Source organism: Saccopteryx leptura, chromosome 3, assembly GCF_036850995.1.
Source record: "Saccopteryx leptura isolate mSacLep1 chromosome 3, mSacLep1_pri_phased_curated, whole genome shotgun sequence".
Taxonomy (NCBI): Eukaryota; Metazoa; Chordata; class Mammalia; order Chiroptera; family Emballonuridae; genus Saccopteryx; species Saccopteryx leptura.
Window position 1 is genome coordinate 8,326,011 of NC_089505.1, and position 255,421 is coordinate 8,581,431.

At 51.1% G+C, this 255,421-nt stretch overlaps 4 protein-coding genes across 5 annotated transcripts; 1 reads left to right on the forward strand and 3 right to left on the reverse strand.

The window, feature by feature from the left end:
• Window positions 1-15,260: 15,260 nt before the first annotated feature.
• Window positions 15,261-41,100, reverse strand: SLC22A1 (solute carrier family 22 member 1). Its single transcript, XM_066372902.1, has 11 exons — window positions 40,312-41,100; window positions 35,773-35,876; window positions 32,999-33,153; window positions 31,481-31,649; window positions 30,232-30,346; window positions 29,905-30,011; window positions 26,593-26,807; window positions 23,546-23,654; window positions 22,607-22,719; window positions 20,754-20,853; window positions 15,261-18,745 (listed from the first exon to the last, which is right to left on the reverse strand). Exons 1-11 carry the CDS (start codon window positions 40,720-40,722, stop codon window positions 18,646-18,648), a joined length of 1,698 nt encoding a protein of 565 aa, XP_066228999.1. The 5' UTR covers window positions 40,723-41,100; the 3' UTR covers window positions 15,261-18,645.
• A 6,081-nt stretch (window positions 41,101-47,181) lies between these two features.
• IGF2R (insulin like growth factor 2 receptor) lies at window positions 47,182-155,365 on the reverse strand. 2 transcript variants are annotated; one of them, XM_066372892.1, is made up of 48 exons: window positions 155,013-155,365; window positions 134,463-134,602; window positions 125,022-125,143; window positions 123,099-123,197; window positions 118,013-118,145; window positions 115,857-115,986; window positions 113,215-113,320; window positions 110,468-110,630; window positions 110,141-110,315; window positions 109,179-109,282; window positions 103,793-103,957; window positions 100,717-100,857; window positions 99,096-99,239; window positions 97,835-97,972; window positions 97,105-97,249; window positions 96,040-96,217; window positions 95,081-95,196; window positions 94,447-94,615; window positions 93,066-93,245; window positions 90,539-90,640; window positions 85,871-85,972; window positions 83,797-83,995; window positions 80,569-80,739; window positions 79,817-79,960; window positions 79,552-79,727; window positions 78,828-78,915; window positions 78,012-78,227; window positions 77,145-77,275; window positions 76,766-76,863; window positions 73,519-73,655; window positions 72,322-72,512; window positions 70,682-70,808; window positions 68,812-68,931; window positions 68,217-68,473; window positions 67,759-67,977; window positions 66,060-66,209; window positions 63,223-63,384; window positions 61,732-61,939; window positions 61,235-61,381; window positions 59,878-60,112; window positions 59,012-59,148; window positions 56,799-56,913; window positions 55,788-55,934; window positions 54,966-55,153; window positions 53,767-53,953; window positions 51,146-51,301; window positions 50,116-50,185; window positions 47,182-48,993 (listed from the first exon to the last, which is right to left on the reverse strand). In XM_066372892.1, exons 1-48 carry the CDS (start codon window positions 155,159-155,161, stop codon window positions 48,586-48,588), a joined length of 7,485 nt encoding a protein of 2,494 aa, XP_066228989.1. In that variant the 5' UTR covers window positions 155,162-155,365; the 3' UTR covers window positions 47,182-48,585. The 2 variants fall into 2 exon arrangements, with proteins under 2 accessions (XP_066228989.1, XP_066228988.1); XM_066372891.1 differs by having other exon boundaries at window positions 47,182-48,996.
• On the forward strand, window positions 127,451-130,434 carry LOC136397055 (basic proline-rich protein-like). Its single transcript, XM_066371672.1, has 2 exons — window positions 127,451-127,530; window positions 127,839-130,434. The coding sequence occupies exons 1-2, from the start codon at window positions 127,451-127,453 to the stop codon at window positions 129,766-129,768; spliced, it is 2,010 nt and encodes a 669-aa protein (XP_066227769.1). The 3' UTR covers window positions 129,769-130,434.
• Window positions 155,366-227,758: 72,393 nt separating the features above from the next.
• On the reverse strand, window positions 227,759-228,736 carry MAS1 (MAS1 proto-oncogene, G protein-coupled receptor). The gene has a single exon (XM_066371700.1). It carries the CDS (start codon window positions 228,734-228,736, stop codon window positions 227,759-227,761), a length of 978 nt encoding a protein of 325 aa, XP_066227797.1.
• Between the last annotated feature and the right edge of the window lie 26,685 nt (window positions 228,737-255,421).

The following is a 255,421-nucleotide window of genomic DNA, read 5'->3' on the forward strand; positions in this document are numbered from 1 at the left end:
AATGCCGTTAAAATCAGAAACAAGGCAGGGGTGCTCCCATTTACCACTTTTATTCAACATAGTTCTGGAAGTCCAAGTGGAAGCATATATCATGTTCATGGATAGGAAGAATAAACATCATTACAATGCTTATATTACCCAAAGCAATCTATAAATTCAATGCAATACCTATTAAAATACTAATGGCATACTTCAAAGATACAGAGTAAATATTCCAGATATTTATATGATACCAAAGAAGAAGACCAATAGCCTCAGCAATCCTGAAAATGCAGAATGAAGTGGGAAGTATCACACTTCCTGATATCAAGTTATACTAAAAGGCCATTGTACTGAAAACAGCTTGGTACTGGCATAAGAACAGGCATACAGATCAGTGGAACAGAACAGAGAATCCAGAAATAAACCCACGCCTTTATGGACAATTGATATTTGACAAAAAATGTAAGAGCATACAGTAGAGTAAAGACACTCTCTTTCATACATGGTGTTGGGAAAATTGAACAGGTACATGCAAAAGAAATAAAACTAGATCAACAACTTACACCATTCACAAAAATAAAATCAAAATGGGTTAAAGACTTACATGTAAGTCATAAAACCATAAACATCTTGGAAGAAAACATAGGCTTGTAAACTCTCTGATATCACTTGTAGCAATATTTGCTGATTTATCTCCACAAGCAAGTGAAATAAAGAACAGGATGAACAAATGGGACTATATCAAACTAAAAAGCTTTTGCAGAGCAAAAAACTCCATGAACAAAATAAAAAGGCAACCCACACAATGGGAGAACATATTCGCCAATTCATCTGATAAGGGGTTAATAACCAAAATTTATAAAGAATTTCTAAAACTCAACACCAGGAAGGTAAACAATCTAATTTTTAAAAATGGGCAAAAGAACTGAATAGACACTTCTCCAAAGAAGACATATAGATGGCCAATAGGCATATGAAAGAATGTTCAACATCACTAATCATCAGAGAAATGCAAATTAAAACCACAATGAGATACCTTCTCACACCTGTCACAATGGTGCTCATCAAGAAAACAACACAGAATAAGTGCTGGTGAGGGTGTGGAGAAAAGGGAACTCTACTGCACTGCTGGTGGGAATGCAGACTGGTGCAGCTCCAGTGCCCTAAAAGGCTTCATAGGATTCTATCAGGGCCCTACTTCAAGAGTGGAAAAAAGGTCATTAAACTGAAGCCTGCCAGGCTTCCCGGCCCGATCAAGAGACACATCATTGCTGTGGAAAGACGGACACGAAAAGGTAAGCTGCCCCTTTGCTCCATGGAGAGAGGGTTCAGTCTCTTCTAGCCCTGCTCCAGCTACCTGTGACCTGACCTTCCTTGCCCAGCATGCTGGGAATTACCACTGAAGGCCCAAGGACATCGTTCAGGATCCTAAGGTATTTCTTCCAAGTAGCAGATAAGTTAATCTCATTTCTTGTAAATACAAGGGCCCATCTACTATGCCTTGCTTGAATATTTGAGTTTTATTTATCCCTCAAAGATTTCTACTGTGGATGTTGACAGTCTGAGTTTGTTACTTTATTTAATGTATAGTATCTCCTTTATTCCTCTTGTCTCAATGCCCCATGGCTATTGTAGGCTGGGACCTGCTGCTAGCTCCAGATAGAAGCAGTGGTCACTAGGTCTTAAACTCTAACTGCAAAGTGTAGAAATGTAACCACCCTTTCCCGAAGTACTTGCAGGATTTACCGGTTTGATATGCCTCCTGTGGTTCCTGCTGTGCTGACTAAACAGATTAATACTCTACCTGAAGCCATGAGTAGACAACACCCAGGAAATAAATGCCTGAATAGGGGCCTGTATGCTCTGTTAAATTATGTGACTGGGGTTAACACATTCACGGCACTATTGTCCAGGAACATCAGGGTGCCAATAGTATCTATTGCCACAGCGCACAGTGGCAAAACATTTACTTCAACCATGCTGCAGGTACCTGAAATGAGGTGCTTATCCAGAGCAAGACTTAGGGAGAACAAGGGACTTTTGAACTTGATCACCATGGTGGGAATTAGTACCCCAAAAGCTTTAGGTTAGGCTAGTAGCTTGTGACTCTGCTGGAGAAATTATAAAAAGAAAATAAAATTAGGGCTTTCAAATATTACACTGAACCATTTTGCCAGAGAATTTGAGAGCCCCTATACAGGTCCTAATAGGCATTTTGAGTTTTGGGGAGACAGAGCTGATAGCACTGAAAAGCAGCCCCCAAATCTAACCTTCTGGGGTTCAGGGTTACATCACAGGCAGAAGAGTCTGACCTCTGGGGTTCAGGGTTACATCACAGGTAGAAGGCACAGCACTACCATGGTCCTTAGTGAAAGTGGGTGAGAGAAGTGGACCCTGCACCTTGGAAAGGAGACACTGGGTGGAGTCCAACGGATCTGAAAATCTTGAGCCCCCCAATCCCCTGAAACTCCTTGGCCAAAAGCAGCCGCCCCTTGCTTCCTTTTTGGAAAGAAAAGAATCCTCTTCCATTGCTTGAACACTTCTAATGACCTCTCTTACAATAGTTACCTTAAGAGGGGACCAGCACCACTTGAGGCCCTGACACACACTACTGTCCCCGGGTATGCTTAGATCGCATCACTTCTCAAGGAGAAAAGTCAAATTCCACCTCTGTGAACGTCAGGGAACATTGGAATTAAAGAACAAAGAATGGGGACACCAAGGAGGAAGCAGTACCGTTAACATTATAAAATCTGCATTTCTTTTGCTGGGTGCCAGAATTAAACGCCATTATTTTGTATGCAGGCAAACAGGCAAGTAGTCAGATTGAAAGGTGGCCATCCAGGCCCTGGCCAGTTGGTTCAGTGATAGAGTGTCGGCCTGGTGTGTAGAAGTCCTGGGTTTAATTCCCAGCCAGGGCACACAGGAAAAGTGCCCATCTGCTTCTCCACCCTTCCCCCTCTCCTTTCTCTCTCTCTCTCTCTTCCCCTCCTGCAGCCAAGGCTCCATTGGAGCAAAGTTGGCCTGGGCACTGAGGATGGCTCCATGGCCTCCTCCTCAGGTGCTAGAATGGCTCCAGTTGCAATGGAGCAACACCCCAGATGGGCAGAGCATCACCCCCTGGTGGGCATGCCAGGTGGATCCCATTCGGGGTCATGTGGGAGTCTGACTGCCTCCCTGCTTCTAACTTCTGAAAAATACCTCCCCCCAAAAAAGTGGCCATTCAAAAAGAAGACGAATGGCTACCACTTACGGAGTACCCCTGTGTGGGGCTGGGCTCCGCGCTCTGTGGGCACAGCCTCCTCGTGGGTCCCTCCCTCCAGCTCCGAGGGGAGCTGGGCTGCAGATCTCCAGGGACTCAGCCGCCTCGGGGTGTTCAGAAGGAACAAAAAAGAGGAAAAGATAAGAGGTTGGCCAAGCCGACCCTGAGAGGTGACTTTGAGCAGTGGTCCACAGACCACTCTGTCCAGATTGTTCAGAATATTTAGTAGGATCCCTGTTATCTAATGGCCCATTTGTCAAAAAGAAGATCATTTTAATTTAACCTAAAACAAAATAAAATGACTTTATTAGTCTTCAATGAGAGATGAAGATCTTTTCTTTAACTATAGGCTTCCTGATCGGAGCTCTATGTGCTCTTCCATGTCATCATAAGAAACGGCCAAACCTGTAGGGGAATCTTTATGCGTTTTATTTGAGCCAAACTGACGACAATCATGCAGGAAGCAAAATCTCCACAGGTTGAGAAAATGCTTCAGAGAAGGGCAGTTTTGCAGCATATTTTACACGTTAGAATCAGAGGTATGTGATCTTAGACACAAAAGGACAATAGACAAGTTCACTTGAGGTATAGAAGGTGATGAACTCCATCAATGGTGGTAGGTTAAGTGGGTGGGACATATCTGGGGTTGAATAAAAAGACAAAATAGAGAAACCTGTACTTTTCTAACGTTGGTGGGTCCTGGTTAGTTCATTACACTGTTGGCCCCGGTATGTGGGTAACAGGGTAACAACGAGGGCTCCGCCATCTCTGCTCATGCACGGTGGCCAGGCCTTCGGGGTCTGGAAAGCGATGTCTCTGACATTCCAAAGGTATGTGATCTCAGATTCAAAAAGACCACAGACAGGCTCACTTCAGGCAAAAACTGACCGTTGTCAAGGAAGCTGCAGGCCTGGGACATGACTGCCCGCCAGGTCGCACCGTTAGGAAGTCCTGTGTTCAGACCGTCCTGCGCTGTCACTTTCAGTCTCTGAGTCTGTCGGGCCGCCACGCTGGGCTCTCCTGAGCTTGTGTAAACCGTGTTCATAATGCATTGTTTATGTTGCACTTGGGGTTTCCTTAGAGACAAAACTCAAAAGATTTAGAAACCACCCGAATCCAAACTCCCAACTTTTATATAGTACATTCCGCTTTTAAACTCGACTTGCCCACATTTAGTCGTTTTAGTGACTCGCTTTTAATTGACTGTCAAGAATGCACTTAATTTACATTAATTAAATTATAATGTAAATGTAACTTATTTCATCAGGGTCACACAATGTCACCAAGTTAAGTAATTACAACACCAGCCAAGCTCAAGGAGAAACGACAGAATGGGGACAAAGCTACCTGACTCTCGGTCGGCCTGTGACTCGGCCTGGAGATGCAGCCGGGTAAGCATGCTCGAATGTGTCCCCTTGGCCAGGGCGGAGGGTTCATCCGCTGCTGTCACAGAGGACAGGGTGTTAGTCAGGGTTCCGCAGAGAAACAGAACCAACAGGGGGTAATTATACAGAAAAGAAAATCTTGGCTCACAGTAGAATGGAGGCTGGGGAGTCCCACAGTCTTCTGTCTGCAGGCTCGAGACCAGGAGAACCGGTGGTGTCACAGAGTCCAAGTCTGAATTTCTGAGAACCAGGGGAGCCCGCGGGGTAACTGGTCCCAGGGCAGGAGAAGATGGCCCGGCCCACCCGGCAGGCAGGATGGGAGCGTGGAGGCAGTCCTCCCTTCCTCTCTGTGGTTGTTGCTGTTCTATTCAGACCCTAAAGGGATCAGAAGATGCCCACATGAGGAGGGCAACCTACGTCACTGAGACCACTGACTCAAATGCCGATCTCACTCAGAAACCCCCTCACAGACACACTCAGAAATAAGCCAAGCAGGGCACCCAGGGCCCAGTCAAACACACATACAAGTGACCTTGGCAGGCCCTGGCCGGTTGGCTCAGTGGTAGAGCGTCAGCCCGGCGTGTGTAAGTCCCAGTCAGGGCACACAGGCGAAGTGCCCATCTGCTTCTCCACCCTTCCCCCTCTCTTTTCTCTCTAGCTCTCTCTTCCCCTGCCCCCCTCTTCCACAGCCAAGGCTCCATTGGAGCAAAGTTGGCTCGGGCACTGAGGATGGCTGCATGGCCTCCATGCCAGGCGCTAGAATGGCTCTGGGTGCAACTGGAGCAATGGCCCAAATGGGCAGAGCATGGCCCCCTGATGGGCATGCTGGGTGGATCCCCGTTGGGCGCTTGCGGGAATCTGTCTCTCTGCCTCCCCGCTTCTCACTTCAGAAAAATACAAAAAAAAAAAAACTGACCGTGACAGAGGGGTCATTCCTTGAGTCAGTTAAACGGAGGCTGGTGTTCTAAGCTTCTCCCAAGCCTGATGGTGATATCTTAAACAGAACATAGAATTTCCTTTATTTCTAAGACAATGGCTATAAAACATCACCGTGACCCGACACCAAGAGTAAAGCTCTTTTGCTAGCTTGCCAGATCTTAGCACAGGTCATGATGAACAAGCACTCTGAACCCAGGAGCTCTGGAGACCCTCCTTCAGTTCTGGGGTCCAAAGCAACTTGGCGAAGGCCTCTCGTCCGAAACAATCTGAGTCTGTGTCGTCAGACCACGGGTCTTGGGCTCAAGTTTACGTTTCAGCGTCTCTGGCCACAATTTCTCCGAGGCCAGAAGATGGGAGGTGTGAGATGGACTCGTTAGCCTCTCAAGCTAAAGTGAGTTTCAGGTTTGGGTGATATCAGTGTGCTAGCGAAGCCCCAAGTCAGCCAACCAAGACTTCACTGCTGTTTCAGCCTCTCCCAGGAATGCGGCCTTTAACCGGCGGATCTGGAATGACCTGGCCAGCACCAGCGAGGCGACTGACCGGCACGCATGACAAGCCCTACGGGTCAGCCCTTTGCAGGACACTCCCGCCCTGCGCCCCGGTTCTCCAAGCCCGCCCACTTCGCCCAGCTCCTCCGGCAGCTCCCATTGGCTGGACCAGATGCTGCTCGGGTCACGAACTGTAAGTACAGCCCATTAGATCTTCACACGTACTCAGCTGAACTTGGATTTTTTTTCTTACAAACTCACTCTGCCTCTTCCTGGCAGGCGGAGAACATAACATCTTAGGTTACAAATGCTTTTCCTCAAGCACAAAGGCCACAAGGACATCACCCTTATCAGGACTCGTCCTGACAAAATTGCGACCTACGTCTTGGGATTGTCTTGTCCCTGGGCTGCCTCCCCACACTCCCCGCCCCCCCCGGCTCATCCAGGGCCCTTTGGTGCCAGGCAATCTCCCCTCAGCCCCTCGTGCAAAGATAACTGCTTTGTGACCCACCAGTGCACTTGAGGTTTGGGGTTACTGAAAGGTCAAACTCTTTTGACATATTAGGAAGCAACATTAATTCAGTTGACCTACTAATCCTTAAAAAAAATTGGAAAGTAATTGGATTAAAAGGACTACTTCTGTTTATTCATTCAAACCAGATGATGATAATAAAAGTCTGGTAATAACTACTTGAGGCTGGGAGTTAGAATAACATAGCTGCTTCTTTTTCTTTTTTCTTTTTTCTTTTTTTTTTTTTTGACATAATTGTTTTAAAAAAAAAGTATTTAGAATAGAAAGGAATATCACTGGCACATGTTGCAACCTAACCACGTCCATGAGACCGAACAGGACAGGAACGTTTCTCACTAACATCAGAAATTATGAAAAGCGAGCACTGGCCAACAAAGTTTTAAGTGGCCGGCTTTGATGAAGTTAACTAATTAATATCGTGACAGCTGGTTCTGGGGTCAAAGCCACAGCGCTGGGTTGCAGGGCGGGTCTGGGCCTGGGAGAGTGGGCCGTCATCGGAACGGGATCAGATGGAGCAGCTACAAGAGCAAAGTAAAAGAAAGGCCCAGGGAGGAACCCAAATTCTGCTTGACCTGCAGACCTCTGGCGAACCCCGCCTCCGTGGCACCCTGTGGGGACCCATCAAAGTCAAAACAAGCTACCTGTAGCCATCATGCCATCCGAGGTTTGAGCCCTTGTCCCTCCTGGGGAAGGGTCTTGCAAAAATAACAGCGGGAAGGACATCGGTGGTCACTTCCTATTTATTCAGGTCCTGGGACGCTGATGAGAAACAGATCAGGGCCAGAGTTTAAAGTCATCAGAACCTGCTGGAGATGCACGTTGCGGATTCCAGCAGGACCAAGCCAAGGGTGGCTATGTGGGGTTTGCCATAAATAATTTTAAGAGCTTCTGGTTTTAGAACCACTGCACTCACTCAAATGTTGTCTGTAGGTCTTACTGAAAAGCTTTTGCCAATCAAATGCACCAGACAATACAGTATTAAACCATATGAATTAAGGCAGAACGGACATGTTATTGACATTCACATAGAATTTATTTGACCAGTACTTCCTAAGTGCCTACAATGTGCACATTCTGCACTGGGCATAGATTCAACAGGGAGCAAGGAGATGGTGTTTCTGGATCATGACATTCATGTTGTAGCAGAAGCAAAAACATTGAACAAGAAGTTACATTTCCAGGTTAAAAATATTGACTTTGATGCAACTCATCCAACTCAGTGACTGACACAGAGACCACTCTGTAACAAACACCAGCCCAGAAGGAGAAGGAGTTTCACAGGGAGTCCTGACCGAGTCTGGCAGCCACGGAGGACTTCTGCTGTGAGATCTGCAAAGTAACCAGAGGGGAGTCAAACGTGCGAGGACAGCCTAACTCTCTCCGTGACCTGAGACCACTTTGCGGGTGTGGAGAAAACTGAGCTCAGCGCTCTGGTGTAGTTACTGAATATATATATATATATTTTAATAATGACTAAATACACTAACATCAGACCTACTAACTTCCCCAGCTGAACCATTGATACGCTCAGCGGCGTTAAGAACATTCACACTGTTATGCAACCACCACCGCCACCTGTCTCCAGAACTCTCCATTTCCCCAGACTGGAGCTCTGTCCCCCTAAACACTGACTCCCACTGCCCTGTCCCCCAGCTCCTGCCGACCACCAGTCTACTTTCCGTCTCTCTGAGTGTAGGGTCCTCAAAGAAGTGGAATCACACAGAATTTGTCTTTTTGTGGCTGGCTGATTTCACTTAGTATAATATCCTCAAGTTTCACCCATGTTGTTGCAAATGTCAGCATGTCCTTCTTTTTTTAAGCCTGAATAATATCCCATTATTACACATACGCCATTATATATGTGTGTGTGACACACACACACACACACACACACACACACCCCACTGTGTCTACCCACCCCCTCGCCACGGACACTGGCGTTGCTCCCGCTCAGCCGTCATGGGTGATGGTACTATGAACTTGGGTGCAGAAATATCTCTGCGAGACACTGCTTTCCATTCTCCTGGGTACGTACCAGAAGCGGAATTGTTGGATCACATGGCAGTTCTTTTTCTGATTTTTTGAGGACCCACTCTGCTGTTTTCTGCAACAGCTGCCTTGGTTTACGTTCCCACCAACAATGCACGAGGGTTCCAGTTTCGAGATGGACACACTTCGTGTGCGTGACAGAGGTGACAGTCTTCCCATTTGATAGATAAGGACTCCATTGCACAGAGTCACTTTGTGTCTGTCATTAAGAAACACTCCAGAAAAGGCCAAACTCTTCATTTAAATTTTTTTTCTTTATTGAATTTATTGGGTTGACATTGGTTAATAAAGTTAAATGGCTTTTAGATGCACAGTTATATAATCAATCATCTGTATATTGTGTCGTGTGTTCATCTCCAGTGAGGTCTCCTTCCATCACCACGTGTCCCCTTTACCCTCTCAGCCCCCTTCCCTGTGGTCATCACCACACTGCTGTCTGTCTATGGGGTGGGGTTTTCTTCTTGTTTTCTTAATCCCTTCACCTTTTCCACCTGGTCCCCCTGCCCCCTCCCGTCTGACAGCTGTCAGTCTGTTCTCTGTGTCTATGAGACTGCTTCTCTTTTGTTTATTTTATTCATTAGTTTCCACATATAAGTGAAGTCATGTGGTGCTTGTCTTCCTCTGACTGGTTTATTTCGCTAGCGTAATACTCCCCAGGTCCATCCATGCGGTCACAAAAGGTACGATTTCCTTCTTTTTTATGACTGAGTAGTATTCCATTGTGTAAAGGTATCACAGCTTTTTTTATCCACTCGTCCACTGATGGGCACTTGAACATAGAGATACATATATTGTTTCAAATTAGTGTTGTGGGTTTCCTTGGATATGTTCCTGGAATTGGAATTGCTGTTCCATTTTTAGTTTTTTGAGGAATCTCCATACTGCTTTCCACAGTGGCTGCACCAGTCTGCACTCCCACCAGCAGTGCAGGAGGGTTCCGTTTTCCCCACACCCTCGCCAGCACTTGTTGTTTGTTGACTTATTGATGACAGCCATTCTGACAGGTGTGAGGTGACATCTCATTGTAGTTTTGACTTGCATTTTTCTGATGATGTGGTGATGTTGAGAATCTTTTCATATGTGTGTCCTCTTTGGAGAAGTGTCTATTGAGGTCCTTTGCCTATTTTTAATTTGATTTTTGTGGGGGGGGTTTGGTGTTTTATAAGTTTTTTACAAACTTTTGACATTCACCACTTACTGGCGAGCATGCTGCTCTGTTCAGTGGCTGTGCTTTCATTTTGTTGACAGTCTCCTTTGCTATACAAAAACCTTCTTGTTTGATGTCATCCCATTTGTTTATTTTTTCTTCTGTTTCCCTTCCCCAAGAAGATATATCAGGAAAAACAATATTGCTATGAGAAATGTCATAAAAAATTATGATTTTCTTCAGTTTACCAGTCATACTCAAAGAAGCCACAAATATGCTCATTCTAATTTCACGTTACAGTATTTATTTGTGTAAATGTGTGTTTCACAACCATCCTTCTACAAAAACCATTCAGACTGCGAGCACCAACCATCAGACATAACTACGCTATTGTCCGTGTCTTGACCGGGAGGACGCTCACACCCGCGAAGCATTCCCCCGTCCCCATGTCCCACGCCCGTGTCCCTTGGCTGGGATCCTCACACTCAGACCTCACTGGGACAGAGACCCAGGGCTCCTCCCATTCCCACGGGCCCTCAGGGCCCTCATCAACAAACAAAATGCACAAAAACGTTTTCTCAAGCCAACACCACAGGCCACTTTCTTCTGTTAGCCATGGTGGACTGGGAGCCGGGGGGATGTCCAGGCCCGGGTCCGCAAGGGAGACAGCTCCTGGCACTCCGGGGCCTGCGCCGAAGCCACGCCTGCCTGGCTGTCTCTGTTCTCCCGAAGTAGGAAATGACCGCCAAGGTCAACACCAACATACCATGATCTCAGCTCAAACACATCTTAGAATAAAGGTGGCCCTGTGCCAGGGACCAGAGCGTGCTGTGCCCTGAGAAATGTGGTCCAGGTGGTAACTAACTTAATAAGAGGACAAAGGGGCTTTCTCAACAAGATTCCCCTGCCTTTCTTCATTTGGCTCCCTGACTCCGTCAGCTTCAACTGGTGGGGGGCCCCTTTCTAAGGCGCCCCAGAGAAGGGGGATGGGTAAAGGCCAGTGTCCCCAGTGAGATGGAGCCCCGACACATTGCCTAAATGAGGTTCTTAGACGAACAGACTGGGCAAGTCACCGTGCCTGCTGCGGTGAGTAGGAGAACAGAGGATGAACAAGGAGGTGGGGGCTAGGAAGGCCTGAGCGCGACCCCCAGAGTCCCGTGTCTGCGGCTTCAGTCAGTTTCTGAGGCTGTAGAGAGAAGTGGTACAAGCAGGGACTGCGTGGGGAGGAGAGAGATTTCCCGCAGACTAGCTCTGTGGGGCGCAGTGTAAGACTTCTGCTACGTACATCAGATGTGGAGTTGTTCTTTAGCATGTGTTACAAATGAATTCCACCAGCACACGACCAAAGTGTTAGCTTTCCTTATATCCCCATTGCCACACACGGTTCTCCCCCCCCTTCTCACACACACACAACCACAATGCACACGTGCACAAGGTTTTCCAAAGTTGATCAGCAAAACGTAGTGTCTCACGGCAGTTTCATCTGCATTTTCTCTGGGTAGTGAGGTTACATGTTTTCCTGCTCATTAGCCACTTTATTTTTATTATGACATAACTATTTCTGTTTTGGGCATCTCCTTCTTGGGATGCTCCACTTTTCCTTACTAATAGGTAAGAGTCTTTTATGTATCAAGACTCTCATATATATTAATCCTTTGACTGACATGTAATCCTCAAATTATTTTGCCCATTGGCCTTTTAATTTTTTGTATTTTTAAATGTAAAAAATATTTTAAAATTTTAAGGGAGCAAATCTATAGGTATTTTTCTTTATGCTTTCTTCATTTGTATTATGGTTAGAAAATCTGGCCCAGACCAAAATTACACAAATGTTGACCTAGATCATCTTCTAGTATTTCAGATGGTTCTATTTTCCACCTTGAAATAATTAAACCAGAATGTATTTGATGTAAACTGTCATGTATTTATTAAGTCCCCCACCTTCCCGAGGGTAATCAGAGTTGACTCCATGTACGAGGGGTGACTTTTTTTTTTTTTTTTTTGTATTTTTCTGAAGCTGGAAATGGGGAGAGACAGTCAGACAGACTCCCGCATGCGCCTGACCAGGATCCACCCGGCACGCCCACCAGGGGCGACGCTCTGCCCACCAGGGGACGATGCTCTGCCCCTCCGGGGCGTTGCTCTGCCGAGACCAGAGCCACTCTAGCGCCTGGGGCAGAGGCCAAGGAGCCATCCCCAGCGTCTGGGCCATCTTTTTGCTCCAATGGAGCCTCGGCTGCGGGAGGGGAAGAGAGAGACAGAGAGGAAGGAGTGGGGAGGGGTGGAGAAGCAGATGGGCGCTTCTCCTGTGTGCCCTGGCTGGGAATTGAACCCGGGACTTCTGCACGCCAGGCCGACGCTCTACCACTGAGCCAATCGGCCAGGGCTATGAGGGGTGACTTTCATACGACTCAGTTAGGTCTTACGTCTTGATCAAATACCTCTGGATAGCACCAAAATAGTGCAGGCTCGCGTGTCTCTGACCCTCCCGAGCCTCGCTTCCTTCTACCCCTGCACCTGACGCCCCTAATCCTGTCTCCAAGTCTGCCTCTGCCTTCTATGGAGCTCAGGCGGAGCTTGAAGCCGGCGTCAAGCAAAAGGCAGCCCAGTCCGACACCCAGCACTACCCCTCAGCACGCCACGGTGCCCCTCCTGTATCCGATGTTCCTCTCCTTCCACCCCTCAGTCTCTCCTGCGCTGCTCCTCTCTGCGCTCCTCAGAACTTCTCCCGCTCGCCCTCTCGTTCACCCACTCGGTTTCCGGTGATGTGTGTTCAATCTGCTCTTTGCCTCTGTTGCTTTTTCCAGATTTTTTTTTCCGTCTAAAACCAATATATCCGTTAACATTTTCTTTCCTTTTTCATGGCTTGTCTCCTAGAAACTTGGAGAGACCAGGACGTAGAGTTTTTCCTACGTTTTCTTCCCCTCTGGTCAGGGGAGCATGTTTAAAAGGAAACGCTGGCTGTTCTCTAAAGTTTGCCACGTTCGTTGTCTTGAAGTCCTAAATCATTTTCACATTGGTTGTTCCCTCTGCTCATTTTCTTTTTTGCAGATGAAATCTGTATATTTCTTTTCCGAGAATTAGTAGATGAGATTGTTTCCAGGAGTGTGTCTCTTGCTTATACACGGGAAGGCCAGCACTATATCAGCACAGAGAATGTGTGGGTCACTCTTCCAAGTTCTTGGGCTTGCCACCGCCCCTGGGCAGACTTTGCTGTGTGCTCCCAATGAGATGCAAATGTCCTGCCATCAGAGTCTGCCCTGGGTGAGAGGGTTTCACCCACCCATCTCTCCGGATTCAATGTGACGCCTAAACCCTCTCCCAACACTGTGCGCTTTCAGCCTTCTGCTTGGGGACTGGAAAGTCACAAGTCACTGAGCGAGTGTGGGGCCCTGAGCTGCTGTTCCCATTAGAAGCAGACAGACAGAACAGTGTGCCTACTGCCTAGAGCTGGCATTGGGGGACTTGGGGCCATTCCACCCCAGCAGTGGAAACTTCAGGAGGCGGAAGTTGTAGCATGATAAAGAAATCCACTCACAGTCTCCCTGGGGTTTAATGCTCATAAATCTTACTGGATAAGAACGGAACCTTAAAACGAAGACACAAATCTCTAAACAGACTGCGGAGGGGGTGTTGTAACCAGGAGCCAGGAAGGTCCCTAAGCAAAGAACATCAACTAAAAGAATGTACATGTACAGTATTATTAATCCTTCTTCAGTAAAAAAAAAAGGGGGGGGAGATTATTCGCCCATTTAGGAACCATGGTATAAATGTTTTTATGTTCCTTATTTGAGAAAAAGAAAAAATTATTATGCAGTTACTTAAACTAAAGTAGCCCCGGGGTGGGTTTGGAGGGTCATTCACACTGGTCTGTGTTTTGTCATTCTGAGTGACTTTATTTCCTTCTGAAATTACTTTGATCATTTGTTTACTTCTTTTTAGTCTGTCTCCCCCAAATAAAATTTAAGTTAGAAACAAGCAAGAGATCTTGCCTATCTTGTTCTCTTACAGGGTTCACAGGACTGGAAACCATGTCTGGCACATAACAGATGGTCAATCAACGACAGCTAAATGAATTAATGGTGGCTGATCGGATTGATGAATTGGTATCAATGGATAGAAGCAAATAAGAGATTTCTTGAGGCATAGTATTCCTTGATTTTGGCCTTTATTTGTCCCAGACAAAAGAAAAGGGGAAAAGGGAGGATCCAGTCATGTAACCTCACAATGATGATCAATCTAGACATGATTCAACAATATCCAACAGTGTGATTCATGGTCCCCATGCGGAAACCACCATTCATCATGGTCTCCATGCGGAAACCACCATTCATTCGTCTCGGATAAGTCATCCATGCATTCACTGTATGTCCTCGGTGTTGATCTGTATTATTACCAAGGGTACCATTTTCCTTTAACTCACCATCCACTAGGGTCTCGACATCTTTTTACTCAGCGGCTCCCACAGAAGCCCTGGCAGAAATATACTACTTTAACTAAACTAACCAGGATTTCCGCACCAAAGGTTAGAATACCCAGCCCTTTCCCAGGGATGGGGGTGGCCCATTACACAACTGACCTTTAAGACAAAGCCTGCCTAGAACAAGATTTCACATCAGCCTTTGGGGATGGGGGCGGCGGTCAGTCAGTCCAAGCATCATTTGTCCAGGAAATCTGTCATTCTCGCCCCGAGGGAGCAGCCATTCGTTCGGGCCCTGGATCCTCAGTGGTCTCGTCCAGACACATTGATTCGTGTCTTCAGCTTTGAACAACAGCAGCCAGGACAGGACAAGCTGGTCCACGGGGACCACACTTTCTAGAATGGGCACAAATCTTCCAGAAACTCCAAATGCCACAGGACGGTGGGTCTTAAGTTGAATTTCCCAGACCCCCAAACAAATTCCTCCGTGCCCTTGGATTTGGTCATAAGTTCTTCCCCTGACTTTGGCCCCTCCGATGCCAGCCACAGAGCCGTCCACAGTCGCGGGAGGAAGTGGACAGGCTTGTGTCTGTCCTCATGGCGGGACCTTTCATGGCTCCCTGTTGGGGGTGACTTGCCCTCTGAAGGTTTGAGCACACTTTTTTGTGAAGGATGTGATAAAGTAGGAAGAAACCGTCTCATCATTCCTAATTTTTCAGTATGAATTAAGAAGCTGTATTATTTTGAAATCTCATTACTACTTTTTTAAATATTTTAAAGGGGACTTAAAATAATGTGACAATTTCTGCCCAAGCCACAACCTCAGGGTTGCTGGGCAGTGAGGCCCACGGCTGTAGCTATGTCTTGGTATTTTGAATTGTGGTTGAGGTAACCACCACGGGCCTCCTCTCCCCCTCCGCCGGCCAGGCCTCCACCCCGGTACCGCCCATCCGCTACCATGGCGACCAACCAAGTCGACATTCTCCATTCAACTGGGACTGAGCCCCTGAGAGGGTTGACCTCAGTTTCTAGATCACTTTAGTTCGGGGGTGGAGGGCAACATGTTTTATTTTTAAAACTATCAATCCATAAACATTAGATGCTTGAGGCATGTTTTAGTCCTTCTCTACATCTGTTTCTTATCTCTGATGAACACTGGCGCTAATCTAACCTTGACTAGAGAACTCACATTAGTTGTGTTGAACACTTAACGGAACATCTCATAAACTTTATGAGCAACTCATGTGTGTTTTTCCCTTGGCACAGCTCCTATTATTTGTCCCTTTGGAGTATTATCATGAACTCTTTTTATAGTCTCCACTTACTCCAATTAATTATAATTATTGCTTTTGCGGTGTTGGAATCGTTCCGGCTGGCCATCGCGAACCTTCCACATTTAGGCATCTTTGTCCCAGCACCACCTCACCGTAGGCGTCTCGGACAGTCCTTGCTCTTTGGCAAAAACATTCCCCCTGTGCATCCTGAGTGTCGAGCTTGTCTTGCTTCTAGGCCCCTAGCCACAGAAACCTGTCTTGAAATTTTAATTTTCTTTTTCAGCAAATGACGTAGGAGAGAATAATCTGGGTGCCCGGGGTGCCCATGAGCCGGTCCCACAGGCCCTGGTCGCAGGGAGACGAGAGGCAGCCCCAGCTACTGAAAGCGTAAATACTTTTAGGACACTTGGGCCAAAAATTCAAATTTGGACTGAGACTAAAATTAGGCCACAAAAGCCTTGCCTCCCACAGGTCAACCACCAAATGTTTAAAGAGCTCTTTGTTTCATGAAGAACAACTGTAGATGGCATTAATAATATGAATGACGAAGACGATGATACCAGAGCAGATAAAAGCATCCTTTGAACAGTTCAAGAGTGGTCTGGACCCCCCCCAGGCTGGACAGCAAACTACAGAGGGTGGCCTAGGGGTGCCACGTGTGGGGTCCACACTCCAGCTGTTGAGGGTGCCCTGTCACCCCGTCACGACAGCCCCGTGCCACACCGTGCTGTGCTTACCACGTGCGAGAGCCTTTGCCTGCCCTGCACACTCACGGCACCAGACTCTGAAGCTGCCTCGGGCCCCCAGCTCAGACACCCGTCCAGCCACACATACCCAACCCTCCCAGGCCATGGTGTTGGATGTCCCTCCCAAGGGAATCATGGCCACCTAGGGCCAATAAGGCAGGTCCCCTCCACTCCTCTGAGACCCTCAAATTTGTTTTGGAGGGTCAGCCGTCTCGCCAGCCAGAGCACAAACAGCTGGTTGGCCTCTAATACCCATCCTTAGCTCCTTCTTCAGTAATGGAACCCCAAGTTCCCGTTGACTCTAGATGTGCTGGTCAGTGGGGTACGGAGCGGAACGGTGCGCGGCGGCCAGGAAGCGTCCTCAAAGGCCGTGCTCCGCGTCTCCTGCAATGTGGGTGACGTGACGGGAAGGTGCCACGTTACTGGGACCCGGGGAGGGACGCCGTGCCCGGCACAGCAGGGAGACAGCGGCCCCTGGGCTGGGCTCTGGGCTTCCCTGGGCGGGGCAGGCGTCCTCTAACTTCTTAAACATACGAAAGAAACAGTTACCCTGTTTCAGTCCCCGCTCTCTTAGGGAACACAGACACACGCACTCCACTGTCCGGACCAACCGCATGGAGACCCAGGGTTTGTAAGTCAGCACCGGCCGACCTTCCTCCTGCCAGGCCAGCGCACGGCGGGTTTGTTCGGACACATCTATGGAGCAGAAAGAAAGCTGGAAGTTTTAATGAGGAACTCCCTTTGTTTAAAGCCTTCCTCGGAAGTTTTGCCAAAGGATTCTAAGAAAAGTTGGAGATGAGACATTGTTAATACACATCGTAGGAAATGATTTACAGCCTGAAATTTATGGACAAGCCAACCTCAGAGATGTTGTGGGTTCGGTCCCAGACGGCTATGACAAAGCGAGTATCGAGTATCGCAATGAGGCAACTCACATGGGTCTAAAAGTTGTTACATAATATTGCAGTTTGTTAATCATTATGTCTAAAAAGACCATGTGCATAGCTTAATTTTAAAAACACTTTAAGCCAGAAAGAAATTGCTAACCATCATACCAGTCTGCCAGGGAAATGGCACCAACAGCTCCACTAGACACTAGGTTGCCACACCCCTTCACTCTGTAAAATAATAACAACAATAATAATGCAATCTCTGCAAAGCTCAGTAAAACAGGTAGCCCTGTTTTTGTGGCCAGTACAGAGTGTCATCATTAAGGTCAGAGAAATGAGATACAGAGTCAGGAGAAGCTACAATGAAGCAGAATTCCCCTCCCTGTCTCCTGGTGGGTTTTAACAAAACAGAATCGGGAAGACAAGGCTTCCCCCCACCCAAGGTCAAAGCTTCAGCTTTCCAAGTGGCCCATGTCCACTCTCGAGGGAAGACCAAATACTGATCGGAACTGGATACCGTGAGATCGAGTTCCCGAGGTCTTCACTTGGGGTAGCCAACCAGACCGCAGCTGTTAATAATACAACCACCGTCTCTCTTTGTGCCTCCAGCTGGCTTTAGAGAAGCTCCCTCCCCCCACCCCCGTGTACTCTGAAGGCTGGCTACTATGTTGTCTCTGTGGGGTGTCTCATGGGTGAAGACATCTTAAAATAATTTTTGTGTGTGTGTACTCCAGGAAGAAAATCAATTCTCGAACCTTCATCTGGACCAGTTACCACGTAACTCATGGTAAACTGACCTCTTTTTGATACACAGAATGGGGCAAGAGTAGGTTTTCAGTGGTGAGTATGTGAAGCACTTTATTCCTGTATTATTCTTTATCGATTATCATATTATTTTCCATACCAAAAAACAAAACAACAAAACTGTAAACCTACTTTTTCCCTGTCCTGCATTTACTGTGTTAGTTCATTCATCATTGGCCTATGAGTTCACCTCGTAGAATCACCAACAGAAAAACAAAACCAAGAGTGAAATACAATGAAATATTCCTGGAACATAGGTGGCAGAAACTTCTTTCCTAAGAAGGCGATAGGACCCCTGGCCCTCTCTCATTCCATCACACATACGGCCACGCGATTGGGGTATCGTTTGCTGGGAGAGTTGCCGTCCTTAAGAACCCTGAACCCTCCCAGAAGCCAACATAGATTTCTGCAGACATGACACTTTCCTTCAGAGACGGCAGAAAACACGACATTCTCGGAAACCACTTCTAGGGGCCTCTTTCAGAGCTGTATTCAAATTCTATCGGGTCTTTAAAACGCTTCAGTAACTGGTAACTGCTAACCACCACCGGCTCTCAGTAGGAAGGGCAAGTGGATACGTCAGCCGGGCTTTGGGAGACTTGAAGGAAGGAAAGCGAAGTAGGACCCGGCCCCTCGACTGTGCTTTCGGGTTGATACTAATTTGGGGGCAGGCCCATGTGAGGAAGAGGGCCAGGAAGGAAGCGCTTGGGACATGAAAACTCCATGCTCATCTCTGCTCCTCGGTCCCCAGCGAAGCATCTCTCTCTGATGCCCACGGTTCTGAGGTCCGGGTCCGAAGCTTAATCTTGTCTTTGGGCTTTGCTTTCCTGAAAGAACCAGGAAAAAATAATAAACTAAAGGTAAATTACATACACAATTGACATCTTGATTAAGGAAAATGTTGCCAAGCTGGCCAGGAGCCCAAGTCTCAAAACAAAAAGAGAGAACAGGAGAGCAACAGAGGAGAAAAGGTGTCAGCAGACAGTGGTCCGCGGGCCGGTTCTGGCCCATAGTCTGTTCTGTATGGCCTGCAAGCTAAGAATGTTGTTTTGTTTTTTTTTAATTTTTTTTTATTTATTCATTTTAGAGGGGGGGGGAAGAGAGAGAGAGAGAGAAGGGGGGAGGAGCAGGAAGCATCAACTCCCATATGTGCCTTGACCAGGCAAGCCAGGGTTTTGAACCGGCCACCTCGTTTCCAGGTTGACGCTTTATCCACTGCGCCACCACAGGTCAAGTGAGGCCCTGGCCGGTTGGCTCAGTGGTAGAGCATTGGCCTGGCGTGCAGGAGTCCCGGGTTCGATTCCCGGCCAGGGCACACAGGAGAAGCGCCCATCTGCTTCTCTACCCCTTCCCCTCTCCTTCCTCTCTGTCTCTCTCTTCCCCTCCCGCAGCCAAGGCTCCATTGGAGCAAAGTTGGCCCCGGCACTGAGGATAGCTCTGTGGCCTCTGCCTCAGGCGCTAGAGTGGCTCTGGTTGTGACAGAGCATTGCCCCCTGATGGGCATGCCGGGTGGATCCCGGTCAGGCGCATGCGGGAGTCTGTCTGACTGCCTCTCCGTTTCCAACTTCAGAAAAATAAAAAAATAATCAAAGTGAAAATATTATTTTTTGACACTTGAACATTTAGATGAAAAATCAAATTTCAAGATCCACAAAGGAGGCCTTACTGGGACCCTGCCACACTCATTGGCTCACGTGCCATCTAACGCTGCTTCTGTGCCGTTGACCTGAGCAGGCCCCCTGAGACAGTGTGGTCTAAGGTCTCACCACCCGGCCCCTCATAGGAGGCACTGCTGACCCTGGAAATAGACCTTCTCTTGTGTTGCTGCCTAACTCCAGCCCATCAGAGCCCAGAGTCCATTTCGAATCTTGGACTTGGGGGTACCGGGCACTATCTCCCTCAGCGGTAGGATTAGAATGGGTGCGATCACCATGGCGGCCGCCTGCTCGTGCATCGAGAGGGCTGGGTGAGAATGCACACAGAGCCTTCAGCGAAGTCGACACGTGAGTGTTGGCTAAGGTGGCTATTGCACAGAATTGAACCCCGAGTCTTCATGACTCCACAGACCATGCTCTCTACTTCACAGGGACGTGTGTGTTCTTACTGCAGAATCCACGGAGCTGTGACTGAAAAAGTGGCCTGAGGGAGCTCACCTTGTAGGGCACATTTCTCTCTCCTTTCTTACTGTTTTCAGACCAGAATCTGAGACTCCCTTAAAGCACTAGTCCCTGGCACAAGAATGAAACTCTTAAATCATTCTTCGTGAAGAAAGTCACTAAGGAGTCTGAACCAACAATTAGTAAGAGGACAGCAGACTGATTTAAAAATCGCTCTCGCCCTGGCTGGGTAGCTGTGTTAGTTGGAGCGTCGTCCCAATGCACCAAGGTTGCAGGTTCGATCCCCGGTCAAGGCACATACGAGAAATCAACCAATCAATGCATAAATAAGTGGAACAACAAATTGATGTTTCTCTCTCTCTCTCTCTCCTTTCCTCTCTCTAAAAATTAATAAATAAAAAATTTAAGATAGAAATAAAAAGAGATCTCAACTGACAGCTAGTAACTCTCAGGGTGAGCTAGGATTCCTGTGTTTGCACAGCCGGCATCACAGGGAAATTGCTCCCTGTCTCACGGTTTAGAATAGATAACTATCAACCAGAAATGCACATCTGTGCCCGTCACTCTTTCCTTATAAAGACAACGGCTGTTGTGTTTCTCTATATACCAGCTCTGGAGTAATTTTTTAGAAAGACAATTATCTGAATATTTCCTACAGGAGAAATGGAGAGTGTAATGCTCTTGAAACACAGGTCTAATGGGGCCCCCACAGGCTCACCGCCGGAGGTTCTCCGCGTCCTCGATGGTTTCGGGCAAAGTGACGCCCTTGGTGTCCGGAAGAAGCAGCGTCACGCCCCCGGCAACCAGGCCAAACACCGCTTCAAAGGAGACAGATTGCAAGTGCAGACATTAGGCCAGAGCCAATACCAGCTACGGGAATGGCAACAGCTAACTAAGGACACGCCCAGAACACACATGTGCGAGAGACACTTAAAAAAAAACACGTCAGGAACATCTACAAAATGAAAACAACAGGGTAACTGGGAAATGTCAGAGTAAGAAAGGGGATGACTATTTCCTTCATTCTACTCCCACATGAGTATAAAGCTCTACAGTAACTGACCCTTAACCATCAGGAGATTTATGAAACTCAATTGTGACTAAATATATAAGATAGACTATGTATGCTATAAATAAATATATAAGTATATATTTATATACTTATAGCATATATACTTTATACTATATATTTGTTATAGTTAACATATTTTATATGTATTTTATAGTATATATTTATATTTTAGTATAGACACTATATATTTATAGTATATATTATATATATATTTATATATGAATATATTTATATATTGTATATTTATACTTATATATGTTTATAGTATATATTTCTATATTTGTTTATAGTATATATTTCTATATTTCTATATATTATATATACTTTATATATTTATAGTATATATTATAGTTAATACCTATTAATATTATCTTCTTCTACCTACATACGCGATAGAGTATAGCTGAGATTTATGCGGGCCTCTGTTGTTACTCTCGCCCTCTCTTTCCCTCCCTCCCTCTCTCTCCCTGCTGCTTGCTGGTGGATTCACCTGGCCCAGGCATGGCAGCGCTGGGCACATGACTAGCCATTTTGGCTCCCACCAATGGATAATTAGGGTCTGAGAGATCCCTAAGTGTTGTGGACCATAAATGGCAGAAAGCCTTTGTAGATTGAGGCTTGGCAAAGTGCTGAGTTCTCCCTTCTCCACCTCCATATTGGCTGTGAGGCTGAGTATTTGCACCCACTTCACTTGCTTCCTTAAGTTGCTGGAAGCAACTTACATGCCCTTCCTCTTACTCTTTGTTTGTTCAGATGTTGGTTGATTTCACTTATGCATGGTGGGGGGATTCCTGTTTATGCCTTGGGAGAGTTCCTGTTTTAGCCTTGGATGTGTAACTTTGTATCAAGAACTTCCTTGATTTGCATATGGCTATATAATAAAGCAAACTGGGGCTATGGGGCACTCAGATATTGCCATTAGCATTTGAAGAGTCCTCCCAGTCCCATTTCTTCTTGATGAGTATGTTTCCTTAATTCCGCACCATTATTGGGAGCCACGCTGGTGGTCCACGGCACCCAAGTCTAGGTTTGGGGAGAGAAGAAAGTCGCTCCGGAACTTAACTTCATCAGTGAAAAGCTGAACTTGGATTCCCATTTCTATTTTTGTGGGTGTTCTCAATTGCTAAGATCCAGAAAGATAAGAGGTATGACAAATTTAGGTCTTCAAACCTCCAGCAATTACATGTTAAATGCACAAGAGTCAGGAGTCAAACTCCTAAGAAATCAGGAGGCTACATCAGAAGGCCCCTCGGACTCTGTCCTGCAGGAGGAACTATTGAACTCTGGAGCGACAGGGGCAGACCTCCGACCCACCTGCTAGGCGTGACATCTGATCTTTCCCATGAAGCCAGACGGCATGAGTCAGGAGACCACAGAGGTGCAGGTGCCATCCTGCCTCTGGTCACCTTGCTGAGGGGTGTCACCCACTCATCACACAGTCACTGCGCCCTCACACCAGCCTGGGACAAAAGCCTAGTCAATGCCCGGTGAAGTCTTACCAAACATAGCAAGGGGCAAGCTTCGCCACACCTCCATCAGCCTGAAGACCAGGAAGGGAGTGAGGACCCCACCCAAGTCACACAGGGAGGAGCACACCGTCATTCCAAGGTTCCTGATAAAATACAGAGAACAGAAAAGACCTTCCTGTGACTCAGTTTTCTGAATGTTAACCTTGTCGAAGAGCACACACAGTTGTCACACACCCCAACCTCCAGGGAGGGAGGGAAAGTTACTCACCAATGGCCAGTGATGTAATTAATTGTGCCCAAATAATGGAGCCTCCATAAAACCCTCAACTATGGGGTTCAGAAAGTTTCTGGGGTGAACACATCCATGTACCCAGAGGGCGCTGTGCCCTAACTCTACAGAGACAGAAACTCTTGTGCTCAGGACCCCTCCAGAGCTCGTGCTGACCCCTAAATGTGGCCGTTCTTTGATATCTTTCATTAAACCCTTCCTACATGTACTGGTAAGGGTTTTACTGAACTCTGCGAGCCATTAGAGCAAATCACCGAAGTTGAGGAGGGGGTTGTGGGGACCCTGGTTTATGGCCAATTGATCAGAAGTACAGCTGGACGGTGTGGGACCCGCAACTGGCGTCTGAAGTGGGGGGTGGTCCTGTGGGACGGAGCTCCGCACCGTGGTGTCCACATGGCTCCCAGGGTGTTCGCCTCAGAACTGAGTCCTAGGACACCCCATTAGACAGACACCTCTGTGCTGGTGCTGCCCTCACAGAGCACAACATGACCTTGGTCACTCCAGCCTTCCCATGTCACGCTCTCCATTATGAAGAGCCTTTGACCATCTCCTTGACACCCAACCTCCATCCCAGTGTCACCGCGGTCAGCCAGCTGTCCTGCCAGTGCTGGTCCTCACGGAGCCGGGCTTGCCCAAAGCTCTCCCCAGCGTCACCCCCGCCGCCACCGCCGCGCACTCACCGGATGAACGTAGGGTACAGCTCGGCGTTCACCAGGCACACCATCTGGAACACGATGGTGATTCCCATCCGGCCAACACAGGCTACCACGATGCTCAGCCAGTGTAGCTCTGCGGAGGAAACACACGATGGGGACCGCGGGTGGGGACTGTGACCGCGGAGTTACCTCCCGTGAGGAGCTCCTAGGACTTAGAGCCGAAAAGGCTGGAGAGTTTGTCTTCACTAACCCTTGATGTTTGGTGACTCAACTGAGTCCTGATCATAACACATGAGGGGAGGCCCCACTGGGTGGGGGTGAAAATGTAACTTTTAAATGTCTGCTCTGCCTCCTGTCATCTGCATGGGTGAGGGAGGCCGTATGCTTCTTTGTGCCTCAGTCTCCTCATCTGTAAAATGGGAATCACTAAGCCCAGCTTACAGGCTATTGTGAGACCAAGAGAGACTATACGTCCAGTGTCCACCATGGCCACTCTGTATGGGCTGGCTTTTTCATTATCATGCGATAGTGCAGCTGCTAGCAGAGTGTCAGCAACGTAGCAGGTCCACAGCAGATGTGGATCTCTTCGGCAGCAGGCCTGGAACTCATCCAGATTTCTAATCATGTTTGGTTCCAAACATTTTTTTTTTTACTTTAAATAATTTTTTTTTTCTTAGTGAGAGGAGGGGAGAGAGAGACAGACTCCCGCATGTGCCCCAACCAGGATCCACCCAGCAACCCTGTCTGGGGCCAACACTCGAACCAACCAAGCTATCCTCAGTGCCCGGAGCCAATGCTCAAACCAATCGAGCCACTGGCTGAGGGAGGGGAAGAGGGAGAGAAGGGGGAGAGGGAGGAGAAGCAGATGGTCATTTCTCCTGTGTGCCCCGGCCAGGGATTGAACTAGGGATCGAACCCAGGACGTCCGCACACCAGGCTGATGCTCTATCCACTGAACTAACCAGCCAGGACCCTCTTTTCCCTTAGATTGTCAAATGAAAACAAAATGACAACAGCCCACAAAATAGCCATTCAGTGTGAATGAATCAAAATGATGCCTATTTTTTTTTTTTTGTCAGATCAGCAAAAAATATAATACCGTTTCTGGTGTGCCACAGAATTCCTGTCATTAGTTCACGTGTGCCATGAGATGGAAAAGGTTGCCCTACAGTGTAAGCCCCATGAAGCAGAAACTTCCTCTAGTTTGCTCACTGCTGAGACCCAGCTCCTCAATACCACTGGTCACATAGAAGATAATCAAGGTTATTTCCCAGAGGAGAGAATGAATGATTTTGGTCCAAGGTGATAAGGACTAGGTAGAGGCGAGTGGAGAGGGTGGCTGCCCAGGTGATTGTGGACGCTTCAGACCTCAGGCTCCCTGGCACTTCATGCTATTACTACTAGTATTACTACTACTACTACTAATAATAATAATACACTGCTCACAGACCTCAGGCTCCCTGGCACTTCATGCTATTACTACTACTACTACTACTAATAATAATAATACACTGGTCACAGACCTCAGACTCCCTGGCACTTCATGCTATTACTACTACTACTACTACTAATAATAATAATACACTGCTCACAGACCTCAGGCTCCCTGGCACTTCATGCTATTACTACTACTACTACTAATAATAATAATAATACACTGCTCACAGACCTCAGGCTCCCTGGCACTTCATGCTATTACTACTACTACTACTACTACTAATAATAATAATACACTGCTCACAGACCTCAGGCTCCTGGCACTTCATGCTATTACTACTACTACTAATAATAATAATAATAATACACTGCTCACAGACCTCAGGCTCCCTGGCACTTCATGCTATTACTACTACTACTACTACTAATAATAATAATAATACACTGCTCACAGACCTCAGGCTCCTGGCACTTCATGCTATTACTACTACTACTACTAATAGTAAGAATAATACACTGCTCACAAAAATTAGAGGATATTTCAAAATGAATAGGAAGCACTAAAATATCCCTTAATTTTTGTGAGCAGTGTAACTTGCTCAATTATTATATCTTATCAAGATCCTAGAAACATGGTAATGGGGTAGAAAATGGGTAACACCTATTTTAGGGGCACGCTGTCACCCTCGCTTTTTCCCATGCAGGGAGGGCAAAGCCCGCGACAGGGGAGTGGATGGAGGGGTTGCTCGGGCAGGGCATCCTACAGTCACAAAAAGTACGCACTCCACACTCAGGTGACACCATGATGCACGAGCAAAACGAGGTGCTCCAAGGAGGACATGAGGTAGGTTTCCATTGATACAAAATTTAAAACAGTCACCATTAGGCCCTGGCCGGTTAGCTCAGTGGTAGAGCATCAGCCCAGCACTAGAAGTCCTGGGTTTGATTCATGGCCAGGGCACACAGGAGAAGCGCCCATCTGCTTCTCCACCCCTCCCCCTCTCCTTCCTCTCTGTCTCTCTCTTCCCCTACTGCAGCCGAAGCTCCATTGGAGCAAAGTTGGCCCGGGCGCTGGGGCTGGCTCTATGGCCTCTGCCTCAGGCACTAGAGTGGCTCTGGTTGCAACAGAGCAACGCCCCAGATGGGCAGAGCATTGCCCCCTGGTGGGCGTGCCGGGTGGATCCCAGTTGGACACATGTCTGTTTGCCTGCCTCCCTGCTTCTCACTTCAGAAAAAAAAAATAAAAAAATAAAAAATAAAAACAGTCACCATGACTCTGTGGTGGCAGCAGTCAGGGTAGTGGTGACCTTGTGGGCTGGGGGGAGGGGAGGGTGGCAAGCGTGGACTGTGAAGAAGGAGGAGTGAACCACCTGCCTGGGGGTTGGCACTTCTGCGTCTTTATCTATGGCTGTGGTACCCAGGTATAAACACATCGCCTTGTACACTTAGCATTTGCTCACTGTGTGTAGGTTATACCTCGATTTAAAATTAAAAAAAACAAAAAACAAAAAAAACCCATGTAAGCTAAGGTCACACCCTGCCTCTGTCTGTGTTCTTGTTCTAGGAGCTTATCCACCCGGAGGAACAGCTCCCACACGCCAGTCACCAGGAGGACGATGGAGGCGGACAATCACCGTGTGGGATGAAGATCATGGCGAAGCAGGCTGTGGCCGCCACCAGATTGAAGGCGGCCAGCGGGTAGAGGCGACCGATGCGGTCGATGGTGACGAGGATGATGACGTCCGCTGGGAACTCCACCAGAGCGGAGTAGAAAAAGTCCAGGTAGAGACTGCCGCTGGTGGCGCCCAGGTGCATGATGAGGCCCTGGTAGAGCACGGAGCTGGTGAACCTGCGCGAGGGGGCAGGCCGGGTCACGGGAGCTCCACAGAGGGCAGAGCGTGAGCGTCCTGGCGGGGTTGGGGGGGACCCCGGACCCCAGGAGCTGGAGAGAAGCTGTGTCACAATTTAGAATGTCCTCAAGCAGCTCAGCGGTTCCTTCGAGGGAAGTTCCCTGGTTAGAATGTCCCAGAGCAACAAGAAGAGGGGCGTAAAGCCCAGAAGCGGTCCCCCGGAGAGGCCCTGAAACAAGGAGCACTTCCCATCACGACCTCTGTGAGTCGGACACAGAGAACACGCCCCCATGTCTCCCAGAGCTCACAAAGGAAGGTCGCTGCGCTGACTGACCGGGTAGCTAGGTGCCTGGCCTTGCCCGGAGCCCTGCGCGTGCCCCGCCTCGCCGCCTGCTCCAGCAGGCCTCCTGGGACCCACCGAGGGCAGTGGTGAGACTGCTGGGTACGCTGTGGGGCCTTCCATAGCCACCCAACCTCTCTGGGCCTCCAGCCCCTCATCGGTACCTGGGGTCATAACAGGACCTCCCACACTGGTATGTCATGAGTATGCATTAAGTGAATGGGAAAAGGGTCCTGGGTATATTTCCTGGCACACAACAAGCACTCGGTAAAGATGCGCTTTTACTGTTGGCCTCATTGTCACCTCTCCAAGACTAACCATCCGGACAAAACAAAGCAGAGGCATGGCCAAGCCTCTCCAGCACGCCGCACTGACACTTTTGGAAAAACTACGTAAGTTTGGAGGCTAAAACCATTTTGCAATTACAGTGGTGGCGCCTGCACTGTGAGGAGAGATTTTGGTTGATAAGAAGGGGCTGCCTTCACCCAGCAGGCTAATCACTGATCAGCTCCAAAACTGAGCCCACGGCTGGAGTTTCTCAGGGACACGCCCACTGGCTTTTTAAAGCTGTGCCCAGGGAAGTATCAAGATGCTTTTGTTTCTAGTCCCAGATTGTTCCCAACAGGACAAAAGTGTCGAGAAGAAAGACAGCGCTCACTGCAACTCAGAGAAACTACACAAGCCCAGGTGCCCCCGGCGGGCCCTTTTGCCCAGGGGTCTCAAACTCGCGGCCCACCAAACAATTTTGTGCGGCCTGCAGACTAATGCACGAAGTTCAAAATATTTTGGATAAAATTAAGTAAGCCTAGGGGCCTACTTGTATTTTTCATTTCTCTAGCATCCTAGCTAGATATTAGCTTAGTTAACAGCAGTTGTGATGCGAACTACAGTTTCTGGTCGTTTTGTGACACTGAGTAAACTGCATGTACGATTGTGCTTGTTGTACTGATTTTTTTTTGTTTTCAACTGCAGTGAGAAAAGTGTTGCATAACAGTTGCCTTTTGTAGACCTAGTGCGGCCCGCCGAACGGCTGTGATCTTGCTCTGCGGCCCACATGCTGAGTTGAGTTTGAGACCCCTGCTTTAGCCAGTTAAATGGAAACAGTCACCTATTCCCAATAAACAGATTAATTGAGAGCAAGGAACTTTCCTAACAACAAAAAAAAAAAAGACAGAAAAAAAAAGTTACCGCCTGTGCAGGGCTGCCACCTTCTGGCAGCATCTATGAATTGCACATTAAAACAACGGGGTGGTATTTCCCGTACTGAAGGCCCTTTACACATATTATCTCATTAATTCTCCCAACATGCTTAGGAGACAGGTACTATTATTGACCCCATTGGGTGGCGAGGAAACAGAGGCACAGAGAGGCTATATGGCTTCCTGAAAGCCACGTGGCGGGGGGGGGGGCACGCCTCCTGAGGTGTGGTCATGAGAGTGCAGGGGGCAGGCCTCCCGGGCCCAGACCAGGTGGAGTCCCTTCTCACAGCATCAGGGAAAGAAATGTGGTCTTATTCTCAGAGGACCAGGAAGCCCGTGGATGGTGTGGACAGGGGAGAGGCCTGGTCAGGGAAGGGGAGAAGGGTCCTTTGCCCGCTCTGTACCTTCAGGAAAGAGCAGACCGTGCCGGAGGACTGGGCAGAGAGGTGGCAGAGAACAGGGGAGTCGGAAAGGCCACCTGGGAGGTGGGGAGGCAGCCTGTTGGGGTGGAGGGCAGCGCAGAGCAGCATGAAGAGGGAGCGTTCTGCGTCCACAGAGGTCCTGGACCTCCGCACAGAAGACGCTTCTGAACCTACGCAGAGCCTCAGCAGATGCCCCAGGCAGAGGGCGTCAGCAAAGGGCCCCGTCCCGGGCTGTGGCGTGGCTGGACGCAGGGCTCCCAGGGCAGCGCGGAGACACGCGGGTGCTCGGTGAACGGGGAGAGGACACGCGAGTCCGCGTCCACAGAACTGGGGGTGGGGTCTATGGCACGGTGGTAATCCAATCAACCTCCAGCAAATATTCACCGGGGGGTCTACTATGTGCCAGGCACCCCCCCATTAGCTCAGACCCTTGGTTCCAATAAATGTCACAAGGCAAGGCCAACAAGTGTCCCTGCAGCGCAGCAGCCGATGGGGGTGGTCGGCCCAGCCCAGGGTCCCGCTACTCAGCCCAGGTATGGGGGGAGCACTCCCAAAGATCAGGAATCTCTGGAGTAAGGTCTGCTGAAAACGTGCTGACAAAGCTCCCACTATGCCCCACCATTCAGACGTGGCCATGGGGGGCCTTTCCAGCCAGACAGCCCATCTCACCGCCGTGTTGAGGCGAAGGCCGTGGTGCTGAACAGCTGACCCAACGTCCTCTGAGGAAAGAGGGTGGGGCCGGGCAGGGGATGTGGCCCCTGGGGTGGGCAAGGGGTCCATGGGTGAATCCCTGCCGGGACCCACCACACGCTCCGAGGCTAAGCCAAGACGCAGCTGTCCCCAAAGGGGAGGCGTGCAGGGTGGGGGGCAACCTTGAGCAACCTCCGTCTGTCTCACCCGTCTGACCATCGACCTCTCACAGGTCAGATCCTCCGCTGACTGAAATGAGGGCTTTCCTGCACTACTCAGTCCTCAAGGGACAGACAAGGACGTCCTTCTGACCACTCAGAAAGCATCTTCAATTCCTTCCCAAGCTCCTTCCGCCCCCTGCGGCGTCCTGCTGGCCCCGGCTGGCCCCCAGGCGTGGGTGGCTCCGTCCGTCTGTCCCCGGGAAGCAGGAGAAGGGGGCCCCTACCACAGGTACATCAGGATGCCAGTGTGCTTCCTCAGCTGTGGCGTGCGGAACAGGTCGGCAAACGACGGGCTCCGCGTCTCGGTGACCTCCTCTTCGAGAGAGAGCATCTGGGGGGGGGTCAGAACATCGCCGCATCCCAGCGGCCGTGAGCAGGAAAGGCCCTCAGAGACGCCCCTACAACGCCATCACTGTGGCCGCACTCCTGCTGCCCCAGACTCCGCCAGTGCCCCCACCCCACTCCCCAAGGAAGCCCCCCACCCGGCACTTTCTCAGCCACAGGCCCAAGCCAAAACCCGGTGACACGAGAACCCCTGGCGAGCTTGTCACCTTTAGGTCAGCGGGCGGCAGTCTGCCGTTCTTTTGGGCGATGCGGTCCATTATCTTGATGGCTTGAGCGCTTCTCTTCTGCAGTAACAGCCATCGGGGAGACTCGGGCAGACACCTGAGGACCCAGGTCACCAGGACGTGGCATTGTCCCCTGAGCTCGCCTGGTGTTAAGCCCTCATCAGAGCAGCCCGCCCCCCTGACACTGGGACTGTCATTCCTCAGCTAAAGCAGCTGGGGGCCGTGGCCCAGGAGGGTCACTCAGGGGCTCTGTGAGTCACTTTTTCCCTGTCGCCTTCGCCCCACGGTGCAGGGATCCGTCCGTCCCCCCCCCCCCCCGCAGCCGGGAGCCTGTCCCCCTGGGAAGTCGCTCACACATAACAGATGCTCACATGTCCCCTGCCCTTGGGTCACAGCAGGCTGTCTCCATGCTGAACAGACCTCAGAATCTCCCCAAAAGAACTGTATCCACTGTCCCCGAACATCAGATGGCCACCACGCTGTCTCTTTCAAATGGGGCAAGGATGCCACAACCCAAATATCGGGAATCTCGGGCGTAAGGTCTGCTGAAAACGTGCTGACAAAGCCCTCACTATGCCCCACCATTCAGATGCGGCCGTGGGGGGCCTTTCCAGCCAGACAGCCCATTTCACACTGACGAGGAGAAGGCAGGCTCTTCCTGAACGTAAATGCACAGCACATAGGGGCCAGCCTTCATCGACAGAGATGGGGTCCCCTGAGTGACACCCACGGATAAAATCTGCCCTCAGCCAAACGGTGACGACAGGTACATAGATGAGATAGTTCTCTCTGCCTCTCTCTCCACACCCCCATACCCCTCCCACAGTAACAACTCATCTGTCTCACTTCTTCCTCCTGACCCTGCCGAGCGCTCACAGGTAATAACAGTAACACCTCACCTGGGCTGAGCAGGGTGCACACTCCCCAGAGAACGTTTCACTCATTCGTTCCTTCATTTACTCATTCATTCCATCATGAGCTAATGCCTGCTGCGCGGCCGGGTGGATGTCTACCTGACTTAGAGCGTCACCTTTGTCTCGCAGGGCGCAAGTCTAAAGAGACCCTGTTTAAGGGCAGCTCCCCGCAGAACGAGGACCAGCCTGTAACATCAGGAACCCAAGCGGCACAAAAGGCAGTACATGCGGCCGCCACCACCTTTGGGGGCTGGCCCGTGTGGTGGCCGAGGTCCTCAGCGACCTGAGCATGGTCCCGGGACCCAGAAGCACAGTACCAGTGGTAGAAGAGGCAGAGGAGGGTGGGCACGGAGACGGCCAGCTGCAGCTCCCGCCAGTGGGGTAGGGCGTAGGCCAGCCCGCAGAGCAGCACAAGCCCCACCGTGTAGGCCCCCTGGTACAGGATCGCCACCGTCCTTCTGTAGCCCGGGCCCACGACCTCTGTGACTGAAACAGGAGACAGTCACTGCCCGGGCTCCTCAAATACAGGACCCGCCACCGGACTCCTCCTGCACTCCCCTGCCCCCAGGTGACCCCCGGGTCCTCCCCCGCCCTCTCAGGAGCCCCGGCCCCGCCACCGGACTCCTCTTGCCGCTCCCCTGTCCCCAGGTGACCACCGGACTCCTCCCACCGCTCCCCTGCTCTCAGGTGACCACCAGGCTCACGCCCCACTGGCCTCCCACATCCTGCTGGTAGCCCTCAGCCTGCCCAGGACACACCACGCGGTTCCATCCCTGCTTCTCTCTAGCTGTCCCCTTCCCAGCCCCTCCTTGGCTGTCCGTGGTTCTCATCACCTGTCTACGGGCTCCCCCCACCCCAAAGCCTCCCTCCTACAAGCTCCAAACTGACCTAGAGCATTCATCACGGCCCCAGGAGTGTTCACTAATTTGACAGATATCTGTGAGTGTCCACCAGGGGCCTGTCCTGTCCTGGGTGTTGGGATTCATCATGAACTCCGTGGGGAGGACCCTGCTTTGTGACCTCGCATCTTCGTAAGAGACGGCAGATAACACACAGGGCAAGCGAGTCAATTAGGTGCCCGGGCAGAATCAGTAGGTGTGATGGAGGGACAGGGTTCAACGCCGGCCGGAAGCGGAATCAGAAGGGTTGTGGGTGGAGGGGGCGACCTTGCAGAGAAGGGTGGGTGGGCCTCGTGGGTGAAATCTGAGAAAGACGCGAGGAGGAGAGACAGACAGCAGCAAGTCACCGGGGAAGTGAGTCCAAGGCGTGGGGAGCCGGCAGGGGATGGACCCCGGGGTTGAAGGGTCCTGTGAGAAGGAAGGTGACTGGGAGCTGATGCTGACTGCAGGACACCTGGCCGCAGGGGCGGGAGGAGGACACTCTGCAGACCGAGGTGCTGGATCTGCAGGTGGGACAGGTTTGGGGGTGGGCGAGGACAGGTTCTGGGTCCTGCCACATGGAAGGCTTGGGGACAAGAGGATTCAATAAAGGAGACGGAGAGGGACCTTATGTGTCTCTCAGACGTGAAAAGAAAGAAGGAAAGATGGAGAGAAGGGAAGGGAAGGGAAGGGAAGGGAAGAAGGAAAGAAAGAAGAAGGAAAGGGAAGGGGAGGAAAAAAGAAAAGAAAGAAAGAAGGGAGACCATCGGACACCAAGTCCTGCCCCAGACACAGAGACAACGAATGCAACTAGAGTCACACAATTTCTCCAGACCCCACCAACGTCCCCTGCCCCTAAAACGCCCACCTCCACGTCTGGCCCCTTCCCATTCTACTCCACTTGCCGGCCTCCGTGTTTCCTTAAACCCACAGAAGCACCAGGCCGGCGACACTTACGCAGGGTGAAGCCAGCCGTCCAGCTGCCCTTGCTGACCAGCCCCTGCAGCAGGCGGAAGAGCAGCAGGGAGATGTAGTCCGGTGCCACGGCCATGAGGATGCCCGAGACCGAGCTGACCAGGGCGGTGGCCAAGAGACACAATTTACGGCCAAACCTTGAGAGGCGAGGAGACAGGGAGGGGAGGCAGGGTGTCGCATCTTCAGGGTCGGAGGGGCACAAGGGTCCTGATCAGGACACACACCACTACTGCTTTCCTGAGGGACCTTGGGGTCTGTCGGATGTCACTGTCCCACCTCAAGGCCCACCTCATCTGTCCTCAGTAAGCAGTGGCACTTTTGGGGTGAATGAAATCACTTTAAAGAGGACTCCGGGTCCCTCAGCATACAGCATCTCGGCAAAGGGTGGGTGGCCTCTCACGGCCTTCGTGTTTAACAGACTGTCTGATCATTAACAGCATTTAACAGAGGGCACCAGAAGCCAGGCTTTCCCCGCACATAGTAACTCTTTATCAACGGTCATAAAAGTTTTTCTGGCAGTGGTAGAGCGTCAGCCTGGTGTGTAGAAGTCCCGGGTTCGATTCCCGGCCAGGGCACACAGGAGCAACACCCATCTGCTTCTCCACCCCTCCCCCTCTCCTTCCTCTCTGTCTCTCTCTTCCCCTCCTGCAGTGAGGCTCCATTGGAGCAAAGATGGCCCGGGCTCTGGGGATGGCTCCTTGGCCTCTGCCCCAGGCGCTAGAGTGGCTCTGGTCGCAGCGGCAGAGCGACGCCCTGGAGGGGTAGAACATCGCCCCCTGGTGGGCAGAGCGTCGCCCCCTGGTGGGCGTGCCGGGTGGATCCCCGGTCGGGCGCATGCGGGAGTCTGTCTCTCCCGGTTTCTAGCTTCAGAAAAATACCGAAAAAAAAAAAAAAAAAAAAAAGTTTTTCTGGGAAAATACTCAGTTCTAACAGCATAACCATTGAGGATAATTTTTCCTTTCTTTTGAGCAAATTATTTCATAAGCCTTCATCCCAGCGTCATGTCTGGGTGGATCTTTAAATTCTTGTCCCAAATTCTTGGAGGGGAGACAGGCAGCGAGGTATCCACCTCACATCCGGTCACAGCGCGCCCGTCCACACATCCGGTCACAGCGCGCCCGCCCACACATCCGGTCACAGCGCGCCCGCCCACACATCCGGTCACAGTGCGCCCGCCCACACATCCTGGTACAGTGTGCCCGCCCACACATCCGGTCACAGTGCGCCCGCCCACACATCCTGGTACAGTGTGCCCGCCCACACATCCGGTCACAGTGCGCCCGCCCACCCACACGCGGGACCCCCACCTCAGCCCAGCAGGTTCTCTGCTGTGCCCCGCAATCCCCCTTCCTAGACTCCACGTCATTTCGTGTGGATACTCCATGTCTATCCCCTCCCCCCGTGCCACCGCCTCACCAGCCAATACCCTTCTGATCCTTCACTAAATAAACGGCTCACTCAGCATGTGCAGACGTAATGGCACCAGCGTCCTTCTCCTCCATCTTTCCCCTGTGTCACCTACCAAAGACTCCTCCACCTGCTGCTCTCAGGCCCAGCCCTGCCTACGCCCTCTGGTCCCTCACTCCCTCCATGATGACATCCTCTTCACCCTGGGCCCTTCACCTCTCCAGTGCTTCCCTTTTTCTAGCTGTCCTTCACAACCAACTTGTTTTAAAGAGTTGTCCCCACACACCCTGCCCATCTGGGGCCACTGCTCTGTTGCTCGGCAACCAAGCTATTCTAGCTCCTGAGGCAAGGCTATGGAGCCATCCTCAGTGCCCAGGGCCAACTTTCTCCAACCACTGGAGCCATGGCTGCAGGAGAAGAAGAAAAAATGAAGGGAGGGGGAGGGTGGAGAAGCAACTAGTCACTTCTCCTGTGCGCTCTGACTGGGAATCGAACCCAGAACTTTCACATGCCAGGCCAACGCTCTACCACTGAGCCAACTGGCCAGGGCACAAACTAATTTATCACCTCCCGTTCTTCAACCTTCCACTGGCATTGTCCTCACCATGGGTACTTGTGGCAGCCATGCCACACAGATTTGGCCACTCCTCCTCGGCCAGGCCCCTCCCTCATCCTCTGTAGCAGCACACTAGCCCAGTAAGTGGTTGATCTTCTGTTTTGCTGTCATTTTTTCTAAATCTCCTTCACCAGCAACTCCTCCCCTACCAACGTCTACATGTTGAAACTCTATATACCCTCTAGCTTATCTCAAACATGGGGTATAGTTTTAAACACCAATTGCTGGTGCCAAGTCCCAAATATATAACTCTAGCCCACACCTCTCTTCTGAGCCCAACTCATCCAACTGCCTACTTGACATCTCTTCCATGTCTCACGGGCTACTCTGAACACATCATCCTAACACGTTTAAGACAGGATTCATCATGCTTTTCCTTCCCCTTCTCCTACAGACAGCTGCAACAAAGTCTGTTCCCAGCCCACCTGGACCCACCTCAAAAGATGGCCCTGCCCCCAGGCACTTGCTGGAAGCATATACCTTGGCCTTGTCCCCACTACTCTCAGCCCCATCTATACAATACGCATGCAGTTTCGACCTCTGAAATCCACCCTAAACCTCTGTACCTTTCTCCATATTGCCTCCCACAGGGACCTAAGACACTAGCTACCATTTTATCTCCATCAGCTTCTGCAAGAGATTCCAACTGGCCATAGCCTTCCACCACTGGCCCTGAAAATCCATTCCCTTTATGGTGTTGGCACCATGTTTAGTTGGATCGACCTTTACATACCTGTCCGCAATGTAGCCAGTGCCCAGGGAGCCCAGGAAGAAGCCCAAGTTCACGCAGGACTGAAAGAGGTCCACCTTCCAAGAGTCCTCACACACCAGGTTAAACTGCAGAGGCCGAAAATACAGGGACATTTGTTCGTCAAACGTCACCTTCCAGCCCCTCTCCAAACAAAGTCAATGCAGAACGCACAAAAGGCTTTCACCTCCTCTTCTCTCACCACGTTCTCATAAGTTAAGTTCAAGGTTTCTGGTGAATCTCAGTATTATTATGTGCCTCCTCTCTTAATTCAAGAAGGTGTTGTCAAGTGCTCTGCCTGTGACAGTTGGTTATCAAAGGACAATGTGGCCAATGGATTAGTTTTCTAATAAGAAATATGGGCCCTGGCCAGTTGGCTCAGTGGTAGAGCATCGGCCCAGCGTGTGGAAGTCTCAGGTTCAATTCCCAGTAGGGCACACAGGAGAAGCACCCATCTGCTTCTCCACACTTCCCCCTCTACTTTCTCTCTGTCTCTCTCTTCCTTTCCCGCAGCCAAGGCAAAGTTGGCCAGGGCGCTGAGGATGGCTCCATGGCCTCCAACTCAGGCACTAGAATGGCTCTGGCCACAATGGAGCAACGCCCCAGAGGAGCAGAGCATTGCCCCCGGGTGGGCGTGCCAGGTGGATCCAGGTCAGGCACATGCGGGAGTCTGTCTCTCTGCCTCCCTGCTTCTAACTTCGGAAAAATACAAAAAAAAGAAGAAGAAGAAGAAATATGGGAGAAGCCTGCACTCCCTACGGGGCCCTATACCAGACCACTATTTCTACTGGGTTTACCAGGGCCAGAGCCTTGTGTCAGGACAGTCTGTAAATCAGGGGGCAGCGTCCCAAGAATCAGGTCTCAGCAGGTTACGAGTTGGAGTCCAGGTGACCCCAGGATCAGACAAGTCTGGAAACAGTGATGTAAGCACGGCTCTCACCTTGAGCTCACGCTCAAGGTCAGGTGCCCGCTGGGCCTGTGTGGGGTGCTGGCTGGAGCTGAAGCTGAGAGAGGGCAGGGCCTCCTGGGGGGGTGTCACGGGGCAGGAACCGCACATTCCTTCTCCCTCCGCCCGGTGTCCCCAGGGCGTGAAGCCCTGGGCATGCTAACACTTGGCCCACTGTCCTCCCTGCAGCAAGTTCCAACATCCAAGGCAAGGCCAAGTTAAAGGTTATTTCTGCAAAAATGAATGACTAAGGTGAATTCCCCAGGAGTGAGCCCCAGCTCGGGATGGGGGTGGAGACTGGCGGTTTGGCAGCAGTGGGCAGAGAGCCTGTTCTTTCCGGGAGCCACTTCTCCTGACCCCCTGACCTGAGGCCCCCCTCTGTCTCAGCACCTCCATACCTCTGGATGAGTCTCACTGCCCTTCAAATGCAGCCTGTCCCTGCCCGCCCCCCAAATCTTTCTCCTACAACCACCCCCTCCTCTCCTCTCTGTCAGTATTTCCTGGACTCTCGGTTGTCACCAACACCTAGATTTGGGGGGCACTTGGAAGCTCACAGATCACTTTATAAAGCTCGTTAGCTCCTGTGGCATCTGTCCTCTCCTCTCCATGACAGCTACCACCACCAAGGCCACCACCTCCCCAACCTCCTACCTGTCCCACCTGCTACCTCTCCTGTGTTCCAGCCTCCATTTGCCCATCACCCCCAAGCCAGAACCCTCGGACAAATTGGGTCCCTCCTCCTCCCCAGCCCCCACCAGATTGTGTCTTTTTTTTTTTTGTATTTTTCCGAAGCTGGAAACGAGGAGAGACAGCCAGACAGACTCCCGCATGCGCCCGACCGGGATCCACCCGGCATGCCCACCAGGGGCAACGCTCTGCCCCTCCGGGGGGTCGCTCTGCCGCGACCAGAGCCACTCCAGCGCCCGGGGCAGAGGCCAAGGAGCCATCCCCAGCGCCTGGGCCATCCCTGCTCCAATGGAGCCCTGGCTGCAGGAGGGGAAGAGAGAGACAGAGAGGAAGGAGGGGGTGGGGGCGGAGAAGCAAATGGGCGCCTCTCCTATGTGCCCTGGCCGGGAATCGAACCCGAGTCCCCTGCACGCCAGGCCGACGCTCCACCGCTGAGCCAACCGGCCAGGGCCCAGGTTGTTTCTTTTAAATGGCTTTTCCTCCTGTTCTTGTGACAACCATGGTGGTTGACACTTCTCACTGGGGCTCACTTCTCAGCCACCTCCTCCCTCTGGGGAAGACCCCACCACCACTGTAGTGCCCAGGCCAGTGCCAAGGTCCAGGTAGGGTCCTCCCGCTCTGCTACTAAACAAGACCAAACTCCCTTGTCTGACACAAAGGTAGGGTTACCAGATTTAGGGGGGGGGGGAAGAGTGCCCAGTTGAACTTGAATTGAGATAAACATCACTTTATGTTTAGTGTAAGTATGCCTCGTGCGGTATTTGTACTCCCAGCCTTCGTTATCAATATCAAAAATCATGCGCTATCTGGGACATAATTATCCTAAAAAAGTGTTTGTTGTTTTTTACCTGAATTCTAGTTTCACTGGGTGCCCTGTGTTTTACCTGCTGACCTTACTTACATGAGGACCCTGTGCTCTGGCCAGAAGGTGAGATGTTTCCCTCACCGTCCCCTGTGACTACTTTTTTTTTTTTTTTTTTTGTATTTTTCTGAAGTTGGAAATGGGGAGGCAGACAGACTCCCGCATGTGACCGACCGGGATCCACCCGGCATGCCCACCAGGGGGCGATGCTCTGCCCATCCGGGGCATCCCTCTGTCGTGACCAGAGCCATTCTAGCGCCTGGGGCAGAAGCCACGGAACCATCCCCAGCGCCCGGGCCATCTTTGCTCCAATGGAGCCTCGGCTGCGGGAGGGGAAGAGAGAGACAGAGAGGAAGGAGAGGGGGAGGGGTGGAGAAGCAGATGGTTGCCTCTCCTGTGTGCCCTGGCCGGGAATCGAACCCGGGACTTCCGCATGCCAGGCTGACGCTCTACCACTGAGCCAACTGGCCAGGGCCCCCCGTGACTACTATATAGGACTCTGAAATCTACTCAAGTTAACAACTCCACAACTCCTTGCTCCCTGAAGGTACACATCTCCCTCTCCCCCGAACCCCAGCTCCCACTCCCCTGCCCCATGCTGTCCCTGCTCCTCACTATGCCACTGAAACGCCCCCTTCGTTCAGAAGAGGCCTGGGAACAGCTCAGCAGCTAAGCCCCCCCCCCCTTAGAGCCAACCGGCCCCTCTGCCTTTGACCACATGTGGTCTTATTCTCACCATCCAGCCTCCCCCCGGGCTGCAAACCCCTGGAGGGAATCTCCTCTTCTCTGTCCCCCCTGCACACACACACACCAAGCCCAGGTCCAGACAGAGGACGGCTCAGAGCCCCCTTATCGAACCACAGGATGGACAATCGCCTCTGACCCTTCATGGGCAGGGCAGGTCTCAGGCACAGAGGACAAAAAGCGCCCCATCTTCTGCTGCTTCTAGAGGCGCAGGGAGTACTCAGTTCAGGGCCCCTGGGTGGCGAGCCATCTAGCCAGTTCTCTCGTCTCCGGAGGACGCTGTGAAGGCCAGGTGTTCTTGCAATGACAAAAGGCACGTTGCACCAGCACCTGCAACTCAGCCTTCCCCCAGTAACTGCCCCCAAATGTGTCAACACTGAAACCACGGTTACCACTGGCTTCCGGGAAGCCCTCCTCAGTCCACCCTCTGCACAGGTTCTGTCTGGCCTGTGATTTCGCCAATTGACCACGACGCCCACTTCCAAGTGCCCACACTTGTGACAGTGCAGCAGTTTCAAAAGGGTCCATGAAGGGGAAAAGAACAATCTGCTGGCCTTTTACTAAAATATTCTGAGAGCGACATGCTCATACAACCCATTAAACGATGCGAGCAAGGACCTCGACACCACGGCCCCGCCCCTCGCGCCATCAGTGGGGCCGCCCGGGTAACCCGGCTCTTGTCTGGTCAGCACCTGCCCGGGACTCAGCCGGACTCCACGACCCTGAGAGGCAGGTCATTGTCACCCCTGGCTTCCCGGTGAGGAGACAGAAGCTCAGAGAGGCTGAGCAGCTCACGCAGGGACGCTCAGCTGGCCCAGGCTTGGCTGGGGTTCAAACCGGCTGACGCCCAAGCCAGGGCAGCTTCCACGCCCCCTCAGTGGTCAGCGTGAAGCTGTCACATGTCCACGATTCCTGAGACTCACTATTCTGACATGAGGAAGCTGGGCTCCAGGTGAACTCTGCAGAGTCTTGGAGAAGCCAGGGGGTGGGGGACAGAAAGAAAGGGAACCCCAGCCTCCCCGGAGACCCATGTCCAAGCAGTCCAGCAGCGCTTGGCTTGCAGTGGCCTCTCTGGCCATTTCCTCCTGGAAGACCAGAGTCTGCAGGGGCTTCAACAGGGCAGAAGGCGGAGTGCCCAGGACGGGACCGGCACGGGCGGAGTGTTCGCTGCACGTAGCTCTCGCCCGCCCCCTTCCCCGACGTGAGCCTGAGCCTCACAGGGTTTGCCATTTCATCCCTGCCCCTGAAGCCCACCCGTGCCCCCAGACGCAGGGCCTGCCCTCACCTCGGTCACGATGGAGGAGCCAGGCGTGTCGTACACCCAGCCGTGCCGACAGGGGCCCAGCGGCAGGTGGCTCCTGTTGGTGGCCAGGCCGGCCAGCGGGTCCACGCAGCCCAGGGCGCTCTGGTTCCAGTCCACCTCGTAGCTGCGGCAGTGGCGGGGGAAGGCGTCGCCCGCCGGCCCGGGGCCGGGCACCGTGAAGTTCAGCTCCTCGGCCGGGCTCCAGCCACAGCGCCGGCTCAGCTCGGCCACGCCGGGGCTCAGGCAGCGGTGGTCGGGGGTGAAGCCCAGGAAGACGATGCCCACGTAGATGGGGGCGAAGGCGGCGGAGAGCAGGCACAGGGCCAGGAAGGCCTGCTTCTGGAACCAGCCGAACTCCCCGACCTGCTCCAGAGCGTCGTCCACGGTGGACATGGCTGGGCTGGCACCTCATCGCTCTGGCCGGACCCGCTTCGCTGCAGCGGCCAGGGTCAACGTCCCCTGTGGGTTTCTCCGCAGTGGGCTGGTTTGAAATTAAGTTGCTGTCTAAGCATTATGAACCTAGATGCCACCCACTGGGAATAACCTTTTACCCTGAGGCACCAGCCTCGGGCACCGATGGAAGGCAGGGGGTGACTGCCAAGTTGTTTGTGTGGCCAGGAAGCAGGTCAGCAGGGCTGAGGTTCTAATTCTCCTGAACAGGGGTCCCTCAGAGCAAGAGGACAGTGCCACAGTGCCCATGTCAACCCCAGCGTGCCGGGGCCCTTCCGAGAGCTCTGTTTAAAAGCTTCTTTTATCATCCAGATGAATCAAAGACGCCAAACTGACCATGAGGCCCAGTCACAGGGACTGTGACACCCCCGCCCCTGTTCACACCCCTTTAACTAGCCGTCTCCCACCCCCGGCGCGGCCTGGCTTCCAAGCACACCACTGCCAGGCCAGTGTTTCCCTTCCAGTTTGTCCCTCAGGGGTCCAAAGGCCAGAATCTCATGGAAAAGGGAGCCACACACGACCCCCATGGTCAGCAGCTAAACCGTGACCGTCAGGGTGACGACCTCAGCCGTCTCTCTGGAGCGCCTGCTCGGGGCTCAATCGTGCGGTCCCCAAGTTCTCCTCCCAACCGCCTCCAACACAGATGCTGTCTGTCTGTTCGTCTGTCCCATGCACACCTGGGAAAACAGAGGCTTCAGGAGGTAACAACTTGCCAAGCTCACACTGTCACTGAACTTGAACTGCTACACAGCAAGAGCGCTCAGTCTGTGCAGCTGTGTTTGCTCACTGGCTTGCATGTTGCTTCATTTGTTGACTCAACAAATATCCACCCAGTTCCTGCACATTTCCAGCAGGGACACCGAGATGGGGCAGTCCCTAATTACAAATGGCTTACAATCCACGGGGAGGGGGGTGATTCATAAAAGGAACAGCTGCAGGCAGAGGGCACTAGGGAGGCCCCCACCTGGCCCTCAGCCCGACATAAATCTTATACCCGGCTAGTGACAGGGGACAGGAGGGCCGACAGATGAGGAGGAAAGGCGGGAGGGGGGGCAGGCAGTAGGTGGCCCAGATGCCTCCGTCCTGATGTCTGTGTCCTGAGTACACGTGGGGACAGGAGACAGGGGGCAGCCTGGGGCGGCCAGGCCACCAAGGCTCCAGGCCCTCATCCCGGGCCACCTGGCCTCCTCGGGGCCGGCAGAGCACGCGGTCTGCTCACCACGGGGCAGAGCTGGGGCCGGCAGTCTGGCCCTCCACCCCTTCCCCCAAACACAGGCAGAACCTCTCACATCCTGTTCCCACCGTTCACCACGAGGGGCCCCCAGCTGAGCATGGGGAGGGGGCTTGTCCACAGGAAGCAAGCAGGGACCTGGGTAGTGACGGGTGGGGCGTTGTGCACGGGACTGACCAGGATGTGAGAACCATTTCCCGCTGTCCCCACTGGACCCAGAATGGCGGGGTTTTCCAGGACCCATGTGGAACCACCCCGGTGCCACTGCCTCCCTGGGGAGGCTGCCAGCTGCTGTGAACAACCTGAACCCTGAGAAGTGACCACGGAGCCTTCTGGTCACAGACGTGGGACCCTGGGGCCCAGACCAGGGCTGCTGATAGGAGGCAGCAAAGGGACACTAGGCAAGAGACACTCCCACCCCACACGTCAGCCCTAGAGGACATATGACATTAAGGGTGGGCCCCTCCGTGTGCACACAGGAGGGACAGAGAAGTGGACAAAGGCACATGCACAGGGTGCCCTTTTGTTTCTAGGACTTATCTCTGGGCACCAGGAGCTGGCTCCCCTGAGGGGAGGGCGGCTCTGAGACCCCCCCCCACACACACACACACTGGCCTGCGGGTGAGCCCTGGCAGGGAGAGTGGGGGAGGGGCAGAGGCGCTCTCCCAGGTAGTCCCCGGCACGCTCAGCACCGCCCGGTGAGATGGAGGACACCGTCTGTCTCAGCGTCTGCCTCCAGGTTCGGGCACCGTGCTCCCGAAACCCTTGGGTGATAGTGTTTTCTGAAGTGACTCTGGTGGGCTCCTTGATGCTTCTGGTCACAGGAAAGACCATGATTAGAAGGTTGGAATCCTGCCCACCCCCCACCCCGTTCTCATGAGAAGGGAGAGGGGCGAGAGGTGGAGTTAGAGGCTGGCCATGCCCACGTCCGGCAGCCTCCCTGAGAATCCGGGCGGCACAGGCTCAGAGCTAGCTCCTGGACAGCGAGCATCTCCGCTCTGGGAGGACGCGGCCGTACTGCCCGGGACAGAAGCCCCTGTGCTTGGGGCCCTCCCCACCTGCCGCTCTGCCTCCCTGCCTTCACCGGGCTGTTCATCTGTGTCCTTTATCACGTCCTTCAAGAAACTGGTCAACATCAGTGAGTGTCACCCTGCGATCTGGGAGCTGCTCTTGCAAATAATCAAATCCAAGAGGGAGGGAGGGGGGTCATGGGAACCCCAGTGTGCAGCCAAATTGGGCAGAACTGTGGGAATCTGGGGACCTATTAGGTGTGCTTGGCATCTGAAGAGGGTGGGGCACAGCCTCATGGGACTGAGGCCTTCGCCGTGGGATCTGATGCCAGCACCAGGTGGACAGGGTCAGAACCAAGGTCAAGTGTAGGACGCCCGGCCGATGTCACAGAGATTTGCTTGTGGGTAAATAAACCCAGACATCTGTGAACCAGAAACGTCAGAGCGACATGGGAGCGGGTAAAGGAGACGCCCAGTCGGAGCTGCTGGGTTCTCCTCACACTACAGGCCCCACGCGTGCCAGCTCTCCCGCCTGAGTCCTCTGCGTGGGGTGCGAAGGTTCTGTCTCCAACACATCACGAAGAGAAAGCCAGTGTGTGCCTGTCCCCAGCTCCCCGGTGGCCAGTGCAGGCCAGACCTGACCCCCACACACACAGTGCTCCTTGTTCGGTGGAGAAAGCAGCTGCCCCACTCCCTCCAGTGACCAAGGGACCCTCACCTCGCCTGCACGGCTCCCGTCCCCCTCCCGGCCCTGCTGCAGGTGCACACGGAGGTGGCTGCAACACCCCAGGCAATCACAGTGACCAAGGGCAGAAGCAACCGAGGACAGGGGCCACCAATGGGACTCTTCCTTCAACCTCACTTTCCTCCAACAGTGTTTCTATTTTAAATTAGAAATGTATGGAATTTGATTGGCAAACTGGTCCAAACACCAATTAGGAAAAGAGGCCAGCGCCCTGGCCGGTTGGCTCAGCGGTAAAGCGTTGGCCTAGCGTGCGGAGGACCCGGGTTCGATTCCTGGCCAGGGCACACAGGAGAAGCGCCCATTTGCTTCTCCACCCCTCCGCCGCACCTTCCTCTCTGTCTCTCTCTTCCCCTCCCGCAGCCAAGGCTCCATTGGAGCAAAAATGGCCCAGGCGCTGGGGATGGCTCTGTGGCCTCTGCCTCAGGCGCTAGAGTGGCTCTGGTCGCAACATGGCGACACCCAGGATGGGCAGAGCATCGCCCCCTGGTGGGCAGAGCGTCGCCCCATGGTGGTGGGCGTGCCGGGTGGATCCCGGTCGAGCGCATGCGGGAGTCTGTCTGACTGTCTCTCCCTGTTTCCAGCTTCAGAAAAATGCAAAAAAAAAAAAAAAAAAAAAAAAAGGAAAAGAGGCCAAGAATGACGAGTTAACAAGCACCTCACAAGCCTCCCTTTGGCCTCACCTGCCCACTATCTTGAAGAAAAATCATTTTTACTTCCTCCCAGTCTGGGATCCCTAGGGTCAGGCCCCACCCAGCCCCGCCCCTCAGCTGTCTGTCACAGCCCCTCCCTTCTCCCATTTCCTGGTTCCAAACCAAACATGGTCCTTCCTCACTTCTCAGCGCCATCAGGCAAGTGCCTGGTCCTGACCGTGACTTCCCCGACACTTCGAGTTCCAGGCCTGCTGCAGCCCTGCCTCTCCCAGCCCTCTGGCTGCTGCCCTGAACTCGAAACGGCTTTGTGGGGACGCCCGGGCACCCCCTTCTTCCAGGGCACACCCCAAGTTTGGCTGGAGGGCACGAGAGGCCAAACCCAAGTCGAGGAAGCCCAGCTGGAGAGGAAGCAGTGCGGGTGTCTTTCAGAGCCGGGGGCGTCTGCAGACGCTGAGACAGTGCTGTGACTCTCACCGTGTCCACGCCGCCTGCCCCCGACACGCACACGGTCCCCAGTGACCTGGTCTCCAAGGAGAGAGGCAAGACCTCCCTGCCATCACTTCCTCAACCCACGTACAGGACGGGACAACCCCCAAAGCATGGTTTTTAACGCCCAGGTGGCAATCTTATCAATAAAAAATTTTAAATTGATTTAAAATGTTTTGATCTTATCAGTACAACCACGTCTCAGACAATGGTCTGATCCCTATTTGCTGTCAGGGCATGTTTTCCTAAAACTCCCTGGCACAACAGCTGTCAAGGACATTACCCTGTTTTCAGGGACTTACGGCTAGAGATGGTCTTGGTTACCTAATCGAGATCAGTGGTTTCAACCCTTTTCAACTTGGGGACCATCACGTAGACAGAAATCACACTAAGCATAAGCAAAATCAACTGAGATCATTGGGTGTATAACCGGACGACATCAGAGTGGTTAACTCTTTTCACGCACCAGCATGAAATTTCTGGCAAACCGGTCTGCAGATCTGCGGTTGAAAAACTCTCTAGATTGTCTAGTGCAGGGGTCCCCAAACTAAGGCCCGCAGGCCGCATGCGGCCCCGAGGCCATTTATCCGGCCCCTGCCGCACTTCCGGAAGGGGCACTTCTTTCATTGGTGGTCAGTGAGAGGAGCATAGTTCCCATTGAAATACTGGTCAGTTTGTCGATTTAAATTTACTTGTTTTTTAATTTAAATATTGTATTTGTTCCCATTTTGTTTTTTTTTACTTTAAAATAAGATATGTGTAGTGTGCATAGGGATTTGCTCATAGTTTTTTTTATAGTCTGGCCCTCCAACGGTCTGAGGGACAGTGAACTGGCCCCCTGTGTGAAAAGTTTGGGAACCCCTGGTCTAGTGTGTCCGTAAAGTCACGGTGCACTTTTGACCGGTCACAGGAAAGCAACAAAAGACGACAGAAATGTGAAATCTGCACCAAATAAAAGGAAAACCCTCCCAGTTTCTGTGGGATGATGTGGCAGCATGTGCAGATGATGACGTAACACCGTGTATACAGCGGAGCAGCCCACGGCCATGCCAGTCGAGATGTGGACGGTACAGAGGAAAGTTCAGGGTGTTCTGTGGCTCGCTAAATTCGAATCCATGACCAAAGTGCAATGTGAATATCGGCGCGTTTATAACGAAGCGCCACCACATAGGAATAACATTACTCGGTGGGATAAGCAGTTGAAGGAAACCGGCAGTTTGGTGGAGAAACCCCGTTCTGGTAGGCCATCAGTCAGTGACGAGTCTGTAGAGGCTATACAGGATAGCTACCTGAGGAACCCTAAAAAATCTGCACTGAATAGGTATGAAACTGGGAGAGTTTTCCTTTTATTTGGTGCAGATTTCACATTTCTATCATCTTTTGTTGCTTTCCTGTGATTGGTCAAAAATGCACCATGACTTTACGGACACACTGTACTTAAGGGTCAAAACAAGTGCCTCCCACAGGCCATGGTCCCTTCTGCTCTGGACAGAAGAGCCAGGAGCTGTGCCCTAGGGCAGGCAGCCCGGGCTGCAGACACAGAACTTCCCTGCTATTGAGTTGCCAACAGGGTCGCCAGGTGCCTGCACGTGCCCCCTCATGACCAGGAAGGCTTCCTGCATCTTAGGAAGGAGGTGGCTTGGAGCCTAGCCCCCTGGATACAAAGCCCAGGACCAGAGACCCTTGGGTCCTAACGTAAGACCTTTTGAAGACCCCAGAGTGTCCATCAGCAGAAACACTGCAAAATCCTAAGAAATAATAAGCAGCTAACTCCAACTGAATATAATAAAAAAATCAGGTGAAGTGAAGGATGCGGACCCCGAGAGGTCTAGGAGGCCGAGGGACAGCTTTCTGCTCGGCCGCTTTTCGGTGATCATCTAGGAAGCTCTCGAGACAGCGGTTTCGGATGGAGGACTCGGGATCTGTGTGAGAGAGACCACCGCACGGGACAGGGCTGCACAGAGACGCCCCAGGTGGGGTCGGGACCCAGCCCACCGCAGCGGCCCTGGTGAGTTGGGGACGCCTGGCGCGCCCTTCCCTCACCAGGAGGGAGGACGCCAGGCCCGGAAGACATGGACCCGGAGTCCGCGCCCCCACGGGGGGGATGACCCCCCGAGAGAAAATAGAAACAGAGCCCGGGAAGGGTCAGTGGGGACACCGCAGCTCGGGCTCCAACGCCGATGTCTGTCACCGGCACAGGAGAACAGAGAGGCAGCCGGGCGGGCCCCGGGCTCGGCCACGCCTCACTCCCAAGGGGGGAACAAAAGCAGCCACACCCAGTGAATAATTTATTTTTTTATTGAAATTGTTGAATACTTTATATTACAGTAAATTTGATTGGAAAAAAAATAAAAGAGATAAGTAATTGATTTTAAAAAATACTCATGTAGAAATCAAATAAAGCCAGCCAAACCAAGTACAAACCAATGAATTCCATTAGGGCGGTTTGCCTTTCCGTATATGACCACCGCGGAGTCTATGTACAATTCTAGAGTAATAAAAATCATCCATTAAACACTTCCAAGAAAGGAGCCCACAGCGGTGGGGGGAGGGGCAGCGGCCCCCTGAGGCCCGACCTCGGCCGCCCCACGCTGGGGTCCCACCCGGGCGAGACCCGGCCCGCCTTTCATGCCACTGCCGTCACGTGGCGTGCGCTGTGCAAATTAAGGCTTCTTATATAGGTCGGATGGTGGATAAACACTTTTTCTTAAAAAAATAAGCACAGTAATGGTGGTATCATGAGAACCTGAAGGGGCGAGACCCAGAGAGAGGTCTTCTCTGACGTCTCCACCCGTTCGCGCACGCACACAAAAAATCCATCTTTGGGTGGGGTGGTCTGAAATCATCAGCCGGCAAAAGAAATACTGATATATGTGCTCTGTGCACCTAGGACTGTAGGTGTCATGCAAAAAGCTGCAGCCGTTTACTGACTAAAAGGCATGGGGTGGGCGAACCCCCCCGGAAAGCCTAGGCACTCAGGGACCCCGTACGTGCGTGGGTATGCACGTGCGTGTGCCCGTAGAAACAGAAAGCCAAGAGGAAAAGAGACAAGACAGAAGAGTATTCTAACTTAGAGGATACAATATTGACCAGTTAAAAAAAAAATCTTATATGAAGCCATCCCAGCACCAACAAGCTTCCCCGCTGAGCGCGGGAGGGACCGGCACGGCCCCGCCGCAGGAGGAACCTGGTGGGTGGTTTGTTTTGTATGGGTTTTTTTTTTTTTTAAGTTTTTTTTTTATTTTTCACAAACCTGAGTAATTGTCAAAGTCAATAAATAGGAGGAGAGAAGTAAATGCTAAAATATAATGGTCAACACCGTCTACACCTAAAGCAGCAAGGGTTTTTCTCATATAAGAGCCCTGTCCCCAGATGCATCTGGCCCGGGCGCGTGGTATGAAGCGCCCAGCAGTCATGCTTTTAAATGAGGACTTGGGACAAAACCCCGCCCCGGGCACCGCCCTTTGGCAACGGAAGTGGTGCCTCATTCCATGACGTGGTCAACCACGGATGAGCGGTGCCGGACCTCCTCATCCTCTCCTCCTATCACAGAAATTCTTCCCTTTTGAGACAGTTTTTGTTAAAGGCAAATAGGACAGAAGCATCGAGTTGAAATCGTATTTGGTGGGAGGTGCCTGGATGGGCTGCGGCCCACCCACCCACCCCCCGCGCGGGCGCCGGAGCTCAGATGTTCAGGAGGTCCTCGTCGCTGTCGTCGTGGAAGGACACCAGGCCACCGGGGATCCCGGGCTTCAGCATCGCGGCCCTGGGCGGCCCCCAGCGCGCCGGCTCGCCGCTCACCAGCCCCACGCGGTCGTCCGGGAACATCATCCTCGGCGGGTTTCTCATCGGGTGGGCACCCTCCACGACGCTGCCTCTGAGCGAGTGGACGCGGACCTCCGGGATGGTCAGGACCTCGTCCTCGCTGTCCTGGTCATCCGCGTGCAGGGAGGTGAGGGCCTCGGCTCTCACGGACTTGGTGGTGATGTGGCCGTTCTCCTGCGCGTCCTTCCCGGGCCTCAGGGCCGGCACCGGGACCTCTTCCATCAGCCACTCAGTCTCGTTCTCATCCACCTCCTCCTCCTTGTTGACCTGCTGGGGACAGAGCAGAGCTCGCGGGGCCCGCCGACGGCCCCGTTCCGCTCCTCTGGTACCCTCCTTCCACAACCGCTGGCATCGGAGGCCCTCGGCCCCTGCCCGCCACCACCACCATGGCCCCAGTCCCCCACCAGGGAGAGAAGGCGAGGGCTGGCACTGCCAGCTTCTGCCAAGGCCCAACCAGGCAGGCAGCACCAGCCACGAGGGGCAGGAGAGCGGGCCAGCGTGGCCGGGCCCCTCCCGGGGCTCCTCAGGAGCACGGCGCCCTGGGGCGGGGGGACACGCATGGAGCCACATGGAGGACTCATGCAGGAGTCTGCGTTCAGCCTTCTGGGAAGCGGCCGGCAGCGCACACCGAGCCACGAGCATCCTCGTGCTCTCCGGTCCAAATAACGCCTCTTTTCCGGAAATTTACCCAAAGGAAATCATCCAAGTGCTAAGTGCACGAAAACTTACATTTACTGTAGGGACATTTTAGAATAGCCAAAAAAAGTAGGGGCAACCTAAATGGGAAATGCCCTAAGGAAACCAGCTGCACCCACAATGAGAAAGACTGGGAGGGAAGAAAAAGACAAACATATCTGAGATTAAAAGCAATTGGTGATGTCTTTCCCGTTTCTATTTTTAGATCGCTGGTGGTGAATTTTTTTTTCTTTCTTTTTTTTTTTTTTTTTTTTTGTGTGTGTGACAGGGACAGAGAGAGATGGAAAGAGAAACAGATACAGACAGGCAGGGAGAGAGATGAGAAGCATCAATTCTTCATCGCAGCTCCTTAGTTGTTCATCAACTGCTTTCTCATATGTGCCTTGACAGGAGGCTACAGCAGAGCAGGTGACCCCTTGCCCAAGCCTGTGACTTTGAGCTCAAGCCAGTGACCGACCATGTGGTCCTGACTATGATCCTACACTGAAGCCAGCGACCCTGTACTCAAGCTGGTGAGCCTGTACTCAAGCTGACGACCTCAGGGTTTCGAACCTGGGTCCTTCACATCCCAACCTGATACTCTATCCACTGCGCCACCGCCTGGTCAGGCTCGGTTTTTCTTATCACTACTGGCTGGCATTTGCAACAGTGTCCCCAGCTCGATGTTATGGGAGAGGGGAGGCAGGGGATTACCTTTGAGTATTTGTAGGACACGTTTGTAGTTCGTCTACAGCAGGCTGTTAGCTTACTCATCACCACTTCCCTGCAAGAGACCAGTTACTCCAGGCGGAACCAGCAGGGCCGGCGTGCACCCCGCCCCGCTGCCCCCAGCTCTCCCGGGGAAGGCTGCACCCCACCCCCCCGCACACCCCTCCAGGACAGGCGCTCTAAACCCAGGACGGCAGCGGCGAGAACACATTCACGTCGGGCGGAAGGGAATTCGAATCCTGCTCCACCTCTCGGCAGTGCCGGAGCCTCGAGGAAGTGACCGGACAGCAGTGCTTCTGCCTCCTTCACGACTGAATGGGACGAGGCCACACCTTCCTGACCCCCAAGGCCGCGCGGAGACTACGCGGGCCAGGCGGCTAAGCCCAGGCTGCTCACACGCAGACCCTCTGCGTGCCTCTGAACCATGTGGCTGATGAGAGAGGGCAGGGAGCCCAGCCCTGGCCTGCTCCTCTAACCCCGGGGCCAGGGGGGACCACGCACGGGGCTCTGAGCGCCGGACCTCAGTCACGTGGGAAAACCCACTGGAAAGTCACCCGTGCTGAGCGACAAGCCCCTGCACCCAGCAAGGGGGCGCCGAAGGGCAGTGCTGTGCCTGGCACACAGCGGGCGCCTAGTAAGTGACAACGTGCTGGGAGGAGGGGGAGGGGAGGAAAGAGCCGACCTGAAGTCCGCTCATGACAGGCGTTCCGTTTCCCTCTTTGGACATCCAGAGACGGTTGTCCTGGAAACAGGCCAGCCAGGCAAGAGCCCACACAGCGTCTGCCGTGTGACGTGAGCGGCAGAACCTGACTCGAGCACCCGGGACAGGTTCCACGGCTCGGGTCAAATGGGTCACCTTGTCATAGAAAGGCAGACGTTTATAAAATGCAACTGGAGACCACGTCCCTGGTTTTAACTTGGGGCTTTGGTTGCTGGTGGGCCCCCCAAACACCGAACCCCAGATGCGATCTGCTTGAGCCACCGTCCCTGGGCCCTCCCCCGTCTCTCTCCTTACCGCCTCTCCTTCTTGTAGAGCAGCAGGGCCAGCAGGCAGCCCGTGAGCGCCACCAGCAGCAGGCTGAGGACCGCCCCCACGGCCTGGCTCCTCTCCGAGAGCCCCTTGTGCTCTTCCTGCGTGTCCTCGTCCGTGTTCTCGCTGTCGAAGTCCACCCTGGAAGGGAGCCACATCACTCGGGGGACACTGTCACCACGGCGAAGACCCCAGCCATCCCCAACTTGGGGAGCGGCTCTGACTGTGCCAATGCCAGGCCATCCGCGAGACCCAGCAGACCCAGAGCCCGGCCAGGGGAACTGCCCCAGTACCGAGTGTGGGCAGGAATATCGGAAATGGGGGGGGTTTGCCTCAAGCTACACGGCCCACAGTCAGGGAGAGCCAGGTCCTTGGTCCTCGCCTGTCCCTCTGCTGGCTCGTAGGGCACAGAGGCAGAGGCTTGGAGAGACAAGCTGGACACAATCGTCTCCCAGGACCCTCAGCCCTGGGCTCTGGGCTCTAATGGTGATCACAGCCCAGGGACAGGTCACTTCAGCGGGGGACACCGCCTCAGTGCTTCACAGTGGTCAGGGGGCATGCTGGGACACCACTGGGCATGGCACAGACGGCCCATCCGTCCATTCTCTCTCCAGGCCTGGGACTTCCCAGGAAGCCGGGCTAGTGACAAAACCCAGTGGGTCCATCAGCTAAGACTTCACAATCCACACCCACACATGAGAAAAAGCAGTGTATTTCCGTGGCATTAAACAGTCAAGGGAAATAACTACTGTAAAGTTAGAAACATCTTCTCCGACTTCCCTTACTGCTCGGAGAACTGGATGCTTGTGCAGTGATACCCCTTCTAGTCTTTCTGGCCCTTGCTCACTCAGGCCCAGTGACAATCACATACAGAAATTCTTCCCCACCCCGAGAAGGCTGACAGCGGCAACAAGAAGCCGCTGGATTACTTGTGATGTTGGGTGAACATGCTGGCCGTTAAAGTCACAAAATTATTATTACTATTATTTTTTTTTTTCTTTTTTCCGAAGCTGGAAATGAGGAGGCAGTCAGACAGACTCCCGCATGCGCCCGACCGGGATCCACCCGGCACGCCCACCAGGGGCTACGCTCTGCCCACCAGGGGGCGATGCTCTGCTCCTCCGGGGCATTGCTCTGCCGCGACCAGAGCCACTCTAGCGCCTGGGGCAGAGGTCAAGGAGCCATCCCCAGCACCCGGGCCATCCTTGCTCCAATGGAGCCTTGGCTGCGGGAGGGGAAGACAGAGACAGAGAGGAAGGAGGGGGGGGGTGGAGAAACAAATAGGCACTTCTCCTATGTGCCCTGGCCGGGAATCAAACCTGGGTCTCCCGCACGCCAGGCCGACGCTCTACCGCTGAGCCAACCAGCCAGGGCCAAGTCACAAAATTATTGAATTCAGTAACTGGGGTCTGAGGCGGCTGATGACTTGACCACGTTAAGGGTAACTGTTCTAATCAAAATGCAGCTGATGCCAAACACTCTGGGGTTCCAAACCATCAGGGAGAACGATGCACATGTCCCCTCTGCCCAAGTGGGGACGTCACACATGACAGACACGGGTCAGGCTCTGCAGGCCCCGCCCTCAGAGCCAGACGCCGGCTGAGCCAGAACCTGGACCCGTCACACGCAGCCCGTGCCGCACAGCACTTGCCCCTGATCCCTCGGTTCTAAGAGGGTCTGACTTCTACTTCTGGCTTTGCCAGTGATCCATGAATTACTTAAAAGCGTGTTCTAGTTTCCAAAGGTTATTTCTATCTTCCAGTTATTTCCCGTCTCTGGTCCCTAACTTAACCGTACCACTTGTATCACTTACATGCCACCAACATTCAGAAATTTGTTGAGATTTGTTTGATATCCATGTTGCTAGAAAATCTAGGATAAGGCTAATTTTTTTTGGCTGGACTCGTCCCATAGAAAGTAAAAGATAAAGCTGATTTACTGATGTAAGGCCTCAAAGGCGCGCTCTGGAACGTCCCCGGCACAGTCCCCTCCGAGGGGAAAGCCACTTACAACGTTCCGTTCGGGGTGCGGAGCTCTACACGGGACAGCAAGGCTGGGCTGAGGAACAGGCGTGAGACATGAGAAGGGACATATTTCCTGAGGTCACACGGAGGCTGCGGCCCCTCTCCCCTTACCAGAAAGCCCTCGGAACAGAACATGACCCATAAAAACCTGGCCTAATGGCCGACTTTCAAGATCTGCAGGGTAAGCTTCACACAAACGTATAAAATACGTCACCCAAGCCTGTGCTGTCTTTCCACAGGTTACTCTGGACTAGAACACACATAGAGGACTTACTGGGAACAAAGATGTGACAAAGCCCCACCTGCAGGGGCCACCAAGGGGGTGCACTGGCTGAAGACATGAGGGGCCCGGGGCACAGGAAAGCCGGTGCCAACGGGGGTGGCGGAGGGCAGTGACAGTGACCTAGCACTGCTCCGGATTTCGTTCACATCTGAATGTTTTCCACAATAAAACACTGGGTGGAAAGCTTACACATGAGCTAAGTTTTGAGGGAGGAGTTGGGGGAACAGTTGGCGAGTGTCCCCCTCATCAGTGAGGGAAGTGACGGATAGCTCCTGCCAAAGCCGGGGTGCCGCACTTACCCCAAGGGACACACGGCAGAGGTGTACCAGGAGAACAGGTACTGGCAGTCCGCGGTCTCGTGGCTGAACTCGGGGATCCCGTCCTTGACCAAGGGGTCGCAGTGGAAGAAGATGGTGGAAGAGACGGTTTTTGTCTTATCTTTTCCACATTTAGAGGACGAGGAAAACACCACATCTAGATCACCATCTGTCAAAGAGGCAGGCGTGCACATAACCACAGCGATGTTACTGTCCACGTTTCAATGACAGGCCGAGCTTATCTTTCCAGAGTCTCTAAGAAATTTTCCCAGACTTCAAATCATGCATAAGGGTCCCTCATCAAATGTCCACATGTGTTCTTCTCCACAGGTCACTGAGCACATATTATGGGGCCCCTGCCGTAAGTCAGTGTGCAACACAGACTTGAACTTTGCCCTGACAGAGGTCTGGCCTTTGACTTCAGCTAACAGTACGATCTGGAGTGGCTGCTGGCCACACGTTATCAGCCTGCCGGGAGCAGACCAACCAACCAAGCAACCAAGCAACCAAGCAGCCAGCCAACCAACCAATCAACAAATCAGCCAGCCAACCAAACAATCAACCAACCAAACAATCAACAAACCAGGCAGCCAATCAACCAACCAACCAAACCTACATAGTAGAGACCCAATAAAAGCCCTGGCCATCGAGAGGCAGCCAGTCCCCCTGGCTGGCAATGCACAGCACACGCTGTCACTTGCTGGGGATATAACACCCCCCGACCGCACAGGGAGGGATCACAGAGCACCGTCCCATCCGCCCCCGCCCTCCACGTGACTTCCCTTGGCCAATATCCCCTCTGTGACTGTGACACATTCTTAGAATCCTTCTGGAGAATTATCAAACCTGGGAGTGAGGCTGGGAGCCCCCAAACTAGCAGTGGGTGTCAGAGGGGAGGGAGCTTGTGTGAATTCAGCCCCCTCCACATGCCGCAGATGTTCAAACGACTCAGTCGGCCACGGCCAGAGGCCAGGGAGTTCGTGTGAGGCAGACAGGGCCACAGAGGGAGCCCCGGGACCCGGGCTGTTCAATCCGTTTCCTGGATGCATGGAAGGCAAGCATCAGCCCGGGGCGTCTGCTTTATAGGGCATCTGAGATTCCAACTGAAGGGGGTTCATAACAATTATAACGCTCTTCCTTCAAGGAAGTTAACTGTGGAACATGATGAAAGCAGCAGTTACCTTGAATGTAGTATCTGGTGTTATCGGAGGTCCCGACTTTCCTGCTGAAGTGCAGGTCATCCGGTTTGACCTGGCATATGTTGGCCCCATCGCAACCTAGATGTTGGGAGCTTGTAATGGAAGAGAGCTGGATTTCATACAGGTACTTGTCCCCATTTGTCCTGATGTCCCCAGAGGCAGTGAACAGCCTGCAGGTAGAAAAGACAGCTGCTGACTCCAGAGATCCTGTAAGAAAGCCGTATACAACAGACCCCAAGTCCTGGGAGCGAGCGCAGGGCTACAGGACGGTCTGCCTGCCTCCGCCCCCCACCCACGTGGCACATCCGTGAGCCCACGAGGACTCTGGCGGGCACCAGCTTCCACCACCCCCTCCCCATCCACGCTTGGAGCGGAGCGCCCCCCTTGAACTGTCCAGCAACACCCCCACTTCACCGGGCCCCGGGCTTGGCAGTCGCCTCGGCCACCTGACCTTAGGAACCACCCCAGTGCCTCTGCCAAGAAACCAACTGCTGTTTTAGAAGCTGATAAGCACACAGATCTCTGATCAGAAACTGTTTCAGAAGGTTCTGGCTTCAGCCCCTGGGCTTATCATACAGCGAGGGGCGACTGTATTTTACACTCGAGAGAATTCACCATTTTTGGTGTTAAAAGCTGAATCATGGAGCAATGCCTTTTCTCTTGGCTGAAGCAAACTATGCCAACTACCTAGAAACAGTAACTAAAGCACACGGCCTGTTCACCTCCTGGCCAGGGAAAGACCGGACAGACCACGGATTTAATTTAGAAAGCACTGCCAGGCTCGAGGGAAAATGCTTCACTTACTTAAAATAAATGTCCCTGAGGCTGACCCTCTTGCCGTTGATGGGGTTGATGACGGTGCCGTTCACCACTTGCACCTCCTGCGGCTTCACAGCGCAGGCAGCCCGTGAGTCCCAGCTGAAGTAGTAAGTGCAGCTGTCCTCATCAAACCTGGAAGGCAGTGTGGGGACGCGGTCACACCCCACAGCCACGGACCGCGCCAGGCTGAGCGAGGTCTGCGGCACAAAGCCCCAGGTCCTGAGGACACCCCCTGGCCTTCAGGCCTCCAGGTGTCCATCTGTAAGGCTGCTGGGTCCCCACAGAGCCCCCACCCCCACCCCTGCGCCAGCCCCTCCCCCCTTCCTGTAGAGCAGGCAGCTCTGGCTGAGACGCCCAGGTATTCCCTTTCTGCAGGACCACTCCAGGAAGAGGACCAGCTAGCACGTGGGCAACGTGAAAATGCAGGCAAGAGTTTTAATACGGTATCTTAATCTAGAAACTGTGCAACATCGAAAAGCTAAAAAAAAAGAAACATTTTGGTCCCCGATTTCTGAATTTTTATTTGTCAAGCATTTTAGACTCATAAACTGAGTGAGCTGGTGGACAACCCCTGGGTCTTCCTTTTTCCAAGTCCAGCTCAGGAAGGAATCCTTTGCTCACAAATGGCTCCCTCTGCTGGCCAGACTCCCCCTCGCACCAGGTGCAGAACAGCCAGGAAAATTCTAGTCAATGCCCCAAGCACCTCAGTGAAGGGCCCAGGCAGGCCACCTGAACACTGGCCTCGGCTGCCACCACTCAGCGCCCCTTTGGTTCTACGACTTTCAGAGACGGATGATGACTGGTAGATACTGCTTTCATCTAGTGACCGTTGTGTCCCACACGGTCTCCCGGGGGGGAGCAGCCCCAGCCCCGTCCCTATGGTGACCACCCTTCTCCCTGCTCAAACGTGGACACATACCAGAGCCAAAGAGAAATTGTGAAGAGCTCCCACTGTGCCCCCCCCCCATTTCCCTTGGAAACCCTGCCCCTTCTCACCTCTTGAAGGCAGGCCTGCCCACTGTCTTGGCACAGGTCAATTCTATGACGGTGGACGCAGTCAGGTTTTCACCACACGGGTCACCTTTTGAATATGTTACTGTAACTTTGTCGTCTGAAACACACAAACAATTCAACAAACATTATTTCAAGTGCATCATGAAAACCTTCAACGTCGGAAGTCAAAAATCCATCCTAAGGACCAAGACAGAAAGAACGTTTGGCTTTCAGAAAACTCATCACCCAGGGTTATCAGCACCTGGGCCACGTCCAGGGACAGGCCTCCTGGCCGCACCCCTGCCTGCACAGCAAGAGGCCAAAGTTCAAATGCCAGCCTCCTGCTCGCTAGTTCTCCGACTAGTCGTGACCTTCCTTCCGAGCCTCAGTCTCCTCACGTGTCTAACGGGGACACAGCCGAAACCTGGAGGCTTCCCAGGTGCCCGGAAAGTGCCAGCACAACGTGAACCCAGAGCCAGGCCTCCGCCGACGGCAGCTCTCGTCTCTACATCCTGTGCAGTTTCTGGGTTGTTTTAGGTGCTTTCCTAACACATCCCCTCATCAGAGCCTCCCGGTAGTGGGACAGGAGCTACGCCCCCACCCTACAAAGAGGAACTGGGGGGTGGGGACTCTGGTTTGCCCAGAGCTCCAGGCTCCACGCTGAGATCTCTGTGCTCCTGAAAAGAACACGGTCAGTGAAACGGCCGAGTCACCTGCAGGATCTGAGAGAAGAGTGAGGAGCAGGTTAACCCCGTGCTGGTGCCCAGCCACGGGAGCCGCTGCCTGGAGGTGGCCTGGGGGTGGCCCAGCTCCTGGCTAGGCAGACAGACGATGGCTGTGGGCACAGGCAGGGTCCTCAGAAGGACACCCCAGTCCCAGCTTGGCTCACACACGCACGCCTGGGTCACAGGACGCAGGAAGCAGCGGAGACTGTGGCTCCAGATTCCCCAGGGCTCTCCAGGGGACACGGCCCGAGGTCGCAGGGTGCACAACCCACCACTGACAGTGCCTTCGGCCAAACCCACATTCAAAGCCGCACCTAACAGGATTTCCTGGAAATACTGGGCTTCTGTGTGAGCTCTGGAAGAGCTACACTGCCGTAAAGAGAAATTCCTCAACTGCTGGAGCCAGAGCCAAACAGCGTCAGACGCCCCTCACTGGTCGGGCAGTCCACTCCCCACCCACACCCCAGCTGCCCACCCTGTGAAGTGGACCCTGACTCCTCCCCCACAGGGCTATGAAGGCTACACACACAAAATGCACAGCTGTTCCTATGTGTTAGTTCCTGGGACAGAAAGGCCATCTCTCCACCTGGTATGTGTGCCCCTAAACAAACAGGGGGTCACAGTCAGGATCAAAGAGCAAGATCTCCCCTGAAGTGTCGGGAACCAGATGCCTGCCAGTTACCCTTTCGGTGACGCCTGGAATATCCTAGTCTTTCTCAGTCACCTGGCCTCCCCCAAACCCTCTGCGAGCAGAACACGGCAGCAGTGACCAGAGTCTTCAAAGGGGGCACTCCCTGGGCAGGGGCACCTCTAGCTCTTCAACCTGTAGGATCTGATGTGACTTTCATCAAGGGTGACAATGGTTCTCTTAGAATTCCCCTTCTCCATCTCAAGTCACCTGGGGCCCAACCAGGACAGCTCAAGGCCTCTGCTCTAACAGGAAACAGTGAATGATGTCTCTTCTCTGTTGGCCCCCCAATACACCCCAACTGTTCCTAAACTAAGGAAGCCCTACCTGCCCCCCTTTACGTAACAAAGAGTAGAATCTTTCCCTTGAAACCAACTGCAAGATGAATTTCCTATTAACCCTCTTTAAAAAAGCTTCATTACTGTTTCCCAAACCATCGGGACACTACAAATACCTACCCATGAATGACATTCACCCAGTTCTCGCATAGCTATCCGGCATTCCTACACAAACCCTCGCACGTGTGCCTGCAGACTCAGTCATTCAACCCACCCCTGGAGCCAGGATTCCAGGGACCCTACACCGCCACCTTCCTCCAGGGGAAGTACCATGCCCGAGAGAGCTGACCCCTAAACACACAGAATACAAAGTAGCACTTATTTAACATTCCAGGAGTTGCCAGGGGAGCTGAGAAACAAACGGTCATGAGGGAACAGCACGTGAACTTCATCCACAGGTGTGCTGCCCCCTGCCGGTCACTGGAGACACCTCCCCTGCCCACTGGGACGCAGACGGGGCCTTACCTACGACCTCCAGCCTCTGTGTGTGGACCAGCCCCAGTGACTGCACGTCCCCAGATGAGCTCTTTTTGCAAATGCTGGCCCTGTCAGAGCAGTCGAGGGGCCCTTTATATATCTTCTGACACAGGTTGATGTAATACCTGAGGAATGACACAGAGGCAGGGAGAGGTCAGCCTCCACCCCGTCTCACGCAGGGCAGTTCTTCCTGCTACGTGCAAAAAGAGCCACTGCTCCCCTCACCAGAGAGCCGGCCCAGCACCTTCGAATGCAGCACAAACACCGCTTTGCAAGTAACGACAGGACAGAGTGGCCCCTGCCAAAGAAGGGGCAGACCACCAAGCTACAGTGTCCACCCTGAGATGCACATAGCTTAGAAGGTTTTTTGCGTTGGGACAGGTGACACAGCTCAAATCCTGGAGCACGGTTCACCTTAAAGGTGAAAAGCCTAGCAAGTCCACACCGCGCTCTAAGGCAAGCATTAAGGATTAAGATTGTCTAACGAGAGCGGCACCCTGCACCTGGAGTGGTCAGTACAATTAATGAGCCTCGGGTCAGCACGGCCCAAGAACTTCGTGCCGAAGAGCTGAAGAAATGACTCAGCTCCAGGAAACCCAGCATCCGACGGGTGCCCCTCACACCACAAATCAGACCGAACCTAACCAGGTCGGGCCAGCAGATCGTCAGCTTCTCTGGGTTCTGACACCTCCGGCCCTGCTCGCCTCTGCTTCTAAGCCGAGCCTGACACCCCTGCGCTGCCTCCCGGAACACAGAAGCATCCGGTTCCTGGGCCCATCCCGCCTGCGGCCCTAGAGGTGGCCCAGCACCCACAGGCCCGCTCCGGGCCCAGCCGGCAGGCGGAGGGTACTCACGAGGTCCCGTCGTGCACGAAGAACCAGGACCCGGTGAGCGAGGACAGCAGCCGCAGGTCGTAGGTCTTGTGCTCATGGATGAACTTGCACTCCATCTTCTTGGGAGGGCAGACCACCTTTGTTCTCCACTCAAAGATCACCTCACACCCGCGAGTCTCGCTCAGGATATATGGCCTCCCAACCTCGGCCTCCTCGTCACACCTGAAGATGATGGCGGACGTCCGGTAGCTGTTCGCTGGGGAGCAGTGGGGGATACAGTCAGGACACAGACAGCCAGTGTCATGTGCTGACCTCCAGCTCCTCCCCGGCCACCCCCTTCCCCATCCACGCTGTCCCAGCTGGGTCTCACCCCTCAACAGACCAAGTGTCTCTTACTGCACTACTTTTGTTTTTAACTGATTGATTTTAGAGAGGAAGAGAGAGGGAGAGAGAGATGGAGAGCAATTTGTTGTTTCACTTAGTCACGCCTTCAGTGGTCACTTCTCATATGTGCCCCGACCGGGAATCAAACCCGCAGCCAGGGTGCTTCTGGATGACACTCTAACCACTGAGCTAACCCGCCAGGGCCTATTACTGTATTTAACAACCCCACAGCACTAGCACAGTTCCCCAGGGACAGGTACTCAAAGCTGATAGATGCACCAAAGATAAATAAGCAAAGTAACAAGATGATGACCGCAAGACCTAAAAACGTCTGAGAATCATCCAATAGACCGGAAGAGTGCTGTCGGGATGAGCTTCAAAGCAAGAACCTCGTAAACCCTGGGAAACTTAACACTTACAACTCCTTACGTACATCATTCTGCTACCTGACCACGTACAAGAATCGTGCCTTTGTCTCATCTCATGTTCCTTAAGAACTCACCTCAATTTGTTTCACACACATTAGCAGGAGTCTCTCATGTCGCGGGTGTCTAAACATTGCAGGAGTGAGGGCACTGGGTCCGGCTCCCCATGACCCCCCCTCACTATTCCTGATTATTCACTTGCCCCCCTGCCGACCCACGACAAGGAGTCATTATGCTGAGGCAGGACTCTGAATGACCAGTGTTGAAAACTGGTAGGGGACACAAGTATCTCGAGCTGGTGAGTGCACCTAGCTGACCACCCAGCACGTGTCCGTCAGCTCTGCCATGTTCTACACAGATGGTTATGTAATATATTCCACGGGAGGGTCAAAACCGTCCTTTCTTCAGAGAAGACAGAACTGACAAGTAATAGAATTATGTACTACAGAATTACTGCCACTTAACCGGAAGAGCCACAAGGGTCCCGAGAGTCCCACGAAACCAGCCTAGAAAGTACGCCGTCTCCGACAAAGCCCGTGCTCTGCCCACCGCAGGGCTCCACTACTTACACTGTCTGCAGAAGCCCCACTCGTGGTCACGGTCATAGTTTGCAGTTGTGGCGCACCAAAGCCTCACGCGGTTCTCCAGAACGCATTCCTCGTAGCTCTTCCCATTGAACACGAAGGGGAACACGCAGGGGTCGCCGTCCTCAGTTTCTGGAGAGAACAACATCGGCATGACCCAGACTGCCCACCGGACACTGCTGGGCTTTGCCTGGTGCGATGACTGAGGCCCTAGAACCTCCAACCAAGGTCTCCTACAGAAGGGTCACCCCAACCACCTTCGGGACCACTGGGCCTCCCGCCAGTGTGACAAGCGGCTCACAGGCCAGAGAGCGTTTCAAGGCCTGAGCTGCCCCCAGGGCTGCTGGGATGTAATGACCCGGGGTTCCACCCAAGGTCTCAGCTTCGCGGGACGTGGGGCTTCACTCCTGTCTCCTCCCGCGGCCAGGCCTGGTGTCACCTTTACGAGAAATGGGACCGGCACCCTGCTGCGTAGTTTTCACCTGGAGGGCAACTGTCTCCGTTGGCGTAACTTAGAATGACGGCTTCATCCTGGTGCCTGTAATCCAGCCTCATGGACGCCAGCCGTCCAAACGAGGCACCCCTGCTCCCCGAGAGAAGACAGACACCCCCATCCTTACAGCCGCCCTCATCCAGGCCGGCCGCCGCCGTGCACACCCCCACGCTGTAGGTGCGCGAGTCCCGGGTCACCTGGATGGGCGACAACACGTGTGGCTGTGAGTGGCCTCGAAGGGAGGGGCGGCACTGCAGGGAGGAGGTGCATGGGGAGCAGTGTGCAGCGATGCTGGGAGGGGCACGTGGGGGACGCTTGTGGAGAGAGGGGGCGCATGCAGGGACGCGGGGGAGGAGGCGCGGGAGGGGAACATGGGGGGGTGCGTGCAGGAGGTGTGCGGGGAGGCCCCGCATGGGGGACGTGGGGCGGCGCCTGTGCGCTGTGCCCCCGAGCTCGGAACTCGCCTCCCTCCACCCCGGACCCGCCTGAGTCCTCCTCAGGCCTCGCCGGGCAGCAGCGCACACTGCTGCCCTCCCTGTGCAGCTGGGCCTGGGACAGGCTGCTCGCCCCTTCCCGAAGCCACATCTCCCACCTGACACCCGGGAGTGCTGAGGCCTGAGTTAGTGAACAGAGTGGTGCTCCATGACTAAGCCTATAGCTTATCTTCCTCGCCACCCGCCCCCGCAGGCGCACACCTGCTGTGCCCTGGTTTAGATGACCCATGCCTGCCCAAGGTCTCCAAAACAGACCCACGGCACCCAGATCAGAGCTCACCCCTCACCAGCTGCCCCCTGGGAAGATGCTCGGGTCTCATGGGCATGGCCCACAGCCGCACGACTAGGTCACAGGTCTAGACATCTAGAAACCCCCAACCAGTAACCCGAGATGGCCACGGCCTCATCGACACGACGGACAGTCCATGACATGCTGGCGGGGAGCAAGACAGGCTCCAGCTGGCTCAAATGTGCATCAAGTCAGGGGACAAGGGACCTCCTAGCTCTCTCCACCGTGATCACCTCTGCGGTCAGAGAAATGGCTGCCTCGTTCTCTGAAAGCCAAGCTAAACCCAAAGTGGAACTCCACATGGCCTCTGCCAGCTGCACGAGACCTGGCACTGCCCCATGGGGAGGTTACAAACACGTCCCAAGCCACCTCTTCTTCTTCACTTGTGATGTGAAGGCCCCCAGGTGACCTGACATGGTCAGTGCCCCTCACACTGCCCTAAGGAAGGAAAACTCTGAACTGAGAGGCACACCTCAACTGTTAGCAATGGCTGCTTGACCACACACCCCAGAGTCCCGACCGACTGACCCCGCCATGTACCCAGGACAGCAGCTAAGACCACCATCCCTCCATGCACGGCCTTGGTGGCCACATGTCTTTCAGTGGTCACAGACGTCACATCACCTGCAACACAGTGGACGGCAGACAGACCACAGGCTGTCACCCCACTGACCCCCAGCCTGGGGCGCGGCCTTACCTTGAAGGTGCTTTTGGAAAGGCTGGACAAGTTGAAGCTGTAGTAGAGCTGCTCATCCATCAAGGAGCAGCCATCCGTCTTCACCTCATCCGGGCAGACCAGCGGGGTCTCCCACTCAAACACAAAGTCACAGTCGCTGGTCCGCAGCAGCTCAGGCATCCCCTGTCAGGAAGGAGAGAACAGAGCTTGGCCACCAGTGTCGGGCATGGACCCTTGACGTGTCTGCCAAGCACGCTAGCGCCGGAGACCCAGGCCACCGGGACTGCGGGCACCCTCACTGCACCTGGGGAGAGGACCCGGATGTCCCGCTGGGGAAGAAGCAGGGAGGTCTTTAAATGTCACGCTAGACAACTGTGTGAAACTGAACGTCCTCCGACATTCACAAGCAGCATCCCCACGCCTCTGTTCCCAGAAGCTGAGGGCGAGACCGGCCCCAGCTGGATAGTGCACGGGCCGAGTGCTTCCAGCCCCTGGACTCGTCCCTCTCGGTCAACAACAGCCACAAAAACAGATGAGACAACCAGCTGGCAATTTCCTATTCTTCGTTATTGCTGAGAATCGTATTTCCCAGGAACTCAAGTGGAAAAAGGATTTCCACGAAAGACAAAAACCGCAGGGGAAGAAAAGCGCTTTAGTATCTTTCCAAAACGGGAATAAACATCCGGCACAAGAGCCCTCGTCACCAGACACACGCCCGACGCCCAGGCTCAGAGGACGGGCTGAGGTCCAGGGAGTGCGTGGCCGGAGGGACTGCGGCCGTCTCAGAGCTGAGTGGGCACTGCTGCCCCCAACGGTGTGAGGGGACAGGTGGCCCTCACGGGGCACCCGCAGACACGCGGACACGCACAGGCAGGCAGAGCTGGCTGCACACACTCCACCTCGCCTCCAGAACAAGGCACCCCTCTCCCACGAGACATGCACAGGGTCCCGGCCAAGGGCTCTGACACGCTTGGGCCTCCCCACAGGAAGACCCCGGAGGGATGGTTTGGTGTCCCCCTCGCTCCATCCCTGTGCTGTCCCCTCCTCATCGGGCTGCTGCCTGGTCACTGCCTGGAACTCTCGACATCCCGTCTGACAGCCCCAGCTCCCTTCCCCTTACGAACCTGCCACAGCCCAGAAATCAGAAAGTCATCTGACTGAAAATGCAAGAAACCTCAGAGACCTGGGGCCACCGCCCGAACCCCCAGGGCCTGCTGAGCCTTAGCACTCACACTGTCGGCCTTGTGAGAGGGAATGGGGATGTACAGGGGTGGGCAAACGTGGGTTCACTGTTCTCAGGGGAAACACCACAATACTTAATAAATGATACTACAAAAACAAACTGTTCTTACCTACTCCCAACTATAAACCCACGTTTGCCCCCCCACATATTTTTATTCCATTTCTTACACAGAGTGTCCTGTCACCAAGGGCACTAATGTTTCTGTGATGAGACTATGTATCCATATACAGTGTGTCAGTAAAGTCATGGTGCACTTTTGACCGGTCACAAGAAAGCAACAAAAGACGATAGAAATGTGAAATCTGCACCAAATAAAAGGAAAACTCTCCCAGTTTCATACCTATTCAGTGCAGTTCGATGTGGGCTCACGCACAGATTTTTTAGGGCTCCTTAGGTAGCTATCCCATATAGCCTCTACAGACTCGTCACTGACTGCTGGCCTACCAGAACGGGGTTTCTCCACCAAACTGCCGGTTTCCTTCAACTGCTTATCCCACCAAGTAATGTTATTCCTATGTGGTGGCGCTTTGTTATAAACGCGCCGATATTCATATTGCACTTTGGTCACGGATTCGAATTTAGCGAGCCACAGAACACACTGAACTTTCCTCTGTACCGTCCACATCTCGACTGGCATGGCGTGGGCTGCGCTGCCGTACACACGGTGTTACGTCATCATCTGTGCATGCGCACATGCTGCCACATCATCCTACAGAAACTGGGAGGGTTTTCCTTTTATTTGGTGCAGATTTCACATTTCTATCGTCTTTTCTTGCTTTCCTGTGACCGGTCTAAAGTGCACCCTGACTTTACGCACACTGTATATTTACGTAGAGTGGGACAGATCCAGCCCACAGGCAGCCTCAGTCCATTCGTGTAGAAGGACTGAGATTCCTGGGCTGGAATCGCAGGTAGAGGGTGGTGGAGCCAGGCCACCCGGGGCAAGAAGTCCACCCGAGAGCTGCAGGTGGGGACCAGACTGCCACTTCGGGGCTGTGTGACACAGGCCCGCCAGCTGGTCTAAGTCACAGGGAAATGCAGGCTACCCTCTCCTAACTACCTCTTCTTTGCAGAGGGGATGTCAAGAGAAAACCCATGCGAAGATGGATAGTAAAATAGTATTCTTAAATGCCCACGCAAGAGAAGTCACTAGCCTCCTTAGAAATCGCATGTACAACCCCACTGAACCTATTTTGATTCTGGGGGCCTCCTTTGCTTTGCTAACTTCTGAATTGGAAGTTAGCAAAGCTGCTGAAAAACCTGTCAGACGTCCTAATAAGAATCGATCACCAATGTTACAGTCAAAAGAAAAGTTACCACCATTTCATGTATCAGTCAAGTTGAATACCACTCCTCCACTCAGGCTGCTCGTGTTTTATGTTAATTACAGTAAGCCTCTCAGTGGCTTATGTTAATTACAGCAAGACCTCCACTGCGAATTCAGGGAGGGGTTTCCCACCACAATATTCATTCATCCTAGTACCCAGACGCACACAGGCGGAACCGTGTGGTCCAGGGCGGGCACTACGTCTACGGGCATCCTCGGGTCTGAGACGGGATCGGCAGGTCCCCCTGCTGACGCGTCCACTTCCCGCTGTGGCCACAGCCCACTTACCATGCTCACGCCCCTCTTGCAGTGGAAGGCGATGAGGGAGGTGTAGTTGAAATGACTGTCCGCCAAGCAAGGCGTACTGCTTTCAAAATTCAGGTAAACTTCATTAGCCACGGGATTGAGGATCGGAGGTCCCGTGACACGGCCAATATCCTAGACACAGAAAAAAGCACAAACAACGTTTCAAGAAATCCATTGCTTCTCAGGTCAATACAAAGTTGTGAAAATCACACCTCCTCGGTCTTGAACATTAGTGAGTTAAGAGACCGAGTTCACAGCAACTGTCTTGGCAAGTCCTGACGTTCAGAAGCTACCCCGGAAAGTCAAAGTTTTCCAGGGGTCCTCAGTGCTGACCCTATGGTTAGTAATAATGGCTGTATTTCTACCCACACAGTTCTCAAAGGTTCCAGAACACAGGCATTTCTCTCTCCGGTCCCATCGAGACATCGAGAATGCCGCACGGCCTTCCGTGACCCGACAGTGGAAGGCAGGAGCCCCTCCCCGTGTGTGCCCCACGCTGCACTGGGACCTCCCGTGCCCCCACAGTGGTGCCCCCACAGTGGTGCCCCCGGCCCGTCCTCCAGGAAGCCACAGCCTTGCTCTCCACCACCTCTCAGCCCAGGACAACAGCGGCACGCACAGGCTGTCAGTATTCCTTGCGGAGTAAATGAACGTGTGAAGGAAAGAAAGGACGGGCCAGGACTGGTTTCTGGGTGTGTGATGCCTGCCCCTGTTGAGCATGAAGCTGCACCACTCTCCACCCACCACTGAGGGGCGCTGTCAGGCCACAAAAAACGCAACACCTCCTCTGATAAAGAGCATTTACTACCGTTTTTTAAAAAATCTGAAAAAGGGTAGCCAGGCAATAATAGAGCACATCGAGCCTCTGAGAAAGTGACTCACATCACGATCCCCACCTACACTACTGGCCTTGATGATGCAAAAGTGTCTCCTAAAACCTGCTTCTCTGGGCCCTCCAGGCCCACGCAGCCACGGCTATTAGTCACCTCACAGGCAATTTTTCGGCTCACATGTCACGATGTCCCTCTTTTAAAAGGACACCGAGACATCTTACAACAGGGCTCACTATTTGACGACTACAGATAGACATACACCACATTTGAAATGCATTTCAAATACTAAAACCCATCAAGGATTTGACAACACATGAATAGAAAACTCATGAAAACAACTCTGGAAGATCCCAGCCTCTACTAACAAGTGCTGGGAGTAACCCAGAGCTTTCGAGGCAAACTACTTAGCTTTATTAGCAGCACCGCCTGGGCCCTTAATGGTCAGGCACGTCCTAAAGAAAGAGCTTGCATTTCTCAAGCTTTTTAACAACACGAGGTATGCATGTCAAAGAGAGCAAGCAATCCACATCGATGTTCTATCCTGCACTTGCTATAAAATTTCTCCATCCGGGTCACCCTTGAGACGTCCTAACACAACACAAAAGTGTGTCTCTGTACATGTTGTGTTCACGTTTCCCCCCACAGCTCAGGGACCTCCTGGCGGCCACCATTTCTGACAGCTCAAAACACAAACCCCACTCCGGTTACAGAACGTCACAGTCCCAGGCCACTGCTCCCCGCCTGCTGCCCGAGTGGCTCTCCGGGGAAACCCAGAAACGCAGCATGCAGGTGCACTGTGAGAAAGCCTGCAAAAACACCGTCTCCACCCTTGCACTTCCCACACTTACAATGGGGTTCCCGTCCACGGGCACCTTGCACACAGCGGCCCCTGCGGGACATGCCACCCCGTGCATGGGGTTCAGCGGCTGGCAGATGTTGATGTAGAAGTCCGGGTTGGTGTCAGAGGCGTCCTCCTCGCTCTCATCGTACGCCTCGTAACCCCCGGTGCGGTGGATGAGGGGCGACAGGTCAATGATGGAGCTGCCGTTCCTCACGGAGCATTCCGTCTGTCAAAAGAGGGGGGCAGAGCTCGCTGGGGTCCACAGTAAAACTCTCCTCACCACAGAGTCACCCCCAAGAAGTTTAAAAGCTCAACAACAACAAAGCACAAATGGTGAATTCATGTCCCCAAATGCTTGTTGTTCACGTAAGCTGGCGCTGGGTATCCCCCGCGGGGAAACCGGTGGGGACACCGGGGCGCGTCCACGCTGGCTTCGAAGGCTATACGTGCCCACCGCACACTCACCACCTGCTCGCAGGCCAGCGGCGTGTGCCAGGAGAAGAAGAGTGTGCACGTCTGCTTGTCGAGGGAGATGAGCATGGGTCTGTTGGTGGGCCCGGCCTCGGGCCTGCACACGAAGCTGATCACACTCTTGTACCTCAGGCCATTTTTGGAAGGACACATGGACCCTTCCTCATACACCAGCTGCAAGACCTGGTCCACGTAGGCGAGCCTCTTGGTGGCACGGCCCACGCTGATCCTGGTCTGCCCGAAGCAGGCCCCTGCACCGGGGGAAGGGGGAGGAGAGACACACAGGCATGGGTTCCAACAGCAGTTTTTCTGGTGACGGCTTTCTGCCAACCCAGACTTTCAGGTGCACAGCCAGCACTTGTCACGCTGTGTCCAATATGTTTTAACAAATGTTACACATCTAGTGTCACAGCGTAGGGCCGCGTTATCCCCCCCCCCCCCCGTGAGTGGCCCGCTGCAGTAGTGGACGCTGTGTGACCTTGGCGTCTCCTCAGCTCTCTGGCCGGGGGGGGGGGGGGGATGCGAAGGCTGGGGATCCCAGACACTTCAGGGACAAGAGACAGACGCAGGCTGGGGTCACAGCACTCACCCACGCCAGGGGAGCAGTTTTCGTTCTCCCCGCAGATACTGATGAAGACGAGCCCCTTCTCACTGTAAGCGGCTGTATGTCCAACTCTACCACCCAGAGAGTTCAGGTCAAACAGGTGCCCTGCAAGGGAACAGGACGCTGTGACTCCGGGAGCCTGGGACCGGGGAGCCCGTCACCAGTGCATGGGTCAAGTGGCTGTCCAGATCTCTGGCTTCTCACCAGGAAACCCCGCCCCTCTCATTGTGAGGGCACCCAAAATGCTCCTGACTGAAGAGGCCACCAGTCCTCAGAGTCGTTAAATGGCACCTCTTCCCCAGGAAACAGCGCCTGCCAGCACCCCCTCCCTTTGGAGTTGAACCACAGCAGCCACTGAAATTCTAGTGGGACACCTGGGGCTCGGACAGGCTCAGTGGCACCATGGCCACAGCCAGTGAAGAGCCACTGGCACCTTCTAGGTGCCCAGACTCAGGGCATGTGTCCTTGTCCCAGGTGAACTGTGACAGGTAACATGGACGCTGACTGTAACCAGCTCTACAAGCCTACTAGAGCCGATGTGACAGCATCTGCAGACACGGGAGTCGGGAGCACGGTTGTCAGGGAGATAGCCAGTCTTGTCTCCAAGGGCAGCCACGAGAACCGGGCTGGCAGAGCCCAGAGCAGAGGCTGAGCACACACAGGCCAGACACTGCTCCCCCACGCAGGGCTGCACAGGGACCCTCACTGTGGGGGGGTGACTGTTCCTCACTGTGGGGGGTGGTGACTGTTCCTCACTGTGGGGGGTGACTGTGCCCCTCACTATGGGGGGGTGACTGTGCCCCTCACTGTGGGGGGGTGACTGTTCCTCACTGTGGGGGGTGACTGTGCCCCTCACTGTGGGGGGGTGACTGTTCCTCACTGTGGGGGGTGACTGTGCTCCTCACTGTGGAGGGGTGACTGTGCTCCTCACTGTGGGGGGTGACTGTGCCCCTCACTGTGGGGGGGTGACTGTGCCCCTCACTGTGGGGGGGTGACTGTTCCTCACTGTGGGGGGTGACTGTGCCCCTCACTGTGGGGGGGTGACTGTTCCTCACTGTGGGGGGTGACTGTGCCCCTCACTGTGGGGGGGTGACTGTTCCTCACTGTGGGGGGTGACTGTGCCCCTCACTATGGGGGGGTGACTGTGCCCCTCACTGTGGGGGGGTGACTGTTCCTCACTGTGGGGGGTGACTGTGCTCCTCACTGTGGGGGGGTGACTGTTCCTCACTGTGGGGGGGTGACTGTGCTCCTCACTGTGGGGGGGTGACTGTTCCTCACTGTGGGGGTGGCTGTGCCCCTCACTGTGGGGGGGTGACTGAGCTTCTCACTGTGGGGGGGTGACTGTGCTCCTCACTGTGGGGGGGTGACTGTTCCTCACTGTGGGGGTGACTGTGCCCCTCACTGTGGGGGGGTGACTGTTCCTCACTGTAGTGGGGATGACTGTGTTCCTCACTAGGGGGGTAACTGTTCCTCACTGTGGGGGGGTGACTGTGCTCCTCACTGTGGGGGGGTGACTGTTCCTCACTGTAGGGGGGTGACTGTGCTCCTCACTGTGTGGGGGTGACTGTGCCCCTCACTGTGGGGGGGTGACTGTGCCCCTCACTGTGGGGGGGTGACTGTGCTCCTCACTGTGGGGGGTGACTGTGCCCCTCACTGTGGGGGTGACTGTGCTCCTCACTGTGGGGGGGTGACTGTTCCTCACTGTGGGGATGACTGTGTTCCTCACTAGGGGGGGTAACTGTTCCTCACTGTGGGGGAGGTAGCTGTGCTCATCAATGTGGAGGTGACTGTATTCCTCACTGTGGCAGGGGTGACTGTTCCTTGCCGTGCGGTTGTAGGGAGGGCTGTGTCTCACCTGTGGCGGGGTTGGTGACCTGGCAGTCACCATGCACGTTGGCCCGCAGGGGACAGGCGGCCACGCTGGGCCAGGCAAAGGTGTACTCGCAGTCCTCCACAGCGCTGATGAACATGGGTCTGGAGTTCTAGAGCAGAGGACAGGACAGGGGGTCGCTGACAAGACACACGTCTGATGTTTACCATCATGTAACGTGCACGAGATGGGGCCTGCGTGCTCCACGCCACCCGAACCCAACTCCTGCCCAGATGTCCAGGGAACAAGGCAGGTTTAGGACAGCGAGGGTCGGTACTTCCTCCTGAGATCCACTGGGGCTTCCTTCACACACACAGGGTGAGTGGGACACACCCAGAGCCGGAACCTGACCTGAAAGGGGGAGACCAGGACGGTCTCTCTGGCTCTACGGCACAGGACACAGGACAGAGGACACAGGACAGGGGCTGGGGACAAAGTGGACAAAGAGGCCCAGAGTGCTACTGGGGGCTACAAATGAGCAGATAAGTGATAGCGTTCTGAGAACCAGGTGAACTGAAATCATGACCAAGACAGAAGACCCGCCATTAATTCTAGGAATCCGGCCACCGTACTGGCTGTGACATGCCGGCCTGTCTCCACACTCTCGTCCCAGCTGTCCTCAGATACACTCCGTGACCACATCACCGCAGGCCACGCCGGCCCGGCACTTACCCACCCACCGCCCCTCCCAGTCCGCCCCTTTTCCCTCCACAGCTCGACGGCTCTGTCTCCCTCTGCCCCGGCCTCCCGGCTGTCACAGAGCTGAGGGTCCATGCAGTCCCGGCAACCCCACGTCTAGGCTGAGCGCCCGCACTGTCTGCCTAAGAGGAGCCTCAGCCGCAACTCCACTCTGAGGACTGGCCCAGCCCGATCACCCCTCGTCCCTGCTCCGCCCACCTTGGCCGGCCAAACACAGCTGGACAGAGTGGGCGCTTGGCCCTACACGGAGCGGCTGCCCAGCCAGACCTCATTCCCAGATTGGGTACGTGCCTGCTATTCCACAAACCACGTGCCTTCCCCAAAACCTCCTGCACGGAGACTAGTGAGCAGTCCTGAGATGCTGTTACTGTAGCCCACCGCTGCCGAGCTGCCCAGAGCCCCCATCCAGGGCAGGGTCCCCTCCCCATGCGTCACGGTGCACCAGCCGTGCTCCAGACACGATGCCCAACTCTTCTCCTCTCTGACCCCCAACACGACTGGGCACGACCAGGGTGAACAGCTGAGCGTGGTAACGAACCGAGGTGACCGACTGGGTGAGAAGCAGAAGAGCTGTGTACGGCCCAGGCCCCTCGAGCCTCCCGTTCTCCCACACAGCCCCCGGAAGACCCAGGGCGTGTTGTCCAGTATCGGTGTTCTCTACAGCCTTGGGGGACCTGAATCACATTTCACACGGAACCAATGAGTTCTGAACCCAGACTGCCAGGCCAGGCGTGTCAGGAGCCAGGGAATAACGGAGCTCCAGGACCACAGGGCCAGCCCGGCCTGCCCTCTCCCCGCACTGAGAAGCCGAGTCACTGAGCTTGACAGCCTGCGTCCCAAGGGAAGGAGGAGATGTCGGTCTCACGGGCCCCTCAGGTCCCACTGTCCCCAACACTGCCGCCCCAAGGCCAGGCTCTGTCACTTACTATTTGGTCATCGCTGCAGGTGAATCGGATGGTGGTCGACTTCTTCCGAATCCCATCTGGACACAAGTCGCCATCGACGTACTTCAGGACAATTGTGCCATCTTTCCACTGAGGACCATCCCTCACCCTGCCAAGGTTCACGGCCTTGGCGCCGATTAGCATGCATGCGGCCGCTTCCTGAGGACACGTCGCTGCAACAGGGGACACAAGCCAGTCAACTCGTCATCATTCTCCAGTCTAGAAGTGAACGTCCCCTTGGCAAGTGACATCAAACACGCTGCACAGGTCATTCTAACAGTCGCTCTGCAATCATCTATTTGTTACATAAATCACATGGCACTGACACCACGAATTCTCTCTTGTTCAAAGGCTGTGTGACCTGAATGGGCTGGGACAGGCATGGGGTATAGAGAGAGTCCAAGGTGTAACAACCAGAAGCACCTCTGAGCTTCAAAACCAACGAGGCTGAAATGCCCAGGTGGACCCAAGGGGACACTGAATGTCCTGCATGCATGTGTTATCTTTAATCAAGAAGTCACCAAGAGCTCTGCCACCTTTGCAGTCCCCAAAATGATTGTGCCATCTGTCCTGGATAAAGAAGTAGTTCTACTCTATGAATTAAGATCACGGTGTTACCAATCGGACCAGCACAGAGCAACGGGGAGGAGTCTGTGGCCTCAAACCACACGGAGGAGGAACACCACTTTTTGTAGGTGAAACACTGAGCCCTGTGGAATGGAGCCACATGAGGGGCGGGGGTGTATAAAACTCTGAGAAATCAGGACCAGTCTGCAGGACTCAAGAGGCTGTAGGTGGCACCGTGGTCACTGCAGACTGCTCCCAGTCCCACGTGCAAGTGACCGGGTCCTCACTACCAGCACAAAGGTCTGGATGAGCTGGTTCCTACGTCGTACAGAGACCCCTCACCCACGTCCTTCTCCACGTGGGCAGCAGGCACACCCCGTCTCTGTTCCACATCCCCTTCCTTCCTGTCCTGTCGAGAACACCCCGCCAACACGGTTATTTCTACCTTCTTCCCCTCCTCACGTTCAGAGAGACAACCCTGTTCCCAGCGGAACCCTGGGCACCAAATCACCCCGGGACATGCCGGGGACGGGCCAAACCTCATGCCCTTGAAGAAGCCCGTGCCTACTCACTGCCCCCTGCACCGACCACAAGCCACCCGAGGCCGCTCACCCAGACCGGAATGTGGAGACAGAGACTTGCAGACGTTGATGAGGTAGTGCTCGGTGGCCCCGGTGCTCGTCACCGCTTCCCAGTTGTCACTGTACCGTGACAGCGGCGAGAGGTCGAAGTTGTTGCCCGCCTCGTCTCTGCAGGGAAGAGAGCACCACGGTCAGGCTCAGGGGCGTCCGAGTCTGGAGCACGCGATCCAGAGAGCCTCGGGGCGCGGTGCCGTCCAGCCCCCCCCCCCACACCCTGGGAATCGCATCTTCCCTCCCCAGGGACAGAACCGGAGACGCGGCCGCCCCCACCAACAGTCAGAATCAGCAACAACCCAACTTCCGGAACCATCAAGACTTAGTTCAACGGAACAATAGATGAACAAAAGACTCCAAACAGCAAGCCTGGAACGGGAGTGGTCACCACGCCCAGGTCACTGGGAAGACGGGTAAGCAGCTCAGACACCGCGAGCACCCCCAGCACCGCCACTCTCACGGGCAGGCCACCTGCTGTCAAACCTGAGGCCACCGACGCCAGTTCAGTTAAAATGGGCTGGCGTTGACCCCTCGGCTCAGGCTAACGGTTTACTCACTGCACAGACCCCAAGTGCAGACTGTTACAGAGAGCCAGCACTCTATGTACCAGGCGCAGTGTCAACAGTGAGGAAGACCAGCACTCGGTCCTCAGGGAGTGACAGGTCCAGGGAAGACAGAGAAACAATCGTGGACACCACTTCCTTAGATCCGAGCATCTCAAAGGAGAAGGAAACACGTTCATCTGTTCAACACACTACGAGGTACTAAACTGAGGGGATTGTGAACAAAACAAATTAAAAATCACCTATCTTATGAAGCTTGCTGAAATTACAGTGGAAGAGAAAGACTGTAAACAGAAAACATGTTTTAAGTGTACGAGTATCAGACAGCAGTTAGAGCTATGAATAAATCAGAGAAGATAGGTAGGGGAGGGGATATAAAGTTGGGTGAGGGGAGCTGTGCAGTGGTCAGAGCAGGCAGGCCTCAATGAGGTGACCTCTGAATACATTCAGAAAGACAAGGAACAGCCAGGCCTTCAGGGGCCCAGTAAAGAACAGCACCGGCTGAGGGACGAGCAAAGGGCCTGTGGCACGCTGAGCCTCGCACATCCGAAGAAAAGCAATGAGCCTTGTGCGGCCAGAGCGGAGCAACTGTGAGAGGGTGAAGCAGCCGGTCAGAGAACAGAGGTCAGCCGGCGAGGTCAGAGATAACACACAGTAATACCGTGTGGGTTTCTCAGCTCATATTAAGAACCTCAGCCTATACATAGTTCCACACAAGACAGGAGAACCACGGCACTGAAGGGTTTCAGCAGAAGAGTGGCCTAATGGACGTACATTCTAAAAGGACCATTCCAGTCACTGCCCTGGACAAGTCTCCTGTGTGGTGGCAGTAGACGCAGGGAGACAACTCGGAGGTGACCGCAGAGATGCAGGTACAAGACGAAGGCAGCCTCAGCCAGGGCGGGGCACTGTTTCCAGACAGAGAACTCGAGCTATCTGGACGGCGATGGACCAAACACGGAACGTGAGAAAGGAGCCTCAGACAGAGCTGGCAAGAACCGATACGTAATCGGCCTGCGATGCCGACGTGCAGATCAGACCCTCAAGAACCTCAGGTCACAGAGTATCTGACACTAACGTGTTTAAAATCGTTAAAACCCTAGAAGCAGGAGCTGAAACTATAATAAAAGAATATGACACTGGGGAGGGTTGGGGAAAGGAATCACGAACTAGAACGAGTATCAAACAGAACTCCTACAATGAAAAAAGCCACAAAAAATGTTTTAAGAGGCAAACAGCCAGAACAGCATATTAAAACCAACTCAGAAGAGAATCAACAAACTGGAAAATAGGTCTAAGGAAATAGACTACAGTAGGCAAAACCAATGAAAAGAGATATTAAAAGACACATGGACAGAGTGGGGAGGCCTCAGATATGATTAACAGAAGTTCTGAAGGAAAAGAACAGGACAGGTTCAGAGTCAACGTTCCAGGACACGGCAGCTGCAAATTTTCCGAACTCAGGAACAGAGAAGCATCTTGGTATCTGGAGAGCACCCACTTCCAAGCACCGTACGTAATAATGAATCCCACCTAGACAAATCATGCTGAGGCTGCAGCACACACGCAAGAAAAACAAGTACAGAAAAGACAGTTATCTACAAAGGAATGGAAACAGCTGATAGAGGCAGACTCTCTGAACAACAGCAGCTGCCCGGGAGGGTGATGGATTGCTTCAAAGTGCTGACCGAAAACACCACATATAACAATTAATCTAGGAGTCTGTAATCGGCTAGGCTTAGGGTTTGGATAAAGTTAAGCCTTTTCAAAGAAAGACCAAGAGGTCTGCAGACTCTGTTAGAACGACTAAGCAATGTTTCCCAATGCAAGCGTGGTCTGCATCCCAGGACCTTCAGCCATGATGAAAGGAGCCAGAACAGGAAGCAGGCGCCGACAGGCTGCGCCCGCCACTGCCTGATGGGGGCTGATTCACTGACGCAGGCTCCGGTGCACACGCGGGTGCACGCTGTACCCCAGTGAGACCAGTACAAACAGCCTGAGGCTTTGGAACAACTTACAGAACAAGGGAAAGGGGATCTTTTGACCTAAACAGCCTACTTTCTCCCAAAGGAGCAGGCGGAGTGACAGGATACTACCATTTCTCAGCAGGACCCATCAGACCACGTGGTATTGCCAGCGTAAGCGATTATTTACAGAATATTGCAGATGCTATTTATTAGTTTTTAATTCTTCAGAATACCCGGGACTAGAGCCGGGTGGACCGTTAGTGTTACCACATATGACATGAACGGTCTGAACCCCGACATGGGTTGTGGCAGCACGAGGAAAGCAGGGAGGGCCTTCTTCACTGCTGTGCCCCAGACAAGCGGTGGCCGAGGGGAGGAGAGCGGAGGCCAGGTCGTGTCCTGGAAACTCTACCCCGCTCACACCTGTGAACCGTGCATGCCTTTCTGCTTTGACTGTGATGGACATCCCATGTACCTTAACACAAAATTACCACAGACTCGGTTGTGAAGTATTTTGGAGGGGGGGGGCGGTTAACATAATCCAGCCCCTCATTCTACTGCTAAGAAACTCAGACATAGAAAAATCACCTGGCCCATCTCACCCCACACCCCCAGACCACTAGCCATGAAAGCAAAACCCGATCAAGCTGTCAACTGTCCAAAAAAGGCATTAACAACACAGGCACAGACTTACTTGAAGGAACACTCTGTCAGGTCAAAAGGTGGGCAGGCATACTGCGTCCGCCACTCGAACAGGTAGGAGCAATCTGAGGTCTCCCTGAGGAATAACGGCTGGGAAGGTGGACAGGGACACACAGACACGAAATGGGAAACTGCCGTTAGTGTCCTTGCCGAGTTGTAAGGACAGGGTAGTAACGAATAAACAAGTTCACTGAAATTTACATAAACCAATCAAGGCTTTGACACATTCTCTGCAAGGAGTGCATTTAAACTACATTCAGTGGGACGTGTGACAACAGACAGCAGATTCGTTTTATAAAGACGAGACAGCAAGGGGGAGGCGGTGGCCCTCCCGCCACCACGGACACTCCCCGCAGGCTGCTTGCGCTTACCCTCTGGGTGCTGTGGTCGCAGTAGAAGATGATGGCGGTCGAGCGCTGGTACACCTTATGGCACGTGTCCCCCCCGGTGTAGTTCATTTTTAACAGCCCGTTCTCGTAGGTCAGCTTCTGAGTGAGGAGACCTGTTCAAGGAGCAGCTGATTAAACGAGGGCCCATCTGGGGGGTCCCCAGGCGGCCACGTGCATCATGACAAGCGCACGCGGTGTCCTGCACCCTGAATAACAGACAACCAAATTCTCCCGGCCAACGGGCCCTGTGTCCCCTGCTCCGTCACGTTGCAGCAGGACGAGGTACAACCAGGCTTCTCTCGCCCAGGGTTGCGACACGACAAACCAACCATGGGACAGATGATACACACTCCTCAGCCTCACGGGCAGAGACATGTCACTCCCTGTGTGGCCCCGAAGGGGGCTGCCCACCGAGGACAGCAGCTACTTCTTTTTTTAAACATCCTTCAGCTTATGGCCACTTTCCCTGCTGCTGAGACGGCATGATGACCCAACAGCCTGCCCTGCAAGTCTGAGAGCCAAGGCTTTAGTCAGTGGGTCCCCGGGACTCCATTCTAGAAAGTATGACCTCAGAACACCCATTACGGGCTAGCTTAGTGGGTCCCCATGTTGCAATAAAGACAAGAACTGAGAGGTGAGAATCCAAAACTGGCTGAAACCGTCACAACATTTGTTTAGCTCGCATTCTGATTCAGGAAACCCACAAGTGGACACGTGTGGACGCGATGTTCCCTGGGGACAATGACAGAGCGGCCCTTCCCCCTCCTCGAGAGAGAGGCGCTCCAGCGTGGCGCCTTCCACACCTGGCCCCGATGTTCCGCTACAAAGACAGGAGAGAGCCCACAGTACCTGCCACTTTGTGGAAGCCCAGGGGTCCCCGCTTCTCCTGGCACGAAGAGATCATCCGGGAGCCGTCACCAAGGGGGCAGGCACCGGAGGCCAGCTTGCCGCAGACCCGGAAGTAATAGGTGTACTCCCCAGCATTCACGACGGTGTCGTTCAGGGACAGCGGCTTCAGGTCGAACAAGTGGCCGTGCCTTGGGTCTCTCACCTCGCAGTTGTCCCCTGCAAGGACACATGGGCGCAGGGCCACCGTGATTACACACGTGGTTGTCCTTGCGGGCACAATGCTGCGATAATGTTTAATCAAACCAGGACCACCTTCACATAGGCATCAAACACATTTCCATCTTATCTTACTTTGTTTCTACATGTACATATCTACATACACACAACACAAACTGCCTGGCAAACAGCTTTCTAGAATGGACACGGTGAAGATCCACATAATCACACCAAACAAGACCCCCACTGATGTGCTCCAGGGTGGGGGGTCAATGACCCATCAACCCAGGCACATGGGACAAACACCCCTGGTAAAGTGGGTGATGCAGAGGAGTGAAGCAACCCCAGGACACGAAATTACCTGCTCATCTCTAATCACCATGCAGCACACCTGAAACTAACACAGTATCATATGTCATCTGTCACTGAAAAAACCTCCCTAGGTAACAGTCAAAAGAAAAGACAAAACAAAAGAAAGTATGCATCCACTAGCAAGTGTTTCATTGGAGATGAACCACCATCATAGGGCTTCCCACCCACAGTGCTGCTAAGAGCACCTGCTCCGTCAGACGCTCACACCGGCCGTGAGTGGGGCCTCACCTTCTGAGCGGACGACGGGGCAGGCTTCCACCGTCCGCCAGACAAACACGTACTCGCAGTCGTCCAGAAGCTGAAATGTTGGCGAGCCCTAGAATGGAAACCAACAGCTCACTTCCTTTTAATTACTTAAAAAAAAAAAAAGGCAAATGATATAACAATTAACGTTCAACTTTTAATCTCCTTGAGAAATATGTATAGCACTTATTAACCAAGTAAAACCTGGTAGAAAAGCCCTGGCCGGTTGGCTCAGTGGTAGAATGTCGGCCCAATGTGTGGAAGTCCCGGGTTCGATTCCCAGCCAGGGCACACAGGAGAAGAGCCATCTGCTTCTCCACCCTTACCCCTCTCCTTTCCCTCTCTCTCTTCCCCTCCCGCAGCCAAGGCTCCATTGGAGCAAACTTGGCCCTGGCACTGAGGATGGCTCCATGGCCTCTGCCTCAGGCACTAGAATGACTCCAGTTGCAACAGAGCAACGCCCCAGATGGGCAGAGCATCAACCCCTGGTGGGCATGCCGAGTGGATCCTGGTCGGGCGCATGTGGGACTCTGTCTCTCTCCTTCCCCGCTTCTCACTTCATAAGAAAAAAAATAAAATCTAGCAGAAAATAACACAGTCCATTCAAACACTACAGTGGCCTAGACACCACAATAAAATCACAGGCAACTTTTAAATTCGATAGGAGACCCAGTGATCAGAAGGCCACGAGGAATGGAGCCTCACGCACCGATGTGTGAGAACACTCCAGCGTGATCCTGGTGGAGTAGCGCTGGCTCCCACACTTGTCACCGTTGACGTAGACGATGCTCAGGGACCCGTTCTCTGCGGCCTGAGGACTGATCTGCACCACGCCCAGGTTCCAGCTGTTCTCTTCCGACACCAAGCAGGACCCCACTGCATTGCCTGGAAGAGCCAGAGATGCGTTTTGGGGTGCGGGTCGAAGGGGGGTGAGGGAAGGCCGAGAGAAGGCGGGTCACGTGCTCTGAACTCACCGTGGCATCCGGGAATGTATGGGAGGGGAGTGCACACACTCAGGTAGAAAGTTCTCCTCTGCCCTTCGGCTGAAGTGTCCACAGCAACCCAAGGCTTCCTGACTTTGCTTAAGCCACTCAGATCATACTCGTTCCCGGCGAGGTCTGAAACAGCGGAAACACGCTGAGTACCAGCCTTTCCCGGTAGCTCTGGAATAGTTATGGCCTTTCAACCCCAACCGGGCACTCGTAAAGGAGAAAAACGGAGGACAGAGGGGAGCCCAGGGGCGTTTCCTACTGAAACTCACACCCACTCTGACCTGCAAAGCTGCAGTTCACGATGAAGCACCCTCGACACGGAGGCGGGAACCCACCCACAGAGATGAGGGGTCCTAGGGACACTGTTTAGCATCTTGGGGTGCGCCTGAAGCAGCTTTATCCTCATGTTGTGTTCCTCAAGAAGCTCTGATAGTGAGTGTATTTGGTTTCTTTCTCCAAGTTTTTTTCTTTCTTTCTAAGAAGCTTCTAACCCCAAAATATAGCTTAACACTTTAATTATCCCAATGTTTCTTCAAGAGAAACATTCCAAATCCAGACATCATACAAAAAAAATGTAACACAAATGACATGTTGCCAGTGTATTAAAACACACCACACACACACACACACACATGTGCACATGCACTCCCACATATACACAATCACACACATGCTCACTCCTGCGCGCACACACTTCTGAGCAGCCTCTCAGTGTCCGGTCCTCCAGGCCTTACCTGTGACCTGGCAATCCACTGGAGAAGGTACGCAGGCCAACCCTGTTTCAAACTCAAAGTAAGTGTGTCGGATCCCATAGGCAGAGTCAATGTCTTGGTGCAGGAATTTGGCGATTCCCGGGTAAACGTCATCGTTGCAAACAAAGCGGATGATAAAAGCATCACTGGACTCTGAAGAACAAGAAGGCCAGACCGTAAGAAACTATAGCAAATCACAGCGGGGCCCCAGGACAAAGCTTCTGCCGGGAACAAGCCTCCAGGCCACTTCTGAAATGAGGCCGTCACAGCACCAGGTCCGTCTCAGGGGCCTGCTCTGAACCAGAGTGACCACGTTCGTTGCTACAGTGACCTGCATCCAGATGGGCTGTCCTGGAACCAGGGCTTTGATGGTCCTCGACAGGGTGGGGCCAAAGTAGGCTTACTGCTGTAAGTACACAAAACCGAGTCTCTTCTTGTGTCGTCACTTCTTATTTTACTTTGCGTATGAACTGTAAACCTACTTTTTCCCACCCTGTATTCCAGAAAATGTACAAGTGCAACACGTGTTTATCAATACAATGTAACTCTCCTCTAGTGATTTAATCAACAATCTTTACAAAGTTCCTACAACGCCCAGGATTGAAATAATGGAGCTTCTGCTCAGACCAGTGGACCCATAATAAGTGAATTGAATGAGCCCTATGACAGGCCAGGAGGCGAGAAGTGAAATGAACGGAAAGCAGGGACAGGCATAAAAAAACCCAAGGGTGCTGGGATGAAATGTGACGATTCTAAAGGCAGTGGCCAGACTCCCTGAGAAGGTGACCTCTGAGCCACACTGGAAGGAGAAGGAATGAACCACGCGGCCATCCTGAGGGAAGAGCATTGAGGACGGGGGAACAGAAAGGACCGAGCCTCAGGAGGGGAGGGTGGGCGAGAATGTGCCTCTACGGTGTTGGAACCAGGTCAGAGGACTGAGCGAGGAGGGTGGTGGGTGACACCCCTCCTCCCCCAAGAGAAGCAGCATGTGTCCAGAAGCCACTGCAAGGGCACTGCCTTCTCCTCGGGGTGCCTGGGCTCTAAGACTGAAAATACCCCTCTGGCTGCAGTGCTGAACAGACTAAATGGGGGCCGACATGGGGTGGCCAAGGACAAAAGCAGGACCACATGCAAGAGGGCTCCTGCGGCCGGGGCGACCGCGCAGTGCGCCAGGCTGGAGGCTGCCCTGAGTGAAGGACCCGTTAACACATCAATCCCCATGATACTCTGGCAGGTGGATGACATGTCATCACGTCTAGTTACCACGGGAGAAAACTGAAGCCCAGAGAGGTTAAGGAACAAGCCTCAGGTAACACAGCTGAAAGGGCAGATTTACACCATATTAATGAGCCCAACCCCCTGGCATGCTGGGGCCTGGAATCAAAGCTACAGAAAGCACGTTAGCAGCCGTAGCCACACGACCACAGTACTACCCTGTAGGAGACAGTTGAGTCAGAGCAGGAAAAGGAACTCATTTGTAAGTGCCTAACCCAGTTATTTTTAAAAGTACTCTGAAACTGGAGAGCTAATGGATTATAAGAAAATAAATACGTAAATAAAGCGTGTGGGGTATGGAGGTGAGCAAGAATTGAAGAACGTTCCATCTCTGAGGGAAAGGGTTACCACCTCCCTGCTCTCCTACAGAGTTCGCCCTCAGCCAGCTAAAATTCCTCCCTGGAACTTCCACCTCTGGTCCCACTCCTCCCCAACAAATGACACAGGACAAGCCTCATTCCTTTTCTGAAGGACAGCCCTTCAAAGAGCTGACAAGCAGCCCCCAGACCCACGCTTTCGGACCTCGAAGTTAAAAAGCTTTCCCATACTTTAAACCACCCTTCATGGGAGTCACGAAATGATCCCTTTGCTCTCCGTCCTAACAGTTCTCTTCCAGGTGCACCAAGCTTCCGGCGTCTTTGAGCCTGAGCCGTGACACCTCAGATCACTGAGGACTGTGGATGGAGCCATCCCTCCGTCCGTTCCGTTTGCTGACAGCCTCCGTAATCCAACTGCCCCACCTGCGTCTCCGACTAAGCGGTGGGAGGAGCACAGGTTAAAAGCCAGACAGGCGTGGATTCAAACCTCAGCCCTGCTGCTTACTAGTGTGCAGCCCTGGGCAGACGACTGCACCTCGAGTGCTCGGTTTCCTCACCCGCAGAAGAGGAATGGACTAACTGGCAGAGCCAGGATTAGAACCAAAAGACCTGGCTCCTAGCCCTGGGCTCTGCCCACCCTGGGCCAGGGGCAGGGCACGGGGCCTTTCCAAGCCTTCGTCCTTTGTGAAGTGAGGAGGTGGTTAAAGCAGGAGGGCGTGAGGACTGCTGAGGGTTGAGAGGCACGGGGCCGGGAGAGCCAGCCAGCAGCGTGCACCCGGGGTCTCGACACAGGAGGCACTTAATGCAGCGTAGCTGTGACTCCGTCACCGCCGGCACCGTCCTGCCCAGCCTCCGACTGGGTCTGGTCATCTGTGATACCAAGTCCCTGCTGTACAGCACAGTTGCAGAATAGAGTAAAAATGTGAAGAAGTTAACACATAGACGTCCCAGGTTTGATTCCCAGTCAGGGCACACAAGAGAGGCGACCATCAGCTTCTCCCTCCCTCCCTTCTCTCTCCCCCTCCTGCAGCCCTGGCTCAACTGGTTCGAGCACATCGGCCCCAGGTGCTGAGGATGGTTCCCTGCAGCCTCTGCCTCAGGTGCTAAAAAAATAGCTCAGTTGTGAGCATGGCCCCAGGTGGGGGCTGCCAGGTAGATCCTGTTGGGATGCATGAGGGAGTCTGTCTATCCTCCTCTCGTTGAAAGAAAAAAAATCTAACAAAGAAAAAAAATTTAACACTGTACGTAAAAGTATAATGAAGACTGAGTAAGGGAAGAGAAGGAAAAAAGGAAATCTAGGAAAAAGCAAAAAAACTTTCATTCTCGTTACCCATCTCTTCTTCAGTGCCTGAAAGGAACAGGACAAAAAGAGAGGGACAATGTCCCACATCGAGGGGACAATGGATGAAGGACACCTGGGAGAAGGGTGTGAACGGGCATCAGTGGTCCAGCGACCTCTCTAGTCATGGGATCACATTTGAGGGACATCTGAGGGACCAGGGTGCACACAAGGACTCTGAGACACTGCGGGGCACTTCCAGGACACTCAGAAAGGGTGACAGTCTGAGAACCATCCGGACACAGGTCAGCTACACAAACACCGCAGCTCTGGGCTCACCTTTGTCTTCTTCAGAGTGGAGCCCTTCGTAGATCAGCGTCATGAAGCCCTCTGTGGACAGCTGGAGGGTTTTCTCAAGTCCGACCAGCCTCTCCGGTTTCAGATCGCTGAGATCTGCTGTCTCGGTCGCAGCCTCACAGCCAGACGCTGGCTTTCCTTCCAAGGTCCCGCAGACCGCCATGGTGCCGCACACGTTAAACTGTGGGCCAGACAGTAAGAACTGGACACGTTAGCTCAGGCTGCTTAACTCCCCACAAACAGGAGCCCCACACAACCCACACGCTGCCGGGCTCAGCCGCTGTCCTCTCCTACACAAATCTCCAACTCTCCGTGTCTGGGCAGTGAAGTCTGGAAGTTAGTGCAAAGCCAAAACTGACAGCCCAGATGGCAATGCCCATAAATTGCCTCAGAAGCTTGGTCCATGTTTATTAACACATTCACGGCCGTCTGAATGCGTCAAGATACATTTCAGACAATACCACACGTGTAGCAGAGAACATGTGTCGGCTGTAATTTCACAGGATGTCAAATTCTGTTAGAGACAGTACACGACTAGAACCATGTCGATGAAACCTCAGTGTAATGAGATAGCCCTATGCCTCTCAGAGATGTTGATACAGCTCCAGTGAAGTTCGGATACAGTCCCTGCAGCTATGAAAACGATGTAAAATGTGCTCCTCCTGGTCTGAAGACAGAAAGGTAAGAACTCTACCCGTTACGTGAGCACGGACAATGGACACAAAATCAACGACTACGCACTGAAAGTGTTTTTCTAAAAGACCAAAGTCTCCTACTTAAGAAACTGCCAGTTATTACAATGTCAAGTAGTCAGGGTCCATCTTTTCTAGCATGTTCTATAGAGATTCACTTTATCTAGAATGTTCTCCATGAGGTTCAACGAGGTTCTAATCTGCCTCTCACACTCTGACAGGCAGCTAAATACATTCTCACCTATTATACACTTGTTATAAACCACCTGCTATAAACCAAATCCTGGACTAGCAATTTGGGGTGCAGGGCAAGGAGCAAAAACCCCAACTGCCTCTGAGTGACAGGTCTCACCAGGTGTTTTCCTGGGATGTGGGACAAGCCACGTGCTCACTTTTTCAGTGTGACATGTGCCTACCAAGTTCCCTTCTGCATCGAATTTTTATACAACATTCTCATGACTTCCTGTTCCCTATGTGGGTTTTGCTACAAGCATTTAAACAAACCAAAGTACATACAGATTTCTTAAAGCTTTCTCCCTCTCTTTCTAGCGGTGCTGAGTCTGGAAGACAACGGCATCTGTGGAGATGTCCCCCTGCTGCTCCACGCACCTCGTCGGGACTGTCTACAAAGCGGAACCGTCAGAGGCGCCCAGAACCGTGATGTTCAACCTTCCTCGTCTCAGGCCACACAAACTGATGACTAAAATTCTGCGGCACACCAAAAAATGTATTTTTTGCCCAACTAACAAAAAACTAGAGGTAGAATTTTGATGGACGGCTACTACGGTGTGGACTATTGTCCTTTTTTTTTTTTTTTTTTTTTTTTTGACAATCTTAGGGAAAAGAAGTCAATGCCCCTGACTAAACAGTCAGGTACTGAATGTTTAAAAATTCTTGCAGCTCACTGACTGAAAATGTCTGCTCTAGAACACGGCCATCTGGCTCGCTGTCCTTTTACAGGGAACTGCAACTACCATTTCCTCTCGGCTAGTGGTTCTCAGTCCCCAGTGGGCACCAGAATCACGCACAGGGCTTGCTAAATCCAGCTGTTGGCCCGAACCCATAAGGCAACGCTAATGCGCCTGGACTGGGGACCACCGCTCTAGACACAGCGACTGATCAGGGACAATGTGTTTCCTGAAGAAGGACTTCCTCGTGTCTGCAGTGTACCAGCATGGGGGTGACGGCTTCATCTCATGCCCTGAAGTCCGGAATCTCTCCTCTCCTTCTGGGTGAGAGCTGCCGTCCGTCCCAGGGTCCTGGGCACTTCCTAAGGACACCTGCCTCCCCTGCCACCAGCTGCAGGTGACTTTATGCACCCTGTCCTCGTTCTAAGGCAAACCGGAACTCATCATGTAACTTACCAGAAAAGTCTTCCCGATGCCAGACACCACGTAGCCCTGGGTACTGTTGAGCGGGTTAAGGTCGAACACATACCCGCTGTTGGGGTCCCTTATAGAGCAGGCCTGCATGAACAAGGCGGGAAGAGACACATTGAGACCAGGTCCTCGAGAGCCCGGCAGACAGAGCACCTGCCACGTGTGCCCATGTGACTCCCCAGACCCTGTGCTTCTCCACTGAGCTTCAACCCCAGTGAGAAAAGCTGCCCCGGCCTCGTCCCCGGCCCTGAGGATGTGCCCGGAAGTCTGCCCCGGCCTCGTCCCCGGCCCTGCAGATGTGCCCCGAAGTCTGCCCCGGCCTCGTCCCCGGCCCTGCAGATGTGCCCCAAAGTCTGCCCCGGCCTCGTCCCCGGCCCTGCAGATGTGCCCGGATGTCTGCCCCGGCCTCGTCCCCGGCCCTGCAGATGTGCCCCGAAGTCTGCCCCGGCCTCGTCCCCAGTCCTGCAGATGTGCCCCGAAGTCTGCCCCGGCCTCGTCCCCGGCCCTGGCAGATGTGCCCGGAAGTCTGCCCCGGCCTCGTCCCCGGCCCTGCAGATGTGCCCGGAAGTCTGCCCCGGCCTCGTCCCCGGCCCTGAGGATGTGCCCCGAAGTCTGCCCCGGCCTCGTCCCCGGCCCTGCGGATGTGCCCGGAAGTCTGCCCCGGCCTCGTCCCCGGCCCTGCGGATGTGCCCGGAAGTCTGCCCCGGCCTCGTCCCCGGCCCTGCGGATGTGCCCCGAAGTCTGCCCCGGCCTCGTCCCCAGCCCTGCGGATGTGCCCAGAAGTCTGCCCCGGCCTCGTCCCCGGCCCTGCGAATGTGCCCAGAAGTCTGCCCCAGCCTCGTCCCCGGCCCTGCGGATGTGCCCCGAAGTCTGCCCCGGCCTCGTCCCCGGCCCTGCGGATGTGCCCGGAAGTCTGCCCCGGCCTCGTCCCCGGCCCTGCAGATGTGCCCGGAAGTCTGCCCCGGCCTCGTCCCCGGCCCTGCAGATGTGCCCAGAAGTCTGCCCCGGCACGGGGTGCAGGCGGGAAGCCTCTCTGGAAGATCTCAAGGCTGCTAAGCTTACCTGAGTAAGACCATTGAGGACCTCTACGGGGAAAGTTAGGAATAATGAGGAACAAACATGGTTCTTAAAATCATCTTAAGAAAGTTGATGTAAGAGTTCTGTTTTGTCTCAGCGCGCACTTAGAGACAGCCATGTCTTTTTCTGCCCGTCCACTCTAACAGGGGAAGGGCAGCGGCCACACCCCAGAAAGCGCTGATCAAGGATGGGGGGCAGCATTCCCCTTCCCTGCCCTCCCCAGGAACCCACCCTGTGCTGGGGCATCATTCAGGTGAGCCTAGGCTCTGCAGTCATGCTCCCAGCAAAATTCAAAGAAAGCAGAGATGGAACTACGTCTCATTATAGAAAAAACAGCCAGAACTAGAGACACAGGAGCTGCAAACAGGGCTCACTGGGAGAAAGTGCCAAAGCCAAAGAGGGGACAAGCCCAGACCACGGGGTTCACTGCCAAGGCAGAGGAGATGGTAGGAGAGCAGCTGGAATGGAATCAGAGTGAACACCTGCAGTACTACAATGAAAGAGGAGGGCTGTCTCCTATAGATACTATCCCAGTGCAACAGGTGGGCTGTCTCCTATAAATAACATCACAATGAAGGGAGCTGTATCCTATAGATAACATCACAGTGAAGGGGACTGTATCCTATAGATAACATCACAGTGAAGGGAGATATCCCATAGATAACATCACAGTGAAGGGGGCTGTATCCTATAGATAACATCACAGTGAGGGGGGCTGTATCCTATGGATAACATCACAGTGAGGGGGGCTGTATCCTATGGATAACATCACAGTGAAGGGGGCTGTATCCCATAGGTAACATCACAGTGAAGGGGGCTGTATCCTATAGCTAACATCACAGTGAAGGGGGCTGTATCCTATAGATAACATCACAGTGAAGGGGGCTGTATCCCATAGGTAACATCACAGTGAAGGGGGCTGTATCCTATAGATAACATCACAGTGAAGGGGGCTGTATCCTATAGATAACATCACAGTGAGGGGGGCTGTATCCTATAGATAACATCACAGTGAGGGGGGCTGTATCCTATAGATAACATCACAGTGAAGGGGGCTGTATCCTATAGATAACATCACAGTGAGGGGGGCTGTATCCTATAGATAACATCACAGTGAAGGGGGCTGTATCCTATAGATAACATCACAGTGAAGGGGGCTGTATCCTATAGATAACATCACAGTGAAGGGGGCTGTATCCTACAGATAACATCACAGTGAAGGGGGCTGTATCCTATAGATAACATCACAGTGAAGGGGGCTGTATCCGATAGGTAACATCACAGTGAAGGGGGCTGTATTTTACAGATAACATCACAGTGAAGGGGGCTGTATCCCATAGATAACATCACAGTGAGGGGGGGCTGTATCCTATAGATAACATCACAGTGAAGGGGGCTGTATCCTATAGATAACATCACAGTGAGGGGGCTGTATCCCATAGATAACATCACAGTGAGGGGGGGCTGTATCCTATAGATAACGTCATAGTGAAGGGGGCTGTATCCTATAGATAACATCACAGTGAAGGGGGCTGTATCCTATAGATAACGTCATAGTGAAGGGGGCTGTATCCTACAGATAACATCACAGTGAAGGGGGCTGTATCTTATAGATAACATCACAGTGAGGGGGCTGTATCCTATAGATAACATCACAGTGAGGGGGCTGTATCCTATAGATAACGTCATAGTGAAGGGGGCTGTATCCTACAGATAACATCACAGTGAAGGGGGCTGTATCTTATAGATAACATCACAGTGAGGGGGCTGTATCCTATAGATAACATCACAGTGAGGGGGGCTGTATCCTATAGATAACGTCATAGTGAAGGGGGCTGTATCCTACAGATAACATCACAGTGAAGAGGGCTGTATCCTATAGATAACATCACAGTGAAGGGGGCTGTATCCTACAGATAACATCACAGTGAGGGGGGGCTGTATCCTATAGATAACATCACAGTGAGGGGGCTGTATCCTATAGATAACATCACAGTGAGGGGGCTGTATCCTATAGATAACGTCATAGTGAAGGGGGCTGTATCCCATAGATAACATGACAGTGAGGGGGGGCTGTATCCTATAGATAACATCACAGTGAGGGGGCTGTATCCCATAGATAACATCACAGTGAGGGGGGCTGTATCCCATAGATAACGTCATAGTAAAGGGGGCTGTATCCTATAGATAACATCACAGTGAAGGGGGCTGTATCCTATAGATAACATCACAGTGAGGGGGGCTGTATCCTATAGATAACATCACAGTGAGGGGGCTGTATCCTATAGATAACATCACAGTGAGGTGGGGCTGTATCCTACAGATAACATCACAGTGAGGGGGGGCTGTATCCTACAGATAACATCACAGTGAAGGGGGCTGTATCCCATAGATAACATCACAGTGAAGGGGGCTGTATCCTATAGATAATATCACAGTGAAGGGAGCTGTATCCTATAGATAATATCACAGTGAAGGGGGCTGTATCCTATAGATAACATCACAGTGAAGAGGGCTGTATCTTATAGATAACATCACAGTGAGGGGGCTGTATCCTATAGATAACATCACAGTGAGGTGGGGCTGTATCCTACAGATAACATCACAGTGAAGGGGGCTGTATCCGATAGGTAACATCACAGTGAAGGGGGCTGTATCCTACAGATAACATCACAGTGAGGGGGCTGTATCCCATAGATAACATCACAGTGAAGGGGGCTGTATCCTACAGATAACATCACAGTGAGGGGGGGCTGTATTTTACAGATAACATCACAGTGAAGGGGGCTGTATCCCATAGATAACATCACAGTGAAGGGGGCTGTATCCTATAGATAATATCACAGTGAAGGGGGCTGTATCCTATAGATAATATCACAGTGAAGGGGGCTGTATCCTACAGATAACATCACAGTGAGGGGGGCTGTATCCTATAGATAACATCACAGTGAAGGGGGCTGTATCCTATAGATAACATCACAGTGAAGGGGGCTGTATCCTATAGATAACATCACAGTGAAGGGGGCTGTATCCTATAGATAACATCACAGTGAAGGGGGCTGTATCCGATAGGTAACATCACAGTGAAGGGGGCTGTATCCTATAGATAACATCACAGTGAAGGGGGCTGTATCCTATAGATAACATCACAGTGAAGAGGGCTGTATCCTATAGATAACATCACAGTGAGGGGGGGCTCTATCCTATAGATAACATCACAGTGAAGGGGGCTGTATCCTACAGATAACATCACAGTGAAGAGGGCTGTATCCTACAGGTGACTGACAGGCACTGAAATCGTTTAGGTGCTGGGACGAGATGACTCAGACCTCCGCACTGCCGTGCCCACGGCCTCGTCAAAGGGACAGTGGGATGAAGAAAAAGAAGAAATCAGGGAGAAAACCTGGATCTGGGAGTGGGGGAGGGAAGGAATGAAGGGTGACTTCCAGATGCCCGCTGTCAATGCGGAGGAAATGGTGACGCAGGTCACAGGTGTGGAGAGGGCAGGAGCGGAGCCAGGCACTGGAGTGGGGATGTCAGGCAGCCCAGCCAGGGGCCCCAGGATGGCACACATACCTCATCTGTGTGTGTTGTGATCTGGATCGGACAGGCAGCCTCTGTATTCCACAGAAAAGTGACCACGCACTCCCACACAAGAGAAAATATCGGGTGGGTATTCTGAAAGAACAATCCAGAGTAACAGTCAATCTAAGAAAACGGAAGTCAATCTAACCAAAAGAATTCCAGGCCACCATATAAAAATGGCCAAAACCTCCTGACACTTGATTATGTGTCAATCGACTGGCTAGGTGCCTAATGGGCATTACCTAAGTATAATTTTACATCCTCATTACTCCTGTTGTGGAGATACTATCTCGAAGGCTTGGATGCTAAGATATTGACATGAGGTCATGCCAGCTCTAAGGAGTGGAACTGGGATCCAAACCCAAGCTCGGGTTCACGTTCCGGATTCTGAAAAACGCTCCCAACAGGAGCACAGAGCGCAGTCAGACAGGACAAAAGATGACAGGCTGTACAATTTCATCTCTGGAAGCTCAGAAACAGGCAAAGCTGGACCACAGTGTTAGAGGTCAGGACAGGGGTTGAGACGTGACCAGAAGGGGACATTCAGGGGCTCCTGGGTGCCACCAGCGTCCTGTTTCCAGATGTGGGGGGTCTGGTGACACAGGTGTTCCGATTTGTGAAAATGCACCCAGCTATTACCAGTCCCTTACACTCTGTGCACTCCCCTGGGAGCGTGCCAGTAAAACGCTCCCAAGGGCTTGACACACTGCCACAGGTGAGCACCGCCCAGTTGCTGGTGGCAGCGGCTCCACCAGGCGATGCAGACAGTTTTATTACATTTCTCAACTCAGCCACACTATGAGCCCTTGAACCAGGCTCCGTGATTACCTGGCACAGCACACAGAGGAGAAACTGAGGCACAGAGAGGCTAGGACAGCTGCACAGGCTTGCAGGTGGAGGAAGAGACAGTCCCCTCACCCCAAGCCTCCCGACCTGGGAGCCCCCACCCTCTCGGCCTCGGCATCCCCAACAGTGAAAGGAAAACACGCCCGCCCCATCTTGGCCTCACACGCGGTGGTGGAAATCAACTGAGCCTTCACCGTGACAATTCTGTGACCTGCACAACACTGTGGACATGACCTTCTTGGCTGAGTATTTCCTGGGCCTGTGCTACCTACAGGGTCCTGGATGAGATACACTGTGACAGTGTTCAACTGCTCTGAAAACCTAAAACCACCGTCCAAACCAGGTGTCACTGGAGACTAAGGATCCAAAAGAACTTGCTGAACTGCCCAGTATCACCATGACAACAAGAAACCAGACTGGGGGGGGGGCAAGGAAGTGGGCAAGGCTCCAGGCGGGAACACGCAGACATGCCCAGGACGTCCCGAGGACCCGGCTGGGTGACCAGGACTCCTTCCTGAGACGAGGGAGGAAAACGGGAAACCAGAGCTCAGGCTAATAGAGTAAGGAACATTCCTACCCTGCACAACCTGGGCTGCGCTCAGCCAGCGGGTCGGGCCGCTCCTTATCAGAGAGACCTTAGACTCTAAAGAAAATGACCTCTTGAACAGAGAGGGGCTGGGGTCTGCGGGACCACTGGAATGCAAGCGACAGAGTCCGCCGGACAACTGAGAGGAGGGGACACGTTCCGCAACCTCATTTCAGTGGAGCTAGAACTGGAACACAGCCTTAGAGAGTGAGTGGGCTTTGAAATAATTTATTTAATAATCAACACACACTCCGACATCCCCACTGTGCGTTTTCCTAATGGCTTGGCAATTATTTGAAAACCACGTGACCCAGGTATAAATGTAAAATTCCAGGTAAAGAAAAGCAATTCAGTTTGAGTTGACCGAGTTCTGGAACTAGATACTGGTGGTGGGTGCTCAGCACTGCGGAGATACCGAGTGCCACTGAGCTGAACACCTAAGCAACGGTTACAATGGTAAACTTGGGTATATATTTTTTGGTATATTTTTAAAAGCAGTCGGGATGCTACAGACCGGCCTGGAAGAACTTACGCCTGGAGACTTCCTCCCGCTCTGCCTTTCCTGAGGAACCCGGCGCCAAAGTATCGCCATCACCTTCCTACTTCCCGGCCCTACTTTCTTATTCTGTTTTGCCAACACATTACATGTACGCCCCTCACTGTCCGCCCATGGGCTGGTGCCAAACTGAGCCTCCCCGTTCCTGTGAACTGCGAGCCCTGAACCAGCTCTCAGACCCGTTCTGCTGCCAGGCTCCTCGGCCAACCCGCTGGCAAGAACGGACAGGCAGGACGGTGCCTGGAAAACTCGGAGAGAAAGCTCAGAGCTACAGATAACCGCACAGTTTCGTGTTGTCACATACCAGCAACAACAGCACTGGCTTCAACTTCAGAAAGCACAGACACAAAAGCCCTACGACGAGCTCCCTGCCTCCTCACGTCTCCATCTCATGCTGACCTGAGAAGAAGTCAGGGCAACCCGATGCCCCTCCCACACAGACTTGTTCACCTCTGTTCGGGAATACACCAGGTGGTACTGGTCCCAGAAAGACCCCAGGGCAACCCCGTCCCAGGATGGGCACTGCTTACCAGGCTGCCCCGGGAACAGACGAGATGGATCCTGGTGATGTAGGTGGTCTGTACGCCATCGCTGGTGGTGCACGCTGAGCCATTCAGGTACTCTAACAGAAGAGTGCCGCTCTCCTCCACGGCGGGGCCCATCGTGGCCAACCCCAAGTTACTGACAGAGACGACTTCGGTAAACACACCCTGCAGACAGACACGTCCCTTAGGGTCCCCTCTGACTGCACCACTGCTACAGCGGGTTCCTGTGACTCACGATCGTCTGCGGTCTACAAGGTTGCTGTGAGTGCTACGCTAGTGCACATGGAACATACAGCCCTACAGACAGGGAAGCACGTGCCTCTACGTACACAGACCTCACTTAGAATACGATCTTAAATCCTCACAGTGTCTCATGCTTGTAGACTGTTGTCTTTACAACTAGGAAAATGAGGTTCAGACACAGAGACTTGTCTCCCCTCTAACAGGCATCAGGGGCAGAACTCAAACCTGGTCCACCTTCCTGGAGCCAGGAGCTTCCGGCCCCACATGGCCCTGCTCCCCACGTGTGGGGGACGGGGCTACAGACTAGGACATAGAGCGCCCCTTGTTCCACCTCAGTGGGAAACGTGCATGTCAGACCACTGTGCCCGCGTCCCAAGTGACCGAGAAAGCACTTCAGTTACTGACTTCGGTTCAGTTACTGTCAGCTCTACAAGTGCAGAATCTGTGAGCATCGCGCGCTGGCTGTCCCGAGGCCCCGGCTCCCACAAAGGGCGCACGCGTGGGCGCACACACGCGCCACAGGGGACTCGGTCCTTCCCCTCAGCACTCCAGACACCTCCGAGGTCGCCAAGGACATGCGCCAGGAAGAGGACGTTCCCGGCGGGCTATTTTTAAAGCAGCAGCACACGGCCGTCTTTATTTTAAGAGCCACCGGGTAAAGAGCACAAGGGAACAGACCCAAGCGCTGCTGGCAGTAACCGCGCCTGCCCACGAGAAAGGCCGCTCAGGGCCCCAGCCAGAGCGATCCTGTGGACCCAGTGCATCACTGCGAGGCTCCCAAGCCAGCTACCCCCCCCCCCCCCCCCCGCAACTGGCCAGGAGCAAGAGCTGTCGGAAGCTAGAACTGCTCTTTCTAGACATCCACTGCTCCAGGTCACTTCTGAGTTAAGGCTCAACACTCCGCCAGGGGCTTCCTCTGCCCCCTTCTGTGACCCGGGGTTGCCAACGCCAATGCCTGTTTGGGGTTCAAATCTGAATGACGATTCACATTCAGTTGCAGCCATGGGAGCCCCCCGTGTTAGCAGCCAGTCCCACTTTTATCTGGGAGTCCCGAGCTAACCACGGCCGCTCATCGCGGGGTGTGGTAGGAGGGAGACTGGGACGAGCAGGCGGGCCGACTTACCTGACGGTTTTCGTATCTCATCTGGCAAGCGGCCGCATAGCGGTCACAGCCCGGCACGGGGCGCAGAGGCCGGCACACATTAATGTAGTATTTCCTCCACGTGTTGTGTTCTCCTGCGCTGTCCAGGGCGTACCAGTTTCCATCAGGGCCACCTTCCGACCTCGCAAGACTAAAATTATAAAGGAAAGGTATGCTTTATCTGGCCTCCAGGCTTCGGCCTGACAATTCCTTCCTAAGAAGTTAGAGAAATGCAGAGCAAGGCAGGCCCTCCCAAACACACTACAGAGGTGGGCTCACCGGGACTCACAACCCCCGTGAGCATGCTCCACTTCTGCTCAAGTCAGCACTCAGCACACCCGGACATGCCCCGCCCCTTGGGATAGACAGTCACTGACTTAAACGATGTCGCCGACATCTAAGGCTTTGTGGCACCAAGTCCAGTTACGCAAAGGCTACCAGGCCGCTTCTAGAATGCATTCTGCTTGGGACTCCCCATCTGGGTCCTGCACCCCGGAACTAACTAGACTTCCGATCAGTGGCCCAGTTAAACGCTCACCAGCAAAGCCTACAGAACTTCAGCACTAACTGGACCCAGGCCCGGGCTAGGGCCAAGGGCAGGCTGACCCCACCTCACCTGGAGAGATCATACTGCTCCATGGTGAAGGGGTCGGTCACCACACACTCCAGGGGCTCCTCTGGGCAGGCGTAACTGGTATACCACCGGAAGTTGTAGGTCGAGTTATCTTCCTCCTAAATCATGTGGTAAGGAGCAACAGGGAGGGATGACAAAGAGAGAGGGAAACATTACGTGAAGCCAGCATTTAAAAAAAAAGTGATCAGTGCACCTTCTACGAACACACTACAGCAGGGATCCCCAAATTTTTTACACAGGGGGCCAGTTCACTGTCCCTCAGATCATTGGAGGGCTGCCACATACAGTGCTCCTCTCACTGACCACCAATGAGAGAGGTGCCCCTTCAGAAAGTGCATCGGGGGCTGGATAAATGGCCTCAGGGGGCCGCATGCAGCCTGCGGGCTGTAGATTGGGGATGCCTGCACTACAGGAAAAGGGTTGCTACTTTGCCCATCTCGGTTTATTAAAGGGGAGAACGTCCAGTAAAAAATTAAGGTGGAAATCTAACCTCTGTTCAGTGGGAATGAGGGAGGTGTTTTGTGTCCAAAACCAAGAGGATTGTGGGCTGTCACTTAGGTGTATGGCCCAGTCACTGGGGTGTATGGCCCAGTGGATAAACAGCTCATAAAATGACAACTGCCTAGGGTCCTAGCAAATCTAAAAGGATGAACTGAAACCTCACAGGGTGATAACTTCCCCAGGAAACCAGACTCACAGCTCAGCTTCTACACAAACGGCCATGGCAGGCAGGCTCGTGTAGAAGTCACGGGCAGCCAGACCACTTGACAGTCCGTCCCCAGGGATCCCCCAGCCCACACCTCCCCTGCGGTGAGAACCCCATCTCACTCCAGAGAAGTCGGTGGCCCTGCCGCGACCCCTTTCTTCTCTCCTCCCGCCTTCACGCGGCTGATTCCCTCTCCCAGGCGGCGTACGCATGGGCACCCACGGCCCATTCCCACCTGATACTCGGGCACACCCACGCCAACGTCTCGGTCACAGAGGAAGGTGATGAGCGTCGCTCGCACCGCGTGCTTGTCGTTGTTATAGGGCGTGCCATCCTTGTAGTTCAACTGGATCATCCCATCGTAATAGGAAAGTTTACTGTTGCTCCGTCCCAAGTTCCAAACCTTCTTATCACTAAACCAAACAAACGTCTCTCAGAAAAGATGCCAAGACCAGACGCGGGAGGAAGGGCTGATGCACAGGGTGGGGGAGCAGCTGGGACAGGTCCCAGGACGGCAGACCACCCCGATCCTGGGTTAGGGATTTCTACGCCCAGCGGGGATGAGAGGCCAACCCTGGTTGCACTCCAGAACCCAAACCCACAGCTGGTGGAGGGTACGACTCACTTCATTTCTACTCGTCAATGAAGAGACATGTACATAAGTGTCTAACAACAAAGAAGAGCCAGCTACACAGAAAAAAAATGGCATTATGGCCCTGGCCGGTTGGCTCAGTGGTAGAGTGTCGGCCTGGCATGCAGAAGTCCTGGGTTCGATTCCTGGCCAGGGCACACAGGAGAAGCGCCCATCTGCTTCTCCACCCCCGCCCCCTCCTTCCTCTCTGTCTCTCTCTTCCCCTCCCGCAGCCAAGGCTCCATTGGAGCAAAAATGGCCCAGGCGCTGGGGATGGCTCCTTGGCCTCTGCCCCAGGCGCTAGAGTGGCTCTGGTCGCAACAGAGCGACACCCCAGAGGGGCAGAGCATTGCCCCCTGGTGGGCAGAGCGTCGCCCCCTGGTGGGCGTGCCGGTGGATCCCGGTCGGGCACATGCGGGAGTCTGTCTGACTGTCTCTCCCCGTTTCCAGCTTCGGAAAAATACAAAAAAAAAAATGGCATTATGCATAGCCCTCTCTCTTTCCCCAGGGTGTGTAAGCTCTCTGGGAAATCACACGCTTAGCACCCTTTGGTCAGTAAGCTATGTCCTCTCCATGTCTGATTGCTTGTCACAAAGCTATGTCAGCAGAGAACACACCTGTCACACAAGACCCCTGATCACAAACCCACGAATGAACGCAGTGACTTGCCTTCTTGCCACCTGACAGGCCCCCGAGCCCGGCTGGCAGGGGCCCCCCAACACCGCAGCACACACGTTTATGTAAAAGTCGTACTTCTCAGTCTCCACCTTATAGCCATCTTTCTTTGTGAGAGGTGACAAGTCAAAAGAAAACTCTGCAAAAAAATAAAAACAATCCAAGGATGGAAGGTCATTCAGACCGCAGTCAGTCACGGCGGCCTCTGCTCGCCGCCGCAAGCCGAGACATTCTTCCTGGGGACCCCCCGGGGACCAGGAGACCAAAAAAGGCCAAAAAGAGGCTTTTCCTATTGGGCCACCAGAAACACAGTTCCTGACATGTCCCTCAGAGAAGGAGTCCTTACCATGTCACACCGTTAACCAAAAAATGCTATTCCAAGCCCATAATTGCTGGTCAAATAAACAACCAGCATGCTTCCAAGCAGGGGAGCACCAGGGCACGACCTGTGTGGAGAGTCTCCCAGGGGCGGTGTCTTGGCCAGAAACTCACGCGGAAAGCCTTTGCCAGCATGATTCACTTCCGTGGGTCCGTGCAGCAAGCCGAGGCTGGTTGTTCATTATCTCAAGCCTCGAGCTTCAGCCTTTCAGAATGTGGGCCCAACAGGACTAATATTCTAAACCAGGTTCCCTCGAATTCACTCTTATTTTGTTTTCGTTTCAGTTTGCTAAGCCTAAGCAGGTCCAGGGGACACTCCGCCACCAGAAACCGCTCGGACACCCACCCGCCTCGGAGTCAAAGACGGTGCAGTTCTCGCCCTCGGTCCTGGACAGCACGCAGGCGGCGGCCGTGTGCCACTCGAACTCGTAGAAGCAGCCGTCTTCTGCGGAATGTGTCAGCACCGGAGCACTTTCCAGATCACCTGTCAGGGGAGAAAGGGACCCTCACCAATCGCTCCCGAGAGGACTTCCCACATGTGCTGCAGGAGTCCACCTACCAGAGGTCCCGAGAGCGTCCACCCTATGGAGACAGAACAAACGGAGGCTGCCACAGGCTGCGGGCAGGGGGGAGGACACGGCGGTTAGTGTTGGAAGGGGACAGAGTGTCCCTTTGGAAGGATGGAAAAGTTCTGCAGGTGGACGGTGGTGACAGATGCACAACAGTGAAAGTGCCCAATGCCACGGAACGGTCCAGTACAAGGGGTGAAAATGCTGAATTTCACATGAATGTGCATGTTACTACAATTTCTTTTACAAATAAAATATAAGTTTCACATTATGCATATGATGCCATAACTTAAAAAAAAGAAAAAAAAAAACTCCAAAGAAAAATCCTAGTCCCTGACCTCACCCCACAGCTGAGAATTGCTCCAAAGGACACACTTCAAGGGAAGGTGAAGAGGCTCAGTGGTGACACAGTGAGTGGTGCTGGGAGCACGCTGCCGACCCAACATTAGTAAAACCAGGGCACGCTCAACATCATCAGCAAGGAAGCCCCTAAAAATCACAACTAGGACTGAGAGGCATCCAAAAGCACTCACAATGCTACGTTCTGAGGAGCATCAGAACGTGTGACTGCAGGTAGGTTCTGACCCTGTAAAGCAATGCAAACAAAGGGACGCGGTGTACAGAAGAGCGCTGTATTTTTTAACGGTGAGATCCCGGACAGCGTGTCCCCTCCCTCCTCTCCCCATGGAGGAACTTCAGCAGCTGCGTGGCCACGCTCTGTCAGCCCTGAGGAAGAGGCAGCCCCCTTGGACCATAACTCTTTTGGAAAATTACAAGACAATACCCTTGAACGCCATTTATGGTTTCTCCATTTGTAGACTGATCTTGGGCGGCAGATCGGGGAATCAAATCCAACTGGACCACCGCTAAGGACGGTGGATCCTTGCAAGGCTGGGCTCCACCCCTTCCGACCTCATCCCCTTGGCAGGGCCATGAAGAAACGGACACGAAGGCTGTGGGCACACCCCTGGCAAAAGCCCCGACCACGTCTCTTCTTTTGTATTTTTCTTTCCCCGGTGTTGTGTTTAAAATGTTTACCTGGCTTGCACACCAGTGTTATATTAGTTCTTATTCTCTTCTTGTCGCCACAGACATCACCGTCTGCATAGGAGAGCTGAATGTTTCCATCCTCTTTTGTGGGGGAAGAAATAAATTTGCCCAGATTTTTACGTCCATTCTTCTCTGGAAAAACAAGAAAGGGGGGTGGACAGAAGATGTGACTAAAAATGATAACGACAAAAAGAGGCAGCACGCGTCAGCACAGACCCAGCAGGTACGCCACAGACTTCTTCTCAGCCTGCCCGGCTGGCCCAGACACAGCCAGTGAGTTTCTTCTTGAGTGACAAGTTTGGCCAGGTGGTGGCAGCCACGCTGAAAATCCCGAGGCCCCCTACAGGCTCCGCAGGAAAGTGAGAGAAAGATCAACACCACTCGGTGCCCACAAGAGGGAGAAAGACAAACACGCCCGGCCCGCCATCCTGTAAAACAACACCATCTCCCCCTTCCGGGGCCCTTGCTCTCCCTAGACACACGTCTTTTGAAAGCACACCAAGGGTCCAGCATTGGTCCCAGGAACAAAGCAGAAACTAACTAAACCTGTTCAGCCAGCCAAGAAGGGGACACCTCTTAATTCCTGGTTCAGTTGATTCTTCCCATGAAGTTCTGAAACTCCCTGCCATGTTCTGCTCACAGAAACCACCCTGAAGGGCAGGGTGGTTCCTCCCACCCCCTGGCCGCACAGGTCCTTGTTCTATGCTTGGGACAGATTCGAATTGCTCTTCTCCCTGCCTGTCACTTCTGGGGTGGGAGGCTGATCCATCAAACTGAGCTGTCTCTGCAGGACAGCCACAGATCAACAGTCACAGCCGATGGAATCTAAGGGGGACAGAGCTCTCAAAGGTGACAACAGAAGACGCCAGTCACCCTACATTGTCACTTCTGAACAACTGCAGGCAGTGAAGTTGTTAAAATACCAAAATCAGCCTGACCAGGCGGTGGCGCAGTGGATAGAGTGTCGGACTGGGATGTGAAAGGACCCAGGTTCAAGACCCCGAGGTCGCCGGCTTGAGCGCGGGCTCATCTGGCTTGAGCAAAAAGCTCACCAGCTTGGACCCGAGGTCACCGGCTTGAGCAAGGGGTTACTCGGTCTACTGAAGGCCCGCGGTCAAGGCACATATGAGAAAACAACCAATAAACAACTAAGATGTCGCATCAAAAAACTGATGATTGATGCTTCTTATCTCTCTCTGTTCCTGTCTGTCTGTCCCTGTTTATCCCTCTCTCTCTGACTCTCTCTCCCTGTAAAAAAATAAAACCAAAAAAAAAAACCAAGCCAAAATCAGTTTTATGCAAATCCTAGCAGCATTCTTCTTCAGGTTACAAAGGGAAAAGACAACCGAGTGTTTCCCAGGGAGGTTCTCTGGGTTTCCCATCACGTGGGAAGACCGGGGCCAACCACGGGCCCTACAGGGTCTCCACCCCAGACTGCCCCCCAGGGTCCCCCACAACTGAGACCATCAGTGCTCTCTTTACCATCCTTCACGTGCTGCACATAGAAGGTGGAGGCCAGATAAACTGCAGGGAGACTCTCTAGCTCTTTCTGAACCGGGGGGCGGGCCTTCGGGGGAATGCCCCAGACGCGGGCCCTGGGCACACTCACCCACTGAGCACGCAGCCGCGTCCTCCGGGCAGCCTCTCGCCTTGCCTCCCTGCAGCAGTTTGTGGCAGATATTAATGAAGAAATGCTTCTTTTCTGTTTCCTTCTGGCTGACATCCACGGCTTCCCAATTCTGTTCCGGTTCTGTTTAAAAAAAAAAAAAAGTTTCTTTAGCCAAAGGTCGTGATTATTTCCCTGTGAGTCACACCATAAATGATGATTAGATGGGAGGGAAAGGCCCAAGGCTCACCAAGCATGTGGCCACTAAGCCTCAGGCACTCACGTTCCTGGTCCAGAGAGTTTGCAAACACAGCAGTGCCCCAAGCTTCTCATTTTATGTGACAGAAATAAACCATGCCCCATCCCCATGCCTCCTCAGAAGGGCCAGCATGATGGGGAGGTGGTGGTGGTGGTGGGGGGGGGACAGATAGTTAAACAGTGCAATTCTCCCAAGCCCCAAAGTATGAAATCAGAAACCAAAAAAGCAAATTCTGACGCCAGCCATGCCTGGGACCGGGCAGAGCGCCGGCCCGCAGGCGATGTGCCCCCATCAGACCACCGAGGAGGTGGCCTGCGCTCCTCTTCCCCACGAGCAGCCCAGCGCGGGGCCAGGGCTCAGTGCCACCCAAGATAAACAGGGTACGTGTGGTCCCTGGACGCAGCTCACGAGCCAGGCGCACACAGAGAGAAATGGATCCAACACCCACCGCGGGCAGAAGAGCATCTCTCTGTTGAGGGCTCAGAGCAGGACGGCCGAGCAGAGGACCGTCCACGATAGGGACCCGGCCCCCACATGTTCACGAGGCCGTGAGTGAGAGCCGCTTAAAGAAGGGCTTGAGGGTGCTCCTTCCACGGAGTGGAGACCGGGCCTCAAAGGTGCTGATACAACCTCAGGGGCCGAGTGACATCCAGCGTCACTAACCCGGAAAAGCCCACGCGAACCGTGCAAGGAAACAAGGCAGACCCTGCTCTGAAAGGCTGGTTCAGAGCGGGCGTGCTGAAAAGCCACGAACGGGGACTCCTGAAGCTGGCAGGGAGGGCTTTCGGCTCTCCGCTCACGCTGTGCTTAGGCACCTGGGTGAGAGGGCAACACCACGCCGGGTTCCTGCAGAACGGGGCGGCGGCAGGCGGCACCGGAGCGGGCAAATGCAGCTCCGGCTCCCTAGCGGACCCTGGGTTTTGTCCTGCACAGTTATTTTGTCTTAAAAAAAAAAACAAAAAAAACATTGGCTCAAGGGATCTACCACCACCAGCCAGTTTACGGTAGGCACACTGAGGCCCGGAGAAGGTAGGCCACGTGCTCAAGCCAACATGGCTGCTACGGCAGCACCGGTCCTCAACCCGGACGCCACTCCGAGGGAAGAGCTCTTTCCACTTGGCACACAGGCACCCAAATCAACCATGGCACCTTTCCCGACGGCTCACAGGGGCCTGAAGTGCAAAAGCACAAAGGGCACCGACTTCCGCAGTCCCGGGTGCAGAGGAAAGCTCTTCAACGCGCCACGAAGAGGCATTCCTCTTTCTCAATACTGCGGCGCGTCCCGGACCAGGCGGGGCTCAGAACACGGGCTCCTGTCCCAGCTGGTCATTATGGGACTTGAGGGGAACTCATTTTCTCTGTCTTAGGTATTATCTCCATGTAACAGATGCAACTTGCTTCTATGCATACTGAGTTCCAGGGCTGCTAGAAAGATAAAACGAGCCATGTCCCAACTAGGTTCAGTGACCCCTGTGCAAGTCCCAACTCTCCTCACTCGTTGTCTCCGCCCCCATGCTGCTCTCAAGGTCCCCAGGGCATGAGGCACGCCTGCAGGTCTGCTCCTGGGGCCCCTGCACGCGGTCCCTGCCTGCACAGAACAAACAGTCAAGCAGCATTCCTGCAGCGCGTGCACACACTGGCCATACTCGGCGGTCTTTGCCCTGAGCCCGGCCTCTGCGACAAACCCCGCCACACACTGAAACCACGCTGCACTGTCTCCCAGGGGCCCCCACACCCATTCCCCCAAGACTCAGAGGTTGGGGAGGGAACACCGGTCCCATTACAGAGACGGGAGAAGAGGCTGTGGGGCAAAGGAGGGGAAGCATGGGTCCGAGGCATGGACCGACCCGGTCCCACCAACCGTCACAGCAAGCCTTTCACCCTCTGTGCCCGAGGCCATGTGCTCCATGGGGACCTGGCCTGCTTTCCTTACGACAACGTGGACGGACCTTGACAACGACGTGCAGAAAAAGCGGAGAACTACAGGATCTCACACACAAGTGGGATATAAAAAGGAGACTCATGGACACAGATAAAAGGGAAGTGGTTCCCAGGGGGAAGGGGCGTGGGGAATGGGACGTGGGGGGAAGGGAATCAAGAGGGACCAATGTACGGTGACAGAAAACGATTTGACTTCGGTGATGGGCATGCAACGCCATCAACAGTTCTAATGCTCTAGAAACGTCACCTGCAACCTATGGACTCTTACTGATTCAATGTCACCCCACTCAACTTACTTTCTAAATAAAAGCAAAGAAGTAAAATTTAATTGAGATATAACTGCTGTCACACTGTATTCATTTCAGGTACACAGACACCATGGTGACTTGCTACGTCTGTGTTGTGAAATGGTCACCAGTCAGCTGACAGTTGCCATCCACCAACACACAGTCCCACATTTGTGTGTGTGTGTGTGTGTGTGTGTGTGTGTGTGTGTGTGTGTGTATGTGTATAGAAACTGAAAAATCTACCCTCTTAAGCAATAGGAGTTTCAAGTTTTGGGGGTTTTTTTAAGTTTCTAATCACACAAGCACAAGGCCTGGCACCCACCCAGAAGGCACCTGGCAGTTTTTACTACACGATGATAAGATTAGCTCAAAGTAGCCCCGAGCAGGAAACGGTGGTGCCGATCTCAAATTCAGAGACACTCCTAGTAATTCCTATTGCTACGCCAGAAGGGAGTGTAAGGCCAGGGTAGGACGAGCTGACAAAGGAGATAGGAACAGCCTTTCCAAACGTACTCAAGGGGGGAAGAGGCAAGAGAATGCTCCCATGGGCACAGGGCTGGGGAACCCCCACCCCGGGCACGGGAGGCCCTACCTGAGTGCCGGACCAGCGCGGACAGGTCATAGCGCTTCTTCCCATCGGTGACGCTGCACAGAAGGTCCTCCTTCTCCTTCACACAAGCGTACTTCGTGTCCCACGTGAAGAAGTAGGTGCAGTCCACCTCCCCGGTGAACACAGGAGTTCCTCTCCCACCGTTCCCTGTGCAATTCGAAAGGGGAAGAAAATAAAACACTCCGTGAGGTGACCGAACCCGGGAACATCCAAGGAGCAAGGGCAGAAACCGCAAACAGGATCCTGAGGCCGAGCGTGCAGCTGAACAAACCGCAGCCCCCAAGGCCCGAGATCAGAGGGCCCAGAGGTGAGAGGGGCTTCTGCTGTGTGTCAGATCCTAAACCCCTCCAAGGCCGTCCCGCTCAGCTTGGGAGAAGGTCTCAACAGGACATGAGACTGTTTACAATACATTCGATGGGAATGTGCAACGTGTGCTCCCGGGACCGTGGGGGCCAGCAGGCAGGGCTCTGACGCCCACAGAACGTGCTCAGCTTCCAACAGCCACTGAGTCAGACACAGAGGCACCGACAGCGCGGCAGACAGAGGGCAGGGGCTCGAGCCTCAGGAGTGCCACTGGCTCAATGACATCACTGGGAGCAGGACAAGTCCCCGGAGACTCATCCGGAAAAGGAAAGGGGGCGGGAGCGAGCCCACGTGCAGTCGCTCCCGAGGAAGCCTGCCGAGGTCCGGCGTCCTCACGACGTTACGGGCACGCCTCCACACGGCGCCGGCATCCTGCACGCTCCGGGCTCCGTCAGTGCACGCGTCTCTAACGCCCTACTTGAAGCAGCGGTCTCCCGGCCCACCGCCACCAAGGAGCCCACCGGTTTCCCAACGGCGAGACAGAACAGTCCGGCTCTGCTCAGGAAGCCCACTCTTCCTGGGCCGCTGCCCTGGTCCACGAAGCTTGGGATACAGTACACTTTGCTGACTTCTCCTCTTCCTAGAAATACTCCCTTCCTCGCCTTTCCAAGCTGGCGGACCGCTGGCACCAAGCTCGGTTTCCCTCTCCACCCCGCCATGGTTTAACAGTCCCCCCCCCCCCCGGACCTCCCACAAGATCGCCTCTCTGAGGTTTGGTGTCCTGACAGACACAGCGTTCTCCAGGAAAGAGAATCATTTTATACCGAGGACAAACCCTGTGTGTTCCAATGCAGCTTCTACGAAGCCTCTGCTGCTACACACATCACTGAGGATACCAGCGGCTACCCCGCGCCGAGCACGGCCTGAGCCAGGCACTGGGCAAGCATCGTGGTGCTTCCACGGGGGCTGGCTGTGGAAACAGGCTCTGATTTAAGGGCTTCATAAAAAAACTGGCATGCTTAATCCTAAAAACCCTGTGGCAAAGGTACAATTTCAGCCCCATTTAGTAGATTTAGGGTGGCTAAATAATTCGCCTATGGTTTCATAGCTAGAAAGCAGAGGAGCCAGGCATCAAATCCAGGCGGTCTGGCCCCAGAGCCAGCCAGGCTCGTAAGCACAAGGCAATAATACTTCCTTACTCGACTGTGGGGTTCTTCTTCTTCTTCTTTTTTAAGAACTTGAAGCCATTCTCTTGAAGAAGCAGTGCTCCGACACCCTCTGTGACAGCACAGCACGCAGCCGCTCGCTGGGACCCCTGCGCCCTTCACCGCCCACATGGTCGGACCCTCGACTCCTCCTGGAATCTCGTTTCGCCATTTGGAAGAGGTCTCCGCTTCCGTGAACTCAGGCGCTCGCTGTGTTTGCCTTTTACCAGGTTAGCGACTGCCTCAGAAGGTGGTGGCTCCAGCCTCCTCAGCCCCCCCTTGGAGCTGGTTTTGCGATCTGGAACTTACTAACGACCGGGGGGGTGGGGGTGGGGGTGAGATGTGGGAGTCCATTTTGTAGCCAGTGGGGTGTATCATACCTGCCTTCTCATTTAATTCCTCAAATATTCTGGGAGACGCGTATGCCAGCTCTCCTCCTCCACCAAACCACACGTGTTTATTCTGCAACACAGTGGGCTTCGCCTTCGGGACCGCTGGGCCAGGGGCCCAACGGTTTCCGATCCATCAGCGGAATTCATGTGAGCTTTTCACCGCCTCCCTGTCAATCACAGAACCCGCACCGCGCCGCCCTGGCTCTCCTGCCACCGTGGCTCCTTCGCAAGCACATCCCTACGTGGCTTCCCGCCCTGCAGACTCCAGGAGCAGGGGAAGGAAAGTGGCTTTTCCCTGTGGGACCAAGGAGGTCTCTGGCGAAGCAGCAGCAGCAGCCACCCCTCAGCCCCTCTGTGCCAAGGACGTGCCACCTCTTCACCAAACGGGTCTCCTCTATCCCTCTGGGCTCACTGCAAGCTCCCTTTCCCAGCCCCCCTGCCTTGGAGGCTGGCCCGTACCACTTAGTTCTGGCCCGTTGAAAAGAACTGCTGCTTCCATTCTGCAGAGTCCTTGGAGGCCAAGTTGACGGACAGTGGCAACACCAGATGGAGCAACAACGGTGCCCGAGTGACCGGCCCCAGGAACAGAGTCCCTACCTCCGGTCCCTACAGCTGCCTGAACTGAAGAGAACAACCCTCTCATGCAGTGAGCCGCTTGCATCTGTGGGTTTCTTCCTAAGTTTATCCTACTGCGTCCTTCTTCTCCACAAGACGACGTAATGCCTTTATTTGACAACAAGAAGGTATGATACTACAGCAAACTAGATGTAAGTTATTGAAACAAACGGTTAAAAAAATATATTACGGCTGAAAGAGCTAATTCATAAACCCTGTGTCCTGACCCTAGAATCATATGCATCAATAACTCCTGGAGATCCCAGTTAAGCCGTCCACCACGTCAGAGACACAGACAACTACCACCCGTTCACACGCAAGAACATGTTATTACGTTTACCCAGTGAACACAGAATCCACCCAAGGACTAACTCTAAAGAACTCTGCATTCAAATTTGGACAAAGGAATAATGAAATCATTTTACAGTTTATACCTACTGCTTGCTCCAGAGCTTGAAGCACTGAGTCACAGAGCTGGGGGAGCCTTACCTATTTTATAACTCAAGTCCAGCCAGAGGGCCGGCTCAAACCGTCCCCCCCCCCCAAGGCATCCAACGTCTCTGCCTCTGCTCTCCTTGTCACCACCACCGTGACGACAGCCCTGCGAACACCGAGTGGTTGGCACTGGGGCATCACCGTGAAACGCCATCAGGTCAGAGCTGGGACGAGGCGTGATGATCCATCAGTGACATATGGTTTATATGAAGCAAATTTGGCAAAACCTAAAGGACCGTTAAATCTGAGTGACAGGGACATAAATTTTCATTGTGCTGTTCTTTCTACTGGCATGTTTGAAAAATTTTTTATAACAAAAAGTAAGAGAGGAAAAATAACGAACTTCAGTCTTTTTTTTTCCATGCCTCAGCTCCTTTGGACTGGACAGCCACACCTCTTCCTTGAGAGTCTCCGGCCGTTCTCAACATCCTTCTCGTCCACTGGGATCGTGTTGGATCCTTTTCCTATGTTCCCAGCGTGCCCAAGTGAGATCAGCATACTCCCAAACATCTCGGCCAAGTCATTTATAAAAAGCCCAGAACAGAACAGGGCCAAGAGGTAATAACAAGGGAGGGAGACTTGGACCACAGGAGTCACCCAACAGCAGAGCAGCCCGGCCAGCGGGGGAGTCCAGGAGGCCCAGCTGGGGAAGGGGCGGGCGGGCCAAGTGCCTAAGAATCTGGGGACACAGATCATGAGCTGGCCCCATGTCCCAGGGACTGGGACACAAAGCAGCAATGGTGTACTTCAGAGAGGGTCCCCTAAAAACCTGTAAGAGGACGATAAAGACAGAGACTCTGAGGAGGGCAGGAAGGCATTCGAACCAGATGGGAGTCGTGTCCAAAGGCCACACCCAAGCCAAGAGCCATGTCACCCGCCTGCCCAAAGTCCCTGGGACTTCACACGCATTGCTAGATCAGGTCAACGCCTTTACAGGACGTACAAGCTTCTCATAAGGTTGCTCCACTCTCCTTTCTAGGAACTTGAGTCATGCTCTAAACACATATCCCAGACCTGTCCACAGCAACCCAAGTTCACGCGCTGGCTGGCATGAGCCGCTTCCTCTGCCTCAAAGACAGGAGCCTCCTGCCAGCCCCTCCAGCGCCTGGTTCACCCCTGCTACTCCCGTAGGCCCCCTGAGCAGAACCCCCTCTTTCCTTAACTGCCTTGAAACCACAGCTACCCAGAGCAAGATTGCTGGCCTCGGTGCCTCCCCTGGTCCAAGACCGGTGACAGTCTTTACCAGGAGCTCTGGGCCAGCCCGAACCACCCTACACTAGTCACAGGTCCCCTTCTCACTCTGCTTCCAGTCTGGAAACACCTGGAGAGCTCTGTTGTCACGGCATCCACAGGACCCACAGGGTCCGAGCAAACAGGTACTAATGAGATGTGTACTGAATGGCTCAACTGAGAACATGGAAGTTTCAAAAGGGCCGTCAACAGACTCAAAGGGAAGCCCAGACACGCAGGGCAGTGAGGAGGGCTGAGGGACAACAGGGTGGCGGGCACGGAGGGCAGGTGAGATGGCAGGAGAAATGGGCGGTGCACCAAGGCCATTCTGTGTCCTGGACGAGGCTCCTCTCTGGGGGCGCTGGGCAGTTCATCAGAGCATGCTCAGTTCATGTCACAGCCCGGCTGCCTGTCCCAGACCCTGCAGTGCAACGAGCAGAAACCTGCCTGTGACCAAACAGTCAGAGCCCTGCCACAGACAAGGCCCCACGGACCCCGCGGGGAGAGCTGCGCACGGACAGCGGGACCGGCAGCTCCGGAACCAGTGCACTGGGCCGAGGCCGGGTCGGCCTGCGGGGTGCTTAGGCTCGACAGACAGGACAGCTCCCCAACGCTGACGGAGCCCACCGCCTGTCTGCAGACGCAAACCACGTCCAGGGTCTTCAAGCTACAGAGAGAACACAGCTCTTTGAAATGTCAGGGCCACCAGGACCCTGAGGAACCTTCTGGTCATCGCTCAGAAAAACCAGTCGTGCTCCTGTGAGCTCTGTGGATCCCTAAGTCCACCCCCTACACCACAGAGCCGCCATCCTGAGAGTCGTCCTGCCACCGAGTTCACCACATCGACGAGCAGACCCACCTTGCTGGATCTGAACACGCCTCGGTGTGAGCCAGAATTAACGACAGAAACTCCATCCCAGCAGGCCCCGTGCTGGGCCCACTCCCAAAACAAACAGAGCGTGGGGGTGGGGTGGGGGGTGGAAACAGGATGTGTGTGTCGCTGGCCGGGCACTCCAGCCTCGTCTGGGGACCGGAGGGGGCCGTGCCTGACCGCTCCGTTCAGCATTCCTCTCCCAAGAACCCCGGCACCCAGCAGAGCTTGGACGAGAAACCCCGGGGCACACTCACCGGCGGTTCCATTGCACTCGAAGTTGATGACGCTCATCCGCTGGAAGCCCGAGCTGCACTCGTCGCCTCCAGAGTAGATCAAGGTGAGGTCTCCGTCGGAGTACCTAGAATTTTGCAACACACACACAAACACACACACGCACGTTGGTGAGAACCAAGGAAGAAACTTGAATTTTTAAACATTTCTCACATTAAGCCCTATGCATGCCATCGACAAATCCATCCTGACACAGAACAGCACGCTCTCACCAGCTGGGGGAGAAACGTCTAAAGGAAATGAGTTCCAAATGTACGGGCTTAGCGTCCCCTCACTTCAAAGTAGTAACGGCTGCACAAGCAAGCCGAAGGCTGCGGTGCGAGCGTGAAGGCTCCTCCGCTCTCCTTGCTGGACTTCATACAGAATAAATAACAGCCGAGAAGCACGCAGCTGGTCCAGCGACCGCCATCAACACGGTCTTACCTGGGGGGCTCTGGATACTACTTCTGCCCAGAGAACTACGTCCCCTAACGTTTGTGTGACGGATAACCACTAAGTTAAGGGTCATGAGGACTGCACTAACACCCGTCCTCTCAGTGGTTTCAACTTTTAAGCGATGCTAACGGCATTCCAGAGCCTCAAAATGGCCAGAGAGAGAAAAGCGAGCTCAGAAAGATCCATTTTAAAACACACAATGCTGCCTTCGACTGTAAGCTAATTAACTTTCCTCCAGGATAGTTCCTTCCAGACAATGGACTGTAAAGGAAACAGACTTAACAGAAGCAGTCTCATTGTCAAGCCAGGAAAAACATCCAACTGTTTAGTGACAAAAGGCACCATGCCTAAGTTAGGTCGGAAGAATGCCGTCTCAGCTGACTTCTGTGTTTTATGGACAACGGAGGAGGAAGACGACAAGGGAAGTCAGCTATGTTTTACAAGAACAGACACAATGCACTTGAAAAGTAGGGAAAGGCTGTTTACACACCGAAGAGTCTGACTCTGGAATTTTCCTGCCACTCTGACTTGAAGGAGACCAGGCTTTTTCGCTTGGCAAACCGCAGCCTGCTTCTCATTACAGACCCTTGGGGTTGTTGCTTCAATTTCTCCACAGACATTCAAATAAAAAATATACTCCTTCCCATCCGCCGTATAGTAACGACCTAGAGAAGAGGGGAGCAAACGGGAAAAGGGCTCTGTCACATCCAGAGGTGTCAGAAAGTTACAACCAGCACCTCCTTCGCCCTGTACCCTCTTTCTGCAACGCCCGCCCGGGAGCAGAGGGGTTAACAGGCCCTCCCGGCGCCAGGCTCACCTCGGTCCTGTCTGAGCGGCTGGAGGTCAATGGCGATGTCATGCTGCTCGTTGCTCAGAGAGCAGGTGCTGCTTTCCAGATAATCTCTGTGGCAGGCGTACTCGGTGACCCACTCAATCTCGTAGCGGCAGTTGGATTTGGCCGTGAGCTTGGGGATGGTGCCCTATCGGGAATGGTTTCAATGGAGCGAAATTAGAAGTTTGGAAAGGTACTTTTTTTCCATGCTTCTGAAAAGCTCAAAAGTCAGTTGTTGGGTTTTTACATTTTTCTGTTCCTGTTTCTGAATCACCATGGCCCTGAACAGCATGCTTCGACCGCCTGGTCTGCAACAACGGGGACTTGCCAACATTTCCGGTCCCTTTCAGACCCCCCACTCAAGCTCCAGGCAGCACGGCCATCCTGAACTCAACACCACCCGACACCCACGGCCTCAGCACGCAGCCATGACTTAGGAAGGCCATTCACGGTTTTCAGTCAGAAATGGTGCAGAGCCTGGGCTAGATGACCCCCGCGCCCTGGGGAGGGGGCAGCTGTGCACCTGCATGCCCAAGCCCCTTTCCTAAAATTGTCAAAGGGGTACTGGGCACACCTCACTTGTAACTCACTTCTGCCTGGGGGGAAGCATGGCCTCGCCCCCAACCCCACGAGCTTTGACAGGAGCCTCTGGTATGAACAGGGCAGATGCTGCAAGAGCAGAGGGCAGAGGGCGGAGGGCGGAAGGCAGAGGGCAGCGTCATCCTCCCCCATCGCTGGGGAGAGAGGTGCCCCTGCCCTCGGCACCCGGCCTCGCTCGCCACGCTGCTCTGAGCACCGTCGCCCTTCAGATGTTTACCCAGCGCCTGCTACGTGCCAGGCACAAGTCCTCGGCGCTGGGTCTGCAAACACAGGTCACTTGATGAGTAAGCAGGTCCAGCACCGTCTGTCTGACTCAAACCCGGGGCTTGAGCCACTCGGCTCAGGCAAGTCAGACACACGGTGACGGGTTGCCAAGCTCCGAGCGAGAGAAGCTGGACACAAAGGCCGCATAGTGTACGCTTCACTTATAGGAGATGTCCAGAACAGGCAAGCCCATAGAAACAGGATGTGGACTCGCGGTTGCCGGGGCTGGGGGCAGGAGCAGGGAGTGACCGACCGCACAAGGCTTCTTTCGTGGGCGATGGAAACACTCGAGCCTCAGGTGGTGGCAATGTTGCACAATTCTGTTAACCTACTAATAACCATTATTAAATTGTACTTAAAGCCGGGGATTTTTACAGTTTTTAAGTTCAATAAGCCTTTTCTAAAAAGATCTACTTGACAAGGTCAATGTTGACTACAATCCCAGCTCCTAAAAGTACTCAATGAGCCACACAAATGCTTAAACAAACCCTCAAGTATTAAGGTACCACTCATAACCCAAGTTCTGCTCGGTGAACAATGAAGCTGGAAATGAACCCCTCACTACCAGCACACCGGCCTCCTCGGCTGCGACCGCCAAGCGCCTGGTGCCCTGAAGGAAACAGCACGGGGGCTCTCCCCACTCTCTCCACAGTGAGCCTGCAGAACGATTCCCTCAAACGCAGGGCAAACGGGAGAGGGGACTGCGAAACCGCGGCCAGCAGAGCCCTTCTCATCAGCCCGGAAGGGTTTCCATTCCCACGGGCAGGTACAAACAGAAAGCATAAACCAGTGTTCCTCAACGGCGCCTTCAGAACTATGAGCACTGGTCCACCAGTCACGTCTTCAGCAAGCTGAGACCAGGGGCCCTGGGGGTCTAGGGACAGGACATGGAAAGTTGGTCGGGACTAAACTTCTGTCCCCGTCCCCCACCCACCCCCGGTGCACAGAGCAGGCCAGCCGCCAGCCCGAAACAAGAGCAAATTCCACGTTTGTTTGGGGGGAGGAGGAGGAGGGTGGCTCCCTAGCGAAAGAATTCCACTCCTCCTAGTTCATTCTCTTCTGAGAAGGCAGAAATAAATTAGAGAGAAGCCCTACCCTTCCTCCCCAGGGCATGTCTCCCTTCCATCAGCACCCACATCTGCTAAAACACTTAACCACCACACATGCATGCAACACCGCTGGGCACCGGCCAAGGACAACCCAGACCCAGCCCTACCCTCAAGGAGTTTACAGCTGTGCTAAATTGCGTAAACAGCCAGAAAACAGAGTAATCAAGCTGCTGGCAGCTCTGGAGGGGGAAGGCGGGGGTGGTGGTGGGGGACTAGGGGGGAGGAGAGGGGGGCTGGTGAAACACTCCACTGTAAGCCTGCAGGAGCCTTCCTTCTGGCCGTAATTCTCCTACACCAGGACCCCCCAAAATGTAAGCTGCTAGCCTACACAATTTCTGCGAGGTCTGCCTACCATCTGTACTTCTCGTTTCTTACCACGTTTCTGTAAACTCCTTAGCTATTTTTACCTTGCTTCTTCAGCCTAAAACATAACAGCCACACAAAATCACGGGTTTGAGGTGGTACGAGTAGTTTTTCAAATCCCCATTCAAATCAGCGTTCACTAGGAAAGTTCTTGAAAAACCTCTCCACGAACCACGTAAAATCATCTCCCGCAACACTAGGACAAAACACCATCCGTCCTACGATAACGTGCAGGGGCCCCTCCAGGTGGCTGGGCACAAGCACAGGGCAAGCTTCTCGGCCGGAGCCGCACCCCCATCAGGCCCAGGCCGGCCCCCCGACGCGCCTACGTGGCACTCGCACCCAGAACCCCCCCCTGCACCCACCCCAGCATGTGCCCACAGGCAGCCCACTCACCTCCCTGCGCTCTGACGGGCAGACAAACGTGATGGTCACGGCCGGACTGTGACCCTCACAGAAGGCTGGCTTCCCTGGGCCTTCTTTTACATATGTCAGGATAAGCCTGGATGACACACAAAGGACATAAAAGTGTCACAAAAGTTATCAACTGCATTCACGTGAACCTGGTGCCCTGAGCATTCACTTGGGGACGTGGGAACAGAAGAAAGGTTAAGAGGTGAAGGAAGCCACACATACAGAGTGTACCACTTTTAACTCATTTCCACTTGGGGAGAGGGGAGAAGATACTTTTTTTAAAGTAAACTTTGACAAGTGTTGTTTTCTTTAAAAGATAAATAAAACGGTCACCGTGTAAATTTAAATACTAGGAAAAGCTGTTTGAGTAAACCAAAAAAAGAAAAAGAACAAAAACATTATAAATACTCCAACAAAGCAAAACAAACACCGCTGAGCAGGTCAAGCAGACTCCCGCCACACCGCACGACCACTTCCTCTCCAAACAGCCACCTCGCGGTGCAAGCCAAAGACCCTTCCTTTATCCCGAAGGTAGCAGAGCGTGCTGGCTGACAGGGCCTGACGCGGCCACAGCGGGAAGGGCCTGGAGCCGCTGGGGGTGCCTGGGTCTCACCTCTCGGTGTGCCAGCCCTCCTGCTGAGCCTGCCACGGAGCAGCTGAGAGCACCATGGCCGGCCTCTCCTCCGGCTCTAGTCCCCTGCCCGCATTTTACAAAGTCCTCCCGTATGAAGAGTCCTCCCTTTGTCACTCAGGACGACATTATGGGCTGAGGTAGGCCCCCCCCCCACCAACACCAGATGCCTGTTGAAGCCCAAACCCCAGCAGCTCAGCACATGATCGTACTTGCTGATAAAACCTTGAAAGAGGTGATTAGTAAGGATGAGGTCATCAAGGGTGGGCCCTAATCAGCTAAGACTGGTGTCCTGGCCGTGGCCGGTGAACTCAGCCGGCTGAGGGTGCTGCTCCCAGGGGACAAGGGCTGGGGTTCCATCCCCAGTCAGGGCACACACACGGGAAGCAACCAGACAACGCACAACAGAGGGGGAAAAACAACTGCCCCCCCCCCACTCCCACTCTCTTCCTCTCACAGTCTCTCTAAAAAAAAAAAAAAATCAATAAAAATTAAGCCCTGGCCAGATAGCCCCGTTGGCTGGAACATCACCCCGGAGAGTGGCGTTTGCCGGTTCATCCCCCCCGGTGAGCGCACATACAGGAGCAGCTTCGTGGCTTCGTGTTCCTGTCTTCCTCTCCCCCGCCTCTCTCAAAAAATAAAAATGAAAAATAAATAAGTAAGTAAAAATAAAAAAGACTGGTGTCCTTATAAGGTGAAAGAGAGCAGGACACAGACGTGTACAGAGGGTGTGAGGCCATGGGGAGAAGGCAGCCATCAACAAGCCAAGGAGAGCCTGACCCGGCGGTGGCGCAGTGGACAGACCTGACCAGGCGGTGGCGCAGTGGACAGAGCGTCGGACTGGGACGAGACCCCGAGGTCGCCAGCTTGAGAGCGGGCTCATCTGGTTTGAGCAAAAGTTCACCAGCTTGGACCCAAGGTTGCTGTCTCGAGCAAGGGGTTACTCGGTCTGCTGAAGGCCCACAGTCGAGGCACATATGAGAAGGCAATCAATGAACAACTAAGGTGTCGCAACAAAAAACTGATGATTGATGCTTCTCATCTCTCTCCATTCCTGTCTGTCTGTCTCTATCTGTCCCTCTCACTGACTCTCTCTCTCTGTCTCTGTAAAAACAAAACAAAAAAAAAAAAACCTAATAAAATTAAATTAAATTAAATTTAAAAAAAAACAAAAAAAAAACAAGCCAAGGAGAGAGGCCTCAGAAGGAACCAGCAAGCCTGTTGACCCTTTGGACTTCTGGCTTCCAGAACCGATGGCCAATAAATTTCTGTTGCCGTATACAGACACACAGACAGTAACCTCTCAAACAGGTTAAACGTCAGGGATGCCCCAGTGTTTTCCACGGATGATCTATCATCATGGTGCTGACATGCCACCAGCTTTGGACCAGAGCAACGCAGGAGGCAGCCACCAAAGGCCCTACAACCGGGAGACAATCAAAATTCTTGAGCCTGGTTCAGGCCACGGGTCATGGGTGGACCACTGCAGAAAAAAAGCCTCTCTCTCTCCTGAGTCAGCAAAGGCAAGAGAACATGTGTGACCAGTGTGTCTTATCATGAGAAATGAAGCACCCCGCCCCAGAACGCGGGGACCACGGTGCCCCATCAGGAAGTCAGCTCTGCACACCCTGGAAGGAAGCCAGCCCACAGCCCTCCCTGCCCCTTGCCCTCCGGGACGGCGTCTAGAAAGGACAGATAAACAGGGACGCAGAATCGACTTCGCGGCTGACGCGCTGGGACAAGACGTCAGGCGCGCACACCTTCAGGGAGCCGCCGTATGAAGCGATGCACGTCTGGCTGGATCCTCATCACACCTTTTTATAGCTCTCAGAGACAAGTGACATGAATGTCAGCAAGCCAGCCTAGGTGACTCACAGCCATGACTAGTCATTCTGCAAGCATACGTGAGGCCCTCGTGTTGCAAGCATTATCTCGCAGCAAACTGCAAAGCTGGAATCCTGCTGAGCGTGGCAAAGGCCGAGAGCACACTGACCTGTCCCTGCGCAGGTACCTCAGTCCCTCCTTGGGCTGGCCGACGTCGAAGGCCTGGCCCCCTCTCACCAGGCAGGCGGAAGTGCCCGGGGGGCAGGCACGCAGCTGTGGGCTCGGGTCCCGCAGGGAGTCTGGAAAACGTTACATGTGACATTGATTATACATCAGGCGTGGTACTCGCACATTAGGCCAGGGGTCCCCTTGGGGAAAAAAAAAATCAAATTTTTTAAAATCTCCAAGAATAACGTAAGGTAGAAGTCTGGAAACAACAACAACAAAAAGCTAGGACCACATTCCATTCTGAGAACCCGGGACAGCGGTGACCTGGGTGAAGGTTAAGAAATGAATGCCGCACCCCTAGCTGCAGGGCTGCAGGCCGGCCTGAGGAGCAAGACTCCAACGTGCTCGCTCTGCACCTGGTACCTGAGAGGCGCCAGTAAACGGTGGGCTACATTCATGAAAGGTAAGGGGTGTCCCCTCGGGAGGCAGTTCAGCAGACAGCAGGAGAGCTACCAACTGTTCATGAGGTCTCGAGGGTCACTTTCCAACCCGGTTGGAGGCCTGGAGCAATTTCCTGGGGCTGGACAATGCCTGGGCCAAGACTGGGGCACCTCCCGCGTGAATCAAAGTCACCAAAATTCAACTCAAATTGCCAGTAAGTTGGAAAGAACAGTAAATGGCAATAAACACATATCAACAATTGAATCTAAAGAGCAAAACGAACAAGCAGAACAGAAACAGACTCATAGATATGCAGAGGACATTTTGAAGGCTGCCAGACGGGAGGTGGCTGGAGGGGTGGGTGACACAGGTGAAGGGTCTGAGAAGTACAGATCGTCTGTTACAGAGTAGACCCAGGAGTGTCAAGTACAGCCCAGGGAACAGAGTCACGAGGACCCTAATGACTGTGCACGGTGTCAGATGGGTGAGATTTACCAGGGTAATACTTAGTTATATAGTGTCTAATCACTGGGTTGTACGTGTAAAACTAATATAATGTTGTAAGTCAACTGTAACTGAAAGATAAAAAATGATTAAATTTAAAAAAAGAAAGAAAGAAAGAAAGAAAAGCGACCCTTGGAGAACAAAAGAATAACAAATAACCTGACACAAAAAATCTAAAATGACCACGGGTCACTCTTGGTGGAGGCGGCATCCTCACTCTTCAGAACCACTTAGAACCAATAAGCAAGGCGGTCCATAATGAGCATGTACAATTTAGAGAATTATTGCACATGAACACTCACGTACCTGCCACCCAGCAATACTCTCATGTAACGCCTTTATTTGAAAACTTTTTACAAGCTTTTCTAAGGCCAGAGTCCTATGCACTATGTGAGACATAATAATGTAAGGAAAACAGAGGAGAATGATTTTGTTATCAGTTCATCACGAGCAAAGCTGACTCATGGCACAATCCCTGCTGACACAGCAGGGAGACCTGTCCTGGCCTAAGGGACAATCTTCAGTCCTTGAAGGAAACACCAAGCGAGGTTCTAGAAATCGCAGACAGGATAAGCACGAGCTCAGTAAAACTTATGGCCCTTTTGAGATGGCAATGGCTGTGTACAGCCTTCAGTTAATTTAGCAAAGACACCCACGCTTCTTACTCCAGTTCTGGCACCTTCAGAGAAAGCCAGGCAAGAAGCCATCCCAGAACTATGTGTCATGAGCAAGTGCCCAGGGACTCTGGGCATCCCTCCCTCCCTCCCTTTCACCTAGCCTGCAGCTCCAAGCCAAGGGTCTCAGGTACCCACAGCCGGCTGAGTGTGCGGGGGCTGCCCCACCCTCCCAGGAACTTGGACCGTTCTGCTCCAGCCATCCTCAGTGCCTCCCACACCAAATCAGTTCATTCTCCCCCCATCTCGTTGGGAGGAAGATTTACTTGAGCATCTTGCAACCCAAAGCACCGGGCAGAGAGAATACACCAGGATGGACCAACGGTTTAGAGGGAATTTATGATGGACTCAGAATTCTCTGGGGGTGGAGGGGTGGGTTGTACACAGAGAACATCAGCTGGGATGAATGCTTTCTCAGAGGGCCTCGCAGTGACATGCTGTCCAAGAAGGTGACTACGGGTGGAAGGGCAATGACATGGAAGCCGTCTAAGAAACCCTTCACCGCCCATGCCCACGCCATGCCCATGGAGATGCAGACCTATGTCTCTACAAACGTTGATGAACAGAGAGATGTCTGGGTCTGAGTCATCCACCAAGTAAGCACCGCCCATCTTGATCAGTGGGTTTAAATCATGCTTCTTGAACTCTCTGTCAAAGGCATAGCATGGCACCTAGAAGAGAGGAGGGAAAAGTTAAGCCTTCAACACACACTTTCATGGAGCTGGAGGCTCAGCAAAGCCTGTGACCGAGGTCACATCTCCACCGCTCAGGGCCGACCAGGCCATCGCGTTCCTGACAAGGGCTTCGGCCGCCGCACAGTCGGCACCTCTTCCGGCCTGCCCAGGCCTGTGCTGCTGCTGTCACGCCTCTCACCCGCATCGGCCCTCTGCCCTCCCCTGCTGCAGCGTCCACCACCTTCCCAGCGGGCTCCCTGTCGCTCCACCCCCTCTGCTGTCAGCCCACAGCCCTGAGTTACAGCCAGATGCCTGTCTGTCTCGTCTCCTCTTCCTCCCCTCTCGTTCTTCACTGAACGCCGTCACTGCACAGTGCTGTCCCCATTCCACCATGACCCTCCTGGCAGGTCACCACCCAGGGCTGGCTGGCTGCCACATCCCACGCGCAGTGGGTTTGATGCCACTGATCCTCCCCGACGACCCCAAACCCTTCTCCATGTGGCCCCGGCCCCCCAGGGGCTCCTGGTCTCCTCACTGGATGGGCTCACACAGGTCCAGCGCTTGGTACAGTTCCCGGCAAGTTGATACGAGTGTTACCTGCTGTTGCTCTTTCCCGTTCTCTGATACACAAAAGCATCTAAGGAGGATGTGTTTTACATTTCACCCCCAAACCTGCTCTTTCTCCAGTGTCCCCCAACCTCAGCACAGTGCACTAATTTGGCCGAGTGCTCAGGCCAAAACCTGAAGGTCATCCTCGACCCACACTTCCCAGTCCTGTCAGTGTGCTTCCCAACCAGAACCTGGATCCACTCCCTTTACCATCACCCTGTCCAGGCCACCATATAACCCCGGGCCTGCCCCTGTCACTTCTAACCAGACCCTGCTTCCAGATTACAGGCCCCTACCCTGCAGCCCATGTCCCCACAACCACCAGATGAATCCTCCTAAAACTACTCTCTGCTCAAATCCACACTGAGACTGAGAGCCCCCCAGCCCCCGGGGGCCGCTCCGCCTGCGGAACTCGAAGCTGCAGCTCCCTGGAACACACTTCCTAGCTAGCTAGCCACGTGGCTCTCTCTAAACCTCATTCAGGTCCAGATGAGCCATCTTCTGCTCCGTGGGGCCCGTCCAGACCCCCTGGCCGAGAGCAGTGCTCTCTACCTCTGTGCTGCCCCCCGCCTTCTCTCTCTTCACGGCACCACCGTGTGCCCCGGCCCTGCCACAGGCTGACGCACAGGACAATGCCTGCAACAGCCTGACATCTGCACGGCAACATGCGAAGACCAATGCCTCCTCCCGGCATCTGACCCCTACCCTTACTGGACTCTAATTTATAACAGCTCTCGCATCTCCCTGAACTAATGGCCTCTTATCTTTAAAACGTCAGGGAACCCATTACAGCTGGCAAGGTCCTGAGCTTTCACAGTGCTCCTATTTCTGAAGGCACAGCAACCAAGCCCAGAAATGGGCCCGAGACTGAAAAAGACCCCGGTTACCCAGAGAACACCATCTATGGCTATGTTTGTTTTTTTGAAACACCCCTGTAAGTCTTATTTCCAAAATAATACACTGGATTTTAATCAACCGTGCAAAAAAAAAAAATATTCTAAAAACGCATGTTCTCTGCGATCATTTATTTCAAAGTCTATAGTTTGCTTCATCCTTTTCTATATGTAATTTTCCCAAAATGTTGCTTTTGGTTGAAGCTATTCACATGCAAGTGCATTTAACAAAGGTGAACTGCTTAATATTTAACTTCCAAGTTTTTCTTAGAAAGATGCTATCAAACCTGCAGGAATGCTCTGACCCACTAACCTTTTTTCCCCAGTCCTGTTTTCCGAGATTTCAAGGAGAGCCAATGGATTAAATCACCACACGCACCTCCTCCCAGCCTCGGGGGACACAGGAGCTCATTCCAACCACATCCCTAAAGCATAGTCTCCAACGGCCTGTGATGCTGACCAGAGAGCCCGCCACTGACCCGGGACGGGCCGGCGCACCCAGGGCTGGCAGGGCGTGACGCCCACGGAGCCGGACACCAAGCCTCAGGCTGCGTGCCGCGGAAAGGCTACCTCTCCCCGGGCTTCCAGGGAGTGATCTGCCCTACAACCGGGGTCCTTCCTGCAGGCTGCCGCTGGATTCCGGTGGAAGTAACCACAGCGTACATGATCCTGCAAATCTGAACCTGCCACCCCCCTGCAAGGGACAACGCAGACACGTGAACCCGAGCCGACAGGCGAGAATGGAAGAGGGGCTCCACTGCGGCTCCAACACGGAAAGGAAAGGGGACCGCCGGCCCGAGGGCCGGAGGGGAAGCACAGCGGGGCCACGTCCAGAAGAACTTGTCGTTCTGGTTCTGAACTAGCTCAGGTGCACGAGGGACTCGCAGGATTCCGGGAAGCACGAGGCTCAGACACCCCTCCGCGGCAGCCAGCCACCTCTGGCCAGCTCTCCGGTCCAGGAAGGAATTAAGACACGCCCAGCCCTGCGCCCACAGAGCTGGAGTGTGCATCGGAAACCAGGCCAGGCTCCTGAGGGAAGTCCTCCCACTTCCTGCTCCACGAAGCAGAGCAATGGAGACATTCATGAGAGCAGGAACGCGGCCGGCAGGGGGAGGGGGCTGCCGGCCCCACACACCACACACTGAATCGTCCCTGTGAAGGCAGTGTGTTACCAGGATTTATGCAACTGGGGGAAGTTCTGAATTCTCTGTGATCCCAAGAGTGCCATGGTAGAGGGTGTATGTCCATAAGGCTTTAAAGAAATTATTATCTAAAAAGAAAAAAAAAGAGAGAAAAATAAAAATCCTAGCAGAATCCACTGACCGGGCCCCCAGAGTGGAAGTTTTAAAAGGCACCGTCTGGAACTGCCACGATCCTTGCCCACCAAAGCACCTTCCCTGGTGAGAGAGAGCAACACTAACAAAAGGAATGAAAGACATCACTAAGGTGGGGAAATTGGGACGACACCCACAACCCTAAACCAAGTCTGAATTTCTTTTTTAAATGCTGAGTGTTTCACAAGTACATTAAACACTTTATATAATTTTTTTGAAGTTATACCATAGCCTGTACAGTGTAGTCAAATCCGACTGAAGACAAGAGAAGAGGGAGTGTGCTTTCCTACGGTGCGGTGTGCTCACAGTGACGGCAAGACGAGTCCAGCAGCCACCCCTCACGTGCCTGCCCCAGGGCAGAAACAAGTCCAGCTGGTGAGCAGTTAGGCCCTCCATACCTTTAAGTCCATAAGCTCCTGAGAGCAAGTACCCTTTCAAAGCACAGAAGTTCCCACAACAGGCCCTCACTAAGAAACAATGAATCAAGCCCCAGCTGCCAACCAGACCTAGAGAGGATCAGAGAACACACTGTAATATGTCTCATCTTCTTTAGATCAGCTTCGAAAAGAAATTAAACGTCACTGTGTTTGAGAAAAACATAGCTATACCTCCCCTCTCTCCCGACCCAAAAGAACAATTTAGAGCAGGGCACACGTCTCCTATAAAGGGCAACAGAGCAAATATTTTAAGCTTTACGAGTCACGTAGGTCTCTGCTGTGTAGTCTTCTTTGTCTTTTTACAATCCTATAAAAACATAAAGACCATTCTTAGTTCTGGGGCTGTACAAACACAGACCTAGGGCAGGATTTGGCCCACAGGCTGCAGTTGGTGACTTCTAACCTAAAGCAAAGAAGAAAACAAATTGCTATTTCTTTCTTTCTTTAATTTGGGAAGCCATTTTTTCCCCCTAGGTGGTGGGAGACACAACTGTCAGTTCAGCAAAGCAAGAGAAAAGGAGATTCCACTGAGGCAGGAAAACGGGTGTCCCCGTGGGCTCTAGGAAAGACCAAGGAGGCCCATGGGGGCCCCAGAGGGCTCCCCCAAGAGCAGAGACGGCCTCGGGGCTCGGAGAGCCTCTTCCTGCTTCCATTTAAAACAGACAAACAAAACAAAAATCCGAGTTTAAATTTGACACCACCTCCTAAATACCGCTGTCATTTCTTTGGCCCTTATTTCTTCTCACGTGTTCGTTTTCCCACTGAGCGGCCCACCCTCCTTCCCCTTCCTGGGTGGGAGACAGCAGGCTGCCTCTTCCACTCCCCATGGGACTGCCTCGTCTTTCAGAGCCTGCCATCTGTGAAAAACCTGTGATCATTTATTAGTCATAATTCAGTTTGGCTTTACTTTTTAAACACTGATTATACCATTCCCACCCCTTTAAACAATACTCTTTTTTCAGGCCATCCGTGAAAATGGCTCCCGTTGGTCAGTTCCTAGCTCCTAAGACTTAAATTTCAATCCTTGTGAACAGAAAACTAATGGCGAAAAGTGAGAACAGCCGACCCCCGAAGGCGGCCACTCACAGGTCTTTGTGGGAAACCAGGTGCAAGACCCAGGTGGCAGGAGGGCAGGGTGGGGAGGGAGGTGCTCTCCGCTCTCCCCTTCCCCAGCGGGGAGAGCCGCACGGCAGGGCGACCTCGGGGGCTCTCGTCCAAGGCACAGAATGCGCCGTGGGTCACCAAGAAGGACGTGATTGGACAGCACAGAAAGAACAGAGGCGCCATCATGGTCACCCGGTCTCTGAGGTGCGCTGGCAAAGAAACGGAGGGTTTGGGACACCTGGCCTGGATGCACAAGCCAGAAGCCACCCCAAAGCTGTGGAGGTGCCACCTGTAGGTGGAATGAATATACTAACCGTCCCCCCGCCCCAAGTTATTGAGTTGCATAGGTCACACCAGAAACCAAGAACTAACTCGACTTGCATGAGTGGGCCGTTCTATTCTAATCACGTCCCTGTCCTAAACATAATAACATACCAGCACAATTTTAAATATTCAATCTCTGCTCGAACGCAGTTTGAGAGCTAAAAAAGACTTCTTCTACCCCAGGATTTCAAACCTCAAGGGCCCTAGAATGCAATTCACAAGCATGTAACCTTGAAGTGCCCTTGTTACCTCTTTATTCGCTTTAAATGTGTCTTTCTTGCAAGCTGCCGAAGTCCTCCACTCAAAGTAATGCACACAGTCTGTTGCAGTTACAAATTCGGGAGTTCCCTATTAAAAAGAAATAAAATTAAAAGTAACCATACTGCATACTGGAAAGTTTCTTTCTTTTAAAGTTAGAAACAGTAAAGGGACATTTCAAAAGTAGCCACGACGGGGAGAGGGTGGCTGGGAAAACACAACCGTTTCAGTGGGACAAGGTCAGCACCAAGTTCCCAAACCCGAAAACTCAGAGACAAAAGCCTCATGAAATCATGTTGGAATTTTGGTATAATCGGGCCAAAAACTGTTCTACTGCCCCAACTATGCGAGTACAGTAAACTCATGGGAAGTAATCCTCAGAGTCCTTATCCTCTCAAACTCCAAATGTTCTCCTAACCAAATGCCAACAAAATCAAAGCCAGAAAGTGTGACCTCATGCTTCCTGTAAGCGAGGGAGGAGGCCCACCCGACCCGGCCGAGTCCGCACACCGCCTTGCTTCAGACGGCCCCCACGCCGCACCCGGGTTCACGCCACACTGCGCCCCGCATTGCTGGGTGACACCTGACACGGCAGGAATCTACCTCCACCCCCACCCCACCTCGTGTGCAAAGCTGGAGGTTCTTCACAATTCTGGTTCTTTTATGGCGAACACAGAATTCTTGAAGGAAATTAGTTAAAATTTAAACAGCAGCTAGTTTATTCAGTAATACAGACCTCCATATTTCACAGAACTGCAAACAAGTTTTTTTTCCCCCAAGGTTTCAACATGGACAATACTGCAATTGATAGGCTGCTCCAAACTTAACAATGTAAGTTCTATTTTTAATTTTCTTAAGACATTATGGGCCTGAAGATACAACAGTCATAGCAAATTCTAAAATAGTATTTTAAAGCAATCTGGTGGCCACATGCGGTTCACTCACCCTGATTTTTCTAAATACTTGGGTCCTTACTCTAATGAGAGAACATTCAGAGGATCGCTATACAAACTCCTCCTAAAAGCTAGCAATTATTTGCTGAAATTCTCTTTATAAATATTAAAGATTAAAAATTTTATATCACACACAACATTCAGAGAATAAGAACAAATCACACTTTAAACAATTATGTTCCTTTTCAACACTGGTAACACCCAAAAAGATTGGGAACCCTATTACCCACTGGCAAATGCTTCTCAGATATTAGTAACTGTCAACCTTTTTCATCTCATGGCATACACTAATTACTAAAATTCTGTGGCACACCAAAAAACTTTTTTTTTGCCAATCTGACAAAATAAAAAGAAAAAAGTATAATTTTGATTCAATTGCACAGAAAGCCACTGTGTTGATTGTTGTCACTTTTTTATGTGACAATCTAAGAGAAAAGAGGTCAGTGCCCCTGGCTAAATAGTCAAGTTAAAATTGCACATTTTAAAAATTCACTGGTGTGCTGCAGCACACTGTTGGAAAACTGCCGTCCTAGACAGATGTCAGTCTGTCCAATTTAATGTAATGAAGAAAAGAAAAACATTTTTTTTAAAAATGCCCTAAAACAGATCAAAATAAAATGCTGGCAGATTTTAGAAAGGAAAAAAAAAAAACACAAAAAACTCTGGCGTGCAATAAACATTAAACAGTGCTTTGAGTTTAAACACATTAATCACTTTGATTTGTAGTTTTACACAGGATGCGGATCAAGTTTCACTTAAAAATGGTAACTAACTATAGACTTAGGGTTTTCTACTTATTGGTTCTTAATGATTGGTGATGGTGATCTGGTTGAGGTTTTTATCTATCTGTGTTTTCATTTCTTTTTTTCATTTATTCTTCCTGGAATACAGCTACAGCAAGACCTCCCAGGGGCACACATGTTCAACGGAAGAAAATTATCCAGTGACTCTGTGAACTCACCAAGGTTTTCCCGCACGAGAAGGCAATGCTACTCTGGACTTTGTGATTTTGCTTTCCGTCACATCCCACTGTTGTGTTGAACTCCAGAAGAGTCCTGGTGGCACTTTTCAAAAGAGAGTCACCTATTTGGAAAGGAAAGTGCATGAACAAGCTAGGAAATATTTACAATCATAAAGCTATTTTCAAGCATATGCAAATTAAAACTGGCATTATAATTCATCGGAAAGCTAATAAACTTACAAGCTGTCCTTTCTCCAGAATTCTGCATCTCAGGAATGGCATCCCACCCACCCCAGCTGTTAAGGCCCCAGACACATTACACTGACTCCTGTGTCTTTCTCTCATCCACCATATCCAACACATCAGAAAGTTCTACTGGTCCCACCTCCATCTCAAATCCATCCACATCTCTCCATCTCTATTACTCCCAAAACCACAATCATCTCTCGCCTGCACTCGGGCACTAACCTAACTGGTCCCCTGGACTCACACTCTTGTCTTGTCCCTCATCACTAACCCCCAACCAGGCAATCATTAAAAATATACACTAGAACCTATAACTTAGCTACTAAAATTCTTCAGAAACTTCCCATCATAGCATAAAATCAAACTTCCCATAAAGTCAAAATTCTTTAGAATGGCCCACAAGTAGGGTGATCGTGTCTGTTTGCCTAGCACGTTACTGTAATAATCCAGAATAAAAATTCTGTATCGTATGATAGCAGTTGGCATAGGAACAGATACACTAGCAGCAGTCTAGCACAAAGGCTAAGAGACTATAACAGAGACATTTGTGCAAGCCAGACTTCAATATATTTGCACGATACAAGTAACGGCTCAATGGGCAAAGAAGAGGATGTTCAATAAATGAAATTGGAACCAATGGCAATCCATATGGGAGAAAAAGATAAAACTGGATCACCACCTATACCTCTATATACAAAAAAATCAACTCTAAATGGATTAAAGATATAAACGTCAAAACCAAACTAAAACTCTTAGTAGAAAATAGTTTATCTTTTAGATCTTAATGTAAGAAAATATTAACACTAAAGAGCATTAACTACAAAAACCTTGATAAATTTGATTTACTAAATTTAAAAATTTATATTCACCAAAAGAAATAGCTTAAAGAAAACAGAAACAAGTCAGAAACTGAAAGATAAACAGAGCTGGCAAAGAACAAGCATTAAAAATATGGTAAATATAGTCATACACAAAGAACAAAAAAATCCTAATTCTAAGAAATAAAAAAAAATGACCTCTAACAGAGAACACAAAAAGAGGAGAAATATTTTTAAAAGCCCACATCTCATCAACATACAGTGAATTTTAGTATCAAAGGTGAAGAAAAAATTCTAAAGCTTCTAGACAGAAAGAACAGGTCATATGCAATAGATAACTTGGTATAAAATGGACAGGACATGATCAGACAAAGGAAACATACGTTAATAAATATATGAAGAGTCCAACATCACTGGTGAACAAGGAGTTGCAAATCGAGACCACATGGCATAACACTTACAGCAATTCCACTGACAAAAATTAAATACCAAATGTTGGAGGAGAGATAGTCCAGAGCGCTCCTATGTCGTGGTAGAAGTGCAAACGTACCACCACTATGTAAATCAGCATGGCATTATGCCATAAAATTGAATATTCACGTACCTTATGACCTAACTATTCAACTCTTAGGCATACATACACAAGGGAAAACCATGCATACATATAATAAATAGGAAACAAGTGAAAAGAACATCTCGTGTATTTCACACTAGCAATCATCTGTAGACAACACAAGAGCCCATTCAACAGAAGAGTAAATTAAGTTTGGTAGACTCATATAATATTACTTAGTAACTAGAAGAAATAAACATCGAAAGATAACTATAGTTGATTTTTAGCAATACAATATTGTTACCACTTAAGTCCCCCAAAAAGTTAAACACATCACACACATACACACACACACACACACACACACACACAGAGGATGAGAGGGGGAGCGAGGGAGGAAGAAAGGAAGGAAGGAAGTTAGAAAGGAAGGGAGGGAGGGAGGGAGGGAGGGAGGGAGGAAGGAAGGAAGGAAGGAAAGGAGGGAGGGAGGGAGGGAGGGAGGGAGAAAAAGAAAGGACGGGACAATCATTTCAAGCAGAGATGTGGGCTAAGGGTTACTTCCAGTGAAGGGGAATGGGAGAATGCATAGATAGTGGTTCCTGTCAGGTTCCTAGATTTTGTTGAAGACAGGGTTCATTACATTATCCAAAACAACTCATTAAAAAATTTTAAAAAGGTTAATCCACGTATTAATGATGAGAGCATATCATGAACTCAGGAGTATAAATGGCCAAATTCAATACACACAGCTGAGATCTTTAAAAAAGAGAAAAAGGGGAGGGTGTTGAAAATTAAGATGCCAGTGGGGTAAGATGTATTGGGTTTCAAAGCTGCGTCACATCACTAGGCGGACAGTACGGCGGTTCTTTGTCCTGCCCGCCTACGCACAGGGGTCTGTCGTCAACTCCCGAGATACGCTCGAAAATCTTTTTTTCCACTGAAAGCACACAGAAACCCTGCTAAGCTTCGGGACCGAGGACAGCGCCCTGTGGACAGCGCCCGAAGCCCCGCCCATAGGGGGCGTGTTCGGGGCCGAGAGATGGGGCGGTGCTTCCGTGCGCCCCTACAGTCCGGCGCTCCGGGAGACGCGGAGGGCGGGCCGCTGGGAAGCGTTGCACTGTGGACACCAGAGGGCGCGCGCGGGCAGCACCCCCCCACCTGAAGACCCTCCCCCACATCGCCTGTCCCCCCATACCGCAGCCCGTTCCGGCCCTGTGCCCAGAGCTTCTGGGGGCTCCTCCTAACTGCTAGGTCCGCCCAGAAAAGGAAAGGAGAAGGGCCCTGGCCTCTAGCCGGGAGGGATCGGCCGCGCTCTGCCGCCGCAGCGCGGCGCCCCGGCATCCCTCAGCATCAGGCCGCATCGGCATCGCGCCTGCCCGGTCCATCTCGTCTTCCTCCTCTGCCCGCTCCGCCCGGCGGCCGAGACCGGCTGCCGACCAGGGCACTCGAGGACAGGCCGCAGCAGACCGCGGCAAGACAACCGCGGCAACCGGCCAGCCTGGCCGTCCTCCCCGGACAGGAGCCGGGCGAGGACTGCGGGGCGGCGGCCAGCACGCCAGGCCCACGGCCAGCTCCCGAGGACGGCGCCAAATGGGCTGGGCCGCGCTCGCCGGGCCCGCCAGACCGCGCCGGGTCCTCCCGACCGCGCGCCGGGCCCGCCAGACCACGCTCTCCAGTCCGGGGCCGCCAGACCAGACCGCCCTGGCGGGGTCCCAGCAGACCAGACCGCGCCGGCTCCTCCAGGCCGCGCTCCCCCGCCCAGGTCCTCCCAGCCCGGCTGCGCGCGCCGGGCCCGCCAGACCGCGGGCTCCGGGCCGAGCCCGCCAGACCCGGCCGCGCTCGCCCAGGCCCGCCAGGCCGCACCGAGTCCTCCCGACCGCGCTCTCCCGGCCGGGGCCGCCAGACCGCGCTGGGTCCTCCAGACCGCGCGCTGGGCCCGCCGGACCGCGCGTTGGGTCCGCCAGACCGCGCGCTGGGCCCGCCGGACCGCGCCAGGCCCGCCAGACCGCGCGCGCCCGGCCCTCCCGACCGCGCTCTCCAGGCCGGGGCCGCCAGACCGGGCCGCGCCCGCTGGGCCCGCCAGACCAGGCCGCGCTCGCCGGGCCCGCCAGATCGCGCCGGGCCCTCCCGAACGCGCCGGGCCGCGCGCGCCAGCTCCTCCAGACAGCGCTCTCCGGGCCGAGTGCTCCCAACCCGGCCGCGAGTCCCCGGGCCGCCAGACGGCGCTCTCCACGCCGGGCCAGCCAGACCCGGCCGAACCCTGCCGGCCAGGCCGCGCCGGGTCCTACAGACCCTGCGTCCCGGGCCCGCCCGGCCACGCTCTCCAGGTCCCGGCAGGCCTCGCCGTGTCCTCCCGCCCACGTTCTCCAGGCCCGCTCCGCCAGACCAGGCCGAGCCCGCCCGGCCGCATCCGAACCGGCCGCACTGGCAGGGCCCCCCGAGACTAGACCGCGCCGGCTCGTCCAGGCCGCGCTCACCCGGCCGGGTGCTCCTAGCGCGGCCGCGCGCGCCAGGCCCGCCAGACCGCGCTCTCCAGGCCGAGCCCGCCAGGCCCGGCCGCGTTCGCCTGGGCCCGCCAGCCCCCACCGCACCGGCAGGGCCCGTCCGACCGTGGCAGGCCCGCCAGATGGCACTCTCCAGGCCGGGCCCGCCAGACCGCGCCGGGCTCGCCAGGCCGCGCGCTGGGCCCGCCGGACCGCGCTCTCCGGGCCGGACCCTGCAGGCCGCACTCGCCCGAGCCCGCCAGAGCAGGCCGCGCTCGCCAGGACCCGCCGGACCCGGCCCCGTTCTGCCGGCCCGGCCCCGCCAGGTCCTCCCCGCCCTGCGCGCCAGGGCACCCGCCAGGCCCCGCTCGCCCGTGCCCACCCGGCCCGGCCACGCTCTGCCGGCCAGACCCCGCCGGGTCCTGCAGACCCTGCGCCCCAGGCCCGCCCGGCCGCGCTCGCCCGCGCCCGCCCGGCCCAGCCACGCGATCCCGACCAGACCCCGCCGGGTGGTCCAGACCCTGCGCACCAGACCGCACTCGCCGGAGCCCCCCAGACCAGGCCGCGCTCCGGGCCTGCCAGGCCTCGCCTGCCACCCTCGGCGGCCCCGGCCGAGCCCGGCCGAGCTCGCCACTCGGCCTCGCTGAGGCTGCACAGCCTGGGGATGCGAACCTCCCGGGCGGCCACAGGGTCCACCGCGCGGCCCCCGGGCCTTGCCAATACATCCATCAGAGCCTGCCAGGCAGGCAGGCAGCCGTCTCCGTGCTAGTCACTGGTGTGCTCACGCAAGGCTTCCCTCGCTACCACCCCGGTCTTGATCGTGTCGTGTCCTTCAAAGTGGACTATCACATGCTGTCTCACCAAATCGGAAAAGAATCCTTTCTACCCAGGTTTTCCCTCCAAGCTACTGCCTCATTTTCTGCTCTTTATATCAACACTCTTTAAGAGAGATTTCTATTCTTGCTACCACCAATTACCCCCTCAGATATCCAGATATCCCCCCCCCCCTTGTCTCCTGCACTGGCTTTTCCCTCAAGAGCCACAAGACTCACTCCCTTAGCTCCAAATCTTTGCTTAAATGTCACTTTCTCAGCAACAGGTACCCGACTTCTATCCCGGAACTCTCAGCCCTGAGACCGCCAGCACTCTGAACTCTCTGCCTCCCTGTGTTTTTTACAGCATCCATCACATTCTAATATATTACTTAGCCAGTGTTGTTTTTGTGTGTAAACTCCATGAGATAAGGGATTTTGTCTTGTTTCAGTGGTTGAATCATTCAAGTATTTGTTATAAATAAATGAATATTAAGTGTTGACTGTTTTTTTAAATATTTTATTCATATATCAAGATGTGATTTAACCAAGTAAATCAGAATAAAATATACAATTTATTGAACCATCCCCCATACAATTAGATTGTTCCAGCATACTCTTTGTCACAATGCTACAAAAAAAAAAGGAATCTGTACAAAAATCTATGTACAGTACAATTCTTCCCTTGGTAAGACTTAGGAAAGGTTACAGAATAGGTTTTAAAATTTAAGATATTGGCAGACTATAAGGAGAGACCATAACATAAATGGGACAGAAACATTAATTATATCTAAAACTCAACCAGATATCTTAAAATGTCCAATAGAATTACATGGTTTTAAGAAAATGAAAGCAAACAGGGCCTAAGAGGAAAAAACATATTTTCAAATCTTACTAGAGATTCAAAATTCAATCCAGTAACCAATGTGGATGGTGGTTGTAGATTTCTGAGGGTGCACACAGGAGTCACACAACATAAATAAGTACCACCAAAAGTTAGGGCCAGACTCCTGGGTACACAAAGTCATGGGACACAGCAAGGACAATCAGATGGAATCACTGTGTCCTACACAGGTCACCAATAAGAAGGCAGCCAGAATCCCAGGCTTTGGTGGTGAGTAACCTCAACATTCTTCCCTAGTGGCCGCATTACCTCAAACGGGCTGGTAACACGCTTTCGGAAGTAAATATACAGCTTTTAATCCTTAGATTAATTAAAACTATAGTATAAATATTTAGGGTGTTATAAGAAATGTGAACATTTTCAGAATTTTTACATGCTTGCAATGCTTAGTGTTATGACTCCAAAGACTAACTAGGTGATTAGAACGTGACACTATCAGACTAAGAGAATTTTAAGTTCATCATATTTATAAGTTTAATGTGTTAAGTTTTTAACAACACTATTAGTGTTTAACTTTTAATGGTCAGGGCATACATCTGAAGTGTTTTAAAAGAAATCAAATACAAAAGACATATAAATCATTTTAAAATGTGGTGAAGATGATTCATCTAGGTTGTAAATGGAACCAAATGTTCACAGGCCTCATAAAAATGACTGCTAAACTCTGCTCGATTTACATATGTAACAGTATCACCTGCCTAATTAGGAAGACCTAATGTATGATTTTTTTCAATCAACAATACTGCAATGTTATTTAAACCAAAGTTGAGGTCTTCACATTCATAGCTAAGTATAAAAATGGCCCTGTGGGCACCATAAAATTTGCATCAACAATTATCTTCCCTAAAGGGTTGTACACAATCATCCTCCAGCCCTGTATGAATGTGCCCGTTTCTCGGCTCCTTGCCTGACACTGCCTGATGCAACCATTTAAACTCCTGCCAATCTGACTGAAGAAAGATGATGCGATTCCATCACTGCTTTGGTTTGCTTACCTGGCTTACTGATGAAGTAGCACTGCCTACCAGGATTTCCTCTTTGTGAACTGCCCATTCTTAGACTTGGCCCTTATTCTCCCAGGTTGTCTGTCCTATCATTAATTAAGAGAAAACCCTACCACCCCCCAGATAATGTTTCTATTTTCCTAGGTTTTTTTCCTAATGTTTTATTGGTTTTTGTTTTTGGTTTGTGTGTGTGTGTGTGTGACAGAGACATAGACAGGAAGGGAGAGAGATGAGAATCACCTCATAGTTGCAGCACTTGAGTTGTTCACTAATTGCTTCTCATACGTGCCTTGACCAGGGGGCTCCTTTGCTCAAGCCAGTGACTCTGGGCTCAAGCCAGAAAACTTGGGCTTCAGGACAGCGACCTTTCGGCTCAATCCAGCAACTATGGTGTCATGTCTATGATCCATGCCATGCTTGAGCCGGCAACCCCACGCTCAAGCCAGTGAGCTTGTGCTCAAGCCAGCAATCTCAGGGTATCGAGCCAGGGACCTCAGTGCCCCAGGTCAATACTCTATCCATTGTGCCACCACTGGTCAGGCTCTATTGTTTTTTTACGTTAATTGTAACTGATCTGTCATTTGTTACATGGTATGATGGAGAGGGGTGATGCTGCCTGCTAACAGATAAATACCTAAATTACACCCAAAATGTTGATTATACATTGAGTTCTCATACCTATTTGGATTTATTGCCATACTAGTACTCCCGGCTCCTCTGATTTATTTGGGAACTCCAGCTTTTTGGTGTCTATTCTCAAAATTCACATTTTTTTTCCCCTTTCCAGCAAGTTCATAAGAAGTGAGTTTCTCAGGAGTTCAAATGGCCCATAATGGTTGCCATTTTAGCTCTACAACTGTCTGATATGCCTCTAATGGCTTTCAAAACAACACAGCCCCGAATAAGTGTACAGCCTCCAGAGCCGGGCTGCCGGCACCGAAACCCATGACCACGTGACCTCCGTCAGGCAGCCGTCTATTCTGCGCTTCAGTGTCTTCGTTGACAAAATGAGGAAAATGGAATCATCAACTTCAAAAGGCTGGTGCATGAATGGAGGTTATTTTACTTAAAAACCTAACACCTCACAGGGAAGCACACAAAGGAATATCTTTAGTTATAAAAGAAGCCTAATGAAATTATGTCAATTAATTGTACGACAGAACCTAGTGACATCAGATCTAATTCCAAATCACCTCTACGCGCGTTAACGTCACCTTCATCCACTCCCAGTTTGTTTCCTGAGCTGCAGACAGGGTAGGAGCTGCTCGTGCTGACACTTCGCAGTATCTAGCCTGCTTTCTCTCCCTTTGGGACTCTGAAGCTCTGGGGAAAGCATGCCATGTGTGTCTGGGAGTAAAGTGAGATTGGAAACTGCTGGTGTGTATCATCGTCAACCTGCACATGGCTTCTAACTCATCTAGTCACCTTCCGCCTCTCTCCTTAAACCAAGCTCTGCTATTCCCTTGGGCCCCAGCTGTCCTTAAATTTCACTTGCTAAAAAGCTTTTTTTTTAAAACTGTGTTAGAAATTTCCATTCAAAATGACAGACAGAGCTACCCTAGTATGCCACCCCTGCCAATGCCAAACACCTACCTGGCATCCTCTTGTGACTGCCACATCACCCATTCCCAGTCACAGGCTGTCTCCACTTCAGGACGGGCCCTCACCACGAGACCTCACCAGTCGCACTGCCTTGGTGGGCATCTACGCCTGCACACCCAAGGACGCTGACACCGGCTGCTTTGATGGCTGCCCAACATCTATTTGGGCATCTGCACATAACCTGGCAGGGCTGTCCCTCCCCTAGGACCCTCCTCCTCACAGAGGCAGGGGACCCTGACCCAAAAGAAAGGCATACCAGGAGAAACCACTAGCCCTAAAAAAAACGGCTTGCCCTGTCCTCTCCACGCCTGCCAGTCCTCAGGATTGTTTAATTTTTAATGTAAGCCTAAAACCAATAACCATCTTTGACCCCAGGTGAATACAGACTGCCTGAGAATCAAGGGGCCAGACAGAGAAGAAAGCAGAACGTTACCAAGGGGGAAAGGCTGGACGCTAGAGGAAACGGGGAGAAGGGGGGAGAACAGACAAGGTGGGGTTTAAGGAAAACTTAAGAAGGAAACTTAAGCCACAGAGGAAACATCCTCCTAGATCAGTTAAGTACAAATATGCATGATTCTTTGTACCGACTAGCTACATAATAGCCCCTAGATCAGCGATCTTCAACCTTCTTCATCTCATGGTAGACAAACTAATGACTAAAATTCTGCAACTCACCAAAAAAGATAATTTTTTTTTTGGTCACTCAATCTGAAAAAAAAAAAAAAGTATAATTTTGATTCATTCACACCAGATGGCTACTGTTGTGCTGGCTGTTGTCATTTCTTCATTCGACAACCTAAGGGGAAAAGAGGTCAGTGCCCCTGACTAAAGAGTTTTAAAAATTCTTGTGGCACACCGACTGAAAATCGCTGCACTAGATGGAAGTAACCAAATTTCATCTCATAATGGACATGAAAATTAAGCATACATAATTCCATAGCTAACCATATAGACATAGAGTTATTTTTGCAGAATTGGGATTGTGCACGATGCAGTAATGTAAGGACAGATGTACTCACCCACAGATTTAAAGCGGCCTGTCTTCAGGTCGCGCACACAAACAGCACTTGATGTGCCGCACTGGGCCACGCCCACATTTCCACAAACGTTGATTTTGTACAGCATGTGATTTTTGGTATCAACAGCATCCCATGTGTAACTAAAAAGGGAGAAAAACAATTTGTCACTGTTAGTGATCTGCCAATAATTCCACTTCTCTCCAGTGTTACATTCGCAACCCATTTGCTTAAGACACACTACCACAACTTTCATTAGCCAAAAATACAAAAGTCAGCTACATGAAGCTGGCTAGAGGCCAAGGGCAGAAACCACCAAATACCTCCTTGCTCCAGTTCAATCCGCCCGGAAGCCACCTAAGACCCGACGATCAAAATTCTTAAAATTCTACCATTCACTTAAGAACATCAACTCAGATAAGTAATTTCTCAAGAACATGTTGATATAAGACAGCAACTGTTCCAGTCACACTGGAATGCTGAAAAGCCCAAGAGTGTTTTGTGTTGTTGTTTCTTTTTTTTACTTTGTTTATTTTATTTAAAAACTAGTTGTGGCGTGAGAGACGGTTCTACTTCTGGTTTTACTTTTTACAGCGACAGCTCAGATAGGAACTGACAAGACCAAGTTGAGCAATGAGTCAACTATCTGATTCAAAATCAGGCTGACTTTGGGTTGACCCACTGCCACAAGCCGTTTTACAAGCATTAAAACTCTTTGTGTGTGTTCAAACCTCTGGCTAAGTGCGCTATTGAAGAGTAGTTGTTAATGAATCCATTTGCATACTTGGGACCGAATAGTGGCTTGTCAGTTCTGTCAAAACAATTAGTCTCAATTCTCCAGTAAGAGGGACAGGGAGGCTGTTCTGTCAGTTTTGCACACTAGGATCATTTCCTGAGCCAGGGGCTAAGACGTTCCCTGCAAAGTGCAAAGAGCCTGTGTTAACGGGACTGGTGAAAGGAAGATGAGTTCACGTGGAAGTGCGTGGGCTCGGCCTACCCAGGAGTCGCAGGGGGCCGGGGTGAACCTGGAGGTCACCCCTCACAGGCGTCCAGTGTTCCCCGCGCGCGCAGTGTCCCTCCCTGGGTGACAGCAGCACTCCCTCGGAGAAGGAACGGCCCGCTCTCCGGAGCTGCCCCCTGTCCCGGTGCATCGGGTAAGGGCTGGGCAGAAACACCAGGCAACACGCCCCCCACCAGCCTAGCAGTCTCCCCAGGAGCCCAGCCGGCAATGGAGAACCCACAGTCGGGCTGGTGCCAGGCGAGGAGCCCAGCCTTCTCCCGAACAGAGGGCACGCAGGGCACGGGCCTATCACACTCACCCGGCCAAGAGGCCAGGGGACGAAAGCTTACGTTAAGCAGACACGCAGAGCGGCAGGCTGATCCCTCGGAAATTCAGACAACCCCTGAATGGCTAGAAGCTTGAAAAATAGGCTGGGGAGCTTGTTAGGTGCCCGCCTTGAGGTGATGCCAGCCAGAAAGCAGGTCCCACGGAACCCTCTTCCACACGAGGAGCACCTCAGGGCTACGTCCCAAAATCAGAGGTGGGGAGGAGATTCCACAGCACAAGAAAATAACCCACGTGTTACTGGGCAGAAGAAAGTCATCAACAAAGGCCTGCTTCCTTTGACCGTCGCTAACCTTTCTCATTTGCTTCACAAAGAGTCTTACCCGCTTAACTACAGAGGTCCTAAGTGTAGCGATGATCAAAGCAGACAAAAACAGCGATGATAATAACAGCGATGATAATAATAAAAGTGACTGCCCTCCTGGTGTGTATTCAAGGGGAGAACAGAAAATAAACAAGAAAACAAATGTCCCGGATAATCCCAGCTACTAGGGATGAAACAAAACAGCCCCCTTCACACATAGACGTGACTGAGGAGCTGCTGTAGGCTGGGAAGTCTTCTGAAAGGACATGTGCCCTGAGGCTTGAGTGACAGAAAGGAGCCACCCAGGGGGAGAGCTGGTGGGAAGAACCGTGCAGCAGGAGGAACTGGCCTGGGCAGGGTCCCGCGGCAGAAAGGCACTCTGGCGGGTTGATGGAGGCAATGTGGCTGGAACAGGCGGATGGGGACAGCAGAGTGAGCGAGGTCAGGACAGGAGGGCGCCTGGACACACCAGGGCTTCGCAGACCAAAGGAGGCTGTTGTGATTTCTATCCCTGAAGCAAAGGAAGTTCCCTCACCCAGAATACACTAGGCATTGCTCCTTCAGTTTTTAAATAAGCTGTAGTATGCTTACTTGCCGAGTACTAGTAAAACTCGTCCATTAATTACGGTTAATTACAGAAACTGCTAAGCTCTTAGGCGGGGAGCCACAACTAAGTTCTTGCAGGATGGTAGACATCCAAGGTAATCCCTGGGTAGTGGCCCCTTGAAGGTGTTTCATAATCTTAAGTGTACAAGAGAGGATCGTTTCGGAAGAGCTGACTGGTAGGAATCCACTCAAGAGAAAGCCACACCGCACTGAAAATGCTGTGCTTTCTTACACCAGAAACCCACCGGCATTTTGCAGAGGCAGCAGGGAGATGTCAAGAGCGGGTGTCTGGGAAGCAGAAAAGCGACCATGAGGAGAGGAATGGAGGCTACCATCCTGCGTCTCTGGAAAGCGGGCTTTCTAAGGAAAAGTGTTTGCTCCTTTTGATGACACGTCTTTTCTCTATGAGCTTTTCATATTTGGTCTAAGGAAAAGTGTTTGCTCCTTTTGATGACACGTCTTTTCTCTATGAGCTTTTCATATTTGGTAAATGTCAAGATTTACCAAAATGCTAAGTGGTTATGGGAGTAGGAAAGAAAGTTCTATGGTTCTGAGTGCTGGCTTTTTCAGGGGGGGGGGCTGATTTAACCCCTTACCACAGCGTGACAGCCCCCCCACCCCAGGCTAGCACCTTCCATGCCACCCACACACACAGCCTGTAGCACTTGGATGAAGTCCTTAGTCACATCCCTTCACCAGGAAAGGACAGCCTGGGCACGTTTCTGAACCACACTGCCAGGGCGTCTGCAGGCCATCAATACTGGAAACATGTGGAGCCCAATGGATTTATGTCTGTTTTAAAACAAAACACACACACACAAAAAAAACACGCCCAGCGCCTCGGCTCCTTAGGGGCTCAGGGATAATCATTTGGTTAACTTATCTGAAAACTCAAACATTTTCCAAAAACTGTTGTGTGTTCTGGTATGCACACTAGATTAAATTATTATCTAGATAGGCTTCTGCTGGTAGTAAATATTTTTTAAAGACTATTTCATAATAAACTTGGAAGTCATATAAATATCTGATAGCACTGTTTAAGAAAATTACGTGTCTGGAACTCGATGATTCTAGACTCCCTGCCAAGCTGCCAGGGGGTCCCAGGCTGAAATCACTCTTGAAAGCAACACTAACATTTAACAGCACCACGGTCATATCACGAAACCAAAAAATATGGCTTCAGAAACAATAAAAGTATTGCAGACTAAATAAAATTGAACGATATCTTTAAGGAATAAACTCTTGTTTCAGAGCTTGTCCACCAGAAAATGCTCACCTGTAGTGAACGTGGACAGCCCAAATTAGGAAAACCAACAGCACAACTTACTCAACAACCAAGTAAGACTGTTCAGCTAAGATTCACAGAAAACTCTGTAATCCTAGGCTAAGCCATTTGGATTTACCCAAGTTAAGATAAGAAGGGGAAAAAAAAAAAGGAAAAAAACAACATATTATATCAAAAAGAAAACTAAGCTGTAACATTAAAATTTAAATTTTTGGCAAGAAACAAACCTCTGGAAGAAAATATTTGCAAGCTGTGTGGAAATAATCTTTACTCAAACACACACACACGGATGTTTTAAATATATTTGCTATACAAGCATCTTCTACAGCAGGATAGGCATGAAACCCCACCGGACATTCTCTTGAAACTCTTAACACCTATGTCAGGACCAAGTCTTCCAAAAGATACTAGTGCTCTAAGCTTTCCTCCATCTCATCTGAGGGACACTGGGGGGCACAGGGAGGTGGGGCCGTGAGGACCACGAAGGCCCGAGGAAGCAGATGGTCGAATGGGAAACATCACCCAGAAGCCGTCCGCTGTCCCAGTCTTGCAAAAAGCAGTTAATATCCTCACAGGAGGCAGCCTGTCCCCAGCCAGGGCTGCTCTGCTGAACACAGAACGACTGGGCAAGAACCCCGGCTTTAGAAACCAGCAAAAGCAAACTGTTGCTACTCTATACCTCACTGTCCCGAGTATAAAATGTACTTAGCTGATGACCTCTCCCCACACTCAAAAAATTCAAATTCATCTCAAAGCAAACCTGACCGTGCTAGATAGACATGCACACACGACAGGCCCTCAGTCCACAGCTCTGACACCCACCCCCTCAGGGCCCCCGCTGCACGGCTACTCAGGACAGTGCAGGGACAGCAGGCACAGAGGCGGTATTTACTGACGGTGGGAGAGGGAAGCCTGGCCCGCTGACCACAAATTGATCAGAGCACATCCTCTTCAGGTGCTGACATCTTCTGAGCAAAGCCACCAAGCAGCTGCCGCCACGGTTCACCGCTCCCGAGCTCCTCAGCTTTGGAGTCGAGAGTCAAACGCTCAGAGGATCAAGCCTCTTGTCCAACATCACACCACTGGGAAATGACAAGGCCGGGAATTAGGCCGGGTCCGTCTGAGCCCAGGGGCAGACATTCCACTGCAGTGGTAATCTGCCGCACTTACGTTCAATGCCAGGGGTCCCCACACTACGGCCCGCTGAGGCCATTTATCCGGCCCCGCCGCACTTCTGGAAGGGGTACCTCTTTCATTGGTGGTCAGTGAGAGGAGCATAGTTCCCATTGAAACACTGGTCAGTTTGATTTAAATTTACTTGTTCTTTATTTTAAATATTGTATTTGTTCCCGTTTTGTTTTTTTTTACTTTAAAATAAGGTATGTGCAGTGTGCATAGGGATTTGTTCATAGTTTTTTTTTATAGTCCGGCCCTCCAACAGCCTGAGGGGCAGAGAACTGGCCCCCTGTGTAAAAAGTTTGGGGACCCCTGTTCAATGCTTTGACGTTTCTCTAACCTCTCAGAAAACGGGTCCGGAATGCAACACCAAACCTGGCAAAACATTCCACAAAACTTTCGAGTTTCAATCTTGTGACAATAAGGGCCCCTCAAGTGACAGGTTCGGCATTGCGTCAAGATTCCCAGAGGAGAGAGTCGCTCTGAGGATGCCCCCCACCCCGAAAGAGCAAGAATCTTTTGGAAGATCCAGGCCGTACCCTGTCAGTGTGATCAACGGGTGGACACTTTTCCTCGCTCCAGTTCTTCCCCAGGTTTTGAAACTCCTGCTGCCCTTTCCGCCCCGCCCGCCCGCTCGCTCCAGGTCTGCTTTCTCTTTGACACGGCTCAAATGACCAGACACCTGAGGCAGCACCTTCCGTCACCTCTTTCCTCGCCCAACTGGTTTGTTTCCAGGGAAAGGCTATCAATTCCCTCCCCACCGGAGCGCTGGCCTCCCTGCGCCCCAGCGGGCTGAGCACGTCGCTAAGAAGGAGCACATCTCCACTCTTCTTATCTCAGGGTCACCGTCCTTCAACCTGACCACTTAGCGCACAGAGAGCTGCCCTTCGCCAACCCCCACCGAAAGGTCCATGAGAGGCCCACAAGCAAACCCATGCGATCCAGTCAGGGACAGAACAGAAGCCACAACCCAGGCAAGTCACGTGAAGAGATCTCTGACTTGAAAGCGACCTGTGTGGCTGCAGTGCACCCCAGACTTGGACCCTCCACTCCACCAGCTGTGTGTGCTGAGCACACAGGCTGTCTCTCCCTTAGAGAAAGCCGAAGCCTGTGTCCGCCCCCGCCCAGAATCCCACGGCCTCTGCCGGAGCTGCCGTGGACTCCGCTCTCAGTCCACGTCTGTTCAGTGGCACAGAGGGTCCATTTTAACCTCGTTTGGTTTAAATTTCATAATATCCTGAAAGGTGTTGGCAGGTTACCAATGAGAAGGAAGCACACAAGTAGCACACTGTCAACCTAGCCCAGAGACAGGAAGGCGTGTCGACGTTCCCAGTACTGCTCCAGCCAATGCCACATTCAGAACCCATCCTGGTCCCGGCGGAACCAGTCTGGGGCAGCCCCGAAGAAGCAGTCCTCGCTGGCCAACACGACCGCCCGGGCTTCAGAAAGCTCAGTGAAGGGCCATGCAGAACCGTCTCCCTTCGGATGAGCTGTACACGTCTGTCCAAAAGAAAGAGAAAATCAGAAAGAGCAAGCCCGGGGGTACAACGGGACGGGTGGGACAGCCTCTGCCGTTGGGTCTCACTGCGAGGCCGCGCCCATTGCCGTACATATCGTCACCGAGCACCTGCTAAGTGACAGGACCTTGTGAAACATAACTTGGGATTCTTGCATCTGAAAACTGGGTAGTGTCTATAATGAAGAACATAAAATTCAATTACAAAAGGAATGGAACGCCCAACCCCTTAAAGAAAAAACCATCTTGGAAAACGGACTTCCTCCCTTGCCTCCGACGGGAGCCCCCTCACTCCGTCCTTGTCCCCGGGTTCCGCCACGTGGCCAACTCGTTTCTGAACCGTGTCTGAGTCCTGCCGTTCCCTGTTGACTCTCAGGGTTACAGTGACGGTCACGCAGCTACTAAATACTTTATTGCTGGCCTACAATTATCAGGATATAAAGCAGGAATCGAGGTATGATGGCATCAGTAATAAAATTAATAAGCATGTGTAAATCTACTATTTGGTTTCCTTAAAAGCAAAAAAAGAACAACCCAGCTGGCGACACACAAGCTGAGAACTTCACATAGCGTGGTCAACCAGCGAGAACGCTGTTTCCCTCAACCGAGAGCAAGCCGCCCACCTAAAATCTGGGGGAAGAAGGGAATGCAAAGTCTTTCCAATCGTAACATCAAAAAAAAAAAAAAAAAAAAGATTTTCCTCCTTTGGCCTGCGTCCAAGCCCTCTAACAGAACATTCAGGAAATGGTTTGGCTCATGGACTGCCCCTTATCATGATCAGAGACTTTCTCAGCTCATACATCCAGGCCTGTACCCTTCAAAAATCTGCCACAGCCTCTTAAACGAAGGAGGGGAAGAGAGAAGGGGAGGGGGCAGGCGAAAAGGGGGGCGCAGAGAGCGGCAGGGTTTCCAAAACGGACATTTGCAGCAGGATGTCACCACGACTGTCAACAGCTCTCTGGGGCTGACAGAGAGAGAGAGAAAGAGAGAGAGGGAGGGAGAGAGAGAGAGAGAGAGAGACATCGTGGCACTCCGCACCCCGATATGAAGGCCCAGGGACACATGCATTTGACACAGCATGGCCAAAGCTCATAGAGGAAGCACTTCACTTCCTATTCTAACAAACCCACAGAGCTGTGGAAAAACGATGGGGCCTGCAAAAGAGAAAGGGGAAAATAACGCAAGTGCCAGACAGTCTTCGTCTTTCCCTGTTGGTTCCACAGGGCCTGGGAGCAGAAGGCCGGCTGGCTGTAGAGGGACCCAGCCTGAGGAAGGTGCTAGGTCCGTCCCCACGTGCTGGGCACCAGTGGGGTGGACAGCTGGGACCCCGCACGGCTTCTAAAACCAGCCTCGGGAGTGACTAACAGGTCATGGAAAACAGAGGGAGGTGAGCACCCCTCGGAGGGGCACAGCAGCAGGAGGAGAGCCCACAGCCCAGGCCCCGAATCCCGCCCCACCCTGACCAGCTGGCTGAGTCAGGCTTAATTGCTCTGAGCCCCAGCTTCCTGGTCCACAAAACTGGGCCCCCCCCCAAAGGCCACAGCCAGGAAAATCAAGACTGGGAACGTAGAGCTTTTGAGAGACTGGGATTGAAGGTTTTCCTCTGGATCAATAGGAGGCTTGGGACGGATAAAAATTAAGTTTCCAAAAAAGAGGTAATTTGGTTTGGGGCCTCCTAAAGGAATGTCATGTGATATTGGCAAGAAGCTGGGGAGGAGGCACCAGGGAGAGGGAGAGGACCTCGTCTTGGGCCGTGTCCATGGAACTGATGGAACTCAAGACACAGATGGGGGAAGAGGGTGGGCCTAGGACACACACGCCAGCAGCCTGAGTGGGGAGTGGTGTGCTCAGGACAGACACACACACACACACACACACACACCATAGCCTCGGGGGCTCAGGACAGACATACACACCATAGCCTGGGGGCTCAGGACAGATATACACACACCATAGCCTGGGGGCTCAGGACAGACATACACACACACACCATAGCCTCGGGGGCTCAGGACAGACACACACACACCATAGCCTGGGGGCTCAGGACAGACACACACACACACACACACACACACACACACCAGCAGCCTCCATTTTGGGCCCACACAAGCCTATACCAGCTGCCACCAGACAGATCTTCTGAATCTAAAACTTCTGGTCGAGGACAGGGGCAAAGGGCAGGACACATTCTTCCTAAATAGTTCTCACTGCAGTGTAAGGTGTGAAATTCTTAGCACCCTGGCAAGCAACCCTTCACAACATAAAGCTACCAAAAAGGCCCAGCCCGTCTGTCACCCTGCACCACCTACGGCATTTTTTGCTCAGTTCAACTCTAAGGTACCAGGACATGAGAGTAATTACCTGGATGTTCTCATGCTCTTGTCCCTCATATGCATTAGGACGGGTTGGATTATAGGCTAAACATCCTTCTTAATTACAAGGATGTCTGAATCCCACTGCGTGGAAAGTCACCCCAGCCCATGGCAGAGAATTCAAACCTTCATGCTCAGTCACTGAACCAGGAGTCACCAGTGTGCAAGAAACCCCTGCCAGGCGTGGTGTCCTTCCTGCAGAGCCTGACCTACACGGGAAGGGAGGTCTGCCTTCCTAATTTCTGGGCAGTCAGCTCAGGTGGTTAGTTCATGACGGTAACACAGCCCGCCGAAGGTGCTAGCCCTTCACTAGGCCAATGAGGTGACACAGGAAACATCTGTTTTGCAGATGCTGGGGTCGCAGGTCAGCCTGGCACATGGGGCTCAGCAACACCTAATACCTAGCTGGGAAAAGGACACACACACACACACACACACACACACACACACACACGCTCCTGTGGTGCTAAGTCAGGCATCCTCCTGCGTTCATGTAAAAAGAACAGCATTATCGCACCTAATCCTCAAGAGATTGTAAGAACAGGAGGAACACTGGTTGAACTAACTAACTAACAATATGCACCTGGGGCACATTCAAAGAAGGACTGAGTAACACCGTAGCTCACCAACTTCAAATGTAACTCATTGAGGAAAAGTAGCCATTTCCTAAATTGCTACCCTCAGTGGAGATCTTGCTTCCCAGATCACTGGGGAAACCAAACTCGAGACTTGCACATTTCCTTTAGCTCCAGCAACATGCTTGCATGGACCTCAGTCCCTCTGCCTTCCCTCGGGTCACCTGTGCCTGGCTCTGGCCCTGCTCATCTGGGGACAGCACTCCCACAAGTGATTCCCGTTTCCTTTCTCTCTGCTGCCACCTCCTCTCACTTCTCCCCCCGCGTCCACGTCTTACAACACTCTCCCTGCTGGCCCCATGACCCCGGGCAGCGACCATGTCTCTGATCTCTTTAACAGCCAACTCTTCAAAGGGGTGGCCCAGACACACTGTCTCCACATCTTGTCCTCCCATCTTCTCCCCAATCCCACCCAGCTGTCACCCTAATCTCCACCAAAACCCGGGTCACCACTAAAGACCTCCGCATACCAAACCCACCGGTCAGTTCTGGGTCGTGGTGTTGCTGGCTGCTCAGTGCGCCACACCTGACCACTTTCTCCTTCCAGAACATCACACCCATTTCTCACCCCTTCTCCCCGAAGGTCCTTGGCAGCCTCCTCTGCTGGGTCCCCATCATGGGGTAGACCCCTAAGAACTGAGTGCCTCAGTTTCGCCTCCATAACTCCCTCGCGATCTTGGCCAGATGTTTTCTGGCTACACAGTGGAGCTCCCAGTCGGATACTCCCAGCCCACCACACTGCCCCGAGCCCAAAGGCACGGCACCAACTGCCCACCCAACCTCCGCACTCATGGGTCTAGAGCAGGCACCTCAACATCTGTACCACCAAGCCCAACCCTTTGCTTCCCCTAACCCTGCTCTTCCCGCAGCCCTCCCCGCCCCTGAAAATGGCAACCCTGGCTTTTCCATTGCCCCAAGCAATTCTCTCCTTTCTCCCCTCCTGACCCATGACCAACCGCTAGCAATCTGTCTAGCTTCCCCTTCAAAATATCCAGAAGCTGACCACCTCCCACCACATCCCACAGTCCACTCTGGTCCCGCCGACTGGGACTTCTGACCTGGTCTATCAAAACGCCCGGCTTTCCCCTTGGACCGCCCCCGCCCCATGTCACCCCTCTGCTCAACATCCTCCCAGGCCCCTTCCTCCCTCGGAACAGAGGCCAGAGTCACCGCTGTGGCCTCCAGACCCCAGCCCTGCTCTCTCAGCCCGCGCCTTGTCCCCTCCTGTCCTTCTTCTCCCAGTCACGCATGCGGCTCTGGCCACAAAAGCCTCTTTGCCGAAGCCCGAGCCTGTCCCCACCGAGCAATGCTCCCTACCAGACAATCCCCTCCCACCGGATGCCCAGTCCAGGCCCTCCTGGTCTCGGCTGAAACACCATCTTACAGGACAGCCTGGGGACGGGGCGCCCCACCTAGAGCAGCCCAGCCCTCCGCCGCTCGGACCCCTGACCACGGCCACTCACTCCTCGGCCTCCTCTAAGGGGCCCACTCTAAACAGACAAGGGAAAGGGCCTGCTGGCTTCTCACTTCGTGTGTGATAACACTTCCACGGCAGATGGCAGGGGGCTGGGGCCCCGAGGGTGACTCAGTGCGAGGCACTCCTGTCACTTCTAGGAACCCACTGCTTCTGAACTTCCACGCCGGCGGTTTGGGTTTCTATTTACACACCAGAGGCGAGAAGCGGAGCCGACTAGGGGAGTTTCTGTTGTTTCTCAGTACAAAGCAGTGTTTTTAGAACGCCTAACTGGTTTCAGAGTCAGTCAGCCTACAGAGGGCCACAAGTTTACACAGTCAGGACCCGGTGGTGGCAGTGCTCTGGCGGAGCTCTCAAGGGCAAGCCGCACACACGTGTGCGAGGAACACGGAGGGGGAGGGAGGGGAGCACAAGGCTTCGATGGCCTCCCGGCCGCCCCCTGACAATCAAATTCCAAAAGCCACTTTTCGCTGTTTCCACGGTCCTTGATCTTCGCCTGGTCTCTCCGAGCGCTAGAAAGCAAGCTGAGATGAACACATGCATGATTCGCTCTCCTCTGAGTCCCCTGGCTCCAAGGGACAGGAATACGTGTAGGGGTCTGCTGCCCCGCCCGGGGAAGCGTCCCGCGCGTTCCTGTTCACTGAGGGACGCTGCCCTTGGGGCTCTAAAGGCACGAGAAGAAAAGGAAAACCCCACCAAAGGCTGCTCGCTCTTGATCAGCAGAGCGAGTTTCACAAGGACTCAAAGGCACGGGGTTTCCCCCAGCGCAGAGGCCTCCCAGGTCCCGCCTGGGTGCTGCTGAACGCAAACACGAAAATAGGCAGATGACGCACGGCTCTGGGCACCTCGGAGCCCAGGCCAGGGGCAGCTGTTCCCCACAGCACCGTGGGGCTCACGAGGAGCTTTCACAAGCACCCCATCGGCCTGCACCCTCCTCCCCTGCTCCCACGGCGGGGCGGGGGGGGGGGGTCTGTGAGCATCGGAGCCCCTCTGACCACTGACGCCCGTGCAGAAGCCGGCTGAGACTTCTGGACTCTGGCAGAAGTGCGGCAGCCACAACAGGAAGGGGGACAGAGCCAAGAAAACGGCAGGAAAGGGCCCCAAGCCGCCCGACATATGGCACCTGGCGCCTGCCCAAACCCCACACCTCCCCTCCGCAAGCTCCTCCTTGTGGAAGGGAATTCGAGTTGGGCTCTCTGCTGCTCACAACTGAAGGAACCCTGAAGGATACATACCTCAAAACCACAGTACTTTGGATGCAAAATGGACCCCAAAAATCACACAGCCCAGTGGTTTTAAAACATTTTTTAAACGATGGAAACGTTGCTCTCTCCAAAGGAGTCCTACGTGGCGTGCCAATGCATAAAACAGATAAGTAGGAAATGCGCTCTGGTTGAGGCAGAAGCCTCGAAGCACCACTGGGAGTCCAGAGTTAGAGAGGAACACCCTGAAAATCTCTCTGTCTAACACAGCAGCCCCAGCTCACAGGGCAAGGGCCATCCCCGCCACCCTCACCATCTAGGAACCCTGAAGAGGGGCCCGAAAGCATCGGACTCCCCCAGCAATCCTAAGGTGGTTGGACACAGAGGTGGTAAGACCTCAGAGGATCACTAACTCGCCTGAGGCCCACAAGCAGTGAAGGGAAGAGTCCGGATTCAAAACCAGGAGGGCACTTTCCCAGCCCAGGGCCCATCTCTCTGGAGGGGGGAACTGAGACCCAGAGAGAAGTGATCTGCCACGGCCAACTCGATACCCACCCCACCCCAGCCCACCCCCGCTCCAGCTGCAGCAAAGCACACTGTACCCTGCCAATCGCCCTCACCAGGGGCCTAGCAGCTGTCTCCTGGCAGGGACAGGCTGGGGGTCACGCTGGGGAGGGCGGGAAAGCACCTAAGACTCGAAGGCCAGCCACAGACACGCCAGCCAGAGGAACGCCCTGCCCATCCCCCGGCCTCCCCCCAAAAAACGATTTATAGCCAAGTTCCAACAACTGCTTCCATCTGCCTCCACACAGCTGCACGAGAGGCAGCCCATGTCCAGAAGGAGCCTCAGGCAAGGAACACACTTGGGAATCACCAGCGGCCACAGGGCACCAGCTCCACGGAAACAGGCTCACAAAGGCTATCGAAGGAACAGGGCCCAAGGAACAAGAATGAACAGAGAGACCAGCGCAGAGCTAACAGCACCTTCCCAGGGCGTCCATGAAGAAAGAGCAAACAGTGGTGAATACACATCAGCTGGAATGCCTGTCGAAATTAAACACACACACACACACACACACACACACACACACACACACACACACGCTGAAGAGCTTATGAACAACACAACAGCTTTAAACTGGAAGATGAGACACAAGGCATGTCCAAAGTGGTAGCCAGATACAAAGTATAAAAGACAAATCCAGCAGAACAAAGAGTAAGTCATGATAAACAAAGGCTGAACAGCACAACTGACCCAAACAGAGAACTTTTTTCCAAACGCAGAACACTCTCAACTCGACTAGGTGCGAGGCCACAAGGGAAATGTCAATAAACTCGACCACATTTATCAGCCACAATCGGGGAAAACTCCACCTACCAAGGGGGGAAAAAATTAGTGAGCCCAGGAAGTTGAAAAAGTTCAAACTTTTGGGTCCAAGAAGTAAATAGTCAAAATTAAAGGATTAATAACTATGTATCAAAAACTATGAGTGGTATGGTCCTCAAGGACAAAGAAACATATGGATTTAAATTCATCTCAAATGACAATTAAAATAAAAAATAAATTCATCTCACACTAGAAAAACAAACATGGGGCAGAAGTAAGCAATAGAGAACAGAAAAATTAAAAATAAATGGTGATAAAAATGGTGAACCAAACAAAATCTTTTGAAAAGATTAAAAAAGGGAAACAAATCTTTATTTAGTAAATGTGACTAAGGGGGGGGGGGATACATAAAGATCAGAAATGTTTTAAATTTACCTACTAATACAAAGAGTATTTTCAAAAGTATAAAAAAGCAGCATACTACATATTTATATATGGATAAAATATATTAAAATGGCAAATTTTCTAGGAAAACATAGACTACCAAAATTGGCTCAAGAAAAAGTAGAAAACGTGAATAGATCAAGCAGATAAAACTGAAACTATAATCAAAACTGCTCCTCCACTGCACTCTACCTCTACAAAGGCCCCAGACAGTTTCACTGAAGAGATGAACCAAAATTTAAGGAAGAGAAAATGTCGATCCTATACAAAAACTGTCCCACGGCATATAAAATACTAAAATCTACCCAGCTCTTTCCACAAAGCAAACATACGCTTGCTACTCAAGTCAGCCAAGAAGAGCTAAGAAAATTACAGCCCAAACACACTTAAAAACAGCTGCAAGCATCCTACATAAAATATTAGTCAACAGAACTAGATTAACAACAAAAAAAAAACTTTCACCCTTTCCTCACATCATATATGAAAATTAACTCAAAAATACTGATCATAGGGTTAAATATCAAGTTAAAATTATAAAACTTCTAGAAACAATCACAGGAGATCATCTATTTGACCTTAAGAGTAGACCAGAGGTTGTCAACTGGAGGTAATTTTGCTGCCACCTCCCACCCACCCAAACTCAGGAGTCATTTGCACCGTGTGAAGACATCTTTGTTTGTTATAGCTGGGGCTGGGCGCAGGGAGAGGAGGAACAGAGCCCTGGATCGAGTGCGAAGAGGCCAGGGATGCTGCTGACACCCCACAATGTACAGGACACCCCGCACCAAAGAATTATCCAGCCCAAATGTCAAAAGTGCTGAGTTTGAGACACTCTGGGGTGGACAAAATTTCTTATGCTACAAAAAGCACAAACCATTAAAAAAAAAAAAAGATTAACTGGAGCTCATTGAAATTTATATATATATATGGCCCTGGCCTGGTAGCTACATTGGTTAGAGCATCGTCCTCACACACCATGGTTGCGGGTTCGATCCCCAGTCAGGGCACACATACAAGAATCAACCAATGAATGAATGCATGAGTAAGTGGAACAAATTGATGTTTCTCTTTCCCTTTCTCTGTCTTCCTCTCTTTCTAATATCAAAAAATAAAATACATCTGTTTTTCAAAGACTATATTAAGAAAACAAAAAGACAAACCAAAGACTGGGAGAAAATATTTGTACTACACACTACACATATCTAAGAAAGAACTTGTACCCAGAATACATAAATAATTTTTTTAATGTTTATTTTATTGATTTTAGAGAGAAAGGAAGGGAGAGAGAAAGACAGAAACATCAATCTGTTCCTTTATGTGCCCTGACCAGGGATCGAACAGGCAACCTCTGTGCTTCTGGACCATGATCTAACCAACTGAGCTATCCGGCCAGGGCCATGGCCATCAAGACTTCTTAAAACTCAATAAGATGACCTCAAAAATAATTTAAGGGATGAAAGGCAAAAGACTGTTTTTAATGGACACTACAAAAAATATTCAAACCATCAATAGCTCATGAAAGATGTTCAATGTCATTAGGCATCACAATAAAAAAATATTCAACATCATGAGTCAGCAGGGGCATGAAAATTAAAACCACACAGAGATACCAGTGCACGTCCACAAGAATAGCTAAAATTAAAAAGACTGATAACATCAAGTGTTGGCAGATGTGGAACAAATGGAACCCTCACGGATTGCTGGTGGGAATGCAAAATTGACAGTCACCTCTGAACACAGTTTGACAACTCCCATAAATTTAAACGCTCACCATTCAAATATCTTCACCTCCCCTCCAAAAAAAGGAATGCATGTGTCCACACAAAATCTTGTACACAGATACAACAGCTTTATTCATAACGTCCAAAAACTAGTAACATCAAGATTATTCTTGGATCAAAAACAAAATCAAAACTAAAATGACACATTATTTAACATTAATAAAAATAAGGGGAGGAGGGTGTTTGTGGCTGCTACCTCCTTGGGGACAGCAGTCAAAGGCCAACACAATCTTTTGGGATCTCAGTGTGACATTCTGTCTGAGGTGTCTCCGTACCACTCTAGTCCCTCTCAGATTTCCCCTCTGCTTAAGAAATGCTTAAGAACTACTTAGAGAACACATGAATCCTATGTCACCTTGCTGGGATTAAAGGTGAGAAGACACTCTTAGCATAAATTCAGGCCTCTGTCCCTCACTGGTCAGGAGTCAACTGTGAGGAAAACACAAAGGACCCATGAGTGTACCCAATCTCAGCTCCATCCACCTCCTTGCCCACCATCCATGACCAATGGGGGGCATTACCAAGAGGTCTCCGATCCTGGGACAATAAAAACGAAGAAAAGCAAAGAACAGCACCTGCAAAGTAATGAGCTACTTTCTGTCACTGGTCCCAGTTCTGGGACCCTCATGAGTTCTCGCTACGTGGCACGATAGTTTTATAAGTCAAGGTCAAAATAAAGATGAGAACATTCAAATTATTTTTCTCAAACCTATCTTTTAAAAATTCTATGAAATATAAGATATAAGATGGGAAGTCCAATCAAGAATTCATTGCCTGGGATCTGTCAGGAAGGTTGTTCTAAGAATTAATGCATGTGGTCTAATGCACCCATAATTAACAATCTTGGACTTCTACATACATATTGTTGCAAGAAATGTACATACACAAATGGATGGGGTCCAAGTTTAACATGTGGCCCAAATTAAGCATAAAACCATTGTTCCTTTGAAAAAAAAATTGCAGGGGAGAAAAAAATCTAGAGACAGCAACTAAACCAACCTCAACTCCCAGCTGGGTTCATTATCCTCTTGTCCTCAATATAATAAAAACTTCCAGGATTTATACCCAAACAATTGGGGGAAAACTTGTTCTGAATAAATTTTAAAGTACTTAACTACTTAAACCGAGCCAGTCCAATACATTATTTTATAACTAGTACAAACTGTTAAGATCTCACTCATTAAGGATGTTAACACTTAGCCTGGCCTGTGGTGGTGCAGTGGATAGTGTCAACCTGGAATGCTGACGTGACTGGTTCTGAACCCTGGGCTTGCCCGGTCAAGGCACATACAACCACCCAGTAAATAACTAAAGTGAACCAATTTACTCTCCCCCACTCTGTAAAAATCAATAGATAAAATCTTTTAAAAAAAAATTTTTTTTTTTAAAGAATGTGGAAGCTTACCTATTAAATGTCTAGGAGAGCATTTTAGAAAGTGTAAATCACAAAGCAATGAGTAAAGCTACTAGCGACAAGACGAGCGCAGAGCACTCTGGTCACTTTTGACTTTGCATGGCCTGGCCTCTGCCTCTGCCCCTCTGTCGCTCTCGCTGCTCCGGTGACACTCCACACATTCCTCACCAACATGACACTCCTTCGACCTCAGACCTCGGGACGTGTCAGTGCTGCAGGCCTCAGGAAACAAGGTCTTTCTACTAGCACACTACTCCCAAGAAATAGCTGAGTGGTTAAGAACCCCCAACTTCGCCCAAGCCTGGGGAGCTGTTGGTTAGTGCAGTTCCGATTCCCTAAGGCTGTGGGTTCAATCGCCGGTCGGCACATACAAGAATCAACTGACGAATGCATAAAAAAGTGGAACAATAAATCGTTTCTCTCTCCCCCCCCCTCCTCTCTCTAAAATCAACATGTAAAAATTTTTTTAAAAAAAGAATCACCAACTTCTTCCATAGCACAGGGCTCACCTAGTAACAGAAACCCTCTTGACGCCTAGAAAATATAGCTGCGTCGCTCCAAAGAGCAAGGGTTTTAAATAAGAGCCCATGTAAAAAGCCAGACCCACTCTGGGAAACTCGCCCGTGTCGTTCCTGCTTTTCTGCACACAGCTCGCAGGGGCCTCTTCTCCCCATGCACACACCCGGCCCGACGGGGTTCAGCTGCTGCTGAAATAGTTGCCCCCGACAACTGTGCTGGGAACTGCGCCCCTGCCCACCACCCTTACCCCAGGAGTGGTCGGGGCCACTGCTCACTAGAGAGCTCTGCCCCTACCCAAGGGCCCCACCGAGGTGCGAGCAAGCACCCCTGAAGCAGGCCCAAACTTTCCTCCAGTTGGTCCTGCAGGATTGCAGATGAAAGGTCCCTCTAAGGACTGAGTCTAGAGGAGACGCTGTGTCCCCCTCCAACTCCGGATTTGGGAGGCAATGAGAATTTACTGCTAGGGATCCATATACTATTTCGCCCATGTATAAGACGCTCTCATGTATAAGACACATCTTAATTTAGGGGGAAAAATGTATTACATAAAGTTATTAAACTCAAGCTTTATTCATCATAAAATTCATACAACTCCTCATCCCTGTCAAAACTCCCATTAGCTTGTCCCCATCTGTGTCTGATGACGAATCACTGTCTTGAACGAGCACAAAAACAAGCGTGAAAAAGCAGGAAACACAAGTAAAAAAATCTACAACCACTGTATAAGACACACCCAGTTTTTAGACTGGGTACTCCAAATCGGCTGTGTGGAGGGCGGGTTTCTGGGGACCACTCTGGGCACCAGGCCACAGTGAATGAGAGCGTTGCGATGGAAAATGACCCCCAGACAGGCACTGGAGTGCGACCCTGTCTGTGTCTGTCGGAGCTGCCTCCATAGACAAGCTGCACAAACAAACGGTGACCCCCGCGACGTCGACTCTTCGTGCTCTTTGTGAAGAGCTCAGTGAGCTGTTGACCTCTCGGCCGAACGGACTGAAAAGGCAGCTTAATACACCCTGCTTTGGTGATATTTCACAGAACTTTTCAACCGGATTTAAGAAAAAAAAAAAGATCAGCTCACATTCCCATTGTTCAAACGTGTGCTCAAGTGAAGGAACTTGTAGCCAGTGTTATCTCAAAAAAGTACAAAGATTTTTGACACACATGCCCCCCACCCACCCACAAAGTAAAGGCCTTAAGAAGTATTTAGGCCAAGGTATCCATTTCAAACAGGAACGAAGAGGAAGAACTTCACTTGGCAGGTACTGGGTTGAAAGCAGAGATTACACGTGGCCCTGGAGAAGTCTCCATGCGAAAGCCACAGAGCAGTAACAGACGAGGGGAAAAAATGTGTGCAAGCCCTCTGAACGGAATGGGGGATTTGCTGTCCTAAGAAAAAGTAAACATACCAACTTTAAAAGATATTCTCAGATCACAGAGGGCACATTCATCATACTAGCCATGTATATCACCCTTTGGGGCACGCTAGTATGCACTAAGCTATGCCCACCTATGACAGTTGGGAGAAGTATGTATTTAGATACAAAGGTCATTTTCTAAACGAAGAGGCCGTGTTCCACCTGGAGACAAGGTTAATGAATGCAGGTTCAAGGCGCTGTGATGACTAACCTAAAAGCAAAAGTAAGCCCCCCCATCCCATTTGCCCCCCCCAAATAGTCCCGCAGTATTGGTCTGCCCTTGAGGCCACCTTTAACCCTATTAAGAAATTAATTCCAATTTGCTAACAAAGAGCAAGACTTGGACATCACTAGCCCAGCTTGGAGATCAGGTTGGTCACAGCAGCCATTATTCCAAAACTTACAACGTGGGCCCCAGCCTGAACTTATAGAAACTGCAGCGTGTTCTGTGTTATGCTCAATACTCGAGTAACTGTGTATCTCAGGGCAGCTAACCCGCCTATAAACTAATATGCAGTGAGCTCTCCCTCCTGCAGTCTTCCCCTCCTTCAAATAAAGGAAAAGAAAGAGTATGGGTCTTTCCAAAGAGTCTCTACTGTGAGCTCAGCCTCCCTCTCTGTAGGTTAATAATTTCTGCCAAGTTCTGAACTGAGGAAGTAGGGGAGGGGGGAGGGGTGGAGGGTGCTAATGAGACCATCTCTGATAGGAGGGAGGAATAAGAACCCCATAAATCCCACCACAAACTCCAAGTGGATTCAACTTCACTTTATTCTGAGAAGGGCTGGCGGTTTTGTGAACTGTTCTCTGGTCTTGCTGAACTTTTCATCCTGCTTCTTTTATGTAAAAGTTAAAAAAAAAAAAAAAAACACCATTAAATTTTCCACCATCCTAAACAGTCCAGAGAAGATTGGTCAGAAAATTCTCAATACAGACCCCCAGCCCCGGGACCCCTCGACATCGCAGAAAACTAAGAGCCCTCGATGGGACCAGGGATTATATAAACATGGTTCCCACAGCAAAAGACTCCACTAGAATAATCCACACGAGACAATGACATCATGTGAGCAACTAGACAGGAAGTTAGGCTCGGAGAAGTGAAGGGTGAAGTCCTGAAAGCCAAGAAAGGATGACCACCCCAAATTCCCCCATTAAAAAAAGTCACTTTCCGTGGAAATGCTACTTCAAGAAAAAAATGGAAAACCCACATGGAAAAAATCAATCAGCAACTGAAACCAAACCCCCAACTCCAAGGCCATTGGTGCGGGTGAGCCTTCACGCTCAGGGGCCTCTGCAAGCCCCGCCGGTGGAACTTGAAGGAAACGTGGAGTGGGAACAAAGCAACGCTGTAGTTCCTGCGTCCTCCAACTTTCGCAGGCACTCCGCTGCGAGAGCAGGCGCTGGGTGCGAGGGTGCCCGCAGCGTCACCCTCACGGGTCGCGGCGGCCCGCCGCTCGCACACAAAGCCACCCCAGACTTAGTGACAGCCACAAGTGGCCAGGCAGTGGCCCCCGGGCCAGCGGCAGGACGCCGCGCGCGCCGCGCCCCCCGCACCCCCACCCGCGCGCACGACCCGTCCTGGGTGCCTCTTCCTTCACCACGCGGGCAACTTTCCCTCGGGGCGGGGGCGACCCAAGCCTGGCCCAGGGGCGCCCTGGGGACCCCCGCCCCCCACCCAGCCCTGCTGAGCGCCCGGGGGGACCGGCAGCGAAGCCTGCGCGCCGGGCGGGCCACCCACCTGCACAGCTCAGGGAACTCGGCGCCCTGGGCCAGCGCGGCCCCCGGGGCCCAGACAAGCAGCAGCAGCTGCAGCAGGAGCAGGGAGCGCGGTGGGCAGGCGGCGGGCGCGGGCCCCAGGTGGGCGCTCCGGCCGGCGGCGGCCCCCATCGCGCAGAGTCCGGGTTGCACGGCGGACGTAGAACTAGCGGCGCGCGGCTGCCTAAGGCCGCGCCCGGGACATGGTCGCGGTGCCAGGGTGGAGGCGGAGTGAAGCGCGAGAGGAGCGGGAGCGGAGTGAGAGCCCGAGGGGCGCGCGGCTCGGCTGGGCTCGGCGCGGCTGCGGCGGCCCCGGAACCGCGTCACGTGACCGCCGCCGGCACCGCCCCCTCCCCCGCCCCGCTCACATGACTCCCTTGTTCAGGTGATCCCCGCCCGCCCGGCTCCGCCCCGCCCGGTCACGTGAGCGCCCCACGCGCGGGGCTGCAAGCTCGCGGCGGGTTCGCCGGCGCAGGTGTGGGCGGAGGCCTGGGCGGGCGGCTGCCCATCGCGGGGACCTTGCCCCCGGCCTCAGTTTCTCTCAGCGAGCACTCTCATCGCCACGTGGGCGCTTCCCAACTTCGAGTAACCATTTCCCAACCTGAACAGACAGGGAGGGACAGGAGAGGGCTCGTGCCCAGCTGTAAATGCCGTGGCACAGCTGTGTCCCTTTGGACCCTTCCCTAGTGAGTCAAGTCGCGGAGCCCTGCACCGGACCGTGCAACCTCTGCCCAGCGCCGCCTCTCACAGCCTCCTGTGGGAAGATGATTTTCTGGATGTGTGTGCTTCCTACAAAGAGGAAGGCGACACAAATTGAGGGCAGTGAGACAGAAAGGAGGCCAAAGTGTAACTTAGATCGAGCGGGTGCCCCTCCACAAAGCTTGATGCATTCCTCCATACACATATCTTGCTGAACGCACACCATGTAAATGTCTCTGAGGTAGGCACCGTGGCAGTAAACAGCCTGGAACTCAATTTATCTTCTCACAGCAAATCAAGTATTCAGAATGATTGCGGTGGTAACAGCTCATCCTTTCTTTCATGCTTACTCCGTACCAGACACAGCTGGTGCTTGAACGAGCTTGAATCCGGAAACCTGCTATAGATAAGGATGGGAGGCACAGAAAGTTAAGGAATTCACCCAAAGACCCTTGGAGATGTGGCAAACCTGGGATTCAAACACACACAGATAAGCATGATTCCGTAATAGCATTTCTTGAGCAGGTAATTATGTGCAGTGTATCTTACTGCTGCTTTTATTCAATCCATTTCATCCTGAGGCAATCCTATAAGAGAAGTATCTTTATAGCACCATTTTACAGAGAAGAAAAGTGAGGCACAAAGCTTAAATGATGTTCATGTCATGAAGATGGTAAGCGGGAAAAAAAAAAAAAAAAAGCCAGAGTTTGAGCCCAAGCCAGACAGTCCCAGAGTCTGTGGCTTAAACCACGATGCTATACTGCCAAAGGGTAATGCAACCCAAGAAAGGAAAGTCTCACCGAGGCACCAGGAAAGGGCTAGACCGGGCAGAAGAATTTTCTTCTACCCTTCTAGGTTCTTTGGCTGATCTACTAATTAAATTGACATAAAACAGATTAACAGGAAAAAAACACATTTCATTTCATCCAGATCGGAGTCCTGTAAAAATATGAGACCTAAGAGTCAGGCAATGGAAGCTCAGACACCATCCTGAGCCAAGGAACAGGATGGGGTCAGAGGCTTCAAGGGAGCAGAGGGGAATTCACAGGGCGGTAAGCAGGGCAGGAGTTTGATAACCAGATACTTGTCCTGAGCTACAGCTAAGTCTTTAAGATTAAAAAGTTATCTCTGGTAATAGCTCTCTTTCTGAGTCAGGGCCCCTATCTAAATTCTTTTAGACAGTTATGGGGGAGGTGGAGATTTTTTCTTGAGTCCACTGGGTCTTAATTGCCGTCAGCGCGAATTAACCCACCTGCCAAAGTAGCACGTTTCGGAGTGGCATGCTCTGCTCCCCTCCGGTTTCATATTTTTCAATTCCAATGTTATAATTGATATTGGTGAAGATCTTCAGGGGAAGCTCTAACCACCAGGTGAAAAATGACTGCAAACTGGAATATTCACTTTGTCTCAAAGTATTTTTTCCTAATAAAGAGAAAATATATCTTGACAATGGAAAGGTCTGGTTAGAACCCACCTTAATCAAGTGACTTAATTTAAATGAGTATCACCAGTATTTGTAAAACAAAAAACAAAACTACCCTCTCTGCTTCCTAAAGTAATCCAATTAAAAAATACCGCTAAAGAATATTAAAGAGAGAGGATAATCATGACTCAGATGTAGATGTGAAATGAACATGTGTCAAAGATATTACTTAGCCTATTAATCTAAGAACCAGTAACGTGTTACAACTGGTTCAAAGCAGACTCCAAAGAGAGTCCAGTGCAGACGGTAGGCAGGACACTGAAGTTAAGTTGTCTGATAGATAGAAGATTGGCAAATATCCATAGGTCAAAACTGTGTGTCTGATGGACACCATCAGCATTTCTAAAGGGAAGACTCAAAGACAATACCATCAGTAGTCTAAAAATCACAATGTTGTAAAATAGCTCAAAAACAACGAAAGGCACAAACCCACATGGGGTTAGATAACCCAGAGGGCACACTAGACAATGCCCAGCTTTCCGTTGAAGTTACCCAATAATATATTTGGTCCACTTCAAAGTCTTTCACAATATCACTTCTGTGGTATTCTTGCCAACATAGAACCTAAATCTATCCAGAATGAAACAATCAAATCCAGATTGTGAGGCATTCTACAAGAAAACTGAACTGCACAGTTCAAAAACGTCAATGCTGTGACAGACAGCCCCACCCTGGGGGGAGGAAAGGAAAAGTGTGAGTACTGTTGTAGATCAGGCTAGCGAAGAGCAGGCTATGGGCCAGCTCTGGCCAGGCAGCTGTTTCGTAAGTAAAATTTCACTGGAGCACAGCCACACCCACTTGTATATGAGTTGTCTCTGTGGCCGCTTTTGTCTACAATGGCAGATTGAGTTGCAGCAGAGCCCGCAAAGCGTAAAGTATTTCACCATCTGGCCCTCTGCAAAAAAAAAAGTGTGTAACCTCTTTTCTAGATCAGTGGTTTGCAAAAGTGTGGTCATTGGACCAGCAGCTTTGGCATCACCTGCCAGCTTGTTAGACATGCCAGTTGACCTATTGACTCAGAATCTTTGGAGATGGGCCCCAGAAAACTGTTTTCACAGGCTCCGCTGGGGATTCTCACACACTTGAAGGTCTGAGAAACACGGCTCTGGGTTAAAGGAGAGCAAGGCGGACAACAAAATGCAATGTATGACCCTTAGCTGGAGCCCGGGCCCCCAAAAGGAAGGGAATAGGGACAGTTGGGGATAATTGGAAAAACTTGGCTAGAAACTGTATATTAGAAACTCTAAAGTCAAATAATGTAGAGAATCACTCATTTCGTTCAGATTTTGCTGCAAACCTTCAAGAAAACAGAGACTCTGAGATGTTAGCCCAAGACCCCATGCTATGAGTTATGTCCCCTAAAAAGATGTATTGAAGTTCTAACCCCTCTTACTTCAGAATGTGACTTTATTTGAGAACACAGGCAGTGCGGATGTAATTAGCTAACATTAGATCATAGGAGAGTATGGTGGGGTCAATCTTCTAAGGACCAGAGTCCTTAGAAGAAGTGGAGTAAAGACACAGAGACGCTCAGGGAGAAGATGGCTACATGACAATGGGCGAGTGGCATCTGCAAGCTGGGGAGTGTGTGGCATCGCCAGCACCACCAGTAGTTAGGGTAAAGGTATCAGTCTTCCCCTGGGGCCTTCAGAGGGAGCATGGCCCTCCTGACACCCCAGTTTGGACTTCTGGCCTCCAGAACGGTGAGACAATATATTTCTGTTTTTAACAAAGTGCTACCTTGTTTTAGCGGCCTTAGATGAAGACACCTGGCAACCCTGGGACAGCTCCAGGCCTGGCATCCAGCAGCTTCTGCCACTCGCCCACTGACCCTCCAGTTAAGAGTCCTGGGCTGTGTTTTGTTGTCCGCCTTACTCTCCTTTAATCTGGAACAGTGTGTCTCAGACCTTCAAGTATGTGAGATTATCCCGGGGTGCCTATGAAAACAATTTTCTGGGGCCTGTCACCAAAGATTTTGAGCCCCATTGTGCAGGCTCAGTCGTCTTGCATCTGACAGTGGCCTGGTTTCGGAAACACAAACTCAGGTGACAGACCAAGGACAGACGTAGGCAGCTGCTCTGGATGTCCCTGCCCAGTGCCTGGAGCAGGAGTAGCTGCAGGTAAAGCTGCAAGTGCCCCTTTAGAACACAAAGCACCAGCAGTTAAACTGATGATGTTCAGATCGGTCCCAGGCAGAAGGGTGCAGCAAAATTCCAGCAACTTCTCTATCACCCAGGGAAGAGCATCGTTCCACTGAAAGACCCCAGGGCACATTGCCATTTCTTTTGGGCACTCGCAACATGCCAAAAATCCTTCTGCATTATATCATTTACTCATCATACCATATCAATGAGGTAAGTACTTCTATTATCCTCATTTAAAACATGAGAAATGAAGGCATAAAGAAATTAGATACTGCCTGACCAGGTGGTGGCACAGTGAATAGAGCAGTCAACTTGGGACGTTGAGGACACAAGTTTGAAACCTTGAGCTCACCAGCTTGAACGCAGGCTCATCCGGCTTGAACATGGGCTCACCAGCTTGAGCACAGGTTTGCCAGCTTGAGCATGGGATCATAGACATGACCCCCATGGTCACTGGCTTGAGCCCAAAGGTTGCTGGCTTGAGCCCAAAGGTTGCTGGCTTGAAGCCCAAGGTCTCTGGCTTGAGCCCAAGGTCACTGGCTTGAGCCCAAGGTCTCTGGCTTGAGCAAGGAGTCACTGGCTCAGCTGGAGCTCCCAAAGTACATATGAGAAAGCAATCAATGAACAACTAAGGAGCTACAACCACAAGTTGAGCTTCTCATCTCTCTCCCTTCCTGTCTGTCTGTCTCTGTTTGTCTCTTTCTCTCTCTTGCTAAGATTAGATAGATATAGATAGATAGATAGATAGATAGATAGATAGATAGATATTGTAGATATCTTGCCAAGGTCATACAATTAATAAGAGAGAACTTTGATAGGAACAGTATGATCTGAAACAAAAGCCCATCATTTTCATTCATAACCTTCCTCACTGAGAGATTTGGAGCCTGAGAGAGAGAGAGAGAGTCACGATTATCCATCTGGTTGCAGGAGAGACCAGAAGCTGCTTTAATAAAACTATCAGAAGCAAGGTGACAAAAGAGATAGCAGAAAGCCATTTGTCTTTCCCCAAGAACTGGTTAACACCCAGTCAAGAGTAGCATTCAGGCCTTGTGACTTCAAGGGCACCTACGTACCTTGTGACTCCCGAGAGCAGTGGCCGTGGGGATGGAGGGGGTAGGGATGAAGGCATGAGGCAGCAATGGTTGGCTGCCTTCCCGCAGGCATTCCCTTCTCTGCTGGCAAAGCCCACCTCCCAATAAAAGGGCTAAAGGTGTGAGACCCTGGATTCCAGCCATTCTTACAATCAGAAGGAGTGCACGTGACCCAATCCTGAGCATGAACATTGATGGAAAATCTCCTGGGACCCTCTAAAAAATGTTGTTCTCTCTAATAAAAAGCAATTCATGCCAGTGGATAGAGTATCAACCTGGGACACTGAGGACTCAGGTTCGAAACCCTGAGGTTGCCAGCTTGAGTGCAGGCTCACCAGCTTGAGTGCAGGCTCATCAGCTTGAGTGTGAGGTTGCCAGTTTGACCATGGGATCATAGACATGACCCCATGGTTGCTGGCTTGAGCAAGGGGTCACTGGCTTGGCTGGAGCCTCCCAGTCAGGGCACATATGAGAAGCAGTGAATGAACAACTAAGAGTACCACACCGAGTTGATGCTTCTCATCTCTCTCCCTTCCTGTCTCTCTCTCAAAAAAAGAAAGGGAGGGAGGGAGGGAGGGAGGGAGGGAGGGAGGGAGGGAGGAAGGAAGGAAGGAAGGAAGGAAGGAAGGAAGGAAGGAAGGAAGGAAGGAAGGAAGGAAAAGAAAAGAAAAAAAAAAGAAAAATGAAATTCAAAGAAGGAAACTTCCCGCTCTTTTTGTGTGTGTGGATGTAGCACTGTCTGCATAAGGCACTTGTAGCTGCTCCAAGCCCTGTACCTCTGAGGGAGATATGGCCAACGCCCTGTGAGAAAGATGGAGAATGTCAGGATCTTCAATGACTGTTGACCACTTCACCAAAACCCTAGAACTGGCCAGCTTCTGATCATTGGCTTTGTAGCACAATAAATAAATTTGCTCAAGCCATCTGTGCTAGTTAATAAATCATTGCCTCTGGCTCCAAATGTACCCTTTAATATATGTCCTGTGATAAACAAAGGAATTCTTTCAAGTAGTTCCCCTTTAAAGTGAACATGATGTCAAGCTTTCTCAGAAGAACACACTCTGAATGGGCCTTGTGGGAGAAGAGGGTCTCCTGCCGTGTCCAGCACAGCCACACTGCTGGCTGCTGGTCACCTGCTCCCCAGCTGTAGACCAGCTCCAGCCTGGCTACTCCAGAGAATGCCTCTGCTATTCAGTGAGCTGACTCACATCTTTTCCAATGTGATCTAAACCCCTCTAAGCTTATCATTCCTTGGGTCCTCTCCCTCAGCTGTTGGGTACCACACAAAACTTCCTTTATATTAAATTTCCCCTGTTTCTAGCTCCTGATTGGACGTACACTACTACACCATGTTTAATTGGCTTTTGTGTTCCTAGCAGCTAAAGGCATACCAACTGACCTAAGGCAAAACTGAGCAACTGGTTAGACAGGACAGAAGGCATCGATGACAAAGTTTCTAGATGGGAACATTGGTGCTGCCAAGAACAGAAGAAGAGAAATGAACTTGAGGAGGAAGTTGCTAAGTGTGCAGCAGCATGTCTGAGGAGTACCCAGGAGGAGGTACCGGTGGGCAGCTGCTGGTACAACACTGAACATGGACAGGAGAGCTGGGAGTGACTTGGGGGGGGGGTGCTTGCAAGGACAGAACAGTCGGTGACGGGAGGGACAGCCGGACATCCGCCAAGTGAATGAAATTGTCCAGGAAGAGAACAAAAGAGAAAAGAGATTCTTGGTGTATCAGTGATCTGTAGGAGTGTAATAAATTGTCCTCAAATCTGGTGACTTAAAGTAACAGCCATCCTTTATGAAGTGTCACGAGTTCCTGTGTGTCAGAAATTCAGACGGGGCCCAGTAGGGATGGCCCCTATCCGCTCCATGACTTGTGGTCCTCAGCGGGAAGATTCCAGGGTTCAGGCTGGAGTCAGCCGAGCAGTCCTCCACTCCCACGTCTGACAGTTGGTGCTGGCTGTTGGCTGAGACCTCAGTGAAATGCCTGCGTGTGTGGCCTCTCCATGAGGCCTGAGCTTCTTTAGACGTGGTGGCTGGGCTCCAAGTCAAGCAGAGAAAGAGAGAAAGAAAGAGAGAGACGAGGGAGAGAAGAGGACCCAGCTTGGAAGTCACGCGATGTGGGTTTTAGCGTCACTGTTGATCGGGGCAATCACCAGCCCCGGCCCGGATTCGAGGGGAGGAATCCTGGGCCCCAGCTCTCCATGGGAAAGTATCAGTCACATGGTAAGAAGAGAATGTGGAATAGGAAAAAAATATCAAGGTGTGGCCATCTTTGGAAAATGCAATTCACTGCCCTTGGGGAGCAACCAGTTTATGTGGGAGAGGAAACAAGCTGGGGGGGGCAGAGACAAAAGACAGAGAACCCAGGGGTCCCGGCCACACCAGAAGAGGAAGTTCCTGTGGCCTTCTATCCGAGGGCTCCCTTGCAAGGAGCACACCGAAATGAATGGTGGTGGCTGAGTTGTGGTGACTTCAGCAAGAACACCACTTTCAGATAGGTGGTTAGAAAAGTCCTCAGCCCTTTGGTTGAGGCAGCTCAGTTGGTTAGAGGGTCGTCCCAACATGTCAAGGTTGTGGGTTCCATCCCCAGTCAGGGCACATACAAGAATCAACCAATGAATAAGTGGGACAACAAAGTGATGTCTCTCTCTCTCTCTCTCTCTCTCTCTCTCTGTCTCTGAAATCAATAAAATTTTTTTTTTAAGAAAATAAAGTCCTCAGATTAGAGACCTCCATTATTTAAGTTTTGCTAGGAAGGAAGCATGACTACGTCATGTGAGTGAGAAGGTGGGAAAACAGACAGCGTCCTTTTAAACAAACCCTTATCTGCCTCAAGATTTGTGCCATGGTTTCCTCAGCCTGCTGCGTCCTCTCCGGGGGGACTCCAGGAGCTCGTGACTGGAGCACAGCATCAGACCTGGAGGGGCAGGGCCCACAGGAGGGAGCCCCTTACAAACCTGTGATGGGGCTGAGGTGACTCCTGAGCACAGCATCAGACCTGGAGGGGCAGGACCCACAGGAGGGAGCCTCTCACAAACCTGTGATGGGGCTGAGGTGACTCATTGGAGCACAGCATCAGACCTGGAGGGGCAGGACCCACAGGAGGGAGCCTCTCACAAACCTGTGATGGGGCTGAGGTGACTCATTGGAGCAAAGCATCAGACCTGGAGGGGCAGGACCCACAGGAGGGAGCCCCTCACAAACCTGTGATGGGGCTGAGGTGACTCATTGGAGCACAGCATCAGACCTGGAGGGGCAGGGCCCACAGGAGGGAGCCCCTTACAAACCTGTGATGGGGGTGAGTGACTCATTGGACCACCATTTCTCTCCCCTAAACAGGCATAATTCCAAGAGAAGACAGTCAAGTCAATTCAGCAAACATAGTGAATACTTATATTTTTAATTGATACCATGCCTGGCACTAGGGTTCATAGAAGGCACAGCCCTGCCTCAGGGGACTCACAGAGTTAGGAAGAGAGATGATATACTACTCAGTGTGATAAGTAGGTAGGTAATTACCTCCAGGGAACTGAAGGAGACCATTTCCTCTAAGTCTAACAAATCAGGGGCTCAGGCGGACTCCCCGAGGAGATGACTTGAGCTGACTTAGCTTACACAGCCAGGTGGCCTTGAAGGCCTGGTGGGGTGGGGCCAGAGAGGGCCAGACAGGCAAGTTTTGAGAAACTTTGTGCTTTGTTAACAAGAAGGGAAACAAACTCAGGAGGACGTTTAGCTGAGTCGCCACAGCGTCCGATTTTTGTTTTCGGCACATCATACCGACCGCCCTGGGAAGGACAGGTGTGGCAGACGTGTGGAGATTACCTGAGGCAAGGAGGCTGGTTGAAGGACTGTGGCATGACCCAGATATTATGGGTAGAATTGTGCCCCTCCCTTAAAAGATGTTTAAGTCCCAACCCCCAGCATCTCAAAATGTGACCTTATTTTTAAATAGAGTTGTTGTGGATTGTTAAGATGAGGTCATTGTGGAGTAACATGGGCCCCTAATCCAATATGACAGGTGTCTTTTGTTATAAAACAAAATTCAACTGAGCAAATTTTTAAAGATCTAATTGGCTTTATTCAGCAGTTCACGAATCGGGCAGTACGCCACCTAGCAGAGAGAAAGGAACCCCCACGAGCCACATGAAATGAAAGGCTTTTCTACGCAGAAGGGAGTGGGACGAGGTAGTCATACTAGGGAACAGTGGACTGGTTGTGGCAAGGTCACCTCCCTTTAGGGACTCGGGGGTCTGTCACTAGTACTGACCAGGTAATTCCAGATTGATTGGTTTAAGATCCCATTCCTGGGAGAGGGTGAAGCTGTAATTGTTAGGTACTAAGTCTGAGTTTGGTGACATGTGGCTTGGCATAAGTGACTCCATTTTGGGTCAGTGGTCTCTTTTTTTTTTTTTCAACAAGTAAAAAGAGCATCACACAAACAGGCATGCTCCCACACAGGTAGAACAGCATGGGAAGGTGGGGAGTGATGCTTCCCCAGCTGAGGAACTACCCGAAGCTAAAGAGAGGGCTGGGACGGACCTTCCCCAGACCCTTCAGGGGAGCACGGCCCTGCTACACCTGGATGTGGGACTTCCGACCTCCAGAACCGTGAAACCAAAAGCTCCAGTTGCTCTAAGCAACCCAGTCTGTGGGACTTAGAGAGGCCCCCCGGAAACCAATGAACCAGGTGAGGCCCCAGTGGGGAGGAAGGACAGCGAGAAGTCCTCATCAGGATCCGGGCTCATTGTGGAGGCTGCAAGCGGGAGTAATTAGGACAACCCACAGATTTCTGGTAGGATGACCAGTATTTGGTGATGCCATCCTCTAAGAAATAGAAAATCTGCCTAGAATGCAGGCTCTGTGGCCCTCTGGTTCAGTGCTGACCCCCGGCCCCGAGAACAGTGACAGCTTGGTACCTAGCACAGACAGTTGCCGAATAAGTGGGAAAACCAAATGAAATCGGGAAAAGGGGAAAAGTATCGTTTTTATACTACACACACACACACACACACACACACACACACACAGCTATTTTCAGCATTTCCCCTTAGCTTGCCAGGATTTTAAAGTTCCATATAATATATCTTTTTTGTGTATTCCATGTTCAGTGTTCTCTATAGTCTGGCTTTCTTATCCCAATCTACCGTTCCTTCCCTCTTCTTCTTCCCTTATTCCAAGGTGCGTATTTTCTAAACCATGAATCAGAGCCCACCAACCCCTTAGAGAAAGTATATTTACAGTAACCTAGTGTTACTGTTATTAGAATAAGGCATTGTCCTGCCCTGGAAAATTGTACATAGTTGCCTTTTCCTGCTTCTTGTCCCTCCGTTTGATTTCTTACTTGTCTCCTCCTTTGTCCTCTGTTTCATCACTAGCCCTTCACTCTGACCTACTGCCTGATCCTCCGCCGCTCTTTTAACCTAATATAGAAAAATGTACATTCGATTGCAGCTTCACAAATCACCCCAGAACACGACAAGTTAAAATAGCAAATAAGCATTTACTGTCTCTCACATTTTCTGTAGGTCAGCAGCGCAGCTCCGGCTCAGGGTCTCTCCTAAGGTGGCAGTTAGATGTGAGCCCAGGCTGCTTGTCCTACGTAGGCTCGACCGGGGCGGGACCTGCTTCCGCGGTGCTCACTCAGGGGGTTTGCAAACTGGCGCGGCTGCTGGTGGGAGGTCTCAGTTCCTCTCCGTGGGGTCTTCTCCATAGGGTTCTGTGGGTATCCTCACAGCACAGTGACTCAATTTCCCCCCACAGCAAACGATTCAGGAAACCAAAGTAGAATCGCAGTGTCTTCCGTAACAAAGCTTTAGAGTTGGACACCATTACATCGGCCATATTCTATTGGCCACAAAGACCAACCCTTATATGACGTGGGGGGGAGGAGCCACACAAGAGCATAAATTCTTGCAGGTGAGGGTGACATGGGGGGGGGCATCTTGGAGACAGGTGCCTACATAAGGTGAGAGCAGAAGCTGGGGAGGGGGTAGTGAAGACATAATAAAGGAAAACAGATTATTATAGGTGTGTAAGTATCAATACTATATTCATTCACTTTATTGTTTTTCCTTTATTTTTTTAAAAAAATTTTATTGATTGATTTTAGAGAAAGTGTGTGGGGGAGAGAGAGAGAGAGAGAGAGAGAGAGAGAGAGAGAGAGAGAAAGGTGGGGGCAGGAGCAGGAAGCATCAACTCAAAATTGCTTTTCAAATGTGCCTTGACCAGGCAAGCCCAGGGTTTCGAACCGGCAACTTCAGCATTCCAGGTCGACGACTTACCCACTGCGCCACCACAGGTCAGACTATCTTTCCTTCACTTTTATATTAACTCTCTGTGAATAGAAACTCATTAAAGTAACATGAATCAGCATTTCTTCTATGTGGACTTAAGGTTTTGAAAACCTTTCATTTCATCCCAACGGTTATTGAAAATTTTTAGTTCTATTCCAGCTGGTGCTTGAGCAATTCTTTTTTAAATTTTTATTTATTGACTTTAGTGAGAAAGAAGGGAAGCAGAGTGAGAGAGAAAAAAAAAGAGAGAGAGAGTGAGACGGGAACATTGATCTGTTCCTGTATGGGCCCTGACCAGGGAATCAAACCGGCAACCTCTGTGCTTCCAGATGGTGCTGTAACCAACGGATCTAACCAGCCAGGACAAGTGCTTGTGTACATTTTTAAATAACGTATCAAACTGACTCTGATGAACAGGAAAATACCCTTCTAGTTTTCTCGGGCCCCACCCTATTGGTCTATGGACAGTGCACACGAACTCCCTCACTGCTCCTAGGGACTGCACTCCTCACCACGGACCGGCTCGTTTCGGCAGGCCTGGGTCGGTGCTGCTATGTGTGAAACACTGCATTGACTCACATCACAGAAATGCAGACCCAGCCCAGAACACTCTCCCCATGGAGCTGGTAACAGAGCGCTTCGGGCCTCTGAGTTAGAATTTAGTCTCTGCCTCTTCTTAGTTCTTTGACTTGGGACAGGCCATTCAACCTCAACCACACTTTTCTTCCACAATATGCGTCAAACAACTTTCTATAAAGGACCAGAGAGTAACTATTTTAAGCTTTGTGGGCCACACGGTCTCCGTCATAACTATTCAACTCTACTACTGTAGCATGGAAAGCAGCTATAAATATACCTAAGCAAACGAGCCTGCCCCGTTCCAACCAAACTTTATTTATAAAACAGGCAATCAGCTAGATTGGTACACAGGCTACTGTTTGCCAAGCCCTGATCTAGACAATGTACACAGGCCCTGGCTCGGCTGGTCAGAGCATCGTTCTGGAGTGAAGCAGTCGCCAGTTCGATCCCCAGTCAGGGCACATACAGGAACAGATTGATGGTCCTGTCTCTCTCTCTCTCTCTCTGTCTCTCCCTTTTTCTCTTGCTAAAATCAATAAATATCTTTTTTAAATTAAATTTTAAATATGTACATGTGTAGAGGACATTGTGGTTGCATCTCAATACCTATTACATCCCGGCTGATGAGTCTAAGCCGAGCAACAATGTCGACCCCCTGGGCTGTATTAGTTCAGAAATGGGCATTGCCTGAGCCCTTCTGTGACAATGAGACCTTACTAGCAGGCCTGGGAAGCCAGCATCCTTGCTTTAAGAAAGGGCTGCACAAAGCTAGCCCAGGTGTGGACAGGACACCCCCGAGGCCCCGTTACCCCCAGTGGCCATCCTACCAGCTTTAGGGACAATTTGACATCGTGGATGGATGGCAGAGAAAAGCCTTTCTCTACACTTCTTTTCATGTGAGCTAAAAAAACAAAACAAAACAAAACAAAAAAAAACACCCTTCTCTTTATTAACTCTGAATTGGGTCCTCTGTTACGTCAGCCAAAGGCAGCCTGAGTGGAAACCTTCTTCCAGGGGCAGTTATGAAATCTACATGGGTTAATGTCACCTCGGTGTGTAAAGGATAAAAGCACACCTGAAACGAACATAAAACAATATTGAATGTCAACTGAAAACATAAATGAAAAGGCTCTCCCAATAGGAATATTGGTAACATGAAAATAATCACCCCACACCCCTGCCCTACGTAATCACTGGGTCTCAGTCACATTGACTGTATACACAGGCCTCTGACACGCACATTCCGTTGAAAATAAAACCCCTTCATTTCTCTTCAATAATATTTTTAAAGATTTTATTGATTGATTTTCCAGAGAGAAGAAGGGGCAGCAGAGCGAGAACTATCAACTCATAGTTGCTTCACTTTAGTTGTTCTTTCTTTGCTTGTCACACACGCCTTGACCGGGGCAAGCCCAGGGTTTCGAACCAACCTCAGCATTCCCGGTCGACGCCCCGTCCCCTGCACCACCACGGACCAGGCTCTTCAATCATTTTTTTTTTTTAAATTGCAAGCTATCATTTCCTTGTAGTTTGAGCTTCCCAACCCACGTAAGAAAAAAAACTTAGCGAAGGAAACCAGCAGTAATTATTAGCCTGTCAAAGTGATACACTGAAGTTTCTTACAAAGCAGTTCCTCTCTCCCTCCCGTCCTCCCTCCCACCCCCCTCCCTGCCTTCCTTCCTCTCTTTTCTGGAAAATAGCAATGCAGAAACTTGAGTTTGAGGGGTGTGGGGACTGGAGTCAAAAACCGGTCTTCTTTGACTAAACAACTTCTGTCCCTGAGTAAATCATTACATACTAGGTATTACTAGTCCTCGTAAGTAATGCTTTCTAGTATAAACAAGCTGTAAACTCGGGCAGGGGGATATAAATAGGGATGTGTGGTTATTTTGTAAAAACAGAGAGTGCTGAGAACCTTATAACGTTTCAACACTTCCATGCTCACGCTCTCTCGCTCTTTTCTCCCTCTGGGGACACTTAGCACAACTAGCAGTATTTTTTTCCTCTCTCTCTCTCCTTCTTTTTTTATCTTTCCACGATGACCCAGTTTCGTGATGATTTGAAATTGGAAACAAAGAAACAAATTAATCCAATATGACATTGCGTAACTTGTGTTGCTTGCAACTGTGTCATAGGTACAGTACACCAGAGACTGGTAACAAATTAATACATTGCCTTTTCTCATTTCTCACGCAGCTCCAGCGTGCCGAGTACTGTACTGTACCAGGGGGCGGACAATCATTAACCTTCACAACAGCCCCGGAAGGCTGCAGTTTTACGCTTGAGCAAACGGAGGTTCACAAGAGGTTAAAGTAACTTGCCGAGGGCTGCAGAACAGGAAGCGGGGGGCCCCCGGAGCCGGAGAGAGAGGTCTGGGAGATCTCACAGGAGGTTCGGGGAGAATGACTCAGTTGGGAAACACTACGAAAAGTGTGAGCTAGCCAGAAGCTTGAAAAGTGTGAGCCTTCGAGTAGTGCTGCTGGCGGAGAGACAGACTCCGGGGGTGGGGCCCTGCCACGTAGCCCTCGTTGTCCTTGTGGGGGGAGCAGGACCCCGGGGATGGGCACAGGGGGTGTAAGCGAGGAAAGGGCCCACAGGCCGCCCAGGCGGTGTGACTGGTGAGCCGGAGCTGGCACCAGCGCCCCCAGAAAGGTCCCCACTCCACTGCCCGCTGCTCCCAAACCCTGGAGTTCTGTACTGGGCTCAAGTTTACACATCTGATTGATGACAGCACTGGGGCTCCAGCTGAAGTCAAGTTTCTGAATCCAATTCCATTCTCTTTTTTTTTTTTTTCCTGTAAACTATCTTTCCTTTAAGCCCAGCACAAAACCTTCCCTCCTCCACAATTCCCTCTGGCTCCAGCGGCCTCCCGTTCCCATGCCAAGGACGTCTGGTGTTTGCTCTATGCTCACTAACATGTATCGTTCGTTTGCTTTCCATTTCTGTGCAATGATGTTTGGTGAGCTCAAAGACAGGAGCTATACTTTGTGTGTGTGCTGTACCCACATAACATTTTAGTTTTTATGTCCCCCCCCCCCACGGGATCTAGTAGACCACCAACCATGTAACAACACTCATTTATTGGATGCCCAGTTGACCTGGCAGGACAGCTTGACAAGTGACACACATCTAAATGAGTGAGCCTCTTTCCGATGGATCTAGATGTGTACATTTTTCCTGACGAATCTAGATATTTGAGCTTTTTCCTTGTGAATCTAGACGTGTGAGCTTTCCCCCGTAGGCCCCTGAATGACCAGAGCGTTTATAGGATGCACCGTGGCTTTATAGGTAAGCACTTGGACTTCCTAAAAGGCATCTTGGGTTTGAAACCCTGCTCGCCTACATTCTAGCTGGGCCATCTGGATGATTGACTTAACCCCCCGCAGCTTCCATTTCCCAATCTGCAAAATATGCACAATGAGGAATGGCTGTCAGGTGCCTGGCACTGCCGTGAGCTCACAGAGAGCACCTGACGCATATTAAGTGTTCAAAAATGGTATAGGCGTGGTCAAAGTTTTCAAATATCAGTGGCCAGCCCTTATTTTATAAATATTTTATTTTTTTACCAACCCACTTGTTGAATGCACAAAACAAGCAGAGTAACCATGAGCAGGAGTGACCTGACATTCCACTTTGCTGCTCTCGTGCTGCTGGGGGGGGGGGGGATGTATTTTTGATGGCTATGAAAGGGGGCCCTCTCTCAGGGCTGTAGGCTTTACACTAAACAGCACAAATTGAGTGCCCCCTGTGCACAAGGTTCAGTTCTTCGGTGATGGCCAGCAGGGACCAAGGGGTCGTTTCCGTTTCTTTATTTCAGCAGTTCTCAAAGTGCGGACTCAGGAATCCTGGGGGCTCCTGATAGCCTTTCAAGGCGTCTGTGAGGTCGCAGCTCTTTTTACAGGGATAGGAAGGTGTGCTTTGTCTCTGTCACGCCCCCGAAGGGGTGCGCAGGGTGGGGGGGGGGTCTTCCGAAAGCCCCCTATGGCGTGAGGATGTTGTCTCTCTCAGCTCACTGCGTGAGGGTTTCGGTATTTACCATGTCTTCTAGATTTCTCCGTTTCAATTTTGAATATGGCAAATACCAATAAATATAATTCACATTAAAAAAAAGAAGGGAGAGAAGGGAAGGGAAAGGAAGGGAAGGGCGAGAGAGAGAGAGAGAGAAAGAAAAGAAGGAAAGAAAGAAAGAGAGAGAGAGAGAGAAAGAAAAGAAGGAAAGAAAGAAAGAAAGAACAAGAGAGAGAGAGAGAGAGGTAAAGAAAGAAAGAAAGAAAGAAAAGAAAGAAAGAAAGAGAGAAAGAAAGAAAGAAAGAAAGAAAGAAAGAAAGAAAGAAAGAAAGAAAGAAAGAAAAAAAGGTTTCTCAATAATTTTTGAGAGAGCAAAGGCATCCTGAGATCAGAGGTTTGGGAAGCCCAGACCTAGATGCTCTGGGCTTTACTTTGCAAGTACCCTGTGAGACATCGCCTCTCGGCATCATCCTAAACCACTGTCTTCCTAAACCATGCTTCACTGTCTTCCCTGTGTTGCTGCAAAGCCCCCGGCGCAGTGGCTCTTTGACTGTAGGAGACATTTTCCTGATGGGTCTCTTTACACTGGTTCCTGTTCATAATCACAGTTGCAAAACAAGCAAGAGCAATGTCTTCCCTGCTGCAGCCCCGCCGACTCTCTCAGGGAAGAATCAGCTTCCTTTTAGGTTAAGAAAAATGCCCACAGTTACAGGGGCTACTCCAGAGAACGGTCCCTGCACACCAGCTGTTCTAACTGTCCCTTTGCTCAGAACTTAATTTCCCGCCTTGAACTCTATATGCTTTGGTTCCCAGCAGTTCTAGAGTTTGTGAGAGCCCTCCGCTGAGACCATGGCTTTCTGTTTCCCAGGAGTATGCTACAGGGGTCGGTTACAGACGTAAGAGAAGGCTGGTGGGCTGGACTAATTATATATGGATTATGGCCTCACGGTTTCCTGTCCCTCCCACAGACTCAATGCAGATGGCGCAAATGTTCCCAAAGCCGAGGCAGAGACGTGCCACCAAAGAGACAGGAAATCTCTGTAGGAGGCACACAAGCACCAGGGGTGTCTCTCCCATTGACCTTGGCATATTTCAGCAAATCTTCCCTTTCTGGTACCGAGGGAAGGGGACAAGCGTTGCCCCTTGCCTTGGGCTCCACCCAGGTCGAGTGCGGCCTCTGCTTCTCCCAAACCCACTTTCCCCAAACGGAGGAGCAGCGAAGGCTGGAACTTGCTGGCTTCAGGCTAAAGAGAGAAACCAGACACCTTTCAAGAAAGAACAGCAAAGGCACATTCTCCTTTAATTACACAGCTTCCTCAACGGCCTAATCACTTACAAACAGGTCCCTTCCTGGAGGCATTCCCTCCGGAGATGACTATTCTAGAGATAAAATAGATCTTGGAGTGTTTACAAAAGACATCTGCTTTCTTTGGCTAGTTGTTGCCGTTAATCAAAATTTATGTGGAATGGCTAGTCTTTGGCAGAACGAAAGTATAATCAAGATGACCCTGAAAAGTTAGAAAAAGGATAATGCACTGAAATAGCACTTTGTGAATTCCACAAACATTCGGAACGGCTCTCCAGGGGCCCTTGAAACCCCTGAAATATGGAAACAAGGTCCCCGGCTTAAAGGCTCACATATAGCAGGGGAGTCCATGAATCCAAAACCGAGCACTCCAGAGCTCTGTCCTTCCATCTCCACGGCCATCCTCAGGCCAGGCCGCCATCAGCTCTCTCTAGCCTTCCTCCCCTGCTGCTCCCTGGGAGCCATCGGGAAGCTTTAGAATGTTTAGAAGGCTGTAGAATCAGGTTTCAGTGCACTCGCCAGTGAATTTCCCTCTGCGCTCTCTATCCTGACCCCCACCGTTAAACCCTTCGGTGCACCTGGGGGAGGGGGGGCGGGGGCTCTGCTACAGACCCTGGGGCCGGGTCACCCACTTCCCACCAGGACACAGTTTGCAAATGCTGGTCTGCCAGGCTCAAATGGAAGGTTCAGATGCAGGTCTAGAGAGCTCGTTGGTCGGCAGCTCCCAGAGCTGAGATAAATATGCCAGAAGCTGAGGAGGCAGAGAGGAAGGGCAGCTTCGAGTCCAGACAGGGTGGGGGACCAGCCTCCCAATGCCCGTCGTGCAGGAGCCTGTTGCCCACCAAGGGGCTGGACTGAGTTAACTCACACCCGTGCCTCCAGACTTCCCTTTCTGTCGTCTGAGGCCCCAGAACACTCCAAGCCCCTAGAATGGAGGACAGAGGAGCCTGTGTGGGGGGCACACAGAGGGTGGCGGCTGGGCGGCATCAAGGGCGAGCTCCCCTTTGGCAGAGGGAGGCGTAGACGGAGCACCTTTTTAAAAACAGCCCCCCCACACCCCCGCCGGGTAGGATATTCTGAGCCTGCTACACTTCCCAGGACCCAGTAACCGCCTTCAGAGCGGGAGACACAGGCAGGCACAGGGAGCCCTGGCCTCCCTCGAAGGTAGAGCTCCCCCTAGAGGTGAGAAAGCAAAATTGAGAGTCATGAGCACAGGAGACAGACAGACGCTGGGGGTCTCTGGGAAGGAACCTTCTTTCAGGGTTGACTGCTGGGATGGGATGGGAGAGCACGGAAGGGGTGAGAGGAATCGCAGGCAAACTGAATAATGCCCAGCTCCTGGGGCAGATGCCCCGAGGCAGCAGACCCCAGAGGCAGAGAGAGTTCCGGAGCCCACAGCTGGGGTGCTCAGGCAGGTGGGCTGGAGAAAAGAGTCACAGGGGTCTGGGGCAGCAAGGGACTGGCCAAAACAGCTAGGGGTCCAGGGGTCCTGAATGGGGCTCTTCTGGTTGAGTCAGAGACCAGGGTTGGCCGAATGCATGTGGCCTTTCCGAGACAGTCCCTCCCGGGAGGCCAGGATGAATAGGAAGGCCGAGGACCACTCAGTGGGCTCCCCGCCGCAGTGCAGACGCTGCCTGGGGAGAAAAGGAGAAGGCAACGGGGTTCCAGGAAACCCCGGGTTCGCCAAGCAGCTTCCAGAAAGAGACGGCCGACTGGGGGCAGCTGAGCCCTGGCAGCAGGAAATTCTCTGTCAGAAGAAGCGAAAAGTTGTCAGCCACGTGGCATTCAGTGTTAGAGAAGTCAGTCCTGGTTCTGCACGCCCATGTTAGTAGATGGGGACACTGGGGCCTTTTGTCGGGGGTCACGGCAGTCTCCTGCCAAGCTGGTCTGATCGTTTCTCACTGCGCTGGTCAATGCACCCCCACTCCTGCCTCCGGCCTGCAGGCGGGCCGTGAATCTGCTCTTCCCCCCTGGATCCCACCGGCCCCTCCCCGAGTGTTTGTCCCGCTGTCTCCTCTGTGGCAGGCACGCTGGCCAAGCTCTTCCTGACTCCAGGCTTGCGTGTGGCCTTCCTTCTGCCAGGAGCGCGCCCCCTCCCAGCCAAGCAAACTGGCGCCTCCTCAAGTCGGGTGAGGCCCCTGCAACCAGCTAAGCTGTTGTTCTCTCTCGTCTCCTTCTCCAGCTCAGCTCTTTCCTCCTCTTGTTCACTGCACAGCATTTCACACTCTGGAGCCACTGCTTAATTTGTGATGTGTCACCCCCCGCCCCAACTGTGAGCTCCCTGGGGGCGGGGGCTTTTCCTCTAGTACTCACGAATGACACCCTCCCCCCCCCCCCCCGGCCTGAGCACAGCGCCCCGCGTAGAGTGGGCACCTGGTGAGTGTTCATTGAACGAGTGGATAAATAAGCAGACCACCGAACCCTTTGAGCAGTGAGTTGTTTCCATGCTCATGGACCCCCGGGAGTGAATTTCGTTTCGTTTTGTTTTGTTTTTTTCAAAAAATGATATTAGTTCCAGATCCAGTTGTATTAACTTAAAATTATGTTTGTTTGATGGAAACAAGAAGAACATACATTCGCCTTTCTTTCATGTTGCCTTACACATGTACGATCGTACTCTGGAGGTCAGGAGGCACGAGGACGGACGTGAACGTTCGTACTACTCAGAGGGTTAAAAAATCAGTATTGTGAGCCCTGGCCGGGTAGGTAACTCAGTTGGTTAGAGCGTCATCCAGATATGCCAAGATGGCAGGTTTGATCCCCGTCGGGGCACACACTAGCATCAACCAGTGACTGTATTAATAAATGGGAAAACAAATCAATGTTTCTCTCTCTCGCCTTGTCTTTCTAAATCAATTTAAAAAACAACAACAGCGTAATTAAGGACTCCAGAAAGTGCACCGGAAGTTCAAAGCTAGAAATGACTAACTGCTCCGCAGATTTAGAGAAGGCCTCTGTTGGTCAAATAAGTTTTTAAATATGACATATATGTTTGCTCGCTTTGGGTGTGGGAGACAGGCTATAAACTGGCAAAGTTATTATAGCCTAAGGCTTAGTTTTAAAACTAAGCTTTTGCCCACACCCATGATAGGGGGTGGTGCACTCTCATGAGGAATCCCATTTATGTCTCAGATAAGTGACTTTGTATCAGAGACTTCCTTATTTGTATATTGGCTTAAAGGTTTTGATTTCTACACTATAAAATGGGGACAGACCGGAGACTCGTGCTCTCGGTTTCTGCTATCACCATTGCAGGGGCTTCCCTGATCCCTTGCCCTCCATGGGAAAAGCAGGAAACCTGCTTCTCTTGTGGCTTGCCTGTCTTGGTGAGACACCAATAAACAGAATGGCCTACCATCCTCCGACTCTGCCATTTCTTTACCGTCTGCCCAAATCCAATGGGAACCTGCATGTGAATGGCCATGGTGGCGGCCCCTGGCCTTACAGCCTCACAGAAGAACAGCACAGGAGAGAAAAGCCACTGAGGTCAAGAGACGGGAATGGACGAGGCACACGTAGATGGGGGAGGGGCAACTTTAAAACCCCCCTCATCAGAAAAGGAAGTGATGTCCATGACTGAGAGGGATGGGTCCAGGTCTAAGCAGGATGCTATCAATAAGAATAAGGCATAAGGAAGCTTTGATAAGCTAGCCCTCTACGCCCCTGCTGAGTGAGGTCCAAAAATAGAACAATGTGTACAAATCATAACCCAATTCTTCGTGAGGGGTGCAGATTTGCTGAAGAAGACTCTAGAGAGAGCAGGATAAAAATAAAAACACAATATGAGCCTGACCAGGTGGTGGAGCAGTGGATAAAGCGTCAGACGGACTCAGAGGACTCAGGTTCGAAACCCTGAGGTCACTGGCTTGAGCATGGGATCATCCGGCTTGAGTGTTGGCTCACCAGCTTGAGCGTGGGATCATAGACATGTCCGCATGGCCCCTGGCTTGAGCCCAAGGTCGCTGGCATAAGCCCAAGGTCACTGGCTTGAACAAGGGGTCACTCACTCTGCTGTAGCTCTCCAGTCAAGGCACATATGAGAAAGCAATCAATGAGCAACTAAGGTGCCACAATGAAGAATTGAGGCTTCTCATCTCTCTCCCTTCCTGTCTGTCTGTCCCTATCTGTCCCGCTCTCTGTCTCTGTCACACACAAAAAAACAAAAAACCACAATATGAGAAAGTCGAGTGGATTATCTTTAGTTTGAGGAATGCTAAAGAAGGATGGTAATACAGGCCGTTTCTCTTCAAATAAGAAAGTGTGCACTGACAGGCCGTATATGAAGTCAACGACATGCCTTACCAATTATTCTCACAGGTCACCACCTCCACCATTCAACGTCAACTGCTTGTTGAATGAGTAAATGATCACCAGCGCTGCTAAGATCTGACATGTTGCTTTACATTCTATTTTTTATTTTAATTTGACAGTACGTTCAGTAAAGACAGCAAAACAAGGAAGGGCTCAGGATAGAAGAAGCCACAGAAAGAGCCAAGGCGGGGCGGCTTTGGCTCTCTCGAAATGTTCGAGGAAAGAAATGAGCTAGGCGGGGCTGCGCTGGCTCCCTGGGAAGTTGGAGGACAGAAGAAGCCACAGGAATGGCCCTGGGTGGGGCGGCTTTGGCTCTCCAGAAATGTTGTAAGAAAGCAAGGAGCCAAGGCGGGGCTGCTCTGGCTCCCTGCAAAGTCAGCGCAAAAGGGGCCTGGGAGACGGGGGTTCAGCGGGGGAGCCAGGGTGGAGCTGCTGCCGCCCACTGCCCCGCTGGCTCCAAGTGCGTCGGGGACCCCAAGAGTTTCAGAGAGGCATGCTGGGAGAGGAGCAAGGGGTGGGCGCGCTCCCGGGAGGGAGGGCGCAGCTGGGGTTCCTCACCCCTAGCGTCTTAAAGCCCGGGTGTTCAGGGGAGGCCACGGGGGAGGATCTCAGTAGACTATCCATCAGCTTTCTGCTGATGGCGTCAAAGTGAGATTTATTCGCTTAACTTCGGCTTGTCCACGGGTGTGGCTGGCACCAATGGCACCAATTGGATTTCTGTTATCTCTCTCCCTGAGCAGGGTGATTTAAACTGTTTACCCTCTGGTTGGGGAGAAGTATAAATCATGGACTCCTACGTGTCCTTTGTTCAGGAGGATAGGATTTTGCGATCGACTGCTTGGCCGTGTATCTGAGGCCGAGTACATGCTGGGTACGTCCAGTTAAGGGACCGGGGCTGCGTGCAGTGTGGCTCTGCCCGTTGCATTGGGGTCATCAGTCTCCTTCTGGGACACCCCATGGCATCCGCTCCTGAAGAGCATGACATTACTCGTGTGGCCACTCTGGGTTGTTACAATTCTTGAGTGATGGAAAGGGGTCTGGAAATGTAATCATTCTGCAAGGCCTCATGAATAGTATATGTACACATTTGGGACATGCTTATTTATTTATTTATTTATTTATTTATTTATTATTGAGAGGGGGGGAGGCAGAGACAGACTCCGCATACATCCTGACAGGGATCCACCCAGCATGCCCACCAGGGGGCAATGCTCTGCCCATCTGGGGCATTGTTCCCCTGCAACAGGAGCCATTTTTTAGCGCCTCAGGCAGAGGCCATGAAGCCACCCTCAGCACATTTGGGACATGTTTAAAAAGAACACAATACAAAATTGAAACTCCTAAGGACCAAGTGACCCAAGACTGGGATATACTGCCTCAAATATTAGTTTCCCTAAAAGACCAGGCACCTTCTTACAACTCAATTATTAAAAGAAATAACCCCATCAAAAAACGGGCAAAGGATCAGACTAGACATTTCTCCATGGAAGATATACTGACGGCCAAGGAGCACATAAAACGGTGCCTGAGCCTGACCAGGCGGTGGCGCAGTGGATAGAGCATCGAACTGGGAGGCGGAGGACCCAGGTTCGAGACCCCGGGGTTGCCAGCTTGAGCGCGGGCTCATCTGGTTTGAGCAAAAAGCTCACCAGCTTGAGCCCAAGGTCGCTGGCTCAAGCAGGGGGTTGCTTGGTCTGCTGAAGGCCCGTGGTCAAGGCACATATGAAAGAGCAATCAATGAACAACTAAGTGTTGCAATGCACAACGAAAAACTAATGATTGATGCTTCTTATCTCTTCGTTCCTGTTTGTCCCTGTCTATCCCTCTCTCTGACTCTCTCTCTCTGTCTCTAAAAAAAAAATAAAAAAATAAAAAAAAATTAAAAAACGAACAAACAAACAAAAAAAAACAGTGCCTGAGACCATCAGTTATCAGAGAAACTCCAATCATAACCACAAGAAGATGCTGTCTCCTACTCACTAGGATGGCTAAAATCAAAGAGTGAGACCACGGCTGGTGTTGGCAAAGTGTGTGGAGAAACTGGACGCCTCACTTGCTGGTGGGAATGTAAAATGGTGTATCCACCTTGGAAAACAATCTGCCACTTTTTCAAATGACTGCCAAGTGACCCAGCGGCGTTCTTCTGCATATATACACCCAGAGAGATGAAAGCGGATGGCCACATAAGAACTTGTGTTCATAGCAGCATTACTCATAATAGCCGAAGGGCAAAAACAACCCAGATTTCCATTCACCAACAAATGGTCAAATGAAATATGATCTATTCATACAGTGGAATATTATTTGGCCATAAAAATAGATAAAATACAGACACATGTGACAATGTATACCAGGGGTGGGGAACCTCTGGCTCGCGAGCCTGATGTGGCTCTTTTGATGGCTACATCTGGCTCGCAGACAAATCTTTAATAAAAAAAAAATAATGTTAAAATAGAAAATATTCTCATGTATTACAATCCATTCATTTCCTACCACTCATGTTCATGGTTGCGGGTGGCTGGAGCCAATCACAGCTGTCCTCTGGGACAACACCAAATTTTTATTGGATAATGCATAACGTACACAGGTCATTGTATGGCTCTCATGGAATTACATTTTAAAATATGTGGCGTTCATGGCTCTCTCAGCCAAAATGGTTCCTGACTCCTGGCTATATACGGACCTTGAGACCATCATGCTAAGTGAAAGAAGCCAGACACAGAAGACCACATGCAGTATAATTTCATGTATATGAACTGTCTAGAAAAGGAAAATCTGCAGAGAAAATAGATTAAGGATTACTTGAGGATGGGGAACGGTGAGGGGCAGGGGCGGTGGTAGCTAAATCATATGGGATTTCTTTCTGAGGTGACGAAAATATTCTAAAATTGACGGTGGTGATGGCTGCACATATCTGTGAATATTCTAAAACATTTTAATTAGGCAAATTGGGTGGTATGTGAGTTACAGCTCAATCAACCTGTTTAAATAATAATAATAATAATAATAATAATAATCATCATCATCAAGACCAGGCACGTGCACAATGGAAAACACACCTATTCTGGATAAAACAAGGTCCCCTGTTATTGTCCCAGTTTAAGTCAGAGGTGACTAATGAACTGCCACGCCCACAAGAAGAATTCAGTAAAATAGTTTATGAGTAAATAAATGAGAAAGTGACATTCCAGCGAGTTTTCTCTTTTTCCTGCGCACAGAATGAGGAGAGAGGGACAAACGCCAGGAGGAAGCATGTAGGTCAGGTGTTTGGCAGAATGACCTAATGTGTGCCGTTGGGCCATGCAGTAGAATAATCTATTATGGACTATTCATTATGAAGTTGAAAATCAAGTCAATCCAGTGAACTTGTCTCTGGCAAGAATCAAGTGATTTAACCCAGCATTTATTACCACCAGCCTTCCACCATTCCTCATTAGCTGTGGCTAACACCACGGAAAGTCAGAGATCAAAGAATCCACAGCCTAGTGGGAGAGGCAAAAATAATATCCCCTGAGCAATTAAGTAATAAGACATAACCTATTATTATCATTCTTAATATTTTGGGAATAATGACATCTTTCTGTTATTTATTCAATAATGTTCCTCTTCCTTTTCTACCCTTCTCCACCCTTAATAATTGTGCGGGGGCGGCATTTTAAGTGAATTAAAATGAATTTCCTTTTGAGAACTCTGTACTCCTAAGATGGACACCTTGATTTACCTGAAAATTGGGGCTAGAAACTCTAAAATAGGGTGGGGTGTGTGCTGAACAGGAAGGTCCATGATGAAGACGCCATGTGACCTGTGACATAGTTTACTGAAGAGATTATGCTTTACTCACTAACGGGAGAGGAAGTATTATACGACAGGATGAAAAGCTCCATCCCCAATGTTGACAAGCACGTGATGTTAGTTCTGGAGATGGCGCAATTATTCCTTACCAGACCTGTCGGGGCCAAAGGAATCACATTTCTTCCCACTCCTGTTCTTGTGAGAGAGAAGGGCCCCCACTCCCCACGGCAGCACTTAGGGAGGCATCCTGTTAAAGTGAGCTTAGCTGTGTCCCAGCTGAATGGTTCAACTCCCACCAACCAGGAAACCAGATTCCTTCTCTTGCAGCTGGAGGAACATTGCGCATGAAACACTCTTGGTCAGAGTTAGATGAGTGGATCCCAGAAGGATCCTGAATCTGTGGAGTGAGAGGTCCTGGTTCCCACAGAAGGAATGCATCCATCAGGTGGCCCCCAGTGTCCTTTGTCAAAAGATGAGCTGGTGGCCCTGGCCGGCTAGTTCAGTGGCAGGGCGTCAGCCCGGTGTGTGGAAGTCCTGGGCTCAATTCCCAGCCAGGACACATCTGCTTCTCCACCCTTCCCCCTCTCCTTCCTCTCTATCTCTCTCTTCCCCTCCCGCAGCCAAGGCTCCACTGGAGCAAAGTTGGCCCAGGCACTGAGGATGGCTCCATGGCCTCCGCCTCAGGCACTAGAATGGCTCTGGCCACAACGGAGCAACAACCCAGATGGACAGAGCATTGCCCCCTGGTGGGCATGCTGGGTGGATCCCGGTCGGACACATGTGGGAGTCTGTCTCTCTGCCTCCCTGCTTCCAACTTCAGAAACATACCAGAGAGAGAGAGAGAGAGAGATGAGCTGGCGAGAAAAGGACTCATCATACTAGCAGCGGTAATTGACTCTGCTCTTTGGGAGGCTCTGCCCTTCCATACCAGGGGAATGGAAGATTAGATCCGCACACTGGTGGTCCACATGGGTGTCTCTTGGTAGTCCCTTGACCAATTCTGATAGTAACTAGACATCATGCAGCAGCCACAGCCCGAGAAGGACACGGTGACCAGGATGTCCCACCCTGGAGATGAGCATCTGGGTTACCGTAATGCAGGTGGCCGAAGCTAGGCAGACGGTAGAGAAACTGCGGAGCCAGGAAGAGTTGGTCCATTCCCGTTTAACAGGGTCTTGCAATGGCAGACAAGCAAAACAGGCAGGAGAAGACTGCTTTCGGGCAAATAAACAGCAAAACGGCCCCTCACAGCAGCAGGCAGGCGATCCGCAACCCGCCCTGAGGGCAAGCCCCCGAAGCCTCACATAGACTAGATGCAGGCTGCCACGTGCTCACACGCTAACCAGACAAAGTACAAGCGAGCAAGCCTAACACAGCTGTTTTCCCAACAGCTACCCTCCCAGGTGAGCTGCCTCGAGCAGCCGAGGTGCTGGCTGAAGGGGAAGGAATCTAGAACGCCTAGAAAGCGAGGGAGAGGATGCCTAGCCTGCCTGCCTGCCTCCAGCAAGATCCATCTCACTCCTGTAAGTTTCCCCAGGAAAGCAGACTAACCCGAATCCCGAAAGAGCTGTTTCTAGGTGAGGTGGACTCTGTACGAAGCCACTGCTCAAGAGGCGATAACAGGACGCTGTTGATAGTCCTGCTTCCGCATCAAGGCACTGACCTCCCCGGGTGCAGGGGATGCTGTCTGCTGAAGGCCCACCACTGTGTTCTCCTCCGGGGCGGTCCTCACTGAGGGGGCTGTCCCACCGAGGGAACATCTGCTTGCTCTCCAGGGGCTGCCCACACCTGACGATTAGATTAGTCGTTGAAAAGATACAAAAGCTCTGTCCCTTTACCTCATTAGAATACAGGTGGGTACCCTGGTAAATATTTAACAACAACTGGTTCTCTGGGGGAAAGCCCTCATTTGTAATGTTGGGAGATTTCAAACCCCCACCACGGCCAATTTCAAGATCAAGCTGACACCACTGAGTGAGGAGCTGGGAGGCGACAGAGGCAGTCACTCCCACGAGCTGGTAGGAACCAGTCTGGCACATCGCTGACATCTGTCAAAGGGCTGATGTGGTGATTCAGAGCTTCCATGGGATCCGCTGAGCCCTGTGGAAACCACATTCCCATTCAACTTCCTCCCCGCACTCAACCCTGTTTCCTCCTGCCTTCCAGGTGTTGATTCTGAGACACGCCCCACCCAACACACCTGCTCGCAACTCTCCAGCTCAGTCTGTTTCCATGGGAACCTACGCTACAATCACTACAGCCGCCCCTTGGAGCCGCCATCCTCGGGAGTCTGTCCTTCGCTCTGCGTTCTTCGCGCCCTGTCTGTCTGTCGTCTTTCCCTGGGCAACTTCCAACCTGCACACACTTGGCCACTACCTCTCAGTCAGATGACTGTACTCTCTCCTCTGGCCTTCAAAAGTTTCCAGACTCCAGGGGGAGCTGAGCAGATCTCACTGGTGCTCAGTATACACATGAAACAAGCTCATTCTCTTCTCCTGAAACCTGCCTTTTCTTCTGCGTCCTTTCAGGAAACACGTCACAACCTTCCCAGCAAACGACTGGACTCGGAATCACCTGTCAGAGTTCTCTCTGCCTAAACTCTGCCTGGTGACTCTCTCCTTCGGTCTCTGAAAGCACACCCCTTCTGTCACACTCCCTCTGTCCCCGCCTTGCGTAGGCTCTCATTCCCTCTTGCCGGCACCGTCCTGACGCCTCCAGGGTCTCTCCGCTTCCCTCTTCTCCGTCTTCCTGCCCATACTCACCTATAACGGCGCCATCAGGGGAGGAGAAGCGAGAAGAAGTCCCGCGCCACTCTCTTATTTTAGCCTGTCCCTCTATCACAGGGGTCGGGAACCTTTTTGGCTGAGAGAGCCATGAACGCCACATATTTTAAAATGTAATTTTGTGAGAGCCATACAATATGTTTAACACTAAATACAAGGAAATGTGTGCATTTTATGTAAGACCAACACTTTTTAAGTACAATAAGTCTCTGAATTCTTTTTAATAATGTTGTTATGCTGTTGCTAATCAATGATGAATAAAGTACTTCTTACCATTAATGCGACTTCTGGTGCTGCATGGTTTTGCTGATGGCCTTGTAGTCTGGTAGATACATGGTGAGGTTAAGCTTCATGAAGGCGTTGAGACTTCCATCCGTTAAACGTGATCGTAGGTTGATCTTAACATTCTCTAGATGTGAGAAAGACTGCTCACATGCATACGTCGAGCCAAACATTGTCAGTACAGCAATACTCACACGCTGCAGTGTGTGGCATGTGACAGGAAGTGTGTTCCAAGTTTTGACAATCAGCTGGTCCGTGGTTGAAGTTTTTTCATTTCTCCCCACTTGTGTTTGCTCGCCAACTCGCCAACTCTGCTTGCTGTTGTGCAAGTCTTTCCAAATCTTCATTCAGTGACTTGAACTTATTCACCCACATGTCTGAGGCCTTCAGGTCAGCAGCTTGTAGCTCAAAATCTCTGACGGAGACACCGGGGATGTAACTCAGGTCAGTGCTGTCCACTGCACACTTGTGTGGATGGGTGATGAACTTAAAAAGATGAATGCGCTCATGAAATTCTCCAAAGCGTGCTTTGAATGACTGCAGGAGATTAGATGTGAAGCCCGCTAGCTGCTAGAGATCAAGATGTTGAGCAGGGTCACTTGCTGTGCATGCATCTTTAAACTCTCCCAGTTTTTCAAAGTGTAGTAAACGACCTGTTTCAATATCGATGAAGAGTTCCAGCTTGTTTTCAAATGCAAACACTGCTTGTTGAAGGGATAAGACTGTATTTCCAATGCCTTGCATTTTCACATTGAGCTGGTTCAGATGTTCAGTCATGTCCACGAGATAGTAGAACTTCAGGAGCCACTCAGTGTTGCTAACTCAGCATGCTCGATGTTTTTCTTTTTATTTTATTTTTTATTGATTGATTTTTTTTATAGAGAGAGGAGAGAGAGAGAGAAAGAGAGAGAGGGTAGAGGGGGGAGGAGCATGAAGCATCAACTCCCAATGTGCCTTGACCAGGCAAACCCAGGGTTTTGAACCAGCGACCTCAGTGTTCCAGGTTGACACTTTATCCACAGTGCCACCACAGGTCAGGCACTCGACGTTTTTCATTTCAAGAAAAGTCCGGATTTCGCTCAGACAAGCCGCGAAACGGCTGAGCACCTTCCTTCTTGACAACCAACGCACATTGCTGTGCAGAAGCAGACCAGGATAATTATTCCCAACTTCATCCAGCAGTGTTTTAAATTGGCAATCATTTAAAGCTCGGGCAACAATAAAGTTGACCACCCGAATGACCAGCAACATCACCTCACCAAGCTGCTTGCCACACATCTGAGCACAAAGCACATCCTGATGTAGGATGCAGTGAAAACTTAGGATGGGTCTCTTTTCATGTTCACGAAGAAGCGCTACGAATCCTCTGTTTTTCCCCACCATGCACGGAGCACCATCAGTACACACCGAGATAAGTTTATCCATCAGTAGATTTTTTCTTTAGCGAACTCAGTGAAAGACTTGAATAAATCCTCCCCTCTTGTATCTTTCATAGGCAAAACAGCAAGACTTTCCCCACGTAGTGTGTCACCAACAGCATACCTTGCAATTACGCTGAACTGGGATAAATGGCTTACGTCTGTTGACTCATCCAAAGCGAGAAAAAAGAATGGTGCTGCATTTATGTCCTTCACTTGTGTTGCCTCAGTTTGATTTGCCATCTCGATGGTACGATCGTGAACAGTTTATGCCGACAGAGGCATGTCTTTTATTCGTTTGATTATCTTGTCTTTATCTGAAAAGTCGTCAAAAAGTTCATTGGCAACATCAAGCATGAATGTTTTGGCATACTCCCCATCTGTGAATGACTTTCCATTTCTCACAATTGCTAAAGCACCAGCAAAGCTAGCCGAATTCCTGTCACCTTGTTGGGTCCAAACACGGAGTTGCTGCTGACTAGCTTGCACTCTGCACAGTAGCTCTTTTTTTTTTTTTAATTTTATTTATTCATTTTTAGAGAGGAGAGAGAGAAAGAGAGAGAGAGAAGGGGGGAGGAGCTGGAAGCATCAACTCCCATATGTGCCTTGACTAGGCAAGCCCAGGGTTTTGAACCAGCAACCTCAGCATTTCCAGGTCGACGCTTTATCCACTGTGCCACCACAGGTCAGGCCTGCACAGTAGCTCTTGACATGTTTTCTTCCTGCTGTCCCCCGCTGGATATTTCGATGCAAATGTAGTATTGCATGTGTTGAAGTGCCGCTTTATATCTGACCATTTCATCGATGCAATTTTATCATTGCATATTAGACACACTGCAGAACCTGCTCTCTCCACAAAGACGAATTCCTCTGTCCATTCCTGCTGAAAAGTACGATACTCCTCATCTTTTTTCTTTTAGCCATCTTCTTTATCAAAAGGGTTTCTGCAATTAGCTAGCTGACTGCTTGTTTAAAAGGAGGAAAGTTTACTTCCTGATCTCACAACGACCTGTGTATGTTACTCATTATCCAATAAAAATTTGGTGTGTCAGATGACGTCAGAGTAATGGCGGGGTAGGAAGCGATACCGATAAATCTCCCCCAAAACTCAACAAGATCTTCAACCAGAAACAGAAAAACCTATACTTGGAGCTTCCAGATGCTTCGCAATACACCCAAAGGTATGATTGAGTGAAAAATTGGCTAAATATATAACCAAACCCCGAAGGAAATAGGGAGTAAGAAATGCTCCGCCTTCCTCACTAACCTAAACAGGGCGGCTTTCTCTGGTAACTGTGAATATAGAAACTGAGGTGGGCAAAGGGGGTGAATACAAACGGCCGAACCAGGCCGTGGCACGGAGATCCAAGCCGAGGAAGATCTGATCCTGTGGACCCCCGGGCAATACAAGCTAACACTCGCGCCAAACCCAAACAAAGAAAGACAAGCGGCGCGGCCATTTTACCCGGTCTCCTGGTTGGTGCGCAGTTAGTGGGCGAGAGATTTCTTCCTAGGCCCCGGGAGTCAGTGCCCGTGTTGCCCCACGGAGAGGCAGGGTCAGAGGCCTTTCTGTGGGCGGAGGGCAGAGTCTCTGGGCAGCCCCAGCGCCCTGGGAAAGCCACGCACGGGAGGGAGTGAGAACTAATTCCAATGGTGGAGATTTTCCTTGCCGAGGGTGTTTCACTCAGAGGGAAAGCGGCCGGCCTCATATCCTGGTTTGCGCGCGCAGATAAGGAGTGAGCGATTCCTCCGAGTGCCTCGGCAGTGCGCGCCCGTGTCATCGCACAGAGGAGCAGAGTCAGGGGCCTTTGTGTGGGCCAAAGCGGAATCTCGGGCCGCCCCAGCGCCTTGCAAAAGCCGCGCACGGGGACGGAGCGAGACTCAATTCCAACGCTGCAACTTTTCCCTGCGGTCGGGGGTTTCACTCAGAGCGTGAGACTGCTGGCCGGATATCCTGGTCTGCGCACGCAGCCAGTGAGTGAGAGTTTCCTCCAAGCGCCCCGGAAGTGGGCGCCCACCTGTGTTACCGGACAGAGTGGCAGACAGAGCCAGAGGTCTTTGAGTGGGCGGAAAGCCCGCCTGATTATGCTAGCAGCTCTGACTGACTGAGCCTTACCCAGAGCCCTGTGCTGAGTGGAAATAGAGTGGGGAGTTGCCAGCTCTTTGAGCCTCTTACTATCCAGGCAGAGGCAGCAGCAACCCCATAGCTGGATTATCAGGCTACTAATTGAGGAAGGAAAGACTAGGAGAAAGGCTCCAGGAACACGGACTCTCTCACTGTCGGAGCCTATAAATGCTAATAGCCTCGACTGCCAACGAGACTAAAGCACAATACATGACATTGCCATAGAGACTTATCAACTGCAAACCTCCACCTGAGCGTGGCAAAGGGGCAAAACCCGGGGTACAGAGTCACCGACCAGGAAGAGGGAGAGAAAAGAAAAAGCAAGAAGATAACCTCTCAAAATCAAGAATAATCTGCAGACTTTATAACCTATCCCATTTTATTATATTTGTTCGTTTGTTTCTCTTATCTTCATTCTTGATACTTTTTTTTTTTTTCCTCCTCCAATTTGGCCGATTAACTCTCTACCGGTCTTACTCTCTCCTCTCCTTGAACTACACTACCCATAAGTGTTACATCTCCCATTATCTTTTCTCTTCTCTTCCTTTCACTCTATGAGGGTTGCACTCCAAAACCCTTAACTCTCTCTCTCTCTCTCTCTCTCCTTTCTTTTTTCTTCTTTTAGTGGTTCCCTCTTTTTTTTCTCTCTCTCTCTCTCTCTTTCTTTTCTCCCTCTCTATTAGTTTCTTCCTTTTCCCTTTACATCTCCTCTCATTCAAACCTCAATAACAAACAAATTATCTTATCTGGGACTCAAACTTATGTTTGTGGCATTTTGGGGGGTTTTTACTTCACCTTTTTAACTCACTAGCAGTGCTCCCATCCCTGGCTCTCCATATTATCTAGTTCTTGTTCCACTAAATACAATAGTAATTTTTTAATTTGTCCCCCCATTTTTCCGTTTTCCTCTTAATCCTCTCGTCATAACTCTTAGACAACCAACACCTAAAAGCAAATCATTTTATTCTTGACCCAAATTTTTTCCTTATTTGCTTTTTGTGGGTCCATACGCTCTTTTTTTTCTTTTTTCTTTCTTTTTTTTTTTTTTTTTTTTGCCCCTTTATTACTTTTCCCCAATTCAGGCCCTCCATCACAGGCATTGTTTGTTATAATTCACAGTCCACCACAAGATTTTATCAAGAAAGAGGGGAGAGGAGAGGAGAGGAAAAAAGGAGGGGGGGAATAATTTCCTTTTTTTTTTTTTTTTTTTTAATTTTTATTTTATTTTATTTTTCTTTATTTCATTATTAATTTTTTTTTAAAAAAAAACAACTCTTCTCGATTTTTTTTATTATTTTTTTAAACTTTTTATTCTTTATTAAATCTCATTAATACTATCAACAAAACCACCCTCAGATGCCATTAAGGAAGAGAAAATTGAATATCATGGATACAAAAGAAAGAGAGGTAACACAGCTAGATGAGGAAAAATCTATGGAGAAAAAATTTAATATATTGGAAACCTTGGAGCTAAATGACAGAGAATTCAAGATAGAAATCCTAAAAATCTTCCGAGATATACAAGAAAACACAGAAAAGCAATTTAGGGAGCTCAGAAAACAACTCAATGAACACAAAGAATATATGTCCAAGGAAATTGAAACTATAAAAACAAATCAAACAGAGATGAAAAACTCAATTCACGAGCTGAAAAACGAAGTAACAAGCTTAGCTAATAGAACAGGTCAGATAGAAGAGAGGATTAGTGAAATAGAAGACAAGCAACTTGAGGCACAACAGAGAGAAGAAGAAAGAGACTCAAAAATTAAAAAAAATGAGATAGCCCTACAAGAATTATCTGACTCCATCAAAAAGAATAACATAAGAATAATAGGTATATCAGAGGGAGAAGAGAGAGAAAATGGAATGGAGAACATACTCAAACAAATAATAGATGAGAACTTCCCAAGCCTGTGGAAAGAACTAAAGCCTCAAGTTCAAGAAGCAAACAGAACTCCGAGTTTTCTTAACCCCAACAAACCTACTCCAAGGCATATCATAATAAAATTGACACAAACCAACAGCAAAGAAAAAATTCTCAAGGCAGCCAGGGAAAAAGAAGAATACAACATATAAAGGAAGGCCCATTAGATTATCATCAGATTTCTCAGCAGAAACTCTACAAGCTAGAAGAGAGTGGACCCCAATATTTAAAGTCCTGAAAGAGAGGAACTTTCAGCCACGAATACTATACCCATCAAAGCTATCCTTCAAATATGAAGGAGAAATAAAAATATTCACAGATACAGAAAAGATGAGGGAATTTATCATCAGAAAACCCCCACTCCAGGAATTACTAAAGGGGGTTCTCCAATCAGATACAAAGAACAAAAAAAAACAGAGCCACAAGTAAAAGCTCCAAGAAGAACACAATAAAACCAAATTTAAACTGTGACAACAACAAAAAGAAAGAGGGGGAGAAGATGGAGATTAACAGTAGCAAAGGACGATGGAGTGCAAAAGTACTCACAAAATAGTTCGCTACAATGAACAGGGTAGGGACCCTTTTCATTATTCAAAGGTAACCACCATTGAAAAAACCACCACAGAAGCACATGAGATAAAAAAGATAGCAACAGTGGAAAGATGTATGGAATACAACCAAATAAAAACAAAAGATAGAAAAACAAAAGAGAAGGATCAAACAAGACACAAAAACTAACAGAAAGCAAGATATAAAATGGCAATAGGGAACTCACAAGTATCAATAATTACACTAAATGTAAACGGATTAAACTCACCAATAAAAAGGCACAGAGTAGCAGAATGGATTAAAAAAGAAAATCCAACTGTATGCTGCCTACAGGAAACTCATCTAAGTAACAAGGATAAAAACAAATTCAAAGTGAAAGGCTGGAAAACAATACTCCAAGCAAATAACATCCAAAAAAAAGCAGGTGTAGCAATACTCATATCGGATAATGCTGACTACAAGACAGGAAAAGTACTCAGAGACAAAAATGGCCATTTCATAATGGCTAAGGGGACACTGAATCAAGAAGACATAACAATTCTTAATATATATGCACCAAACCAAGGAGCACCAAAATATATAAGACAGCTACTTATTGATCTTAAAACAAAAACTGACAAAAATACAATCATACTTGGAGACCTCAATACACCGCTGACGGCTCTAGATCGGTCATCCAAACAGAGAATCAACAAAGACATAGTGGCCTTAAACAAAACACTAGAGCACCTGGATATGATAGACATCTACAGGACATTTCATCCCAAAGTGACTGAGTATACATTTTTCTCCAGTGTACATGGATCATTCTCAAGAATTGACCATATGTTGGGCCACAAAAACAACATCAGCAAATTCAGAAAAATCGAAGTTGTACCAAGCATATTTTCTGATCATAAAGCCTTGAAACTAGAATTCAACTGCAAAAAAGAGGGAAAAAATCCCCCAAAAATGTGGAAACTAAACAACATACTTTTAAAAAATGAATGGGTCAAAGAAGAAATAAGTGCAGAGATCAAAAGATATATACAGACTAATGAAAATGACAATACGACATATCAGAATCTATGGGATGCAGCAAAAGCAGTGATAAGAGGGAAGTTCATATCACTTCAGGCATATATGAACAAACAAGAGAGAGCCCAAGTGAACCACTTAACTTCACACCTTAAGGAACTAGAAAAAGAAGAACAAAGACAACCCAAAACCAGCCGAAGAAAGGAGATAATAAAAATCAGAGCAGAAATAAATGAATTAGAGAACAGAAAAACTATAGAAAAAATTAATAGAACAAGGAGCTGGTTCTTTGAAAAGATCAACAAAATTGACAAACCCTTGGCAAGACTTACCAAGGAAAAAAGAGAAAGAACTCATATAAACAAAATCCAAAATGAAAGAGGAGAAATCACCACGGACACCGTAGATATACAAAGAATTATTGTAGAATACTATGAAAAACTTTATGCTACTAAATTCAACAACCTAGAAGAAATGGATAAATTCCTAGAAAAATACAACCTTCCTAGACTGAGTCAAGAAGAAGCAGAAAGCCTAAACAGACCTATCAGTAGAGAAGAAATAGAAAAAACCATTAAAAACCTCCCCAAAAATAAAAGTCCAGGCCCTGACGGCTATACCAGCGAATTTTATCAAACATTCAAAGAAGACTTGGTTACTATTCTACTCAAAGTCTTCCAAAAAATTGAAGAAGAAGCAATACTTCCAAACACATTTTACGAAGCCAACATAACCCTCATACCAAAACCAGGCAAGGATGGCACAAAAAAAGAAAACTACAGACCAATATCTCTAATGAATACAGATGCTAAAATACTAAACAAAATACTAGCAAATCGAATACAACAACATATTAAAAAAATAATACATCATGATCAAGTGGGATTCATCCCAGAATCTCAAGGATGGTTCAACATACGTAAAACGGTTAATGTTATACACCATATCAACAAAACAAAGAACAAAAACCACATGATCTTATCAATAGACACAGAAAAGGCTTTCGATAAAATACAACACAATTTTATGTTTAAGACTCTCAACAAAATGGGTATAGAAGGAAAATATCTCAACATGATAAAGGCCATATATGATAAACCATCAGCTAACATCATATTAAATGGCACTAAACTGAAGGCTTTCCCCCTTAAATCAGGAACAAGACAGGGTTGTCCACTCTCTCCACTCTTATTTAATGTGGTACTAGAGGTTCTAGCCAGAGCAATCAGACAAGACAAAGAAATAAAAGGCATCCATATCGGAAAAGAAGTAAAGGTATCACTTTTTGCAGATGATATGATACTATACATCGAAAACCCCAAAGAATCCACAAAAAGACTACTAGAAACAATAAGCCAATACAGTAAGGTCGCAGGATACAAAATTAACATACAGAAGTCAATAGCCTTTCTATATGCCAACAATGAAACAACTGAGAAGGAACTCAAAAGAATAATCCCCTTCACGATTGCAACAAAAAAAATAAAATACTTAGGAATAAACATAACAAAGAATGTAAAGGACTTATATAATGAAAACTATAAACCATTGTTAAGGGAAATCGAAAAAGATATAATGAGATGGAAGAATATACCTTGTTCTTGGCTTAGGAAGAATAAATATAATCAAGATGGCTATATTACCCAAAGCAATATACAAATTTAATGCAATTCCCATCAAACTTCCAATGACATTTTTTAAAGAAATAGAGCAAAAAATCATCAGATTTATATGGAACTATAAAAAACCCCGAATAGCCAAAGCAATCCTAAAGAAAAAGAAAGAAGCTGGGGGCATTTCAATACCTGACTTCAAACTCTATTATAGGGCCACGACAATCAAAAACAGCATGGTATTGGCAGAAAAATAGACACTCAGACCAATGGAACAGAATAGAAAGTCCAGAAATAAAACCACATATATATAGTCAAATAATTTTTGATAAAGGGGCCAACAACACACAATGGAGAAAAGAAAGCCTCTTCAATAAATAGTGCTGGGAAAACTGGAAAGCCACATGCAAAAGAATGAAACTGGACTACAGTCTCTCCCCCTGTACAAAAATTAACTCAAAATGGATCAAAGATCTAAACATAAGACCTGAAACAATTAAGTACATAGAAGAAGACATAGGTACTCAACTCAGGGACCTGGGTTTTAAAGAGCATTTTATGAATTTGACTCCAATGGCAAGAGAAGTGAAGGCAAAAATTAATGAATGGGACTACATCAGACTAAGAAGTTTTTGCTCAGCAAGAGAAACTGATAACAAAATAAACAGAAAGCCAACTAAATGGGAAATGATTTTTTCAAACGACAGCTCAGATAAGGGCCTAATATCCAAAATATACAAAGAACTCATAAAACTCAACAACAAACAAACAAACAATCCAATAAAAAAATGGGAAGAGGATATGAATAGACACTTCTCCCAGGAAGAAATACAAATGGCCAACAGATATATGAAAAGATGCTCATCTTCTTTAGCTATTAGAGAAATGCAAATCAAAACGGCAATGAGATACCACCTCACACCTGTTCGATTAGCTGTTATTAGCAAGTCAGGTAACAGCAAATGTTGGAGAGGCTGTGGAGAAAAAGGAACCCTCATACACTGTTGGTGGGAATGTAAAGTAGTACAACCATTATGGAAGAAAGTATGGTGGTTCCTCAAAAAACTGAAAATAGAACTACCTTATGACCCAGCAATCCCTCTACTGGGTATATATCCCAAAAACTCAGAAACATTGATACGTAAAGACACATGCAGCCCCATGTTTATTGCAGCATTGTTCACAGTGGCCAGGACATGGAAACAACCAAAAAGCCCATCAATAGATGACTGGATAAAGAAGATGTGGCACATATACACTATGGAATACTACTCAGCCATAAGAAATGATGACATCGGAACATTTACAGCAAAATGGTGGGATCTTGATAACATGATACGAAGCGAAATAAGTAAATCAGAAAAAAAACAGGAACTGTATTATTCCATACGTAGGTGGGACATAATAGTGAAACTAAGAGACATTTATAAGAGTGTGGTGGTTACGGGGGGGAGGGGGGAATGGGAGAGGGATAGGGGGTGGGGAGGGGCACAAAGAAAACAAGATAGAAGGTGACAGAGGACAATCTGACTTTGGGTGGTGGGTATGCAACATAATTGAACGACAAGATAACCTGGACTTGTTATCTTTGAATATATGTATCCTGATTTATTGATGTCACCCCATTAAAAAAATAAAATTATATAAGAAAAAAAAAAAGCAACTGATCAAAACCACAATAAAAAAAAAAAAAAAAAAAATTTGGTGTTGTCTCGGAGGACCGCTGTGATTGGCTCCAGCCACTCACAACCATGAACATGAGCGGTAGGAAATGAATGGATTGTAATACATGAGAATGTTTTATATTTTTAACGTTATTTTTTTATTATTAAAGATTTGTCTGAGAGCCAGATGCAGCCATCAAAAGAGCCACATCTGGCTCATGAGCCATAGGTTCCCGACCCCTGTTCTATCATTTAGTATGCACTTTATAATGACTGTACTCAATCCGTAAATGCTTGTAACTCATAAAGAGACATTTCTAGTGAAACGCATGCTCACTTATTTTGCAGTTGGATTTTTAGTGGTGCATGGTCAAAAAAGTCTGCAGATCACTGCTCCCAGCTGTGAATCCAGTGGCCTTCCTGCCACTGGACAGTCGGACGAGAAGCCTCCTGGAGGGGGTGCCTCCCTGGGCTCAACTGCCACCTCCCCTGTTGGACTTTCCCAGGTTCCCATGTTGTCATCAGCTTCTTTCCCTGTTTGACCAGAGCTCTTCAGGGGACACATACTTTCTCTCGCTCTCTCTCTCTTTGCCTTGTAATATAGATATTTATGTAAAATGTCCTTATGCTCTGGCCAGTTTTAAGCTCGCTGAGGGCAGAGACTGTGTGTCTATATTTCCCGCAGAGCCTGCCACTGCTGCTTGAAAAGAGGAGGAAAAGTGTTTGTTGAATGAATATTTAAAGTATCCTGCACCACAAAGATGGACCTCACTTTGTGATGTGTTTCACACTTAAACGATCTAGTTTTCATAGGGAGTATATGGTGGTTAATAAGACACTGCATAAGATTAAACACTGGTCCTCTTCGGGGAAAGTCGGTGTCCCCTAACAGGCCAGTCACAGAAACAATTCCTAGAAGGACATCACCACAAGGTGGCAGAATGACATTGCTCTTTAAGAAAGATTTTCCAGCTTCCAAGCCCCTTCCAAAACGTTACTAGCCTACCCAGTAAGCGACCTTGGCACACATCACATGTCCCCAGAAGGAAGGACTTGGAGCGGGTTCTGTGCCTGTGTCACCCTCGGCCCGGTCTGCACCAAGGGCAGCAGCTAATGGACCGCAGCGCCAACCCTGAGCCCACGCGGCAGGACCTGCGGACTCAGCGGGCGGGTCTCCTGCCTGCGGAGGTCTAAGACAGCCACCTCAACATCAGTGTCATCAGGGTGCCGGGGTGGCTTCCACTGGCGATGTCCCCTCTACACTGGGCACCTCCTCTTAGACCCCCGAGAACCAGGTGGAAGCTAACACTTGGAGATGTGAGCACAGGGTGCCCCCTGCATGTTGTACCCGTGGGCCCCCGGCATTCAGCCACGGGTACCCACGTGTGTGCTCCGCATTAGGCAGAGTCCGTGGCATTGAGAGCTGAGAGCCCAGTGGAGGTATTTTCTGAATGGGGTTTTGGGGAGACTGCACGGGAAGGAGCAGGAAGATGCTGGCCCTGCTCTTTTCTCCCCAAGACGGGACCAGGGTTCCCAGGTGGGGCCTCTCTGGAGAGGGATTCTCCAGTGAGTAGACTCTGGTGGGGCCCGGGTCCTGCCCTCTCCATCCTTGGGAATCCCCAGGTCATTTTGGAGAAACAAGACCAGAAGGACCAAGTGCCAGCTTTCCTGATAGAGGCTGGAGGCACCAAGAGCCCAGCAGGAGGACGGACAAGGCCCCACACCCTGGCAGGACACAGCACATGTCATTTATTGACAACTCGCCTCGTTCCCGGCACTGGTTGAAGTTCCCATTTGGTTTCCACAATCACCGGATGAGTTAAATGACTTGAATTCCCATTGTTTTCACAGGTGAGAGTGAAGTTTCCGTCTCACTCAGAAATGGTGGAGCAGGACTTGACATTGAAGCTGTCTCCAGGCACATGCCCCTGACTTCTGTGCCATCTGCCGCCTGGAGTGGGGCGTGGGGAAGGAAGCCAGGCAGCTAGCGGGGCCTGGGGTGGGGGGGCTGAGGCCGCACGAGGGGTGACTACTGTGAGCTCCTGTCCCGCCCCCGCCCGCACAGCCCCTCGCTCAGCCCCCGCCCCCGCCCCGCCCCCGCACAGGAAACTCACATGGCTCCAGACTCTCCCCTTTCTGAGGTGTCTGCAGCCTTTAGCAGTACCTTATCTCTGATTTTGATAAAGGGAAAGTGCTCTTGGCACTTGCTCATTGCCATGCAAATAGATTGCATATTGGCACACAATAAACCATCCATTTAAAGCGGACAGCTTGGTGGGTTTGGATACCGGCTCACACAGTGCAGCCATCCGCACTGTCAAGACGGTGAAAATACCCATGCCGCCTCCGGAAGCGCCCCGTGCCCCTCCCCCGCAGGCCCTCCCTCCCTGCGCCCCGCAGACAACGGCCGCTGCTCTGCGTCCTGCCACAGGACACAGGTCTGCATTCCCTAGACTTGACTGTGAAGGGAGTCATATAGCATGTTCTCCCCTCTGTCTGGGTTCTTTCACTCACTATAACTAGTTTGAGAGTCGCCCATATTGTTACATGGGTCAGTACCTCACTCTTTGTTATGGCTGAGTAATATTCCGTTGTAGCACCCCCTCGTTTCCCCACTCCCCTGTGATGGAGATTTGGGCTGGCCGCTAGGAACATTTGTGTGCATGTCTCTCAACACATGTCTTCTTTTTTCCTAGTTAAACAGCTAGGAGTGGACAGTGGACGAATCTAATGGTAGACATGTCTAATTTGTTAAAATACTACTAAACTGTTTTCAAAAATAGGTGCACCGTTTTACATTTCCACCAGCAGTGTCTGAGAGTTCCACTTTTTCCACATCCTCACCGACACTGGGCGTTTTAAATTTTAGCCGTTGTGATAGGTGTGTGAGTGTTATTTCATTGTAGTTTCAACTTGCATCTCCCTAATGTCTAATGATGTTGAACATCTTTTCATGTGTTTATTGGCCATCTTTATACCATCTAGCTAGCTAGCTAACTTTGCCCATTTTAAAATTGAGTTGTTTATTGCTGAGTTTTAAGAGTTCTTTATGTACTCTGGATATCAATACTTTTCAGATATATATTTTGCAAAGATTTCCTCTCCATCTATGGCTTTTCTTCTCATTCTCTTTATAGAAACTTTTGAAGAGCAGCACTTTTTATTTTATTGACTGGTTAATTTTTAGAGAGAGAGAAGAAAGGAGAAAGAGGGAGAGAAAGATCGATCTGTTGTTCCACTTACATATGCATTCCATTGGATGATTCATGTGTGTGCTCAGACTGGGGATCGAACCTGCAACCTTGGCGTGTCAGGACGATGCTCTACCCAACTGAGCTACCCGGCCGGGGTGAAGAACAGAGTTTTTTATGTTGATGAGGTATAATTTATCAATTTGTTATTTTGCGGATTGTGCTTTCAGTGTTATAAGTAAGAAATCTTTGCCTTGCTGAGGTAACAGATTTCCTGTTACTCTTTCTTCTGCCAAGTTTTGTAGTTTTAGGTTTTTACATTTAGGTCTAGATCTAATTTGAGATGGTTTCTATGTATGGTGCAAGTTATAAATCCAAGTTCATTTTTCTTGCAATTTCGTGAATACACAATTCTTTCCAGAACTGCTTGTTTGTGAGACTGTCACTGCTCCTTGGGAAAACACCCGTCGTTCGGGTCTGTGTGGGTTTACTTCTGGGCTCTCTGTTCTGTTCCATTGATGTCCCTGTCTCTCTTTAGGCCACACTGCAGTAGAGGAACGGCAGGTGTGATGAGAAGCTTTAAAAATGGCCCAGGTCCATTCCGTGCAGAGAGTCTGCATTTCCTTCCTCCCTTCCCGGGACAAGGACAGGCGCAGTCTCTTCCCAGATGTTGGTTCAGCAGCATGGCCCACCTCCTGCTCAAATGGCCGCAAGGCAGGCTGCCACACGGGTTGCAGCAGAGACTATTCTGAGCCTGCATGGAGAACATAAAGGGTGGAAAGTCTGCAAAAACTTCACCCACATTTGCACCTCACTCCCCAAACCAGCACCTGACACCAAACATAAAGCAAATAACCTCACAAGCCTCTCCCTTCGGCAGGGGGACGTACGCTTTTGTAGAAACAAGGACTGTTGGTATTCCCAGCACTGGGCTGTCTAGCTGGAGACTTGCAGGCAGTTTCTTGTGTGTGTGTATGTGACAGAGACACAGAGAGAGAGACAAGGACAGGGACAGGGACAGACAGACAGAAAAGGAGAGAGATGAGAACCATCAATTCTTCATTGCAGCTTCTTAGTTGTTCATTGATTGTTTTCTCACATGTGCCTTGGGGGGGGGGCTACAGCAGAGCAAGTGACCCCTTGCTCAAGTCAGTGACTTTGGGCTCAAGCCAGCAACCTTGGGCTTCAAGCCAAAGCTAGCGACCCCGTGTACAAACTTCATGAGCACGTGCTCAAGCCGGCGACCTCAGGGTTTCGAACCTGGGTTCTCTTTATCCCAGTCTGATGCTCTATCCACTGTGCCATTGCCTGGCAGGCCAGGCAGTTTCTATAAAGATTTGCAGAGAGGGAGACTGAAGTTAACCATTAAAATGAAAGTTGGGAATGTCAAAGAGTTCATGGCCCGACTCCCTTTCCTTCTCCTTTCTTCTTCCAGCGTCACTTCAAACCCTCTGCTTTGAACACTGGGAGCCAGTGACACACTGGAAAGAAGAGAGAAAACAGGGCTCTCTCTCATCTTCTTATGCACAACGCTCGGTTTCGGGAAGAGTGTGAGCCCGGCGTTGGGTCCGGGCACGTTTAGAACGAAAAGGAAATTACAGTCTATGGAACCTCTCTGTACTATCTTCACTAATTATAAATATAAATCTACTCAAAATTAAAATGTGATATCTTAGGCCCTGAGCAGCTCACTTGGTTAGAGCCTTATGCCGATATGCCAAAGTTGCAGGTTCAATCCCCGGTCAGGATGCATACAAGAAAATGTTATATATATATATATATATATATATATATATATATATATATATATATATATATATATATATATTTGTATTTTTCCGAAGCTGGAAACGGGGAGAGACAGTCTCATATATATATATTTGGGGTTTTTTTTGGTATTTTTCCAAAGCTGGAAACGGGGAGAGACAGTCAGACAGACTCCCGCATGCGCCCGACCAGGATCCACCCAGCACGCCCACCAGGGGGCGACGCTCTGCCCACCAGGGGGCGATGCTCTGCCCCTCCGGGGTGTCACTCTGTTGCTACCAGAGCCACTCTAGCGCCTGGGGCAGAGGCCAAGGAGCCATCCCCAGCGCCCGGGCCATCTTTGCTCCAATGGAGCCTCTGCTGCGGGAGGGGAAGAGAGAGACAGAGAGGAAGGAGAGGGGGAGGGGTGGAGAAGCAGATGGGCGCTTCTCCTGTGTGCCCTGGCCGGGAATCGAACCTGGGACTTCTGCACGCCAGGCCGATGCTCTACCACTGAGCCAACCAGCCAGGGCCTAGGAAAATGTTATATTTTAAAAGGCAAAATAACCATTTAAAAGAAAAGTTAGAGAAATTTTACTAAATCTGCTGAAAAGAAACACTGCAGTTCTAAAAAGTAACCAATCTCTTTTTTTTTTATCCTCTTTTTAATATTATCTGAAAAATGACCCTTCAACCTTCCTGAGACTCCAGCTGGGAGAGGGTCGCCCAGTGCTCCGCGAAGCAGACTGTGCTCTGGCTTCTCCCCACCCTCTCGGGGCAAACAGCCTTCCATCTGTTCCCCCTCCCCCCCCCCCCAACTCGGTCACTTCTCTGGGTTTCATCCGAAACAAGAGCAGCTACTGAAAGCCTTCTCAAAGGAGAGTCCAGAGCCTCAGAGCTGATGGGAGGTGTGAAAGCACAGGGTGTAAGGTGGGAACGTCAGCTGTCATCACATATCACCCCTGTCCAGGTGTCATAAAAATCCGTCCCTGTCCTGGGAGTCAGGGTCTCCTGTTGACAAGGCATTCTAATGAGGAGTATCCCACTAATGGGATAATCCCACAAAGGTCAGTGGCAAAGATACGGTCTGTCACCCACGAACACCAGCCAGTTGCTTGTCTCGAGCTCACAGTTTGGCCTAGAGGAAGCCCATGCCGTAAACATGGGTGCAGAAATGGGAGCGGAGGTCCTGGAGCTGGAGCACCACTTCTTACAGAGTGACGTTCCACGGGAGGTGAGCCTATCCTGGACCTGGAGACAGAGGCTAACGACCGAAAGACCACAAGTCGAGACTGTGGCACATAGTTGAAACTTTGAGGTACTTACCAGAGGAACAGAGGAGGTGTTAAATATCCATTATTGGTCAGTCAACCCTTCCATGTGAGGTCCGACGGAAAACGTAGGTGGGTGACCCTAGGTGACCCCCAAGGGAACACACCTTCAATGTGGGCGGGACCTGTGACTTGCTTGTAACCAAGAGAACGTGGCCGAGGCAAGGGGATGTCACTCCTTGATTAGGTGTCTACGTACCTATCAGACTCCATCTTGCCAGCAGACACGCTGGACTTGCCCTCACTGGCCGTGTAGTCAACAGTCATGCTGGCGGAGCTCCTGCAGCAAACAGCTGTGGGCGACCTCCAGCCACTGAAAGCAGCCTCAGCAAGATGCTGACGGCTCAGCCCCGCAAGAAGCACATGGATTCTGCCAGCAGCCTGGGTGCTGAGGAGCCGATTTCCCCCCAGTAGATCTTCTGATGTTACTGTAGCCCAGGTCGATACCTTGACTGTAGCCCGGGGCCATGCTGCAGCCAAGACCCCGAAAACTCTGAGATTATAAATGTGTGCTGTTGTAAACAGCTAAATCAGTGGTAATTTGTTACACAGCAATAGCTAACTAATACATAGAGTAAGAAATCATTTCATGTTAGCCACTGATACTTTAAAACATAAAATTTGTGTTTCAAAGGGTCCCTTCATGCTATGAGAAGCATCCTTCCCCATTCCCACTGCCATACGAGGGGATCCCCCCCCAATCCAAGCTAGTGACGGAACCCCATCTGTAATGCATGACAGTGGAAGAATGTGGTCCTCCAAAGGAAACCCAGGACCAGGAGCAAAAGAGACAAAAAGTGAACATCCACAAAATAATAACTGCCCGCCTTGGAGTCCAACCCACTTCATTTGACAGAAGAAGAAACAGGCTCACAGAGGTCAATGGCTTCCGAAGTCACCCTTCCGAGGCGGGGGCAGAAACGAAATAAGGTTTCTTCATCCTTAGCCCAGGAGTCTCATCACTAGAGCACATCGTATAACTAATTTTTAGATGATCTTATTTTGGGGGTTTTGTTGTTGTTAATCTACTTAGGAATATTCAGTGACAAAGCATTCAAATCAAAGTTAGATAATCAGTGAAGATAAACAAAAGTTTTTAAAAATCCAACAGTGGAATCAAACTTATTTGGAAGAGAAATGCTTGTTTGGCTGTCCTTTGAAAACATCTCCAACTGGTTTTTGCATTCTTGGGCCTTTGAATGACTCCACAGTTAAGAACAACAGAATAACAAATTCAAATCTGTTAAAAAAGAAAAAAAGAGAATTAAGTTCTCTCTCTCTCTCTCTCTGTCCTCATACATCAATTATCGGGAGCCTTTTCATAGAAAACGGTAGAGCCTGACCAGGTGGTGGCGCAGTGGATAGAGCGTCGGACTGGGATGTGAGGACCCAGGTTTGAGACTCTGAGGTTGCCAGCTTGAGCGCGGGCTCATCTGGTTTGAGCAAAAGCTCACCAGCTTGGACCCAAGGTCCCTGGCTTAAGCAAGGGGTTACTCACTCTGCTGAAGGCCCACGGTCAAGGCACATATGAAAAAGCAATCAATGAACAACTAAGGTGTCGCAACGAAAAACTGATGATTGATGCTTCTCATCTCTCTCCATTCCTGTCTGTCTGTCCCTATCTATCCCTTTCTCTGAGTCTCTCTGTCTCTGTTAAAAAAAGGAAGGAAGGAAGGAAGGAAGGAAGGAAGGAAGGAAGGAAGGAAGGAAGGAAGGAAGGAAGGAAGGAAGGAAGGAAGGAAGGAAACGGTAGAACTGTAGGCTCTCATCGTGGAGCAAGGCTGAGGGCATGGCTTCACACTGGGTGCTGTACCAGGCTGAGGCTTAGAAGTATGAACACTAACAGGGGAGGGAGTCCTTTCCGACCTCACCTGGACACAAACGCCAGAGGGGGGCAGCCAGCCCCGTCCTCGCTGATCGAACTTTGGTTCTCAAGGGGCAAATTAGGGACCAATCTAAAAGGCCAACAACTGGACACGTTGCACTGTGCCCACGGAGTGCAATTTTATGCTGGCATTAAAACTTATGCTTCTAAGTGCAATCGTTTTAAAATATATCCTTCTGCCAGAGGTTAGGTCACTGTTTTTATGACTTTACTTGATATTTTCGTGCTTGAAGAAAAAAAAAATTGCATGAAGCTAAAGACCTAGCTGGTCCTTATAAATTTTGAACAGTGAATATTGTGGGCTACATTGCTTCCTGAACAAAGTTAAGCAAAGCCAGAGAACTCTGGCCAAGATTTCCTGTGTTCTGCTTGTGGAGGGAAAAAATCATACCCACACCCGTGTGTGTGTGTGTGTGTGTGTGTGTGTGTGTGTGTGTGTGTGTGTATGGTCCTTCTAAAACATATTTGATGACATAGAAAAATCAGATGATTAAATTTAAGATGCAAAGAACCGAATGCAAAACAGTAATGATGTTAAATATTATTTATAAACGTATTACAGAAAGACTAAAAGAAAGAAGTATATGAAAATGTGGTTCTCTCTCAGATGGGTCACTTTTAGTTCTCTCTTTTATTTTTCTACCTCCTGGACCCTCTATCATAAGCATTAATATCTTTCAAGTAGAAGAAAAGATAAACATTATTAAGCCCACACACCAGCGGCTGCTGTGGACGCACTTACGTGGCCGCCAGCCAAGGGGAGCACGTGGACGTGCCTGGGACCCGGCCAGAGGAAAGTGAAGACGGAGACGTGGCAGAGAAGATACAACTATTTTTGTTACTGTTGCTATGGTTACCTGAGCCCTTGCTCCCCTCTCCAGGCTGGTGTGGGGTGGACGAGTGAGGGTGACAGAGAGTTCACGAGAAACATAAGACCCCCAGCTCCTTGCCATCCCTTAATAAAGAACATTCCAGAATGAAGGAAAGCACTGTTAACTATTCAGACGTTTACTGATTTGAGCCCTTCCTTCTCCCCCCGTCCCATAGTCGTCCTAAAGAGGGGCCGGAGCTGGACCCTGTGTGTTGGCCTAAGGTGGTCCTGTGTTGTTTCTTCTTCACACCAGGCTTGGTTGGACTGTTAGCTCGCAGTCCACCAGCACCGACTCAAATTCTCACGCACTCAGTTGCTTTACATAGAGTCCAAATAAACATCATTTTTAGCCCTTGAGAGCCTACCCACTTTATATAACCCATGAAACTGCACGCAATATTTGTTAGCCACAGATAAGACACACCCTTGTAGCTATTAGCCAAGGTTCTTCAGAGAAACAGAACCAATAAAAGACAGATGATGATGACAGATGGATGATAGATAGGTAGATAGATAGATGGATTTTCAGAAATTGGCTCATGCAGTTATGGAGGCTGACAAGTCCCAAGATTTGCAGTTGGCAAGCTGGGGACCCAAGAGAGCCAATGGTGTGAGTTCCAGTTTAAGTCCAAGTTCAAAGGCGGGAGAAGACTGATTCCAACTTGAAGGCAGTCAGGCAGGAAGAGCAAATTCCCCCTTACTTAGCTTTTTTTTTCCAGGCTTTCAACCGAATGGATAAGGCCACCCACATTGGGAAGGGCGGTCTGCTTTACTTAGCCTACCAATTCAAATGCTAATCTCATCCAGAGATACCTTCCTAGAAACAACCAGAATCTTGTTTAACCAGGTATCTGCCCATCTGTGGCCCAGTCAAATTGACACAGAATTAACCATCAAGACTCCAAAACTGCTGCCACCCATGGGAGTTCTCTGACCCAGAGACTCCTGATCTTTCTGCTGAGTGACATCACCTGGATGGGTAAACTCCCTCTCGGATTCTCGTCAGTCTGGAGAATTCCCACACCCTCTTCCCCTTCTGGGTGGTGGATCCGTGTCCCTGTCTCAGGAAGGTCTTCTGCTGTGAGGGGCCTCCCCATACATATAACCTGCCCAAGTCCCATGCAATAAAGCTGTTGAACAACACTGCCACCTGGTGGTCCTGTCTCTCCCTTGCTCAGCCTCAAAACCCGCCAACTGACCACAATAATCCTCATTGTATGTATCATGGAAGAACTTTCTTGTGACCTTTCTTGTCCAAACTCTTGGGAAGAGAGTGATCACCTTCAAATCACCATATTCTTTGCATCCCATCTGTCTTCAAGCTCCTTGCGTTTCTCATCCCTTGCTCAAGGAGTTCTGGGAGCAGGGGTGTGTTCAAATGAAGCAGGCAAGGGGAATGAAGTATCCTATCTCCATCTTCTACGCTTCTCTCAGCCAAGTCTGCAAAGTCAGAGCTTAGGCAACTCTGAGACCTTCAGCGGTCCCCAGAACGGGAATGGTTTTAATGCTCACCACCTGCCCCCTGTGACCTTCAAAATAAGAACAATACCAAACCATAAAACTCAGACTTTGTATGGATGCTGAATTACAAATGACTTGTAGATTTTTCTCTATGCAAAATGCTAAGTGAGTGTACGGAAAATAAATATTTTCTTACGCTTCGATTCTGATCCCAGACTCGCTCGTACATTTTGCCTGTGGAGCAGTCCTGCGGGGCTCACTGTCCGCCAGGGCGTCGCTGCTGATGCTTAGCGTGGTGCATGGCGGTAGGGGGTGCTCTGTCGGTGATGGAATTGATCTGAATCAACAAGGTAGAGAATTACAAGGACCATTTTAAAGTCACATACAATGGAGGACTATGCTTTTCTTCCAGCTGACCTCAAGCAATTAAAATAATGTGATGCAGAGAGTATCGTACTATATTTATTGTTGTTTCTATTTTTTTTTAATTTTGCAATTGATTTGAGAGAGAGAAGTGAGAGAGAAAGAGAGAAAGAAGCATCATCTTGTTGTTTCACTTAATTGTTTCATTTACTTGTGCACTCATTGACTGCTTCTCACATATGCCCTGATCGGAGATTGAACACATGACTTTGGTGCACCAGGACGATGCTTTATACACTGAACACGCAGCCAGGCCTTGTTTCTTTCTTTAAAAATAATTGGGGGCCCTGGCCAGGTTGCTCAGTTGGTTAGAGCATTGCCCAGATACTCCAGGGTTGTGGATTCAATCCCTGGTCAGGGCAAATACAGGAAACAACCATTGAATGCATAATTAAGTGGAGAAACAAATTGATGTTTCTCTTTCTCTCTCTCTAAAATCAATCAATAGAAAATTTTTTTAATAAAAGAAAAATTGAGGGGAAATCAAAAGGGAAAAATGACTTCCTGCATAATCCATGAAAGAAATAATTGATAAACTGGACTTTAATTAAAATTAAAAAAACTTTTGCTTTGTGAAATGTCAAGAGAATGAAAAAACAAGCCACAGACTGGGAGAAAATGTTTACAAGACACATTTATAAAGGACTACTATCCAAAATACACGAAGAACTCTTAAAACTCAACAATAGGAAAACAACCTGAATTAAAAATTAGCCAAAGACCTTAACAGACACTTCACTAAAGAAGATATTCAGCCTGACCACATGGTGGCGCAGTGGATAGAGCATTAGCCTGGGACAGAGAGGACTCCAGTTCAAAACCCTGAGGTTGCTGGCTCACCAGCTTGAACATGGGATTATAGACAGGACCCCATGGTTGCTGGCTTGAGCCCAAGGTTGCTGGCTTGAGCACAGGGTCACGGGCTCGGCTGGAGCCCTGGGTCAAGGCACATATGAGAAAGCAATCAATGAACAACTAAGGTGCCACATGAAGAAGTAATGCTTCTCATCTTTCTCCTTTCCTGTCTGTCTTTCTCTCTCGCTCGCTTAAAAAAGAAAAGAAAAGAAAAGAAAAAGATATACAGATGGGAAAAAAGTATATGAAAGGATGCTCCACATCATTTCATCAGGGTAATACAGGTTAAAAACAATGATGGACTTGCCCGGTCAGGGCACATATGGGAATTGCTGCTTCCTGCTCCTCCTCCTTCTCTCTCTATCTCTATTATCTCTATCTCTTTATCTCCTCCCTAAAATGAGTAAATAAAGTCTTATAAAATTAAAAACATGTATAAAAAATCAACATAGAGAACAATGACTATCACTACACATCTATTAGATGGCCAAAATCTAGAACACTGACAACACCAAATGCTGACAAGGACGGGGAGCAACAGAACTCTCATTCATTGCTCACAGGAATGCAAATAGGCCAGACACTTTGGAATACAGTTTGGCAGATTCTTACAAAACTAAACATACCCTTAAGAGACCATCTAGCAATTGTGCCTCTTGGCATTTACCCAAAGGGGTTGAAAACTTATGTCCACACAAAAACCTGCACATGGATGTTTATAATAGTTTTATTCATAATTGCCAACACTTGAAAGCAACTAAGATGTCCTCTAGCAGGTGAATGGATAAACTGTGGTCCATCCAGACAATGAAATTCTATTCAGTACTAAAAATAAATGAACTATCAAACCATAAAAGGACATGAAGTACTTTGAAATACATATTACTAAGTGAAAGAAACCAATCTGAAAAGGCTACACACTATATGATTCCAATATGGCATTCTGGAAAAGGAGAACTATGGAGACAGTAAAAAAAAAAAAAAAAAGTCAGTGATTGCCAGAAATTGGAGGCAGGGAGGGAAAAACAGAGCCCAGGGAATTTTTAGGGCAGTTAAAATACAATCGTCCCCCTTACTTGTGGGTTTGCTTTCCAGGGCTTTAGTTATCCAAGGTCAGCCTCGGTCTAAAATTCTAGAAATAAACAATTCATACGTTTTCAATGAAATGCTGTTGTCAGTAGTGTGATGAATTGCGTGCCTTCCCACGCCACCTTGCCCAGGATATGCGTCATCCCTGTGGCTTGTGTCTCCACACTGTACCCTCTCTCCACCCATTAGTCACTTTGTTGCTGTCTAAGGTATCAGATGGACTGGGGCAGTATCACAGTGTTTGTGTTCAGGTCACCCTTATTTGACTTAATAGTGTCCCCAAAAGACAAGAATAGTGATGCTGGCAATTCAGATATGCCAGAGAAAGCCACTGAAGCCTTCCCTTAAGTGAAAAGGGTTGGATGTAGAGGAGAAACGACGTAGAGGAAGAAGAGCTCAGTGCTCTCCACGGTTTCAGGCACGGCACCCCCCCGGGGTCCTGGAACATACCCCTGTGGTCAGGAGGGAGACTGCTATCCTCCTTATGATTCTATAATGGTCGACATATGTCATTGTAGAATGACCTGTCCAAACCCATCGAGTGTACAACACCGAAACTGAACTGTAGTGCAAGCAATGGATTTAGGGTGACTGTACTATGTCAATGCAGGTTCGCTGACGGTAAACCAACGCACCCTCCGGTAGGGGTGCTGGTAACATACTCGGGGAGGCTGCGCGTGCGGGGGCGGGAGCATCGGAGCGATGTCTGTACCTTCCCCCCAATTTTGTTGTGAACTGAAAACAACTTAAAAAAATAAAGTCTTAAAATTTTTTTTTCTTAACCAAACATTTAATATTTCTAAATTTAAATAGTGAGATTTATTTTTTTAAAAACTCAGTCTTTATTTGGTAGAAAGAGGCTGCACTATTATATAACCCTTTCTGTTGCCAAAATCCAATGTAAATTAACTAAAAGGTCAGAACCGTACATTAAAAATACCTTAAACCATTTTTTGGATCACTGAGAGTACGGAAGGCGACTGACCTCTGACTTTTCATTTGTCTTGTTATTTGGTAATTAATAAATATATTTAGAAATATTCTGTCCTTCACAAAATATTATTCTAGAGGGAATACTTAATGTTCCTCATAAAAAGATGACAGACAGAACCAGTAAAAATGCTATTTACAGCATTTTCAGCAGAAAGCTGAAGAATAATTTATTTGGCTCATTAAGCTCTGCCTATCTCTGAAAGTCAACAAAACTTCAAACTCCCGAGTTCTTAAATGTCAAAGCCCTGTGATTAATGTCTTGATATCTGCAATCTGTCTGAGGCCGTTATCTGCGGGAATGTATTTGCTTCTGCCAAATATATTCCCTATAACACTGGTTGGTTAGGATTTTCTCTTTATTGGAAGTTATCTAATACTAAATTAAAGTAAGCCCCTATTTGGGAGTCCTGGAGGGGGTGCCCCCTAACAAGGGAGAGAAAACCAGAGGTAGTCAAAGCCTTCCAAACTTGCAGTTTAGCCTCAAAACAGTTCAGTGCGTGATTCCACTCTCTCTGCCTCACCAAAACTTGCAGTGAACACTCTCTCAGAAGATAAGGCCATCCAGAACTCCTACACTGTTCCTGACGTGGGGTCTGTGGACCCCCAGGGCCTCCGGGTTGCAATTCAATGTAACTGGATTCTTTGTACTCCCATGCATTTTATCTGCATTTAAAAATACTCTTCTAAGGAATCTGTAAGCTTCGCGAGACTGGCAGAGGGGTCCTGACACACGTTTCTCGTGCACAATGTCCAGAATTCAGCCTACAAGTACCAAATACACCAAAAAAAAAAAAAAAAAAAAGGACCAAGAGTGAACTGTTGTTTCTATACAAACAGTTGAGAAGCAAAATTAAAACAAAACAAAGCAAAAGCTCCACTATTTATAATAGCAATAAAAACTGTAATGTGCCTAGAAATAAATCTAATAAAAATATGTGCAAGACCATTACTCAGAAAATTATGAAAACTTTGTTAAAAGGTACTAAAAAAGACCAGTAAATCATATTTCATATTCATGTGTAAAAAATATTTAATGTCATAGGGTATAATTCTCCCCCCAAACTGATTTATATATTCTATTCAAAAAAAAAAAAATTCCAAGAAAAATCTCAACAGGATTTTCATGTAACCTAAAAAAAAATTCTAAAATGTCTGTGGAATATCAACGGGATGCATGTGAAAGCGATGTATTGGGAAGTGTTCCCAGGAAAAACTGGTAGTGAAATGGAGGACATAAAGGAATTGAAAGAGATTTGGACCCCAGCTTCTCCCCACCTGGCCAGCCCCACCTCAGAAAACACTGCTCTACTCTTCTGTAAACCTGACCCAGCAGTGCTACTTCTAGGCATACACCCAGAAGAAATTCTTGCACAAGCATACCAGGAGAGACGGATAGGGAAGCTTCTAAACAGCAATGTTTCCTGTTTAAAAAAATCATAATAATAATAACTGGAAACATTCTGGTGGCAAGAGACTAAAATACGTCTGTTCACTCAGAGGAACACATCTCAGCAGTGAAAAACAGACAAACGACATGACGCACAACCGCACAGGTGATTCCCTCAGCGTAACCCCAGGTGGAAAAAGCAATTTGCAGAAAACAACATAGACTGTGATATAAATGTTATACAAAAACACACAAAACAGAGGCCCTGGCCGGTTGGCTCAGCGGTAGAGCATCGGCCTGGCGTGCGGGGGACGCGGGTTCGATTTCCGGCCAGGGCACATAGGAGAAACGCCCATTTGCTTCTCCACCCCCCCTTCCTCTCTGTCTCTCTCTTCCCCTCCCGCAGCCAAGGCTCCATTGGAGCAATGGCCCGGGCGCTGGGGATGGCTCCTTGGCTGCTGCCCCAGGCGCTAGAGTGGCTCTGGTCTCGGCAGAGCGACGCCCTGGAGAGGCAGAGCATCGTCCCCTGGTGGGCAGAGCGTCGCCCCATGGTGGGCGTGCCGGGTGGATCCCGGTCGGGCGCATGCGGGAGTCTGTCTGACTGTCTCTCCCCGTTTCCAGATTCAGAAAAATACAAAAAACAAACAAACAAACAAAAAAAAACACACACACACAAAACAAGCAGTATATTATGTAGCATACACGTGTGACAAAACGGCCGTTGCAAGAGCGTGCTGACGAGGAAATGTCAGCAGCAGTCAGGGCAGGGGTGAGTAGGTTCAACGTGGACATTCTGGCTGCCTTGCGGGCACCCAGGACCCAAGAGGTGTTTAGGTTTGTAGACGAGTGCTTTCTCTGTTCATTCAGCCAGAAGCTGGTGGGTGGGGCCTCTCTGGGGATTTGCTGCTGAGGGTAAAAGGGGAGGCTGGCCTGGATCATTCTGGAAAAGGAAGGAACTTCAAAGGGATAGCGTGCATAAAGACTTTTCTTTATTTAAAAAGTATTTAAGCCTGACCAGGCGGTGGTGCAGTGGATAGATCATTGGGTTGGGATGCTGAGGACCCAGGTTCGAAACCCCAAGGTTACTGGCTTGAGCGCTGGCTCACCGGCTTGAGCGCAGGATCATAGATATGACCTCTTGGTCTCTGGCTTGAGCCCAAAGGTCGCTGGCTTGAGCAAGGGGTCACTAGCTTGGCTGGAGCCCCCTCCACCACTCCGGTCAAGGCACGTATGAGAAAGCAATCAGTGAACAGCTAAGGTGCTGCAACTATGAGTTGATGCTTCTCATCTCTCTCCCTTCCTGTCTGTTGCTGTCTGTTCCTCTTTCTCTCTCTCTCACTAAAAAAATAAATAAATAAATAAATAAGAATTCTTGGTTAAAGGCCCTGGCCGGTTGGCTCAGCGGTAGAACGTCGGCCTGGCGTGCGGGGGACCCAGGTTCAATTCCCGGCCAGGGCACATAGGAGAAGCGCCCATTTGCTTCTCCACCCCTACCCCCTCCTTCCTCTCTGTCTCTCTCTTCCCCTCCCGCAGCCAAGGCTCCATTGGAACAGGGATGGCCCGGGCGCTGGGGATGGCTCCTTGGCCTCTGCCCCAGGCGCTAGGGTGGCTCTGGTCGCGGCAAAGAGACGCCCCGGAGGGGCAGAGCATCGCCCCCTGGTGGGCAGAGCGTCGCCCCTGGTGGGCGTGCCGGGTGGATCCCGGTCGGGTGCATGCGGGAGTCTGTCTGACTGTCTCTCCCCGTTTCTAGCTGCAGAAAAATACAAAAAAAAAAAAAAAAAAAAGAATTCTTGCTTAAAAGGAGATATGAATTCTTGCCGATGATTACATAACTCATTTTTAATTTATACTTTTTGTGTACTCTTAATTTCTTATCTTCCTCAAACCAGTTTCGTTACTCTTAGTTCATTAGCTCAGATATTCTGTCATGTCCTTAGCCTTACGCTTTATTGTCTAATGTCTGCTATTCTCAAGATGCCTCAGCACTGCCCCTTGTCTCTCCAGACCCATCTGTCTTCTGCGTTCACTCCGTACCCTCCAGCTCGCTGCGACGGGGACACTCATGCCGTTCGCCTCCCTTCAAGGTGCAGATCCGCGGGACCCATTTTCAGGAGGCGCGACCACCAGGGAACATGACCCACGGAGCAGGCATTTCCAGACACTCCCCGGAACCAGTACCCGGGCCCGCGCTGGGCTCTCCGCTCCCTGGGCTCTCCTTGTCCTGTCCGGAGGCAGTGGCTGTGCAGCTTATCCAGAACCTCCCTCTGGACCTGCAGGGAGAACAGCCCCAGCGCCATCTCCTCCGTAGAGTTTAACCGCAAGGGGCCACGCGGAGCAGCAGGCTGGAGGAGGGGGAGGAGGAGGGGACGCTGAAGGAGCCAGGACATCAGGCCTCTGTTTTCTGACCAGCTCAACTCTGCACTACTTCTCTCTGAAACATCCGACACTTGAAGGAACAGCTGACTCGTTCCCCAGGGGTTCCTCGTGTCATCTAATGACCTGTAAATGTCTCGACTTCCTTTTCAGGAAGAATAGTAAGCTGACCAATCGTCCTCCTTTAGGGAGGACAGTCCTTCTTTTGTAAATTCCATCCTCCCTCGAAAAGTGTCCTCTTGCATGTCCTCCTTTTTGATACTGGAAGACTCATCTGTAAATGTCCGTATTCGATCGATGCAGAGTCGACCCATTGTGTGTGATGTGACGTACTTGTATTTAGATGAGTACTTTGTTCTTACAAGTATTATTAAAAATGAATAGGCATGTAAGCATAATTACAATATAAAATATTACAAATGTTTTTATTATGCATTTATCATATTATATAGTGTATTATTGTTGAAATGAACACAATGTTTCTTTTATTTACAATATCGTTATCTTCAATTTATTTTTGTCCTCCTTTTCGTTGTAAAAAAGTTGGTCACCTTAGTAATAGTGAAAGCCGATCTCTGGGTCACCGGGGAAAGAAGCACGTATTTCAGTCAGATGAAGAGTAGACACTCCGGAGTGAGGCTGTCACGGTGAATTCCGGCTCTACCACTCACTAGTGTTAGGACATTAGGGATGGTAATAGCATGTAGTTATCGGGTTGTGAGTATTAAATGAGATAACACACAGGAAGCCCTGACGAAAGTGCCCGGTGAACAGTAAGTAATCCTTTGAGTTCATGGTGCTCATCTCCACTCCATGAAGTGGGAGTCATTCTTTAGATACAGAGGAAGTCTCACATCCATGGCCAGTGGGTCTTCCTCTTGACCTTGTGCCTTCCAGAAAAGATTATTGCTATAGGAGGAAAATTCACTGTCCAAAATAAACTCCTCATTCTGTTTAAAACACAAGGAGCCCACATATACCCAAACTTAAAGCTTCCCAAGGCTCTAGAAAAAATAAGGCCCTGGCTGGTTGGCTCGGTGGATAGAACATCGGCTCAGCATGCGGGCATCCTGTGTTCGATCCCCAATCAGGGCACACAGGAGAAGTAACCATCTGCTCCTCTTCCTTTCCTTCTCCCTCTCCCCCTTCTCTCTCTTCCTCTCTCACAGCCAGTAGCTTGATTGGTTCGAGCATGGGCCCAGGCTCTGAAGATAGCTCAGCTGATTCAAGCATCAGTCTCAGATGGGGGTTGCGGGGTGGATCCCGGTCAGGGAAAATATGGGAGTCTATCTCAAAAAAAAAAAAAAAAAAAAAAGAAAGAAAGAAAAGAAAAGAAAGAAAAAAGAAAAACATAAGAAAGCTTGTCCCCTTAGTTTCCTGTGAGAAATCATGAAACTGAAAAAAATTTAGATAGTCTGTCATTATATAATTTTTTTTTGAGAGAGAGAAGAAGGGAGAGAGAAAGAGAGAAAGAAAGATCAACTCATTGTTCCACTTAGTTGTGTCATTGATTGCTTCTCATCTGTGCCCTGACCAGGGCTTGAACTGACAAACTCAGGGTCTAGCCGGTGACCCTAGGTTCAAGCTGTCAACCCCGGGACTGAACCAGCACCCTTGGTGTTCTGGGATGACCCTTAGCCATTGTGCCACCAACCAGGGTATATAACTTTTTAATAATTTTTTTCAATTACAGTCGACATACAATGTCATATTAGTTTCAGGTACACAGCATGGTGATTAGATATTCATGTAACTTACAAAGTGACCAGTCTAGTACCCATCTGACACCATATATAGTTACTACAATATTATCGACTATATTCCCTATGCTGTACTTTGCATACCGTATGTTTTTTATCACTGACTCATTCCTATGTACATCATGCAAAAACTATACCACAGATTGCATCATCTTAGCTGTGCAGATGGAGGCTCGACAAAATGTAAGTTGAATAAAAAATACCTTAATTTTTCAGGAGCTAATAATTACCCAGATGTAAATATTCACTACCCTGTGATATCCTTCTAATTAGGGTTTTCCATGTTGTTGCTTCTCTCTAAACCCAGAGGAAGGATTCCAGGGCAAGAACACAGAAGGGAAACGGGTGTCGCCCAGACCTCCCGGACTTCGGAGCTGAGGAGGGAGGGAGGGACGTGTGGGGAGGGTGTGGGGAAACATCCAAGTGGGGACAGGGGCATGTCGGGCCGCCAGAGGCAGGAAGCATAACGGGCACGTGTCATTATGGAGTGTCCCATTATGTGTTGCACCTGTGGAATGTAGAGGCCCAGGTGTGCAAGGGAGGGGAGCGGAGTGGGTGCTCCCTCTGCCTGTCCCCCGGCAGCCAGGACATGCGTGTGTAAACCTGGCCTAATCCACTCTCGCCGGGATTTTGCACACACAAATAAGTGACTCGAGTGTAACTGTGGTGGCACGCAGAGGCAGTGTGCAGCCACCGTCCAGACTCTGTTGGTGTGCAGGCAACGGCAGTGTGGATAGTGTGGGTGGTGTGGATGGCAGGGGCGGTGTCAACAGCAACCTGGCTACACTCCGCCTGGTGCGGACACTCGGCATCTTCAACAGCAGCTCAAGAACTTCCTATTCTTTGGGTCACTGGTGACTCCTTTTCTTTAGACCTAGGATAGCACAATACAATACAATACAACACCACACTGTACAATACAACACCAACTTCATTCATCCAGTTTAAGTCAGGACGTCTGCTGGTCCTTTGGCAAAGCCAGATCTCCAGGAAAGGATGAAGTTTTGCCACCACCAAAGTCAGGATTATACATAGACATGTTGAGGCCACATTGAAGTCAATTCCAGAAGAGGGATTCCAAAAATACTCTAGGCCAGCCTTGGCCAGGTTGCTCAGTGATAGAGCATCATCCCGGCACACCGAGCTCACGGGTTTGATCCCCAGTCAGGGCACATACGAGAAGCAATCAATGAGTGCACAACTAAAGTGGACAAACAAGTTGATGTTTCTCTCTCTCTCCCTTCCTCTCTCTGTCTCAAATCAAATGGGAAAACAGTTTTTTTAAAAGAAGAAAAGAAAGTATTCTAGGCCAGGTTGGCAAACTGCTGTGGCACCAAAGCTGACCACCACTTGTTTTCGTGTGGCTAGAGATGAGAGTAATTTTTCACATGTTTAAATGTTTGAAGAGAAAGGAGAATTTTAATGACACATGAAAATTACATGAAATTTCATTTTAGGACCTGCAAATGAAGTTTTGTTGGAGCACAGCCATGCTCATTCATTATGTATTGACAATGGCTGCTTTCGTGTGAAAAGGGCAGAAGTAAGTCCTTGCCACACAGACTGTGTGGCCTTCCAAGTCCAAAATGCTTGTAACAGGGAATGAACATGCTATATTACTGATATTAGTCTGACTAGCCATAGAATAGAATTAAAACAAGAATATGCTCTTAAAGTAAGCCTATATAAGAATTGATATAAAGCCACCCATGTTGATCTAGTAAACCTAGCTTGTTACTCTAAATGTAACTGTGATTTAATATTACCAATCTAGAAATCAAAGTCATGCATTCTGTAACAAATCACAAGTATATAATCAATCCTATGCTTTCACCTGTGGCTGAGTTCTCGTTGCAATTCAAAAGCCTGTTCCCCTCCTAGAATAAGGAACATTAAGGAACATCACCAGTGGCGATGAATCAGACATCTGGCTGATGCATATCAAGAGTTAACATCAAAGCGAGAAGAATGAACCCTCAGACCCCCTCCCCTCTCTCCCACCACGCTGAGGCTCACAGTTTCCATTCTCCAATTAGGCCAAAAAGACTGCAGAAGTCCAGACAGCTAGGAAGGTAAGAACATCCCTCCCTCAAGAGAAACTGCATGTCCATCCTCTCCCTAGGAATTCTCCCTCTCCCAAATTCCCCACATCCCCTATATAATCTGGCCAAGGTATCTGAGCTGTTAGGACTTTTTTTGTTTTTTTTTTTAAGATTTTATTTATTGATTTTACAGAGAGGAGAGTGGGGGGTATGATGAGCCACTGCTTCACTCTAGCTGCTCGTTGCTTGCTTGTCGTATGTGCCTTGACTGGGCAAGCCCAGGTTTTGAACCAGCAACCTCAGCGTTCCAGGTAGGTACTCTATCCACTGCGCCACCAAAGGCCAAGCAAAGATGGGTTTTTGAAGCCAAGAGTCCCCTCATCTTCTCAGGTGGCCGGCCCTTGACTAAACCTCTTCCCTTTTCACCAGAACCTGTGTCACGAATACTGACAGCATTGCATCAGCATTGCATCAGGCAGCAGACACTGCAGGGCATTTTACCGGGTTCCATGTGACTAGCCCTCTGCAGTGGCTTCACTGGGACCATGCTGGGCAGCTCCAGAGGAACCACATTCACTTGCAGATACAGACTCTGAGGTGTTTTGTTTAATTAAGCTTATGTCTTTGCACTCTCAACGGAGGCTGTGCCAGCACAGCGCCGCCTGCCGTGAGGGAGGGCATTCCTCTTCCTTCTTTGTCACCAGCGCTATTGGCTTGGTGCTCATCGTTGGGCAACGTGCTGTCAAGGATGTCGAAGAGCACACCTAGGGCCTTGAAAGTATGAGAACTAGTTGCCTTTATTATGGTAAAAATATATATAACATAACTTTTACCATTTACATTACTTTAAGTTACTGTTCAGTGGCATTAAGTACATTCACATTGCTGTCCAACTGTCACCATCATCTATCTCCAGAATGTTTCCTCTTCCCAAAAAGAAATTCTGTCCCCATCAGACACCCCCATTCCTCCCTCCTCCAGTACCTGGCCACCACCTTCTACTGCTTGTCTCCAGGAATGTCACTCCACTCGGGACCTCATGGGAGTGGAATCACACAGTGTTTGTCCTGTCTCTGGCTTATGTCACTTAGTATGTTGCCTTAAGTAACTTCGATGGCTGTTTCCCATTTACACAGAGCGTCACACACATTATCTCACCCGCACAAAGTGGCACAGCTACTTTGTGAGGCAGTGTTGGGCAGATAAAATATATTACGTTCACTTTGTTAAAGATGGCGCTGCCCACGTGGAAGCCCATCACCCAGGTGATAATATTAGTTGCTCTTCTTGCTTGGGATGGGCGTGATTATGCTAATATGTGTTGGGGGAGGGCTTTCACGCCAAAAGGTTTTAAAAGGAAGAGAGATCACGTTGTTCTGGGGGAAGAGAACAGGGAGGAGAGCAGAGTAAGAGGGGAGGGGGGAGAAGCAGCCAAGATGGAGGAATGCTGAAGAAGAAGCCAGTTTGTACAGAGTTTGTGTAGAGAGAAGGAGAAAGGTGAATAAGGCTAGTGAGCTAGAAACCTTTGACTCTAGGAAACTCGGATAAGTCAGTAGCTTTGTGAGCACTGAATGAGTGGGTTTTGGAGCCCAGTGTGTGTGTTTACTTGCCCACCGGGTGCAAGCTAGGATTGAAGGTAATGGCCCACCAGTTCTTGGCTCCGTTGTTTCTTTACCAACTGTCCAAATCTGATGTGAACCTGCACGGGCCAGGCGGCTGTGATGGTGGCCGTGGATACTGGCTATATAGGCAGGTTATGTTATCCCACTACAGCGGACACTGGCAGTCATCCCCAAGACCACCCAGAGGTCACCTGTAGACGGAGACCTTGCACCAGCCCCGGGCTCCCGGAGCCTCTCTGCCTCCGGGTGTCCTCACTGTGGCCAGTAGCCCTGCACCTGCGCACAGGGCGGACCCAGCAGAGCTGGGAGCGGTCATTGTGGGTGTGACTCCCGCCTGGGAGGAGTTGGGGGAGGGCAGTTCTGAGGGGGGCCCCCTGTCCTGGGCTCCTGGACTCACTAACTCACCCTATGCTGTCTTTATCCCTGCACTGTCTGAATTCCCATTCCCTCCCTCCTCATCCTCCGGCTAACTTCCTAAGTAAATCACTTGTACCCAAATCCTCGCCTCAGGGTCTGCTTTAGGGGAAATTTCAACTAAATCACCAATTACAGATAATCAGGGTTAGAGAGATTAACCTGTTGTGACTCTGGAGCTGTTAATGAAACAAGTCAGGCCTTAGTCCCAGTCTCCTCACTCCAGGTGTAGTGTCCTCACAGCCCCCCCCCCCCCCCCCCCCAGTAACGGAGAAACTCACTCCTTCCTACAGGGAGTGCCCCAAAGGGAATGGCCTCTACCCGGGCCCCTTGCAAAGACTCCGATCTCCGTCAGACAGCTTTGTAAATATTATGCTCAGGGAACTAGTCCTATCTCCAGCCGGACAGACCTGATCTTTCAAGATCGCTTATTGGAATCTGTAGGTTTATGGGGCACGAAGGACTGAACAAGAGGGAGCAGGCACCCACACATTTGCTATCTGTGTAATTAGCAGAGTACAACACAGAGGGGCCCAAACCTGAACAGCTTCTTCCGAGAAGGCTTTTTCTGTCCACATTGCTCAAAACTCATCAATCTGAAACTAAACCGTGTTCTCATGTAGAAGAAGGAGATGTTTTGGAAACTCCATCTCTTTTGAGCTCCTCCTGAAAAGAACATTTCATTGGTGCTGCACTTGCCTGTATCATTAGGATCACTAGATTTTGGCTGGGGAAGATCTGTAATTCACAGTGAACTTGCTTTGACAATTCAACATTGTGTGTTAACACTCATATAGACGCGTTTAAAGATAATAATTATTGCAAGAGGATCTCCTTATCCAAGGATAACTAGTTTTAGTAAAAGTCTGTTAAAAGGAAATTTTGTTAAAATGAGGACCAAATTTCATAGTAAACCGTGAGAGGAGGGAAAAAAAAAAAAAGCTTAGTACATTATCTTGAGAAGGAAAATTAAAAAAAAAGTTTTTAGTTTGCCTTTATCAAAAATGTATGCAATTTCAGCCACATGCTAATTCATTTCAACTAATTTTTTAAATTTATTTATTTTAGAGAGAGGAAGAGGGAGAGAGAGACACACACATATAGATTCTGCTGTTCCACTTAACTTATGCATTCATTGGTTGATTCTTATATGTGTTCTGACCAAAGATCAAACCCATAACCTTGGCATATGGAGATGACACTCCTACCAACTGAGCTACCTGGTCAGGGCCATGCTGATTCTTCTTTAAAAATGAGAGTCAAGCCTGACCAGGCGATGGCGCAGTGGATAGAGCGTCAGACTGGGATGCGGAAGACCCAGGTTCGAGACCCCAAGGTCATCAGCTTGAGCGCGGGCTCATCTAGTTTGAACAAAGCTCACCAGCTTGGACCCAAGGTCACTGGCTCGAGCAAGGGGTTACTCGGTCTGCTGAAGGCCCGTGGTCAAGGCACATATGAGAAAGCAATCAATGAACAACTAAGGTGTCGCAATGCGCAATGAAAAAGAAAACAAACTAATGATTGATGCTTCTCATCTCTCCGTTCCTGTCTGTCTGTCCCTGTCTACCCCTCACTCTGACTCTCTCTCTGTCTCTGTAAAAAAAAAAAAAAAGAAAGAAAGAGAATCAATAGTGGATCTCGGCCTTTTGGGGCCTTTTGGGGAGCTCATCACAGGAGCTCAGAATGTACTTGATGTGCTGTAAAAACCTCCAGCCTTCACAAGAGGTCACATGCAGGAACTCTAATGACTTCCCCAGCTGAGCCCATGCACCGCAGATCCCCCAGGTGAGTGTACCATCTTGGTGCCCCGCACTGCCCAGCCTTCAGGTGACTGCTGCCTCGGTCAACACCTGGCTACACCTGCAGGCGACCCCAAATGAGAAGCACCGGCTCAACTCAATCAGCCCACAGGACCTCGAGAAAGGACAGTAGGTATGTCGCTGTCTTAAGACACAGAAAAGAGTTCATGTCTGGAATATTTTTTTCTGTCAACACTATACAAAACCATGCCATGCCATCCTTTATTTCATAGTTACTTTTTTTTGAATATCAAAAAAAAGGGCTCCATTGGAGCAAAGCTGGCCCGAGCGCTGGGGATGGCTCCTTGGCCTCTGCCCCAGGCGCTAGAGTGGCTCTGGTCGGGGCAGAGCCACGCCCCGGAGGGGCAGAGCATCGCCCCCTGGTGGGCAGAGCTTCGCCCCGCCCCTCATGGGCGTGCCGGGTGGATCCCGGTCGGGCGCATGCGGGAGTCTGTCTGACTGTCTCTCCCCATTTCCAGCTTCAGAAAAATAAAAAAAAGAAAAAAAAGAAAAAGGATAATTTTTGCAAAAATACCTGAGGACCTCATTAGTTTTCCTAAGAGCCTTTCTTAAACATTTGACATGAAACCCTTCTTTGTAGGGGTTCTCATCCCATCACCATCCTTGTTTGTTTCTCCAAGTTAGCTGCCGGCAGGTCCGGCCCCGCCCGGCCCCGCCCACAGGCCTGGCCCCGCCCACAGGCCTGGCCCCGCCCACGGCTCCGGCTCTGCCCCCTGGGCTCTGTTGCCAATAGTTGGGGGTGTTGTTTCAGCAGCTCTCTGACACCTCTTTTACCAGCTTCACGGAATCCTGAACACGTTGCAGTCAGGGAGGGGGGCTGGGTGGGAACCAATCTCATAAGTGACACATTTGGTAATGAATGCTTTCACGTTTTGAGGACTTTTATTTTTGACGCCTTGTCATGTTAGGCAGTCGAGTGTGAGACAAGAAAAGAAGCTTCCTGTCCGTGGCATCGAGGGATTGGTCCTTTATGGCTCCCTCCTCTTCCTTTCCACACTCCCCCACCCCCACCCGGTTACGCCCAGGTGACTTGTCTTGAATGCTCCTGTCCTCCAGAGAAAGCACGGGGAGTTATCCATGACTTGGTGTGTTATCCTCTTGGGGGTGACTTGTAATCTGTTCAAGAGTTGAGTAAAAAAAAAAAAATTTTAACCTAAAAGCGTTGTTTCACTCACGGTGAAATTGTAGGGACGGCGTAAGGCATCATCAGCCAGGTGCTCCTCTCTCAGCTCTGTGAAGGCAGCTGATTATCCTGAGTCCATCTGCACGGGGCACAGGCACTGGGGCGCGGGTCGTGGAAACGGCTGGGGCTGTCCAGGCGTCACCTCAGTGCCTGCAGTCTTGTCCATGGAGAATCAACAGGCAAGCCGGGAGGCGGGGCTGGTGGCCAGGTCGGCGAGCAGCTCACCAACCCCCTGTCTGCTTCCTGACAGTCTGTCCTCCTGGGCCCAGACCGCAGTGGATGATGCTTGGCAAAGAAGAGAGAGTCACTAGAGAAACATCCTTGAGGAGGGGACAGGAGACAGGGGCTGGAGGCAGGTGTGGGGCCACCACAGCTGGGGGATCGGGTTCCCGCAGGGCACCAGGTGTCTCCTGTGAGCACAGGGGTGCAGGCAGCCAGCAGACAGGAGGACAGTCAGGTGTGGGCATTGCTGTGCGGGTGGCCTGCAGACAGGAGTGTGGTCAGGTGTGGGCACTGCTGTGCGGGCGGCCCGCAGACAGGAGCTTGGTCGGATGTGGGCACTGCCGTGCGGGCGGCCCGCAGACAGGAGCTTGGTCGGATGTGGGCACTGCCGTGCGGGCGGCCTGCAGACGGGAGCGTGGTCAGGTGTGGGCACTGCTGTGTGGGCGGCCTGCAGACAGGAGCGTGGTCAGGTGTGGGCACTGCTGTGTGGGCAGCCCGCAGACGGGAGTGTGGTCAGGTGTGGGCACTGCCGTGCGGGCGGCCTGCAGACGGGAGTATGGTCGGGTGTGGGTACTGCTGTGCAGGCGGCCCGCAGACGGGAGTGTGGTCAGGTGTGGGCACTGCCGTGGTCAGGTGGTACTGCTGTGCGGGCGGCCTGCAGAGAGGAGCGTGGTCAGGTGTGGGCACTGCTGTGTGGGCGGCCTGCAGACGGGAGTGTGGTCAGGTGGTACTGCCGTGTGGGCGGCCCACAGATGGGAGCGTGGTCAGGTGTGGGCACTGCTGTGTGGGCGGCCCGCAGACAGGAGCGTGGTCAGGTGTGGGCACTGCCGTGTGGGCGGCCCGCAGACAGGAGCGTGGTCAGGTGTGGGCACTGCTGTGTGGGCGGCCTGCAGACAGGAGTGTGGTCGGGTGTGGGTACTGCTGTGCAGGCGGCCCGCAGACAGAAGTGTGGTCGGGTGTGGGTACTGCTGTGCAGGCGGCCTGCAGACAGGAGTGTGGTCGGGTGTGGGTACTGCTGTGCAGGCGGCCTGCAGACAGGAGTGTGGTCAGGTGGTACTGCCGTGTGGGCGGCCCACAGATGGGAGCGTGGTCAGGTGTGGGCACTGCTGTGTGGGCGGCCCGCAGACAGGAGCGTGGTCAGGTGTGGGCACAGCCGTGCGGGTGGCCTGCAGAGAGGAGCGTGGTCAGGTGTGGGCACTGCCGTGCGGGCGGCCCGCAGACAGGAGCGTGGTCAGGTGTGGGCACTGCCGTGTGGGCGGCCCGCAGACAGGAGCGTGGTCAGGTGTGGGCACTGCTGTGTGGGCGGCCCGCAGACAGGAGCGTGGTCAGGTGTGGGCACTGCTGTGTGGGCGGCCCACAGACGGGAGCGTGGTCAGGTGTGGGCACAGCCGTGCGGGCGGCCTGCAGAGAGGAGCGTGGTCAGGTGTGGGCACTGCCGTGCGGGCGGCCCGCAGACAGGAGCGTGGTCAGGTGTGGGCACTGCCGTGTGGGCGGCCCGCAGACAGGAGCGTGGTCAGGTGTGGGCACTGCTGTGTGGGCGGCCCGCAGACAGGAGCGTGGTCAGGTGTGGGCACTGCCGTGCGGGCGGCCCGCAGGCGGGAGCGTGGTCAGGTGTGGGCACTGCTGTGTGGGCGGCCCGCAGACTGGAGCGTGGTCAGGTGTGGGCACTGCTCCTGGGGGCTGCACTCCCGTGCAAAGGGAAAACAGCCATCAGCCGAGTGTGAGGGCGGAAAGGGGTGTGAAAAGACAAGAGGAGGTACAACGCCATCATCCCAGGAAGGTGCCCCTGAGCGGCGAATGTGTGCGCTGGACGTGGACGGATAAATGGAGTTGGCTAGGTTATAACTATAAAGGGCGTCAATGCTCAAAGAATCACATTGTTTGGGGAACGGGTTGACGAGAGGTGTCGCTCACGGAGGAAGAACTATGGGGAACCAGACGGAGTGCAGCTGCAGTGTTTGCTGGGCACCCAGTCAAACGTCTGTTAGGTGGGTGGACACCCAGGGAGGCAGCACAGCAAAGATTCTGTTCAGTTGGGGCAGTTCTGAGGGTCCCTGACATGGAAGCGGTTATGGATGGGCCCGGGCAGAGGTCCTGGCCCCGACACCGGGAAACACAGCCACTGAGGGAGGCACTGGGAAGAGAAAGGAAAGAGCCGACCGGTGTGACAGGATGAATTATGAGCACCAGTGGGAAAGTGACCAGCTGGAACCCGGGGTGGGGGGGGGAATTTAAGCACGGCATGGTCAGCCCTGTCAAACGCCACAGAAGGCATAGGTAGAGAAGGGCCCATTGGCTGTGGCCCCGTGGAAGTCCTCGTACTTTGACTGAGCAGATTTCTATGTGGTGGGAGGGTCACCGTTCAGCAGCCGAGTGTGGAGGGGGGACTTGGAAGGGACAATGTGGACAGTGGGTGTGGGGGCCCTTCTGGAAGGGCATCTGTGATGGCAGGGCAGACGGAGAGGGGCTGAACGGGACTATAGGGAATGGCTTTTGTTTTTGTCGTTTGTGTTAAAACGGAGCAGTTTGAGCCTGTGCACGCAGGGCTCCCACCACCACGGCCAATAAGGGGCTGGGGCCACGGCCAGGGCAGGACATAGTCCCTGCCCCACAGGCGCTTGTCCTCCGGAATGAACAGCCAGCAGATCCATGTACAGCTCGAGGGTGGTGATGAGCACTGAGGAGAAACCGGGGTGCTGGCTGGGGGGTGCTGGCTGGGGGGTTGCTGGCTGAGGGGGGTGCTGGCTGGGGGGGTGCTGGCTGGGGGGGGAGCTGGCTGGAGGGGTGCTGGCTGGGGGGGTGCTGGCTGGGGGGGAGCTGGCTGGGGGGATGCTGGCTGGGGGGGGTGCTGGCTGGGGGGGTGCTGGCTGAGGGGGTGCTGGCTGGGGGGTGCTGGCTGGGGGGGGAGCTGGCTGGGGGGTGCTGGCTGGGGGGGTGCTGGCTGGAGGGGTGCTGGCTGGGGGGTGCTGGCTGGGGGGGTGCTGGCTGGGGGGGGTGCTGGCTGGGGAGGTCCTGGCTGGGGTACTGGCTGGGGGGGGTGCTGGCTGGGGGGGTGCTGGCTGGGGGGATGCTGGCTGGGGGGTTCTGGCTGGGGTGCTGGCTGGGGTACTGGGTGGAGGGGTGCTGGCTGGGGGGGTGCTGGCTGCGGTGCTGGCTGGGGGGGTCCTGGCTGAGGGGCTGCTGTCTGGGGAGAGGGGGCAGCGACAGCCTGGCAGCCTCCCTGCTGAGGTGACATCTAGCCAAGAAGCCTGAGGGAAGAAAGAGGGTAGGGGAGCAGAGACCCAGGGAAGCCGTTCCAAGTAGAAGGAGCACCAAAGCTGAACTCTCAGAAGTCGGGCGTTCTTGCTATGTGCAAAGAAGGGCAGAAGGGCAGGGGCAGCTGGAGGAGGGGCCACACCAACCCTGGAGAAGGGTCACAGGGGCTGAAAGTCAGACGGGGCTGGGCGGTGGTGCCTCGTAGCCCACGGGCAGGACTTGTTCTCATCCGGGAGGCCAGTGGCCAGAGGACAGGACCCCCAGACAGGAGAAAGCAGGGGAGGAGCAGTGCTGGCCGGGTAGCAGACAGGATCCGAGAGCTGTTACCGAGTGGTCTTGATTCTTATTTATTCAGTGACCTACGAAGGAAGCTATTGCGAGATAAGGACAGTGAGGGGAAAAGGTGCCACACAGAGGTCAAGGACAGAGAAGGAGTTTGGAAGGGCTGCCCAGGGCAGGCGTGACGAGGGACCAGCACGTGAGGCCCGGGACTCTGCAGGAGCCCTCGCTGCCTGCCTGCCGTGAGGGTCTCTGCACCGCTCGGAAGCCGGGCTGGGGCCGGAGGCAACCGGAGGAGAAGGGCAGGACGGGAGAGCCATGGGGCGAGAGAAGCAGGGAGCAGCGACAGGGACTGGACCGGGACACCAGAGGTCTGACCGCACGGCGACAGAGATGATGCAGAAGAGACTCCGAGAGGTCGCAACTTCCACAGCCAGGGGCCAGGGTCTCAGTGGTGGAGAGACCCCTGGGCAGCGGGAGTGAGAAGGCAAGTGACGGAAAGGACAGGAGGCCACGCCGGGCAGTGGACTGTGGGGCTTGCGTGTTCAGAAGTCGAGTCGGTCTGAGTTGCAATGAGGCTCAGTGTGTGGCTGAGAGAGGGGGAACTCTCAGGGTCAGCGGAGCTGGCGCAGAGATGGAGGCCAGCGCGGGGCTTGTGGAGATAAGAAATTCGGGCGGCCACCATGGCAGGCTGGACGATGGTGATAGTGGGCAGAAGGCCGGGGAGCCAGATTTCAAAAAACGTGAAGAACGTGGGGCCAGGAGGCCAGAGACGGCAGCAACAAAGAAAGAGGGCAGGATGGGGAGCAGGACCACGTGGGTCTCCAAGGGCCTCTTCAGCCAGCCCACGGGCGTGACAGTGGCTGGCCTTGCTTCTCCCATGTGGACCTGTCCCTGACTTCACTCAGGCCTGTCCTCTGCTTGGAACCCCCTCCCTCTTTAGCCTTTTGAAACCCTACCTGCCTTCAAGCAATCAAAGAGCCCCTCCGTGAAACATTCCTTTTTTAATTTACTACAAAAGATGGGAGTCACCTCCCTCTTGCTGGCCACACAACTTTGCGTATTACATTCTCCTGACGTGGATTTATGTGCAGGGTGGGGCGGTAGAGGCTTCTACGTCTCCCCCCCCCCTCGCCCAGACTCCAGCCGCTCCCACCTGCTCCTCCAGGCCTTGCTCACCTCGTGGAGCTTGGCAAAGAAGCCAGCCACAAATATTTGTAGGCTGAATGCTACAGACCCCTCCCCTTCATCAAAACACAGGCCTTGCAGCTGAACAAGCTCCTCCCCAGGCCCAGGGAATTCTCAGAAATGGCGCCCCCTAACCTAGGATGACTCAGGCAGAGTGTCTAAATTCTCAATGGGTATAAACCGTCTTGTCTACTCTCCACGTGTGCATATTTACTTGAACCTTCCTGTTTTCGTTTTTTACTTTATACTTTGGGGGATGAATTTAGGTAAAGTATTTAGAGAGAAATGTGTCCTAACCACACTGCCAAGCACTGAACCCTTCCTCTCTGCAACTCGTGACTCTTTAAAAGGTTAGAAGAATTTTTATATTCATTAACGCATTCAATTTCACCACTTTATCTGCAGAAAGGCAGTTGATGGGGGGCTTCCCATTAGTTCACCGTATTTTCCGTGGGTGAAACGTTTCTAAGAGTCTTTAATTCCTCTCTGACACCAGGGTCCCTTTGAGACAAGATGAGGCTGATCCCTCACTCAGTGTCCAAGAGGCCAGCACGGCGTCTGGGACGTGGTGGTAAGCAGAGGACAGCCACTGCGATATTCTTCATTCCCAGGGAAGAAAATCTTGTTTTCAATCAAAAACAAGACCATTCCAAATGTCATCACTCCACCCTTATCTGGGGCTCCTGAAAGCAAGCTGTCTTGTTTCTGAATCAGATGTCATCATCCACTGAAAAGCTGCCTGCATCCAAGAGACTGGCACATCTCCACGGGGAAGGCTGCCCCCCATGCTCACGGGAGACTGTTTCTTTCGATGGAGAAGAAACAGGTGGCCACAGAGAACCGTTTCATCACATCTTCTCTGACCCTTCGGAGACAAACAGTTAAAATAAATACTAATGGGCATGAACAGGTCTATCCCCACAGAGCCACAAGAAGCATTGCCATTTCCAAGGGGGCGCCCGGAAGAGGCAGAAGGACACGGACGTAGTGATGTAGTCTATAGGCCATGATGAGTTCCCCAGCTGACACCTCGGACCTGCTGCCCAAGACACAGACACGAGCCACCGCAGGCCGGTGGGCCAGAGCAGTAAGATGCTGAGGAAGTCCTGCAAAAGTTCCCTCCGAGATGTGACCACGCTGTCACCAGCCCCTGCTGCCGAGCCTCCTGCCGGGAATGACACAGAAATGTGTGCTCAGGAAGAGAGGAGGCCCAGAGGCGCAGAAGTGGGCACCTGGCTGTAGGCGAGAACTCCGTGGCTATAAGTGAATAACCCACCTCTTTGTGGGGGGCGGAGGGGCCCCGGAAGCACAGGCCCCTCAGGAACGTGGCATTAAGTTCCTTCCACTCGTGAAAACTGATGTCGAGCAAAGCACGTCATAACAGACTTTCATGACATCGAGCATTCCTGTGGAGAGAAGGGAAGCCACGAGCAGCCCCTCGCCTGGGGGACCGGTGTTTTCATTCACAACCTGATGTGATGCTCTAACCCGGTGGCTGTGGGGATGGTGTCACACCTGCAGGAGTTTTCAAGAGCAGAGAGGAGACCGTCATCGGTCCTCGGTCAACTCTTGAGAACATGTAACGACATTGGTACGTGACAGAGCCAGGTGTGTGCTTCACGGGACAGAAGGTAACATTCTCCTTCCACCACAAGCAGTGAGGGCAGACTGACGTTTATTGGACGCTGACAATGGGCCAAGCGCTTTGCACCTCTTCTCTTCCCATTTCATCCTCACCACAAGCCTGGGAGGTAAAAACTCCCCTTTGAACGTTTTATACATGAGAAAATGGGGCTCCAACAGGGCAGACCACTTGCCTGTGGTCACACGGGCAGCAAATGGCAGGGTCCACCTGACTGCAAAACCCACGTTCTTCCCACTACGTCGCTCCACCTCCTCAGCTTCCAACAAATGCTCTGTTCCCTTCTCCTCTACGTGTCTGCAAACCTTCCCGCGAGAATCATGTTCATCGTTCTTGAGGAAATGCTGCCGGGAGAGCTGAGGAGGAACAGAAAGAGTTGTTTTTTGGTTTTGTTTTTGTTTTCGTTTTTGATAGGTCCAGAAATGCTTGAGGTTCATGTGTAGGTATTTCCTGAAGATCCGATACAAGAATCATGGTTACAATCTCATGGTTAATTCATATCTCGTGCCTATGGGAAGGGGTGTCCGTCTGTGTCATATAGGAGATACTTAAGTTGTAGCTCAAGCACAGAGTGTCAATGACCTGGGTCCCATCATTTTCGTCCTCAGACGACGGTCTCAACAGTGGTGGCATTGCCATTGCCCTCCTGGCGCCTGGGCTGCATCTCATCTTTGAAAGCCCGGGTCAGAACCACCTTTAAGGACTCCTTGAACCGGTTCTTTCGACTGCTGCCCACAAAGAAGTAGATGAAGGGGTTGGCGCTGCTGTTGAGGGTGGAGAAGAGAAGGGAGACCTGGTGAAGGTTCCGGGACGTGGACCAGTACTCATAGTACAGCAGGTACAGGAGTCTCATGGGCATGGCGAAAATGAGGAAGATGACGATGGTGACCGTGATGACCAGGTACAGCTTTGAGGAATGGGACGTCCACGTGTTCTTTCGGATCTTGACCACCAGGATGGCGCTGGACACCACCATGAGCGGAGTGAAAACCAGGAAGCTCAGAATGGCGATGAAGATGATCACCGCCCGGCAGTCGCTTCGAGAGTGACTCTGCCCTTCGCTGTCAATGCACATGACATATTCCATGGTGGTCACTAAGCAAGAGAGCGCCCACAGAAGGGCACAGACGCATGCCGACTGGTGCTTGGGGCGATGACATCGGTACCAGATGGGGTACAGGACGGACAGGCACCTCTCCACGCTGATGGCCGTCAGCAGATAGAGGCCCGTGTTGTAGCCAAACAGGAAGGTCACCGACAGTGTGACAATGGTGTAGTAATAACCAGAAGAGAGCTCATAATCTAAAGCGTAGTCGACGGTCAGAATAAAAATGCAAAAGAGCAACGAGATGTCCGCAATCGACAAGTGGGTGATGTAGACCGTGAAGGGGTTTCTTCTCATCCGAAAGCACAGGAACCAGAGCAGAATTCCGTTTTCAACGAAGCCCAGGGGGGAGATGCTCATGATGACCCAGTGCACAGCGGGGACCGCCTGGGGCGGGTCCCCGGTGGAGGTGTTCCTGCTGCCTGAGGCGTTCGTGGGCCCCTCGGCCACGAACGACGTCACGTTCGACTCATCCATGAGGAGGCCTCAGACTGGGGCTCTTCAGATCGTTCTCTATAAACAAGTTAAAAAAAGGAAAAAGGTGATGAATTAGAGTAAAAGGTAGAATTTCAGCTACCAGTCATAGTCGTCATGTTATAATCATACAAAGGTTATGATCATGCAAAAGATAACATATATGTAACCTCTGTTACAAAAATTGTTTCATAGACTGTACATTTCTCTTTCTAATGATGATAAAATTAAGACATTTCACTGAGAGAGAGAACTGATTTCATAACTGTTTTTGATCCCCCAGTAATCTTCTATTCTGCATAATTATTTACTTGTGGCTCAGTGTCCAAGGGATCTGGCAAAGCAAGGGGTTGGGGATCTTGGTGTCCATTTCCAGCCTGGCCCGAGCTTTCTGGGGGTGTTTGGAAAACACCACTAGGCTGGAGGAACCATGTTAACCCCACTAAAATGCAACCACAAAACACACGTCTGGGTAATACTGCTGTCTCCTTTTTAAGGCATAAGGTGCCATTAGCAATAGGTTAATGAGAGGGAATTGCTCGCAAAAATCACGCTCCATAGTGTACTCACATTTTTGAAAGCGTGAGCGATTAGAAGGCATTGATGATATGTAGTCTCAGTTCTGTGACAAAACGGGGCAGCCACTCAGGCGAGGCGAGCTGCGCAAACCAACGCTGGGACAGACGGCGAGCCGCCCCAGGGTGCATTCACGTCCCCACGTCCCACAGGCCGGACCACACGGGGGTGCGCCACTGACAGACATTGCACAAGCACTAACCTGAGACCGATGAAAATGCTCAAGCTTTCTTTACTGCAAAGCAGAGATGCTCTGAAACTTTCCCTCACACTCTCCAAATTGCAAAATAAGTATTTCCACTGTTTCCCCCCTTCCTCTTGCACGACAAATACACATCCACGCCGCTCGCACCCCGGAGAAAGGAAAGGGAAGTGGCCAGTGGAGAGCCTCTCCTTGGTGCTGCTCGAACTTGTCCTTGGCTTTTTTTTCTTTTTTAGATCCTGTTGTGGGCAAGGGTGCTAAAATATTGTTCTTCGCTTTTTTGAACATTGCCCTTGCAGACCAGGGCCCCTATGTGTGCATATAATTAACCTCTAGGAAGTTGATCAAAAACAATATTGTGGTTTAGCAAGTGCCTGCCGTTTGCCCAGAACGGGGTGTCGATGGGATACTTGGAGCTGGAAGGTCATTAACAATATCAGACATTTCTGGGGTGGCGTTCGCAGAGCCCCCACATTGGGAGGGCTCCAAGCTCCGATTTCAGCACAGCTGTGCCTGAGATCTGGACTAGCAGGCAGGCTGTGGAGGACACATACCTCCCCAGGGGTGTGACCCAGAGGCCCAGAGAGGTCCCTGCCTCCCCTGTCCCGGCCCCCTCCCCACTAACACTGCCCTCAGTTGTTCTGAGGGGATGCTGGAGATTACCCTCCCTGGGGCAGACTCTTCTTTCATTTCATAGACAGAAGACATGGACTCCAATACCCTCAGAAGCCCCCCACCAGGACCAGAATCCACAGGACTAGGACATGGTTGACCAAAGACCTGCTCTAGAGACCAGGCTCTGTTAGAAGTTTGTAGGTGAGACAGCCAGGTGCCCCGATTCACCCACTGAACATCTATTCAGGGCCAACTTCCTGCCAGGCACGGCTCTAAGCACGGGTAGCACAGTGGTGGGGTTTGAGGAGTCCGTGGACGGGGTGGAGGTGCAATAAGGAAATGCTCACCGGGACTGAGGTGTGCCAGAAAGCAAAGCCTCATTATGAATGATCCTTCAGTCAAGCTTCTTCTACAGGCTGTGCTTATCCAACTTGAGTGCTTACATCTACCCAGGGCTGCTTTTTTTTTTTTTTTTTTTTTTTTTTCCTGAAGCTGGAAACGGGGAGAGAGTCAGACAGACTCCCACATGCGCCGACCGGGATCCACCTGGCACACCCACCAGGGGTGACGCTCTGCCCACCAGGGGGCGATGCTCTGCCCCTCCGGGGCGTCACTCTGTTGCTACCAGAGCCACTCTAGCGCCTGGGGCAGAGGCCAAGGAGCCATCCCCAGCGCCCGGGCCATCTTTGCTCCAATGGAGCCTCGGCTGCGGGAGGGGAAGAGAGAGACAGAGAGGAAGGAGGGGGGGGGTGGAGAAGCAGATGGGCGCTTCTCCTGTGTGCCCTGGCCAGGAATCGAACCCAGGACTTCTGCACGCCAGGCCAAGGTTCTACCGCTGAGCCAACCGGCCAGGGCCCAGGGCTGCTTATTAAAAATGCAAATTCCACGGCACCACTGTTTCAGAAAGCCTGGAGCGGGGTCCTGGTATCTGAATTTTCATAGCCCAGGGGGATTCTGATGCAGGTGGGTTGCGGGTCGTAGTTTGAAAACCACTACTATTCATCCAAGGGAGCTATTAAAGGTTTCCTCCCCCCTGGCTGGTTGGCTCAGTGGTAGAGCGTCAGCCTGGCGTGCGGGGGACCCGGGTTCGATTCCCGGCCAGGGCACATAGGAGAAGCGCCCATCTGCTTCTCCACCCCTCCCCCTCTCCTTCCTCTCTGTCTCTCTCTTCCCCTCCCGCAGCCGAGGCTCCATTGGAGCAAAGATGGCCCCGGGCGCTGGGGATGGCTCCTTGGCCTCTGCCCCAGGCGCTAGAGTGGCTCTGGTTGCAGCAGAGCAACGCCCCGGAGGGGCAGAGCATCGCCCCCTGGTGGGTAGAGTGTCGCCCCCTGGTGGGCGTGCCGGGTGGATCCTGGTCGGGCGCATGCGGGAGTCTGTCTGACTGTCTCTCCCCATTTCTAGCTTCGGAAAAATACAAAAAAAAAATCTAAAAAAAAAAAAAAAAAAAAAGGTTTCCTCCCAGGACTGCGATATGACCTAAACTGCATCTGAGCAAGTTTACCCTGGTCATAGTCTAAAGACCAGCTATGGAAGGAGACAATGAGCAGAGAAACAAAGCCAGGAGGGCGTGTTGCAAAAGTCCTGGGGAGACACACAGCTAGGACGATGGCAGAGGAGAGAATGGATTCCAGAGACATTTCAGAGAGGACTGGTCGGGCCCCAGTGACCATGAGGGCGTGGATGGACAGGGAGGGTCAGTGAACCAAGTTTCCCATCTGAGGAGGCTGTGTAGATGAGCTACCAATGACTGGGACCAGGACCGGGGACAGCGGCGGGGACGGTGGGAGAACCAGGAACTCGGTCCGGGAGGTATCGAGAAGGAAGAGAGCAGCAGGAAGACACGGACAAGGGCAGGTTCCGCTGTGCTCATCTCTGTACGTCCCACTCTCAAGGAGTGATTTTTTTTTTTTTTAAATAAGCTGCAACTTAATAAAAGAAAGAGTCAGGGACACACAGATGAGATCTTCAGAACGTGCTTCGTCACGGGGCATCGGCCTGACCGGGATGTCAGACGCAGAAGTGACCCGGCCCACAGCTCCTCTTCTATTCCTCCGTCTCTGGCCTGGACGCGACGTGTCTCCTGTCTCCTCGTTGCCTGCAGGGTCAGTCCCCCCTTCCCAGCCTGTCACACTGCCATCCCTTCCCTTCCCCGGACTCCCTGGGCCTACTCTGTTGCTATCATCACTGACCCCCATAGCCACCACATTCCTTCTCAGAGAATGAAAACAATACCTCCCCCACCGAACAGCAAACTCCGACTTGGTCTTATTCACGTCTGGACCCTCAGCACTTGGTGTCGGCATTCAATACACGCTTACCGAACGCTTCCAGGACCGGAAGCCCACCCTGCAGCCCTGAGAAGGCACTGTCTCAAGCTCAGGTTAATTTAAAAGTTTTCTAACGAACAGTCAGCGTATAACTCATGAAATCACATCTCAGGCAGATTTCGATCATGATGTGATTGGAAAGCAGATAAAAATCCCATTAAAATTAATCTCACTCAAAACCCATAACTCCCCAAACTGTTTTGTTGTAGGGGCGTTCTATTTAAATGAACACATTGTTAAAAGTCACATTCCTGGTCTTAGCAGGCCAGCTGAGCTCCAGTCGCCCAGGGGGACTAACAGAGGGCCAGAAGTGCCCTGAACAGGGCTGGTCACTCCTGCTCACCACCCCCCAAACCCTCTCCTCCAGGCAGGTTGCTTATTACCGTATTTCCCCATGTATAAGATGCCCCTTTTTCCGAAAATTTTGGGGTCTAAAAAATTGCACTGAGTGCATCTTACACAGTGGTTGTTTTTTTTTTTACTTGCATTTCCTGCTTTCTTGCACTTGTTTTTACACGCATTGTTGAAGACAGTGATTCGTCATCAGACACAGATGAGGACAAGCTCATGGATGGGAGTTCTGACAGTGATGAGGAGTTGTATGAATTTCATGATGAATAAAACTTGAGTTCAGTCACTTTATGTAAGACATTTTTTTCTTCTTCAAATTTCGGGCCCCAGAATTAAGGTGTGTTTTATACAGGGTAGTGTCTTATACATGGGGAAATATGATATCCATTCCCGTTGGAGGGTGACTAGAATGTTGATCCTGGGGAGAGTAGGAGAACCAGAAGGTAATCGGTCCTAGCTGACCAAACATTCCCGCTCAGAAGAACCTCGTTTTGGCTCGGCACTCTGGCACTCCGTGGGTTCCCCTGAAGATGAGAGGGGCACTCCGTGGGTTCCCCTGAAGATGAGAGGGACACTCCGTGGGTTCTCCTGAACATGAGAGGGGCACTCCGTGGGTCCTCCTGAAGATGAGAGGGGCACTCCGTGGGTTCCCCTGAACATGAGAGGGGCACTCCGTGGGTTCCCCTGAACACGAGAGGGGCACTCCGTGGGTCCTCCTGAAGATGAGAGGGGCACTCCGTGGGTTCCCCTGAACATGAGAGGGGCACTCCGTGGGTTCCCCTGAAGATGAGAGGGGCACTCCGTGGGTCCTCCTGCAGATGAGAGGGGCACTCCGTGGGTTCCCCTGAACATGAGAGGGGCACTCCGTGGGTTCCCCTGAACATGAGAGGGGCACTCCGTGGGTTCCCCTGAACATGAGAGGGGCACTCCGTGGGTTCCCCTGAACATGAGAGGGGCACTCCGTGGGTTCCCCTGAACATGAGAGGGGCACTCCGTGGGTCCTCCTGAACATGAGAGGGGCACTCCGTGGGTTCCCCTGAAGATGAGAGGGGCACTCCGTGGGTTCCCCTGAAGATGAGAGGGGCACTCCGTGGGTTCCCCTGAACATGAGAGGGGCACTCCGTGGGTCCTCCTGAACATGAGAGGGGCACTCCGTGGGTCCTCCTGAACATGAGAGGAAGCCAACATGCTCCAGAAAGGATGCTGTGGGGGCTGGTCTTCCTGGAAACCCGGTTCTGTACCGTGAGCTCTCTGTCCAGACACGCACATCACGGTTCCGTACGGCTCCCATTAGACAGCCGTTGTCTCGGCAGCGATGCATGTTACCTGACAGACAGTTCGAGGTGGAAGGACAGCTCATCCTACCAGCCCCTGTGTCCCTGACATGGTCAGTCACTCTGCAACATGCCGTGGACACCTCAGCTGGGGGCAGAGGACAGGAAGCCGAGTCAGTAGTGGCACCACGACGGCTAAGGACTCCTGACAGCGTCCTTGAAGCACCTTCCTGTCCTCTCGTCCCTCCGAGCAGAATCCTTGGGGAGGAAGCAGCACGTTGGGGTCTGAGAAGGCCACTGGGCAGGACTTTCAAGTTCAGCCATCTCTCCCCATGCCAGCTCTGCAAATTCAGCCTGCCTGGGCAGGCTGATAAGGAAGGTGTTCCTGTCCCCAAGGAAGGTGTTCTCATCCCCACTTCCTAGAGGAAAAGCTAAGGACTGAGAAGCAGGCCAAGTTCAGAGCCACTGGGCCACACACTGCACAGGGCCTCCCGCTCATCCTTCACCACGTCTGGTGCCCCTGGTCCCCACAGATCACTGAATGGACGCCGGAGACGCTGGGAGGGAGGCCAACACTCCCGCGCCCTCGCACTCTGCCCCGGGGCCTCGTCCTGTTTTTAAGACCTTACCTTTTTTAGCCTCTCTGTGGCATGTTTTCCGATCTCAATCCCGTGTGCTTCTGATGCTTCCTCCTTAAGGAACGGGAGGCATCATATTCCCTGATGTTACAGGGGATTTCTTTTTCCCCAAAGACTTGTTTCATTTCTAACTGTGACCTGGCCAGGGTAGGGTCGGGGTCACATTGTGCTCTCCGTGTTCCAGTTCTGCTGTGTACTGATTACATGGCCCTGCTGAACTCCAGCCTTGGTTCTGGAAACACATGCACCCAGCAGGCTCACTGTACAGTCTGCACAACCGTAACACAAAACGGGTCTATTATTATTGCTCTACTTTCTAATTGTAAAACAATGTGTGTCCGGCCCTGGCCTGTGGCACAGTGGATAGAGCACTGGCTCGGCATATGGACATCCTGGGGTTGACCCCTGGTCACGGCACAGAAAAAGCGACCCTTGCACTCTGCCCTGGGGCCTCATCCTATTTTAAGACCTTACCTTACTTTACCTTATCTGCTTCCCCCCCCCCTACTCTCCCTCGACCTTCCTGCTGCCAGTGGCTTGACTGGTTCGAGCGTGGCCCAGGGCACTGAGGATAGCTCTCTTGGAGCACATCAGCCTCAGGCACTAAAAATAGCTTAGTACCCGAGCATCAGACCCAGATGGAGTTGCCAGATGGATCCCGGTTGGGGCATATACAGGAGTCTGCCTCACTATCTCCCCCCCTCACTTATAAACAAACAAACAAAAAACCCAATATGTGTTCATTGAAGAAAATTTAAAATTTTTCCACACACACAAAAAAAATCACACATGAAACCACTGCTCAAAAGACTTAAAGGAAATGTCCTAAATGTTAAATAGAGTTTCATGTGTGATTTCTTTGTGAAAATTTTCTGAATCTTCTTCAACAAACACATGTCGTTTCACAACTAGAAAACAGCAATAAGAACAGCCCCATTTTGTGCTATGATTGCGCAGACTGTACAGTGAGCTGTCAGATGCACGTGTTTCCAGAGGCAAGCATTTTTTATCATCTGTTTTGGCATCTGCTTTTTTCATTCAAGAGCATGTTGTAAGCTTATCATTTGTGAGCATATACTTTAAAAACATGACTTCCCCTGTCAGGTTGGCTCAGTGGATAGAGCATTGGCCTGGTATGTGGGTATCGTAGGTTCAATCCCTGGTCAGGGCACACCTGAGAAATGACCATCTTCTTCTCTTTCCCTCCCTCTCCCCTTTCTCTTTCTCTTCCTCTCCTGCAGCCAGTGCTCAGTAGGTTTGAGCGCTGGCCCTGGGCACTGAGGACAGCTCATTGGTCTGAGCATCAGCCTCAGGTGCAAAAAATAGCTCAGTTGATTCGAGCATAGGCCCCAGATGGGGGCTATCGAATGGATCACGGTCAGGGTGCATGCAGGAGCATGTCTACCTTCCCTCCTCTCACTTAAAAACAAAACAAAACAAAAAACCCATGACTTTAATAGTCACTATTTGGCTATACCATAATTTGTTTTTATTTTATTTTATTTTATTATTATTATTATTTTTTTTTGCTATTTTCTGAAGCTGGAAACAGGGAGAGACAGTCAGACAGACTCCCACATGCGCCCGACCGGGATCCACCCAGCACGCCCACCAGGGGCGATGCTCTGCCCACCAGGGGGTGATGCTCTGCCCATCCTGGGCGTCGCCATGTTGTGACCAGAGCCACTCTAGCGCCTGGGGCAGAGGCCAAGGAGCCATCCTCAGCACCCCGGCCATCTTTGCTCCAATGGAGCCTTGGCTGCGGGAGGGGAAGAGAGAGACAGAGAGGAAGGCGCGGCGGAGGGGTGGAGAAGCAAATGGGCGCTTCTCCTGTGTGCCCTGGCCGGGAATCGAACCCGCCATAATTTGTTTTTAATAATCTCCAACTTATTATATACCAGCTGCTTCTGGACATTTTCCCAGGCACTATTCATCTTATCTGCTTCCTGCACCAATCCCTAGAATCAGCCATTTCTCCAAGGCGCCCTGGTTCCTTTTCATAAAGAAGGGTATTTAGAAGCCCCTGCCCTAGGACACCCTCCTCGCCCCGCAGAAGCTCTGGATCTGGAGGCAGGTCCCTTCATCCGCCATGCCGACGCTCTCTGCCCTGCCGTGTCCTCGCCACCGCCTTCTCCCCAGCTGGGCTGTCCCCACGTGCAAGCTTCTGACCTGCTCGGGCTCTAACACTGCACACAGGCCATGGCGAGGCCGGCTGACTGTAGCAGAGGGTACGCTTAACACCCACGCCCCGCCCTGCAAAAATCAAGAGAATCCCCGGCAGTCTGACACCTGAATGCAGGAGACGCTTGAATGGAGAGGTTTGACGTTGCTCCAGCCACACTGCAGAGGCGACGGTTATTCAGCCTGGGCCGAAGGCTGCTCTGTCTCAAAGCCACTCTGTCCCTCAAATGACCCCTAGATGTACGTCCCGAGCAAAGCAGCTCAGCCCCTCTGACCTCGGCTCCTTTCACTTAGTTGCCAGTCTAACGTGTCTCTACAGGGCTGGGGGGTGAGAGGAGCCGGAGGTTGAAAAGCACTTAGCCCATACGAGTCTCACGGAAGTGCCAAACTGAGACAATGCATCAGCTAGCAGGGAGGACAAGCACAGGGCTTTCCCTACTAGACGCTTAAGGAGGTGAGCTTCGCAGAGCCCAGGTCCTGGCCAGACTGTGGACAATGCTACCTGCATGTCCCCCTCACACACGGGAGAGGGACAGATGAATAGTGGAGCTGATAGAAAAGCAAGGCAGGTCAAAGCAGACAGGGCTGTGGGGTGGGGGCTCAGCTTTATTTGGGGAGAAGGCAGAGAGTCTTACATGCTATACATTTATGCTTGCCGAAGTTTTCTCTTGGAATCTAAGAAGCAAATGTCTCTTTCCACGTTCCCGGTTAGCTAGCCACCGCCCACCCATGGTCTTGGATTCCCAGTCTAGCACATCACTCAAGGAAGGAAAGAATGAAGGGAGGGGGGGGGGGGAATGAAAGAAGGGAGAAAAAGAGAAAAGCCAACAAAACTAGGATTCCAGGTGAGCCATCTGCAACCTTGTCTCGTTCCCAGGCGACCAGAAAGAGAGGCCTGACCCAGGCGGGACCTTCCCGGTGTGCAGCTCCCGAGGAAAGGGCAGACCGTCCCCTGTGTGTGTGTGCAGTGACCTGGACAAACAGAAACCCATTTGTGGGGTGGAATGTCCGTGGCAGGGAAGGGACCTGACGGGAATGGGCAGGGCGGGAACATCTGTCCTGGTATTAAACACCTTGTGCCCTCCCTCCTAACACTGGAGCCATCTGCGTGGAGAGGCAGAAGCTTCTCGCTCCCTTTTCAAATGTACAGCAGGGTCCTCCTAGAGCTCTGCTCTCAACGGGGGGTGTCTGTGATTTTGTCCCCTAGGAGACATTTGGCACTTTGGGGATTTTGGTTGTTACAATTGAGAAGAGAAGGTTATTGGCATCTAGTGGGTTCAGGCCAGGCATGCGGCTAAAAATATCCTACAATGCTCAGAACAGCCCCCACAACAAGAAATTGTCTGCTCTACAGGGTCATGGTGCCAAGGCTGAGAGACCCTGCTCTAGAGGCCAGCTTGGTGCCTCTAACTTACTGCTGCCCACACAGCAATCGAACAGCATCTTATACTGTCCCCATCCCCCCCCCCACACACACACACATACTGCCCAGGAAATATTGCCGAGACAATCCCATTAAAGAGCACGACAGAGCAGGAAATACCTTTCTCATAGGCACCTGGCAACACGAGGGCTGCGCTCCAGACTCGATAAGCCACAGAAGCTAGTTCTAAGGCTGGTGCCCACTAAAGAAAGGCGAAGAAAAATCGATCCAACTTGCCTCTGGCCATGCCCAACTGCTTCTAATCAAGTGATTTCCCAGAAAAATCAAATATGGTCACAATCCTTTCAAACCCTGACTCCTTTATGTGTAAGACGTTTGCCCTCTAAAACGAGTCCAAAAAAAAAAAAAAAAAAAAAAAAAAAAAGCTAACACAGAAGTTTCAACCCCAAAGTTGAAAAACAATGTTTGGGGACAGTTAACCCAGCAAAGAAGCAAATTTTCCAAAACAAAGGCAGGACGAGACAAAGGTCTTTGCCAACACACACTGAACGTCTAACACGCTGTGAAAACAAGCAGCAGAGAAAGTGTTGCCCGGGCAATGGCCTTTCGAAGAGGGGGACTCTCACTCTGGCTGTCAAGGGCAGCGGAACCACGAAAAAGTGGGGTGCAGACTCACTAGCTCCATGGCTCAGGAAGGGTCAGCGGCAGCAGCAGGGGGCTGTCCCTTCGCATCCAGAGGGGCCCTGTGGCCCCGCCAGCCTGCAGGGTCTCCGGTCCCAACCTCTCCTCCAAGGCTGCTGCAGTCAGTCTCCCGTCTCTGAAGAAATCAGCGCTGCTCCCCCACGGCTGAAATGTGCCAAGCAGATGGTCCCACGCTTATCATCAGGAGCCGTGTTCAAATAGCATCATTCAGTGACACGCTCAAGTGGAAGTCTTCATGCTGATTCAGAGTGGGAACAAGCTGGTGAGCGTGCGAGGGGGTCAACCCCCTTGAACCACCAGGGCCAGACGGGGCCAAGGAGGGTGATGAGCCAGGGACATTCCCTGTGGAGGGGCAACATCACGTGTCAGAGAGATGGAAGCTGCTCGGATCCCTGACTTAGCCTGGAACGAACCATGTGATCCCTGACAAGCTCTTTAAGACTCAGTTCTGTCACCCGCAAAATGGAGCTGATCACAGGGCTGCAAAAAGTAGCTATGGCGAACTGAGATGTAGGTATAAACCTGCACAGAGAGGGACACATGGTTCAATAATGAAATACCCATTTCCCTCCTACAAGCCCTTTTCAGAGTCTCCTGTGTAAGGACCGTGCGGCGGAGGAGAGAGCAGCCCGCTCCCGGGCCGAAGGCACCGTCGGCGATTCCCAGGTGGCCCCTGCCTGGCCCCGAGACCGATCCTGGGAGCAGCCGTCCCTGGCTGCTGCAGCTTCTTGCCCACATGCAGCCAGGGACCTGTCCCCGACCCCGGCCCCTCTGCCACAGACCTGGTGTAAAGGCACAAAGGCCACGCAGGAGAATTCTTGATGGTTTGACTAGCCAAGCCCTGAGGCGAGGGCCCACCCCTCGCGCCCCTCGTTCAGGGCACCATTCATTCTTTCTCAAAAGCAGTCCTTCCTGCTTACTGTGTCAAAGTAGTCACGGACCCCTGGGACGAATTAGATCAAAACGGGGTAAGAAGGCAAGTTCAGACTCTGTGGGAAAGTGGACTTGGGAACCCGCATATGAAGCTTTCCTCAGACTGTTTCCATAGCAGCAAGACCCAGGGCCAGCCAGACGGCTCCTGCGGGGGGCTGACCTGTGCTCCGGCCTGCGGGGGTGGGGGTGGAGAACGAGGACATGGGGGACTTCCCCTAAGGACAGCCAAGCCACAGGCAAAACAACGTGAGGGTCACGGCATCTCCCAGACAGGCAGGGGCCGAGCAGCAAATCAAAACTTCAGGTGACCTCAGCCCCAGGGAGCCACGGGAGCATTGCGTTACCTGGCAAGGATGTCCCGGGGGGAGGAAAGGGTCAGCCTCCTGGAGAAGTGGACAATTCCCGGAGGACAGCCGGACACTGAAGAGAAACCCAGGAGCACCGGAGGCAAACGGCAGGGCAGAAAGGAAGGAGCCCACGGTGGCCAAGGGACCAGACACGCGGCAGGGAACTCAGCGAGGAGAGGAGGAACGGGCTGGCTGAACGGGCACCAAAGTCCCGGCAGGGAAGGCGACAGCCCTGCGGGGAAGGAGGAACGGAGGAGAACGGGGTGGGTGGAAGGGCTGGCTCGCTCTCCTGCTCCACGTTTGCGGCTTCTCCGAAGCTCAGGGCTGTCCAGATTTCGTGAACGTTTCACCTAGTCCCTCCAGGGGCTGCGACACCCTGAGCAAAGTGGCCAACGGGAAGGGAGACTCCCACGTCACGATTTAAGTCAACAGGACCCAGGGCCTCCGCACCCTGCTTTTCCCAGCTCCCTCCAGAACACAGAAGTCTGAGCACGCTGGCAGAGAACAAGGCGCCCAGTTTGTCAATTGATAACAGTCACAGGGTGAATGAGGAGCGAGCCGCGGGGAGGCTGGTGTGGTCAGGTGGGGCCCAGTCCAGGCGGGGGACAGCCCGGACGGTGGCTGGTCAGGGCAGCCCCGAAGAGACAGACAGGGGCTCTTTTCCTCCAGACTGAGTGGGTGGTAGAAAGCGCCAATTGTTTTGTGGCTAATTGGCACCGCTGACAAAGGCAGGAATGACTGCAGATGGAGCTGGAGTTTCATTTGTGGCAGATAATGATTTGCATTTAGAGAAAATACAGCAACTCTCTGTAAAAATAAAACTGCTTGCACTTCAACCACAAATAGGTGGGCTATTTCTGTGCCTGGCTTATCTTTGTGAACAATCCTCCTCCTTTTGAGAGGCAAGGAAAGTTTGGGAGGGGGGGAGGAGACCCAAGAACGGGGAGCAGAGCAGTCTGAGTGTGGGAAAATGATGTCCATGGTCCCCAAAGTCCAGTGCAGAAGGAAGTTCTAGCTTCACCTCCACAAGTCAAGTCACACCTTCGGAAGTTGCCTAGAGAAACAACACCCCTCTCACAACAGGGAATCATGGGGCGGAGGCGGGGGGGGGGGGGGGGGGGGGGGGGGAGGGACCTCGCGTGGGCAGCGAAGAAGGAAGCTTAGTAACCCAGAAGGTCACAGAAGGTCACGGGGATGGACCCCTAAGTGGAAGAGCCCATACGTAGACCCACAAGGGGTAAAATCCTTTTCTTCCACCAGGAGTTCACTCTCAGGTGCCAAACCCTCTCAGTGCCATGGGTACTTTGCTCAGGACTACACCCAGGGGACCGCGGGGCGGTCCAGTCACAGCCTAGAACATACTCCCCATCTGGAAGGATATGCCCTCCCCCAATGCTGAGCCTACAGTTATGGGGAGAGAGCCATTGCGTGCTTCACCAAGCCCAGTGCTAACCTCGGCAGCGTTAGAAAGTTAGAATAGACACGGGCTGGGCCACTCCCACTGAAAAAACTAGGCCGTCAATGCGGCAGGTTGGAGGGCGCGTTTCCATAGCAAGATGACGGCTCCCAAGTCCAGTCTGGACTGAGAAACAGCAGGTCCCCAGAATGGCAGACAACTGAGCACAGATTGTCCTGGTGCACCATTGGGAAGCAGAACAACTTCCGGTATGCTAGAAATTTGGACTTAGAAATTTGACTGGAGTGATGAGTGATTCTTTATCCCCTCCGTGTGATAGACAGGGCCTCAGAGCAGGGCTGGCCCCGCCCTCTGCCCTCCTGTCCTGCCAGCGGGACTTCAGATCTCACTGGTCAGATAAAAGTCCCAGATAAAACCCTGAGAACAGAACTCTCCCAGGCCGATCTGAATCCCATCCGCCTTAGGGAATCTTCTCGAGGCTCCTCGTACCCCACCCTGCCCTAGGATTTGTTGGGTCTCTCCCAAGTAGCGATCTTTATGTCCAGTGCACTTTTCTTAAACCACAAATCTTAAAGAGAAATGACACCCCCTCCTCCCCCACCATGTCGTTCTCCTCCAACTAGACAGGCCCAACAGCGGTGTGCGGTCAGCAAACCTGTGAGGAAGTTTAGGGAGCAGATAGACTCCTGGATAAACGCTGGGAATGGTCTGAGACAGATGGGGGCTGCAGATTAGACCCAACTGTGGGAGGCTGGGTCGCCAGCCCCGAGTCTCCCCGACCTCCCCCAAGTCTCCCTGACCTCCCCCGCTATTTGGAATCTGCCAGAAAGGAGGAGACTTTTTCTGCCTTTGCAAAATGATAAGGAAAATGTGAAGGGACCCTACATGAGTCCAGAGGTCCTCCATCAGAGACAGCTGTGTGTGCCCAGGGGCAGCGGGAGCATGCGTGTGGTGGTGGTCACCCTTACAGATGCAGGTGTGAGCCAGACTCCTTAACTTGAATACATGCAATGGCTTCCTGTCCCCTGAGTTGGCTGCACAGACACCTGCCTTCTAGATTCTTTACCTAGATCGTAATCCTGTGCTCTCTCTTGTCCCAACACCATGAAAACATCCAGTGGTGAGAAAGAGTATTTTTGGAGCATTGCCCTGAGACATGGAGTCTATCCATTCCTCTAGATGTTCTAAATATTACCCTGGGTTCAGCCCTGCATACTTGGCCAGCATTGTGTTGGCCCTTCATAAAACTGCGATTTCTAAGTCATCCTTTGGAGATATTTGTCAGCTAGCATGCAGAGGCTCTAAAAAAAAAAAAAAAAAAAAAAAAAAAGACACAAGAAGAGCAGGACAGGGTTCCTGGGGGAATTGGCTTGCACCCCCCTCCCCACCTACTGACGGAGTCCCCTGGCGGAGAGGTCCGCATCCGGAGGAGCGGCGGACAGTGTGCTTGTGGGAAAAGAACGCTAAGAAGTGTGCCGTTGTTCTTGTTTTCTTTCCCTAATAGGAAGCCTGAGGACACATATTTAACCTGCCTTTGGAAATGGACTACATGGCTACTTAAAGGAAAAATGTTTGAAATTACTAATGCAGTCCAAAGGGCAATTCTGGTATTGTATTCATTATCCTTTTTCTGCCAATAATTGTGGATTTTGGCAAAGTGTTGTTTTTTTCCCACCTACTATATCTTCAAGGAGAACGGGGGGAAAAAGTAAGTCACCTCCAAATGATAGCAACTTCCATATTGGGATTACCACAATTAGCAGTGACTTGGGACCCGTGCAGAAAAGAGTTCCCTAAAGTGTGGCCCTGGTCAGTTGGCTCAGTAGCTATAGTGTTGCACACTGTGCAACATCTCAGGTTCGATCCCTGGTCAGGGCACACAAGAGAAGTAACCATCTGCTTCTCCTCCCTTCCCTCTCCCACTTCTCTCTCTCTCTCTCTTCTCTCAAAGCCACTGGCTCGATTGCTTCAAGAGTTGACCTCAGGTGCTGAGTGTAGCAACCACAGATGGGGGTTGCTGGGTGGATCCTGGTTGGGGCGCACGCAGGAGTCTGTCTCTCTATCTTCCCTCGTCTCATCTAAAAAAAAAAAAAAAAAAGAAAAAGTCGCCTGACCTGTGGTGGCGCAGTGGATAAAGCGTCGACCTGGAAATGCTGAGGTCGCCGGTTCGAAACCCTGGGCTTGCCTGGTCAAGGCACATATGGGAGTTGATGCTTCCAGCTCCTCCCTCCTTCTCTCTCTCTCTCTCTCTCTCTCTTTCTCTCCCCCCCTCTCCTCTCTAAAATGAATAAATAAAAAATTAAAAAAAAAAAGTCTATGATGGCACCTATTAAAATATAGAGTTACACATCTGTGTGTGTTTTCCCCCACAAAGCTCAGCTCTCTGAGGCAGAGGCAAAGCCTAACTCACTCAGCATTGGCTGAGTGAGAGAAAAAGTTGACTAGATCGACTGTATTTAGAATTAGTACCACCATTTGCAATATTGGTTGCTTTATAGTTGCTTCTTCAGAGTTAGTTTAATTTCCTCCCATTAAACTGAAAGTCATTGGGGAAAGTAACATTTTGGAGGGCAAGGGCTTGTTAACTCTCTTTTTTAAAACCAGTGTCTTACCATGGCCTCATATACACTCACGAGATGATTTTGGTGGGAGATTACAAAGGTGGAAATCTTTCTGTTGGGGACCGAATAAATAAACAAGATATTTTTGCAATCTGGACAGAGGTGCTGGGCCCAAACCCCACCTCATTTGCCTAGTTAACAAAGAGCTACACCTGATTCTCATTTGTCTCACCCATATTCTCTGAAGGAGGCTGGAAGCTAGTTTCTTATTAGTGTAAAGTAGATTTGGACGGTATGGTGGGGGTTGTCTTTGAGTTGCCTTGGAAACTTAATTGAATTGCTGATGGACCACATTTTTTCTATGAATAAAAGTGGATGTGTTTCTGGGAGCAGGGACGTTATGGCTAAGGAACAGTAGAGACTGTTTGCCGTGGCATCCTCCTGAACCCCAAAAATATATATCTTTAAGTCCCTGTCTATCATTTATTACAATTCCATACCTTTTCCCATTCAAGACCCTGTAATAGACTTGTGGCTGGACCGCGACAATTGGCGCCCATACGTGTGGCCATCGAAAAAGGGAAAGAGGGCCTGACCTGTGGTGGCACAGTGGATAGAGTGTCAACCTGGAAACACTGAGGTTGCCGGTTCAATACCCTGGCTTGCCTGGTCAAGGCATATATGGGAGTTGATGCTTCCTGCTCCTCCCCCCTTCTCTCTCTCTCCCTCCCTCTCTCCCTCTCTCTCTCTCTCTCTCCCCCCCTAAAATAAATAAATAAATAAATAAATAAATTTAAAAAAAAAAGAAAAAAAAAAAAAAAGAAAAAGGGAAAGAGGAGAGGTGATGGAACTCCCCAGAGGTGTGCACACAAAGTAAGTATAAAGCTTCTAGAGAGTGAAGCTTTTAAGTAGAGTTTGGAGGAAGAGTATAATAAGAAATAATTTGGGAGAAAAATAAATATGGGAACTGTAGGATCAAAAGTGAGGGATCTTTTTCTTTTTGTACAAATGTTTTTATTTGAGAAGAAGCTGTTTGAACAGAATGAGATAGAAACAGAGGAATGTAAATATATATAAGAAAAACTTGGAGTCTGAGAATAACTCGGGAGATGAGAATATCACAGCTTTGGCCATTTTAAACTTTGCGCCTCCACAGCTTTCTGCTCCCAAAGTCTTTGTCTCAGACCCTTGGAGATCCCCACTCTCGATCAGGCTCGAGATGCAGGGGAATAAATGGAAGAATTCAGCAATATTAGGCAAAGTCCTGATGAGCAGTATCAAGAATTTGTTTCACGGCTGGTTCCAGCAGTTGAAAGAATAGTGATAGAAAAAGAAGTTATATCAGAATATGCGCTGATGTTGGGGCTTCATACATGCAAGGTTTTGCTTTTGCCACAGCCCTTAAGGTGAGGATCCCAAGAATTTTTTATAAAAGGCAGGACAAACGAAAGAAGGTCAGGGAAATACTTCTGCCTGTGAATGTTGTTTCCAATGCGGCGGCTAGGTTGGGCCCAGACTGGTGGAGGCTGCAGCCAAGGGGAAGGTAAAGCAGGGAGGTGAATGGGGAACCCTTCCCCACCCTGGTAAACTAGGTCTGCCGCTCGGCTGGGATGGAGATGGAGGCTGCGGCAGCCCACAACTCGGCATGATTAGTCTAGGCTGCCAGTTGCAGCAGCTATTAGAATCTGAGCTTTAGTAAATAAAAAGATGTAAGAGTTTGGGGAAATTACAGCTTTTCCCTATTATTCTCTAACTTTCTCTAAACTATCATTTTATTTCTTTCTTACTCTATGCCTGGAAAGAGGGTGCAGGGGGAGCCTGTTTGGATGTGCCTCAACAAAAGTCTCTTACGGCCGACTTGAGATTTTTCAAGAGAGATTTCTGTTTAGTATTTATCCTTACCACATTCCTATTAAATAGCCCTATGTAAGATCAAGCAGGCCACATTCTAATTTCTAAAATCCTGGGTTTCACTCGATTTGTGTAATTGTATGTGAAGTCTCTGTTTAATGTCTAAATGTATCTGTTTTCAAGGCCTGAATTATGTTCTTGTATGCAATAAATTGGAAATGCTGGCTCTAATATTGTAAAAATAAAATATCATCCCTACAAGTTTAAAAGTTTAATTAGAACAAGTAAAGCACTCTCATTAAAATTTATTTATTTATTTTTTATTTTTTGTATTTTTCTGAAGCTGGAAACGGGGAGAGACAGTCAGACAGACTCCCACATGCGCCCGACTGGGAGCCACCCAGCACGCCCACCAGGGGCAACGTTCTGCCCACCAGGGGGCGATGCTCTGCCCCTCCGGGGCATCACTCTGCCACAACCAGAGCCACTCTAGCACCTGGGGCAGAGGCCAAGGAGCCATCCCCAGCGCCCGGGCCATTTTTGCTCCAATGGAGCCTTGGCTGTGGGAGGGGAAGAGAGAGACAGAGAGGAAGGAGGGGGGGTGGAGAAGCAAATGGGCGCTTCTCCTATGTGCCCTGGCCGGGAATCGAACCCGGGTCCCCCACACGCCAGGCCGACGCTCTACTGCTGAGCCAACCGGCCAGGGCCTAAAATTTAAATAAAATGAAATGTAGATCTTAAAGACTTCCTAATTTGGCCAAACTGCTCCAAGCTAAAGTTGCTGCAGCTGCAAAGCTTGAAGCAAGGTGGATTTTATTAACAAAAGTGTAATTTTTTTTTTTTTTACTCTTTGAATTTGAATTGCCTGTTGATTGGGTAGAGGTGTTTTGATGGGTTTGGGAATGTTGCTTAAAAGTGCATTTGCTGTATTTTGTTGGAGGTTGGCATTGAGACAGGTGTTTCTTGCAGTTTTTGAGGTCAAAGTGTTGTGGAGTGTACTCAACAAATGCTTAAGGGTCAATTGTAAATAATATAAAAAAAAGAGGGAGGGAAGTCATGTCCTGGAACTCCTGCAAATTTATTTACTTTGAAGAATGCTGATGTACAGGAGATGCCACACCTTTTTATTTTGCAAACGTCTACCCTCTTTTATTTGATCCAGCTAGTAATGCTCTTTTGTCATTTTCTAAATAGTTCCAGATATACAGAAAAAGTTTATATGGGCAGATGTGGACCCTCAAAACCCTCAGCGAAAAAAAAACACAAAACAATCCTCAGCAAGATCTTCTGAGCATGGCTTTTAAGGTCTGTAATGACCAAGAGGAAAAGAAAAGGCAGACAAAGCCCAAAAGAGATCAGGAAAAATACCAGCTCATGGCATACACCCTTAAAGGTTTCAATGCCCCAAAGGGGTCTCATAGGACTCATCAGGGCCCTGCTTCAAGAGTGGAAAGGAAGGTCATTGAGCTAAAGCCTGCCAGGCTTCTCTGCCCCTACCAGGGACATACCTTTGCTTGGAAAAAAGGACACTGGAAGGTAAGCTGCCCCCTCACTCCTCTAAGGGAGGGCTTAGTCTCTTCCAGCACTGCTTCAGCCACCTGTGACCTAACCTTGCCCAGCCTGCTGGGACTTGCCACTGAAGGCTAAAGGTGCCCAGGGTTGTCAGCCCCATCTCACATCACTGTGGATGAGCCTAGGGTATTTCTTCCAAGTAGCAAGTAAACTGATCTCATTTCTTATGGACACGAGGGCCACTTACTATGTCTTACCTGAATATTTGAATTTTTATTCATCCCTCAAAGATCTCTGTGGGTGTTGATAGTCTTTATTTTCTATTGCTTTGTTTAATATATAGTGTTTCCTTTATTCCTCCTGCCTTAATGCTCCATGCCTATTTTAGGCAGAAACCTGCTTCTAATTTAGATTAATTTACCTCTGCCACCCAGCATGTTTATCCCAAGGTTCTCTTCACCACACCATGGCTGCAGAGCTCCAGGGAAAGGCACCCTGGGTTCATCTCTCCAGTTTAAAGAAAATGGAAGCTCCATCTTCATATGTGCTGCAGATGGCTTTACAAGTCTATCTCAATTGTTATCAGCTAGAAGCAGTGGTCATTGGGGACTTGGACTCGAGCTGCAAAGTGTGGGAATGTGACCACAACTCTAGTGCCTTGTGGACTTTTCCTGAATGTGTGTGACTCCTGCTCCTTGGGACAGTTCTCAGATTGAAGTGGGGTTGGGTTACATTTACAAATAATATGAAGCAATGATGGTGTCAGGTGAAATTACATGAACATGTTAAGGACATTTAAGACTATAAGAATTTTATTATAGATCCTGTTGTATTAGTTAAGATTTTGCTTGATAATCTAATCACTTAATTGTATTAGGACACTTGTTATAGTATCTGTTAGCATTGGTTATTTCAATTTTGTTGTTTGTTTTATAGTTTTCCAGTCTGCCTCCAAGTTGGAACATGGGAATTCAGATGAGTATGAATCACAACACACGAATTGAAGTTTAAAAAAAATAAAAATAAAAAGGGGGATATGTTGAGGACTGAATAAATAAACAGGGTATTTTTGCAGTCTCGACAGGTGCTGGGCCCAAACCCCACCTCATGAGCCTAGTTAACAAAGAGCTGCACCAGATTCTCATCTGTCTCACCCATGTTCTCCGGAGGAGGCTGGAAGCTAGTTTCTTATTAGTGTAAAGTAGATTTGGATGGTATGGTGGGGGGTTGTCTTTGAGTTGCCTTGGAAACTTAATTGAATTGCTGACGGACCACATTTTTTCTATGAATAAAAGTGGATGTGTTTCTGGGAGCAGGCACATTACGGCTAAGGAACAGTAGAGACTGTTTGCTGTGTCATCCTCCTGAACCCATCTGTGTGTGTGTGTGTGTGTGTGTGTGTGTGTGTGTGTGTGTGTGTGTGTATATATATATATATATATCTTTAAGTCCCTGTCTATCATTTATTTTAATTCCATACCTTTTCCCATTCGAGACTCTGTAATAGACTCATCGTGACTGGACCGCGACATCTATCCAACTCGCTTTGGTTCAGTTGTCTGAAAGTAACCTGCATAACACCTGAAATCCATGCAGAGGGCTTGTTCTTGGTAAGTCAATGTCCATATGTTGCCCTAAGGAGGAACGCTCAGCGTCTGTAGCCAAGAGAATAATAGTTCTATTTCCAGCTACTGTACCTACTTTAGAGCTCAGCTCTAAAGCTATTATCAGACAAGACCAAAAATAGTCAGCCGACAACAGTATAAATCAGGCAAAATAAAGAAAATCAACCTTCTTAATTTTGTCCCAACTTTCATCATTGCCCAGGGTCAAGAGGACAGTGCAGGCCACTTCTGTGCTTCAGATTGGACACTCGGCGTGTGGCTCTCCCAGACCTCGAGCCAGCTGTTCGATGTTGGCTTGTTCTGCATGTGCACAGACCCATTGCCACACAAGGGTGAGCTGAGAAACAAGATGGGGGGCAGCCACCACGCTCTTCTTCTCAGAGAACGGGCTGGAGAAGGAGGTGGTGCTATTGGCCGAAATGAGATTAAGGATTTTCAATATTTTCCATTGAACATTCTCTGCCTAAGCTCTGCTGAGAAGGATGTGCTAGGTCACCTCGGGTCACATTATCCCTGATCCAGGAGGTGCTGGCCCGTATACATCCTCCCAGCCCAGAGGCTGGCGTGGGGGGTGGGGCACAGAAGAGGATTCCTAAGTGCTGAGGAGAAAGGAGTGGATGACAGAGAAAGAGGCCTCCATGCACAAAGTAAAAGCGAGTGACCCCTGGGAATCCCTGGAACCTACGGAGAGAGGTCACGGGTAGTAGCAGAGACCTGCTGATATAGGTCAGGCCGAGTCCACTCTGGCTTAATGTCATCATGAATCAGAGTGATAGCCAAGACCCTTAGTTTGCTCTGAAACCCTGGAATTGTTAAAGGAATAACCCACAGTGAAAGTTCCCGAACAGGACACGTGGTAGGATCGGAGCCTTTCCTGACCAGCACCTCAGGCACCGATCTGCCCACACTGGGGTTTCCGCACCCAGGCTCCCAGTCTTGACTAGAGACCCCACCGTCCAGCTCACGGCTCCCACAGTGGAGGCAGGCCCTGCCAGGGCTGCCTTGCTAAAAGCTAAATTTGAGGGGTTTCCCCACTAGCTCATCAGGGAGCTTGGAGCGGGCGACACCTGACCACTGTTACCAGATGCGGGGCGGGAGGGGTGTTTAAGCTCTCTGCACTCCAGGAGCTGACTTGCTTGTGTCCATCATGCCTCAGCCTGCACTGAGACAATCCAGTCACACAAGTGGGGACGCCTGTGTCCCCCATCCAGCCGCAAGCTGCCCACTCCTCCGACAGCTTCAAGCCCTCACTCCGGCATTCAGCTGGTGCGCATGGCAGTCTGCAGCGCTCCAAGACGTGTCGACGGCTACTCATGGAGAGTCTTGGTGTTTCTGCCTGGAATTGGCGGCCACTGGACTAGGTTTCCTGGGTCTCGACTTTCTCTAGAGAGAGGTGGGCAGCCTGGGTTCCTCCCCCACGTCCCCCACCGTGACACATCTTCTGGCATCCCTTGCAGAGACAATAATGGACTTGCTGATACCCAGGACCTTTAGAAGTTCAGTTAACTAGTCCCAGGTGAGGCCACGTTGGGAGTGGCTGGCAGATGGTTCCGGATTGCTGCTATCCCCCGGCTTAGGTACATGCCCTGTGCATCAGCCCGACGTGAGAAGATTCTAGCAGGGGGCCCATATGCCAAAATGCTAGAATTCTAGCCCAGGACTGAATTCTGGACTCTGCTCATGTTCGATGAATGACCTGGTCAGACACACCAATGCATGTGCAGGGGCATGCTCCTGAGTGCCCAGAACAGGGGTCTGGGCACATGAAAGCCCGTGACATGCTGCTTTGAAGAGTCTACAGCCACGTGGCCCCGAAGTCAGTCCCCCACCTCTCCACACAGTAGCTCCAGGTGCTCAAACATAGTCACCACATCTCTGTCACCCCCTCTGTCCCTCTTTCTGTCTCTCTCTGTCTCTGTCACAAAAACCCCCAAAACACAGCAGAACAAAAAACCTACCCTGAAACTTACAGCATTAACCACTTTTTAACGTGCAGTTCAGTGGCATTAAGCGCAACCACCATATTGTGTGGCCAGCACCGTCTCCACACCTCCACCTTCCTACACTGAACCCCTATACCCACTAAACACTCCCTCCTTCCCCCAAGCCTCTGGGGTCCTCTAATCTGCTCTCTGTTGCTATGAGTTTTGATTACTCCAGGGACCTCATATAAGTGAAATCACCCAAGATTTGTCCCTCTGTGTCTGGCCTACTTCACTCAGCATGTCTTCAAGGTTCGTTCTGTGTCAGAATCACGTTCAAAGCCTGTGTCAGAATCACGTTCCTTTTAGAGGCTGGATACTATCTGTGGCACTGAATGGAATGTGTAGGTAACACTCGTCTACCCACTGACGGACACTTGGGTGACTGGAGGGTATCCTTATTACGAGTGCGGCACTGGAGGGCCACGCTGTTAGGTCAGAGCCCAAATGCCCTTCTGTCCGTCTGGGATTCGGGATCCCTGCTTCTGGCATCAGTAATCTAATATGCTTCACCTAAAACAACGCAGCAGGTACTTTCTAGGTATTCCCAGCCCTAAACTCCACTTGTGTCAAGTGACCTGTATCGGTTAGGGTTTTAACTGCAAATAACAGAAACGAACTCCAGCTCACTTGAGTAGAAAGGGGGTTTATTAAAATAATATTAGCTAGCTCATAGGCTCTCCAGGAGGACAGAAAACCCAGGCTAAGTTGGGATGCCCAAACCAACTGCGTGACGCTAAAATCATGCAGCAGAAGTAGCATCAAGAGGCTGCCGCGTCTGCCAAGCCCAGGGCCACGGGTGACTGAGTCTCCCCCTCACTGCGACCAGCACCCAGTGCCCCACGCCCCCAGAGCTCCGGTCCGGCTGCCCTGGGCTCTTGGGCTCTCTAACCCCTACCAGAGAGGATTCTCTGTGTTCCTACTTCCTTGCCACCAAAGTCAGGACCTGACAAACCTGGCTGGCTGTGCCAACGTCAGATGCCCACAAGGAGGGAGACCAGGAGAGTCCTCCACCCCCCATTGCGGGAAAGGGCCCAGATTCTGGGTGCCCAAAGGAGAAACCAAGATCCACGTCAAGTTTTAATGGCATCTGTCCTTCATGCAGTCACCAGGAGTCAGAGCTGACTCAACAGCCAGGAACACACACGCCAGCCCTGCCCCAGTTCTCATCCCAGGAGCACGTGTCCTTGACTGAGTCCCACGTTGTAAAAGCTCCCAGTGGCCCACCTCCATCACGTCCCACTCACCGAAGTCCATGGGGACCCAGACCATGGGACCACCTGCAGCCTGGCTCTCCCCCTTGATATCGTGCTCTGGGTGCCCAGGGCCCTGGTTTTCTGGGTACCAACATAAGTCTGCCCCCAGGATCTGCAAGGCCTTGTCCCTGGGCCTGGCCCCTGAGGGTAACTGCACTGCCCGTAGATACACGCCTGGGCAAAGGGTGGCTAGCCGCCGTGTGTGGAGCTCAGGTGTGCTGCAGGGGCAGACACGCAGGTGTGAGTGAGGCCCCTCGTGGTGAGGGACAGGGACAAAGACAAAATGCAGGAGGAGAGGAGGGCTGGACAGAGGCCAGGGGCTGGCTCTCCTCATCTGGCTGTTTTCCAGCCCAGACCTCCAAGGCTTCCAACTGTTCTCAACTTAAGCCTGGTCTTCCAATTGTTATAAAGGTATGTATTTGTCAAGGTGGAAGGAGAGAACATATTTAACAGCTTGGTAGCTTGTATTTTTGTTATATGTACATAAAACCCACTATTTTAACCATCCTTCAAGCGTACAGTTTAACGGCGTTAAGGACAAGCACAATGTTGTACAACTGTCCCCACCCTCCGTCTCCAGGACTTTTTCATCTTCCCAAACTGAAACCGTCCCCGGTAAACGCAAACTCCCCACTCCCCTCCCTAGTCCCTGCTGCCCTCCAACCTGCTCTCTGTCCCTGAGTTCGCTCCTCTATACACCTCATGCAGGTGGAATCATGCAGTATTTGTCCCTCTGTGTCTGGCTTATGGGATGTCATGGCCTCGGACTGGGGGCAGGTGAGCCAGCCCTCCAGGAAAGAGACAGGAAGGTCAGATTTCAGCCTGGCTGGAGTCAGGGGAAGCACCTGTGAGAAAATGGGGAGACAGCGGCAGGCGGGGGGGGAGGGGGGGGCGGCAGACCCCAGAGCAAGTCTGACCTCGTGGAGCAGCGACAAGACCTGTGAGCGGGCGTGTCTCGGTCCGCCTGCAGACAGAGGAGGGTCAGCCAGGCCCATGGGATGTCCTGGAGCCTGAGCGGGCGGTCAGGGGCGCCCCCTTTGCTACGGCATCCTGCAGCTCCTGCTCGCTGGGAGAGAGGCCTCAGGGCACATGCGGAGGTGGGTCCCTGCCACCCACATAGCCCTACCCCCAGCTGTCCCGAGCCACTGGCCTCTGCAGCGCCCACCGGGCCTGGCTCTGGGACGGCTCCTCGCTCCCTCCCACCTCCATGTCCAGCAATAAAGTAAGTGCCTGTTCTTAGCCCTGCGTGAGGACGCAGGCAGTCACCTGGGCTGCATGGGACACACCACTGCACCAGCCTGCCCCGGTGGCCACACCCTGGCAGGCGCAGGACGTCCCCAACCCCTCCACCCAGGGCCCTAGGCAGGAAGCAGACGGGGACCACCTCTCGGCGGGTCCTCACACCCCCTGCACAATCTACCTCCTGCAGTTTGAGTGACCTGTCTTCCGTTCCTCTCCAGGCCCCACGTCCAGCTCCCATGTCCACCTCCCATAGGGGCTTCGTGATGGCTCTGTCCCTCACTGTCCACAGTCTGGCTCAAAATAGACACTCCAGGCTTCAGACCTCCAGGCCAGGCCTTTAGATAGTGACATTTCACCTCCAAGTCCCCAGGAAGCCTCTCGGTTGTTCCCGGGGTCATTTTTAATTTTTTAAGCTTTTAAACTACAGCCTGGCAATGACGTGGGTGCCAGGCAGGGGAAGGGAGTCAGGGGTGACAAGCTCTCCCAAGGACAGGAATACCTCAGCCTCAGTTCACAAGGTAGCCTCCACCCCTCACGTGCAGGGAGAGGGGAGTTTTAAGTGTCTCCACTGGTGGACAAGAAGCTCTCCGGCTTTCCTATTTTCTGGCGCCATCAAGTGGTGATTTGGGTTTTCACAAAGGGGAAATCATTCTAACGGTTCTTTTTGTTCTACTGTTTCCCTGTTTCTGAAGTAAGTTGCATGTTTATCTCTTGAATTGTTATTTTATGGGAATTCTCACCCCTCCCCCCAAAACAGGGGAGATTCCTTGACCTTGGCAGACCCCCAGATTAGTTCAACAGGATGTTTTAACAAGTCTGTGAGAAACAAGACGCCCTGGAGGCGGCGCTCGGAAGGATCTCTGCAGGAGCCCTTCCATGTCCTTCCCAGGGTAACACCCGGTGTCAGACCTCAGCGCCCTGCTGCCCCTCCAACTCCCAAAGGGCCCAGCGGACGCCGGAGCGCTGCTCACCTCACCAGGGTGGACGGACAGAGGTGGGCCCAGGCCCTGCTCTCCTCCCCGGGGATGTTGGCCTGCCTCCCTCTTTCATGCCCTACGATGAGTGACAATGACATCCAATGACAACGCCCCTTTCTCGGAGGGGGGGGGGGCTGACAGGTGGGTTTGTCTACAGCGCTTCAGAGAGCTGACCAAGCCGCAAGCACGCTGGAGCCCTCACGATAGAAAGCCAGCTCTCAACACTGAAGGCCCGTCGTCTTCTTATTCCGTCCCGTCTTGCTTTTCCGATCTCCCGAGCAAGACCCCCGGGGCCCCCCGGGGGCGGGGCCAATGGAGGAGTTTCTGTCGAGTGGCCTGTGAAGCCTAGCTGGCTTTTAGCCAGGGTCCCTGGAGTCTCTGTGGCAACAAAAGCTCAGAATGACACTCGAGGCTACCAGCGGCCCGGAGGCTGGGGATGCCAGGTGACCTAAACAGAGTGCTAGACAAACAGTCATTGAAATTTTCGCACACACAGAATAAACGTCTTATGTTTATCTAGACCAGTACTTTCCAGTAGAGTGTATAATCCTTGGGTCTGTAACCTTCATACAACCTCGGGGTGGTTAACTCTTGTGGGCCGGCACAGCATTTCTGGTGGACTGACACTGGTCTGCAGACCGGCGACTGAAAAACACTGGCCTGCCTGACCAGCGGTGGCGCAGTGGCCAGAGCATTGACCTGGAACGCTGGGGTCCCGGGTTCTAAATCTTGAGG

Coding starts and splice junctions, on each gene's coding strand:
- SLC22A1 (XM_066372902.1), bottom strand. CDS start 40,722: ATGTCCACCGTGGACGACGCTCTGGAGCAGGTCGGGGAGTTCGGCTGG. Junction 33,154..35,772: donor ACTGGCTACATTGCGGACAG/GTATGTAAAGGT, acceptor TCGCCTCTCAAG/GTTTGGCCGTAAATTGTGTC. Junction 20,854..22,606: donor CTTGCCCCTTGCTATGTTTG/GTAAGACTTCAC, acceptor TCTCCTTTGAAG/CGGTGTTTGGCCTGGTTGCC.
- LOC136397055 (XM_066371672.1), top strand. CDS start 127,451: ATGTATTGGGTTTCAAAGCTGCGTCACATCACTAGGCGGACAGTACGG. Junction 127,531..127,838: donor CTGCCCGCCTACGCACAGGG/GTCTGTCGTCAA, acceptor CCCATACCGCAG/CCCGTTCCGGCCCTGTGCCC.
- IGF2R (XM_066372891.1), bottom strand. CDS start 155,161: ATGGGGGCCGCCGCCGGCCGGAGCGCCCACCTGGGGCCCGCGCCCGCC. Junction 100,858..103,792: donor CGCGCTGGTCCGGCACTCAG/GTAGGGCCTCCC, acceptor TTTTTTAAACAG/AACCGGAACAGAATTGGGAA. Junction 78,228..78,827: donor CCCCGTCGTCCGCTCAGAAG/GTGAGGCCCCAC, acceptor GTGTCCTTGCAG/GGGACAACTGCGAGGTGAGA.
- MAS1 (XM_066371700.1), bottom strand. CDS start 228,736: ATGGATGAGTCGAACGTGACGTCGTTCGTGGCCGAGGGGCCCACGAAC.